The sequence below is a fragment of the Ursus maritimus genome, unplaced genomic scaffold (genome assembly GCF_017311325.1).
Source record: "Ursus maritimus isolate PB19 unplaced genomic scaffold, ASM1731132v1 scaffold_29, whole genome shotgun sequence".
NCBI lineage: Eukaryota > Metazoa > Chordata > Mammalia > Carnivora > Ursidae > Ursus > Ursus maritimus.
In genome coordinates this window covers 28947642-29198224 of record NW_024425452.1, presented here as the reverse complement: position 1 = coordinate 29198224, position 250583 = coordinate 28947642, and the positions used below count along the sequence as shown (strand labels likewise).

Sequence of the window (250583 nt, the reverse complement as noted above, 5' to 3'; positions counted from 1 at the left end):
TCCATAATCCCTCTGTTCTGAGACAGAGAGCTGGTGGCCCTGCTGCTCTGACGCTCAAGAAGAGGCACAGCAAACCACCAGGAAAGCCGCAGAGAACAAAAACCTGGAAATACCGGCTCAGAGTGCCCATCCCACCTCCTCGCAGGGGACGCAGAACTCTACCCAAACAGGGTTGCCTGGTATCGGCGTGGCAGGCCCCTCCTGCAGAAGGCAGGCTGAAAAATCAAGAAGCCACATCCCTAAGATCCCTATAAAACAAGGGCGCCACGGCCTGGGTCCCGATCAATAATTTGGGCTCTGGACAACCCGCCCAACCTCTCCTCATCAGAATGACGAGAAGGAGAAGTCTCCCCCAGCAAAGAAAAGACAATGAGTCTGTGGCCTCTGCCACAGAACTAATGGACCTATGGATATAACCAACCAAATTATCAGAAATGGAATTCAGAGTGACAATGGTCAAGATGATGTGTAGACTTGAAAAAGTATTAATGAGAATGTTAATGAGAATATAGAATCTCTAAGAGCGAAATGAGAGTGAATCTGGAAGAAATTAAAAATTCTATGAGCCAAATGCAGTCAAAACTAGAGGCTCTGACGGCCAGGGTGAATGTAAGGGCAGAAGAATGTATTAGCGGGTGGAGGATGGGTTGAAGTAGAAGAAAAAGCTAAAATAGAATCTGGACTCAAAATCAGCGCTCAGGAATGTAGATTCACGGAGATTACTAACTCAATGAAACGATCAATGGCAGAATCATCAGCATCCCCGAGGGGTGGAAAAACAAGGAGTCTAGAAAGAGAGATATTTGAACAAATTTGTAGCTGAAAATTTCCCTAATCTAGCGAGGAAACAAACATTCGTGTCCAAGAGGCAGAAGACCCCTCCCAAGCTCAACCATGACAAACCTGGCACCACGTCGCATCATAGTGCATTTCGCAATTATTAGATCCAAGGATACAGTATTGGCGGCCAGGGCAAAGAAATTTCTCACGTACCAAGGCAAAGGTATCAGAATTACGTCAGACCTGTCTACACAGACCTGGAATGAGAGAAAGGATTGGGGGCATTTTTAAAAACTCTTTCAGAGAAAGACATGCAGCCAAGGATCCTTTATCCAGCAAGGCTGTCATTCCAGAATTGATGGAGAAATAAAGACCTTCAGAATCGCCAGTCATTGACCAATTTCGTAACAACAAAACCAGCCCTACAGGAGATATTAAGGGGTTCTATAAGTAAGGCCCCAAAATTACAGAAACAGAAAGTCACAATCTATAGAAACAAAGACTTTACTGGCAACATGACATCATTAAAATCATATCTCCCAATAATCAGTCTCAATGTAAATGGCCTAAATGCTCCCATAAAACACCAGAGGGTTGCAGATTGGATAAAAAGACATGACCCATCCATTTGCTGTCTACAAGAGACTCATTTTGAACCTAAAGATACATCCAGACTGAAAGAAAAGGGATGGAATACCATCTTTCATGCCAATGGACCTCAAAAGAAAGCTGGGGTAGCAATTCTCATATCACACAGATTGGATTTTAAACTAAAGACTATAGTTAGAGACACAGAAGGGCACTATATTATTCTTAAAGGATGTATCCAACAAGTGGATATGACAATTATAAATATCTATTCCCCCAACAGGGGAGCAGCAAGATACACAAGCCAACTCTTAACCAGAATAAAGAGACATATAGATAAAAATACGTTAATACTAGGGGACCTCAACACTCTACTATCAGCAATAGACAGAGCACCCATGCAGAAGATCGACAAAGAAACAAGGGCTTTGAATGCCATACTCGACGAGTTGGACCTCATAGATATATATAGAACACTACACCCCAGAACCAAAGAATACTCATTCTATTCTAATGCCCCATGGAACATTCCCAAGAATAGACCATGTTCTGGGTCACAAAACAGGTCTCAACCAATACCAAAAGACTGAAATTATTCCCTGCATATTCTCGAGGCCTGGCAGCTCTGAGAAGTGGAACTCAACCACAAAGGAAAATTTGGAAGAACTCAAACACTTGGAGACTGAGTAGTCACTCAGGGCCATTTCGATAAACCAGGAAATCAAAAATCAATTTAAACAATTTACGGAGACCAACGAGAATGAAAACCTGGTCCAAAACCTATGGGATGCACAAAGGCAGTCCTAAGAGGGAAATACATAGCCATCCAAGCCTCACTCAAAAGAATACAAAAATCTAAAATGCAGTTTTTATATTCTCACCTCAAGAAGCTGGAGCAACAACAGAGGGACAGGCCTAATCCACTCATGAGGAAGCAGTTGACCAAGATGAGAGCAGAAATCAATGAATTAGAAACCAGAAGTACAGTAGAGATCAACAGGACTAGAAGCTGGTTCTTTGAGAGAATCAATAAAATTGACAGACCACTAGAAAGTCTTACCCAAAAGAATAGAGAAAGGACCCAAATTAATAAAATTATGAATGAAAAAGGAGAGATCACAACCAACACCAATGAAATTGGAAGGATTATTAGAAACTTTTATCAACAGCTATATGCCAATAAATTAAGCAATCTGGAAGAGATGGAGGCCTTCCTGGAAACCTATAAACTACCAAGACTGAAACAGAAAGAAACTGATTTCTTAAACAGGCCAATTAATTATGAAGAGATTGAAACAGTGATAAACAACCTTCCAAATAACAAAACTCCAGGCCCAGATGGTTTTCCTGGGGAATTCTAACAAACATTCAAAGAAGAAATAATACCTATTCTCCTAAAGCTATTTCAAAATAGAAACAGAAGAAAGCTACCAAACTCATTCTATAGAGGCCAACATTACAACCGATCCCCAAACCAGGCAAATACCCATGAAAAGGAGAATTACAGACCGATTTCCTTAATCAATATGGATGCCAAAATCCTCAACAAGATCCTGGCTAGTAGAGATCAACAGTACATTAAAGGATTTGTCCATCATGACCAAGTGGGATTCATACCTGGGATGCAAGCGTGGTTCAACATTCGCAAATCTATCAGCGTGATACATCGCATCAACAAGAAAGACTCCAGGAACCACACAGTCCTCTCAAGGTGATGCAGAAAAAGCATCTGACAAAATACAGCATCCTTTCCTGATTAAAACCCTTCAGAGTGTAGGGATAGAGGGTACATTCCTCAATCTCATAAAAAACCATCTATGAAAAGCCTCCAGCAAATATCATTCTCAATGGAAAAGCTGAGCCTTTCCCTTAAGATCCAGAACACGACAAAAGGATGCCCACTCTCACCACTATTATTCAACATAGTACTAGAAGTCCCTTGCAGCAACAATCAGACAACAAAAGGGATAAGGTATCAAATTGGCAGAAGAAGTCAAAATGTCTCTCTTCACAGATGACATGATACTCTATATGGAAAACCCAAAAGAATCCACTCCCAAACTATTAGAAGTTATAGAGCAATTCAGTAATGTGGCGGGATACAAAATCAATGCTCAGAAATCAGTTACATTTCTATACACAAATAATGAGACTGAAGAAAGAGAAATTAGGGAATCCATCCCATTTACAATAGCACCAAAACCACACGTTACCTTGGAATTAACTTAACCAGAGGCTGATAAAGGACCTATATTCACAGAAACTATAAATCACTCTTGAAAGACATTGGGAAGACACAAAAAGATGGAAAAATATTTCATGCTCATGGATCGGAAGAATTAACATAGTTAAAATGGCCATGCTACCCAGAGCAATCTACACTTTCAATGCTATCCCAATCAAAATACTGACAACATTTTTCAAAGAACTGGATACAAATAGTCCTTAAATTTGCTTATGGAACCAGAAAAGGCCCCGAATCTCAAGGAACTGTTGAAAAGGAAAAACAAAGCTGGACGCATCACAATGCCAGATTTCGAGCTGTACTACAAAGCTGTGATCACAAAGACAGCATGGTACTGGCACAAAAATAGACACATAGACCAATGGAACAGAATAGAGAACCCAGAAATGGACCCTCGGCTCTTTGGGCGACTAATCTTTGATAAAGCAGGAAAAAAGCATCTGGTGGAAAAAAGACAGTCTCTTCAATAAATGGTGCTGGGAAAAATTGGACAGCTACATGCAAAGAATGACTTGACCACTCTCTCACACCATACACAAGGAATGAAACTCCAAATGGATGAAAGTCCTCGATGTGAGACAGGAATCCATCAAATCCTAGGGAGGCATAGCAACAACCTCTGGGCATTGGCCAAAGCAACCTTTTTCATGACACATCTCCAAAGGCAAGAGAAACAAAGATAAAATGAACTTGTGGGACTTCATCAAGATAAAAAGTTTCTGCACAGCCAAGAAACGATCAAAAACACTAGAGGCAGCCCACGGAATGGGAGAATATATTTGCAAATGATACTACAGATAAAGACTGGTATCAGATCTACAAAGAACTTCTCAAACTCAATACATGAGAAATAAGTAAACAAATCATAAAATGGGCAGAAGATATGAACAGACACTTTTTCCAATGATGACATACAAATGGCTAACAGACACATGAAAAATATTCAAAATCATTAGGCATCAGGGGAAATTCAAATCAAAACCACACTAAGATACCACCTTACACCAGTTAGAATGGCAAAAATTGACAAGGCAGAAACAACAAATGTTGGTGAGGATGTGGAGAAAGGGAACCCTCTTACACTGTTGGTGGGAATGCAGGTTATCATGTGGTTTCACTCATTTATGGAACATAAGGAATGCAGGGAGATCGGCAGGAGGAAGGAAGGGAAAGAATGAAGGGGGTAAACAGAAGGGGAATGAATCATGAGAGACTATGGATTCTGGGAAACAAACTGGGGGCTTCGGAGGGGAGGGGTGAAGAGTTAGGATAGGCTGGTGATGGGCATTAAGGAGGGCACATATTGCATGGAGCACTGGGTGTTACACGCAAACAATGAATCATAGAACACTACATCAAAAACTAAAAGGATATACTGTATGGTGACTAACATAATAAAAATTTTTTTAAAACCATCCACTTCGTTGAGCCATCATTCATACTTTCTAGTTTGTGATTTACAAATGTCCAAAAATTTTGAACTTAAAAAGAATCCTGATACTATCTAGTTATTGCCCTCATTTGATAGATGACAAAACAGATACCAGAAAAAATTAAGCAGTAAGCTCAAGTCACACATAGTTGACTGGCTGAACTAGAACTACCTAAAAAAACAAAACAAAACAAAACAGTAGTGTAGGTGGGCTTGATATTTGGCCACACTACACTTTGAACTTTTACTGAAAGAATCTTTCAAAACAGACCTGATGTGTAGCACAGTTAAATACTATGTTTCAGGCAAGTAGTAAGTGATCAATAATTTATTGACTACATTGCTGTATTAATTCATGAAAGCTATTGATTTCCTCATTCTCTCTCATACATGGGAGTCAAAAGCCCTGGAGAATATTCTGCAGTGGCAATCAGTGTCCCAAATTGTGAATGATCTACCTCAATAGGTGAGTGAATAAAGTCGAGCTTGCAATACCACTCTCAGTCCAAGAAACTCTCCTTTACTTTACTTCACAGAATCAATGACTAATAGAGATCTGCACTCTAGTTGAGTGAGCAGATGTAGTCTCTCATGTAGCTATCTTATTTTTCAAAGCGCTGTTGCTAGGTAGAGAATGAGCTGAAATTTAGGACGTTTTTCTTGGGGAAAAAGAATGTTATCAATTGCAAGTGTAAGTCAAATAACAGGACATGGTACACTGGATTCATCTTGAATTAACATGAGTTTTGTCCTGATGAAAATCTTATCTCCATGTATAACATAATTTTTGTGCAAAATATATTCCACTTTCCACTTTATAAGTGAAATTTTTGTATCCCAATTCATTTCTATTGTATAGACTGTCAATACTTCAAACCTTTCACCCTTGACAACCATCAGTTGTTCCAGTTTTTAACTAGGTTACTAAAGAACACTTCTGCATCAAAGATTGTACAGCTATCAGTGACAAAGAAGTATCATGTATTTCTTTTTCTGAAAGAAAATACCGTTTAGAAAAGAATGTCTTAATGGAAGTTATATCTTTTACTCAGACACAGTGAAAAGAAGGATATAGGACTTACATATTGGTCTCATATAAATTTTGATTGACTACTGAATAAATGAACGAACAAAAATGGTGGGATTTCATTTATTATTTCCTATGAGTAATTTTAGTGGTAGAAAAAGAACCAGTAGCCAACACAGACTAATACTGATTGCTACATTATTTTACACAGCGAGAAAGTACATTAGGCCCCTTACCAGCTCAAGAGAATGAAGGGGGTTGCAAAATGCGGAAGAGCATCAGTATATGAAACACAGGAGTAAGGTAGGGCCCAGTTTACTTTTGCTTCAGTGTCTACAATCACTCTTTACTGTGGCTGCTTCAACCCTTTAATCATTTAAAGAACTTAGATAGAAAGCCCTTTTTTGCTGATGGATACTTCTACTGACAGTACAAAGGAAAATTCATAGAAAATGTTAAGGTGCATTCAAAGGGATCAAAAGTATTTTATCTATATTTTCTCCTATCTCCTCAAAATGGGGCAAAGAAAGCATAGCAGTAAATGTGATTAATTATGGCAGAATGATGGCAGAATTTATTAATAGTCTGAAGGACTATCATCCAAATCAAAGCTGCTACTTAGAGGTAATATGGAAATCCATTAGAATGTCAAAAGCATATATTGTCAAGGCAATGTTTACAAGCAAGGTACACTTCTGAATAGGCAATTGCATAACAAGAGCTAGACTTAATCCCTGCTGCCGGATTCAACATAATTTGAATTTCAACAACTTCATTTTGAAAATAAAATTACTGGCATCTAGCAATTGTGAAAGTGACTAAATGGGTAGAAATAATATAAAAGCATTTAACATAAAACATTTTAGAAAATATTAAATCTAAAAATGCTAAAATAAATGTTAATAAAAAAGCAGTACAGTTAGGAATACAGGGTCTTCTTCTCCAAAAGTTGTTCTTTATGATGGAGTAAAAAGATTTTAAATATTTAGATATAATTGATCTTTGTTTATCTCCTTATAGTGTCATTTATCTGCCAAATGTTGGTTTATAACTGTATCAGTGTAACACTTGATTTACAATTAAGGTGATTTACCTCTTAGTGACTACAAAGGAAGCAAAAGAGTATCAGGATAATGACCTTCTCAAAGTACAGAAGGCCCATTTATAAGTAATTTTCTACATTCATCGTGCACCTGAACTTTTTCCAATCTAAATATAGATCATATTATTTCAAAACACCCTTGAAGAAGAAACCATCTTTCTATTTCTTTTATTTTAGTAGTTTTAAATCATAAAAACTAAAACCTGACAAATATTCATAATAAATATATACAAGTATCTTATAAGTATCCTATGATGTACTAATTGTACCTAAGTATACACCAAAAGAAACCACTGTCTTTGGGCAAGAGGGAACATTATTAATTCAAGAACATTCATTAATTATCACTGCTTGTAATAAGAGCAAAACCCTAAATGCTCCCTAAATTGGAAAGTGGGTAAAAAGTGTTATCTTCATTCAGAGGAATATTATCCAACAGAATAGATAAAAGCAGAACAAAGGATCCAGTTAACTTGAAGAAGATAGGGCAGTGGAACTCATCAATCAGAGAGTAGCAAAAATTTAAAAAGAATGAAAAAAAGTAAATAGTTCAAGATGCTTATTAGAAAAACATCAAACAGACTAACATTTGCATAATAGAGGTCCGTAGGAGAAGGGAGAGAATAAAGGGGCAGAAATCATATTTGAAGAAATAATGGATAAAGCCTGAAAACTTCCATAACTTGGGGAAGGAAATAAACATCAGGTCCTGGAAGCCCAGAGAGTTCCAAACAAGAGGAACACCAAGATATGCTATAATTGAAATTTCAAAAGTCAAAAGACAAGAAAAGAATCATAAAAACAATAAGAAAAAAATTTTTTGATATACAAATCCCTTAAGACTATAAACAGATTTTTAGCAGAAAAATTGCAGGTCAAAAGGAGTAGATCAATATTCAAAATACTGAAAGAAACAACTTCCAACCAGGAATACTCCACCTGGCAGGTTATCATTCAGAAGTGAAGGAAGATCAACAAAATTGACAGACGTTTAGGGAGACTCACCAAGAAAAAAGTGAGAGGACTCAAATATATAAAAAAATTAGAAATGAGAAAAGAAAAACCAACTGACACCACATATTACAAGGATTATAAGAAATACTATGAAAATCGATATGCCAACAAATTGGACGAGCTAGAAGAAATAAACTTCACAAAGAAACATACAATCTTCCAAAAGTGAAGCCAGAAGAAATGGAAAATTTGAACAGACCAATTACCAGCAATGAAATTAAATCAGTAATCAAAACAACCTCTAACAAACAAAATCCAGGGCCAGATGGCTTTACTGGTAAATTCTCTCAAACACTTAAAGAAGAGATAATACCTGTCTTCTCAAACTGTTTTCAAAAAATAGAAGAGGCAGAAAAGCTTCCAAATTCCTTGTGTGAAGCCAGCATTACTCTGATACCAACACCAGATAAGAACACTGAAACAACAACAACATACTACAGTCCTGCTCTCTGATGAACAAAGAAGAAAAATTCTAGCAAAATATTAACAAATTGAATCTAATAATACATTAAAAAAATCTTTATGATCAAGTGGGATTTTTTCCGGGGATGCACAAATTTGTTCAATATTTGTAAATAAACCAATGTGATACATCACATTAACAAGTAAAAAAGGATAAAAACCATATGATCATCTCAAAAGATGCAGGAAAAGCATCTGATATAGTACAACATACATTCAAAATAAAACCCTGAACACAATAGGTTTAGAGGAAACATACCTTAACATAATAAAGACCATCTATGAAAAACTTACAGCTAACATTATTCTCAGTGATGAAAAACCAAGAACCTTCCCCTAAGATCAGGAACAAGTCAAGGATGTCTATTCTCTGCTTTTTATTCAACATTGTGCTGGAAGTCTAGCCACAGCAATCAGACAAAGTAAAAGGAATACAAGGCATCCAAATTAGTAATGAAAAGTAAAGCTTTCACTATTTGCAGATGACATGATACTATATATAGAAAATCCTAAAGACTCCACCATCATGACAAAATTTATAAATGGATTCAGTAAAGTCGACAGGATATAAAATTAATATACAGAAGAAATTGGTTGCAGTTCTATACACCTAATAACAAAGTAGCAGAAAGAAGAAATTAAGAAAATAATCCTATTTACAAAGTGCCACATAGAATAAAAATACCTGGGAACAAATGTAACCAAGGTGGTGAAAATCTGTATTTGAAAAGCTATAAAACACTGATAAAAGAAATTATAGATGACACAAACAAATGGAAAGATGATATTCTACGCTACGGTGGGTTAGCAGAACAAATATTGATAGAGTGTCCATACCCAAAGCAATCTACACATTGAATGCAATCCTGAACAAAATATCAACATTTTTCACGGACCTAGAACAAATAATACTAAGGGTATACAGAGCCACAAAAGCCCCCCAAATAACCAAAGCAATCTTGAGAAAAGAAGAATAAAAAGGTGGAACTATCACAATCCCAGATTCCAAATATACTATAAAGGCTATCACAATCAAAACAGTATGGTACTGGCACAAAAAAGACACATAGATCTTGAAATGGTGAACAGAGAGCCCAGAAATAAACCCATGCTGCTATAATCAATTAATGTGACAAAGTAGGCAAGCATAATCAATGAGAAAAAGAATCTCTCTTCAGCAAAATGGTGCTCAAGGAAACTGGACAAGTACATGCAAAAAGAAGCTGAACCACTTTCTTAACACTATACACAAAAATGAAACTCAAAATATAGACTTAAATGTGGGACTGAAACCATAAAGCCCCAGGAAGAAAACATAGGCAATGATTTCTTTGACACTAGCCATAAAAGCGCTTTTTTTTTAGATGTCTCCTCAGGTAAGGGAAACAAAGCAAATTAAACTATTTGGACTACATCAAAATAAAAAGTTTACAGTAGGGAAACCATCAATAAATTGATAAGGCAACCTACTGAATGAGAAGATATTTTCAAATGATATATCCTATAAGGGGTTTATATCAAAAATATAGAGGAATTGATACAACTCAATGCCTCAATAATCTGATTAAAAATGGGCAGGGGACCTGGAATAAACATTTTCAAAGAGGAAGACACACAGGGCCAACAGATACATGAAAGATGCTCAACGTTACAGATTATCAAGGAAATGCAAATTCTGCATTATGTGAGGGTACCACTTCACATCTGTCAGGAACAGCTGTCATCAAAGACAGGAGATAACAAGTGTTGGCGAGGATGTAAGAGAAAAAGAACCCTCATGCACTGTTGGTGGAATACAAGCTGGTGTAGCCACTGCAGAAAACAGTATGAAGGTTCCTGAAAAATTAAAAATAGAGTTACCATATGATGCAGTAATTGCACTACTCAGTATTTACCCAAAGAAACAAACAAACAAACCTAATTTGAAAGATACACACACTCCTATGCTTATTGCAGCATTATGTACAACAATGACATTATTTACAATAGCAACTAGAACAACCTGGTGTCCATCCACAGATGAATAAAGTGGTGTCATACACACCACACACACACACACACACACGCCTGCGGCGCATGCGCACAATGACCCATATTCCTCAGCTTTGGAAAGAATGAGGGGGTGCCTGGGTGGCTCAGTCAGGTAAGTGTCTGCCTTCAGCTCAGGTCCTGGGATGGACCATGTGGGGCTTCCTGCTCAGCCTCAGGGAGCCTGCTTCTCCCTCTCCTCCCCCACTCCTGCTCTCTCTCTCTGTCTCTCTCTCAAGTAAATAAATGAAATCTTAAAAAAAAAAAAAAAAATGAGATTTTGCCCTGTGCAGCAACATGGATGGGTCTAGAGGGTGTAATGCTAAGTGATTTAAGTCAGACAGAGAAATACAAATACCATGTGATTTTACTCCTTATGTGGAATTTCAGAAACAAAACAAGAAAGAAAGGGAAAAAGGAGACAAAAGCAGTAGCTAAGTACAGAGAACAAGCTGGTGGTTGCCGGAGGGGCTTTGGGAGAGGGTATGGGCAAAATAGATAAAAGAGATTAAGAGTACACTTACTGTGATGAGCACTGAGTAATACCATGGGTATTGAATCATTATATTGTATAACTGAAACTAATATAATACTGTACGTTAACTACACTTCAACAAAAAAATTTAAATAAAAGAGTTCTTTAGAGCCTGACATTTTGAAACAGAAGGATGGAACTCACAATTATAGTAGTACCTATCTCTTCTTCAAGGATATATCTCTGAATGGCAAAATAGTTTGGATATCACTAATTCATCATTTAATGAGTGAATAAATGATAGCATTAGCATATAAAGATGACAATTTTGGGTCTATTTAAATTGACAGTCAACGGATTAATTGAAATAGCCATTATCACATCAAAGTAATCAGTGAAAATGGTTTCTGCTTGGTATGATCTGACTTTGTATTTATTGCAAAATTAATGAGTGCTCTGTAATATGCATAATTCTCTCTCTCTATATATATATAATATAGATATGGATATATATGTATATATTCATAGTCCATGAAATTCTGACATCAAAAGCTACTTTAGGGTATCTACTGCCATCTTTGTTATAGATTCACAATGTAAAAGATTCTCCATTCATTGGTCTCTGCCGCTTTACCTCAAAGTTGTAGAAATACTCATAGTTTTCTATTGAATTATACTCTCCTTCCTCCATGATATCAGGAAGAGAATTTTAAAGAAATTTAAACGTTCTATAAATCAATTTTTGAAAGTAGGGAAAAAATGTGACATTTCAAATTTTGGATGACTTTTTTACAGCAAGGTGTGGTGATATGGGTACAATTTGATGTCCCAACATATTTACCCATGAAGATAGCCAATTCTACTTGCTCTTTTGAACTGTCTACCTTTAAGGAGGAGAAGAAATTAGCATGTATTAAGTGCTTGCTGTGATACTATACCAGGTATCCTACAAAATATTCTCATTTCATCTTCACAGAAATTCAATGACATAGATAATTTCATCAAATTCTCAGATGAGAAAACTGAAGCTCAAGAGACCAGAGTCATAAACTAAACAGTGGAGCTAGAATTTAGTAACCGATCTTACATCAAAATTCATACTCTGTAAAAGACAAGAGTGGCTGAATGAATAAAAATGCAAAACTCCATCTATATAAGGCCTACAAGACACTCACTTTAGATGTTAGTACACACACAGACCGAAAGTGAAAGGATGAAAAAAGATATTCCATGTAAATGAAACCAAAGAAAGCTGTATAAGGTAAAAGCAGACTTCAAAACAGACTGTACTAAATGAAAAGAAAGGGTGTTACATAATGATAAAGGTGTCAATCCAACAAAAGATACAATTGTATATATTTATGTACCCAACATGGGATCACCTAAACATGTAAAGCAAATACTAATAGACCTAAGGGGAAAATGACAGCAATAAAATAATAGAGGACTTTAATGCCCCACTTACATCCAATGGATAGATCATCTAGACAGAAAATCAATAAGAAACATTGACCTTAAACAGCACATTACACCAAATGGACTTAACAGATATTTATAGAACATTCCATCTAAAAGCAACAATACACATTTTTCTCAAGTGCACATGGAATACTCCCAAGATAGATCATATATTAGGCACAACGTCTTAATAAATTTAAAGCACTGAAATCATATCAAGCATCTTTCAACAACGATGGTATGAAACTAGAAATCAAATATTTGTGTCTCTAAAATAAATCCCACCTGATCATAATTTATGTTTTTAATGTATTATTGAATTTGATTTGCTAATATTTTGAGGATTTTTTGTTTATGCTCATTAGGGATACTGAGCTGTAATTTTCTTTCTTTGTGGCATGTTTTACTGGTTTTGAGTATCAGGGCAGTAGTAACTTTGTAAAATGAGTTTGAAGAGTTCCTCCTCTTCTAGATTTTGTGTTTTGTCTTGTTTTTGTTGTTGTTGTTTTGTTTTTAGGGAAGAGTTTGAAACAGATTAGTATTAATTATTCTTTGAATGTTTCATGGGAATTCACCAGTGCAGCCATCTGGTCTGAAGTCTTGTTTGTTAGGAGGTTTAGATTAGTAATTCAATCTTTTTATAGTAACTGATCTATTCAGATTTTCTATTTCATCATGATTCAATCTTGATAGGTTGTATGTTTCTAGAAAGGAATTCATCCATTTCTTCTAGTGTCCAATTTGTTAGTGCATAACTATTCATAGTAGTCTCTTATGATCCTTTGTATTTATTTGGTATAATTGTTTATATCCTGCTTTCATTTCTGATTGTATTTGAGACCTTTTTTTATGAATCTATATAAATGTATGAAAGTATCTTTTTCTTTTTTTAAGATTTTATTTATTCATTTGAGAGAGAGAGAGCACACACAAGCAGGGGAATAGCAGAGAGAGGGAGAAGCAGACTCCCAGTCAAACAGGGAGCCTGATGCAGGGCTCAATCCCAGCTCCTGGATCATGACCTGAGTCGAAGGCATACATTTAACCAACTGAGCCACCCAGGCACCCTGAGAATTTTCTTTATCTTTTCAAAGAACCAGCCCTTAGTTTCATTGATTCTTTTCAATTGTCTTTTAAATCTTTATTTCATTTACTTCAGCTATGATTTTTGTTATTTCCTTCCTTCTACTACATCACTTTTATTCAGTAGTATTAGAGGATCTAACCAGAGCTATTAGTCAAGAAGAGAAATAAAAAGGTATCGAATTTGAAAGGAAGAAGTAAAACTGTAACCATTTGCAGATGGCATAATATTATATAGAAAGTCCTAAAGACCACATCAAAAACTGTTAAAATAAAGAGAGAATTAAATTGCAAGTAACAAAATCAATACACAAAAAGACATGTTATTAACACATATACTAATAATAAATTATCAGAAGAAGAGAAATTAAGAAAACAATCTCATTTACAATTACATTATAAAGAATAACATACCTAAACAAATTAAACCAAGGAAGTAAAAGACACCTTTATATTAGAAAACTTTAAAGGGAAGAAGACTAAATAACTGAAAAAGGTATCCCATTTTCATGGGTCAGAATTAATATTAAAATGTCCATATTACACTAGCAATCTAAGATTCACTGCAACACCTTTCAAAATTCCATTGGCATTTTTCACAGAACTAGAACAAACAATCCTAAAAATTTATATGGAAATTATAAAAAAGCAGACTAGCCAAAAGTAATTTTGAGAAAAGAAGAACAAAGCTGAAGGTATCATGCTCCCTGATTTCAAACTATATCACAAAACTTTGGCAATTAAAACAACCCAGAATATTGGCATAAAAATAGACACATATATCAAAGGAAAAGAACAATGAGAAGGGCAGTCTTTTTCAATAATGGTGTTGGGAAACTGGACAGCCACATGCAAAAGAATGAAACTGGATTTTTATTTTTATACCATACACAAAAATTTACTCTAAATGAATTAAAGATTTGAACATAAGACCTGAACCATAAAAATCCTAGAAAAAATATGCAGTAAGCACGCTCACATAGGTCTTTGTAATGATTTTTGAATGTGACATCTAGAGCAAAAGCAACAAAAGCAAAAATGAACAAAAGGGACTACATCAAACTCAAGAAACTTTCACACAGCCAAAACTATCAACAAAATGAAAAGGCAACCTACTGAATGGGAGAAAATATACTAATATTTGCAAATCATATATCTGATAAAGGGACAATAGCTAAAATACAAAAAAACTAATATATCCCATAACACACAAAGCCACCCAAACAATCCAATTTTAAAATGGGTGGAAAAAATAATAGACATTTTCCAAAGAAAACAGTTGCTTGAAAATATGATGTCATTAGTCATCAGAGAAATTCAAAATCAAAACAGCACTGATTTTTTGCAACCCTTGAGCCTTAAAACCTGGATTTTAAAGCTCACATCAGGCTTGACTTAGGATAGAGCTCACATAGGGTTCTGCATTGCTCCTGGAGAGAGGCAAACAAACAATCTGGGGATGGACAGTGTAGAAACGGTGATCTGGGAATTCCTGGGGCACACAGAGGGAGACACCGTCCCCTCTTCTTGGAGCATGTCCCTGAGAGAGCAACATTCTTAGAGATGCCTCTCCAGGAACAAAAAGGAGTTGGCTGGTGTTGCTTTCCTCTTACCCCTCAGAATAAACATAGGGACACCAGTGGGAAGCAGCACAGCCTGACACAGGGTGCCTAATTTACGCCCCCAAGCCCACTCCACCCTACCCCCATGCCCTGGGGACTGTCCTTCTCAGTCCAAGCTGCCCCCTCAGTTACAGCATGGAGGGCCCCTTCCCCAGAACACCAAGATAACCCCTGCCCCTTACAGCCTCTCCCAGCCAGAGAGGTCTGGGGCTGCAGTTCTGGTGGAATTGGTTTTCAGGTCTCATTCACAAAAGCAGACCAGAGCACACCTAGTTAAAATCACCACATTCAGACCAGGGACCAAACAGGCAGGCAAGGAGAGCTTCTGCAGATGACTGGCCTTAAGCATGCGAGCAGCCAAAACACAACAGCAGAATGTACACAGCCATTCTCCACTGATGTTCTGGCCACTTTAACTCTGTTTCTGTTGGTGCTGCTCAACCCTGCAGCGTCCCGGGATGTGCGCCCCACACCCGGCGTCCCAGCCCTCACTTCCAGGGCCGGTGCATCTCTGTCCTTTGTGTTTCTAACACCGCCAGCCGCCCGCCTCCCCCGTGCGCTCCCGGAGCTTCCGGTCTCGGTGTGGTTCCAGTGAGCACACCTGAGTTCCGTTAGAAGTCTGGTCACGCACTCCCCGCTCACGGTCACAGTCTGTTCTCTCGCGGGTGCCGGTCTGCGAGTCCGCCCACTTCCCCGTGCAGGTGGCTACCGCTTCCTGGCGCCCGAATGCGGCGGCTCCCTCCCCCTTCCGTTTATCTTCCAATATTTGTGCGCTGTTTCACGGCTCCCCTCTTTGTACCTCAATACTCAGCGCTGGAGATGTTCGTTTGTAGAGATCCAGATGTATCTTCCTGTGTCTCAGCCTGATTCCGTGGATGTTCAGGCTGGTCTGGTACCTATCCAGCTCGACTCAGGGGCCCGGCTGAAAAAGGGGTCCCCTATTCCTCTGCCATCTTAACTCCAACATCTCGGATAATCCTTTTAATGTACTGTTGGATTCTATTAGCTAGTACCTTGTTGAGAATTTTTGCATCCATGTTCATCAGGGATATCAGTCTGTAATTCTCCTTTTTGATGGGGTCTTTGCCTGGTTTGGAGATCAAGGTAATGCTGGCCTCATAGAATGAGTTTGGTAGTTTTCTTTCTGTTTCTATTTTTTGAAACAGCTTCTGGAGAATAGGTATTATTTCTTCTTTGGATGTTTGGTAGAATTCCCTGGGGAATCTGTCAGGCCCTGGACTCTTGTTTTGGGAAGGTTTTTGATCAATGCTGCAATGTCTTCATGATTAATCGGTCTGTTTAAATAATCAATTTCTTCCTGTTTCAGTCTTGGTAGTTTATAGGTTTCCAGGAAGGCATCCATTTCTTCCAGGTAGTTTAATTTATTGGCATATAGTTGTTGATAATAGTTTCTAATGATTGTTTCTATTTCCTTGGTGTTGTTCATGATCTCTCCCCTTTCATTCATTACTTTATTAATTTGTGTCCTTTCTCTTTTCTTTTGAATAAGTCTGGCCAGTGGCTTATTGATCTTATTTATTCTTTCAAAGAACCAGCTTCTAGTTCTGTTGATCTGCTCTACTGTGCTCCTGGTTTCTAATTCATTGATCTCTGCTCTAATCTTGATCAATGGCCTTCTTGTGCATGGGTTAGGACTGTTCTTCTGTTCTAGCTCCAGCTTCTTAAGGTGAGAATATAAAGACTGCATTTTAGATTTTTCTATTCCTTTGAGTGTTGCTTGGATGGCTATGTATTTTCCCCTTAGGACCGCCTTTGTTGTGTCCCATAGGTTTTGGACCGATGTTTTTTTCATTATCATTGGTCTCCAAAAATTGCTTAAGTTCTTCTTTAATTCCCTTGTTTACCCAATCATTCTTAAGCAGGATGGTTCTTAGTTTCCAAGTGTTTGAGTTTCTTCCAAATTTTTCCTTATGATTGAGTTCCAGTTTCAAATTATTGTGGTCTGAGAATATGCAGGGAATAATCTCAGTCTTTTGGTATCGGTTGAGACCTGTTTTGTGATCCAGTATATGGTCTATTCTGTGAGAAAGTTCCATGTGCATTCGAAAAGAATGAGTATTCTGTTGTTCTGGGGTGTAGTGTTCTGTATATATCTGTGAGGTCCATTGGTCCAGTATGTCATTGAAAGCTCTTTTTTCTTTGTTGTTTTTCTGCTTAGGTGATCTGTCTATTGCTGAGAGCAGACTGTTGAGGTCCCCTACTATTAACGTATTATTATTATTATCTGTATGTCTCTTTATTCTGGTTAAGAGTTGGCTTGGGTAGCTAGCTGCTCCCCTGTTGGGGGCATAGATATTTATAATTGTCATATCCACTTGTTGGATACACCCTTTAAGGATAATATAGTGTCCTTCTGTATCTCTAACTACAATCTTCAGTTTAAAATCTAATCTGTCTGATATGATCATTGCTACCCCAGCTTTCTTTTGAGGTCCGTTGGCATGAAAAATGGTTCTCCATCCCTTCTGGTTGTATCTTTAGGTTCAGTGAGTTTCTTGTAGACAGCATATGGATGGGTCATGTCTTTTTATCCTATCTGCAACCCTGTGGCACTTTATGGGAGCATTTAGACCATTCACATTGAGAGTGATTATTGCGAGATATGATTTAAATGATGTCATGTTGCCTATGAAGCCTTTGTTTCTATAGATTGTAAATTTCTCTTCTGTATCACTCTTGCGGTCTTTTTACTTTTATAGAACCCCCCCCCCCTTAATATTTCTTGTAGGGCTGGCTTGGTGGTCACATATTCTTTCAGTTTCTGCCAGTCTTGGAAGGTCCTTGTTTCTCCATCCATTCTGAATGACAGCCTTGCTGGATAAAGGATCCTTGGCTGCATGTTCTTCTCACTTGGTGCTCTGAATATGTCTTGCCAGCTTTTTCTGGCTTGCCAGGTCTCTATAGATAGGTGTGACGTTATTCTGATGTTCTTCCCTCTGTAGGTGAGGATTCTCTTCCCCGTGGCCACTTTTAAGATTGTATCCTTGGATCTAAGATTTGCAAATTGTACTATTATGTGACGTGGAGTTGGTCTGTTCTCATTGATCTTGGGAGGGGTCCTCTCTGCCTCTTGGACACAAATGCTTGTTTCCTTAGTCAGATTAGGGAAGATCTCCAGCTACAATTTGTTCAAATATCTCTTCTAGACCTCTCTCTTTCTCCACCCCCTCAGGGATGCTGATGATTCTGACATTGGAATGGCTCATTGAGTCAGTAATCTCCTGTATTCTACATTCTTGAAATTGGAGTTTTTTAAGCCAAGTTCCCTCTTTTTCCTTCTTTTCTATCATCTCATCTTCCAACTCACTAATTCGTTCTTCTGCCTCATTTACCCTGGCCGGCATCCAGTTTAGATTGCATTTGATTCATAGCATTCCTAATTTCTGCCAGATTCGCTCTCATTTCAGCCCTTAAAGTTTCTACATTCTCGTTAATATTTTCGTTAATATTTTTTCAAGCCTACACATCATCTTGACCATTGTTAATCTGAACTCCATTTCTGACAATTTGTTTATATCCATATCCATTAGTTCTGTGGCAGAGGCCACAGTCTCTGTTTCTTTCCTTTGTTGGGGGTTCCTCCTCCTCGTCATTCTGATGAGCGGTTGTGGGGATGCACAGAGCCCAAATTATTGGCCAGGACCCAAGCAACGTGCACTTGTTGCATAGGGACCTTAGGGATGTGGGCTTGATTTTTCAGCCTGCTTTTTGGGGGAGGGGCCTGTCTCACTGATACTCAGGTAACCCTGTTTGGGTAGAGTTGCCCCATCCCCTGTGAGGGGTGATGGGGATGGGCACCATGTGAACTGGTATTCCCAGGCTTTTGTTCTCTGGCAGCTTTCTGTGACTCTTCTGAGAGAGCAGTAGCAGTAGTGCTCGTATCCTAGCCTCTGTCTCAGAACAGAGATCGCAGTCCGCTCTCCACTGAGCTCTCTTGGCCACTTTAACTCTTTTTCTGTCGTGCTGCTAAAAACCCCACAGCGTCCCAGGATGTACACCCCACAGCCAGTGTCCCAGCCCTCACTTCCAGGGCCAGCACGTTTCTGTCCTTTGTGCTTCTAACACCGCCAGCCACCCCCGGTTCCCGCGTGCGCCCCCAAGCACCGGTTTTCAGTCTGGTCGCGCAGGCACTCCTGAGCTCCTGGTTTTAGTCTGGTTCCATTGAGCATTCTTGAGCTCCCGGTTTCACTCTGGTTTGAGTGCATGCTCTGGAACTCCCGGTTTCAGTCTGGTTTCTCCGTGGCTACAGTCTGGTTTCTCCGTGGCTACCGGTCCTCGAGTCTGCCCGCTCCCCAGTGTAGGTGGTAACTGCTTCCCGGCGCCCGAACGCGGCAGCTCCCTCCCCCTTCCATTTGTCTTCCCGTATTTGTGCGGGATTCACAGCTCCCCGCTTCGTACCTCAATAGCGCTGGAGATGTTCGTTTGTAGAGATCCAGATGTATCTTCCTGAATCTCAGGCTGATTTAGTGGTGTTCAGGATGGTCTGGTATATATCCAGCTCAACTCAGGGGACCGGCTAAAAAAAGGTCCCCTACTCCTCTGCCATCTTTTTTCCTCCTCCAGATAGTTCATTTCTATAATAAGCTTTTTTATTACAAGACAGCAAGATTCATGGGTAAAAGGCAGTGCAAACTGTGTCTGTCCGTAGGAGAGTGAACTGCTAACGAAGTCAGCAGCGTTTGGAATCACAAGGTCGAAGGGATGTGCAGAATTAGAGTTCAGTCCAGGCAGGTTAGAGTGGAAGATCCTGGGTGCATGGTAGCTTATGTTTCAAGGAGTAGTTGTGTTTAGTGCAAGGTGACTAACAAAGTTATAGTTCACAGGGACTCTTGTGATTGATGCAGATATCAGCTAGTTGCTGGAATGTCATTAGATGCTAGGGAAACTGGAAGAGAAAAATACTGGAAGAATGGTCCAGCCATGTTATGGAGGGCACTCACAGGAACAAACAAGGGTAACAGGACCACAGTTTGGTGGGCATATTTGGTAGGGGTCAGCAGTTCTAAGCTACAGAAATCATCTCTGATTAACATAAACAGAAAAGCAATGTCATTTAAGAAAATCTGTTAACTCACAGATTGAATTGAAAAGCTGAAGGATCAGGTTTAGAAAAAGGCAGAAAGTAGGTAATTTGGGGAGGCAAGCAGCAAAAATTGTCAACAATCCCATTAGTGTGTTGCTGCCATAGTGAATAAGCTATAGCCGATTTCAGTGATTCTGCACAGCATTGACTTTAGAGAGGGAATTTCCAAATGGGTTGACTGGTGCCATGCGAATACCTTCCAGCTAGGAAAAAAAAGGCATCTTGATTTTTTAGTATTAAAAAGGACCATGCACAATAGGGCAAAGACATAGGACACAAAAGGAAATTAAGCTGTTATTTCTAAAAGGAGAACTATTATCCACTGTCCTGGTAGCATTCAGGATGAGAATCCAGAATCAAAGGGGAACTAGAATGACAATCAGGAGCCAGGGCAAAAAGTCTGCCATGTGAACGGTGTACAAAGCATTTGTTTGCCTCGGGTGCAGTCATATGAAATCCATTCCTGAACTCTCTGGTTGGTAGGAAAGAGGTATCTTAAATATACCACTGTGTCTTAATGAATCAAGACCTCTGGAGGACTGATTGAAGAGCTGAGGGTCCATTTCTGGGTTCTCTATTCTTCCATTGCTCTACAAAGAACTTCTCAAACTCAATACACCAGAAACAAATAATCAAATCAAAAAATGGGCAGAAGATATGAACAGACACTTTTCCAATGAAGACATACAAATGGCTAACAGACACATGAAAAAATGTTCAAAATCATTAGCCATCAGGGAAATTCAAATCAAAACCACATTGAGATACCACCTTATGCCAGTTAAAATGGCAAAAATTGACAACAAATGTTGGAGAGGATGTGGAGTAAGGAGATCCCTCTTACACTGTTGGTGGGAATGCAAGTTGGTACAGCCACTTTGGAAAACAGTGTGGAGGTCCCTTAAAAAGTTAAAAATAGAGCTACCCTATGACCCAGCAATTGCACTATTGGGTATTTACCCCAAAGATACGGACGTAGTGGAGAGGAGGGCCATACGCACCCCAATGTTCATAGCAGCATTGTCCACAATAGCCAAATTGTGGAAGGAGCCGAGATGCCCTTCAAGAGATGACTGGATTAAGAAGATGTGGTCCATATATACAATGGAATATTACTCAGCCATCAGAACGATTACCCAACATTTGCAACAACATGGATGGGACTGGAGGAGGTTATGCTAAGTGAAATACGTCAAGCAGAGAAAGACAATTATCATATGGTTTCACTCATTTATGGAACATAAGAAATAGCAGGAAGATCGGTAGGAGAAGGAAGGGAAGAATGAAGGGGGGGGTAAACAGAAGGGGGAATGAACCAGAGACTATGGAGTCTGGGAAACAAACTGAGGGCTTCGGGTGGAGGGGGGTGAGGGACTGGGATAGGCCAGTGATGGGTATTAAGGAGGGCACGTATTGCATGGTGCACTGGGTGTTATACACAAATAATGAATCATGGAACATTGCATCAAAAACTGGAGATATAGTGTATGGTGACCAACATGATAAAAAAAATATTATAAAAAAAATAAAATTAACAATGAAGAAGGGTGCCTAGGTGGCTCAGAGGGTTGAGCATCTGACTCTTGATTTAGGATCAGGTCAGGATCTCAGAGTTGTGAGATCAAGCCCCATGTCCAGCTCTATGCTGGGTGTGGAGCCTGCTTGAGATTCTCTCTCTCCCTCCCCCTCTGCCCCCTGCCCCCGCACACCCACATGTGCTCTTAAGAAGAAAAAATAATAACAATAAAGAAATGGAGGTTTTATTTATATAACAGGGATAGAGTGATATCCTCATCTTTTAACTCCCAAGTACTGGGCCTTGTAAAATGTGTAGCAAGTTTATCACTGAAAGATCTCCATGACGACAGGAGAGACAAAACTCCCAGTGCTCTGCAATAACATTTAGTAATAATGGGTAGTTACATTTAACAATTTTAGTCTAATCATCTATGCATACATTCTAAAGAAACACATTTCCTGAGCAGAAGTACAAAGGAACTCTTTGTTCCTTACACTTTAAAACTGAAAAACAAATGCTCTATGTTATAATGCGAAAATGAGAGTATGAAATTAGTTGTCCTAAGTCACACTGTGGCTTGGCCATCATGGCGCTCTGTTCTCTGTTCTTCCATTACCCCCACAACCCGCACCCTGCCTTTTCATCTGTGCCTTCTAGAATGTGTTTTCTTCTGGGCTGCACTGTTGTTCAATATGGTAAGAACAGAAAGCCTCTCAAATGAAATTGGGCTGTAGTGCTGATTGACAAGGCAGAGTGCAGGGAAAAGTCCTCACATCTCTTTTCTCCAGAACGAAGGAAAATGGGTAAACAAGAGCTGCCTGAAGTTTTTTTTTTTTTTTTTTTTTTGAGAACATATCACTGAGATGTTTTTAAATCATTATTTATTTATATGTTTTTCCCCTGTGAAGTAAGGAATTATAGAGACGTTTTCTTTCTACTTCATAAGACGCTTTAGAAATGTCAAATATTGTCAATAGGATTATACTGATCAGTTCTAATCAGGAAATAGAGATATTTTTCTTTATACTCACAGCAAAAGAAGTACGATTTTGGAGCTGGTATAGAGAAACTATGCTTCATGTGTATTATTTATTTCCATGTCTAAGACTTAGGAATTAACTCTAATCCGTACACGGTTGTCTGATCTTGATCCTTCCATTTTGGAAGATTTAACTTGCATTTCCTTAGAAAGTGTTACACTGGCTTGCAAAACAATCAGATACTAGAGCAGAATTTATGTCTATTTCATTTAAATAAATTCCACCAATTGGAAATCTCTAGGTCTTAGCACACTTCTTTTATTCTTCCAAACTTAACAGTATATTTTCCGTCATCCAATTTTACTTAATCGAGTGTAAATTTCCTACCACTATAATTATCATAATAAGGGCATGAGGCCTATGTCTAAGAGGAACTCTTTAAAAAGAATGCGAGCTGGAGTTTTACAATCAGAGTATCCCTTCTCCGAACTCACTTTCTACTTTTGCACAGTTCGGGAGCAGCAGCTGTGGGTAGCTGAGTACTGACGGGGAGGACTGTTGACTCAGTTGCTTGTTGCCTATTTTAACCATGGCTCTGATTTTTTTTCCCCCAGCCCTGTGACCATGGGCAAATGACTTACATGGTCTGTGCGTGCTTCCTACTCGAACTGGGGATAATAATATACTTAACCTCAATGGTTGTTAGAAGGTTTCAGCAAAACAATAAATTAAAGAACTTGGTGGAGGGTCTAGCTCATGCTAAGCTTAGCATTCTGGGTCTTACTACCTGCCTTAATACAGTGATGGTACAAAAAGGCACATGGATTATATGATATGTGTAGAAGAGAGTCTGTGTGAAAGAAAAGTACCTCATATTCCAAGATCATACTAGCTTCAGAAATTATTATTATTTTAAGTTTTTGCATGGGAATCATATCACTATACTCATTTGGAGTTGGAGACATCCTCACATTTCTATAGAATTATTTCCAGCTCTGTTGCTTTTTGTTTTATAATCGGAGAAAACATATTCTCTCAGTCTAGTCTCTGGTGTGCTCTTTCTTAGAAGTTATCAAGTTGCAAGATAAGGTGATCAGCTGTGGTGAACTCTGCTTCTCGGTCATGGGCCACTGTGGAAGGGAATGAGCCACACAGTTTAAAGGCCCGTGGTTACTCCTCTCAGAAGAATGCCTTGCCTGGAGTTCTCCAAGAGAGGACGGTCATGACAGGGCAGTGCCAGGGGTCTGCTCCATATCCTTGATGCAAGTTACGGCAAAAAGGCACCAAAGATGTAGCCAATACATGTAGTGGAACCCCTTAAAGACCACAAGATAAAAAAAAGGAGAATCCCCCCCCCCAAACTTTAAAAAATTAGTTTCAAAAGATTAGGATCTCTTTTTATAAAATGAATGTTGAATTTCAGTGTATGCGAGAGAGAAGTAAGAACAAATACATCCTTTTCCTTGCTGGTTGAGTGTCTAGCATTTCTAATGCTCCTGAAATCATTAATCATTCATGAAAATATCTTAGTAGTTATGCCGTTAAAGCTAAAGCAGTGATAGCTCTGTTCCTTCATTAGGTCAGGGGTGCTGTCCTTAGGCAACTTGGAGCTCACAGTAATGTGGTAAAGACGCAACATGGTGGAAATAAACACAAGAGTTGAGAACAAGCCATCATTTATTAGTTATTTATTTATTGTCACACCATATTCCAGAAGGATATAAAGAAGGTAGAATTTCATCTCTAGGTCTGAGAAATAGAATAATATATTTACAACTAAACTATATTTGACTTATCTATAAAGACAGATCTCTGGGGAGAAAGATGAACACTCTGATATTATTTGGGGGGGGGCCCACATAAGAGTAAAGTAACATCATGTCTGCATCTCTCTGCATTGTTGTCATTCTTTACCAAGACTGATACGGAAAGCTATAATTTATGGCTCATAAAGTTGGATTAAAAAAATGCCACCAGTGGAGAGTAAGTTTAGTGAAGCAACTAAAAAATGAATGTAAAAGGTGTTATTAAGGTTGACAGATATGTTTTAACTTTGTTACTTATTTTATTTATTTTTTTAAAAGATTTATTTATTTTAGAGAGGGGGGGAAGGGTAGAGGGAGAAGGCGAGAGAGAATCCCAAACAGACTCTCCACTGAGAGTGGAGCCCCACACGGGGCTCGATCCCATGACCCTGAGATCATGACCTGAGCCAAAACCAAGAAGAGTTGGACACTTAACCAACTAAGCCACCCAGGTGTCCCAAATTTGCTACTCATTTAAAATGAATCAGGAATAACTAAAGTTCCCAAAATCCTACTTCGGAATTTTAAGGCACATTGAGAGAAAGCTAAAAAAAATTTCAGTCAAGTAATTTGGGATGAATGTTAGACTGATCTTTATACAAGCTTTGTTTCCTATAGTAATAGATTCTTAAAACTAGTTAAAGGACTTTCATATTAAACAAAAAACAAAAAAGATGTCAAGGTCATTTCCTATGTGTCAATCATAGCCCATAATATTTAGGCAGTTCTTAAAGGAGCAGCCTGTTCATTGACCAGATGAATTTAGTGCCGTCAATTCTATAAATAATTTAAGAAGAACGAACTGGCTTTCAATAATAAAAATCCTTTCTTCTTTTTTTTTTTTTCAAAATTAGGTAAATGTTATCACTCTAACGATCTCCCTCAGCAAATACAAGCTGTTGATATTGTTGGGTTGTTAGAGTGACCACAAAAACAAAGTTCTGCTTTATAAATTTGATAAAAGCTAAAACTTATTATGTTTATTGTTCATATGTGCAAATAACTGGTTTGTGCACAAAGTTAGTGCTTAATATTTGATGAATAAACAAAACCATGTTCTCATAAGCCAGAGGCATCAGTATTTTTAAAAAATCTACAGATTTACATAAAAATCTGAAAAGTAAATGGCTTTTATTCTTGCCTTTCTCTGATAACTGCCCTTATTTATAGGACGCCAACAAGTATGATGGAAAAGTACAAGTTTGTAAAGGAATTGCATTAAATACCACCAATATCTATTTATAGATCCAAGGATAAAACAATCAGATTTGTTTTCTCTTCCCTCCGGGCTGAGCACTGCAGCTGATAGTTCACCCACCCCATCTTTAGAGACAGCCTTGTACTTTTTAGAACATAATTGTTCCAAGAGGATCTGTAACTTACCTAGAGTCTTTACTATAGTAAAATATTACAATGTAGCAAAGAACAAGTATGCTGTTGTTCTGAGATGGTGGTAGGTCGGACAGCTGCTCTTCAGGGGCTGAAGACTCCAAAATAAGCTCATTAACTTGGTGTAAGATTTGTAGTTGAGGGCCTATAAAGCTTCGGTGACAATTCCCAAGAAGTGGCATTTGTGAAACTTTCACCAAGTGTCAGCGCAGTTTGCAATGAACAGGAAGTGTAGCAGATTAATTAGGAGTGTGGACTGGGAAGACAGAACTCCTGGGGGTAAAACCTAAGTCTGCCTCTTCCTGGTGCTGTGATGTTGGGAGAGCTGTTGAACGTTCCTTTGCCTGAGTTCCTCATCTCTAAAATGGACATCATAATTTTATTTATCACATAGGGCTGTTGGGAGAATTAAATGAGTCAATATGTGTAAAATGCTTAGCTCAGTGCCTGGCGTCTCTTATATCTACGCTACAGGAGTGTTATATGTCTACTGTATGAATGTTAGGACTTATTATCATTTTTATCGTTTTTCATTTTTAGTATTGCCTGGTGGTCCTCTCTATTTCCCATCCTATCCTAAAATCAATTTCAGCACTGCCTAATTTCTACTGTCTCCATTATTATACCCTGAATTTTAATTGTAAAGTTAGACATTAATCAAATCTTAAATGCTACATTTTTAAATCATTTTAATTCCAGCTTAAATCATTCATTCACTAACTTACACCACTTTTTTGAAACAGAGATACAAATATCTCATTTCATCTTCTTTTTCACCAGCAGATTTAGACCTCAATACTAAATGTACTGTACAGTCAACACTGTTAGAGACTGAGACACAGTATAATGAAGGGTTAGGTGTCATATAATTGATTAAACTTAAGTGTTTACAAAAAATAATACCAAATGGAGGTAATATGTATCTCTGTTTTGTACATCAGTGATGATCCCAACATCTGGTCTGTTCTTCTAAAATAAATACATTTTCTAGGCTAGTTTTCAGACCATGAAGCTTTAAAGACTACTAGAATTAAGAAATCTGTCCTAGTTACACAAGTCTTCCTAGGATCATTATGTCAGCTGGCCGCAATGGGAAAAGGGCCACTGCAGTTGCTTGTATATTTACCAACCTTGTCTGATCATTAAGAGTGAGGATGGGGAGATGTCATGGGTAGAGGATTTTGTGTGGTGTCATCAACTATATAAATCCCAGGAATCAAATATTAGAAAAATTCCTCCTAATTCAGGATCTGGAATACCCTCCTTGGGTTCAGCTGGTGTGTGTGGTAAAGTAAATTATTTGCCCCAATTCTCCAATCTCTCCTGTATCCATGCCCTTTGCCGTGGAACTTTGCAAGTTCTCCCACTCTGGGTAGAAGGTACCTCCCTGCCTCTTTTCTCTGCGCTTCGCCATTTGATGCACTTTGACTAAGCACGTGGACAATCACAGTGTAGCGTTTCTCAGTCTAGCCCTTTGCCCCTTGCCAATCTGCCATTGCCAGAGGAGCCTGAGTAGCTGCCCCGAGTGGCTGTGTCCCTCAACCTGGGCCCCAGAACAAGCACAATGGAAGAGACCAAAGCCCGATTTATAATAAAGAGCCTAGCTCAGTGGGATCTGCAGGCTGAGCAGAGCTTTCCAGCAGAATCCAGTTCAGATGAGCCCATCCCCAAGTGACTGACCCACAGTCACTTGAGAAATATTGATTGTTGTATGCCACTGAGATTTTGTAGTTTGTTACATAACGATAGGTGACTGTTAGATACATTGAGTTTTATAAGAAAGGGTTTCTTTTCTAGAAAGCTAGAAATAATTCCAAAAATAACTGTGGCAGATGATGATATGATTTTATATACACTCATTTTTTTTAAATACCAATGGCATTTAGAAATGGTAATTAACTTATGAAACAATATCGCACATAATAAAGTAAATTTGTATTTGTTGTGCCCTAAATTGCACAATAGGAAAGTACATAATGTGTACTCATTAAGCTAGTTGGTTATGAATTTAATAATTGAAATAAAGTCAATGAAGCTGTGTAACTGGAAAATTCAACTAATACTTTTAATAAGTATAAATAACTCTCAATAAGTATATTTCTGGGCAGATGTTAGATTTGTAAGAATATCCTTAATGATTTAATTATACATGACTAAAGTACATTTTAACAACAACAGGAATATTATACATAATAAACAGAATCAAAACAAACACTTTAAAAACAAACATTTTAAACAATGAATTAGTACTTTCAAAGGACTTAATATGTTGATTTTATGAAATTGAGGGCCATTCGGTTTATAAATGTTAAAGAATCATCCTCTAAGATGATAGACAATGATATAAATGAAACCATGTAAGAACAAAGTTTTAAAAGTTTCATTTATAACCACTTAAAGACTGTTGATAAAGCAACAAAACTTTTAAGATCTCTTCTGCCTTTTACTATCTATTCCATGTAAATCTTTTAAAATGTAAATATTGTTTATGAGATAGACAATTAATGGTCCATTAGAGAGAATAACAGAGCTAGACTATATTGAGTAACGTTGTAAACTACAGTTACATGGAAATAAGGACATTCTCAACTGAAACTGGCTGATTTTAGTATAGAAATATGACTCATAATTTTTATATACAATTTAAAACTACTGAATTAATGATTATATTTAGACATCCCTTTAAAATGCTCATTTAAAAATATTCTTGAAAATCTTGTAAGGAGATCTTCATACTTCAGTATGCTTCTGACATTTAGTAAATTGCTAAGGAAGTGAGTTACTCTCAACAGTTTCTACTGAGTTCAAGAGAATGCCCAGTCTCCACAAATAAAAAGTAAATAAAGGAAACGCATCAGAGAGTTGGAAAATAGTTTCATCATGCTTTTGAAGAAATTTCTTGATTTCTTGGTCATCATGCCCTCCACCTGAAGCGTTGCCTTCTTTGTTTTCCTTTTGAAGAAGCTGCTCCAGAACCCAGAACAGGGAGAAAATATTTTCATAGTGTGTCACATAACCGGCTTGAACCTGCAAATAAACAACAAACTCCTTAAAAACACATATTGGTTGTAGCTCAGCTCAGAAAAAGCCAAATAAAGGTATTAAATTTTCCGACAAAAAGTAAATTCTTCGTATATTTAACACTTTCTATCTTCCTGTTCCTTTAATTGGGATGGAGGGAGAACAAAGGAGAACATTTCCTTTCTTTCAAACACTTTACAGTCTTGGTGAATGATTTTTTTCTCTTGACGGTTTATAAAGCTCAAAATCCTTTCTCTGTCTTACTGCTATAATTCATTACTCAGATGAATCTGAGAATACTTGGCAATGTCTTGTGTGTTGTGGGAAGGACTTCCAGTGCCCGACACTCCTGCCAATGATAAAGATCTTGGGGGTAGGGTTTTAAGAATGTTTCTTTCTTCTTCTTTTTTTAAAGATCTTATTTATTTGTTAGAGAAAGAGAGAGACAGAGAGCACAAGCAGGGGGAAAGGCGGAGGGAGAAGCAGACTCCCCACTGATCAGGGAGCCTGATGTGGGGCTCGATCCCAGGACCCCAGGATCATGACCTGAGCCAAAGGCAGACACTTAACTATGGAACCACCCAGGTGCCCTAAGAATATGTTTCAGTGTATAACTCCGTCCTAGAAGAGTTATGATCTCTAAGAGACCAGACATGGATCTCTAAGAGACCAGACATGATCTCATTCTGAGTCTACACAAATCGAGGAGGAAGGGGATTAGATTGTGTAGAATCACACACATGGTTATGAGGGAAAATGCAGATGTGTCTTGAGAAGTTACTGTTTGGCCCTAGATGATTGAAAGTGAGACGAATCAAAGTAAGGCCTAAAAAGTAGACAATGGAAAGCACAACATGAGGGAATAGAGACGTCAGTTTAAAGGTTTAAACTGACTTTAACATTTGCTTATTAAGACACGTGTTGGAAACATTCCCCAAATCTATCCACTCTAATAAATAAAAAGAAACCTTCTTCTAGAGCCCAGAGGAATGTATTCCATAACAAGATGGTCCTATAAACAGTTAAATATATACTTTCTTTTTATTGAGGTATAATTGATGATATAACATGCTAGCTTCAGTATCACATAATGATTTGATATTGTTATATATTGCAAAACGATCACCACAGTAAGTCTAGTTAACATCTATCACTTACATAGTTACCAAATTCTTTTTCTTGTGAGGAGGACTTTCAAGATCCACTCTCCTGGCTACTTTCAAACATGCAATTCAGTGTTATTAACTACAGTCACCATACTGTACACTGTATCCCCATGACTTAAATTTATTTTATAACTGGAAATTTGTACCTTTCCATTCCCTTCACCCATTTCAGCCACCCCCTAACTAACTCCCATGTCAGGCAACTACCAGTCCGTTCTTTATATCCATGAGCTTGGTTTTGGTTTTGGTTTTTTAAAATATCCCACATATAACTGTATTATATGGTATTTATTTATTTTTTCTGTCTGACTTATATCATTTACCATATTGCCCTCAAGGTCCATACATACACATACGATGGGTTATTCTTCAGCCATAAACAAAGAATGAAATCTTGCCATTTGTGACAAGTGAGTATGTACATACACATATATATAAATATGTAAGTATATGTACATATACATACATGTATATACATACACACACCATAACATCTTTATCCGTTCCTCCATCAGTGAACATTTAAGCTCTCCCCACGTCTTGGCTATTGTAAATAATGCTGCAATGAACATGATAATACATATATACTTTTGAATTAGTGTTTTCTTTTTCTCTGGATAAATACCTGGAAGTGGAATTGTTGGATCATATGGTAATTCTGTTTTTAATTTTTTGAGGAATCTGGATAGTGTCTTCCATAATGGCTGCACCAGTTTACATTCCCCCTGACTGTGGGAACACAAGGGTTCTCTCTTCTCCACAGTCTCACCAACATTTATTATTTCTCTCTTTTTGATAACAGCATTCTGACACGTGTAAGGAGCTATGTCACTGTGGTTTTGATTTGCATTTCCCTGATAATTAGTTATGTTGGGCATCTTTCCATGTACCTGTTATGTCTTCCTTGGAAAAACATCTATTCAGATCCTCTGCCCATTTTGTAATTGGATTGTGTTTTTGCTATTGAGTTGTATAAGTTCTTTATATATTTTGGATATTAAGCCCTTATTTGGTATTTGATTTGCAAATATTTTCTCCCTTTCAGTAGGCTGCCTTTTATTTTGTTGATGGTTTCCTTTGTTGTGCAGAAGCTTTTTAGTTTGATATAGTGCCAATTATTTCTTTTTACCTTTTTTTTGCCTTTGCTTTAAGGTGTCAATTCCAAAAACTAATTTCTAAGACCAATGTCAAGGAGCTTACTACCTATGTTTTCTTCTAAGAGTTTTATGGTTTCAGATCTTAAATTCAAGTCTTTAATCCATTTTTAGTTATTGTTTGGTATGATATTAAATAGTGGTTCAGTTTCATTCTTTTGCATGTGGCTGTCCAGTTTTCCCAGCGCCATTTATTGAAGAGGCTACTTTCCCCATTGTACATTCTTGGCCCTTTTGCCATAAAATAATTGACCATATACGTGTGGGTTTATTTCTGGGCTCTCTATTCTGCTCCACTGATCCATGTATATGATTTTATGCCTATTCCATACTGTTTTGATTACTATAGCATTGTAATATAGTTTGAAATCAGGAAGCATGATGCCTTCAGCTTTGTTTTTCTTTCTCAAGTTTGCTTTGGCTACTCAGGTTCTTTTGTGTTTTCATACAAATTTTAGGATTACTTGTTCTCTTTGAGACTTTCCTTTAAAGTGCTTGTAATAAGAACTATTTCTCCAACTGCCTATATGTCACACTCCTACCAAACTGGACTCTACATTCTTAAGTGAATATACCTAATATCTGTGTGCCGATTCTTTTGATCTAGAATGGCCTCTCTCGTCAATCTCTGATTTCTAGGACCGTGATCAGCCTTCAGTGCCTACCACAGATGCCACATATCCACTGAGCCTTTTTTGAGCCCCTCAGTTTTGTAAGTTTGAACTATTTGCCGTGTATTCTGGTTGGTTTATATTTATTTCATCACCCATTTAGATTCCAAACATGTTGAGAGAGCATATGTGTTCCTGTCACTACAGTTTCTACAATTCCTAAAACACTATCCATCTTGCCCATAGTAGATGTCAATATACATTTATTGTTTTGAATTGAACAGAAATCACACTAATGTAAAAGGAACTACTATAGATACATACTGGTTACTGTCTGAAGGAGAATCACAGTGACATTTTTCAATATTAAACGTACTTTTCAAATACTTTCCTTATTCTAAACTAAAAAAATTCACAGTATGGGTTTAACCTGATCTTGTCAGCAATACTTAAATATTTGTCAACCTGTTCACTAATGACCATAGACAGTGCAAATCCTATCGGAGTTAACAGATAATTCTTCCTTGGAACTATGTTATAAACATAGCTGCTTAACCTAATTAGACATTAACATAAATTAGGAAGTGCTGAAATACAAATTCTGTAGCAGAAGGGCACATTTATTTCATTCACTTTGACACTTTACAACAATGTGCAGTACTCTATAATGATAATCTAGGCAGGAGTGTCGCAATATTTTAGGGTTTACCTCTATTGATAATATTAGCTATATAGTCCAGCATTTATCTCACTGGGTTCTTAAAATACAATAGAATTTTGTGAACTGAATGACTATTCTTTTTTGAAATTATTTAATTTTTAGTGAATCCTGGTTTTCATGTTTAACATAATTTTATGAACAATAAAAAGTTGTCAAATGGTGCTTCTCACAAAACAAGGGAATTTCTCCCTTTGATGAAGGCCGTAGCATCCCAGGCAATTCCAGGGCAAGAGTGTGAAGCAGGCCGAGAGTGTCTTGGTACCTTTCCATTGGCTTTGAGAGTCTTACTTTGGGCGTGTTTAGCTCTCCTTCCAGGTAGGCGGGGGTCCCATCTGTAGTGCCCCATCTCTATGTTGTTTTGGACTTTGCTTTTACTCTTACTAGAATTTATCTGTCTTGGGTTCCACCTCTCTCCTAAATGCCTATACCACATCATTTGATACATTCTTTTACTCTAAGATATTACCAGTTATAGAACAGTAATTTGAAACTAACTCCTCTCTTTAGGGAAAGTATGCGCTTAGCTAACGTGCCTTTGCAGCCTTTCCTTTCAACACGACTGAAACGGCATGTCTGTGGGGCCCGTCTTTCCTGTAGTTTCCAGATCTCTTCACACTGGAAGCTGCCCGCTCTGCCTAATCATATGCTTAGGCGCTTTCTGAATTAGTGCATACACTGAATAAAAATGAAAATAAATGCTATTAAGGTGATAGTCTACCATATTTGGTGTTAATTTTACACTCTCAGCATCGAACTAGACTGAATCACATCAGTGTTGAAAAAATACCCAATACCGGTGGAACATACCCGCCAGCAAAATACTCAAGCGTTTTGCCTGAACATCCTGCTGGGAAGATTGAATGACCCCGGTACACGAACAAGACGGCTTCTGTATCTGATAAAATGCTATCAGTTTATCTTCCTATCCAGGTCTTTTAGAATTGAAGGAATCTTGAGAGAAAGCTTTTAGAGTCCCGTGACTACTTCCTATTACCTAATCCCATTTTATATAACAGGGGACCTTCAAAAGAGAAAACACTTTCTCAGTTGAAAAATCACCAGATATTTTTGTAGAGTATTTTCAGAATTAAAACATTACTTCGATTTATTTTTCTATTCCTGAGCTGGGCTTAAGAAAGTTAAAGTCTCCAAATATTTTTTTCAGTGGTGAAAAATATTAATTTTCTTTACATGCTGCTAAATTTCACTTCAAAATTTAGATTCTGAAGTTAGGCTATAGACACATAATGCCAGTTTCCTAATTACTGTTTTAGTTGGAATTCAGTCAAGGTTAGCTTGACATTTTTGTGGAGACTTATTATCCTTGAAGCAGACACTGCTATCTGCTTATTCTATATCCATTTCTCCCTCCCTTTTCATCAAAAGAAACCCAGTTTTGCTTAAGGTGGCAATAGATCAACTAAAAATGTCTATTTCCAGTCTCTCTTAAGGCTAATTCTGCTCCGAGATACAAATATAAGTAACTGGGTGAGCTTCCCGAAAGCTCTGCGGTAGTAGGCAAAGTCTTGTAGAAGGCTGCTCCACCTTCCCTCTTCAGCATTGTTCCTGCTCCGAATACCCATACCACACTTAGAGGTAGAGGAGCCCCTTGCGAGCTTGAGGATGAGGGCCACCAATGCGTCAGTAAAAAGGACCAGATTCTGGAGGCATGGTGCAGCTCAGTGCACCCACACAGGATGGCTGCACCTTCCTATGCTTGGGTCCCCCTCTTCCATTTTGGTCTTTTAACATTGGAACCGTGATGGGGCACCTCGGTGGCTCAGTCGGTTAAGCATCTGCCTTCAGCTTAGGTCATGATCCCAGGGCCCTGGATGGAGCCCTGAGTCAGGCTCCCTGCCCGGTGGGTGTCTGCTTCTCCTTCTCCCTTGCTCCTCGCCTCCCTTGCGCCTCTCTCTCTCTCGCTCATGCTCAGTCCCTCTTTCCAATAAATAACATCTTAAAAAAATAAAAATAAAATTGGGACCTTGAGAGTTCATCTCGGCAGGAAGGGGGCTCTGAAGGTTTCTTCGCCTTGAGAAGGTGGTGCTGTCTCTGACACAGGCAGGACAGAGATGCAGAAAACAGCAATAACAGTCACGTTTCCGGACGGCAGATGATGTAACAAAGTGTCCTGCACATTTGAGTGTGGCTCGTACTTTGGATGTTTACATTTAATACCGAAAAATATAAAGATGCAACAGTTCATTAAATCAGTGGTTTGATAATTTACGTGTGCTAGCCAAAGGCATGTGGCGGTGAAGTCGGACGCTTTCAGAAATAAGCATGCTGTTATGGAAGGGGTGAGAACACAACACGACGTTTTTCTTATTGCTACAAGCACAAGAGGCAAAGGAGAAAACTGGATCATTACGGGGCAGAAAATCAAGTCAAAGAGTATAGGCGAATAACCTAAATGTTCAATTAAATGTTCACTGAATATAAATATACCATTGGCTCAGTATCCTCCACGCCAGAATTTATTAGACAGAAGCAATAAGTAAGATACAACTAAAATTAGTAGTCTCTAAAAGAATGAATTAAACAGAATACTTTAAAGGAAAAGGTCAGTTGTCACCATGATAATTAAGTGGGAAACTTATCCCTGAGTTTTAATAACTTAGCCTTTTTTATCTACTAGAAAGCAAAGAAGGCAGTAGATTTCAGTGAAGGAGTTGAGGAGGGTGAAGTTAACCCTCTCTCAGCAGTTTGCTCAGCAGCTTGCAGCTTCTGAAGCCCGGCAGAGTCCTGAAGGAGCTGCTAAATAAGCAGAGCTGGGCTCCGGGGCCAGCGCAACCTGGAGGACGACCAGGGCAGTGACAGGGCTTGAGAACAGAGTAGGAGAACCGTGTGCACATTATATAGAATGTATGTTTGTTTATTTATTTACTTATTTTAAAAATATTTATTTGAGGGGTGCCTGGGTGGCACAGCGGTTAAGCATCTGCCTTCGGCTCAGGACGTGATCCTGGCGTTCTGGGATCGAGTCCCACATCGGGCTCCTCTGCTGGGAGCCTGCGGGAGCCTGCTTCTTCCTCTCCCACTCCCCCTGCTTGTGTTCCCTCTCTCGCTGGCTGTCTCTCTCTCTGTCAAATAAATAAATAAAATATTTAAAAAAAATATTTATTTGAGAGAGTAAGAGAGAAAGAGCGCATGCGGGCCCCTCCCGATCCCAGAATTCTGAGATTGTGACCTGAGCCGGAGTCAAGTGCTGAACTGACTGAGCCATCCAGGTGCCCCACGTATGTATATTTGAAACCAGTGCCCGTATGACTGCAGTAGAAGCACACATTCATTTAAACCCGTGTCTCTGCAAAAATGAGTGTTCTTTTCTTTTCCCCACAACCTTGGTGCCAAACCACACTGAAGGTGTATAAAGCAAAAGGCTGATCAGAGCAGAGTAGAGTTAATTGGGAAAGATTTCCTAGAGATGAATTGTGAGCCAGGGCTCAAAGGGAGTGAGAGGTACACATTGGTGAATCATCTTTTGATCAGATTGCCAGGTAAAGGAGAGTAAAAAGGATCTAATGGGTATTAATCCTTTTTGCTTTATACAGATAATGGTATGATTATCTGCCTAAAACACTGAATCCTGGAGACTGGTTCTAAGGGCTTATGTCTAATTTTGAGAATAACTTAGATGGAAAGTTCTAAACTGTTGAAACTACTAACATTTGCAATCTTGATATTTTGCCATGTTTCCTATGGGAAACAGTTTGAGTATGCAAGATTTATATGTAAAGCTACTCATGAAAGGAATATACATAACAAAAAATTTAAATCTGTCATTATGAGCCTTGTTTAAAAATAATGATTTTCTCATTAACCAATTTTACCTACTTTTCTCAAATCTGTTTCTTAAGGCTGAAATTATGTAATAAAGTAATAGCAAAATGAACAGACTGAAAAAGAAAATGGCCTGCAGCGGGCTAGGAGTTTGGACAAGAAATCACAGAAAGGAGAAGGATGATTTGTACTTGTTTGACAAAAATATCTAGGCTGAGACTCCATATAAGAACAGATGTGGGAGAGGCCCCTGTTGGTTCAGATCTTTGAGAAAATAGAATCTTACTAATAACCAAGACTTTTTTTTTCTTTTTCAAAGGAAGGACATCAGTCGAACACACATTCATTATTTATTAAATCGCAGCTCTGCCATTTACTAGCTATGTGAGCTGGGCAAGTTATGTAACCTCACTAAACCTACCTTTCCCCATCTAAAATTTGGAAATAACAAGGATAACTCTTCCCTGGGGTTGCTGAGAGAGTAAATTGCATGTTCAAAACCCAGGACAGGATACATACACATATTTACACATTTAAAACACGCACATTTTCAAATAAGTATTACCTATTATATGTTATTATTACCATCATCATTATCGTTTTTTTTTTTTTAAGATTTATTTATTTTAGAAAGAGAGCATGAGTGGGAGGGTCAGAGGGAGAGGGAGAGAGAGAATCTCAAGCAGACTCCATGCTGAGCGGGGAGCCTGACGCAGGGCTCAATCACATGACCCTGAGATCATGACCTGGCTGAAACCAAGAGTCAGTTGCTTAACTGACTGTGCCACCCAGGCGTCCCATTATCATTATGTGTTTACCCAAAGTGAAAAAGATACAGTCGTATCCATGCGGTACTTTGCACCTGGAGGCAGGCTACTGCTACTACTCACGTACCGTACTGTGATCAATTTTTAGAAGCGTTACAAGCTCACTGCAAATTGTTCATCTAGAGTTGTGCAAAGAGCCTAGGCTGTATCTTCATCTACTTTCCTCTACCAAGGAAGTCCTTCGTAGACAAAAGTAGCGGAGCGTTCTGTTTTGCATAGAAGGGTGATGCTGAAGAACCAAAATGTGAGATAATTACCTTAAAGCCTTGCTGATGGTAGAAGGCCCTGAAGATGGTGTCAGTGTGGGTTAAATGGGTCTTATGTGATATGAACAACTGTAAGAAGGTCCATCTGCCCAGGCCCTACCTTTAACTCCCTAACAAGACATGATAGCCAGCTTGACTATCTTTTTAAAAAAAGGTTATGTTCTCCAATTATCTGACTAGTGTGAAAGACATCAACTTGTTCAAGTCCATCCTAGAGGCAAGTTGGTAAAAATGAGTTTCTGATTCCTAATAATTTGCCCTTCTGGTGACTAACCTAATAATGTCATAGATTAAGTCCCAAGTACTTAAAATTTTTATATTTGCACTTTTCTCTAGGGAAATATCCTGTGCTTTGACTCCTGTTTATCACTTTCATCAGAATAAGCAGATGGGTGGATATGATAAGATAGATTCCACATAGACTCTTATTCTCAGATTTCCTCACATAAAGGATAGAGAAATCCTAATACATGGACATGGCGTTTTTCTGTTCCAACAGATTTCCTGAGTCAACATTAAACAGCTTTACACTGGATCCTCACTCTTTTCTCAGGATCTGTACCCTACATTATGTGGTCATCAGTCCCACTCACAGAACAATTTTCAGCATTTTATACCATAATATGAAACTTAAATCTAAGGCTAGAAATCCCTTTCAAATACATTTGAGAAGCAAATAGATCACTCACTAGTTTGGACTTTCATCACAGTAGTTCTTGGCAAAGCAGTACAAACCAGATAATTTGATTGTGAATATAAGAGTCTATTAAGTGAAAGAACAGGGTTCAGAGACTGGAATAAAAGCAGCTAAATTCCTTAAGGACTAATTCAGCGGGGAGTACTTAGCACTTTAAAATTTTGTTTCTGCTTGCTTTGCGCTCATCCTTCCCTTCTGTCGGTCCTACTGCATGTGTTGGGTACTCTCATGTGTCAAGCCTCTGGTACGTGCTGGGGATACAGAGCTGAATAGGGCAAGATCCCTACCTCTATAAGAATTCTTAGTATCCTTCTAGGAAGACAAAGAAGTAAATAAATAATGGCAGCGCAGAGTGCATGCTGTAAGGGCGAGAGAAGAACCCGCAAGAGAACGGAGTCGCGGTGTGAGAAGACGCTAAATGTCAGGAAATGAGTTTAGTTGGGAATGGGGATGTTGCAGGCTCACTTCCCCCTGGGGGGTATGGCGGGATTCTTTTGGAGAGATGACTTGAAAGTTATTATCAGCACAGGTAAAACACCTGTTTGGCTCCTACCACAGGGGCCTCTGTCTCTGGCTGCACTGAAGCAAGGGAGACGCAGAGAGCTTAAAGGGTGTGTGGGGAAAGATGTCACCAATCTCTGCAGAATCCCTACACCTCTGCCTTCTCTAAGGCAGTGGAACCAGACTGGATTGAGCGGTGTGTGCAGTCAAGGGCCAAATCAATTCTGTCTGTTAACACAATTTAAAGAATGTGTTTGGTTCCTTGAGCTCTATTGCCACTTAAGTGTTTTATATTTACCTTCGTGAAGGAAGGCACAGATCATGATGCACAAAAATCATATTCTTGGGACAAAATGCACTGTCTCACCAAGTTAAGCCATTTCCATCATGTCATTAAGACACAGCTTGAGAAAAAGAAATCAAAAGTGGTGAAATATCTGATACATATTGAAAACAGATCCAGATGGCCATTACTGATGGAAAACAAATGTCCAAATAGCCAGTGGGGGTAAAATCAACACGGAACATTCTTCTTTAGGACTCTAAATAAAGATTATCCCAGACAGCATCAAAACCTGGTCAACTAGGCAGAAGGCAGGAGGCCGACTTGTTGGAGAAGCATCAGTGAATGCCCGGCCATGCAAAAGCCAGAGGCTAAAATAATTTCCTAGAGGCTGTGTATCTAAGCTTTGATATATTTGCCAACGTAAGCAAGAAACGTGTGTGTATGTATGAAAGTTTATATATTTAACAGCACTGGATCCAAAGCCCAAGATCAATGACGACAAGAGGATGGGCTCATAGTGACCAGATCCTTTGCAATAATTTTGTTTGAAAACCAAAATCCAAATCTGATTGGCCTCAGATAATCTACTAATTACCTCCCAAAGGCTGACTGAAAAGGGTTGGAATCACAGAAATTTAAAGTCAATACATTTGCCCCTTTTTTCTTCCTGTTTTCAGTATGTATCATCACTAATTCAATGAAACCAGTTTATCACAGCTTGATAAACTACACAACACATGGGAAAGTTTGGAAACACAACGGAGTAAAAGCTCTGGGTTCTTATGAACATGTTATATTATCGTTGCAGTAGAGACCAGGCTGAGAGCAAGATTCATGGTACATTCTTGTTCTTCTTTTAAAAATCAACCAACCACTATTTCTCCATTTTAAAAAATAAGACTTTTGAGATATAATTGAGTAAAATGGACCCCTTTTAAGTGTTTAGTTTTATGAATTTGATAAATTACTTGTAAGAACAGAGATATGTCGTAATAGAAATAATCTCTGAATAAAGAAACAGCAGTTATGCTACAACCATGTGATATTGTTTAATGACACTGTAAATGTTACCTTTTATCTAGATGATTTTTTATTAAAATATATATACACAATATTTAGTTGTTTTCACAGCTATATGAAATACTATTTCGAACTTAACTATAATTTTGTTATCTGAAGGTACTCTAGAGAAATTTTTGAAAAGACAAGTTCCATACGTAATGCAGAAAGCTTAGGAGAAGGAAGTAGACTTCGAACTATGAGATAGCTTTTCTGGCTTAACTATTTTCATTATCTTCACACAGATGATGCTGGGGAAATTTATCTGTCACAAAAATGCTAAGTGACCCTAGAGAAAGCTTTCTTAGGTGCTGGTGACAGTCACTACCGGATGACAAATGGAAAAAAAAAAAAAGGAGAGGGGTATAGAACCAGAGAACTGAGACTTCCATTAGCTCTCTCGTTCAAATAACATGTCCTCAGTAGCTAGTGCCAACCACGATGTTGAGATGGAAATTACAAAGAATGACGGAAGTATAGGTTCATATCCTTTAGGCATCACAATTTAAGGTGGAGTTAAATATGTAAACAATCACAATTCAATGGGATATATATCGTAAGAGAGTCATGTCCACAGTGTTACAATGGCATTGCTGCTAAGTGGGTTACGGTAAAAAAAAAAAAATGAAGAATGCACTCAGCAAATAATCTCAATGGAGAGTTCTAACTGCTCCTGTTTTGGCAAATTAAACTAGCAATGGCTTACAGGGGAAATGAAGTACATGATGGGAAATTTACAGGGTAACTTAAATGCAGTGAAAACAAAACAAGTAAAACAATTTGGTATGCATATAATAAACAGGTGTCAAAAGTGTTTGTCTTTTTCAGATACATATTACAAAATTAAAATCAAGTCTGGGGAGATACTTGCATTTATAAGACATAAATTAGTTTACTTAAGCAATAGTGTATGGACTTGGATATATGCTTTACAAACATATATTTTCAGAAAAAAATGTGCCCAATAAGTTGACTATCATTGGTTAATTTCAAAGACATGTTTAAAAAACATCAACAATATTTTAAACGTAATTATATTTGTTTCTTAATCTGAGTCTGAAATTCCAATAAATTTTACCTTTTTTGGAAACTACGTTGCTAACATTAGAAGAGTGATCTATTCTTTATTCAAATTCAATCTTAAATATAATATCTGGATCTGACACAACAATGACATTAATGTTTTAAGTAAGATGATATATTTACTAATACAACAAAAACCCTCCAAATACATAAAGTGGTTTCAGTAAGAAAAAAATGAATACTTTATTCAAAAGGTTTTCAGAACTCTAATTCATAATGTTTCATATGTAAAGGAACACAGTAGTTCCTTGTAAAATGTTCCATTTTTTGGGACTAAAGCCGCACTTCTCTGGATGTCCAATTTCCAAACGTCAAACATCCTAAATTTGCAGCCCCTGAGCCAGTGAAACAGCTACCAGGAAACTATTCCTCGCTTACATCTCCTCAAGTCGTATCATGAGCTAATTCTGAAGGTAACAAAGGCAGAGCAGGAAATGCTGCCACAGGAAATTAAAAGAAGCAAGAATTGATAGCAAAGGATAAATTAGAAAAACTATAAAATTCAGACATGATAATTTCTGGATCTTTTAGAATGGGAAGAGAGCTCAATATGCTTGAATCCAATGTGTCATCAAGGATTTAACAGTACAATTCAAAACAGATGATTCTTGATTTGCTCTATTTAATAAATAGTCAAAATATACTATAGAGTTCCGTTAAAATGTTAAAATAAAATTTGAGAAATACTTGTGTGCAAAATTTTCTTATTCAGAAATTTTTCTAATGATCTTAGATGATGTGATATACCATCAAATAACATTACCTATTTGAGCCTAACATGTTTCTGGGGATTATCCACAGAAAATTATTACAAAACAGTTACTTCTTAGGAAGTTTACTAGAAAGTTTACTGGTATTATCCTTTCAAAGAAACAGTTTTTAGAAACCTCATTTAGAGAAAAAGAGTACTCAAACTATATATACAACTGTTTTAGGAAAATGTGTGTGTATACACATACATACATACATATATTCATGTGTGTATATAATTGCATATAATTAATATGGACATACGTATTTTAATGATCCATGAGAGTGTATATCTTGGTAACAATAACATTTTATATACATAGTTTTGAAGCAATTATGGGAAAACCTGCATAGGCTCTCATAAAATAAAAGAACTTTCGCTTAAAGGTATGTTATTTTTCATAAAAGTGTGGTGCAACAATTTAGTGAATGTGTATTGTATAGAGAAGAATCTGGTCTTTGTACCTCATTCCTGGGAGACAACCTCTAAATCTTTGGAATTTCCTTAGTGATAGAGGAGTGCCTTTGTTATTGGTAGTGGGCCCGGGGCTCACACTTGAGATTATGGTAACAAGAAGAGTAAAGACAGGGGCTATCACCTGAAACACCAACCATGTATTTAGAGAATTGGGTCATTAAGCCAGCCTGACCTCCAGGCAGGGGTGGGGATGGAGACAGAGTTCAGTCATCTGTACACGGAGTCAATCATTTCTACGTAATGATTCTCCAATAAAAACTCCGGAAAATGATGCCAGGTGGATCTTCCTTGTTGAACACATTGGTAAACTAAAAGGGGGCTGTACCTGGATTCCATGAAGAGAGCACATAAGCTCTGTGTTTAGGGTTTTCCTAGACCTTGTGCTATGGGTCTCTACATTTGCCTGACTTGATTTGTATCTTTTCTAATAAGGACAGAAATTTCCTGAATTCTGTGAGTTATCCTAGTAAATTACCAAACCTAAACGAGGTGGGAGGAATCGCCCGCATTTGTAGCAAGTTGGTCAGAAGTGTAGGTAGCCTGGAGGCCCATGAACTTGGGGCTGGCATCTGAAGTGAGAGCAGTCTTGATGGGGACTGTGTTATTAACTCAGTGGGGTTTGTAGTAATTCCAGGTAATCAGCACCAGAATTAAACTGAATTGGAATATACTCGTGTGTCTTGAGGTTAAGGCAAATTATGTGAAGGTGTGCAGATGGTCTAAGGAAGTCACCAAAACATAAAAGTAAATTTTACAAGATTCTCCCATTTCATACTTTTATAAGCTGAAGTGTAATTGACATATAACATTATATTTTGTTTCAGGTGTATAACAGTATACAGGAGATATATATATATGAAAAACCACAGTAAGTCTAGTTAACATCCATCACCATATATAGTTATAAAAAATTGTTTTCTTGTGAAGAGAGCTTCTAAGATTTGCTCCCTTAGCAACTTTCGAATATGATAGTATCATGAACTACAGCCAACATCCTGTACATTAGATCCCCTTCCTTATTTTATAACTGGAAGTTTGTACCTTTGGATCCCCCTTTTCCATTTTACCAACTCACTACCTCATGCCTCTGTCAAGCACTTTTTTGTCCTCTGTATCTATGAGCTTATTTTTTGTTTTGTTCTTTAAATTCCACATATTAGTGGGATCACAGAGTATTTGTCTTTCTTTGTCCGAAATACTTCGCTTACCATAATCCCCTTATGGGGCATTTGTTATTGCAAATGGTAAGAATTATTTTATGGCCAAATAGTATTCCATTTTATACGTGTATCACATTTTTTTAATCCATTTATCCATTGATGGACACTTAGGCTGTTTCCATATCTGGGCGATTGTAAATAATTCTGCAGTGAACATGAAGCTGCATAGATCTTCTCAAATTAATGTTTTCATTTTCTCTAGATAAATACCCAGAAGTGGAACTGCTGGGTCAGGTGGTAATTCTAGTTTACATTTACCTCAACACTGCACGAGGACTGCCTTTTCTCTACATTCTTGCTAGCACCTGTTATTTTTGTCTTTTTGATAATAGCCATTCTGAAGGTGTGAAAAGATATCTCATTGAGATTTTGTTTTGTATTTCCCTGATTATTAGTGATATTGAACATCTTTTCATGTACCTGTAGGCCACGTGTCTATTTCCTTTGGAAGAACAACTATTCAGACCATCTGCCCATTTTTAATTAGACTACTTGGTGGACTTTGCTATTGAGTTGTATGAATTCTTTAGATATTTTGGACATTAGCCCTTTATCAGGTAAATGTTTTGCAAATATTTTATCCCATTCACTAGGTGCCTTTTCATTTTGTTGATAGTTTCCTTTGCTGTGCGGAGGCTTTTTAGTTTCATGTAGTCCCACTTGTTTATTTTTGCTTTTGTTGCTTTTGCTTTAGGTTTCAGATTCAAAATATCATTGCTAAGACCTGTGTCAGGGAGCCTATTTCATATTTTTTTTTTTTCTTCTAGGAGTTCTATGGTTCAGGTCTGATCTTCAAGTTTTTAATCCATATTTTTTTGTGTGTGTATGGTGTAAAAATAGTGGTCCAGTTTCATTCTTCTCTCTGTAGTTGTCCAGTTTTCCCAAAGTGCTTACTGAAGAGACTGTCCTTTCCCCATCGTATATTCTTGACCTCTTTGTCATAAGGGAAATAAGTCAGAGAAAGAAAAATACTATATGATTTCACTCAGATTTGGAATTTAATAAATGAGAAAAGGGAGAAAGAAAAAGACAAACGAAGAAACAGACTCTTAACTGTAGAGAACAAACTGATGGTTACCAGAGGGGAGGTGGATGGGAGATGCGTGAAACAGGTGATGGGGAGTAAAGAGTACACTTATCATGATGAGCACTGCGTAATGTACAGAATTGTTGAATCACTATATTATTTCAAAAAAAAAAAAAGAAAAAAAAAAGAGTCTGGAAGAGTTCCCTCCTCTTCTATTTCTTGGAAGAGTTTGAGAAGGGCTGGTATTAATTATTCCTTGAAAGTTTTGTAGAATTCACCAGAGAAGCTGTCTAGTCCTGAACTTTTGTTTGTTGGGAGGTTTTGCTTACCGATTCAATGCTCTTTCTAGTAATTGGTATTTTCAGATTTTTCTATTTCTTCGTGATTCGGTCTTAGAAGATTGTATGTTTCTGGAAATTTATCCATTTCTTCTAGATTGTCCAGTTTGTTGCTGTGTAATTGTTTACAGTAGTCTCTTACTATCCTCCACATTTCTGTAATATCAGGTGTGTAACTTCTCTTTCATTTCCAATATTATTTATTTGAACCCTCTCTCTCTCTTTTTTTTTTCCCTTGGTGAGTCTGTCAATTTGTTTATCTTTTCAAAGAACCAGCTCTTAATTTCATTGATGTTTTCTATTGTTTTATTTTGTCTCTATTTCATTTATTTTCCTTCTGATATTTATTATTTACTTCATTTTACTAACTTTGGGCTTCATTCTTCTTTTTCTAGCTCTTTTAGTTATAAAGTTAGATTGTTAATTTGGATTTTTCTTGTTTTATGAGGTAGACCTGTATTGTTATGAACTTCCCTCTGAGAACTGCTTTTGCTGCATTTCATGGATTTTGAATTGTATTTCCATTTTCATTTATCTTACAGTATTTTTAGATTTCTCCTTTGATTTCTTCATTGACTCATTTGTTGTTCAGTAGTATATTGCTTAATCTCCACATATTTGTTATATTTCCTGTTTTCTTCTCATAATTGATTTCTAGTTTCATACCATTGTAGTCAGAAAAGATGCTTGCTATGATTTCAGTCTTCTTAAATTTATTGAGACTTGTTTTGTGACCAAACATGTGACCTATTCCAAATAATGTTCCATGTGTACACAAGAAGAATGTGTATTCCACTTATTTTGGATGGAATGTTCTATATACATTTTTAAGTCCACCTGGTCTAATGTGTTGTTTAAATCCAAGATTTCCTTATCGATTTTCTTCTGGATTACTTATCCATGAATGTAAATGGAGTATTAATATTCTTACTTTAGTCACATCACTGTCAGTTCTTTTAGGTCTATTTATATTTGCTTTATACATTTAGGTATTCCTATTTTGGGTGCATAAATGTTTATGAATGCTATAACCTCTTGTTGGATTGGCCCCTTTATATTTACCCTTGTTTTTTATTACAGTCTTTGCTTTCAGGTCTATTTTTTCTGATATCAGTTTAGCTATATCGGCTTTCTTTTGGCTTTCGTTTGCATAAAATATCTTTTTCCATTCTTTACTTTCAGTTTATGTGTGTCCTTAGATCTGAAGTGAGTGTCTTATAGAAAATTACATGAATGGTGTTTTTTTATCCATTCACCCACTTTGTGACTTTCAATTGAAAAATTTAGTCCATTTACAATTAAAGTAATTATTGATAAATATGTACTTATTGCCAGTTTGTTAATTGTTTTTTTTTGTGTTTTGTATTTCCTCTTTGTTCCTTTCTTGTTCTCTTCCCTGTGGTTTGATGACTTTCTTTAGAATTATGTTTATATTTTTCTCATTTTTTTGTATCTACTTTTTTCGCTTTGTGTTTACCATGAGGTTCACATGACAGCCTATATGTCTATTTTTACTTGATAGCAACTTAAATTTGAACACATTTTAAAAACTGTTTTTACTATCACCTTTCATTTTTTATGTCATATTTTACATCTTTTTATTTCGTGTATCACCTGACCAATAATTATAGTCAGTCACTTTTACTATTTTTGTTTTTTAACCTTCATATTAGCTTTCTGTGTGTTTAATCCACTATTTTTACTTTATATTCACCTTTACCAGTGAGGTTTGTACTTTCATATATTTTTTATTATTAGTGCCTTTCTTTCTTTCTTTCTTTTCTTTCTTTTTCTTTCTTTTCTCTTTCTTTCCTTTCTTTCTTTCTTTCTTTCTTTCTTTCTTTCTTTCTTTCTTTCTCTTTCTGTAAGACAGTTTAAGTGGTGATGAGCTCTTAGCTTTTGTTTGTCTGGAAATCTCTTTATCTCTCTTTCAATTCTGACTGATAACCTTGCCAGGTAGAGCCTTCTCGGTTGGAAGTTTATTCCTTTCACACTTCGGATATATCATGCCACTCCCTTCTGGTCTGCAAAACTTCTGAAAAATCAGCCGATAATCTTATGGGGTTTCCCTTGTACATAACAGTTTTTCTCTTACTGCTTTTAAGATTCTCCTTTTATCTTTAACTTTTGACATTTAATTATAACGTGTCTTGGTGTGGATCTCATTAGGTCCATTTTATTTGGAACTCTGTATGCTCCTGGACATGAGTGTCTGTTTCCTTCCTCAGGTTAGGAAGTTTTCAGCCATTATTTCTTCAAGTATGTTTTCTGCCCCTTTCCCTTTCTCTTCTCCTTCTGGACCACTACAGTGTGAGTGTTATTCCATTTGATGCTGTCCCATAGGTATCTTAAGATATCTTCATTTTTTAAAATTCTTTTTTTCTTCTTACTGTTGTTGGGGTGAGTTCCACTGCCCTGTCTTCCAGGTTGCTGGAAACTTCTATTTCAGTCTGCCATTGAACCCATTCTATTGTATTTTTCAGTTCAGTTATTTATTCTTTAAGTCTGTGACTTTTGTTTGGTACTTTCTTATATTTTCCATCTCTTTGTTGAAGTTCTCACTTTCGCCCATGTTCAGTGAGCATCTTTACGACCATTACTTAGAACTCTTCCTCAGGTCACTTACTTGTCTCCACTTTACTAAGGTCTTTTTCTGAATTTTTGTCTTGCACTTTTGTTTGGAACATATTCTTGTTCCCTCATTTTGCTTGGCTCTCGGTATTTGTTTTTATGTGTTAGGTAAAATAGCTACCTCTCCTAGTCTTGAAGAAGGGCTCTTGTACGGGAAATAAACCTTACTATTGAAACTTACCCTAGCTCTTGGTTGATTCACAAACCTTTGTGACTGTCTGAGTAGCCTGATTTATTCTTGATAGCTCTCAGTTGTTTAGGGTGTGCCAACACTTGTCATTGTTCCCAAAGGTGTGATCTCATTTAGCACCTAGTTTCAGGCTGATTGGAAGCCAGATTCTTCCGCAGCAGCTTTTAAAGTATGCAAATATACATAGTCCTATGGAATAGCAATCATAAATCCTGCTGACCTTCAGATCAGATCTGGAGGCATTGCCTGGATGATAGTTGCAGGAAGAAGGGCTTCAGTTGAGTGTTTAGCCTCTTTTCTGGAGGACTGTGGCAGTGTATAAACTCCTTTCACAGTGAACTGTGGCAAGGGCAATGGAGGGCACAAAGATGGCGTGTCTCTACTTACATTCCTTGACAGTGCATCTGAGGCCTCTGAGTATGTGGCAAACTAAAGCCTATCTCTCAGGTTAAAACTCCAGGACAGGTATATGAGCCCTTTTCAAAGACAGACTGGGGATGTTTCTGTTGCTGTCTGTGCAGTGCCCTGGGTAGAATATCTTGCCCAGGATTGTCTTTCCAATTGTTAGTCCCATGGGGCCCAAGCCCCTCTGGCCACCAGAGCCAGGTTATTGAGGGGAATCTCATGTATGGACTGTGTGCTTTCCCACCAACTTTAGCAATGCTGCGGGAGAGTGTTGAGGGCAGGGCATGTCTGCAGCTTTTGTGATGCAGGGGAGGTGCACTGGGGTGCACACTTGGGATTTTAGCAAGGCTAGGAAAGAGTTCTGGGAGCGGGGCACACACACAACTTTAGTGAAGCCAAGAAAACACTGGGGCTGACATGTCTATAGCTTTAGCAATGCAGGGAAAGACTGTTGGGTCATGGCCACACCCTTGGCTTTAGCAAAGCTCTGTCCATGCATACCTGCCAGCACTAGCATGGTAGAGGGAGAGTGCAAAAATGGTGCTCACCAGCACCTCTTTCCCCAAAGAAAGCCCCACCTGGTCCCTGTCCCCTGGCAGATGCTTTAAAATCACATATATTCCCGTCACCTCTCAAATTGCTGCCTTGTATTGGGTCCCAGGAAATTGAATCTAGGCATAAGCTCCTCAAAATGAGTATCTAAGATCCCCATGGCCCCCTGAGGCCCCTGGATACAAGCTCTGTTTATTTCCAAAGGCAGATATTTTTTGGTCCTCCTCTTTCTGGTTGCAGGTCCCAAGCGTTGTGGTGTTCAATGGGGGGATACCCCTCGAGGACTCCTCAGGGAGAAGCTCTGGACCCATGAGATCCCTTCCTACTGTGGTTTGCATGTCCACAGTGGGGTTTTTGGTGAGACTGTGCCTCTGCCTCTCCCACTCATCTCAGTGTGGCCCTTTTATCCCTTGTTGTCAAAGAGCTGTTCAGCTAGTTTTCAGTTCTTTTTCTGTGGGAATTATTCCATACGTAGCTGTAGATCTGGTTTGTCAATGGGAGGAGGTTCTTCCCGGGCCACCATCTTGGACCACCTTCATAATGCAGTTTTCAGAAAAGTCACACCATGGATTATCTTTTTCAAGAAATCTTTTTGTTCTTACTTAAATCATTAAACGTGTGTGTGTGTGTGTGTGTGTGTGTGTGTGAAGAAAAACACAAGATTTTTGAGAGGAGAGAGAATCATTCTCACAACTTCCAGTGCCTTTTCCGGTGCTCTGTACTCAGTTTTCCAAAAAAGATGGCTGACTACTTGATTCCTGGAGCACAGAATTTTTTACCCTCTCTAAAATAAAACCATTAGGAAAATAGACTTAATCAATGCTGCTTTCAATCACAACACCTGATATTTTTAAAATACTCAGTTTTCAAATAGCCAGAGTTGACATTTCTGGTTAATCAATATTTAAGATGGTTATTCAAGTTTGAACTATGAGCCATCTATTTGGGTATGGATGTCAACTAAAAAGGTTGGAAAATCTAAGTGGGTGAGAAAATCTTCTCTGGTCAGTCACCATCAACCGCATGACACGGAAAATGGCATACTTTCTCTTCTTTCTGAATACTGGCATTTCAGCTGTCAAAATATTATCTTCTGAAATATTTAGCTATGGAAATCTGAGCAAAGCCATCTATTAATGGGCTCATATCAATACAACTTGGAAGGGTCATAAGAAACTTAGAAGGAGATATATACTGCTGAACCTTGTACAATGCTGGGGTTAGGGATGCTGATCCCCTGCACAGTCTAAAATCCAAATATAACTTTTGACTCCCTCCAAATGTAACTACTAATAGTCTACTATTTATGGGAAGCCTTACTGATAATAGAAACACTTGATTAACACATATTTTATATGTTGTATGCATTATACACTGTATTCTTACAATAAAGAAAGCTAGAGAAAAGAAAATGTTAAGATCATAAGGAAGATAAAATACTTTTACAGTACTATATTTATTGAAAACTGTGTATAAGTGGACCCATCCAGTTCAAAGCTGTATTGTTCAAGGGTCAACTGTTCTCTTGTTTGTAGCTAGTAACAATAAGAATTAGGTATGATTATATTTTATGGTAACATTTGAAATTTTCATTCTGCATTTTCTTTTTCCTTCATTCCCTCTCTCTCCTCCATTTCACACTTTTTCTATTTCTCTTTCTAATTTGAGAAGCATTCCGAGACGTTTTGTCACTTGAGTTGTTATAGTATTTTCTCTTATATTTTTCTAAGTCATGATAACTGACATTTTAATAGCTTTAATTGACCAATAAACAGATTGTCTTGTAGCAACACTGTGGATTTCCTATTATATTAGACATTATATCAGGAGAGGTGACATTTAAGAAAAGGGAAAAGGTAGAGGACACTAATATTTATTGAATACCAGTTGTGGTTCAGATACTATGCTAGGTACTTGACATAGGGATTCTTACTTAAATGACAATGGATTAGGTGGTAGTACTATCACTATTTTATAAAGAAACTGTCAAGCTGACCTGGATCATGATGGAACTGTGATTTCCTCCAGGTTTCTATGGCTCCGATGCCTGTGTTCTGTTATCCTAAGTTTCGTATCTCGTGGTGTGAGAGAAGTCAGTTATGTACTGCTTTATATCATCACATTCCAGAAAAAGGCTGTGAAATAGATAAATCAGCTAATCTGTCTAGATTGCAGTTTGTCAAAAATGAGGATCTCAATTCAATTATCCCTTTAATACTCTGGTTTGATAAATTCCATATGGACTAGAGCTCCCCCAAAGGCACAGCTTAAGTGTTATGTGCATCTCTCTTGCTGTATGATGTGCATTTTATCACAAAATATGTATTTCAATGCAATTCTCAATTCTCTACACATTCATAAAATCTGTTAAATTCATAAAATGCCACAAAACTTTATTAAGATGTTGATTTAGCATAAAACAATATGAAGCAGTATTAATTGTGTTTGTTATTAAAGAAAATTCCTTCCCAAGATTCAGAATTTCTGATCTTCTGAAGCACTACAAATCACTGACAATGGCTGAAACTACTCTTCATCTAGTTGACAGACCTTCTCAAGGTTTGTTTTACAATTTCAGGGAATTATAATGTGCCTCGAAGGGTTCTACATCTTTTACAGTCATGTCAAATATGGCAGAAAGCTAAAGCCATTGTTAAACTATACTTTGATCACAACTCCTTCACATTTAATCACATAGTCACTTACGGAGTCATTTATTCATATAACATTTCCTAGGTGCTTCCTATATGTTACCTAAAACATAGACCCTCTATGACCCATTAGTGAACCAAAAAGATATAGAAAATGCCTTGTTGGAGTTCAGTAAATAAGAAAGAAAATAACTAAACACACACACACGCACATGCACACACAGAGCGGTGAATACTATGAAGAAAATAAATGCAATAAAATCAGGAAATGGGGAGCCACACATGAGTCTGTCATCAGGGGGAACAGAGAGACTATAGAGGAGCCAACTCTGTGAAGGGAAGTAAGCAGAGCATTCCAGGCAGAGAGAATAACATGAACTGGGCTGGATGACCGGGTCCACGTGTACACTTGGATAATTTGAACCCCCATCCTTTAGCTATGGCCCTTTAGCTATTTTAAAGTAAGCAAATTGAAAATAAGCAAGACATCTACCTTCCTGCCTTCTTCAGTGCTCACAAAAGACAATTTCGCTTTCGTACATAAACATTTCTACTGAAAGTAACTTTTTATTGTATTTGGGGTATCTGTATTGAAATCTACCAAATTAAATTCAAAATAAACATATTCTACAGGATGATTATAATTTCTCAAGTACCTTTTTTACAAAGGACTTATGGCTCCTTTTTTTTTTTTTTCTTTTAGGTAGGACAAAAGTACACCAGAGGTCAAAAGATTCCAGTCCTAGTCCTGACTTTGTCACTTGCTCTATGATCCTGAAGAAGTCCTTGCTGTCCCTTGAGTTCTCCGTATTTGTAAACAGAAAGACTGGCAGAGGGGTAAGTAAATCCTGTAAACCATCTCCAGCTATAAAATCCCGTGATGATCAAAAAACAAGGTAAGACTCTATTTGAATGTTAAGGAATCCAACATGGTACTAAGTATACAATATAAAAATATGCATAGGAGATGTGTTGTTATTACTATAGAACTTGTCTTTAAACACAATTCGTAAATATTTTTTTGCCAAAAAATGCTAAATTAACCGATGAAACCTCAAACCAAACCTATAGTTCGAAACTTAATCTAAAAACGATTGTATTGCAGTCGTTATTTTTAAAGAGCTAGTTTCTTAAATTATCAGAATGCAATATGATAAGCAGATATTCATTACAAATTCGAGATATAAGCTTCTTTTAGAAACTATACTTCTTTGCTGTAAAAAAAAAAACTTTTAATAATACAACCACTTGATGAAAAACAGCATATCATGGCTTCACTCAGTGTAATTACAGTTTTGCTAGCTCTGTAACATTCATGTTTGTAAATAGTTTGAATGGCATGTAATTATCTGTTTTCTCCTAATACTCTTCCTGAACCTCTCTGTGAAATGCCTGAAAAAGTTATGCCAGAATTAAGGAAAGTCAAAGCTATATCCATTTATCTTTATAGTTTGGACATATCGCTCTATGAAGTAAAGTGACATTTAGCAGTACTGTGTGACTATTCAAAACTTAATTGATGGTTCTTTTGTTCATTCTCCTTGGCATTCGAAATGTGGATTTCAGATGCATCACTAAAATGTTTATATTTGAAGCAGACCAGTTTACCATATCCTTTCTGTCTTTCACCGCCCACCTGTTCTTCTCCCTGTGATTAGGGACATATTGTAGCACTTGCTCCATTTCCTCTCCAGTGGATGATAAGATTGCCCTGAGAAGCCTCTCCATACCTCCAGAGGCTTGAAAAGATGGAGTGTCCAGGAGTGCTGGAGAATTGGTGGGCTGTCCATTCATCCCTATGCCTCCCAATTCAACAGATACTTCCTATGTATCCACTCCTACCCTTCTAATCTGTCATTTATGCGTTTACCAAATATTTATTCCAAGCACTCTGCAGCCTCAAGACCTCTTTGTTTTCTGCCTCTTTTCCCTGATACCTTCTTCACCAGCTATTCAGAGTATATTTCATTACTTCATCCAGGCTAGTATTCAAATGTCACCTCTGCAGAGCGGTCCACCCTGACCACCCTACCTAATGACATGGCTCTGTAATGTTCCATCTCCTCATTGCAACTTATTTTTCTTCATAGCACTACCTATTTGACAGTATTTATATGCATCTGTTTTTTTTTTCTGACTCCCTCCACTGGAATGTAAAGTCTAGGAAGTATTTTGTTTTGCTCACTGCAGTATTTCCACCATGCAAACCAGTCTCCGACACAAGGTTGTCATTCAGTATATGAATGCTGAATGTGTGGGTAACTTTTCTGAGGACCTTTTCTGCATAAGGCACTGGGATGGGCCAAGCAGGAGATGTATCCAAGAGCAAGACATATTCCAAGAGTAAGGAAGCAGACCCCAAGCAAGGGCAGGGGCTGCATGAAGCATGGGTGCTGTTCTTCCAATTGCCAGTCCCTTCTCTTCCACTGCAGTGGCCATGCTGTGCTTCCTTGGGCACTTCTGGTTGGAATCTTGGGGATGATCACAGGATCAGGTGTACATAGCTACTCCACAGCTAGACTAGATTATTAATCCAGTCTTAGACTCATTCTCTGGAGAGTTTTGCTCAATAGCTTTGTCTGCTTTTGACTTAATATAGAGAACAACAACTCTACAGGTGCGTTCTTATCTTCCTTTCTCATTATCCTCAACATGTACAGAGGTTAGGAGCATGAGGTTGGAATCAGACAGACCTGGGTTTTAATTCTCATTTGACACTTATAACTGTTTACTCTTGGTCAAGTTATTTGTCTTCCTTGAGCCTCAGCTTTAATACCGATAAAATGGGGATGCTGATAAGATAAATGATATAGTGCTTAAGAATCATTTAGTCTAATGACTGATACAGAGTGAAAACTCATTAAGTGTTCATAGAAAAAAGCCTTACAACTGATATACACTTCCTGGAAATTGGGGATTTCTCCCATTTCTACCTATGTGTGCTCACCACACACCCCAACTAGAAAGAGAAGCCTCACCTACAAAGCACAGTTGTTAACATACCACAGGCTCAGTCTTCCTTAAAGTAAACATCTCGGGGCGCCTGGGTGGCACAGCGGTTAAGCGTCTGCCTTGGGCTCAGGGCGTGATCCCGGCGTTATGGGATCGAGCCCCACATCAGGCTCCTCTGCTGGGAGCCTGCTTCTTCCTCTCCCACTCCCCCTGCTTGTGTTCTCTCTCTCGCTGGCTGTCTCTCTCTCTGTCGAATAAATAAATAAAATCTTTAAAAAAATAAAAAATAAAAAATAAACATCTTGGGATGCCAGCAGGGCAACACAAATCATTGACATAGCTCATTAATTCTCCCAAACTCCATTTCTAGGTGAACAGTGAATGAGGAATATCCTCATCTAACTAACATGATAAAGACGGCTTGTTGAAGGCTTGGAGAGTTCCAACTGGTAGATGGTGAGGCAAGCTACAGGACAGGGTATTGAAGGATTCAAACCAAAGAAAGCTGTAGAGAAGGTGGATATTATAAAATTTTATGGCTATTTTAATAATTATAAAACGTCAACCTTATAAAAATATAGTATTTATTCAATTGTTTATCAAATATTTATAAAAGCTGGTCCTACATACTGTGCGTGACTTGATATATTAAGTAAACATTAAAAGAAATATGTAGACCCCATGATATAGAAGCAGAATGCAGTAGAAATAGTAATTAATTATAAAAATATAAATAACCAAAATATAATAGTTAAGATTAACTGAATACTACAAACACTACTTTATGCATTTTACTTGTATTTGTTATTTTAATGCTACCAACCACCCCTTGAAGTACTTATTATTATTGTCTGCATATCACAGAGGAAGAGCACAAGTGAAGCCCAGTTAATTAGAAGTAATGCCAGCACTGAAAATCAGGAAGTCTTATGATAAAACTTTTAGCTTGACCACTATCATACATTGCCTCCTAAACTCTTGGAAATGAACTTTTCTTTCTCAGAAAGAAACTTTAAATTAAAATAGAAGGTTTTTTTTAAATAACAAAAGAAATCTAATTCAAGCAAGAAGAAAAAAATGAAGTCAAAAGTAAAATTAATGAATTAAAGAATTAAAAGCAATATACTTACTACAGATTTAACATACTTCTTTTTGAAGTGTGCACAATAACAAACAACAGTATGGTATAATTTTAAAATAATGGTAATTGTTTTAGTATTACTTCTAGTAAGAATAATAAGTTGGTAGCATTAAATTAACAAATACAAGTAAAATGCATAAAGTGGTGTTTGTAGTATTCAGTTAGCAAGAGCTAACGGTCATGCAGAATTTGCTGTGTGTTAGCCTCTGGACTAAGCAGTTCATATGTATGTCACCAGTTAATCCTCACAATAAACTTTTATGATAAGTAATCTAATAGCTATTTAACAGATGAAGAAATGAATCTTATAGAATTAAATTAACTTGCTTATGTTCACCCACTTACTAAATGCCTCCATCAGTTTTGAATTCATGTCTGTCTGACCGAACCCCAGTTTGTGTGATTATATACGCAGATGCTCAGAGAAAACAAATATCTAAAACTAAAAATGAAAAAGCACATGTAACAAAATAAATGAAGAGTATTAAAATTTGCAAGAGAACATTAAATTTTTTTTGGCACAGAAGTTAAAATTTCTATTACATGACTGATTTTTACAGGAAGATGTAATTGACACAAATTGACATAACAAGTAGTTCAAACACTCAATAGCCATGAAAAAAGTAAGAGCTGCTGTTGAAAAACAAAATGAAAACAAAGCCTTTAATGAAAGAACCAGGCCTAGACAGTTTTATAGGCAAATTTTATCGAGCTTTAAGAGGCAGATAATTCTGTTACCATGTAAACCTTTGCAACCAATCAAAAGGGCACTGTGGAACAAGACAGACAAATGGAGATAGCATTATGGAAGAGCAAGGCCATTCCTATAGATAAAGTAACAGTTACTATATATAAAGATGATTTCAGATAAGTTCTATAGGGGTAATGGGGCGGAGAGGCATTCTATTTCAGATGCTACTGCCAGGATAGCCCTTTCTAAGCAGGTGATACTGTTATTGGTGTAATAATATGAAAGACAAGAAGCATGATAAAATATGAAGAAACAGCATTCAAGGCATAGGGAATAACAAGGAAAAATGCTGAGGCAGGAATGCATACAACATGAACAAGAAATAGAAGAACAGAAAAAAAGTATTCAGAGAGAGATGCAAAGAACATGTATAAGAAAATGGAACAGGAAAAAAAATTTAAACATTTGCAGTGAAAAGGGAGACATATGAGATCATTCTGGAGAGGCAATTTCAGGAATCCATGTGATTCATGCTGGCATGTGTTATGGAGGCAACAGAGAAGACGGCGAGTTGTGGAAAGTTTTGAACTATACTTTGGAGATACTCATATTCAATATAGATGTATATAATATGTATACTGTATATATGTTTCTATATGTACATCTATTTTACTCTTAATATGGCCAAGAAGACATGATTAAATGCAAAATAAAAATTCTTATTCTATAAGTGGTTTGATATAATGCTGTGAAGTGTAGTAAAAGGCACTGTTAGAAACTCTGAGCCTGAGATGAGAGATATAGTTTATCATTAATGAAAAGATGATTCTTTATGAAGGAAAATCATTTTATAGCATTTCAATCCATCTTGATGATTCCCATCAGCACTTGTCTGAGTATAAACAAGAAAGGTTTTTGCTTTTGTTTTTTGTTTGAAGTAGGCTCCACACCCAGTGTGGAGCCCAGCGTTGGGCTTGAACTCACAACCCTAAGTTCAAGACCTGAGTTGAGATCAAGAGTTGGATGCTTAAATGACAGAGCCACCCAAGCGCCCCTCCAGAAGGGTTTTTAATAAAGTACACTGACCAAAATGCTTTCTGAATCTTTCTTAACAACATTATGGATCCATTTTTCACTGGAATCATAAACCAGGTTAAGTAACAGATTTAGGTACACACAGCAGCTGCTATCAACTCTCCCCTTCTGACTTCGTTCAGATTTCATTTCACAGATTTTTCACAATCATTTTTAGAGAAGCATGTAAGTAGAGAGAGCAGTGGAATAAATAGGGTCAGAAAATCCAGGAACACATTATCTCTGCTGCTAAGTTGTCTTCAAAGTGAAAATCACATTCCCTGTTCTGTGATTACATTATGTGAGAAGCAAATTAGTGGTCACATTATTGTGAGAAGCAAATTAGCTAAGTGATGTGAAAAGAGTTCTGGAAATTTTAAGATGTAAGATTTGGTTATTCTGTAGTAAGTTATTCTTGGAAGTACATGAGTTTAATAATGCACTGATATCAAATGGAATAAAAGTCCCGAGAGTCAGTTCATGTTTACAGGATCTGCACTGGCTTTTGAGAAGTACAGGTTTGTGATGTAATTCTCAGTCTGGATCACAAGTAAGCTACTACCAAACACAGATGGGCCCAAGGGCTTCATCTCTAAAATGTGGTTGGGGGATCTGTAAGCCTTGTCTTTCAAATGGATCTTTGAGTACATGAGATTAGTAACTTGGTTGGAATCAAAAGACTGCTTTCTCCATGATTCCTTCTTTTGTGTGGGTAGTACCTTCCATAAAAATTCTTCCCTCACCAAAGTCTACTAAAATTCTACTTATTTCTCATTAGAGTTAAGAATTGAGAATTCAAAAACTTAAAATTCATCTTGGGATGCAGACTATGTCAGATCAGCAGCATCCTGAATGTCACTCTGCACAGTGTTTCTTCAATAAATATGGCTAAAGACATGGTTACACTGGACGGAATTTTGCATTCACAAATGAACAAAGGTATTCACCAATTGCTGGATTTTGAAATTATTTTAGAAAGTAACCTCTTTGGGCAACGTTATTTTATGGAGAGTATAAGACTGATTCTACAAAATGTTAAAAAGGAACTTGAGGCAATTTAGATATAAACTTTGCAGCTGGCATGAGCCTTCTGTATAATGTGGTCAGAGTGGCCCCAGTGACCAAAAGTGACAAGGCCAGGTGGGTCAGATGGATAGCTACAACCAGGTAACCCATGCGGAAGGCTAGTTCCATCACAGCTCATGTAACTGTGGTTTTGCTTTAGTAAGGAAAAATATAGGTGTCAAACTATGGCATGGAATCTTTGAAACTGCCAATTTTAGGGAATCATCAGGAATACCTTCAAATTATTGACTTCATAATTGGAGAATCTGTACCAAAGCAACAATCATTCCTATATGATGAAGTCAATGTCGCACTCCTTTGAACTCTTTCTGCAATCAGTTCATCAGTAACAACTTCTTATTCCTTCCAGCTATTTGCTGAATAGCAACCAAAATTAAACTATATCCATATTAAAAAAAATATTCTCCTCTGTAGGTCTTATAAAATGTCAGTAATTACCAAAATGAGAAATTTTGTCCTGAAAATATGACTCAAGGAAATAAAGCTTTCTAGAGTATTTGAAATATACAGATGTTTCAAATTGTCACAACATAATCTGAAATTTCTGCTCATAAACCCTGACTGAAAGAATTGCTTGAGAATATACTCCAGTAAATAAAAAATAGATTCTAAAAAGAAAAATATGTAGACATAAAATTGGAATACACACAACATAGACATTTATATACACACAACCAATCAAACCAGAACTGAGCATAGTATGGTGATTAGTCCAAATAATTATTAATACACAATGCAAAAAGCACGAAATATATGAAACAACTAAAATCTCAGGGGGACACAAAATGGATGATAATATTCATGTGCTCTGGGTAAAAGCAGGTGGGAAGCTGAGAGTGCCTAGGTCCTTTTCCTGTTCGGAGTAAATACTGATTAACTCTAGGCACTAACTCAAAAGTTATTTAAATATATGTATAAATAAGATGTATAATGGGGGGCCCCGGTGGCTCAGTTGGTTAAGCGGCTGACTCTTGGTTTTGGCTCAGGTCATGATCTCCAGGTCCTGAGATTGAGCCCCTCATTGGCCTCTGGGCTCAGCAGGGAGTCTGTCAGGATCCTCTCCCTCTCTCTGACTCTCTGTCTCTCCCCCTCTGGCTGCTCCCACTCACTCATGTTCTCTCTTTCTCTGAAATAAATAATTAAATCTTAAAAAAAATAAGATGTGTAACCTCAAATTAATATAAGGGAAAATACTCTCTATCAATAATAAAAAAACAAGAAAGGGAAAAGAAAACTAAACAACAAATTATGCTTAAACAGAAAAAAATAAAAAGATGGCAGGAGTAAGGACCTAAAGGTAAGATAAAAGACAACACATCACTGATTTCCTTGTTTAACTTGACCTCCATATGGGTCCTCATTGTGTTCTTCATAAAGGTTACCAAAATATGTAATTATTTTATTCTTTCTTGTTCAGGGTATCTCTGCCACCCTGCTCCGCTAGAATGTACTACAGGGAAGGGATTATTACCTTTTAATTCAGTAATATATTCTTAGTGACTTGCACAGTGCTATATGCTGTTTGCATCAGAAAATACAAAATAACAAAAGTATAAAATGGTTGAAACAGTTAAGTAGACAAATGCTAATAAAAATCAAACTGGCATGGACATATAATAGACAGAATAGAAATCAAGGTGAAAAGTACTGAATAAGATAAAAAGGTTTATTTCATGTTGAGAAAAGTCATAATCTACCTCAAAGATATATTGGCCATTTATCAACACAGCTGTAGAAAATGAACAAATAAACCCAAAAAAACAAAAACAAAAACAAAAAAACCCTGTCAAAAACAGAAGCAGCAGTCTATGTATCTATAATCATATTAAAATAATTTAACATTTCTGAAATTATGATAGATGAAAACAAAACATAAGTAAGCCTATAAATAATATAACTAGATAATTATCACACACAGAACTTGCTACCCAACAAAGAGAATATATTCTTATAAAGCATTCATGAAGTAGTTAAAAAAAAAAAACGTCTTAGGTTACAGAGAAAATTTCAAAACACATGAGAAGTGTAAGTTATAAAGGCCATGCTTGCCCATAATGCAGTTAAATTGGAATTTAAAAACAGAAGTATAGTAACAATAAATCCACTTGGAAATAGTTACATAGCATGTACCTGGAAGAAAAGAATCAAAATTGTAAGATGTAAATTTTCACAACATTAAACTAAAGAATCACTGTAATCCTAGTGAAAATCTTGAAAATACTTTAATAATCTCACCAAGTTAGTTATAATCTGCCCCAGGAAGAGAAAATTAAATTTATCAATACATGGGTAAATTAAATATTTAAAACAACCGCAGGACCTGATTCACATAACTGCAGAGTACTAGAAACCTTACGCTCCCCATGAGATGCATGACAAATCAGCTGCCCTCCGAAAGGCAGCACAGCACTGAGAATTCAGGTTGAGAGACACCTGTTACTGTCTCTGTGAAAGCAGCAATAGTAATCTACTAATCCATTGTAAAATACTAATTTTTTAGATATTCTAAATATGTCACAACTGTTTTAGTAGTTCCTTTGAATTCTTCATTCCCTGAATAAGTAACACATCTATTCATTTACTGAATTTTTGCTATTTGCCATATAGTTTCTTCTTTATATGTAATGATACTGTAGGGTTTCCAGTGTTTTTTCATACCTCATTTTAACATCCATATATGATAGGTACATTAATATCATCATCCTACTTTATACATAGCCTCAACGTTTGGTTTGCCCAAATCTCTGTGAGTGGCAGTGCTAGGCCTTAACCATGCTCCTGCACTCTATACTCACTACGGGGCCTTGATTCACAACTGGAGATCAAAGGGCATTCCTCAGTGTGACATGCTTATGGGCTCATGACATTAAATGGATTCTCATTAGTCTGTTTCCCTCCCCCATTTCTTCATTTATCAAGAAGGTAACAATGCTAATTTCATGAAGCCTGTCCTTCCAATCAATTTAGTAAACTTTGCTATGTACAGTGGTATGTATAGATGAGGTTTTATGGGAATACAGCACAGGGATACCCAACAGAGTGTGGGGAGGGTCAGGAAGGCACCTGAGTTGAATTTAAGGATGAGAAGTCAGCAAAGACGAGGATGGCTGAGGTTAAGGAATGGCACTTGAGGCAGGGGGTGCAGGGTTCAACCAAGGCCAGGATCTAAGAAAGAGAATACTGGGGGCACCTGGGTGGCTCAATAGATTAAGTCTCTGCCTTCAGCTCAGGTCACAATCCCAGGGTCCTGGGACCGAGCCCTGCATTGGGCTCTCTGCTTGGCAGGGAGCCTGCTTCTCCCTCTCCCTCTGCCTGCTGCTGCCCCTGCTTGTTCTCTCTCTCTCTCTCTCTCTCTCTCTCTCTCTCTGTCAAATAAAGAAATAAAATCGGAAAGGGAAAGGAGAGAATACTGCTTTTCAGTGCACTGTGACCACTGTGAGAGAACAGGCTGGAAAGGTAGATGGGGCCTGCTCATAGATTCTCTTGTCTACCATGAGAGGGAACTTGCATTTTACCCCATAACTAATGAGGTGCCAGGGAAGGATGTAAGTGGAAGAGAAACATTTTTGATAAGAGTCCTGTGGGAAGTGGGTAAAGAACTGATATCTAGGGTAAAATCGTTAGATGAATGAAAACCTATGGGAGAAAAACAGACAGCAAATGCTACTCATAAGAATGCCCAGTGTGTATTCTCAATTTTAATTCTTTGTTAAAGAACTTTGTTAAAGTTTTAGTTAACCCAACTATCTCAATTACGATTACCTGATTCTACTGAGATGAATAAGGTAACTCAGTTACCTTCACAACACAGTTATGTTTCCTTGATAACGCAGTTTGTTTCCAAAGAGGAAGCTGGAGACTCTTTTGGAACTACCTTCTCATTAACAGAAGGGGTTTCCTCTATTTAATCTTTATTCTGTAAATCCAACCACTGTGGCAAAGCATAAGTCTTTTTAATTTACCCGCTTTGCTCCTCTTCTAAGAATAGAGTATACCAGATAAGGAACTAGAGTTTGGAGTCAGATAGACCTGAGCTTTACTAACCATGTGACCTGGAATCATTTATCTACCCCCTCTGAACCTCTGTTCCTGAGCTATGGTATAAAAAATATCTCTTTCAGAGAGTTTTGTAATGTTTAAATGCAGTAATTTTCTTAAGTATCTAGCACAGGTCCCACAGATAGGAAGGGCTAAAAAAAAAACAGATGCTATTATTATATTATTATTTTCTTATTATATTATTATTATTATTATTATTATTATTATTGAGGTAGCACAAGTTGATACTTAAGATCATGGGGCTTTGAAACCCTAAGGTTTGAATTCCAGCTCAGATACCAGTTCCTAATCTCAGAAGTTATTTATCATCTCACCTATAAAATGGCCAAAAGTGATACCTACACCAGAGGGTTGTTCTGAGGATTCAATGGTACAACATAAGTCAAGTCAGCTCCGGGCAGGCACACAGCAAGCAGTCAGGGTGTATTTATATTACCATGGCCAACACCACTATCACTTTCCCCTGTCATGATGAGTACTCTCTTCTGTGCTTGGTCATGAGTATAACAAGGCAGACACAAACGTCAGTCTAAATAAAACTCTTCACATAAGCTACTGGAAAATGCCTATTACTGGTGCAAACATACGTGGGCCAAAATTACTTCCATTCTTTCCTTATCGTTGCCAACAATTTGTTTCCCTCTTTATAGAAAAATTACTTTTGTCTTTTTGAAAAAGACACACAGCATGGTCCATGAAAGAATTGATAAGGTAGACCTTTAAAATTAAAAACTTCTGCAGAAGACAATGTCAAGAAAAGAAGACAAGCTACAGACTAGAAGAAAATATTTGCAAAAGACACATCTGATAAAGAACTGCTATCAACAAGATACAAAGAACTCGTCAAAACTTATGTCCACACAAAAACCTGCATAGAGATGTTTATAGCAGCTTTATTCATAATTGCCCAAACTTGGAAGCAACTGAGACTTCCTTCAGGAGGCTAATGGATAAATAAACTATGGAACATCCAAACCACATAATATCATTCAGTGCTAAAAAGAAATGAGCTCTCGAGGCATGTAAAGATATGGAAGAAACTTAAGAGAAAGAAGCTAATCTGAAAATGCTGCATATTGTATGATTCCAATTCTTACGACATTCTGGAAGAGGCAAAACTATAGAGAGAGTAAAAGATCAGTGGTCGCCAGGGATTAAGGGAGGGGAGATGGATGAAGAAGTGAAGCACAGAAAATTTTTAGGGCATGAAACTGTACTGTATGATATCACAATGGTGGATAAATGTCATTATACATTTGTTGTCTAAACCCATAGAATGTACAATAACAAGAGTGAATCCTAATATAAACTATGGACTCTGGGTACTGATGATGTGTCAGTGCAGTTTATCAGCTGTAATAAATTTACTACTCTGGTGGAGGATGTGGATAAATGCCGTAGGCTATACATAACTGGAAACGGGGGTATATGGGAAATCTCTGTACCTTCCTCTCAATTTTGCAGTAAACCTACAACTGCCCTAAAACGTGGAGTCTCTTTAAAAAAAAAAAAAAGACATAGTATAATGGAAATTTAGAGAATTTATATTAACAGCAATAAAAAATCGTCCATAGTCCCCCACTCTGCAATTACTGCTGACATTAACTGTGCATTACACATTATTTTAGTCAATTTTATATTAATTCGTTTGATTTTTTAAAAGAAGAATATTTCCAGACCAAAGTCTTATGCTGAACACACTGGCCAACTCTTTAACCTGAAAAATTGGAGCGAGAGGTTTTTGAGTGATACCATCTCTTGTTTAGACTGAAAGGGTAAATTTAATAGCATGCCTTTAACAGAGCAGATTCTCAAATAAACACCTTAACTAGAATCCAAATAATGTCAAGTCCTCAATTAACGTACTCTTCCCACCCCGGTACTATGCTTTTGGGAAAAATGTGAACATAAGAATTGGAAAAAAGTAGGATGTATTTTTTAAAAAGGAGTTTATGGTCACACAAAATCACTTAATGCAGTCTTTTTAGTTCAGCCGAAGTCCAGTCGAACTGACATTCACAAGGATCGCACTCTCCAAGACTGTCTAGAAAATATTCAATTATGTGAAAGTAACGCTTAAACAGAAGATCCAGTGAAGTCAACCAAGATAGCCCGTTACCTGGATATTCCAACAAAATGTTGCAGAGTCTCTGAAGAATGGAACCGTCAAAAGCAGATCTTCTCAAACATAGTTATCTTTTAGATTATACTCTCTAAGCCTCTCATCATTTCACTCTGTCAGCTTCTAACAGAACCTCATTTATGTCCTGATACAGAAAAGTCACATGACACATACAGGGATTCAGGTCATGTTTTGGACTTAACTCTTCTGCAAGACACTGAACATTAGTATTTTCCCAGAGAATAAGAACTCTCCTGACCTTGACCTGTCAGAGTTCACTATAGTTTTCAAAGCCTCCTGATGTACACTGTTTCATATGCTTTTCATAGCCCTCTAAGTTATGTAGTGTCGATATGTTATCTTTGACTTACAACAAAGAATCTGAGATTCGGAGATATCAGATGGCTTTTTTCCTAAGGCCACAAAACTCTGAAATTGCAGAGCTGGCTCAGCACTCTTATTTTTGCTGTTGTTAAAATGAGCAACCTCAGGCTAGTCACAGAACCTCCTTGGAGTTCTTCTGTCTTTCACTAGTAAAAATGCAGAGATCAGTAGAGATGATCTTTCCCTTCCCTTGCAGCTCTATGATTCTATGAGCTATAACCCCCCAGAGCACAGTGCTCTTGTCCCTAATACTTAGGTATTAGGGAACCTTGCTTTATTAGCATTAATCTTTCTTATTGGCTTTACTGACCCCTCTTCTCCATGGGCAGTTCTCAAAGCATGATGGTTCACAAACTGCTGGGGGCTCACAGACCTCTTCAGAGGGGCTATGAGATTAAAACTACCAGAATAAAATTTTAAAATGATTTGCCTTTCCACTGTGTTTGTGAAAAGGACAAATAATTTGTACTGGTTGTACAAAAGCAGTAATGGGTCAGTCACGGGATTGGCACCTTAGCACGAAAGCAAAGCGGTGGTACCAAACTATAAAAGTAGGCATTGTTTTCTTCCTTACCTGGTGTGAGTGTACAAACAAAAGTAAAAAACAAACAAAATAACAACAAAATGCCAGTTTCAGGATGTCCTTGATGGGGCAGCAAAATATATTAATTTTCTTAAATAGCAATTCTTGAGTGCACATTTTTTTGGTAGTCTGGGACAAAATTGGAAGTACGTATAAAGCCCTCTGCTGCAGGCTTCAGTATGATGGGTTTCACAAGAAAAATGACTTAGGTGACTGAACTGTGAGCCAAATTAATTTCTTTTTACATGGAACACCATTTCTACTTGGAAGAATAGCCAACAGAAAACTATGAAGTGAAACTGTCATTTCAAAGAAAACAAATTACAGTATTTGTTACCGATGATAAATTGAAGCTTTCAAGTAAAAAATCGGAAGTTTGAAAACCTTGTATCCACCACAGTGGGCTGAAAAGTTTCCTAATATTTAACAACTTTTCTGATGAGATTGGTGGTGATATTAAGAGATGTAATTCTTTTTAAATATTGTGCAATAGAATGGGTCAACATTGAGAATATTTACCTAACTCAGTGAACCAACCAAGTGACTAAGGCATGGGTAAAATGTCCATTCAAAGCGCAAGCTAAACCAGTGGATTTTAAGATAACAGAGTATGAAAAGTTCATTATTATGGTTTCAAATACGTTGACACCCAGAATAATTTCTCATCCACTTTGCTCACGTCCTTCCCTATTTCTACAATTCTTTCCCATTTGCTTTGTGTCTCTATATTGTTCTCATTCTTTAAGGTATATCAAATCTTGGATATAGGAGATACTAAGAAATGTGTATTCATTTGTGTTATAAGCCAAATCTTTCAAATCTTAACTCAAGAAAAAACAAGTATTTGTTGCCCATTTCCTATAAGGTATTGAGGATTCAGAGGTGCGTGGAATGTACTTTCTCCCTGAAGGACATAAATGCCTCCTGCACACTCTCTACCCAGAAAGGCCCCGGGACAGCCAGTGCCTTGTGTTCTCTCGCCTCGCATTGTGGGCAGCATTTATTTGATGCCTCGATCAGTTCTACGCTGTCTGTATATACTCCACTGTTCAGGGAGCCTGCAAAGCCCTTTGAACACCTGCTAGATAGGTTCTGGCATAATGAAGAACTCACTTGCTTCCCTGTCTGTAGTTTAAACATGAACATTTTAAAATTACTTGTCTTTCTATAATTTTTTTGGTATTTATTTGTATCCCATCTTAATTCAAATAGGAATCAGAGCATACACAATTGTCAGGACAACATATATGCTTTACACATTGTACGTCTTATGAATGAATTAGTTGACTCCTACTAAATGAGTAGGGCTTGCTCCTCTTTTCTAGATCAACATTTAAAAAATGACTGCAACTTGAATAATTCATAAGCGTCTTCAAAATGCACTAATGACACCTATTAGAAATACAAATAGCTACGAACTTTTTGATTTCTTGACCACAGTGAGTGGGTCTTTTTCTGCTTTGTGAATCACAGACATCTAATGTAGATCATTGCATACAGGATGCACTAAAAAATACTTGCTGATTCAGGTTAAATTCTAAGACATATATACTGTAAGCCAAATCTAAACTTGTCGCTACCTGGAGCTATTCATATCAGTATATTTTCAAAAAAGAGAAAGCACCATGCCAGCTTTCTCTGAATAAAAATATATCTTTTTGTTTCTCAGAGTCCATAGTCTCTCATGCTTCATGAGGGCTTCAGAGGGGAGGAGGTTGGGGGAATGGGATAGACCGGTGATGGGTAGTAAGGAGGGCACGTATTGCATGGTGCACTGGGTATTATACGCAACTAATGAATCATCGAACTTCACATCAAAAACCAGGGATGTACTGTATGCTGACTAACATAATATAACAAAAAAACATTAAAAAAAATAAAAGATCTACAAAAAAAAAAAAATAGTCCGATCCCATCCCCCAGTCTCGATTATTCTCTGTAACAGCCCACTCTTTATTCCTACCATCACTTACCATAATTAGCAATTATTGTATTTAACTGTTAACTTCTTTCTGATCTTCCCCACTACTCTAGAAGGGCAGGAACCATATGTCTTATTGGCCATTGTAAACTCCAGGACCTGATTGTAAACAAGGTCTGGCACATAATTGGTTCCATCAGGATTTGTTGAATGAAGGTGAATATGCCAAAAACCACAAGTGGAGATACTGGCCTTTCCCTTCCCCCCTCCACTTTGACACTACTCCTCATCACTTCACTCTGCACCTTGCCCTTTGAAGGGAATTGCTGCTCAAAGGCTCTTGAGCAACGGGCATACCTGTTTTCAGCACCTATCACTGTCCTCAGTGGGATTTCTCCCACTCCCCCACCTTCAGTCTTTACCACAAAGTGCCCACATCTTTGTGCAGGAAGGCCAAGCCAAGCACAAATGAGTGATCTGAACAGAGGGGACAAATGGCTCAGAACACCTACTTATGTATTTGTAAAGGGGACCAGCTTTAGAGCTTTAGAGTCTTCATTCCTAGAAAGGAAACTAGAATGCAATCAAGTGATTCATACCACAGGGGGCAATGGTCTTCTTTACGCTAGAACTAGTGGCATTAAACACGGTACACAAAATCTCTTTAAACCAATCCATTGAATGGCACCCAAGGTTTGAACCAATTAATCCACAACTAGATCACAGCTGGAGACAAGTGGTGGCAGAGAGAAGTCACTAGGGTCCCATCTCACATCCCAACTGTAGACAATCCATAGTCCTATTGACTTTTAGCAAGGAAAGAACATAGTTGGGGGTTGTTGACTGTGTTCTTCCCCCCACAAAGCCCTAGGAAAGTAAAACTGATAACTAGGGATGACTTAAAAGTGGCAAATAGTGCAAGTCAATGAGGAAACCAGGCTTGCACAATCATTAAAACAGCAGCATCTCCCAGAAGGCAATTCCTAGAAATAAAATGCCAAGCATAGTGTAAGTCATCAGAAAGACTCTGGAGCTGGAATTTCCAGCTTGACAGAAACTATCCACTTAGTGTTCAAAAAGAAAAGAACAGCATCACCCCAATTTCTCACACTTGTGTTGTTTCTGAGACTTAGAATAGATTATTCAACTAAATAATGGCTCCAAAATTCATCGGACATTTTAGCTCTGTGACCCTGGTTAAGTTACTTGACCTCCCTTGGTCTTCATATCCTGTAGAATAGAAATAATTGTAGTACTTGCTCATATTGTATAAAGATTAAATAAATTTGTATGTACGTGCTTAGTACAGTGTCTGACAAAGGGTAAATGCTATGAAAGTGTTGAAAATCAAAAAATGTGTACATATATCTTAAAAGCTTTCTTTCTGTTGTGGAGCATGAATATTTTAGTAATAAAGTCCTTCGGATGATTATGGCACCACCTGAAGAAAAATATAAGATTAAAGTAAGATTAAATTTATCCATTTCTATTTTCAAAGCCTTTTTTTTTTTTTTAAACACTTGCCACATCCCATGCCCCTCTGAGGTTCTCACACAGGACAGATGAGGTTCAGCTTCCTAACAGAGGGTTTTTCCACAAAGCAACCAAGCTCAGAAGGCATTTTTATTTCTACAGAAAAGAAACAAAATGGTATAAGACTCAAGTTAGAGGAGAGAACTTGATTAAAACTCTAAAAATGGAACTTCATTACATATTTGAATCCCTAATCTAGCCCCCTTACATACAGAACTTAGATGTTCAGTTCTTTTTAAAAAAATATCCTAGGCCCGTTTGCAAATAAGCAAGTTAAGTAATATTTGAATTGGATTGTATGTTTAGGCCATTAAAGGATTAACCAGATACTATTTAATAATAATAATAAAAGCTCGCTGTTCTACAAGCTATCAGCATTTTCTCCTTTCCCAAATCCCTGCTTTCAACTTCTGTCGGTGCCCTTCAGTATACTAGTCCTTTAAAGGCTAAATGAAATAGAATATATGATATAGTTATCTCCTCAGATACTTAACCATTTTGCACGTGTTTAAGATGAAAATGGAAATAAAGTTGCTATGACTTTTTACTAAATTCTGTCTATGCTTTCAATTTTAACATTAGATGTGCTCATCGGTGAAGGGTTTAAAATCAATCTGCCACATGGGATGAATGTTTATGGAAACACTGCCTCAGATGTTACTGTAATATTGTGTAGAAGAGCAATTCCACAGAAAAGTCAGATTCTTAGGAATAAACACACACTGAGAGTCAAAGAGGTTTTCCTATACCACTATAGAGTGTCCTGAAGATCTCACTTCGGCATGCCAAGCACCACTAAATCCCTAGTCTACTCTATATTACGAGCTATCGATCTGTAATCACCAAGACTGTAAAGGGAGACGCCTTTCTTCATAAATTTCTTGGAGTCCTCATTTTTCCCTATTTGCATTCTTTTTTTTTTTAAAGATTTTATTTATTTATTTGACAGAGAGAGAGACAGCCAGCAAGAGAGGGACCACAAGCAGGGGGAGTGGGAGAGGAAGAAGCAGGCTCCCAGTGGAGCAAGGAGCCCAATGAGGGGCTTGATCCCAGGACCCTGGGATCACGCCCTGAGCCGAAGGCAGACGCTTAATGACTGAGCCACCCAGGCACCCCCCTATTTGCATTCTTTGAACATCTGGGCAATTTCGAGAAAATATTTATAAAAAGCCATAAGCCATGGGTTATGGTTAAAATTCTAATCTCCAAGGAAAGCATCAGCAAAAACATAGAGTATGATTTTTTCCCTGAGTGAACAGGAATGCAGTTCTCATTTCGCCAGTCCATCCTTCTGACATACCCCGACCGCATGCTGTGCCGTCAGTATCCTCAGCTGACCTGAAATCTCCTTCGGTCCCGTCCTCACTTTAGTGCCTTAAATCCTTTCTCTCCTATGAGCCTGTCAGGGGACTGCCCAGCCACCATAGTTTTCTTTTTTCTTAAATCTTTTTGGACTTGCTTTCTATATTAAAATATTAACATTATCTCTCTATAGAATCTAAATATATTAAATAAGATGCAGACCTGTTCCTTTAACAATTACTTTATGTGCTCATTCAAAATACTTATTCGTGACCTACTTTGGTTTGGATGCTGCAGCAAGCATTTCTCTTCACAATTAAACTGTAAGTGCCCCACATGCCTTACCCCTCAGGACAGTCAGTACCAAGAGTTGCCTCCTGGTAAGAGCTCAATAAATATAAGATTAATAATAATGACAAGAATATAGTTTTGAAAGCAGCTATGGTTCATAGTCAAAATAATGTGCTTAATAAATGAGAGCAGAAGTAGTATTATAATTAGTATTGCAAGTCATGATTACTGGCGAGACTAACTTCTGCCTCTCTGGCCTCATAGAAACCTGGCTCTGCACTTAACTGCGGCAACTCTGGAGTTTCCTTGAGAGAGGGGCTTTGACAGTGGAAAGCTAGTTGGGAAGGGCGCTGGACACCATGGCAGATGATCTGAGTGTGCTGTGTCACAACCACCAAGCTCAGCTTCCCAGAAACTGTGGCAGACTCGAGCCCGTTGCCCACCACAGGGACCTTAATAATCTTTATACTAGTGTTTCTTCCCTCTCATCCAAAGAATGTTCATTCTTTCACTCATCTTGCCCAGCACTCTTGGAGGCAGTGATCATGTCTCGCAGGCCCCTTTCCTTCTGCTTTACACGCTGTTATTATCTTAACTGATTCCTATGCCCGCTGCATGACACATCCAGGGCCCCGGACAAATAACATCTTGCACTAGTCAGCTTGCAGTGAACTTGACACCTACTCCATAACCAACAACTAGAAGTGCCTCAATTCTAAAACCTTAAATTCCAAACTTCCACAGGTGGAATACAGCTTTCCTTCGTTCTGTTTTTCTTTTATTCACTGGACTTGTCACTTGACATCTCTAGGCCATCCAGAACACCTCTATCTCTATACCTTTTAGTAGCGTCCATTTCCCCCCATGTTACTTCAACAGAGTTGACACAAAACTTTGTATTGGTTTAAGATGTTTGAGCATAATGATTTGATATACATACGTATCACGAAATGATTACTACAGTAAGTTTAGTTAACATCCATCACCTCACATGGTTACAAAAAATTTTTTTTCTTACAAGAACTTTTAAGGTCTACTCTCTCAGCAAGTTTCAAATATACAGTACAGTATTGTTAACTGTAGTCACCATGCTGCACATTATATTCCCAGAATTTATTTTTCCTATTTATCTGATAACTGGAAGTTTGTACCTTTTGACCACTTCACTCATTTCCCCCATCCCCACCCCCATCTCTGGCAATCTGTTCAGTTTTCTCAGATTTCACATATAATAGCACTTCTTTCACATAGAATAATGTCTTTAAGGCCCAACCATGTTGTTAGAAATGGCAAGATTTCATTCTTTTTTATGGCTGAATAATATTCCATTGTGTGTGTGTTGGTGTGAATGTATGTATGTATGTGTGTATCACGTTTTCTTTGTTCATCCACTGATGGATTTTGGTTGTTCCATGTCTTGGCTGTTGTCAATAATGTTGCAATAAACATGAGAGTGTAGGTATTTCTTTGAGATCCTGATTTCGCTTCCTTTGGGCGTATACCCAGAAGTAGGGTCGCTGAATCACATGGCAGTTCTACTTTTTATTTTTTGAGGAACTTTTATACTGTTTTCCATAGTAGCTACACCAATTTACATTCCTACTAACAGTGCTCAAGAATTCTTTTTTCTCTACATCTTTACCGACACTTATTATCTCTAGTCTTTTTTATGATAAGACATTCGAACAGGTCTGAGGTGATCTCTCCTTGTGGTGTTGATTTGCATTTCCCTGATGATTAGTGGTGTTGAGCAGTTTTTCATGTACCCATGGTCTATCTGTATTAGTTCCCGTGCCCTTTTTTAAATTCAATTGTTTGTATTTTTTCTATTAAGTTGTATGAGTTCCTTATTTATTTTGGATATGAACCTCTTATAAGATATGATTTGTAAATATTTCTTCCATTCCATAGGTTGCCATTTCATTTTGTTGATGGTTTCCTTTGCTGTGCAGAAGCTTTTGAATTTGATGTAGTCCCACTTACTTATTTTTGCTTTTGTTGTCAAATTGTTGCTTTCCATTCCTCCAGTAAGTACTTTTTAATGTACTAAATATGTGCCATGCATATCCTACCTTCTCAGAAAAATATTCTGAGAGCCACACATTAGTCTTTTTCCTGAAATTATTCTTTTGAGGCACTCAAAGGATTTCTGCATAAAATAGACATGGTGAGGAGATATAAACTCCAATATTCTTTTCTTTCCTTTTTTCCTTTTCAATTCTGAGTGAACCACAGCTTACAAAACAAGTGGTGTGAGTTTCAGGGTCAGTGACAATTGCTGATTGTGGGTTGTTTCCTTTCTATTTAAAGTGAAAAATACTCATTTAGTCAACATATTTTTTTTTCCCCTTAAGTGAGTTCTAGAAATAAAACTATGGATAAGACATTTGCACTAACCTTAGTCCAAAGAGAAAGACATGAAAACAATACTGCACTATAATTATTTCCAATAAAATGTGTGAATATCTACCAAAGTTAGGAGGAAGGAGATGGGTGTTCCTGCCATGATGATTAGGTTACAGAGGGAATTAGGTTTTAATTGTGTCAGAAAATTGTTCAGAACAAATATAATTTTACTTGCACAGGGAGCAAAAGAACAACAATCAGGAAAAGATATTTTATTGAAATACATTTGGAATTTTCTTGTGACACTGCAGTGACTCTGATGATTTCTTTCAATACCAATAGACCTCATCATGACAGCCATTAAAACTGCAGCAACACATTCTCATGCTTATTGAAAAAAAGTAAAAATTAATCATACTTAATTGACATTTTGTTGTTACCACAGCCAAATACAGAGGAAATAATTGGCTTTATTTTTTGTACTTACAACTTCTCTTGAATTAATTATAATCTAAGGCACAGAACTGTGACAGCAACTGCACCTGGTTCCTTACCACTGTTTGCTCCTGTATAGAATGATTCTGTGCACCATTTCAGAACTCAGAGAATACCAGTGATTCTCTTATTTAAGCACATGTTTCATTAACTCACCAAAATAAATAAATAAGGATATGTTCCCTAATTCCTTTCAACTTCTAAGAGCACAGAAACCTTAAAGGTGATAGGAATTCTTGCTAAAAATGATCTCCCTAAGAGCCCTCTAGTTTTTCACTAAAGAAACTTTATGCCAGAGGCTGGCTGAGTTGGATAGAGAAACATAATTCATAGCCCTCCAAAAATTCTCCTGGACTTGCCAAACAACAGGATGGGGGGATCAAGGAGCACTGATACTGCATATACAGCAAGATGCAGCAAAAGCTTTGGAAACTGTCAGTGTTTAGCCCTCTGGTCTTACTGCATCTCATAAGCTCACCAAATCACTATGGCCAGGGACACAGGATTCCATGTTGGGGTAAGAGAAAAGCACTGAACACAGGGGCCACAATCTCTTTAGCAGAGGAGTGGAAAGGGGGTTTCCTGTTACATGAGTGCACAAGGACCAGGACCAGAGACAGGGACAAATGACATGGGCATTTGTGAGGAAATCTCTGTCAGATCCAATAATAATTTTCTCATTAGAAGATAAAGGCAAAGGAAAAAGGCAATTAAACAAACAAAAACATAGATAACATGAGAAATGGTACAAGAAAACGAGTAGTATCCTAAGTATGAGGAAAAAAGAGACTGAAAATGACTTACCTAGAAACCAGAATAAATGATGACGTACTGTATGGTGACTAACATAACATAATAAAAAACAGAAAAGAAAAAAAAAAGAAAGAAACCAGAATAAATGGAGGGAAGACGGTTAGGCAAGGTCAGCACCACGTTCATTGTGAAAAGGTGAGAGCCAGTAAAAGGTAAAAAGACACGCATACTGAACGATAAAAAAAACACATGAAGAGTGAAATAAAAGTGGAATGGGGTCAAATGAGGAAAAATCATAAGGTAACTGAGATTCCAAAGGAAAGCTAAAGTCCTCAGTGAAGATAAACTCAAGAAGCAGCATTATAAAACACTGAATGAATGAAGGGAGAGCTTGAGAAGTTTGCCTGACGTATAGTGGGTAAGGACAAGGGATGAAAATGATGAGAAAATACTGTAAGTACAGTGAATGTGAGCTATAAACCACAACGACTGGTCATCTGAGGATATATTTTTAAAAAATGTTTCCTCAGGAAAAAAGAATGCTGTTTTAAAGGCTCACAGCATTCGACAAAAATTATGAAAATCTATTCGGTTTTATTTTTGAACTTGAAAAGATTATTCTGAAAGCCATTCACAAGTATGAACAGGAAGAACACCTAATATAAGGCAGTTATGACAATTAGGTATTAAAATAGATAATAAACCTAAAGTAACTAAATTGGTGTGGCAACAGTGTGAGAACTGATTAGCGAACAAACAATATACATGTGAAAACTAAATAACCCCACAAACTCAGAGAGCAAAGTGGAATTTCCTACCTGCTTCACCTGGTTCCCAGTGGATAGGAAAAAAAGGGCGAGGGCTTTCTAAACATTTGGAGTCATAAACCCACCCTTACACAGGTTGGAGGTGCAGCTCACACTTATTTTAAATTGTAAGATGGTCTTATTTCTTGTATGCTACGTAGTCATAGGCAATAGACTCATCTGTATGTAATGCTTTTTCTGAGAAGCCAGGGAAAGGGTTTGGAGATCTTGGATTCCCTTTCATTTTCAATATCCATATAATATAAATATTTAAGTTATACTAAATTTATATAATATAAATATAAAATATATATCTACAAAAATATATATTTTATATTTATATATAAATTTATATACATATAAATTTATATACATATAAATTTATATACATATAAATATATATTTATATACATATAAATATATATTTACATACACACACACATATATATTTTTTTTTTCACAAAATACAAAACCATTGCCTCTAACTTCTCTCCTAAAATATGGCAAGGATTGGGGGATGCCTTCAGGCATGGTCACTGATATAAATATAATAATAAATATACTCTGATATATTCACTGCGTAATTTAGATTTTGGAATCAAAAACATTTGCCAAATTACTGATTGATTTGTGTATTTATTTAGCGTTCTGTATTCACCCCATAGTTCTTGAACATAAAGATTTCAATTTGCAATACAAACTTTTGAATTAGTAAGCAGAAATTTAGAGAGCTGAGAAAGTTTAATCAATTCATGGGGAAATGACTACCCTAGAGATCTTCAAGATGAAGAAAATTAGCCCCAATGCATTCACTCATTGCTAGAAGGCTTCTGTTACGCTTTTAAGGCTTTGGAAGATGTTCCACTGTGATCTTTCAGTGTAGCAGAGAGCCTTTGTTTACAGGTGTAAAATTAATCAGGAATTCCAAATCTAAACTTTAGGATATGATTTGTGATGACAAACTCTACTTTTAAAGTGTAATTAATATCATGATTCAAAAAGCTATGGATAATGATTGTGTCAAGAGAAAGACAAACACAGATTCATGAGCCATTCATACAAGCATTAGTAATGTCGCTATGCTGTGTGTGGGCATCTGCTCTATATAACCCTTGAGATATTCTCCAAACTAAAATGGTAAAATGGCCAGAGAAGTGGGTTGATGATGATGCAGTATGTTTAAAGAGTACCCATAAACCACATGTTGGGTTGGCTGCCACCCTGTCTTTGATTCAACTTCCTGAGAATAAAAAAATACACCTACCACCAAACAGCAACTGCATTTTATTATTTTTTTAAAAGATTTTATTTATTTGACAGAGAGAGAGACAGTGAGAGAGGGAACACAAGCAGGGGGAGTGGGAGAGGGAGAAGAAGGCTCCCCGCTGAGCAGGGAGCCTGATGTGGGGCTTGATCCCAGGACGCTGGGATCATGACCTGAGCCAAAGGCAGATGCTTAACGACTGAGCCACCCAGGCGCCCCTGCATTTAATTTTAGAATTAGGTTCAGAGTAGTAGATTTTCCAAAGCCGCTAAACTAGTTAATAATGGAGCTAGAATAGAACCCAAGGTTCCCAACTGGCACTCCATTCTCTTTCCAACCCACATTGCCAATTCTATTATATCTCTCTGTCTTCACCCATGATCAAATCACAAATAAATTAATAATTACTTTAAAATGTCGGCTCATCGTTTTTAAGAAATCATAAAATAATTCATTTTCATATTTAAAGTTGTATGACACAGCCTCTTCAGATACGGCTTCCGAAATTAGGGCACAGAGGCCATTTAATATTCACAAATATACAGTAATATATGGCCTTGAGTGATAAATCATCCTGGTCTTTATCTCTGATTGATTATGCCCTCTAGCATGAACTAGCTATTCAAATGGTTAGTTTGAACCACTTGTTCTTGAATAGGTTTTAAAAAGAAACTTCTGCCTACGTCTTTATAGCTTTCTCCTTGGTGGTTGTTTTTTTCTTTCAACAGGCCTGTAGCTTTGAATTGAAACAGAAAGCAGGGTAATTAAAATTACCAGACATTTAATGAGAATATTATGGTAATAGAGAAGATTTTGCACAATAAGGCATCTTTAATCTAAAGAAATTTTACTTTTAGATAAAAATAAAACAAAACTCCCTGTTAACTTCTCGGCAAAATCATCAAGTGGAAGTTGTACTCCACAAAAGTACTGTGATGCTGTTTCACTTTTTTTTTTTAAATTTAGATTCCAGTTAGCACACAGTGTATTATTAGTTTCAGGTGTAGAAATTAGTGATTCAACACTTCCATATAATACCTAGTGCTTAATCACAAGTGCACTCCTTAATCCCCATCTCTTATTTCACCCATCCCCCTACCCACCTTCCCTCTAGTAACCGTTGGTTTGTTCTCTCTATAGTTAAGAGTCTGTTTTTTGGTCTGCCTCTCTTCTTTTTCACCCTTTGCTCATTTGTTTTGTTTCTTAAGTTCCTTATACAAGTGAAAGTGTATGGTGTTTGTCTTTCTCTAACTGACTTATTTCATTTAGCATAATACTTTCTAACTCCATGCACGTTGTTGCTAATGGCAAGATTTCATTCTTTTTTATGGCTGAGTAATATTCCATTATATACCTATGTCTATATCACATCTTCTTTATCCATTCATCAGTTGATGGACACTTGGGCTTTTTCCATAATTTGGCTATTGTAGATAATGCTGCTATAAACATCAGGGTGCAGGTACCCCTTTGCATTGGTATTTTTCTTTGGGTAAATACCTAGTAATGCAATTACTGGATTACTTTAAGTAGTCACTACTTACATGCCATTCAACCTTAAAGCATTTATCTAAAGTAAGCACAGTGTCCAAAACATCAAGAGATTTCTAAAAGGCTAAGTAATTTTTTAAATCAACATCCCACCACCCCACAAACTTTTGATAGTCAATTCTGTGAAAATCAGCCTCAAAACAAAACAAAACAAAATGATGCCTAATGTCTCTAGAAGATAATCAGAATTTATATCCCCACCCCCATCATCTCCTCTCTTTCCTCACTTCTTGCCAGAAAGGCCTCGGTTTCTCTCAGGGTTTTAACCATTCCTGCCACTTATGCACGGTTAAATGATTATGACCACTACTGAAGGGACTGGAAAGAAAACAAAACCAAAAATGAACATCTCAAGGATTCCTGCCATACTCTCCAGCTCATTAAGGCCCTGCTCCCTGTCTGCTTGCCAGAAAGACCTGTTTCTGTCTGAGCTCTTGTTACTCTCAAGCACTGTATACTTCTTTGAGTGAGGCTGCTCTTGGATCATACCTGGGTTAGAGAAAAAAAAGAGAAACAGATTCCATACTTTTTTTCTTCCTTAATAATTGTCCTCCTTAACAATTCATATTTTAGAGTCCTTAGGTAGTTGTTTCTTTTATGTTTCTTTTCAAAATTTTAAGTTTTAATCAGTAGGAGAGAGACGATAATGATGTATCCCATCTCATCCAGTCACATTTTGGAAGGTAGCGATGCCCGCACTATACACCAATGCAAAGTAACTCACATTTTGAATTTTGAACTTTAGGAATTTAAAGTATTACTCATTATGTAAAAGCAAAATCATAAAGCAATAAAAATGTATTTTCTGGGTTCCTGTGAAAATCTTTCAGCCCTCTTCATATGCTCAGTGCCATAGTCAACACAAGGAAATTCAGACACTACCACCAGACTAATTTGGCACCTCTTCAGTTGTTTCTTAAATACTTGTCCAATGTTTATGTTGAGGGGAAAGAGTAAAACAACAACCTTTGTGGTTACCCATGTCTGCCTTCCACAGAAGATGGTTTAGAGACCATGAGCTGTGAAACAAAACACCTGAAAAACTGCTCTTGAACATGGTTCTGGTATCATTCATTTTTATAAGTGCATATTAATGTCAGAGGAGCTTTGTATTTTAAGCTTTATATCTTGTTGAATAGTAACAATAACAACAGGTAACAGTATTGAGCACTTATAATGTTGTTTGCTAAAGGCAAACATGGATTATTAATGAGACCCATAAAAACTGTATGTGATAGATACTATTGCTGTCAATATTTTAAGAGAAAAATTCAGGTTTAAAAGCATTATTATTTTTATTTTATTTAATCCTGAAATATTTATTTCTAAAAGATAAGGACCTTCTAAAAACATTACCACAATAATATTATCACATCTAAAAAATTTAACAATTCCCTAGTATCATCATATACAGTGTTCAACTGTCCCCAGCTGTCTCATAATTTATTATATTTTCTAGTTTGTTCAAATCAGTATACAAGTAAGATTCCTATGTAGCAGGTATTGGCAAACCCTTTTTGTACAGAGCCAGATAGTAAATATTTGATGTTTTACTGGTCATATGGTCTCTGCTGCAACTACTCAACTCTGCTGTTTTGGTACAAAAGCAGCCATAGACTAGACATAAATGAATAAACATGGCTGCGTTCCAATAAAACTTTATTTACAAAAGCAGGTAGCAGGCCATATTTGGCCCACGGACCACACTTCATCAATCTCTGATAACAGCAATAGGTTAATATGTTTCTTCACTCTCTTAAAATATAGGCTCTTTCTTCCTCTTCTTCTCCCCAACCTTCTCATTATAATGCAGTCTATCTGTTGAAGATGATGAGTTCTTTTTCCTCTGCAGTCTGAATTTTACCAACTGCATCTTCACGGTTAATTAAACATGTTCCTCTCTTCTGTATTGCCTGTAAGTTTGTAATTCATTCTAGAGGCTTCAGGTTTGATTTGTTGACAAAAGAGACTACTTCAGAGATCACATGACATTTTAACCAGGCATTTGATTCCAAAGCTCAGACACAATGATTTAGCTTTACCCTTGGAGACTTCTTTTCAAAAGATCTAGCTTATGTGCGGCAAATGCCCTAGCTAGCTTTCAACTTTGTTGCCGGTTGAGCTCACGGATAAATTTTTCTTCATAAGCAGCAGCTTTAAAAAGGCATTCAGCAATGTAGAAATATTGAGGCCAATAAGTGTGTTTTGGAGAATTTTATGCCTTGCTCCACCCTTACCTAATATTTAATTATTTGCACCAAAAACACTGGTAAAGGAGAAACAGCACTAATCTAAAATAGAGCTCATTATCAGGAATTTCTCCCAAGTTCTTGTAAAACAATCCAAAATAAGAAAAGAAAATCCAGTGCTGAGAACCCCTAATCTCTTATATTGTCCATTTGAGCCCAGTTTGATGCAAACTGTTCTCCCTAATGGATTGACTGCAGACTGAACCAGACTTTCTAGATCTTAGATATGATGAAAATATGCATAATTTCAGAAAATATGGCTCCTCTCTCAGCTGAAATAGGTCAGTTGTTTGTTGCTCAGAGCTATGATTACTTTTCTCTTTATCTTGTTAAAAAATGCTTATTTTGTTGCTACATTTTGCCCTGATGTAGAAAATTTGTTTACTTTGGAGAAAGAATGTACAAACTCATTCCAGATTCAGAATGTTTAATTTGCATGTTCCATTTTTATAAATGAATTGCTTGGTTTTATTTAATAAGTTAGTTAAATAGACATCTGAATAGTAATGCTCCCTGATACAGGCAGCGAAGTTTTTGAATTTTCTTCTGCTATAATATGCTTTCCTTACAATTTAAAAAAATATACTTCGTGTAGAAATTTCATCTACTTTGTAAGCATTAGGATTCTGAAGTATTTAATATGAGTATGTTACCATACTCTAAATTCAGATTTCACCCCATCCTTATCAATATGCCAAAAGCATTATTCATTTTTAATAGCTTGGCTAATACACCCAACAATATGCTGATCGGAAGTAAGAACTGTATTTAAGGAGAGAAACATTTCTGTAAAAAAGCCACTAAAAAATGAGGTTTCATTTTAAATCAGTATAGTTCTGATACTCAGGGAGACTTTATTTTAGAATCTGTTTTATATTTTTAATTCTGAAATATTTTTCAACATAAAAATGTTTCACAAGTGGGAAAAGCATAGCTCTTGAGTCCACTATATATTTTCACTGCTTAATAGTTTCTCACATTTGTCTTTTGGGTGTTCAGTTTTATAAGTTCCTTATAGATTTTGGATTCTAACCCTTTATCTGGTATGTTGTTTACAAATATCTTCCCCTATTCCATAGGCTGCCTTTTAGTTTTATTGATTGTTTCCTTCACTATACAGAAGGTTTTTATCTTGATAAGGCCCCAGTTGTTCATTTTTGCTTTTGTTTCCCTTGCCTCCAGAGACATGTAAGAAGTTGCTGTGGCTGCGGTCAAAGGGGTTGCTGTCTGTGTTCTCCTCTAGGATTCTGATGGTTTCCTGTCTCACATTTAGGTCGTTCATCCATTTTGAATTTACTTTTGTGTATGGTGTAGGAAAATGGTCCAGTTTCATTCTTCTGCATGTGGCTGTCCAGTTTTCCCAACACCATTTGTCTTTTTTTCCATTTGATATTCTTAACTACTTTGTCAAAGTCTAACTGACCATAGAGTTGTGGGTCCATTTCTGGGTTCTCTGTTCTGTTCCACTGATCTATGTGTCTGTTTTTGTGCCAGTACCATGCTGTCTTGATGATTACAGCTTTATAATATAGCTTGAAGTCCAAAATTGTGATACCTGCAGCTTTAGTTTTCTTTTTCAACATTACTTTAGCTATTCGGGGCCTTTTCTTGTTCCGTACAAACTTCAGAATTGTTTGTTCTAGCTCTGTGAAAAATGCTGGTGTTATTTTGATTGGGGATTGCACTGATTGTGTAGATTGCTTTGGGTAAGTATAGACATTTTAACAATATTTGTTCTTCTAATCCATGAGCATGGAATGTTTTTCCATCTCTTTGTGTCATCTTCAATTTCTTTTATCAGTATTTTATAGTTTTCAGAGTACAGGTCTTTTACCTCTTTGGTTAGGTTTAATCCTTGGTATCTTATTGTTTTTGGTGCACTTGTAAACAGGATTGATTCCTGAATTTCTCTTTCTGCTACTTCATTATTGGTGTATAGAAATGCAACAGATTTCTGTAGGCTGATTTTGTATCCTGCAACTTTACTGTATTTGTTTACCAGATCTAGCAGGTTCTTTGGTAGAGTAGTTAAGGTTTTCTATACAGAGGATCATGCCATCTGCAAATAGTGAAAGTTTGACTTCTTCTTTGCTGATTTGGATGCCTGTTTATGTTGTCTGATTGCTGAGGCTAGGACTTCTAGTACTATGTTGAACAACAGTGGTGAGAGTGGACATCCCTGTCATGTGTCTGAACTTGGGGAAAAGCTCTCAGTTTTCCCCATTGAGGATGATGTTAACTGTAGGTTTTTTGTATATGGCCTTTATGATGTTGAGGTATGTTCCTTCTATCCCTACTTTTTTGAGGATTTTTATCAAGAAAGGATGCTATATTTTGTCAAATGACTTTTCTGCATTTATTGAGAGGAACATATGGTTCTTATCCTTTCTTTTATTAAAGTGGTGACCAAAAAACAATCCAGAAACGGGCAGAAGACATGAATAGATTTCTTTTCTAAAGAAGACATCCAGATGGCTAACAGACACATGAAAAGTTGCTCAGCATTACCCACCAGCAGGGAAATACAAATCAAAAGATAATAAGATATCACCTCACCTATCAGAATGGCTAAAATTAACAACTCAGGAAACAAAAGATGTTGGCATGGATGGGGAACAAGAGGAAGGCTTTTGCATTGCTGATAGGAATTCAAACTGGTGCAGCCACTGTAGAGAACAGTATGGCAGGTTCCTCAAAAAGCTAAAAACAGAACTACCCTATGACCAAACAACTGCACTACTAGGTATTTATCCAAAGGATACAAAAATGCTGATCTGATGGGGCACATGCACCCCAATGTTTATAGCAGCCCTATCAACAACAGCCAAATTATGGAAAAAGCCCAAATGTCCATCAACTGATGAATGGATGAAGGAGATGTGATACACACACACACACACACACACACACACACACGAAATATTACTCAGCAATCAAAAAGAATGAAATCTTGCCATTTGCAATGACGTGGATGGAACCAGAGTGTATTATGCTGAGCAAAATAAGTCAGCCAGAGAAAGAAAAGTATCATATGATTTCACTCATATGTAGAATTTAAGAAACAAACAGATGAACATAGGGGAGGGGAAGGAAAAATAAAATGAGAGTGAGGCAAACCATAAGAGACTCTTAAATATAGAGAACAAACTGAGGATTGCTGGGGGGAGATTGATGGGAGGATGGGCTGAATAGGTGATGGGTATTAAAGAGGGCACTTGTTGGGATGAACACCGGGTGTTGCATGTGAGTGCTGAATCAATCACTGGATTCTGCTCCTGAAACAGTGCTGCACTGTATGTTAACTTGAATTTAAAAAAAAATAAGGTTCTCACATTGACTTCAGATTCTGTATTTTTTAAAATTTTTTTCTCAAAGACCTGGCTTTATTTATTTATATTTTTAATAATTTTTTTATTATGTTAGTCACCATACAGTACATCCCTAGTTTTTGATGTAAAGTTCCATGATTCATTACTTGCATATAACACCCAGTGCACCATGCAATACGTGCCCTCCTTAATACCCATCACCAACCTATCCCATTCCCCCCGCTCCGAAGTCCTCAGTTTGTTTCCCAGAGTCTGTAGTCTCTCACGGTTCATTCCCCCTTCTGTTAACCCCCCCTTTCTTCTTCCCTTTCTTCTCCTACCCATCTTCCTACTTATGTTCCATAAATGAGTGACACCATATGATAATTGTCTTTCTCTGCTTGACTTATTTCGCTTAGCATTATCTCCTCCAGTCTCATCCATGTTGCAGCAAATGTTGAGAAATCGTTCTGTTTGATGGCTGAGTAATATTCCATAGTATATATGGACAGATGACTGGATTAAGCAGATTCTGTATTTTTAAAAGATTGTTTAAAAGTATGGACATACTGAAAGAGTATCTCGTGTGGGGTGTGTATGCAAAAAATTTTGTATATAATTTTCAAAACCAGTATATTTGGGTAGCTCTATTCCTTCAATACTTTGTTCTTCCTTATAACTTGACATTACAGTTTTCAAAATTTATGAAGACCTGATTTATTCATTTTAACTGCTACAGAATATTCATTGTTGATATACTACATCCAGCCATCTTTTACAAATGGGCACTGTTATTTTCAATTTTTAGTTATTACAAAAATGTTAAAATGAGCACAGATCTCCTTTGTCCAGTAGCCCTGCTATATCTTAGAAAATACACATCTTTAGCTTTACCAGTGACAAATTCCATTTCTCCATATAATCACTAACACCTGATGTTAATTGTTTTTTAGTTTATGTCAGTATATTCAGTGTGAAACATCCTATTGCTTTTTAAATTTTCATTTCCCTGTTATTGCTGAAGTTGAACATCATTCATGTCAATTTTCTTTTCATATTTCCTCTTATATCAAACTTTTCATGTTGTTACCCAGTTTTCCACTGGATTGTTTATCCCCTTCTTTTATTGGTGTGTAGTTCATGATACAATCTTAGTATTCATCTTTTATTTACTATAAGTTATATAGATTTATTGGGAGAATATCATAAACCTATTTACCATGTCAACAACTAAAATACACCTTTATAAATAAATTTTCTTTCTTAGCTGACTCAGTTTCATAACAATTTTCCTAGCACACTGAAGCCTTAGGAACTTGAGAGTGAGTTAGGAGGAAAAAAATAAAGCTGCTGGTACTTACTGGGAGTATGCCACAGGGGAAAGAAAAGAAGGCTGATGACTAGATCTAACTCAAGTGGGCCTCCTGGCATTTGCTATTAGGAGGAAATTTTATTCTATTTAATGTCCTTAATAGAAAATTCCTAGCTAAAGAATTACTTATACTAAAAAGACTCAGAATCTATGAGACATGGCTCCTTTGAAGATCATCAGATTACCTGTAAAATTCTCTGGGTTATGAAATGGAGATGTTTACCAACTTGAAGCTCCCACTGTGTGAAAAACCCTGTAGAATCTCACTGGGGGACCTCATCCATCATTCAAGGACAGAGAAACATGTCTCAAACAAGGACCCTGTGAACCACACAGGATGTCCCACGTCCCTTTCTACTTCATCTGTGCCCTTTGATTGTCTATCTCTTTAAAATTATTTGTAAAGCTTGTGTTGAATAAATATAGCTCTCTGACTCATAGAATTCAATTTGGCAATTCAGTCATGAGTTTGCTCACAAGTGTCAGCAAGTATTTTGCTAGGGCTAAGACTGACCCCCATTGTCTATTTCCTGTCTTGCTTTGGCATTCTCTGCCTATCTGATTTTACTTGACACTCCACAGAAACTGTCTTTTGATTGATTTCAGCTTCTTTGTAAAATGCTGTCTTTACCACCTTCCTACTTATCCTCTTATCAAGGTGAGAGGTTGGTTAATGGGGCCCAGATTGGAGCTAGACTGGAGTTAGGATTCTTTAACATTCATATAAAGTATAAACTAAGCATTTATGCCTCTTTTCCTTTCTTTTTTAAAAAAAATTTACAGATTTATTTATTTTAGAGACTGACAGAGAGACAGAGAGTACAGGGATTTGGGACAGAGGGAGGGGAATGAGAGAATCTCAAGCAGACTCCCTGCTGAGCAAGGAGGCCATTTCAGGGCTCAGTGTCTCCACCCTGAGATCATGACCTGAGCCAAAATCAAGAGTCAGATACTTAACTGACTGAGCCACCCTGGTGCCTCCACCTTTTCAATTTTTATGTAAGTTCCAGTTAGCTAACTTGCAGTGTACAGTGTAATACTAGTTTCAGGTGTAGAATTTAGTGATTCAACACTTACATACAACACCCGGTGCCCATCACAATAAGTGTACTCTTTATCCCCATCTGCTATTAACCGATCCCTCCCCCCCCACATCCCCTCTGGTAACCATCAGTTTGTTCTGTATAGTTGAGAGTCTGTTTCTTGGTTTTCTTCTCTCCTTTTTCTCCCCCTATATTCGTTTGTTTTGTCTCTTAAATTGCACATATGAGTGAAATCATATGGTATTTGTCTTTCTCTGACGGACTTATTTCACTTAGCAAAATACCCTTTAGCTCCATCCATGTCATTGCAAATAGCAAAATTTTATTCTTGGCTTATGGCTGAGTAATATTTCATTATACACACGTACACACACACACCCCCCATATCTTCCTCATCCATTCACCAGTCAATGGACATTTGGGCTCTTTCCACAGAAGTATACACACACATCAGTGGAACAGGGTGGGAAAACCCTGAAATGAACCCACAACTACATGGTCAATTAATCTTTGACAAAGCAGGAAAAAAGTCTCTTCAACAAGTGGTGCTGGGAAAACTGGACAGCAACACTTAAAAGAGTGGAACTGCGCCATGTTTTTATACTATACACAAAAATAAATTCAAAATGGACAAAAGACCTAAATGTGAGACAGGAAGCCATCTAAGTCCTAGAGGAGAACACAGGCAGTAACCCCTCTGACATCAGCTGTAGCAACTTCCTATTAGATAGGTCTCCTGAGGCAAGGGAAACAAAAGTAAAAATAAACTATTGGAACTTCATCAAAATAAAAAGCCTCTGTACAACAAAGGAAAAAATAAAACTAAAATCCTATGGAATTACATATTTGCAAATGATATATCTGATAAAGGGTCAGTATCCAAAATATATATAGAACTTATAAAACCCAACACCCAAAAAACAAATAATCCAGTTAAAAATGGGCAGAAGACATGAACAGACATTTTTCCAAAGAAGATTTACATCAGATGGTCATCAGACACAGGAAAAGTGGCTCAGTATCACATCAGTCATCATCAGGGAAATACAAATCAAAACTACAATGAGATATCACCTCACAAAAATTAACAACACAAGAAACAAAAGGTGTTGGTGAGGATGTGGAGAAAGGGAAACCCTTGTGCACTGTTGGAGGGAATGCAAACTGGTGCAGCCACTCTGGAAAAGAGTATAGAGGTTCCTCAAAAAGCTAAAAATAGAGCTACCCTATGATCCAGCAATTGCACTATTAGGTATTTACCCAAATACAAAAAATGCTAATGCAAAGAGATAGATGCACCTTGGCGTTTATAGCAGCATTGTCAACAATAGTAATGCCTCTTTTTCCATGTCACCTTTCCACATAAACAGTACACTCTACTTTTGTTAAAGTTTAAAAATAAAATATATTGATAAGCCAGCTTTCAGTAGCATAAAATTTTAGTAATTCCGGATCAGAAGGCTGATTCTATGAAAATCACATACCATCTAGTTACCCAGAGAAATCTGCAAACTTATAACAAAATTCTTATAAACAAAACGGAAAACTTGTCTGTTGCTTTTGATAGAGATATTTACCCCACAGATGCTTTGTAACTATTTGTTTACTGACTGGCTTTTCCTAAGTGACAGCTGCTTGAAGAGGAAGAAAGCCATTGAAAGTAGTTACTCACAAAGCTTTCCAACACAAGGTCCCAATGGCATAATGATTGAGAAATTAAAATCAATATCTTGATTTTGTTCTCAGTTTTGAACAGCCAAACAATGCAGGCCCTTAGAAAACCAATATGTCAGCAGTTTATGGAATCCTACAGAAGCCACTTTTTCAAAGTCATTTTCAAAATAAATAGAAAACCAAAGTGATTATGTCACAGATGGTAAATATACAATAATCATGATGAGAAAATTCTGTCACTCCAAACAAATAAAAACTTAATTTTAATTAGTTGATAAAGAAAAGACTCCAAGTAGGTATACACAAAATAATAGCTGTCAAGATATTATGAAAGTGTTATCCTCACCATCATATAAACAATTTTTTCAAGACCCAAGAGAACTGCATTTAAGTAAGTACACTTACTTAAGTAAGTCAACCACTACTGCAATATCTTTCACCATACATTAGTTTTGCCTAATTTTAGAACTTCAGAGAAATTTAATCATACCATATATGTTCTTTTGTGTCTGGCTTTTTTTTCTTAGCCTAGTACTTTTTAGGTTCATCTCTGCTGTTGTGTGTATTACTGATTCAATACTGAATTTAGTATTCATTCCACTGAATATGTTCAAGATAACTTGCTTATCGATTCTTCTCTTATTGGGAATATGAGTTATTTCCAGATTGATACTCAAAATTAAAATGCTATGTACACTCCTGAACAATTGTTTAGTCAACATAGCACTTGAATTGCTCAGCCATATGGTAAGCATATAATTAACCTTCTGAGAAACTGCCAGTCAGCTTTACACTCCCAGTAGCAATTAATGAGTTCCCACACCCCCACCCAAATTCAGTAGTGTTACTCTTTTCAATTTTAGCCATTCTGGCCACTGTTCAATGTATTTTTCTGATGACTGATGATATTGTGCATTATTCCTCTATTTATAGGCCATTAGTATATCTTCTTTTCTGTGTTCAAATTTTTTGCTTGTTTTTATATTGAGTTGTTGGTTGGTTCTCAATTGGATTACCTTAGCTATGTCTAAAATCAATTAGCCATAAGTGGGTGGGTCTTTTTCAAGATTATCTGTTTGGTAGCTTTTTGGTAAACTCCCTAAGATCTTCTACATTACTATCATGTTGACTCTAAATATAGTCTTACTTCTTCCTGTGGTTGGGTTCCACCTATGTCACAGTCCAGAAAGGTCCTCTAGGCCAAAGTCAATGTGATCATGGGGCTCCTAACATTTGTTTCCCTCGTCTTAGGAATCACAGTTTGGCACTGCCTTTTTTTTTTTTTTTTTTTTTAAGATTTTATTTATTTACTTAGCGAGAGCAAGAGAGAGAAAAGAGAGAGAGAGAGAGCACATGAATGGGGAGGAGGGGTAGAAGTAGACTCCCTGCTCAGCAGGGAGCCTGACACTGGCTTGATCCCAGGAACTGGAGATCATGACCTGAGCCAAAGGCAGATTCTTAACCAACTGAGCCACCTAAGCGCTCCCTGTACTGCCTGTTGTCTGAAATTCATGAATTCATATATTTATCTAGATTTTTAGCTTACACTGGAGAGGCTAACTCTGTTAATAGTAAACTTCCTTGACTTTTTAAGTTCTTTTGAATAAATAATTAGATATTTTTATATCTATGCTTTTCAAAAAAAGATCTATGCTTTTTCAAAAACAAGCATTTTAATATGTAAGTTTGGGATACAAATTGCTAATATGAGTTGAATGCAGCTAGTGTAATAAGGTCAACTTCTGAAATGTATCTCCATGAATCAGTTTCAGAAAATAACTGATACCATCAGCGGTCAATTCATATAGCAATAACCTATATGTTCGACACAGACTAAATAAATCAAGAATGTGAATATAAGATACTACTGAGTCACTAAAAATCACATTTTCTTATGAAAGCAAAATCATGAAAAGTGCTAATGATATGCTATTACACAAGAAAGCAGAAAGCAAAACTATGTGCTATATGATACAAATTATTTTGGGGAGCAAGAACCTCTAAGAGTTAAAAAGAAAACTGGAAAGACATAAAATGTGGAGTATGATATTAATATTAGTATTTTATTTTTAGATTTCTTGCATAATCCATAGTATATGTTATAAATATATATTACTCTATATCTGACAAAAATTTTAAACCATTTAAGCTTGGCATATATAATAGCCATCTAACATTCTTATTGAAATAAAGCTTGTTTTTTCTTTGTACATCCTTTCCCATTTCACCTTACTTTTCTCTGAGTCCCTATTCTCTTTTTTTAAATTATGATATGTTAGTCACCATACAGTACATCATTAGCTTTTGATGTAGTGTTCAATGATTCATTGTTTCCTATTCTCTTTCTGATTGATTTTATGATTGCCATATAGTTGTGATATTTCCCAAATTTTTAGGTATGCCCCTTTCCTTTCTTTCAAATTTTAATTTCATATTGCCTTGTGCCTACATTTAGATTACTTCAATGTTTCCTCAAATTTAATATATCTAAAGTAAACTTACTCTTTTCACAAGCATTCCTTCCTAATTATCCTCAATGACATCATTTTTCTTATCTCTTAGTTTTATAGTGTTAATTTTTCCACTGATTCTCCTCTCCTTCACACTGAATCTCTCCTGGAGTCCTCTGGATAACACCCCTTATATACAGTGGTTATCTCTATTGCTGCTTGTGGAAGGTTTATTGCACTGACAGTCCCAAATAAATAGCCTCCCTCTAGTCATGCCCTTTGCCTGTGTTGGCTCCTACTCTGATTCCATCTCCTACCAGCATATAACTGAATCTCTGAGCCTTAGATGTGATGGACCCCTTGGACTGACTACATCAATAGCCATTCTATCACCTCTTCAGAATAGCAAAGCTGAAAAAGCATAAAACTACATTATCTCTTTTTTTATTGAAGTATACTTGACATACAGTAGATATTAGTTTCAGATAAATAAGACAGTGATTTGATATTTTTATACATTAGGAATGGTCACCATGACAGGTCCAGTTACCATCTATTACCATACAAAATTATATAATTGACTATATTCCCTATGATGTACATTACATTCCCATCACGTATTTATTTTATAACTGGAAGTTTGTACCTCTTAATCGCCTTCACCTATTTTGCCTGTCCTCTCACCCCACTTCATTCTGGTAACCACCAGTTTGTTCTTTGTATCTATAAGTCTGTTTTTCAATTTTGTTTGTTCATTTGTTTTGTTTTTCTAGATTCCATATATAAGTTAAATCATATGTCTCTCTCTGTCTCATTTATTTCACTTCTAGGAACCCCCCTGTTGTCACAAATGGCAAGATTTCATTCTTTTTTTTATGCTGAGTAATACTCCACTGTGTGTCTATGTGTGTGTACTATATCTTTCTTTATCATTTCATTTATCACAGACACCTACGTTGCTTTCATATTTTGGCTATTGTAAATAATGCTGCAATGAACAAAGGGGTACATGTATTTTTTCAAATTAATGTTTTCATTTTCTTCAAATAAATACCCAGAAGTGCAACTGCTGGATGATATGGCAATTCTATTATTAATTTTTTGGGGAAGCTTTGTACTGTTGTCCATAGTGGTTAGACCAATTTATATTCTCACCATCAGTACAAGGGGGTTCCCTCTTCAAGTCCTCAGCAGTACCTCTTATTTTATTTTTGATACCAGCCATTCTGTTAAATGTGAGGTGTTATCTCATTGGTTTTGATTTGCATTTTCCCAATGATTAGTAACGCTGAGTATCTTTCCATGTGCCTGATGGCCATCTATATGTCTTCTTTGGAGAAATGTCTATTCAGATCCTCTGCCCATTTTTTAATCAAGTGTTCTGTTGTTGTTGTTACTGAGTTGTGGGAGTTCTTTCTGTATTCTGGATATTAACTCCTTAGCCAATACATCATTTGCAAGTACCTTCTCCCCTCAATAGGTTGCTTTTTCATTTTGTTGATGATCTTCATTGTGCACAAGCTTTGTAGTTTGATGTGGTCCCACTGTTTATTTTTTCTTTTGTTAACCTTGCATGAGAGACATATCCGAAGGAAAATTACTTAGACTGATGTCAAAGCATTTCTGCCTATATTTTCTTCCAGAAGTCTTATTGTTTCAGGTCTTACATTTACGTCTTTAAAACATTTGAGCTTCTTTTTTTTTTTTTAAGATTTTATTTATTTATTCAACAGAGATAGAGACAGCCAGCAAGAGAGGGAACACAAGCAGGGGGAGTGGGAGAGGAAGAAGCAGGCTCATAGCAGAGGAGCCTGACGTGGGGCTCGATCCCATAACGCTGGGATCACGCCCTGAGCCAAAGGCAGACGCTTAACCGCTGTGCCACCCAGGCGCCCCTGAGCTTCTTTTTTGTGTATGGTAAGAAAGTGGTCTAGTTTCATTATTTTGCATGTAGCTGTCCATTTTTCTCAGCACCACTTATTGAAGAGATGGTCTTTTCCCCATTGTATATTCTTGTCCCCTTTGTGGTAGATTAATTGATCATATAAGTATGGGTTTATTTCTGGGCTCTCTATCCTGTTCCATTGATCTATGTGTTGCTTTTTAGACAAGTGCTGTAACTATTTTGATTACTATAGCTTTGTTAGTACAGTTTGAAATTTGGGGGAGTGTGATGCCTCCACTGTTATTCTTCTCAAGAACTGCTTTGATTATTTGGGGTCTTTTGTGGTTCCATACAAATTTTATGATGATTTATTCTAGTTCTGTGAAAAATTTCATTGGAATTCTGATAGGGATTTCATTAAATCTATAGATGAGTTTGAGTAATATGGATATGTTAATAATATTCTTTGATCTCTGAACACAATGTCTTTCCATTTAATTGTGTTATGTTTAATTTCTTTCATCAATGTCTTGTAGTTTTCAGAATACAGGTCTTTTACCTCCTTGGTTAAATTTATTTCTAGATATTTTATTCTTTTTGATGCAATTTTAAATGTTTTATTCTTAATTTCTCTGATATTATTATTATTATTATATAGAAACACAACAGATTTTTTTTATTGATTTTGTATTCTACAATTTTACTTAATTCATTTATTACATGTAATAGATTTTTGGTGGAGTCTTTAGGGTTTTCTCTACATAGTATGTCATCTGCGAATAGTGACTGTTTTACTTCTTCATATCTAGTTTGGATGTCTTTTATTTCTTTTCTTGCCTAATTGCTATAGCTATGACTTCCTATACTATGTTGGTTAAAAGTGGAGAATGGGCATCCTTGTCTTATTCCTGATCTTAGAAGAATAGCTTTCAGCATTTTACTATGGAGTATGCTAACTAACTGTGGGTTTGTCATATATGGACTTTATTAGGTTGCAATGCATTCCCTCTGTACCCACTTTGTTGAAAGTTTTTAATCATAAATGATGAATTTTGCCAAATGCTTTTTCTGCATCTCTTGAGATGATACGATTTTTATACTCTGTTTTGTTAATGTGGTGTATCACATTGACTGTGGATGTTAAATTCTCCTTGCACCCCTGGAATGAACTCCAGTGGGCATGGAGTATGATCCTTTTAACGTATTATTGAGTTTGGTTTGCTAACATTTTGTTGAGAATTTTTGCATCTATGCTCATTAGGGATATTGGCTTGTAATTTACATTTTAGCTCTGAAGTGAGTCTCTTTTAGGAAACATATAGGTGGGTCTTTTTTTTTCCTTTATCCATTTAGTCATTTTATTTTTATTTTTTAAATTGGGGCACATAGTTCATTTACATTTAAAGTAATTATTACTAGGTATACACTTATTGCCATTCTCTTAATTGCTTTCTGGTTGTTTTTGTAGTTCAATGTTCCTTTCTTGTTCTCTTTTCTTGTGGTTTGATGATTATTTTTTAGTGTTATGTTAGGATTCCATTCTCTATCTTTTGTATGTCTTTTACAGGTTTTTGGTTTGTGGTTACTGTAAGGTTCATATAGAACATCCTAAGTATTCTGCAGGCTATTTTAAGTCGATGGTGACTTAACTTTGAACACGTTGTAAAAGCACTACATTTTTGACCTTCCTCCCCATATTTTATACCTCTGATGTGATATTTTACATCTTTTTATTTTGTGTATCCCTTAACTAGTTATTATAGATATAACTGACTTAACTACTTTTGTCTTTTAACCTTCATACGAGCTTTATAACTGATTGATTTACTATCTTCACCATGTTTGCTTTTACCAGTGAAATTTTTTATTTCATAATTTTCTTACTTCTTCTTATGGCCTCTCTTCCACTTAAAGAAGTCCCTTTAACATTTATTATAAGATTGGTTTGCTGAAAATGAACTCCTTTAACTTTTGTTCGAGAAACTATGTTTCCTTCAATTCTGAATGATAGCCTTCCTGGGTAGAGCATGCTTGGTTGTAGTGTATTTACTTTCAGCACTTTGAACAGATCATGCCACTCTCATCTGGCCTGTGAAATTTCTACTGAAAAATCAGCTGACAGTCTTATGGGTGTTACCTTGTATGTAACTAGTTGCTTTTCTCTTACTACATTTAATATTTTATCTTTATCTTTAATTTTTGACATTTTAATTATTAATGTCTTAGTGTAGACCTCTTTGACTTCATCTTTATTGGGGCCCTCTACGCTTCCTGGATCTGGTTATGTATTTCCTTCCACAGGTTTAGCAAGTTTTCAGTTATTATTTCTTCAAATAATTTTTCTGGCCCCTTCTCTTTTTCTTCTGAAATACTTATAATGTGAGTGCTATACATTTGATGATGTTCCAGAAGTCCCTTAACCTATCCTCCTATTTAAAATTCTTTTTCATTTTGTTGTTCAGTTTGGATGACTTCCACTACCCTGTCTTTCAGATTGTTCATCCATTCTTTTGCACCCTCTAATTGATTCCCTCTAGTGTATTTTTCTTTTCAGTTACTGCATTTTTTCAGCTCCGATAACCTGGTTCCTTTTTATACTATCTCTTTTTTGAAGCTCTCATTGTGTTTATCAATTCTTCTCCCAAGTTCAGTGAGCACCTTTATGACCATTACTTTGAACTCTTTATCAGGTAGATTGCTTATCTCCATTTTACTTAGTTCTTTTTCTGAGGTTTTTGTTTTGTTCTTTCATTTGGAATATATTCTTCTGTTTCCTTATTTTGCCTGACTCTCTGAACTTGTTTCTGTGTGGCATTTTGTGGGCACAGGAGTGCAATACCTCCTGGTCATCAGACCCAGGCACTCCAGGGGTGTTCCTTGTGCAGACTGTGTGTGGCCCCCAGTTGTTGGCTGAGAGTCCGGGCTGCAGCTGTTGTGGGCATGCTGGTGGGTAGGTTTAGTTGCCGGTGTGGCTGGTTGGGAGGCCTGGTGGCAACCGTTGTGGAGGTACTTCTGAGTCAGGCTCTTCCCTCCCTCTCTGGGGCAGGAGTTGCTTTGGAGGAGTCCTGGACCTGGCCAAGACTGCCCACGATGTATGGCAGGGTGGGAACCGCTTTGGAAGGGCACCTGGCAGGGTAGGTGGGTTTGAGTAGGGAAGCCACAGAACACCAGGGTGGGTCACCCAGTGCTATCAGGGTAGATGGAGAATGTTCAGAACTAGCATCGGCTAACTAGGCTGAAGGAGGGTAAGAAAAATGGTGCCTGCCAGCACTTCTGTTCCCAGAGAAAGTTCCTATAGATCCCTGCTCCTCCAGCACATGCCCTAAAAGTAGTCAGTAAATCTCCTTCATGTATGGCCCAGGTGCTTTTCAAACTGCTGCCTCTATGCTGAGTCCCAGAGTGAGTGAGATTGTGCTCAGGCCATGAAGAACAATGTCAGCTTCTTATAGCCCTCTGCCTCTCCTGAAGCTAAGCCCTACTGATTTTCAAAGATCCTAGAGTTAAGTCCTACTGATTTCCAAATCCAGATATTATGGGGGCTTACCTTCCTGGTACATATCTTTGAAGGGTGGAGGTGATCAGTGTGGGCTTCTCTCACTCTTCAGGAAGGACCTCCACACCTGTGATCTCTCTCTCATTTGTTGGTTGTCATGCTGGGGGTTTTGGCTCCCAACAGGAATACTTCTCTGCCCCTGCCCTTCTTGATGTGGCTTTTTCTTTATATCTTTAGCTGTGTTAAAGTTGTTCTGACAGTCTTCACATTCTTCTCCGACAGAGTTGCTCTGTATGTAGTTGTAGTCTTGGTGTGTCCACGGGAGGAGGTAAACTCAGGGTCTTACTATCCTGCCATCCCGATCCCTTTCCTCTGCATTGGTTAAACTACATTTCCTATACTCTCTTGCTGCTAGGGTTATGAATAGAAAGTTGGTTGAGAAACAAATGCACTCACACAACCTTTGTAGTTCAAACTGAAACACATAGTGAGACAGGTATAGCAAAGAGCACACATTTGTCTGTTGTATATTGTGGCAGGACTGTTTTCTGGAACCTATGATAATAGCAGCAGCTCCTTGATTCAGCAGGCAGCTTCCTAGTCATGATGACAAAGGCAGCAATTCCTCTGGCAGCCAAATTCTGCTGTGTGATTATGGGAGTCATTCACGAAAGTACAGCCTGAAGTTTCTTTCCTCGGCCCTCTCAACAATCCATAGCTACTTATGCATCCTTTCTGCTTAAAATGGCTGGACTGAATGTTGTTGTCTACTATAAGAATGCCAAATAATAGTCTGTCTTTGTCTTTAAACAACTATACTAACATCTCGATTGGGAAAATTCATGTAAAGCATATTAATGCATTATTACCTGCCAAAAAGTAGTTACTGTAGTGTTCTTCTTATTCTCAAGTGATTTTACAATCAAAATACCTATGTTTGAATTATGACTTTAAAATATGTTCCTTCTGCAATCTTGGTCAAGTTGCTTAACCACTCTAAGGTTTGATTTCTTTATCTATACACTAAGTAAAAAGTACAACTACTTCATGGAGATTTGTGAAGACTAAATGAGAATATGTAAATAAAAATTTCTTGTCTGTACTTTGTTATTTTCCATACAAATAATCTGATTTGATCAAAGTCATTTCCCACATTGTTTCCTGTTTTTAAACTCCATGACCTTACCTTGCTTTTTAGAATGCTGGGCACACATTTTATTTATTTTTTTACAAGACTTATTTATTTATTTTAGAAAGAGAGAGCACACATGAGTGGGGGGAGGGGCAGAGGGAGAGAATCTTCAAGCAGACTCCCCACGGAGCACAGAGCCCCACGGAGCACAGAGCCCCACACAGGGCTCCATCTCATGACACATGTGATCATGACCTGAGCTGACACCAGGAGTCAGACGCTTAACCGACTGAGCTACCCAGGTGCCCTTGGGCACACATTTTAAAAATTATACCCAATGCCCTAATTCTGTTATCTTCTGCTTTTCAAATACATTTTTCAAGTTGTTTCTTTTCCATGAAGCCCTTTCAGGGACCTGCAACCTACCTTGATCGATTCCTTGATGTTGGAGCTCTTACAAGCACCAAGTATTTTAGCACTTCACTGTTTCCCAAATGGATTTTTAGCTCCTTAACATCAGTAATAATTACTTTAAAAAAATCTCACAGAACACTTACGAGAGTTTACCATTTAGTAGTCCCTTGAAAAATTGCTGCCTAGATGGTTTATCATATTATTCAGTGAATTCAATTAGATTATACAGTATTTTTGGAATATATTGTTAAATGTAGGGAACATAGATATAAGTAATGGTTAAACGTTATTTAAAATTATATACATAATGTTTTTTCTAATAAATTTGTTCTTCTTTACCAAAACATTTCTTCCTCTGATTTCCTTTAATTGTGCTTAATTCTACCACAGAGATGGTAATGATATTACAATGGTTGACAAAGTGAACACATAACATACCAGGGTCAACATTAAAATATAGGAACGGCTTCTGTTCCTTAGGCACGTTTATCAGCATTGATGTGAGAGCTTGCACAGATGAGAGGACCTAGAGCATGAGTTTTCAACCTTGGCTGCACACTGGGATACCTGAAGAGCTTTAAGAATACCAATACCTGCATCTTAAACCCACAGACCTCCATTTAATTGAACCAGCATATGGCTTCGCAACAGGATGTTTATCAGTTAACCAGATGATTCTCATGAGCAATTAGAAATAAAAACCACTGGTGAGAAGCTTTGTTTACATTTAGCACCTCTCCCATTCACTTTTCTCTCACTGTTTTGCTTTAGGAACATGCTGCCCAGTTACAGAGATTTAAGGCCATTCACGTAAGCATTCCTTGTCATCAGTGGCACCTTTGGCATACATATACATGTAAGGATGATAAGATGGTATTATTTTGAAAATGATTTTCTGAAAATATCTTTGTAATTTTAGTAGACAGTAATAGTATTCACATACTCTAGGAAAAAAATGGCAATAACTAAAATATCAACCTGGCAGGAAGCAAAGAGAGGAGAAAAAGAAAGAAAAGTCTATAGCTGTATTAACTATAAATAAGAGTTACAGTTTCAGGCTATATGTACCTGATTGATGGTACCCAGAACATCAGTGAAGCTGTTTACTTCTGATAGAAGCAGAGATATTATAGATTTTCTCAACAAGCTGCAACTTCCTAGGGTTACCAGACTCTGGGACACATAATGCTGCACCTGAAACTAAAGATAAAAATGAATAGGTTTCTATTTTTATCAAGTCACGTCAAAACATATTTAGTGGGAAATTTCTAAGACTTTATTACTAAATCCATACTGTCAGGAGTACAGAAGGTGTCAGCATAATTCTGGGTTATTCTTAAGCAAAATCATGAAATAGGCAAATTATAACTATATAATAAAATTTTGTACAGCAGTTAATATTTTGAAATGTATGACAAAGTGCTGAAATGGAAGTTTTAGTTGAAGTATCAAAATAAATAATTATATTTAGATGATAGACCATACATAGAATGAATAAAGAAGATAATACTCTTAAGCCCTTACCCACTAGATATAAGCATAGCTATAGATCTAGATATAAAAGGTGAAAGAATGGAGTTTGAAGATGTCTTTTGGGATAGATATTGGTGCACTATGAATTCCACTCTACACTGGAGACAGGTGGGAAGGACTTCTTTGTTCTCCATAAGTCAAAAAAGAGGCACTTTAGAGAGAGGAGAAAAAAATGTAGGGCTCTAAATTTTCATCTAGAGGCAGCAAAAATACCACTAAATAAATGTGAAAGGACAATGGGAGACAATAAACTATATTTTTATTAGGAGAAAGGCCATTTGATAATTAATCACATTAAGTTGTGTATAACTCATAGCTGGAACTTCATTAAACATGTCCCTTAATGTATTTTGGAGAAAGGAAGTTTCAGAAGTATCCTGAAACAAAGAACCAGCACCTACCCTGTCATGTTCTATAGAGTAAAATCATACTGAGGAGACATTACTTTTGTATATAAAATGTTTAAATGACAATGCTAAATAATGCCACATGAAAGTAGGAAATGTCACCTGTGTCCTTTAAGATAAACAGTTAACATAGATTTTTCTCAAATTGGTATTTTAATAATATACTTTAAAAGTTAATCAATGACAATGAGATAGTGAACAGATTATAGAGTTCAAGAAATTTCTATTATAGATCTGGATATGCATAACTAGTTCTTAATAGTTTTTAAGTCAGCTCAATCCTAAAACCACATCAGTTTATTACCATAGGAAATCATATTTATTGTTGTTTCTCAATAATGTAACTGGCTAAGACTCGCACCCTCTGTAATTCTCCGGTGCCATTTTTTTTGCAGATTGTTTACATTTTTGTTTGTACCTGAAAAAAAGAATACCCTTATCCAAGCTCTAAAACAAATTCTGTTGGGTAATTCACTGATGCTCTTGTTGTTTACCTCCTTTCTTAATATTTAAGTCTTAAGGAGATAAAGAAAAAAATTCACAGTAAAATAAAAGGTATATTAGAGAGTGAGAAATAAATTATGAGGGTAGTCACGGGGTTAGGTTTGTGGACTCTGGAATCGAATACTGCCTGAGTCATTAAATAATAGTCCATTGTATGGATATACCACTTCTGTTTATCCACTCACCAATCAATGGACATTTGAGTTGTTTCCACCTATTGGCTATTAGGAATAATGCTGCTATGTACAGGTTTTTGGGTAGGTACAGATTTCTAATTCTCTTGGATACATATCTTAGGAGTGGCATTACTCAATAACATTGTAACACTGTGTTGTTTTGAGGAACTGACAGACTACTTTCTAAAGTGACTATACCATTTGATATTGCCACCAGCGATATACAATGATTGCAATTTTTCCATATTTTCATTACATCCTCATCAACACTTGCTATTTCTTTTTATTTTAGCCATCCTATTGTATGGTGTGAAGTGGATTCTCACTGTGGTTTTGATTTGCACTTCCCTAATTACTGATGATTCTGAGTATCTTTTCATGAGTTCATTGGCTATTTGGATATCTTCTTTGCAGAAATATCTATTCAAATTCTTTAGCTATTTTTAGCAGGTTTATTTATTTTCTTATTGTTGAGTTATAAGAGCTTTTTTATATAGTCTAGATACAGGCCCCATATCAGATATATAATTTGTAAATATCTTCTCCCATTCTGTGGAATGTCTGTTCTCGTGGTGGTATCATTAATAACACAAAAGTTTGTCTATTTTTTTTCTTTTGGGGTCATATCTAAGAAACAAATGCCTAACTCCAGGTCACAAGTATTTATTCATCTGTTTCCTTCTCAGAGTCTACAGTTTTATCTTTTTAGGTCTATGATCCATTTTGAGTTAATTTTGGTAGATGGTCCATTTGTATGTGGGTGTCTGCTTGTTCACCATTTGCTGAAAAAAGGAATTTATTCCATTGAATTGCCTTGGCATTCTTGTTAAAATCAACTGACTATAAATGTAAGGGTGTACTGATGGAGTCTCGGTTCTATTGTATTAATATATATGCCTATCCTTAGACCAGAACCACAGTGTCTTGATTGCTGTAGATTTGTAGTAAGTTTTGAAGTTAGGACATGTGAATCCTCCAACTTTTTTCTCTTTTCAAGATTGTTTTAGTTACTCTGGGCTCCTTTCATTTCCATGTGAACTTTAGCAGCATGTTAATTTCTGCAAAAAAAAAGGAGGCTGGGATTTTGATAGCAATTATGCTGAATCTCTAGATCAATTTGAGAAATATTATCATCTTAATGATATTAAATCTTAGACTCCATAAACATGAAATATTTTTTCTCTTTATTTTCAACAATGTTTTGTAGTTTTCTGCAAAGATGTACTACTTTTGATAATTATTCCAAAGCATTTTGTTATTTTGCATGCTATTATAAATTGAATTATCTTAATTTTAAGATCACTTTTTAACATTCCTGAGTACGTACTCTCTTAAACATATGCAAAACCATGGATTGGAAAAATTGGAATTACCTATACCTTCCTCCTACAGTAAATAAGATAAATCAGTAAACCTAAGAGTCATGGATGAGAAGTAAGAACAGATGACATATAGCATTGTCTTCAGTTCCCTTTTTACTTAAAAATTTACCACTAGCCATTAAAGACAAGAAATGAAATTTATAACAGAATTATCATTATCAAAATGGTATTGCTGTATAGCATTTTCATGAACATTTGGGATACACTTGGATTCTGTAATCATCTATATGTTCTCTAAGAATTCTATCTCATAACCTATCAGGAGGCTTCCAAAACTTGATGCGCCTTGCCTATCTCTCTGCTGCTGGTATTAACTAGTAGTAGTACTACTACTACTACTACTATTCTTACAACTATTACTACTACTATTCCTATCTCTGAGAGGTGAGTTAATCTAGTTAAAACCTCAGACTCTGAAGTCAGACTACCTGTTGTTCAAACCTGCCTGTGTAACGTACTACCTATGTGACCACGGATCAGTTACTATACTTCTCTGTAGCTTCGTTTTCTCATCTATAGAAGGAGGCTAAGAATAGCTACTATTTCATAAATGAGTTAACCCATGTAAATACTTGTAATGGTGCTTGGTAAAATGAACGTTAGCTATTTTTAAGTCTGAGAAAGGAAGATAATCAGATGGAAATAGAAAGATGTCTCCCTCCTTTTTCCCCCCATCACATCTGCAGCTTTACAGAGAGCTTGCACCTCCTCCACCCCACTGCTTCTGTCGAGGAGGAGAAGCACAGGTATGACTGAGCTCGGGACTGACATGCCAGAGGAAAACCGTATAGGTAAAGACATGCAGAATCTGCTCCTTTGGCTTTAGTTCCCAGAGAATTTAATCTCTTTTGACTACAATGATAAGAGACTCTCAGTGGGTGCCTATCTCCAGACTAAGAACACTTCTCAGTTTAAAAAAGAAAGAAAAAAAGTGAAAATTAGGAAAAAACAAGGTATTGACTAAGAAGGCTTAGCTCAAGCTCTGTGGTTGGCCCAAAATATGTACATATGACTGACATATGGTACAGCCCAATTCTTTAAGGCAAAAGTTCCAAGTAGGCCTTTATTATAGTAGGGTTTTACTCTAAAACTATGTATAAACCCAAGGGCAAGATTCTGGAAATCTCAGAGGTGCCACTAAGTGGAAATCTACAAACTAGAGCCTGGCAGTTTCCAAAGGGAAGACACAGGCTTTATTTACACTGGGAGGAACTCCTACAAAGTGTGTTTGGAAGGACAGCGCAATAGCAAAGAAGTTCAGCCCACATCAGAAGAACGGCAAGAGATAACGGCACCCTGATGAGTACAACGAAAGAACAGAGGATCCTGAGAAGAGGTTATGTTTGAAGCACCATGATCTATCTGTAGATAGCAGGATCTCAGTTTTGAGTAGATGGTAGGACATTGGGAAGGCTGACAAACGCAGAAAAGCAAGAAGAGGTAAGTAAGACAGGAACTCCATTTCCATCCCTGCCAGACAGGGAACAAGGCACAAAAAATGTTTATTGGGACTAGAATGTGAGGTCAGAAGTTCCAGAAGCACTGCTAAACTACTAGTTTGAAATGAAATTATCCATGGCTCCCTGGATCACTGTTATGGAACAGGTGAGAGCCAAGAGCCTGAGGAAGAGTTAAGCACACAGGTATGGGTCAACTGATTGCTGGGAGAAGAGGTGTAAGTAAGGGGCAAAGTTAAACTATGTAATGACACTGAACTACATCAGGGTGTATTTATCATGGAGCTTCAAAATAAAGCAAGACTTTTTAAAAAAAATCAGAAGGCAAACAAATATTTGCTTAGGTTCACAGCAAAAAAGGACAAGGAAGGGGCAGTCTCATTATGAAAAAATGGTATAAAATTAACACATGACAAAAGAAAAACTATCTTATTACCATTTTTCCCATTCAAAGAAATGATCTTTGGTGTGGAGATAATAAAAAATAATATATATAAAAGATAAAGCAGAATTAAAGTTTCAAATATAATGAGTATATGAGCAACTGGCTATCTGAACTGAAATTAAAATTTGAAGAACTTTATCCTAAAGTATACAAAGTACTTGTAGATGAAATTAATAATATTATAATTACTGAGAAGCCATACAAAAGGCACTTAAAGGAATAGAAGTGGGAAGTGTTATGTGAATTTTTAAAAATATGAACGTTCATGTCTTAATCCACAGAATAATATATATGGATTCTAGGACCATTTGAGGACATTGCTATGCAGAAAATTTTTGAGAACTAAGAAGAGCATACAGAGTCCACTGGGAAAGTGCATCAATTAAGAAACAATGTCAGGCCACACTAACTTTAATTCCTGTCCTATTGTGGTAGAGTTGCTATGTTTTGTCAAAAGCAGTCCCAGACACAGAACACATTGATTTCAACAAGGCCTCTGAGCAAGACCTTAGGATTTCTTTTACATACAGTAGGGACTGCATAAGATTCAGAATGGGTGAATAAACTGCATCTAAAAAGTAAAGATTGTAATTGCATGGACTCTTCCAATAGCATGCCACAGTACTCGGCATGGTTAGTTTTTAATGAATAATTTGAACAAAATCTTTCAAATCAAAATTTAAACTCTGCAATACTGGTAGAGACCACTAGTGCTGTGGTAGCAGAATAAAATTCAAATGAACTCTCTGAGCTATAATAATTAGTCTCAAGTAAGCAAAATGTAATAGAGATATAGGAAAAGCTATGTCTATTTAAGTTCCTATAACATGTTAAAAAGCAGAATTATAATTATATATAGATATTTTAACTTTTTTATCTGCTAAGCACTTATTGGGATTGGAGCTGAAGACTGTCCAGAAGTATCCAAAAGCCCCCAAAAGGGACTAGTGGCACCTTCATAAAAGTTCTCATATTTCCTGGAAGATGATCACATGGGCTTGGGTGGGGCAAAGGCAGTGATTTCTGTTAGATGGTCATTTTCAAAAATGACTTGTTCATTGTGACTCAGAATCTGGAAAGCTCTGGAGCCCTACCCAACAAGCTTTAAAACAGCCATCTGCCTATATACAGAGGGGACTGTGCTTATTTATGACCAACTTCTCAAAGGCAACAAATTAATAGAAAAAAATTTCATTTCCTTATCATTAGGGACTGTGTGACATTTGAGTGAAAGTCAAAAGTAAATACTAAAAACATGGCATTTTATGCACTCCAAAGGATGTGGGGAGGCTGTAGAAACCATATGCCTTCTCATTTAATCAAAACAGTTTGCACTGTTGAGTCACTGACATTTGTTTAAAGATGTACATGCATCACTAATATTAGATAAATCACACTTCACAACAGGATAACAGAAAAGTGGTGAGCGCTTGCAAGTTCACAAATGAATTCTGTGAAATAAATGAAAAGAAAACAATTTTAGGGGCACCTGGGTGGCTTAGCTGGTTAAACATCTGCCTTCAGCTCAGGTCATGATCTCAGGGTCCTGGGATGGAGCACCATCGGGCTCCCTGCTCAGTGGGGAGTGTGCTTCTCTCTCTCCCTCTACCTGCCCCCTCCCCACACACTTGTGCTCTCTCTGTCTGAAAAAAATAGATAAAATCTTCAAAAAAAACCCAATTTCAGATCAAAGGTATATAATCATCACTAAACAGTGACAGAGATTGGTTATGTGGAAGGACTGCCTATGGATATATATTAGAATACTGAATCATTCCTCCTATTTCTATTCTATCTATTCATATAACTACTAATGCATGAAACCAAGTAAAGCTAACTAAAAACTACTGGAACAATCAGAATTATGCTAGTTTCTTCTGCCTAAAGATTTAGACAAAAGACTTGGGACACTCCATCTGGTATCTCGACAACACTGATAATGACATTTCCCATTTAAAAACTGAAGTAAGTGACACTCAGAAATGTTAAGTTCACATGGGGAGGGCCAGAGTCTAGTGTTAGATTCAGATCTTTTTAAAAAATTTTTAAATAATTTTTATTTTGTTATATTAGTCACCATATAGTACATCCCCAGATCTTTTTTTTTTTTTTTTAACTTGAATTCCTATTATCTCTGCTGCCAGCCAAGCAAAACTTACAGGAAAATGTGGCATCAGAGTAGCAGAAAATATCAAAATAAATATACTATAACTTTTAAGCTCTTATTTTGCACTGTGTACATTGCTCATTATTTATATACTGTATCATTTAATTCTTAAAATCACCCTATGAGGAGGTATAATCTCAATTTAAATAATAGGGACCCAGGTTTAGAAAGAGTAAGTAACTTGTTCAAAGTTAGATCAAATATTAGATCTAAGATAATCACAATCCCCTTGTGCTGTTGCTACCATTGCATACCCAAAGCCATCATATCTCAATCTCTCACAAAAGCATAACAATTCTGAAAGCCCCCAGGAACATTTATGGAAAATTTCCAACCACTTGCCAGATTCTGATAACAATGTTTATCAGTTACCACAGTGAATTAAGGAAACACAATTGCTAGACTGTGTGCCATCAATTTCTGTTAACAGACCAGCACTGGAAGTAAGCTGAACAATAGGGGAGAAGAGACTCAGATAGACAGGGACAGATGGTATCAGCCCTAAATCTGGATAGACGATGCACTAGTAAGCGTTCCCTACTTTCTAAAGCATCTAACGTTATATTTCACCCCCTTTATTCTCCTGTTATTCTATAATTAATATGCATTAATCATATAAATAAGAAAACTAAAGTACTTAGGACAAGGAAAAAACATTTTAGATGAGGTTACTCCTGGGAGGTTGGGGAAATAGATAGCTATGAAAACCCTTTTCCCATAAATGTTATAAGTGTACCAAAAAACTTTTGAAATAACCAAAATATTTAGCAATATCAACCATAGCTATTAATATAAATCTGGCTTATCAGAATGTGGATGATCACAGTGGGGAAGCAATTAGCAGGCAGTAATGTCCAGAAAATTGACCTCTGGAACTGACCAACAAGGCTTTAAGCAAACTGGCATGAGTGAGGGGCCCCGCCACTCCCCTAGCTCTCCGGGATCAGAGCCGTGCCGATCTGTGCTGTAGACAGAACCTGCTGTACAAAGATCCTAAAACTTCACGCAGTAAGAATGAAGGTTAACAATCCAGACTCAATTGAAAGTAAATCATAAAAAAACAATTTTCAAAAGCTCTCATTCACATGAAGAAGTATAGACTTTAATAAAAGTAAATATGTTACATAGTTTAGAGTAAAAGTTATTGCTGCAATTAATTACATAAAATGATGTTTTAGAAATAACTAGATGTATTAAGATTCTTTTAAGGTAGGCAAATATTCATGAAAAACCATGATTCTAAAAAGGACACAACAAAATTAAAGCTGTAATAGCCAAACATAAATGGTTATACATTCATTCATTCTTTATAGCAAATATTGACTGAGCATAGTCCATGTGCCAGTGACTGAGCTAGTCCCCATTATCACTTAGATTCAATGAAGAATAAAATAAGATTACTTTCGCCTCAGTAGTTACTTCTGCTTATGGTTGGCAAGATTCTTTAAAAAAAGCTATCAGAGTGCAATCCAGCTTGATCCTGATGTGAAAGAATACTTTCCAAAAAGTTAAAAACGTGATTCTCATACAAATTTAGAGTGAATACATGTCAAGGGTGTATTTACATTATTAATGACTGTAAAGAACATTTGGGAATTGAGTATTGGATTTTAAGAAAAAATACTGGAATAATACTGTTAGGTTAGATACAAACTGATTAATATCCTACAAGATAAACCCCTAACATAACCTGAGTGTGTGTGTGTGTGTGTGTGTGTGTGTGTAGAGAATGTTTGTGTATAGAAATCATTTACATCTATACCAGATAGGAATTATGGGTTAATATGAAACTTTGCAAAATCAGGGATATGACAAAATACATCCCCAGACATTTAAATAATCCTTGGGTTAGTCTGTTAGGTAATGCCCTGGAGTGTCAGGATAAGCAACCAACATTTATTTATAGGATCTTGATAATGTATCTTAATACTAGATAAAGTAACATATATTAATACATTGCTGAATTCTTCAGAAAGAAAAGGAGATTCTCAGAGGCCAAAACAAAAAGGGGAAATAAAAGTTAGATAAAATCAGACAATTAACTTTCAGAAACGGATACACCAAGCAAATAATATTAGCTGTACAGAACTCTCAGCTAAGGCCTGGACCCTTCCAACGTGGTCTAATATTCGTTAGGTTAATCTTACAGAGCTAAAGTACTAATTAAAGACTGGCTGATAAACATCTATGTGCCAGGAAAAGAAACTTCCAAGTTAGTACTGATACCTATAGTAGGACTAGAAACAGTCACCTCTAAGAATGTGCAAAGCCAGCCAGGTCTCTGTTGGGTCTGCAGTTCAAATTTACACTACTGAGTACTCCAGGAGCCCACACCGAGAAAGTAAGCTAACTTTGTATTTACAACTGGAAGATGCAAATACAAAACCACTTTTTTTTTTCAACTTTATTGAGATATAATTGGCATATGACATTAAGATGTACAATGTGATAATTTGATAACTTATGTTGTAAAATGATTACCACAACACAAGAGGGTTAGTTAACACATCGTTTCACATAATTTCTTTTTTTGTGGTGAGAACATTTAAAATCTACTCTCTTAGTATCTTTTAAGTATATAATACAGTATGATTAACTGTAATCGCCAAGCTGTTATTTAGATCCCCAGAATTTATTCATCTTATAACTGGAAGTTTGGGCCCTTTGACCAGTATCTCCCCATTCCCTACACCCCACAGCCCTGCTAAAACACCATTCTAGTACGAGTTCAGCTTTTTTAGACTCCACATGGAAGTAATAGCAACAGTATTTGTCTTTCTCTGACTTATTTCACTTTACATAACGTTCTCAAAGGTCCATTTATGTTTTGTCAAAGTCAGGATTTCCTTCTTGCTCGAATAATATTCCACTCTGTGTATCCACACCACATTCACCTACAGACAGACATTTAGGATTGTTTCGCTATCTTGGCTACTGTGAGTATGCTGCAATGAACGTGGGAGTGCAGCTACCTCTACAAGATCCTGATTTCCTCGGGATATATACCTAGAAGTAGAGTTGCTGAATCTTACGATAGTTCTATTTTTTAATTTTCTGAGGAACCTCCATACCATTTCCCATTGTGGCTGCACCAATTTACATTCCCAGTGCATAAGAGTTTCTTTTTCTCCACATCTTCACCAACACTTTTCTCTTGTCTTTTTGATGACAGCTGTTCTGACAGGTGTGAGGTGGTATCTCATTGTGGTTTTGATTTGCATTTCCGTGATGCTTAGTGATGTTCAGCCTTTTTCATGTACTAGTTGGCCATTTGTATATCTTCTTTGGAGTTCCTTTGCCCATTTTTTAATTGGACTGTATTTTGATAGAGATGTAAGAGTTCTTTATCTTCGGCTGCCTTTCCATTTTGTTGATAATTTCTTTTGCTGTGCAGCTTTTTTGTATGATGGAGTCCCATCTGTTGAATTTTGCTTTTGTTGCTTATGATTTTGTTTTTGTTTGTCTGCTTTGCTGGTGCTCAGTCCCAGTTCCATCTCTACCTTTCTTTTTATCAAAGTATAACTGATATACAATATTATATTAGTTGTAATTATCATATTAGTTATATTATACTACTAATTAGTTTATAACTATACTATATATAGTTATAATCACTTATAGAACATAGCGTTTGGTATTTATATACATTGTGAAATGACCACCATAAGTCTAGTTACCATTTGTCACCACACAATGTTTTTATAATATTGACTATAATCACTACGCTGTAACTTATTTATTTTATAAATGAAGATTACGCCTCTTAGTCACTTTCATCTATTTTATCCAGCCTCCAATGTTCATCCCTTCTGGAAAACCATCAGTTTGTTCTCTGTATCCATGAATCTCTGTTTTGCTTTGTTCGTTCATTTGATCTGCATTTTAGATTCCATATTTAAGTAAAATCATGTAGTATTTGTATTTCTGTCTGACTTATTTCACATAGCATAATGCCCTCTACATCCATCCATGTAGTTGCAAAATGGCAAGATTTCATTCTTTTATGGCTAATATTCCATTATACACGTAGGTTGTTCTGTATCTTGGCTATGGTAAGTAATGGTGTGACGAACACAGGGGTGCATATGTCTTTTCAAATCAGTGTTTTCATCTTCAAATGAATACGCACGAATGGTACTGTTAAACAATACAGGGGTTCTATCTTTAATTTTTTAGGAACATCCACATACTGTTTTCCGTACCGGCTGCACCAACTTAACATTCCCACCAACAGTGCATAAAGGCCGCCTTTTCTCCACATGCTTGCCGCCATTTGTTATTTCTTGTCTTTTTGATGGCAGCCATTCTGATAGGTGTAGCGGTATCTCACTGTGGTTTTGAATTTCCCTAATGATTACTGATTTGATCATCTTTCCATATGCCTGCTGACGATCTATATTTCTTTTTTGGAGAAATGTCTATTCAGGTCCTCTACCAATTTTATAGCACATTTTTTGGATACTTAGTTGTAGGAGTTCTTTGTATGCTTTGCGTATCAACCCCTTACTGAATGTATCACTTGCAAATATCTTCTCCTATTCATTAGGTTACCTTTTTGTTTTGTTTTGTTGATAGTTTCCTTTGATGTGCAAAAGCTTTTAGTTTGATGTAGTTCCATTTTAAAATTTTTGTTTTTGTTGTCCTTGCCTGAAGAGACAGATCCAAAACAGTACTGCTAAGATGGATGTCAAAAACTTACTGCCTTCTAGGAGTTTTATGGTTTAAAGTCTTATATTTAAGTCCTTAAGACAATTTGAGTTTATTTTTGTTTGTGGTATAAGAAAGTGGTCCAGTTCCTTCTTTTGCATTTTCTCCAATGTATATTTTTACCTTCTTTGTCATAGATTTATAGACTATATAAGCATGGGTGTATTTCTGGGCTCTTTCTTCTGCTCCATTGGTCTTTGTGTTGGTTTTTGTATGAGTACCATACTGTATTCCATATTATGGCTTTTGTAGTACGGTATGAAATCTGGGAGTGTGATACTTCCAGCTTTGTTCTTTCCCAAGATTGCTTTGGCTATTCAGGGTCTTTTATGGTTCCACACATATTTTAAGATTATTTCTTCTATCTGTAAAAAATGTCACTGGTATTCTGATAGGGATTGCAGAGGCTCTTCAGATTGCTATTAGTAGTATGGGTATTTTAACAATATTAATTCTTCCGATCCATGAGCACAGTATATCTTTCCATTTATTTGGGTAGTCTTCAATTCCTTTAAGTAATATAGTTTTCAGAATACAGGTCTTTCACCTCCTTGGTTTAAATATTCCTTGGTATTTTATTCTTTTTGATGAAATTGTAAATGGGGTAATATTCTTAATTTCTCTTTCTGGTTGTTATTAGTGTACAAAAACAAAACAGGTTTCTGTATATTAATGTTTTATCCTGCAATTGTAATGAATTCATTTATTAGATCTAATATGTTTTGATGGAGTCTTTAGGGTTTTCTATAAATAGTAACACGTGATCAGCAAAGACTGACAGTTTTAGTTCTTCCTTTCCAATTTCAATGTTTTATATTTCTTTCTCTTGCCTACTTTGCTGTGGCTACAAATGCCAATGCTGTGTTGAATAAAAGTGGAGAGAATGGGCATCCTTGTCTTGTTCCTGATCTTAGAAAAAAAAAAAATCCTTCCATTTTTCACTGTTAAGTATGATGTTAGCTGTGGAATTGTCATATATGCCCTTTATTATGATGAGGTATGTTCTGCTATAAACACTTTGTTGAGAGTTTTATCATAATTGGATGTTACATTTTGTCACTTTTTATGCATCTATGGAAATGATATAATTTTAAACCTTTGTTTTGTTAATGTTCTGGATCACTTTGAATGATTGGCACATGTTAAGCTATCCTTGCATCCCTGAAATAAATTTCATAATATCATGGAGTATAATCCTTTCAAGGTATTGTTAAATGCAGTTTGCTACTATTTTGTTGAGGAGTTTTGCAAGCAATGTTCATCAGGGATATTAGCCTGTAATTTTTTTTTTTTTTTGATAGTGTCCTTGTCTGATTTTGGTATGAAGGCGATGCTGGCCTCATAAATGAGTGTAAAAGTGTTCCATCCTCCTCAACTTTTTAAAATAATTTGAGAAAAATAGTTATAAACTATTCTTTAAATGTTTGAAGAGTTCACCTGTGCAGCCATCCTGTCCTGGACTTTTCATGGGAGTTTTTTCAGTACTGATTCAGTGTCTTTTTTTCCCCTTGAAGTATAGTTGATATACTCATATTAATTAGTATAACTAATATTAGTTGTATTAGTTTCAGGTACAACATAATGAATTGACAGTTCTATACATTAACCTATGCTCACCATGATAAGTGTAGTTGCTATCACCATACAATGTTATTACACTATTATTGTCAAAAAAATAATCTCCATGATGTACTTTACATTTCAGTGATTTATTTTATAACTGAAATTTTATATTCTTAATTCCCTTCATTTATTTTTCCCATCCGCCGCCCAAATCCCTCCACTCTGGCAACAAGCAGTTATTCTCTATATTTTATAATTCGTTTTTTGTTTTTGTTGGTTTATTTGTTTGCGTATTCTTTTGTTTTAGATTCCACATATAAGTAAAGTCATATGGTATTTGTCTTTCTCTGTCTTATTTCACTTAACATAATATCCTCTAAGTCCATCGTTTTGTCACAAATGGAAAGATCTCATTCTTTTTTATGGCTCAGTTATATACATTGTATATATATACCACATCTTGTTTATCTATTCATTTATCAATGGGCCTTTAGGCTGCTTCCATATGTTCACTACTGTAACTAATGCTGCAGTAAACACAGGTGTGCGTGTCTTTTTTTTTTCCTAATTTTTAATTTAAATTCCAGTTAGTTAATATATAGTATAATATTAATTTCTGGTGTACAGTATAATGATTCAGCACTTCCATACAACACCTCGTGCTCATCACAACAAATGTACTCCTTAATCTCCATCCCGTTTTAAACCATCCCCCTACGCACCCACCCTCTGGTAACCATCAGTTTGATCTCTGTAGTTAAGAGCATGGGGGGGGGGCAAGAGAGAGAGAGAGAGAGATACCATATGTTCTTTATCCATTCATCGGTTGATGGATACTTAGACTGTTTCCATAATTTGGCTATTGTAGAAAATGCTGCTATAAACACTGGGGTGCATGTATCCCTTTGAAATAGTATTTTTGTATTAACTGGGGAAATATCTGGTAGTGCAATTGCTAGGTTGTAGGGTTGTTTTAGTTTTAACTTTTTGAGGAACCTCCATACTGTCTTCTACAGTGGCTGTACCAGTTTGCTTTTGCACCAACAGTGCACAAGGGTTCTCCTTTCTCTATATCCTCGCCAGCACCTATTGTTTCTTGTGTTGTTAATTTTAGCCATTCCGACAGGTGTGAGGCAGTATCTCACACCTGTATGATAAGTGATCTTGAGCATCTTTTCATGTGACTGGTGGCCATCTGTATGTCTTTGGAAAAATGTCTATTCATGTCTTTTGCCCATTTTTTAACTGGATTATTTGGTTTTTTTGGGTGTTGAGTTTTATAAGTTCTTTATATATTTTTGGATACTAACCCTTTATCAGATATGACATTTACAAAAATCTTCTCCCGTTCTGTAGGTTGCCTTTTAGTTTTGTGGACTGTTTCCTTTGTTCTGCAGAAGCTTTTTATTTTGATGGAATCCTAATAGTTTATTTTTGCTTTTGTTTCCCTTGCCTTGGGAGACATACCTAGAAAGCAGTTGCTATAATTGATGTCAGAGAGGTTACTACCTGTATTCTCCTCTGCAATTTTGAGGATTTCCTGTCTCACATTCAGCTCTTTAATCCACTTTGAATTTATTTTTGTGTTTGGTGTAAGAAAGTGGTCCAGTTTCATTCTTTTGCATGTTGCTGTCCAGTTTTCTCAACACCATTTGTTGAAGAGATTGTGTTTTTCCCATTGGATACTCTTTCCTGCTTTGTAGAAGATTAATTGATCATACAGTTGTGAGTTCATTCCTGGGTTTTCTATTCTGTTCCCTTGATCTATGTGTCTATTTTTGTGCCAGTACCATCTGGTTTTGATCACTACAGCTTTGTAATCATACTTGAAGTCCAGAATTATGATGCCTCTAGCTTTGCTTTTCTTTTTCAAGGTTGTTTGGTTATTGGGGGTCTTTTGCAGTTCCATACAAATTTTGGGATTTTTTTGTTCTAGCTCTGTGAAAAATGCTAGTGGTATTTTGATAGGGACTGCGTTAATGTGTAGGTTGCTTTGGGAAGTATGACATTTTAACAATATTTGTTCTTCCAATCCATGAGTATGGAATGTTTTTCCATCCCTTTGTGTCATCTCCAATTTCTTTTATCAGTGTTTGACAGTTTTCAGAGTACAGGTCTTTTAACTCTTTGGTTAGGTTTAATCCTTGTTATCTTACTGTTTTTGGTGCACTTGTGAATAGGATTTCTCTTTCTGCTGCTTCATTATTGGTGTATAGAAATGCGACAGATTTCTGTAGGTTGATTTTGTATCTTGCAACTTCATTTGTTTATCAGTTCTAGCAGGTTTTTTGGTGGAGTAGTTAAGGTTTTCTATGCAGAGGACCATGTCACCTGTAAATAGTGAAAGTTGACGTCTTTGCTGATTTGGATGCCTGTTTCTTTATGTTGTCTGATTACTATGGCTAGGACTTCCAGTACTATGTTAACAGTAGTGAGAGTGGACATCCATGGTTAGAGGAAAAGCTCTCAGTTTTTCCCCACTGAGGATAATAATACCTGTGGGGTTTTCGTATATGGCCTTTATGATGTTGAGGTATGTTCTCTCTAAACCTATTTTGTTGAGGGTTTTTATCATGAATGGGTGTTGTACTTTGTCAAATGCTTTTTCTGCATCTATTGAAATGATCGTATGTTTTTATCCTTTCTTTTATTAATGTGGTGTATCACATTGATTTGTGAATATTTTTTAATGATTATTTAGTTGAGAGAGAGCACATGCATATGAACGGGGGGAGGGGCAGAAGACCAGGGAGAAGCAGACCCCCTGGTGAGCAGGGAGCCTGCCCTGGGACTCTTAATGGACTGAGCCACCCAGGCACTGGATTTGTGAATACTGAACCACCCTTGCAACTCAGGAATGATTTTTTAAATGTATTGCTGGATTTGGTTTGCTAGTATTTTACTGAAAATGTTTGCATCCGTGTTCATCAGGGATATTGGCCTGTAGTTCTCTTTTTTAGTGGAGTCTTTATCTGGTTTTGGTATCACAGTAATGCTGGCCTCATGGAGTGAATTTGGAAGTTTTCCTTCCTTTTCTATTTTCTGGAATAGTTTCAGAATAGGTATAAAGTCTTCTGTAAATGTTTGGTAGAATTTGCCTGTAAAGTTATCTTGCCCTGGACTTTGTTGGGAGTATTTTGATCACTGATTCAATTTCTTTGCTAGTTATCGGTCTGTTCAATTTTTCTATTTCTTCCTGTTTCAGTTTTGGTAGTTTATATGTTTATAGGAATTTAACCATTTCTTGAAGGTTGTCCAATTTTTTGGCATGTAGTTTTTCATAATATTCTCTTATAATTATTTGTGTTTCTATGGTGATTGTTGTTATTTCTCCTCTCTCATTTGTAATTTTATTTATTTTGGTCCTCTCTTTTTTCTTTTTCAAAGTCTGGCTAGAGGTTTATCAATTTTATTAATTTTTACAAAGAACCAGCTCCTCATTTCACTGATTTATTCTAATGTTTTATTTAGTTTCTATATCATTTCTGTTCTGATCTTGATTATTTCCTTCCTTTTGCTGTCTTAAGTCTTCATTTGTTGATCTTTTTTTAGCTCCTTTAGATGTAAGGTTAGGCTGTTTGAGATTTTTCTTGCTTCTTGAGGTAGGCCTGTACTGCTAAATAATTTCCTCTTAGGACTGCTTTTGCCGTATCCCAAACATTTTGGACTATTGTGTTTTCATTTTCTTTTGTCTCTATTTAATTTTTTATTTTTTTCTTTGATTTCTTGGTTGACCTATTCACTCTTTAGTAGCATTTTGTTTAACTTCCATGTATTTGTGCTGTTTCCAAATTTTTTTCTTGTGGTTGATTTCTAGTTTCATGGTGTGTGATCAGAAAATGTAGATGGTATGACTTCAGTCTTTTTGAATTTGTTGAGGCCTGATTTGTGACCTAATGTGTGATCTATTCTGGAGAATGTTCATGTGTGCTTGAAAATAATATGTATTCTGCTGTTTAAGGATGGAATGTTATGAATATATGTATTAAATCCATGTGTCCCAGTGTGTCATTCAAAACCAGTGTTTTCTTGTTGATTTGTTGTTTGGATGATCTATCCACTGATATAAGTGGGGTGTTTTAGTCCCTTACTATTATTGTATTACTATTAATTACTTCCTTTTGTTTGTTTTTAGCTGCTTTATGTATTTGCGTACTCCCATGTTGGGTGAATATTTACAATTGTTATATCTTCTTGTTGGTTTGTTCCATTTATGATTATGTAATGTCCTTCTTTGTCCTTCTTACAGTCCTTGTTTTAAAGTTTATTTTGTCTAAGTATTACTATCCTAGCTTTTTTTTTCACATCCATTTGCATGATAAATATTTCTACATAACTTCACTTTCAGTCTGCATGTATCTTTGGATCTGAAATGAGTCTCTGTGGGCAGCATAGGAATGGGTGTTTTTTTAATCCATTTCATCACCTTATGTCTTTTGATTGGAGCATTTAGTCTATATTCAAAGTCATTATAAATACATATGTACTTATTGCCATTTTGTTACTTATGTTATGGTTGTTTTTATAGTTCTTCTCTGTTCCTTTCTTACCGTGCTCTCTTCTCTCACAATTAGTTGGCTTTCTTTAGTGATTTACTTGGATTCCTTTTTCTTTTTGTTTATCTATTACTGGTTTTTTACTTGTGGTTACCATTAGGTTTGTATATAACGTCTTCTGCATTCAGCAGTTTGTATTAGGTTGATGGTTGCTTTCTCGGGTATTCAGAAGGATATGACAGTTACCTAGTTGTGTTCAAGGGGTAAGAGAAGCCTAGGATCCTCCTATTATGTCAGTATCTTAGCTCCTTAAAAAAATAAGTTGAAGGTTGCTTAAGTTTAAACCTATTCTTTACTCTTCTCCTCCCCATGTTTTAGGTATTTGGTGTCATACTTTACATCCTTTTATTTTGTGAGTCCCTTGGCTGATTTTTATAGATATACTTATTTTTACTGCTTTTGTCCTTCCTACCTTACTCTTCTTTATGGTCTTTCCTTTCCACTCAAAGCATGCCCTTTAACTTTCTTATAAGGCTGGTTTAGTGTTCATGAATTCCTTTAACTTTTGATTGTCTGGGAAACTCTCTCCTTCTATTCTGAATGATAGCTTTGCTGGATAGAGTATTCTTGGATACAGATTTTGGAACACTGTGTTTCTAACTTCATTTGTCTTTTTTTTTTTTAATTTCTCTGATTTCTTTGACATACTGGTTGTTTAATAATTTGTTTAGTCTCCATATATTTGCGTTTTTTCCAGTTTTCTTCGCGTAATTGGTTTCTAGTTTCATACCATTGTGGTCACAAATGATGTTTAATATTAACCTCCTTAAATTTACTGACACTTGTTTTGTGGCCTGATTTGTGGTCTGTCATATAGAATGTTTCATGTGCCCTTGAGAAGAATTCTGGAGAGTATGCTGTTTTTGCATAGAATGTACTGTATAAGGGCACCTGGGTGGTTCAGTTGTTTGAGCATCTGCCTTCGGCTCAGGTCATGATCCCAGGGTCCTGGGGTGGAGCACAACACTGGGATCCCCGCTCAGTTGGGGAGTCTGCTTCTCCCTCTCCCTCTGCCTCTTCTCCATGCCCCTACTCATGCTTGCTCAAGTAAAAATAAATAAAATTTTTTAAAAAAAGGAGAATGTACTGTATACCTCTATTAAGCCCATCTGCTCTTATGGGTCATTTAAGACCAATATTTTCTTGTTGATTTTCTTCCCTAATGATCTATCCATTGATGTAAGTCCTCCACTATTATTGTGTTGCTATCAGTTTCTCTCTTTATGACTGTTAATATTTGCTTTATATATTTACGTACTCCTATGTCTGGTACATGAATATTTATCAGCATTATATTCTCTTGTTGTATTGACTTTATCATTATATAATGCCCTTTATCTTCTGTTACAGTCTATTTTAAAGTCTATTTTGCATGATACAAGTACTGCTACCTCAGCTTTCTTTTCGTTTCCATTTGCATGGAATACTTGTTTACATACTTCACTTTCAGTCTGTATGTATCTTTAGACCTGAAGTGAGTCTCTTATAGGCAGCATATCCATAACTCATATTTTTTAATCTATTCAGTCACGCTATGTCTTTTTATTGGAGAATTTAGTCCATTTATACTCAAAGTAATTATTAATAGGTATGTAATTATCCCCATTTGTTCATTATATTCTGGTTGTTTTTATAGTTCTCTGTTCTTTTTTTTCCTCTCTTCCATTGTGGTTTCATGCCTTTCCTTAGTGGTATATTTGGATTCCTTTTGCTTTATTTTTTTGTGTATCTATTATAGGTTTATGGTTTGTGATTACCATGAGTTTCATATATGTGTGTGTGTGTATCAGTTTATTTTAAGTTCATGGTTTCCTTATTTTTGAACACATTAAAAAAACCACTATATTTTTATTCCCCCTCTATGTTTTTTATATATTTTACATCTTTTGCACCGTATATCTCTTAACTAATTATTGTAGTTCAAGTTGATTTTACTACTTTTGTCTTTTAATCTTCATGCTAGTTTTTATAAGTGCTTGATCCTCCTATATTTATCAGTGAGATTTTTTTTTTGTTTATGTATTTTTTATTTCTAGTTAAGGCCTTTTCTGCTCAAAGTCTACTTAATATTTCTTATAATGTCAGGTTAGTGGTGACAAATTCCTTTATCTTTTGCTTGTCTGGAAAACTCTTTATCTTTTCTTCAATTCTGAATGATAACCTTACTGGGTAGAGTATTGTAAGTTTTCTCCTTTCAACACTTTAATATATATACAATGTCACTCCCTTCAGGCCTATACAGTTTCTGCTGAGAAATCAGTTGATAGCCTTATAGGGGTTCTCTTGTTCCTTGTAAGATTTTCTCTTTAACTTTTGACATTTAATTATAATGTGTCTTGGTACTAATCTCTTCGGGTTCATCTTCTTTGGAACTCCCTGTACTTCCTAGACCTGCATGTGTTGCCTTCCCCAGATAAGGAAAATTTTTAGCCACTACTTATTTCTTAAGTTTTCTGCACTTTTCTCTTTTTCTCCTTCTGGATACATGCATTGCAAATGTTAACATGTTTGACGCTATCCCAGAGGTTATGGCAGGACAGAGTCTGTGGAGTAGCTGAGGGTGGGGCTCTCTCCCCAGCTGGAATTCTTGGGTTGCCACAGCCATGGCTGGGACTACAGAGATGGGAGGTGCTTGGTTTGCACCTGTCATAGCAACTGTAGGGCTGGGAAAGGATCTCCCCTCTCCTGTATGACTAGGGCTGTGGCACTGGGCATGGCTTTCTCCCAGCTCAGCTGGAAAGAGCTCTGTGACTGCCATTAGGAACCGAAGTGGTGGGCATGGCTCTCCCTGACCCACCCACCCACACAATCAAGCTGGTTGAGGTGCTCTGGTGGGTAGTGCAGCTATGGAAGCTGGTGGGACTTTCAATGGACTGTACCTACCAGCATTAATAGGTAAAAAGTGAGAATACTAAGATGGCACTTGGCAGTCTCAGAACTAGCGTGGTAGAATGTAATCATAAAAACGGCACCCAACTCTGTCTCCATTTCCAGGGTTTCTCAGCAGTTTCTTGCCCCTCTGGCAGATACCCCAGGACTAGCAAGTGGGTCTCTTCACTTATATTTTAGGTGATTTTCCAACTGGTGTTTTGTTGGTGTGTCTCAGGGTGAAGGAGACTGTGCATACGCCCTTTAAGAGCAGTTTTTCAATTCCTATATAGCTCTGTAGTTTTCCTGAATGTAATCACTCTTAGTTTTCAAAGCCTGGCTTTTGGAAGGCTTGTCTCTCCTTTGTAGGATCTAAAGTTTGGCATGTCTGTCATGGAGCTTCAACCTCTTGCTCCCCAGGGAGAAGTTCCATGTTTTTGAAAGCCTCCCACTCTTGGATCACTACGCCTGGGGTGCGACATTTCTCTTTTTGGCAAGACCTTGTCTTTATCTCTCATTGTGGATGCTCTGTTCATCCAGGTTTCAAGGCTTTTAATGAAGAAATTATTCCATATTTAGTTGTATATCTGTCGTTTCTGTGGGAGGAGGTGAGCTCAAGATCTTCCTATGCTGCCGTCTTGAAACCCCTTCTGTTGCTTGTGGTTTTGGTGTAATATCCAAAAATTCACTGCCAAAACCAATGTCAAAGAGCCTCTTCTTTATGTTTTCTTCTGGGAGTTTTACAATATCAGATCTTATGGTTAATTTTTGTGAGTGGTTTAAGATGGGAGTCTAATTTTGTTTGGTTATCCAGTTTTCCCAGCATTATTTGTTAAAGAGACTATCTTTTCTCCATCGAGTGTTCTTGGTTTCCTTGTCAAATGCATAATGATGTGGGGGGTTATTTCTGAGCTTGTATTCTGTTCTGATATACATACTTATTTTTATGCCAGAAATATAGTGTTTTAATTGCTGTAACTTTTTAGTATTTGAAGTTAGAAATCAGGAAGTATGATGACTCCAGCTTTGTTCTTCTTTATCAGGATTGCTTTGGCTATTCAGGATCTTTTGTGCATCCATACAAATTTAAGACTGCTTTATCTATTTCTGCGAAAAATGCCACTCCAATTTTATAGGGGTTGCATTGAATCTGTAGGTGGCTTTTAACAATTTTTCCAATCCACCCATATAGCCAGAATAAGCTTTAGAAAGAACAAAGCTGGAGGTATTATAATTCAGATTTCAAGCTATATTGAAAAGATACAGTAATCAAAAAAGTATAGTACTAGCACAAAAACAGACATATTGGTCAACAGAATAGGACGAAAAGCCCAGAAATAAAGTCATGCTTATTCAGTCAATCTACAACAAAACAAGCAAGAATACACAATGAGGGAAAAGACAGTCTCTTCAATAAATGGCACTGGGAAAACTGGACAGCTACATGCAACAGAATGAGACTAGACCACTTTCTTATACACAAAAATATACTCAAAATATATTAAGGACCTAGAAGTGAGACACAAAACCATAAAAGTCTTCAAAGAAAACTTAGGCACTAACCTCTTGGACATTGGCCTTTGCAACATGTTTCTAAATATGTCTCCTCAGTCAAGGGAAACAAAAACAAAAACAAACTATTGGGAAAAATAAAAAGTACTTGCCCAGCAAAGGAAACAATCAACATAGAAAAACACAACCTCTTGAATGGAAAAAGATATTTACAAATGATATATCTGATAAGGGGTTAATATCTAAAATATTAAAGAACTTATATAAACCAACAAGGAAAAAAAAAAAACCCACAAATAATCTGATTAAAAAGGGGCAGAGGACCTGAAGAGACATTTTTCCAAAGAAGACATACAGGTAGCTGATAGATACATGAAAAGATGCTCAACATCACTAATCATCATGGAAATCACAGTGAGACATCACCTTACACCTGTCAGAATAGCTAATATCAAAAAGAAATAACAAGTGTTGGTAAGAATGTAGAGAAAAGGGAATCCTTGTGCACTGTTGTTGGGAATGCAACTGGTGCAGCCACAAAGAAAACAGTATGGAGGTTTCTCAAGATATTGCAAATTTAAGTATCATATGATCCAGTAATTCCATTACTGGGTATTTACCCAGAGAAAATGAAAATACTAAATTGAAAAGATATATGTACCCCTATATTTGTTGCAGAATTATTTTTTTAAAGATTTTATTTGTCAGAGAGACAATGCACAAGCAGGGGGAATGGCAGGAAGAGGGAGAGGGAGAAGCAGGCTCCCTGCTGAGCAAGGAGCCTGATTTGAGACTTGATCTCAGGACCTTGGGATCATGACCTGAGTTGAAGGCATATGCTCAACCCACTGAGACTCCCAGGCGTCCCATTCAGAATTATTTATAATTGCCATGATATGGAAGCAACCGAAGTGTCCACTGATAGATGAATAGATAAAGACAACAATGAAATGTTACTCAGGAATAAAAAAGAACGAGATTTTTCCATTTGCATTAACATGGATGGACCTAGAAGATGTTATCCTAAGTGAAATGAGTGACACAGAGAAAAATACCACATGATTCCACTTATATGTGGAATCTAAAACAAACAGAAATAGACCCATAAATCCAGAGAACAAACTGGTGGTTGTGGGGGAGTGGAGAAGGGCAGAATGAGTAGAATTAAAAAAAAACAAAAAAAAAAAAACAAACTTCCTATCACTGAACATGGGATATTTTCCCACTTATTTTTATCTTCAATTTTTTTTTCATCAAGGTTTTGTACTGATTCAGTGTGTAGACCTTTTATTCCTAATTTATTGTTTTTGATGCTATTGTGAATGGGATTATTTTATTTCTTCTTGGAAATGCATCTGATGTCTGTATATTGATAATATATCCTATAACTTTTGAGAATTCATGGATTATTACTGTTTTGGTGGAGCCTTTAGGAATTTCATATCCAAAAAGAGAATACTTACTTCTTTTCCCATCTGATGCCTTTTATTTCTCTTTCTTATCTACTTGCTCTGCCTAGGACTTCTAGTACTTTTGAATAGCTAAGATGAGAGTTGGGACCCTTATCTTATTACTGATTTCAGAAAAGCTTTCAAACTTTAAGTGTGATGTTAGCTGTGGGCCTGTCATATGTGGCTTTTATTATATTTGAGATACGTTCCTTCTATACCTAATTTGTTGAAAGTTTTAAGATAAAATGATTTATCAAATGCTTTTTCTGAATCTGTTGAGGTGATCACGTTGTATTTTTAGTTCTATGAACGTGTTGTATCACATTTACTGATTTGCATATATTTGACCAGTCTAGCATCCTAGGAATAAATCCCACTTGATCATGGTGTATGATCCTTTTAATGTGCTATTGAATTCAATTTAGTAATATTTTGTTGAGAATTTTTGCATATTTAGTTATCAGTGATATTGGATTATAGTTTTCTTTTATTATAGTGTCTTTGGCATCAGGATAATGGTAGCCTTCCATAATGAGTTTGAAAATGCTCCTTCCTCTTTGAACCACTTTGAAACATATTGGCATTAATTTTTTTTTTAATTTAAATTTTACTTAGTTAACATGCAGTGCAATATTGGTTTCTGGAGTAAAATTTAGTGATTCATCACTTACATACAACACCCAGTGCCCTCTTTAATACCCGTCAGCCATCTAGCCCATCCCCACCCACCTCCCTCTCTCAACCCTCAGTTTGTTCTCTATCATTGAGTCTCTTATGATTTGTTTCCTAATTCCTCTGTAAATATTTGGTAAAATTCACCAGGAAAACCCTGGCAAAATCATCCATGATGAAAACATCCCCAATTTTTCAGAATGTCCACAGATAAAATTCAGAGAAACGGGGTAATACTGAACTTGAAAATAAGCCATCATCTGTTAAATAGCATAATAAACAAAAATAATAAATAAAATGACAAAAAACCCGAACATTATAATAAATAACAAGCTTGGATCACCAAATACTTCAGGTATTAATTAGGCTTATCAAATAGCTATGAATGAAATGACAGGGGGATTTGAAAAAAATAAAAGCAACTGGAACTAAGAAATAAAAAATTAAAAATTCAGTGAATGAGAAAATAGTGACAGGTAATGGGAAAAGTAGTAAGCTGGAAACGGATATAGAGAAATCATCCATAATGTAGGAAAGAGAAAGGAGGTTAACAAACATAGAAAACAGAATGAGAAGTATAATATGTGTTTACATAGAGTTTTGTTTTTTAAAGAGACACATTTGGAGAAGAAACAATGTAGGAAAATATAAAAATATTCTGGGCTTAAGGAACAATAAGAACTCACAGATAAGGAAAGCATAATGTATACACTAACAGAAAAGAAAAATTAGACTGGCAACATAATTCCTCAATAGCAACAATAAGAGCCATAGTCTTTGGTATATTATCTTCAAAACAGTGAAAATGTGTATCAATATATAATTGTATATCTAGAACTATTCTTCAAGAACAAAGAGAAAATAAGACATTTTTTGAATGAATAAAACATGAGTTAATTCAACACTTGTTAAGCCATACTGATGGGGCCTCTAAAGGTTAATGCGAAAGGAAAATGGTCCCAGGAATATTTTATTATTTGGGATTGTGAAGAGCCCTGTTTCCTTTACTAATGTCTGTTTTGAGGGTTTTAGACATACTTTTATATTTCATATTAATCTACATCAAAAGAAATCATATCCTGATACTGACATTTCTTGGATGTGTTAGTAAAACTAGAGGGCACAGTGAGAAAACAAAAAACATAGGGAAAAAATAAATAAGGTTTCCTGTCTCTGAAAGTGAATAAGAAAGCTAACTCAAAAGTTATCAGAGGGACGCCTGGGTGGCAAAGTCAGTTAAGCATCCAATTCTTGGTTTCATCTCAGGTTGTGATCTCAGGGTTGTGAGATCAAGCCCTGCATCAGGCTCTGCGTGGAGTCTGCTTAAGACTCTCTCTCCCTCTGGGCCTCCTGCTCATGCTCTCTCTCCCTCTAAAATAAATAAATAAATCTTTAAAAAATGTACTCAGTGCATGGAAGAAACAGATGAAGGAAAGAAAATAAGAAAAGCAGGTATGCATAAAAGATAGATGTGAAAATCAGAGATATTTTTTTTTAAATTTATTTGACAGAGAGAGAGACAGCCAGCGAGAGAGGGAACACAAGCAGGGGGAGTGGAAGAGGAAGGAGCAGGCTCTCAGCGGGGGAGATCCCCCTGAACGCGGGGATCACGCCCTGAGCCGAAGGCAGATGCTTAACGAATGAGCCACCAAGGCGCCCCAAAAAACCAGAGATTCTTAAAGAAGAAAATACAACAAATGAAGGAGAGTAAATCCTCAAAGCTCAGAGTAATCTTCCTAGAACCAACAAAAGATCAGATACAGGAAATAGAAGGACTTCTTCAGGTTTTAAATAAAATTGATACACTGAAACCACCACCAACACTGAAACCAACACAAAAATACGTCTAGGAAATACTAAATCCCAAGTTTTAAAAAAAAGGGGGGGCTCTTATGATTTCCTAAGGCATTAACTGTTAGACCTCTTTCAAAGAGGAAGCTTCCAGTCAAATTACAGTTCTACATGATTACTTACAAGTATTTCCCACATCACAGGTTACTGTACTCACTGGGGGAAGAAAAGAGCAAAGGGAAGAAAACTCTGGATGGAAAGAATTTGGGGTGTTTACAGGTTAATCATAATATTCACATCAAATTGAATTAAAAGTAGATTAAGGGTATTTTTTTTTAATCCTAGGAATAGTACCAGCAAATAAGACTAATATCCATTAGAGTTCTGGGCAGGTCATAATTTTTCAAGTTTTGAGAAGTAAAATGACAGAAAATATGAAAAGGTTAAACTATAGTACCAAAATATTAAGTAAACTGAAAGTGAAAAAAAAATGGCGTGGAAAAAACCTACTAATCTGACAAACAATGGTGCTAATCAAAAAACACTTAAAACATTAATAATTAAGCACAAGAGTAATAGAAAAAAAACATTAATAGGAATTCACAGACAATAGAGTAAATACACGAAAAAAAATGTTCTACACCTCAAAATAAACAAAAATTTCAAAAAGGTATCAGCTTATAGTCATTCAATTGGAACATGTTTAAATAATGTGAAAGAATAAAAATACTGTATATTTACATTGAAATTTTGTTTTTTAAACAGCTAAGCATCCAACAATGTGGGAATAGGTAAAATTAGGTTGCATCCACTACATAAATATCACAAACACCACAATTATGTAATAACTAAAAACATTATAATATACACAGTAGAAAGAGTAAAAAAATAAAGGTATAAAAAACTGATGGTTTTACAAAAAAGTAGAAAAATATGTGTTTTTTTTTTTAAGATTTTATTTATTTATTTGACAGAGAGAGACAGAGAGAGAGGGAACACAAGCGAGGGGAGCGTGAGAGGGAGAAGCAGGCTTCCCTCTGAGCAGGGAGCCCAATGCGGGGCTCAAACCCAGGACCCTGGGATCATGACCTGAGCCAAAGGCAGACACTTCACGGCTGAGCCACTCAGGCACCCCGAAAAATATGTGTATATTTACAAAGACTAGGAAGGATGCTAAGTTTCTGGGGAAGGATTGTGAAAATTAATTTTAGAGTTGTCTTGATGTTGATATTTGTTTAAAAAGCTGACGAAAACATGAATTTATGAATCAGATTGATATAAATGTAACTTATATACTGTTATACTTTAATGGGACACATGATTTTTTACCCTATGAAAAGATTTGCAATTAAAGGTCCAATTTTGAAAGATCCTCTAACGCTTTTCAGATATGATCTAAAGGAAAATTAGATAAACTTTTCCAGAGAAACAAATCTTAAACATTAGTTTCAAATGAAAAGGCAGTAAAAATAAAAGTACCAAAATATAATGAAGATCCCGAAACAGAGGGTCTGGAGCAATATAAATTGTCCAGAATTAAGAGGGTAGATGGCAGCAATCATATTTAAAAATTTTTTTAAAAAGGCCCTAATTTGATAACACTTTGGAAAAGCCCTGTTCTGTTGGGATCAGATTCTAACGAGTAGGTTCTTACACTGGCTCAGGCTAAGATACCTGCAGTCCATGAGCAGTGCGGGTCAAGTCAGTATCCATACAGCAAGGACAGTGAGCCGAACAGACACTGCACACATGAGAGAGAGCAGCCTTGCAGAACCCTGCTCTTAACAACAAGGTAAGCCACGGCACGTAAGGATCTCTCTCACCGTGCTCTCCGAAACCTGGGCCCTAAGAGCTAATCTGTCTGCATCATTCTGGCCTATAAAGAGGGGGAGAGAGAAATAATTTTTGAAGAAGAATCAAAAAATTTAAGAGTAATAAAAGATTTTAGAGTCTCTAAAGGCTAATTATTGCTTTCTCTGTGGTGTATGGCAAACTTCCTTCAGATTTATGGGGGATGAAAAGAGCACAGGCAAAAGCTAGAGACAACCTGACTTGCCATCAGGTCAACAGAGGCATAAACAGAAAGACAACCCTGATGAGGATTTCGTATCAGGCAGCTTAGGTGACCCTGGATATACGAAGTGAAATCAGGGATCCTACACTCAAGGATGGTCCTTGCCACTCAGGGAATTTTACCATTTCTATCCTCACAGAGAAGCTGCATCTTTCAAAAGGATAAAGGGTACAGCAGAGAAGGACAGATTCTGTCAAGCTTCTGCTTTCTGGGAACTTCTCTGAACCAAACCTGCAGAGTGGGAGAAATGTTGTCTCTATTTTTTCCCAGTACCTCATTTATACCAAGGATAACATCTGTACAATTAAGGACAGAATTAAGCTATAGATAAAATGTTGGTAAGCAAGAATATTTAAGAAAGTGGGAAAAAAAAAAAAAGAAAACACATATACACACAGACCCCAGTGTCATTCAGTAATGAATACAGGATGAATTACAGCTTCACTCAATCTGAGTATACTTTAAAGATATAATGTTGAGCAAAGCAAAGCAAGACACTAAAGAATATTTGTTATTTTATTTACAAAATGTTCAAAAACAGACAAAGCTAAACTACAATCTTTAGAAATACATACATAAGGTGATACAACTTTCAAAAAAGGAAGTTGTTCGCATAAAAGTGTTTAGAGAGGGGTTACAAAGGTGTTCATTTTTAACCATTTGTTAAAATATGAATGCATGTGTGTGTATCAAAGCACTTTTCTCTGTATTGCAAAATATAATTTATATAGAGATCTAAAAATTAATAATGCAGTCATCCTACTCTTGCAAACACATAAGAAAATGACACAAAGACAATTATTGTATGGTTTCCCTTATATGTGGAACGTAAGCAATAGCACAGAGGACCACAGGGGAAGGGAGGGAAAACTGAAGGGGGAGAAATCAGAGAGAGATGAACCATGAGAGACTATGGACCCTGGGAAACAAACTGAGGGTTACAGAAGGGAGGGGGGCACGTGTGGTGATGAGCACTGGGTGTTACACACTGGGTATATATATGTTATATATGAATCATTGAACACTATGTCAAAAACTAATGATGTACTATACAGTGGCTAACTGAACATTAAAAAAAATTGAGCTTAGGAATGTATGGGTCATTACAAAAAGAGTAATCAGTAAGAAATTTGGGGGAAGATTCAGGCCTTCACCACATCCAACAATAGGTTTGTTTTCTGGCAACGTGACACTGAGTGCTGTTCTAATGAGAATAAAAACAGGGATCTGTCTAGAAGTAGAATCCTAAGAAGCCATATGGGAAAAAAACATGTATATATTTGAAGTTCAGGGGCATGTTCTTTTGGATTCTCGAACACATTTTCCTCGTGGTGTGAGTCTAGAATTTTGGCAGGTAGAGTGTTATTTCTCCTAGATACTCCATTGCCCCCTCACCACCCCACAGAGAAAGGCAGCAGCTGGGAACCTGTTTATAGCTGGTTGTGCCTCGCTGTTTCCCAGAGCCCACCAGCTCTCCCTGTATATGGTCCCTGGTACTTGTACAGATGAGAAAACACAAGAAAAAAAAAATGATGGTGGTTATAGAAAGAGGAAGTAGTGCTGGCTTCTCTAGAGTATCAGTACTTCTTTTATGCATTGAAGATGCAGCAAAGTCAGAGTCTGGGCTCAGGGGCTCCCACAGTGTGTGCGGGTACCCAGCAGAGAGCAGCCTGGAAGCGCCTCAAGATGATTTCCTCTGACTCCTGGGGCTTGATTTGATTTTGTTTCTCCTCCTCTGGGTCTTCGCTTTTCTTTGGTCTGTGGGGTGATTTCTATGGAGCTGAGGCAGATTTATCGTCCACCAGCGGCCAAAACTAATTTCCGAACGTGCCCTCACTATATACAGCGCTGGCTCGGAGCCCTTCAGGGCGCCTCCTTAATACCTTATATGTCACTTCTGTTGAACACTTGAAGTATGGAGCTAATATTTTATGACCAAGACATTTTTATTAACAAAAAAGGGTTACTGGTTCTTTTCTTCTTGATGTTTTTAGACTAGGCAGTTTTCCTTTTCTTATTTAAAAAAAGTTTGCTTTGTTTTGCCCTTGATATCCACGTATTCTAGAGAACAACTGATCACTTATTCCTTTTCATTCTTAAAATCTCTGTAACTGATCTTGGTCAGTTTTATTTTCTCCTTCTGACCCACAGCTAGCAACATGTGTTGCTATTCTCCTGTGGATAGGCACTTAACTGTAAATAAATACAATGTAACTTCCTGAACAATGAAGGCTGAATTAAGCTGGAACACCACCTTGCCTACGTGTTTTAATTCTCTACCTGGCTTTTTATTCATTCTCTTGTAAGTAATAATAAACTATTACTGGAAATTTTTGAGCTCAACATTTTTCATTTCAAAATTGACCCATGCGATAATCCAATCCAGTTTGATTCTGTTATTAAAAATACTATGTCAAAGCTTCAGATCGGATAAGAGCCAAAGATGAATTACTAATGTACATATTCTAACTTGAATTCAAGTAAACTTTTGAACAGTTTACTCCTTAAATAATGCTTTAAGTTGTAAGCATACTGTAATTATGAATACCATTGTTTGAAATATTTTGTCATTTAATGTTCAATTCCAACTTGTCCTGATGAAATTCTTGCCATCACCTGAATGCCACCATCATCATATTTATCTTTTAAAGACTACATTAAAGACCCCTTCAGACTACAATTCATACCTAGTTCTTTTCCATACAAAATCAAGGATACAACATAGCTAGAGACTACAGAGAGCTAAAAAAAAAATTAACTTTGTTCTTCAGGCACCATTATACTTCTGGGCATTATTATATGAATATAAAAGAATATAATGGTTATCATGTCTTTAAAATATTTTAGTTCATTAGGACTTAAACTCCTCTGAAATAGATAAAGAAGTCTCCTTTGCAGTGGGGATGTTATGCACACCACTCCCAGTTCTAGACCCTTAAACACACCTCACTATCTCTCCACCTCCCTCTGGCTGCATGCAGAGAATCTAGCAGAAAACTCCAAGAGCTGAGGGGATGTGAAGCCACAACAACAAAGAAGGCCAGGTTCCCAAAGAACCATCTGTAAAGTTGCTCAAAAACACCTGCCTAGAACACAGAGGCAAGAAAAATCTTGTATCACACTAAACCACTGAGATCTGGGCACACCAGTCAACCTATCCTAATATGAATCTTATCACATTTCTCCACGCTAACCAGATTCCTATGAATTTTTTCTAATTGTTTTAAGTCACTGAAGATTGCATTCAACTTTTGATTACACAACTATGAATTGATGGACTTCCATAATAACTCAGCTTTTTGCAGCCTTCTACTCAAAATATAGACCAAAGACCAGGAACCCTGCAGGTGCTCAAATATCTAATTCCTGACAAGAATCTTCACCAAATTGGAAGGCTGAGGTGCCCTAAATGACCTTATTTTTTAAAACTGATGAGTTTTTTCACTGGTACTAGCCTTTGCCATAACACCAGAAACTGAGTAAAGGTAACCAAAATGGACACTAATCCATCAAACGCTTTTAGACTGATATACATCTTTCAGAACAATGTATAACATACTCAACTACATTACACAAAATTAAATGTTCAGCAAGACTATATCAGGGTTTTTTTGTATAAAATCTGTTTCTTAAAAAAGAATATAAAGGGACATAGTAATGTATTTTACTATCCTAAATAAGTTGAGTTAAACCAAGTAAGGAGATAAGGCAGACAATGAAAAAAGGTTCTGCCACCGACTGCTGTTGAATTTTCTTCATTCTTTCTTATGCATCCATAGTTGAAAATGTTCTAAGTGTGAGCCTCTCCTAATTCCCAAGGAACTAACCTATGTTAAACATTATATTGTAATCTAGTCCACTAACTTGCCTTAATAACCATTGTGCAGAATTGTGATGGTTTAAAAAGTTGGCCCCAAATTCTCTGAAATTCCTTCCATTGAGAAGCCACTGCTATGCTCCTTCCTCTTCAAAGGGGGTCGGCTGTGTCTAGCCAATCAGCTGAGGTAGTAATGCTATGTGAATCCTAAGGATAGATTATAAAATGCCACGTAGCTTCTGCTTTGCTCACTGGAATACTTAATTTAAATTCAATTAGCCAAGGTATAGTACATAATTAGCTTTTGATATAATGTTCAATGATTCATTAATTGAATATAGCACTCTTGGAACCTTTGGCTACCACGTAAGCAGTCCAACTGCCATTAGGTCACAATGCTGTGGGAAAGCCCAAACTAGACCACAGCTAGAATCCATATAGAATGGTACGAGATAATAATAATTACTATTTTAAGCCACAAAGTTATGGGGTGATTTGTTAAACAGCAATCATAACAGAAATAAGAATATCTAGTCATTGAAGAGAAAATCTCTACTGAATGAATGCCAGTTATCAGTCACTAAGAAATCTCTTTGATACTATCATCTTTTTAACACATGTTAATTTTAGGCATCTCAATCAAATATATTTTATATAAAATTAGCTAATTTTAAACATAATCACTAATGATAACTAAATAGAGCTTAATTTCACCATGAATAAAAGCTAAAAACAACAAAAGCATAGGGTTCTTGTTGAAGATGGTGACACAGGAAGATCCTAAAAGTATCTCCTTCCATTGACACACAGAATCTACAGCTATCTACCGAACAACTTCCCCTAAAAATAACTAAAAACAGGTAAAGTGACCCCTTTGCCTCAGGCAAATAAGAGGGAAACCACACTGAAGCAGCAGGAAAGGTGGAGACACAATCTTACCAGAAACCCCACACCTGGTGCTGCAAACCACAATCAGAAGAGAACTCAAAACCTGGAGCTTCTCTCTGAAGAACGGAGTTCCTACCCTACATCAGATACCCCAACTTTTAAGACTGTCACCTGAGAAGTCCCCAAAACATCCAGGTTTGAAGACCAATGGGGCTCCTGTTCATAAAACCCACAAGGCTATGGGGGGCTAAGAAATGTTTCGTAAAGGGCCTGTACGGGGACTCATCTGCCCCAGGGATGAGTGCAGAAGTAACCCTTTGAAAGGTGCCCAGACTTTATGTAAAAGAGACTCATTTTCTAATTTTAAAGCATTGTTCTGAGGAATAGAGGCTTGCTGCAATATTCTCTGTAGATGGAAGCTGGTGGGTGCCATCTTCCGGCTCTCCCTCTGATTTGCTAAGGCCAGTGAATGCCTTCCCCCCACTTACCTTTCCCCTCCATTTTTAGTGTCATTTTTGCAAACTCCCTCTGCCACACACCAGAGCACCAGTAGCTCCCGGCGGGAGCCTCTACACACATGTGGTGCCTGTGTTTACATCTGGAGAACTGGTCTTCGTGGCTGCCACCCAGAGGACGCCCCTTTACCACCTGGCTCTGGAGACTGAGAAGCTTACATCCTGGGTACACGGGACTATAACAGTTGGAAATATAGTTCTTGGCAGACTACTACTCCCTGGGTACTGCACAGACAACAGACTGAAACACACCCCTATCCTTTCTCAGAAAGAGGCCTAGCTGCTTGTTCAGGACCTTTTGCCTGACAGCAGATTTCTGGTTCGGTCCACTGGTTGGGACCTACTGACGCTCTCAGAGAATGGAGGCCAATGGATGCAATCTTTATGCTATCTCTCTGCCTCACTCCAGCCTGCTAGTATCTTCCAGAAAGGATCTTATACCCATTTCTAGTGCCCTGATTTTAGAAGCTGCTGCCTGGGGAAACCTCCACTTCGTCTGGCACTGGTGGATACTGGGGCTTCTGCTCGCAGGTCCCATAGGACGGTACCAACACGGAGAGAGTTTGTAAGCGATTACCATATCCTGAGCACAACGAGCGGTAACAGACCCAGGAGCCCAATCTCTTTATGAAAGAGGCCTATTAGGTTATCTTCCCAGTTGCAGCCTGAGGGGCAGGTTTCTAATTAAACACACATCTAAGGGCTGACTGGAAACCTTTCCTGAGAACTTAAAGGGCAGGTACTATTTTCACACACTCTTTCTGCTATGTGCTAGACTGACAGCATCTCTCAGAGGGGAGCTCTCACACGTCTGCACCCCAGTTTTTATGTCTGCTGCCAGGGGATAACTCTGGACTCCCTTGTTCGGGGGGCTGGCATTCCTGGGTCTCATAGGACTACAACAATCAAAAAGACGGTTCTTAGAGACTACCAACCCCAGGGCACTGACAACACACTGAAACACTATCAGTCTTTCTGTGAAAGAGACCTACTTGCTAGTCCTGAAGCTTTATTTTAGGGGGAGGCTTCAGGTTTGGGCAACATTGAGAGGCTATGGAGGGTTTCTCAGAAATGTAGGCCAAAGGAAGGCCATCTTTGGACTCTCCCTGTGCTTTGCTACAGCTCACTACTACCTTTCAGAAACAAGCACATATGTTCATCTGGAGGCCAGATTTTTGTGACTGCCATCCAAGGGACACGTCCAGAAGGTCTGACTCTTGGGGGCCAGTGGGGCTTATGCTTGAGTTCCCACGGGACTACATACATTTGCATTCTTTAAAAGCTGCTACCTGAGGGTCTGGCTTTCACCCAGCCTGAATCTAGGTGCTGAGATCCTTCCCTTTGGGACACTGGTCTTGGAACACCTGCAACAACTGGGAGCTATTAATAAAATAGGCTTCTTGGATAATCACAACGTTTGAGAGACAATCAAAAGCTAGGGCAGGCTTGAACAATAAGGTTCATCTCCTACACAAGGCCAACCCTTCAAGACTGGAAGAGGTAGCTGTTTCATCTAACACTCTCCTACCATAGAAGAGTTAAGCAAAATAAAGGAAGAGAGGAATATTTCCAAAGAAAAGAACAAGGTAAAAACCTTAATGAACCAGAAATAAGTAATCCATCTGATAAAGAGTTAAAAGGAATGGCCATAAAGATGCTCGATGAACTCAGGAGAGGAATGGGTGAACAGAGTGAAAACTTCAACAAAAAGATAGAACACATAAGGTTCCAAACAGAAGTCACAGAACTGAGGAATAAAATAATGGTACTGAAATAAACACTAGAAGGTTCAACAGAGGATTAGATAAGGCAGAAATAAGGATCCATGAACTTGAAGACAGGGCAGAGGAACTTGCCCAATTAGAGCAGAAAACAGAATTTTAAAATGGGGGAGAAGTTAAAGCCTAAGGGACTTATAAAACAATATCAGGAGGAATAACATTTGCAATAATAGTCCCAGAGGGAGGAGAGAGTGAGAAAGGGACAGAAAACTTACTTGAAGAAATAATGGCTGTAAATTCCCCTAAACTGGGGAAAGAAACAGACATCCAGATCCAGGAATTCCAGAGAGTTCCAAATAAGATGAACCCACACAGACCCACGGCAGACACATTATAATTAAAATGTCAACAGTTAAACACAGGAGAGAGTCTTAAAAGCAGTCTTTTAAAGCAGAAAATCTGCAGGCAAGATGAGAGTGGCACAATATATTCAAAGCCCTGAAAGAAAAAACTTTCCAACCAAGCATATTCTATTCAGCAGTTATAATTCAGAATTGAAAGACAGAATATTACAGACAGGCAAAAGCTAAAGGAGTTCATCACAACTGCACTGCCCTTACAACAAATGTTAAAAGAATTTATTCTAAACTGATGACTCTAATATGAAAATATATAAAAGTAATAATATAACTGGAAAAGGTAAATATATAGTAAAGGTAGTAGACAAATCACTTCTAAAGCTATTGTGAAGGTTGAAAGACAAAAGTAGTAAAAATAACTATGATTATAACAATCAGTTAAGAGATGCACAAGATGTAATAAATAAAACATGGTAGGGGAAGAGAAATAATGTTGAGCTTTACAATGGGACCAAACTTAAGTTGCCAACTTAAAACAGACTATTATAAATATAAGGTTTGATGTGGAAGCCTTGGGGTAACCACAAAGCAAAACGTTACAGAAGATACACAAAAGATAATGAGAAAGGAATCTAAGCCTACCAATAAAAAAAGTCATCAAACCACAAAAGAAGACAGCAAGAGACAGAGTAACAACAAGAAAGCCAGAAAGTAAGTAACAAAATGGCAGTAAACATATAGTTATCAGTAATTATTTTACATGTAAATGGACTAAATTTTCAACCAAAAGGCATACAGTAGCTGAATGGAAAAAAAATAAGACCCATCTATATGCTGCCTGGAAGAGACTCAATTCAGACATAAGGACACACACAGGGTGAAATTAAAGGAATGGATAAAAATATTCCATGCAAGTGGAAATCAAAAGAAAGCTGGAGTTGCTATGCTTATGTTGATGAAATAGTCTTCAAAAAAATAAAAAAGACTAATAAAAGACAAAAAAGGGCATTACATAATGATAAAGTGGTCAATCCAAAGAACACAATATTTGTAAATATTTATGCACCGAACATAGGAGTACCTACACACACACATATACATATACATATATGTATACATATAACAGACCTAAAGGAAGAAACAGACAGCAATACAATAGTAGGGGAATTTAATATGCCACTTATATCAATGGATAGATCATCCAGACATTAAATTGGCTTAAATGACACAGTTACCAGATGCACTTAACAGATACACACAGAACATTCCATCCAAAAGCAACAGAAGACACAAATTTCCCAATTGCATATGGAACATTCTCCAGAACAGATCATGTTAGGCCACAGAACAAGTCAACAAATTTAAGAAGACTGAAATCATATCAAGCATCTTTTCTGACTATAATGGTAAGAAACTAGAAATAAATTACAAGAAGAAAACTGGAAAACTCACAAATATGTGGAAATTAAACAGCATGCTACCGAACCAATGGGTCAACAAACAAAAGTGAAATAAAAATACAAGGAGACAAATGAAAATAAAATACAGCATACAAAACTAAGAAGTAGCAAAAGCAATTTTAAGAAGGAATTTAATAGCAATAAATGACTACCTCAAGAAACAAAAAAAAATGTCAAACCACCTAACTTTACACATCAATGAACAAGAAAAAGAATAAAGCAAAAGTTAGTAGAAGAAAATAATAAAGATCAGAGCTGAAATAAAGGAAATAGAGATGAAAACGATCAATGAAACCAAAGGTGGTTCTTTGAAAAAATAAACAAAATTAATAAATCTTTAGCAAGACTAAGAAAAAAGAGGACTCAGATAAGAAATGAAGAGGAGACATTACAACCAACACCACAGAAATGCAATACAAAACTACTATGAATAATTATATGCCAACAAATTAGACAACCTAGAAGTAGATAAATTCCTAGAAACGTACACCATTCTAAGACTGAATCATGAAGAAATAGAATATCTGATCATATGATTACTAGTATGGATGTTGAATTAGTAATTAAAAACCTCCAAACAAAAAAAAAGTCCAGGATCAGACAGCGTAACTGGTGAATTTCAATATTTACAGAATATAAACTTTTCTAAAACTCTTCCAAAATATAGAATGGGAGGGAACACTTCCAAACTCCTTTTAGGAGGCCAGCACTACTCTAATATAAAAACTAGGCAAGGACATCACAAGAAAGGAAAATTATATATCAATATCCCTTATAAATACAGATGTAAAACTCAACAAAATACCAGCAAACCAAATTCAGCAATACATTAAAAGAACACTCTATGATATGGTGGTATTTATTTCTGGGGATGCAAGGATGGTTCAACATGTATAAACCAATCAATGTGATACATCACATTAACAAAACAAAGGATAACAATCTTGTGATCATCTCAATAGATGAAGAAAAAGTATTTGATAAAATTCAGCATCCGTTTATGATAAAAAAAATCTACAAGTAGATATGAGTACATACCTTAACATAATAAAGGCCATATATGACAAATCCACAGTTGATGTCATATTCACTGGTGAAAAGCTGAAAACTTTTTCACTTAGATCAAGAATAAGACCATTCCTATTCAACAGAGTATTGGCAAGAAAGTAGGTAAGAAAAAGAAAAGGCATCGAAATTGGAAAGGGAAGAGGTAAAACTGTCACTGTTTGCAGATGACATGATACTATACATAGAAAACCTTGAAATCTCCACCAAAACTTACTAGATTAATAAATGAATTCAGTCAGGTTGCAGGATACAAAATTAATATATAGAAATCTTTTTGTTTCTATATACTAACAATGAACTGTCAGAAGGAGAAAGAAAACAATTTCATTTACATTTGAATCAAAAAGAATAAAATATCTAGGAATAAATATAACCAAGGAGATGAAAGACTGGTACACTGAAAGCTGTAAGACATTGATTAAAGAAACTGAAGAAGAAAGAAATGGGAAAATGTTCTATGTTCATGGGTTAGAATTATTAACATTGATAAAATGTCCATACTACTCACAGCAGTCTACAAATTCAGTGAAATCCCTATCAAAATTCCAATGGCATTTTTCACAGAAATAGAACAAACAATCCTAATATTTGAATGGAACCAAAAAGACCCCAAATGACTAAAGCAATCTTGAGAAAGGAAAACAAAGCTGGAGGCATCACACTTTCTGATTTCAAACTATGATATAAAACTATAGTAATCAAAAGAATATGGTATTGGCATTAAAAAATAAATCGATGGAGCAGGATAAAGAGCCCAGAAATAAATCCCTGTATACATGGTTAACTAATTTATGACGAAGGACCCAGGAATAGACAATGGGGAAAGGACAGTCTCTTCTATAAATGGAGTTTGGAAAACTGGGCAGCTCCTTGGAAAAGAGTAAAACTGGACCATCATTCTTATACCATATTGAAAAATTAACTCAAAATGGATTAAAAACTTGAATGTAAGACCAGAACTATTAAACTCCTAGAAGAAAGCTCCTTGACATCAGTCTTGGTGAGGATTTTTTGGATTTGACACCACAAGCAAAGGCAACAAAAGCAGACATCAACATGTGGGACTATATCAAACTATAAAAGCTTCTGCACAGCAAAAAGAACCATCAACAAAATAAAAGGCAACCTACTTAATACGTGAAGATATTTGCAAGTCCTATATTGCATAAATGGTGACTATCCAAAATCTATTAAGACTCCCACATCTTCATAGCAATACAACAATCTGATTAATAGGCAGAAGATGTGAATAGACATTGTTCCAAAAAAGACAGACAGAAGCCCAACAGGTACCTGAAAAATGTTCAACGTCACTGATGAACAGGGAAATGCAAATCAAAACCACAATCAAGTACTGCCTTACACTTGTTAAAATCGTTATGATTAAAAAAAAAAAAGACAAGAAATAACAAGTGTTACAAGCATCTGGAGAAAAGGGAACCCTTCTGCACTGGCCATGTAAATGTAAATTGGTGCAATCACTAGGGAAAACAGTATGGCGATTTTTCAAAAAATTAAAAATAGAATTGCCATATGATCCAGTAATTCATCTTCTGAGTATTTATCTAAAAAAAAAATGGAAACACTAACTTGAAAAGATATATGCACCACCATCCATGTTCATTGCAGCATTATTTACAATAGCAAAGATAAGGGAAAAACCTGTTTCTGTCAATGGATGAATAAAGAAAATTGTTATATATACATGCAATGGAATAATATTCAGCCACACAAAAGAAAGCCTTGCCATTTGCAACAACATGGATGGACCCTGAGGACATTACGCTAAGAGAAATAAATCAGACAAAGACAAATATTGTATGATCTCATACGTGGAATGTTAAAAAACAAAAACAAGCTCATAGATCCAGAGAAAAGATTGGTAGTTTCTAGAGATGGGGGTGGGGAGTGGGCAAAAGGAGTAAAGGGAGTCTACAGGTACAAATTTCCAGCTAAATAAGTCATGGGTTTGTAATGTACAACATGGCAACTGTAATTAAAAATACAATGTGTATTGCATATTGGAAAGAGTAAATCTTAAAAATCCCCATCACAGGAAAAAAACATTTTGGAACTATGGTGACAGATATTAACTAGACTTAGTATGGTGATCACCTCACAATATATGCAAATACTGAATTATATTCTACAACAGAAACTAATGTAATGTTGTATGTCAATTATATCTCAATTGAAATAAATCCTCTTTCAAATGCTCACTTACTTCCCCTTGACTCCACATGCAGGGGTTATGTAAGGATCAAGATGATAATGTTTTATATATATATTAAATTATTAAATTAAATATGTAACAGTTACTCAGACTACTATAATATTAAAATAAATGTTCAAAATTTATTTTAAAAATGAAGCTAAAATTTCAAAAGTTTTAAAAAAGGACTAAATCTTACTCTCCTAATTTATACAGATTAACCTGATTGAACAGATCAACAACCCAAGATCATCATCAGTGTTTACAAACTATAGCTGAAGATACTCTCCTTTTGTAAGTGATGGACCTAGAATATTGGCTCTAATTTTCCTAAATTTTGTTTGTTAACCTCCAGTTCATCGTGGTGATAAGCAATACTACCCTCAGAATGAAGAAAGCTTGTGCACCCCACTATGCAGCCCATCTTGTGGGAGTCAAAGGATAGTGGGTGTAAAGTGAGAGTAGTTAAATGAGAGGGAAATTTTGGTCAAGAGTAAAAAAAGTAACACCACTGGAGGCAATCAGGCCAAAGCAACAGTCATTGGGGCTTAAGAGGAGGAAGAAGTGAACTCCTACTATTTTGTGCAGTAGTTATAGGACACAATCCTCACAATATACATACAAATATCTTACGTATGTTATCTATGTATGTATGAATGTATGTATGTATGTATGTATCTATATCTATCAGCAGGATTACACTTTGAGAAAGCCGAAATAAATCCAGCTGTCAGTAGGACAGAACAGTGTTTCCAAACAAAGCATAAACAATTTTCTAACAGGATGTAGCCACGTCATAGCATAGTTGTAAATGACTTACAGTTCCTCCTTCTGTATCATTTCTGCTTTCTGAACCATGAATCTTGGGCCATGCTTTGTTCCTCCTTAAACAAAGAGTTGTTCTTCCCCAAAGATTCCTGAGGTATTCATTTGTTGAACTGCCCTAGGCTTTTTGACTGTCGTCAAATCTGAAGCTGGTTCCTATTTCCTAATCTCTCCATAAAGCCAAACCCAAACCCTATATAAAAATTCCTCCCAACACCCCTTTATTTGGAATGCACCCACAGGTTCCTCTGGGGTAAGCTGTAGCACACTGAATCCCCTAACATTGATTGGAGGTGTAATCTGGTGGTCTTTGGCTAATGGGTTTCTATAATTTAAATTGAAAATCTTAGGGAAAATTCCCATATTGAAAAATCTTAAAGACAGGAGATTGTCTAGTCTCACTTTTGAGTCCATTCAACAAATATCATTATTAAAATTTATCATTCTGATGCAAATTAAAATAACATACACAAGTAAGTCCAATGGTGTTTTGAAAACGAACAGACATAAACAGGCCTCGGCTGGAATATGAGCAGAAAAGTGAAGTGCCAACTGTGATTAGAAAGAGCAAAAAGGGAAAAGCATTGTCAGAACTCAGTATCAACCACTCTCTTTCAGGCTCTCTTTTGCAGTGCTCTGAGGATACAGACCAGAGATCTGCTCCTCTAGGCATCCTGATATTTACACCTTGCTTCCCAACCCACCCACCACCTCCAGGGAGTCAAATTTTGTGTCACCACTAGATGCCCTACTTCAAGAACAGGTCATTTCTGCCTTATCTGACTATAGGAGAAATCAAGGATAGCAGCTTGACACAATTCCCTACAGAATAATCTATGTAGACAGTTTAGTCTATCTGTTTATTTTCTCCTTCACAAGTCCTACCTGCTTAATCTTTTTCTTACCAAAATCAATACAGTAATAATCCCTGAGCAGTATGAACTATATACTCAAATATTTAGTATTTTACATAAACTTGTGATAATTAAGGAATATGGAATATGTTTCTTTGTGGATTCCCCAAAGAATAGTTATTGATATGAATTTACAACAGTTTTTATATATTTCATTGTTGAGCTTTTCAAGAATCATTCAAGAATATTAACCCCAAATTAAAAAGCAACTACTCCGGAAAAAAATAAAATGAAAGAGAAGCTACAAGCATTATGATTTAGCTATAACTTCATTTTAGAAAACGACTGTTCATTACCATTTATGTAAGTACCTTCTTTTGAAGATGTATTTCTCAAATACATGACTTCATATACTGTTACGAGTTTTTTAACTGTCAGAAAGAAAGATCTTAGAAATCAAGTACACATATCAAATAGTTATTGTGAATGTCCAAAATTAGCAAAAAAAAAAAAAAAAAACCTAATTGCTGCATATCTTTATGTGTATACAAGTACCTTCCTAATATCTGTCAAAATGTTAATATTTATTAAGATTTACTTCTCAGGTGACATTTCAAATGTTGTTTTATGAACTACTTCAAAATTACCTCATCATCAATAGAAGCTATAAACCTTATCATAAAGAGTTTTATGAATACATAATAACATCAAAACATACTTTTTAGAGTTTATTATGCTAGAAAGCATTCTAAGTATTCTCTCTAGATTAACTCTGAATTCTCACAACAACCTTACAAAGTTATTCAACCTCTTTTACAAGATTAGGAAATTGCAGTTCAGAAGGGTGAAGTGACTTTTCCAAGGTCACACAGCAAATAAATGGGAAAGCCAGGACTCAAATCCAGACCATTTCAAAACCTGATACAAGTCTGTGTTCTTAATTACATGCCAAACTACCAAATACACATGCACGCTTAAACAAATTTGTTTTCCAACACTGGAGATGCATCTATAAACAATGGAATGATGTCTCTGATATCTATTTACATAGTTTTAATCAGTTGTTAAAAGAAAATTAGAGTACAACAGAGCTTTAATTAAATACTCTTGAATATCCAATCATGCAATCAATTTCAATATAAGCAGTTCTGATTTTAAGTAGATTTTTTCTCTTCTCTTTCTGTTCCTAGCAAGCGATCTAATCAAGAAGATATATTCAAATGCATTAATCTGGAGACAGATCATGGATTCTTACAATATAAAAAGAAACCATTTATAATATCCAAAATAAAAAATACACGTAAGGATAGATACTGCTGTTCTTATAACAGAAAAAACTGTATTTCACTTGTGGACACTTCCTTCTATATTTTCTGATCTATTTATGTATTAAACTTTGATTAAGAATTCAGAGTGTCCATGACATGTATTTTCCTTTTAATACCAGTAAGATTCTATTTATAGGACTAAATACTAAAAAAGTTCCCAGAGTCTCAGTTTTAATTATTTTTTACATTATTAAAATAATAGCCTAGGGGCTTAATATAAGCTTTACATGAACACTGCTGTTACAACAAATGCTTGAGAAATGTACTGATTAACTTGCCTTTACCCTTTATTCTCTGACCCCAGGCAGATGCCTTCTTTACCACTTGTCAAAGCTCATGAACATTTTTACTTCCATGATCAAACTCTTTAAAGATTCCTTCTCTGGACAGCAGCTGGCCTAGAGATCAGTGTCTAATCATAGTGAACTGGGACAAATTTCTCCTATTCCCTTTTTTCCAGGACATTTACCATTCTGAGGCCCCAGCAGGCTTCCGGAGTCCCCAGCAGGTGGTCTAGAGGAAGATTTGAAGATCCATTCAAGTGTTAACTACAAATTTTTGCTGCTTGGCACTATAAAATGCTAGACCATCTGCCAGGCACACCTCTACACTCATTAAAACTATCTTGTCATGTCTCCTCTCTGCCTGGAAGACTGGGTGGGCATTAATGAGATTCCACATCTGATGGGGCCAACATCCACAACATACTCCAGACTTGCTCAGCATGTACTGACTTAGCTCAGTCTAACTTAAATTCATTTATTCATGCCCATCAGTATAGGTCTAATATTTAACAGGTCAGGTCTTAACAGTGTTTGTCAATTGCACATGTTATCGGGGGAGTCTTTTTTTTAGCACAAACTATAAAGGAAGCTGCAACTCACTGTGTTGTAAAACTAGATCTGCCAGATTTAGCAAATTAAAATACAGGAAATAGAGTTGATTTGAATTTCAGATAAACAATGAATATGTTTTTAGTATAAGCATGTCTGAGATATTTCATCTGGCAACTCTATGTTGCATCATGCAACATTATGATTATTTGAATTTGATAACAGATAGTTAAGCCCTCCCTATTATCTACTGATGTGTAGGTCAGCTTGATTTGATGAAAGACAAGGGACAGATGAATCAAAAGACGTGGTTCTTAGCCTCATTTCACCTCCTACTAGACTTTGACTCTGAGTTTATCCCCTAACGTCTTTGAACTACAGGATCCTTACTTATAAAGTGGATACTCTTCAAAAGCTAGCTCCGTCAGACATTTCCTCAGCTGCAGAGAACCACCTCATTCAAAGTCATACCCCTCCTTAGGGTGACACACATTCCCATGGGAATATAATAAGCTGCCCTTTTGGTCCAACTCAGGACAGCTTTTAAGGACCATTCTAGCTCCAGAGCGCCCTGGGGGGCCAGCCAATATTGCTGTTGGGCCTACACTGCTAATCCCACTTCCAACCCTCTCTTCCACAGATGTTGATTCCAAAGGTCTTCTAGATAAACATCCTGCACATTACACTTCTTGCAAGAAACTGCTTCCCAGGGAATTCAAGCTGTGACATCCTCACAACGGTATTTAACAGAGATGAAACTCCCTCTTTGAAACAACGGTCCTCTCAAGGTTTTCATCCTTTGCCAGTCCTCTGTTTTCCTATTACAAACATTAAGATGCTAGACTGACCCAGAGCCAGTTCTGGTCTTTTTTTTTTTACACTCCCTTCATTGATCGCAGTCATGTCAGTATTTCTGGAAGCTAAGGGTTCCCACACCGATTGCTGATCCATACTACTCTCTCAATTTCACACTCGGAGAGCCAACAGTTCGTTTGAATGACATCCCCATTTGGTGCCATCATCTGGGAGCTGGGACACCCTTGCTACCCTTCAATCAATTCTTCACATCCCGGCCACTAATCATTTAAAAACAAAAATTGAACCACATTATTCTTCTGTTTCAGTGGCTTTCCACTATATTTTTAGACAAAAATTCAAATCATTTTCCATGATCTAAAAGTCCACTGAATACTTTTCGTATTAGTGAATGGTCACTTTTCATATTCAATCATAATTACCCAAACCGGGATCCTCTTGAAAGTTAAACAGAGTGCTATTAACAATTACCCCAGGACAACAGGCAATAATCAGAACTAACCCAGGCAACTGGACGCATTATGTTCATACTGTGTATAAGACTTACACATAGTTTAATGTTCTAGTGTTCATAGCCTTAGTATTGACAGGTCCCAAAATGATGTAATAGTCAAAAAGCTAGCACCTATATTCTGTGAAAGCCATAAAGATATCTCATGGAACCATGGTATTTGAATGAGTTGGTGCTTCACGGCCTTTGGTGCTCATCAACATTACCCCTGGGACATTTTCAAATGTATAACCACGTGACCACTTTTCCAGAACCACAAAATCAGAATGTCTGGGGATAGGCCCAGGAATGTATATTTTGGAAAATCTTCTCAGGGTGAGAACCATTGTGCTACTCTATGACAAGTACTGTTGAACCACTTTTTAAGTTAAATGGGCAAACAACTAACATTGACTATGTACCCTTACCTGCAGCAAAAGTATCAACAGGCTTGGCATTATTAATTACCCTTAGATTAGTGCTTAGTTTTGATTTAGAATACTCTAGCAATAACAGATTTTTTTTAGGAGTGGATAGAAAAACATGATTGGCAAGTGTTGCTTATTGTTGAGACTGGGGAGTCACTATGTGATTGTTCATCCCAACTCTTGCATATATTTAAAGATTATGACAATCAAAAGCTTAAAAAATAAAAGCCATTGGTAAAACAAATAAATGACTGGTTTACTAAAAATGATCAAGACAAGTCCAGCTAGTTCTATTTTTCAAATAACTTTAGTGTAGACCCTCTCTTTACTCTCCATCTTGCCACTCTCCTCATTTCAGGATTTTATTATTTCCCACCTGAAATCTGAATTTAATTCTGTGATATGCCCTAATGAATATAATCCTTCATTCACTCATTCATTCTTTAAAATATCTTTATGAAGTCCATCTATTTGCAAAGAACTAGGATAAGAAACAGTATCTTCTCTGTGCTGCCAGTTTTGTAAGTCATAAATCTGATCAGATCGTTCCCCAAGGAAAACAAGACAAAATAATTATCTATGACAGAAGTGGGCAAACTTTTTCTGTAAAGGGTCAGATAACATATATTAGGCTTTGTAGGCCATAAGGTCTCTGTTGCAACTACCCAACTCTGCCACTGTAGTACAAAAACAGCCATAGATAATACATAAACAAATGTGTGTTGATATGTTCCAATAAAATCATATTCACAAAGACAGGTGACAGGCTGGATATGACCTATTAGTGCAGTTTTCCAACCACTGAGCTATGTTAACATGTTAACAATCAAATTCCTTAAAACAGTAATCCAAGGTTCTGAACAACCAAATTCCTTTAAAATAGTAATCCAAAGCACATAATTAATATGACCCCAAACCACCATCCTAGTGGTATTTTCTACTAAAACCCCATGCTCTGGAAGCTCCTCCATATTTTTTTTGCATTGCCACAGACTTGGTAAACCTTGGGTTGAGGACATATTAATACTGCAAGACCCAGAACAAATACACCTCTGTAGGTGAAGCCTTCACCATATGCTGTGCTTACCCTGAATCTTGGCAGTGTCACCACCACCCCACAGATATATGACTAAAATAGTATGAAGGTATTTATCACATATTACAGATTCTCTAAGTTCTATATCCCACCATTACTGCCCCTGCTGATTTGTAATCAGATGGTCTACTGAGGGCATTTCTGGGTGCTCCAAAACACCCAAAAGCATAGTATCGTGACCACTGCCATGTCAGCCTCTCAGAGTAGATATTATACTTCCAGGGAAAAAACAACTGAACGTACTCATAAAATTGAAGCTTATTTCTTTTTCTTAAAGTCCAAAGCAATAAATATGCAGAAATAGGACTTCATAGAAATCAACAGTGAGTCATATGCATGTTATATACATGCTTTGTTCTAAGGTTATTTCTTAGTCTTTTTTTTTTCCCTAAAACCTTAATGAGGTTTCTGACCATATCTTCTACTCACACATAGCAACTTGACACAGGCCAGATAAAAGGGATTGTTAGAGGTCAAATTATTCATCCCTCTTCTCTTAGGAAGAAGCATTCTTAACATACCAAGAAAAGAAGAAATGATTCTATTTTTAGGGACCTCAAGAGAAAGCGATTTTACAACCTCCCCTGATAATCCGTTCTAATGCTTAACAAATTTTGCTGTCAGAAAATAATTTTCATAAGTCCCTTATGCTACAGAATAAAATGATTTTTTTCTTGTCCTGTTCTCAGGAGAGATGGAAAACAGCATACATTGCCTGTGCAAGAGACCCGAATATGTTTTAAAACTTCATGAAATTATCCCTAACCTATCTGCCCTCATCCTTTTAGAATTTTCATTTCTTGAAGCAGTGATTCTGGTTTCAAAACCTGCAAGGTATTTGAAACTTAATTCCAAATATTTATTTTTCTGGTCTAACCTACTAGTGCTAAATAATTGCACATACAGACGTTCTTTCCCTATGTTTTGTAAAAATAAGAATTATTCATCAGACTGTAAAGTTCTAATTATTAAATAGAATTTAAAAAATTAGAAATCAAAATTCAACTATCTTTGTTTAGCCCTTGAGCAATAATATTCCTCCAACAAAGTTTTTTAACCCAATCACACCTAGAAGATTCTTCAAATATCCATTTTTATATAATAATATCTAAATGAAAATAAATAAACATAGCATTATCTAAAGTAGGAGGTTTGAAATCTCATGAAATTGTAATGATTCACCTTGAATAAGAAGAACATATAGCAGGGAATAGTGATAGTCTGCAGAATACCATTTCATTCATATTCAAAGCACTACAGTTCAATTTAATCAGAAGGCTGAGGGGATGACATGAAGAGAAGGAATTCTTATTTGTTTCTAGGTCTTCTCATTCTTCACTTATTCTTTATCTTTCCAGCTTAAGAAAATTTCTCTTTAACAGAACAATCTTATCTTTCTCATCCAAGATCAAAATATCTTCTCTTGTTTTATGGGACTTCATTGTATCAAACCAAAAGTTACAAATAACACGCTGCTGAACAGGATTTCAAACCGTTTTACAGTTAAAGTGTCATATGCCTAATAGCAATGCTGGAAGTACAGATAAAACCTGCTGACCAAAAATCAACGACCCATTAAATATATCTGATTGGCATATCGTACTCAAATGAAGACATCTATAAGCATACATGTGAATAAAACTCTATTAAATAAAATTAACAGATGACTCTTAGAAGACTAGAAAATTATCATGTACAGATCAGTGCCTCTCAAAGCTGCATATACTTTATTTTTTTTTTCTTTTTTTTTAAAGATTTTATTTATTTATTTATTCGATAGAGATAGAGACAGCCAGCGAGAGAGGGAACACAAGCAGGGGGAGTGGGAGAGGAAGAAGCAGGCTCATAGCAGAAGAGCCCGATGTGGGGCTCGATCCCATAATGCCGGGATCACGCCCTGAGCCGAAGGCAGACGCCCAACCGCTGTGCCACCCAGGCGCCCCTCAAAGCTGCATATACTTTAGAATCACCTGGGAAGCTTTTAAAACTATACTGATACCTGAATCTCATCCACATATTTTGATTCATCTGGGGTGGGTCCTGGACATCGGTATGTTCAATAGTTGGCCAAATAATTCTAGCACACGGCAAGTGATATGAACCATGAATGAAACTTGATAACAGAGAATTATATAAAAAATGCAAAAAAGGGGGGTTAGGTTCAAGATGGTGGCACAGCAAGATCCTGAACTCACCTCCTCTCGTGGACACAACAAATCTACAGCTACATATGGAATGAGTCCCTCTGAAAAGCACCTGAAAATTGAATGAACAAAAGCCTCCACAACAAAGGATAAAAGAACAGCACTGAGACAGGCAAGAGAGGCAAAGACACAGACATACCAGGGGGGAGAAAGAATCCTAGCTGCAGTGAGTCACAGTGGGGAAGAATATTAAAGGCATGAAACTCTTACTTGAGGAGCAAGGGATTCAAGCTCCATTTGAGATACCTGAAACTTTAGATCCTGCACAGGTGAGACAAGACCCCAAAACAACCAGGTTTGAAAATCAATGGGGATTACATTCAGGAAAACTGTAAAACTGTACGGATGAGAAAATCACTCTTAAAGGGCTGGTGTGCAGATTTCCTCAACCCAGAAAGCAACACACACACACACACACACACACACACACACACACACACAAACTGAAAATCTCATATATCATAGGTAAAGGAGTACCCATTTGCCAACCTTAGACCATCTGCCAGAGAGGCAGGAAACAGCAGAAACCCTCCCTAGGGATAGAGACACCGGCAGGAGTCATTTTCATGATCTTAGTCTACCTTACAAATACTGGGCTCATAGGGCCACTTTAAAATTCTCTCTCTAACCTGCTACTGCCAGTAGGCAAGCCCCACAGGAAGCCCCACCCACCAAATCATGAGAGCAGGTGGGTCCAAGGCCCCAGCTGGGGCAGGGACCAGCCCTGATCCATAACACACCCCAATAATTGTGGCTACACATGGAAGCTAGGGCAGGGCCTAGCCCCACACACCACCCAGCCTCACTCACCAACACACTACAACAGTGACCTTGCCACAACGGGAGGGCACGCACAATCCATATAAGGGATACTCCTCGAGCACCTGGCTCTGGTGACCAGGGGAGATTCACTTCCGGGCACCACAGGACATCTACATAAGGCCACTCCTTCAAGACTGTGAGAGGTAGCTGACTTAACTAATACGTAGAAACAAATATGAAGAGTTAGGCAAAATGAGTAGACAGAGAAATATGCTCCAAATGATAGAACAAGGCAAAACCTCAGGAAAAGAACTAAACGAACCCAAGGTAAGGAATTCAAAGTAATGGTCCTAACGATGCTCACTGAACTCAGGAGAATGGATGAATACAGTGAGAACTTCAAAAGAGATAATAAATATAAGACAGTACCAAACAGAAGTCATAAATGCACTGAAAAATAAACTAGAGGGGTTCAACAGCAGACTGGGCGAGGTAGAAGACTGGATCAGCAAGCTGGAAGACAAAGCAATGGAACTCAGAACTGCAAAATGAATTTAGAATTAAGAAAAGTGAAGACACCCTAAAAGGCCTTCGAGACAACATCAAGTGGAACAACATTCACATGATAGGGGCCTCACAAAAAGAAGAGAGAAACAGGGGCACCTGGGTGGCTAAGTCAGTTAAGGATCTGACTTCGGCTTAGGTCATGATCTCAGGGTCCTGGGATTGAGCCTGTGTGGGGCTGGCTGCCTGCTTGGGGGGGAGCCTGCCTCTTCCTCTCCCCGTCCCCCTCCCCCTGCTCGTGCTCACACAACTCTTTCTCTCTTTCTCAAATAAATAAAATCTTTTAAAAAAAGAAGAGAGAAAGGACCAGAACCATTATTTAAAGAAATAATAGATGAAAACGTCCCTAACCTAGGGAAGGTATCAGACATCCAGGTCCAGAAAGACCAGAGAGCTCCGAAGATGAACTCAAAGAAATGCACCCCAAGATACATTCTAATTAAAATGGTAGAAGTTAAGGATAAAGAAAGAGCCCTGAAAGTAGCAAGAGAATTAGGACTTACTATGAGCAAGGGAAACCCCAGAAGGCCATCAACAAATTTCTCAGCAGAAACTTTGCAGGCCAGAAGTGAGTAACAGGATATATTTCAAGTGCTGAAAGGAAAAAAACAAACAACAACAAAAAAACAACTCACTACCTAGACTATACTACCTAGCAAGGTTATCATTCAGAATTGAAGGAGAGATAAAGAACTTTACAGATAAGCAAAAGCTAAAGGAGTTCATCACCACTAAATAGGCCCTAGAAGAAATGTTAAAGGGACTTCTTTAAACTAAAAAGAAATGGCCACTAATTAATAATAAAACATATGAAAGTAAAAATTGATAAATAAAAGTCACTATTCACAGATAACATGATACTATAACATAGAAAACCCTTAAGAATCCACCAAAAAACTGTTGGAAGTAATAAGTGAATTCAGTAAAGTGGCAGGATACGAAATCAATACATAAAAAAGTCTGTTGCATTCCTATGCAATAATAAACCATCAGAAAAAGAAAATATGAAAACAATCCCATTTATAATGACATCAAAAAAATTAAATACCTAGGAATAAATTTAACCAAGGAGCTAAAAGACTTGTACACTGAAAACTGTAAGACACTGGTTAAAGAAACTCAAGAAACAAATAAATGGAAAGATATTCTATGCTTATGGATTAGAAGAATTCTATTGTTAAAGTGTCTTCACTACCCAAAGCAATCTATGGATCCAATGAAATCCCTATCAAAATACCAATGGCATACGTCACAGAACTAGAAAAAATAATTCTAAAATTTGTAAGACTCATCTAAAACCACAAATGATCCTGATCCTGAATAGCCAAAGTAATCTTGAGAAAGAGCAGAGCTGGAGGTTTTCATGCTCCTTGCTTTCTAACTAAACTACAAAGTTACAGTAATCAAAACAATATGGTATTGGTACAAAAACAGACCCACAGGGGCACCTGGGTGGCCCAGTCATTAAGCGTCTGCCTTTGGCTCAGGGCATGATCCAGAGCCCTGGGATCAAGCCCCACATCAGGCTCCTCCACTGGGAGTCTGCTTCTTCCTCTCCCACGTCCCCTGCTTGTGTCCCCTCTCTTGCTGTCTGTCTCTTTGTCAAATAAGCAAAATCTTAAAAAAAGAAAAACAAACAAAAAACCAGACCCACAGATCAGTGTAACAGAATTGAGAGCTCAGAAAAAAACCCAAACATATATGAACAATTAATCTATGACAAAGGAGTCAAGAACATACAATGGAGACAGTCTCATCAATAAATGGTGTTGGGAAAACTGGACAGTCATATATATATACAAAAGAATGAAATTAGATCACTATCTTACAGTATGCATAGAAATTAACTCAAAATGCATTACAGATTTAAATGTAAGACCTGAAACCTCTGACTCCAGAGGAAAGGAAAACAAAAGCAAAAATAAACAGATGGGATTACAGCAAACTAAAATGCTTCTGCACAGCAATGAAATCCATCATCAAAATGAAAAGGCAACCTAGTGAATGGGAGAAGATATCTGCGAACCAAATATCTGATAAGGGCTAATATCTAAAATACATAAGGAACTAATACAACTCAAAACAACAACAAAAATCAATTAAGTGGGCAGTGGATTTGAATAGACATTTGTTCAAAGAAGACAGATTACCAACAGGGACATGAAAAGATACTCAACATCAATAATTTATTAGAGAAATGAAAATAAAAACCACAATGAGATATTACCTAAATCTGTTAGAATGGCTTTTATCAAAAGACAAGAAATAATTGTGGGGAAAGATGTGGAGAAAAGGGAAAAACTGTACATTCTTGGTCGGAATATAAACTGGTGGAAAACAGTCTGGAGATTCCTAAAAAAATTAAAAATAGAATTACCATATTACCTAACTATTCTACTTTTGGGTATTTACCTGAAGAATATAAAAACACTAATTTGAAAGGCTGTATGCACTCCCTATGTTCATCACAGCATTAATTACAATAGCCAAGATACGGAAACAGCCTGTGTGCACAATAGATTAATGGATAAAAAAGATGTTTATACACACACACACACACACACACACTGGAATGTAATTCAGCCATAAAAAAGAATGAAATCTTGCCATTTGTGACATGAATGGACTTTGAGGAGCGAAATAAGTCAGATAGAGAAAGACAAATGTTATATGATTTCATTCATACATGTAAGCTAAAAAAAACAAATAACAAACAAACAAAAATTCATAGGGAACAGACAGGCAAGTGGCTCTCAGAGGGGAACTAGGCTGGGAGACGGGCGAGGCAGGTGAAGGGGTCAGCTGTTTGGTGATGATGGAAACCAGACTTGTGGTGATCACTTTGTAGTGTATATGGATGCCAAATTATAAAGCTAAAACCTGAAAATTATTTAATTAAAAAAAACTTGCTTTCTTAAAAAAAAAAGGAAGGAAGAAAAAGAAAGAAAAAAAGGAGAAAGAAATGGTTTGGCAGGAAAGGAATAAATGTGTGGATAGGGCAAATGTGCTGAAAGAATAGACAGGCCCATGAGAAATAAAGTCATCAATGGGGAGTTTCTCTGCCTCTCTTGGTAACCACTTATTTTAATTGTTTCTACTTTTCTATTCACACCATTTTCATCTCAAAATTCTGGATTCTGTCATTTTCCCACAACTCAATATTTATTCAATCCTTGGATTGTATAACTCTGAAGTTTTAGTGTTCACCATTGGTGGACTCAGGTTGTTTTTCAACTCTAAATCTGCAGGAGAGCAAATCTGTCTCTTTGCCTGAATTAAGCGCCCTTCTCTGGTAAACTTATTAGTTGTAACCAAGAAGAAAGCAGGCGCAAACATGGCCACCTAAACCCATCCTCTGGCATGATGTGTGGATAGGGGAAGATCTTCTTAAGTGATGTTAGAAAGATTAACTGGAATCTGAGGATTGTTTCCAATTCTGAATATACTGGTTTATCCAGAGTGGGTTTGTCTACTTCACCAAATTTTGCTATTTATGTCTGACTCTAAAACTCATAGAGTACAAGATATGTATAAGCCTTTGGACTTTGCAAGCTCAAAAGGCAATATTCCATACTGGTCCATCCATGGTTAAGTATTCCCAAGTGTTAACTGTCTGTAGCTTAATTCTTTGGCTTTTATTTCTTCTGCTTATGTTCTCAGTTATTACAACTCCTACTAACTGCATAAAATCGAGTCCAGCAGGGCTGGCATGAAACCAGAATGGCTGTAATTTTGTATACCAGTTGCACTAATGCTCACGGAGTCACAGTGACAGCTCAGGTACAGAACGTTTCCATCACTGCAGGAAGTTCTATGGAACAGTGCTGGAATCCTGCTCTGTTAACCAGGCAGAAGTATTTCAGGTTTTCCACCATGTGCTTAGGTATTCACACTTACTTCCTTCATTTTTAGTTTCAGTTACTGTACCAGAACATAGAACAAATACAAAATGAGCGAAATGCCTGATCCAGATATAACTAACTCCTGGTATTTTATGAGGATATCCTGAGTGCTATGCCCAAACAACCGTCCAGTCCATCAGCACTATTTCTGATGGAACATGTAACTAACCTGATAATCTCATATCATCGCTTAAATAGCTAGGAAATAAGCACTCATGTTATTTAACAGTATTTTCAATACTCATATTCTTCTCAGAGTATCACAGGCCACTGCTATATTTCTGCAACTAGCACGTAAATGTTTTCTCAAGTCTGCACTAAAAATAAGAATTTCTTTTTTCATTTGTCAAATGAGTAACATACGACAGAGTCCAATGTCTCCCTTTCATGTTGAATTGTAGCTAAATGCATAGCCATCATTCCTTGAAAAAACATGGCATGAAATTTTTACCACCTATGTATTTCTTTTTTTATAATAATTTTTATAATATTATGTTAGTCACCATACAGTACATCCCTAGATTTTGATGTAAAGTTCCATGTTTCATTCCTTGTGTATAACACCCAGTGCACCATGCACCTATGTATTTCTTATATCCAAAATATATAAATAGTAAATTCCAAATAATGTTCAGCAATTTGATTCCAGTATTAATGTACCAACTTGATTTCATTAAAAAGTAAATAGGATTACTCTGAATAATACTGTCAAAATTTAAAGATCCCTAGTGAATAATCTTAAATTATGGGAAAAGATAACACTTAAGCTATACACTTTAGAGTGGCAAAAGGAAACAAAGTTGGGAGATAAGCAAATTTGATTATTTCGTTACAAAATTTCTTCCAAAATACCAAAGAAATATTTTGAACCAGATTTTTTTTCAATCTGACTCAGGTCTCCTTATTTTAAATTTGGAACATCCCATTAACTATGACAAAAATAAAACAGGATAATATCATTAAAATAACAAATACTTGTACAAACCTGATCCAAAATGAAAATTAAAAGGCATGCATAAGGTGAAATAAACATAGCCAATTTTTAAAAACAGACCTAAAGTTGGGGAAGAGGATTGGAGTAAATCAGTAAGACTAGGCTCCACTGATACGAACCTTTAAATAATGACTATCAAACATGATTTTATAAAATTCATCACTACCTTAGTATTAAAATGATCATTTCTATTCCAAATAATTCTGTTAAAGATATAAAGCATTCAGTCCACACCTCCCTCCCCCACCAGCAGCTCCACTGATCTGCTTTCAGTCACTACAGTTTTGCCTTTTTCTGGAAATTTCATATAAGTGGAATGACGCAATACGTAGTCTTTTTTGTCTGGTATCTTTCACTTAGCATGATGTCTTTAAAACTCAGCTATGTTGTAACATATGCAGGTAGCGTATAGCTTTTTATTGTTTAATAGTATTTCATTGTGTGGATATACCATACGTTGTTTATTCATACACAGGCGAATGCTCATTTGGGCTGTTTCTAATTTGGGGCTATTATAAATGATATTGTTATAAAAATTCTTCACAAACAAGTACTTTTAAGGTCTAGCGTATAGCCTATGTTCATGAATGGTTCATGTGTACTTAAAAAAGAATGTGCATTCTGCTGCTGTTTCTGAAGTTTTCTAAGTCAGTTAGATGAAGTTGGTTGGTGGTATTTTATATGCTTCCTGATTTTCTAATTACTTAATCTATCATTTATTGCCCGAGTATTAAATTGTCTATTCCTCCTATCAGATCTTTCAGTTGTGTGATTCTGTTGTCAGATGCACATACATTTATAAATATCACGATCTCCCAAATAAATACATACATAAATATCTTTCTGATATATTGACACTTTTGCACTTTTATCATTATGACATGTCCCTCTTTCTTTCTAGTATTATTCTTAAAGTCCATTTTGTCTGATATTAATGTACACATTTCAGCTCTTTTATGCTATTAACATTGTGTCTTTTTTTAATCTGTTACTTTCAACACATTTTTGTCTTGAATTTAAAGCGCCTCACTTCTAGACAGCATATAGTTGTATCTTACATTTTTCTCTAGTCTGACCATCTCTGTATTTTAATTAGAATGTTTAGTCCTTCACATGTAGTACATTTAACTATTAACTAATATTTAATTATTTTACTGATTTGATAAATAATAAGCAGCATATATAAAATAACTATTTACCTGATTATTTATATGTTGGGATTAAGGCTTGCCATTTTGCTTCTAGTTTTTATTTGTCTCATCTTTTGTTCTGCTATTCCTTTTTCACGGCCTTATTTGTGTCAAATGTGTATTTTTTTTAAAGATTTTATTTACTTATTTGACAGTGAGAGAGAGAGGAGAGCACAAGTAGGGGGAGCAGCAGCTAGAGGGAGAAACAGGCTCCCTGCTGAGCAGCAAGCCTGATGCTTGGCTATATCCCAGGACCATGAGACCATGACCTGAGCTGAGCTAAAGGCAGATGCTTAATGACTGAGCCACCCAGGCACCCCAAATGTGTATTTTTTATCTGTGATTTTTTTAGTGATTTATTTGAGTAAGTTCTTAGCATTGTGGTGGGTATTACAACATTCTCATTATTTCCAAGTTACTACTGACTTATATCCAGTAAAATACAGTAAGCTTACTCCAGTTTAGCCTATTTACCCTTCTGCTACTATTATAATATGTATTATATTATTTATATTATAAACCCACAACATAGTATTTTGTACATATGTGTGTGTCTATAATTTTTACTTCACTGAGTAATTTTTTAAAGAAATTAATAGAAGAAAAAAATAAAAATATATTTCCTTACATACTTGCCACTTCTAGTGCCCTTCATTCTTCCTGGGATCTAAGCTACCATCTGCAGCCATCTCCTTTCAGCCTGAAGAATTTCCTTTAGTATTTCTTGAAGTGCAGGTGAGCTAATAACAAATTCTATGCATTTTGCTTTAGCTGGAAATGTCTTTATTCTGCCCTCATTTTTAAAAGGTAAATTTGCAGGATATAGAATTTTTGGTTGTCAGTTTTTTCCTTTCAACACTTTGACTATGTCACTCCAGTGCCTTTCTTGCCTCGGTTGTTTTTGATGAAAAGCTAGATGTTCATCTTATCATAGTGTCTTTCTTCTCTTGCTGCTTTACATATTTTTCTTTTGATCCTGATCTCAGTAGTTTTACTATCTTGTCTCTAGGTGTGTCTCTGCTTGAATTTATCCTATTTAAAGTTCACTTATCTTCCTCACTGTATAAATTAATGTTTTGAGTTTTTTAAATCAAATTTAGATATTTTATTAGAGGATAGAAAAGCTCCATTACCAGAAATAGGAAGCACCACCCAACATTATGACTGAAATCTTTTATAAATTAATTTAGTTCACAGAACATAAATTTTCACCATATTATGTGTGTGTGTATATATATATATATTATATTTTATATATATATACACATACACACATTATATATATACCAGAAATATATATAATTATAGATCAGTTTGGAGAGAATCGACATCCTTACCCTATTGTTTTTTTTCCTTTTCATGAACATAGTATATCTGTCCATTTACTCACTTTATGTCCTTTGTTAATGTTCTTAATTTTTTTCCACAGAGATCTTACATATCTCTTCTGGGTTTATCCCTGTATGTTTCTTATTGCTACTGTAAGTGAACTTTATTCCTATACAATTTTCTAATTGGTCATTACTGGTATAATAGCTTTGAATCTGAATAATGACTTTTCATGTAAGAAACTTGTTAAATTCTATTATTTTTAAAATTATAGGTTTGGATTTAACTATGTAATCATATTAACCACAAATATGGACAGTTTTACCTATTTCTTGCTAATCCTTATTACTTATTTTCCTTATTATATTGCACTACCAAATGTTCATCATGATAAGTGTACTCTTAATCCCCTTCTCCTATTCCACCCATCCCCCCCCACATCTCCCCTCTGGTAACCATCAGTTCTCTATAGTTAACAGTCTGTTTTTTGTCTGTCTCTTTTTTAATTTGTTCATTTGTTTTGTTTCTTAAATTCCACGTATCAGTGAAATCATATGGTATTGTCTTTCTCTGACTTATTTCACTTAGCATTATATCCTCTAGGTCCATCCATGTTGTGTGCGTGTGTGTGTATCACGTCTTCTTTATCCATTCATCTATCAATGGGCCCTTGAGCTACTTCCATAATGTCTCTATTATTTGGCTAAATAATGCTACAATAAACATAGAGATGCATATATCTTTTGAATTAGCATTTTTATATTCTTTGGGTAAACACCCCATAGTGGAATTACTGGACCATAAAGTAATTTTATTTTTCATTTTTTTGAGGAACCTCCATACTGTTTTCCAGAATGGCTGCACAGTTTGCATTTCTACTAACAGTGCACAAGGGTTCCTTTTTCTCCACATCCTCAACTAACACTTGTTGTTTCTTATGTTGTCGATTTTACCATTCTGACAGATGTGAGGTGATATTTCATTGCACTTTTGATTTGCATTACTCTGATAATGAATGAAGCTGAGCATCTTTTCATATGTCTGGTAGCCATCTGTATGTCTTCTTTGGAGAAACTCTTACTCTAAAATAGGAATGTTTGAAAGTGATTATCCAACATCTCTATTTGTAGTAATGCTGGAGTGCTTATTAACATAGCTGGTCCCTACTTAGATTCTTCAAAGAAAGGCACTGATAATTTATTTAACATACATTATTCTGCATATTCTACAACCAAGTTTACTATGCTTACAATTTTCTCTTAATGAGACTTTGTTAATAATTAAGTAACTATGCATGAACTCACTGTCAGCTGTCACTATGACATCACTCAAAATTTGGTTAATTTATACAATCCTAATAAACACTTTTTCTCTCCACTCTTTTTCCCCTCAGTGAATTCCCTTCCGCTTCCCCTGCCACAGCTTCAACTTAAAAAAAAAAAAAAAAAAAAAAAAAAAAAAGGAAATGGCTCAACGAAATAATTTCCATGTGATTCCTTTTTTTTTTTTTTTTAATTCTTTTTACTCTGAAACAGAAATAGTGGATACTTGAAAAGACATTTGGGTATACTAAATCAGAGATCTGTCAAAGGCAAAAACAAGATTAAACACTGGCTGTGCCTCTGATGTTTTTATGCTACTCATTCAAAATGAAATTACCACAGGTGCCATCTAAGATTCTAACACTGTAAATCTAATGGGAGCTAACTGGGTACTTCTGGTGTCCAGTGAGAACTGAAGGTCTTTGGACAAACCGACAAAGCTGATGACTACTTATGTACGTACAACTACAGTAGGGAGAGTGACAGCCCTTGCTCAGTTCGCTGTTTCTATCTAGCTGCTTCTTTCTCCACTTCTTCCTAATCCATTTTCTCCAGACCGTATTTGCTAGGTTCTTCTTAACCTGGGTACAAAGGCTTTCCTTATAAAGAACAGTAAACACCTCTCCCACCCCTAAAATATAATGCTAGCAATTTCTCCCACATTCTCATATAAATAAACCAGCAAATGTCCAGTGGCATATGCATATACAACTCCCTACACAATGTCTTGTTTCTGTTTGTTCGTTCTAGCTAACTGATTACATGAATCATGCAGCAGAGTCATATAAGAATGTAGGAATACTGAAATGTGAGAAATTTCTAGTCTGTGTCCATTTTCCTTTTCAGAGGCCTCTTACTCTTCTACTATGCCTTCTCTCATTCTCTAGTGTTTACTGCAAATATGTAAAATATGATATCTCTGGATACCAGCTTAGGCCTATTATCTCCAAGCTATGATCCGTAGTTGGGATTTTAATGAAGAATATGGCCTTTACATATCACTTCTCACTTCAGAGAGAACTGACTTTAATAATAAAATAATAGCATTTGTATACAGCTTCAAAAATTTACAGTGCTCCATAAACATCATTTTGTCCTCCCTAATCCATTTTCAAATGGCAAAATGCAATTGCACAGAGATTATATATAGACTTGCTAGTAAGTGAAACACTCTCACTTCCCACTCCAAATCCCTAGTGATTTCTTGTATTCTATATTATTTTAAGTCAAATGTTTATCTGAGGAATTTTAGTGCCAGTGTGTTATTCATAAAAGTACCTGGGATGTGAGGAAGAAATATGGACGTCTAATAAGCCTTAATCTCCAAGTAAGCAATATGCCTTGCCACTGATTTCTTGGAAACTCTGGACAAGTAGCTCATTAGGAAGAAGGAGAAATAGGATTAAAAAGGGTTGCCTAGGGGCGCCTGGGTGACTCAGTCATTAAGCGTCTGCCTTCAGCTCAGGGCGTGATCCCGGCGTTCTGGGATCGAGCCCCACATCAGGCTCCTCCACTGGGAGCCTCCTTCTTCCTCTCCCACTCCCTCTGCTTGTGTTCCCTCTCTCGCTGGCTGTCTCTCTCTGTCAAATAAATAAATAAAATCTTAAAAAAAAAATAAGGGTTGCCTAGGATGGCAACTGAACAGAGCCCAGGTGGTTGATTATATTTTCTTCTTTATTTATCATGGTGTATAAAAGGAGAAATTATACAAGTAAATACGACAGTCTGAGAAACCAACCTAGGGCAAGTCAATTTAATTTGACATTTACATTTAACAGTGATCAGCATCTAGTCATCTGCTGTTACTTACCAGACTGCAAATTTTAAAAGAGCTTCTTAATAAACCCCTGTGATTGAATTGTTGTTCTGCCAGCTTTAATTAACATTCTTGCACCTAAGAATGTACAGTATTCTTGAGTACTCATTCCCTCAGTAGTTAATTAATTCCTGGAGAATAAAACTTCACGTTCATAGATAAGAAATGCATCAAGGAGATACATTAATCTATTTTTTAAATAGCATTGGTCCATAAACATAGAATGTCTCCTGGTTGCTGAGTCAGGTTATGTCAACCCAAGTTGCCAAAACAACCAGCATGAGCACTAGAGGGCTGCTCAGCTCACAGCTTTTCCTCAGCAACAGCTTACACCAGACATAAACATCACACTGAAAGACCAGTGCTCATTCCAGCACTTGAGAATTCAGGACCTGCATTAAGTCATCTAAAAAATAGATATTTTCTTGTTTCAGGTACTAAATGGTGTGTGTGTGTGTGTCGCTTTTTAAATATATTGCCCCTGCAACTCAGTGGTTCTTCACCATATTAAGCATTGGAATCACCTATGAAACTTTTAAAACCATCAGACACCCAGAGATTCCATTTCAGTAGGTCTGGCAGAAGATTCAGGCACCAGTATTTGGAAAAAAAAAAAAAAAAAAAAAAAAAACAAAGAAAAAACACAGGCTAAGGACTACTGCTAATTTCATGTCAGTTAGTAGATTTTATTTGAAGAGAAATTCTACACTGAAGTTCTCTATAACTCTGTCCAACTTGATTTTTCTTAATTCACTTATTTAAGATTAGTATGCTATAAAAAGGAGGTCTCAGTACTGTTCTCCAGGGAATTTATCTCCTGGAAGAGGACTGAAACCAAGTAAACATTAGTAAACTTGTATTTGCAACTAACTACATACAAATCTTGGCTTAAATGTAGCATGTGTCAGTGTTTAAGTATTCTGATTTTATTTGAATTTACTCAGAAGCAATAAAAAGATTAGACTGGCAACATTTACCTCCTAGTATTTTGCTCAATCTGATGAATGTCAAGAAAAAGTGCTTATCATAAAATAACAGAAATATTCATAAAAATGGCTAAAATAAAAGAAACCTTTTACTTTGGACAAAAATTGATCTCATATTTCAGAATAACTCGCTTCCACAGTACAAGGTAAAACTCCCAGTGAAGGAAATGAAGAGACCTTTCTAAGCCTATTCTAGTTTCAATTAACTTACAGGGCCAAAAATGGAATATATATTATTGTTATATTTCCTATATTCCTTAGCATCTGAAGCTATTATAGTCATGTAGAGAGACTGGTTTCATCAGATTCTTCATGGTTTTATTAAGATTTATGGAAAGAAAATGAACACATCCGAAAAATAAAACAAACTATTTATAATGAAGGAAGGTGTTTTTAAAAATTATTTTGCCATTTGTCCTTTTATGCCCTTAGGTATACACCTGTCACAGATTAAGCATATATTACTATATATGTGCTCACCTACACCCCAATTCATACAACTGAATCCCTCCCCTTAGATAAACCTAAATTCATTGTGTTTTGTGACTGCTAGTAAGTCAGGAAAAGAAAAAGCCCCCATTTTGGGGGGGGGGTGAGCCTGGGTGGCTCAGTTGTTAAGCGTCTGCCTTTGGCTCAGGGCATGATCCTGGTGTTCTGGGATGGGGGCCCCGCATCGGGCTCCTCTGCTGAGAGCCTGCTTCTTCCTCTCCCACTCCCCCTGCTTGTGTTCCCTCTCTCACTGGCTATCTCTCTCTCTGTCAAATAAATAAATAAAATCTTTAAAAAAAAAAAAAGAAAGAAAGAAAAAGCTCCCATTTGTGAGACAGTGATCATGGGAATCAATAGAAAAGCTCAGTTTTTCTGTTTCCCAGACAAATGCATACCAGAAGGCTGAACAAAGGTGCAACTGCCTACAAAGCGAGTGGTGGTGGTAGGGAGGCAGATTTACAAAGAAATTTAATGACCCCTTCTGAATTTCAGGTAAATTCCCTAAGGAGTATTACTCAACTTAAATGGTAGCTTACTATAACACTAGATGTGCTCCACTTACTCAGCCACAGACTGCTACAAATATGAAGTTTCTAGGCCTTCGATCAAAAATAGTAAGCAATTTTACATATCTTCATGAAGTTATTTATTCAAAACTCATATTCAATTTGTTACTCTTCTAGGAAGACCATATATGAGTAATGATCACACGTCCGTTCGACCACAGCTACATACAACCATTTTGTTTACAGATGATAATAAAGAGGCTAAAACAGTGAAATTAGAGAAGTTGCCCCAATCTTTCTTTATTCAAATCTCACCGGCATGCTTCCCTTTGCCCTTGAAGGCAGCCTGTGACTTCTCTCGCCTAGACCTCTTCCCTTATCAAAACAAAACAAGGAACTGGTTTTCGGGTATGAGGGTTCGGAGGATGCTGAGCTCACCTCCTCCTGGACACAAGAAATATATATGTACATATGGAGTAATTTCCTCAGGAAAAGTCCTGAAAACTGGATGAACAGAGTCTCCACAACAAAGGATAAAATGTTATCACTGAGACAGGTAGGAGTTTCAGAGGCAAGGTTTCACCAAAAAAGAAAAACCCCGCCCCAGAGTGTCCATTCATAATTGGGAGGGTTCTCAAAAAATGGAACTTCCTCCTGAGGACCAAGGGCCTGTGGCACTCCATAATAGACACTCCAACCCTTAGATCCTGCATAGGAACGACAAAGCCCCAAAACGTCAGGCTTTGAAAACCAGTAGGGATTACGTTTAGGAAAACCACAGAGCTTTAGGGAATGGAGAACTTTGCATTAAAGGGTTTGCCCAAGGTTTCTTTCACCCTGGGAACAAATATAAACCATCAGCTGGAAAAGCACCTAGAACACAGGTAAAGGAGATCCACTAAATAATCCTGGGGCATCTGTGAGAGAGAAAGGGACCTGCTGAAGACACTCTCTGGGAACAAAGACACTGTTGGGCACCAATTTTGCAAAACCATTCTACTGTGCTAGTGCTGGAGCTGGCAGGCAACATCTCGAAACTCTCATTCTAACCTGCTAATGCTGGCAGGCATGCCCCTACTGAGAGGCCCACACAATGCCACAACCCTAACCAGCCAGGCAGTGGGGAGAGCCCTGAACACTGTCATGGCTGCTGGGGTAACCATGGCACCCATGCAGCTGGGCAGCAGAGAAAGCCCTGTACACCTTCACAATCACAGCAACAGCCATGGCACCCCAGAGAACCAAGCTGGGGAAAGAGCCCTACCCACCACCATGCCACAGCTCACACAGGGGACGACCCTTAAGCACATGGCTGCGGTGACCAGGGGATATTGTGCTTCTGGGCTCCAGAGGATATCTCCGACACACAGCTATATCTTTAAGACAGGAGAGGTAGTTGATTTACCTCATGCACAGAAAAAAACACAGAGTCAGGCAAAATGAGGATACAGAGGAATATATTCCAAAGGAGCAAGACAAAGCCTCAGAAAAAGACCTTAAAGAAATGGAAATAAGCAATCTAACTGATAGAGTTCAGAGCAACACTCATAAAGTTCTTACAAAACTTGGGAGAAGGATAAATGAAGACAGAGAAAATTTCAACAAAGAGATAGAGAATACAAGAAATTATCAATCAGAGCTGAAGAATACAATATGTGAAATGAAAAATATGCCAGAATGAATCAACAGCAGATTAGAGGATGCAGAAGAATGGATTGGCAACCTGGAAGACAAGGTAGTGGAAACAAACTAATCACAACAGCAAAAAGAAAAAAGAATTTTAAGTAATGAAGGATAGTTTAAAGGACCTCTAGACATATCAAGTATACTAATATTCACGTGATAGTGGTCTCAGAAAGAGAAGAGAGAAAGAGGCACAAAATTTATTTGAACAAATGATGGCTGAAAACTTCCCTAACCTGGAAAAGGAAACATACATCCATGTCCAGGAAGGCTGGAGAATCCCAAACAAAAGGAAACCAAAAAGATCCACAACAAGACATATTATAACTAAATATTAAAAGTTAAAGATAAAAAGAAAATCTTAAGTAAGAGAGAGAAAAACAACTAGTTGTGTACAAGGGAACCCCTGTATGCTATCAGCTGATTTTTCAGCAGAAACACTGCAGGCCAAAAGTGAGTGGCATAATATATTCAAAATACTAAAGGAAAAAACTTACAAGAACACTCTACCTATTAAGGTTATAATTCAGTATTTAAGGAGAGAGAGAGAGTTTCTAAGGCAAGCAAAAGGTAAAGGAGTTCCTCACCAATAAACTGGCCTTATAGTAAATGTTAAAAGAACTTTTTTAAGTGTAAAAGAAAAGGCCATAAGTAGAAATAAGAAAAAAAAAAAACCTCACTGGTAAAGGCAATTATATAATAAAAGAAATGGGTCAACCACTTATAAAACTAATATGAAGGTTAGAAGACAAAAGTAGTAAAATCAGCTATAACTACAATAATTGGTTAAGAGAGACACAAAATAAGATGTGAAATATGATATCAAAAACATAAAACTAAAGGGGATGTATGGGAAAAATGCTTCTAAAATGCATTCATGCTTAAGGGACCATCAACTGAAAATAGACTGCCAGATAGATAGACAGACAGACAGACAGGTGGATATAGATACAGACAGATAATTATACATGAAGTTCATAGAAACCAAAACAAAAACCTGTAATAGATAACACAAGAGTAAAACAAAAGGATTCCAAACATAACATCAAAGAAAGGCATCAAACAACAAGGGAAGAGAGAAAGAGAAGAAGACAGGAAAGGAGTAGAGAACAAAAACAACCAGAAACAATTAACAAAATGGCAAAGGGCATAGTATGAATAATTATTTTAATGTACATTGAGTAAATTCTCTACTCAAAATACGGGATGGCTGAATGAATTAAAAGACAGGACCCATCTATATACTGCCTATAAGAGACTCGCTTCAGATCCAAAGACACATACAAACTGAAAGTAAAGAGATGAAAACAGATACTCCATGACAAAAGAAGGAAAACAAAAGAAGGTGGGGTGGCAATACTTATATAAAACAAAATGGGACTTTAAAACAAAAACTGTAACAAAAGACAAACCAGGCTATATTGTATAACGACAAAGGGGTCAATTTAACAAGATGGCATGTAAGTGGCCAGCAGGCATATAAAACAGATGCTCAACATCACTAGTCATTGGTAAAATGCAAATCAAAAACCCCCAAACCACAATGAGTTATCACCTTAAACTTGTCAGAATGATGATTATTAAAAACAAAACAAAACAAAAAACAAAACAAAACAAAAAACAAGAAGTAATAAATGCTGGCAAGAATATAGAGAAAAGGGAACCCTCCTGCACAGCTGGTAGGAATATAAATTGATGCAGCCACTATGGAAAATACTATGAAGTTTCCTTAAATAATTAGAAATAGAGCTACCGTATAATCCAGCAATACCACTCCTGGGTATTTATTCAAAGGAAACAAAAACAATAATGTTGAAAGATATATGCACCATTACGTTTATTGCAGCATTATTTATAACAGCCAAGATATGGAAGCAACCCAAGTGTCCATCGATAGATGAATTAAAATGTGGTAAATATGTGGAATATTACCCAGCCTTAAAAAAGAGTGAGGTCTTGCTATCTGCAACATGGTAGACCTAAGGGTATCATGACAGAAATGAATCAGAGAAAGACAAATACCGTATGTTTTCACTTGCACTAATATAGAATCTAAAAAGCAAAACAAAGAGATGAAACAAAACAGAAACAGACTCAGACACAGAGAACAAACTAGTGGTTGCCAGAAGGGATAGGGATGGAGGGGATGGATTAAACAGGTAAAGGGATTAAAAGGTACAATCTTCTGATTTTAAAATTAAATAAGATATGGTGATGTAATATGCAGCACAGGGAATAGACTCCGTGGTACTGTTAAAACGATATATGGTGACAGATGGTGATGAGACTTATCCTGGTGATCATTCTGTAATGTACATAAATAACTGTAGGAATGCTGACAATACCGACTCCATAGTTGGCCTCCACTCGATGACCCCTCTTGGGGCGACACATTCCAGCCCCTTGGAGATTAATATACATGCCTTAGAAATGCCTGCCAAGACCAGAATACAGGGGGAGGCTTGCTTTGGCCTCCCAGGAGTCTGTTAGGGGTAACTTAGCCTTTCCCCCTCCTGGTGCACAGACAGCACCACCAGATCTGTTAAATGCTGGTTCTCAGTTAGGTGCATTCAGACCCTCCGACGTGCATGTGAACACTATGATCTCGCTTCAGTGCCCCCCGCCCCCCGGCACATCCCCTCACTCTGTCAAGTCTGTACGATAAGGTCTGGACTTTGTGGAGAACAGCTGCTCAGCTGGCTAGGCTGCGCCCTGTCCCATCTTCCCTGTTGGTAAGCAGGGAAGAATTAAATTCTGTGTACACTGTATGCACTTGATTTTTTCAGTCTCCAAGTGCCTTCTTAGTTTGGGGGAAATCCCCACCTTCCAACAATATCAAATTACTATATTGTACACCTGAAACTAATATTATATTGTATGCCAATTATATTTTAATTTGAAAAAGGTCAGTATCGTTTGGCCGAAATCGTAATCATAGTGATATAAACTCTCCCGCACAGTTTCGTCTTTGCATTCTGTAGTCTAGGAGTGTTTGCCTCCCATGAACAAACTTTCAGACAAAACTGAGATGAAAATTGATCAAATTGTGTATTTTAAGTATGTGCAGTATATTTTATCACTCAATAAACCTGCTTTAAAACCTAAGCAAATGAAAAACATCTAAAAAATTAAAACCTGAGTAAATGAAGAAAATATTTTTTTCTGAGATGGAGATCCTTTCCTTATATCTAAACTCCCATGATGTCCTAAGCTGATACTAAAGATTCACCTATTTTCATTGTTTAGTGTCTAGACCTAAAGGGCTCAGAGTCCCTCCTCCTCTCTCATCTTTCCCTTAATTTGTAACCGACAATTTAACTTTTACTTCCCAAGGGAATTCCAAATCTCAGAATCCACACTGCGCTCATCATGTCTGTCTGCCTCTCTCCCCCTCCCCCCATTCTGAGTCTTCCCCAGTGGCCTGTGCCTCCTCAAGGCTAACAAGCGACAGGCACACAATCCATGCAGGTGGCTCTAAACCCTCCAATAACCAGGGCAGAGAGAAGGGGAATATTCTTCTCGAGGTTTCTGCAGTTAGGGTTTGGGGAAGAAAGAGAATCTCTGAGCTTAAAAGACAGATACCCACACCAGCGGAACACAAAGTGTTGGGCTCCTAGGAGCTGGTGATAAGGACACCATAGCTTTGGGAAGGCAGCTACTGTCTTGTTTGAGAAGGGAGCCCCTTGAGTAGGACCGCCTGGATCAGATCCAGGGTCTGCCTAGCTGTGCTCATGAAAAAATGATGTCATGTCTTTATGTGTCAATTTCTCCATCTATAAAAGAAGGATGACAAAAAATACTTTTCGGGGTTGGTATAAGGATTAAGTGAACTGATCTACGCAAAGCACCCAGCAAGAACTCAATAAATGTAGGCCGTAATTAGTGGGGAGTCAGAATCAAAATTTGTCTTTCAATGCAGTGTTCCTCAAACTTTAATGTGTATCTGAATTACCTGGGGATCTTGTTAAAATGCAAAATCAGACTCTGTAGATCTGGGGTAGGGGTCTGAGATTTTGCATTTCTAACAAGCCCCCATATGATGTCGACATGGCTGGGCCCCGGACCACATTTCAAATAGTAAGGCTTTAATGTATATAGGAAGAGGCACCCATGTGCCGTAGGAGAGACAGCACCACACAATATTTGGGAAATCTAACCACACTGATGTGGACAGATCAGAGGCCTTTGAAAAAAAGCAAAGTAAAGGGAAGGAAATGTCTGTTTAGCTTTATAAAAGCGACCTGGAATTATCACATGATACAATTTACTATCAGATTAATTTTACCAGGATTTACATTATTTTAAAAGTAAAATTTATGTAAAAATACTAATCTTCATATATGAGGCTTCTTTGAACATGTTTGGTGATTCTGGCATGATGATCTTGACAGGCGCTTTTAACAGAGGGAACATTAGCTGCTCACTCATTAATTCACTGCTTGAATCCAATAAGACTATATTAGAATTAGAATTACTCAATTCATTAGACTATAATATACTAGAGACTATGCCAGGCCCCTAACTTAGCTCTAAGCATGAGGGGATCGAAAGGTCATGACATAGATAAGAGACAGACAGTAAGCCAAAATTACAAGGAAGCCAGAGAAGCTCATCAATGGGTTAACGCCCATATACGGCCAGCCTGCCGAGCCCGTCTGCATTTATTCTTATGATGAGCTTTTTCTTAAGTTGATCTAAAGGAGTCTCCATTCCCTGTCACCTCCAAAGAATCCCTATTCTTTTCCAGGCAACACCCCTATTGGATGACTGCTGCCTAAAATTCCCAGACACTCCCAAATAATTTCAAATAGGTCTCATGTCATCTCAAAACAGTCACAGGTGTTTCTTCATTAGGGTAAAATAGTGTTTGTTTGAACGTGTTAACCTTCACTCTATGAGGGCCGCCTGGATGGTGCAGTCAGTTAAGCGTCCAACTCTTGGTTTCGGCTCAGGTCATGACCTCAGGGTCCTGGGATCGAGCCCCTCGTTGGGCTCAGCGTGGAGTCTGCTGGGGTTTCTCTCTCCCTCTCCCTCTGTCCCTCCCACCTGTGCTCTCTTTCTCTCTAAAATAAATTAGTAAATCCTAAAAAAAGACTTCCCTGTATGAACATGAAAGGCAGCCATCTCAACACCATATTCTTCTGTTGTCTGTTTCTAAAAGCTTCTGAACTAAAGTGCAGAACTAAAGAATTAAAGGATAGAACGAAGGGGGAACGGAAATAGCATTTTGACAGAGAACTGAGAGATGGAAACCCAAGAAAGGGGCAAATTATGAACAACAAAAAGACAGTTGTGGTAGAAACAAAGTAACATCCTTCCATACTTGCTAGGGAAAGAGCAATCAAAAGGTTCATCTGTCTTAAGGCTACCCAAAATTATATCCAGAGATATTAACAAAATATCTTAAAAGATACAATTCAAAATTATTATTTTAGGTTATCTATACTGTTGCACAGCATTAACTCAAAAAATCAAGCTGTTCATGCATAAGCAGTACTATTGACCACTAGGCACATTAAGATTTGAGAGTATTTTCAGCAAATTTATGACAATAGAATTAAATTATCTTGTACCACAGTTACATACTGACAATATGAAAAGCTTATGACTTGGGACACTTTTCAGTTCTCCCCTTATTAGGCCTCTGAGTAACATAGAGCAAGATTGACAGTTCCCCCTTTTTTTTTTTTTTTTAAGATTTTATTTATTTATGTGACAGAGAGACAGCCAGCGAGAGAGGGAACACAGCAGGGGAGTGGGAGAGGAAGAAGCAGGCTCCCAGCAGAGGAGCCCGATGTGGGACTCGATCCCAGAACGCCGGGATCACGCCCTGAGCCGAAGGCAGACGCTTAACGACTGCGCTACCCAGGCGCCCCGACAGTTCCCTTCTTTTTGAAATACGCTCTTCACTCTCATGACAGTACTTTCTAATTTTTTCCTACATCTCAGTCTTCTAATTCTTTATGTGCTCTGCTCCACCCAACGTGGATGCTCTGAGGCCTCAGTCCCGGGTCCTCTCTTTCTACCTGCGACTTGTTTTCTCATAGCTTTTAATAAATCTCTATATGCTGGTAAGGGCTGAATTTATCTGCAGGCAGGTTCTCTCCTTTGAGATTCAGACTGATAAAACCAACTGCCTTGCTTTGCATTTCTATCTTATAGTCATCTTGCAATCATCATAAAACTCCATATACCTGAAAGGGCACTTAGTCTCTCCTACCTTTCCCTCAGTCTGTCCCCCATCCAGTCCTCCCTGAATCTGTAAATGGCACTTCTATTCACCTGGTTGGTTGTTAATGACCAGAAACCTAGAATACTGTTAGATGTCTACTCTTCCCTCATCTCTCACATTAAATCCATACCTAAATCCTATGGATTCTCCCCCTAACATATTTTTTTCCAGTTTTTATTTTTATTAAAGTTTTTCAGGCACATACTATCAGATAGGTTTACAATATTTATCCTAAAGTTGGTGGTCCCTACCCTCTTCCACTATCATTTCCATTTGAAACTTCTAGTAGATTCTTTGGGTATTTACCTGCATTTTTCTAAATAATGTGCTTTTTAAAAAATATTGATTTTCCACTATGGAAGTTTTTGATTTGACTATCTTTCTTTGCCCTGTAGTCATCTGCTCGCTTACTTACACACCCTTTCTCTCTCTGTCTTAAACACACACACACACACACACACACTTCCCACCCATAATTTTGGGCAGATCATTACTCAGTTGTTATATTATAACAACTACATAAATACTATACACAAGCCATGTAGATTGCTATATATTTTTTTCCTTTTCTACACATTTTTCCTGTAAGTAATAACTGTCATTTTATTCACCAGCTTTTTTAATGCACTTAATAAAAATTCACCCCCAAACTCATCAGTTGTCATAGTCTGCTCTGAAGATGTGCATACATACTCTGTATTCTGTTAATTTCATGTTCCTTAAGCATCTCTCCTGGAATCTTCTGATCTACTCCAATCTAGAATGGTTGCTCTCCAGACTTAGCGCACAGCTGGTATCCTGAAACTCCCTTCAGAACCGTATCTCATGTGTCGTTCTGTTCCTGGTATCTCATGTCTTCTTTCTTGGTTTGCTGGCTCAATTCGATTGGAGAATACCATCTAGTAGTGTCCTGAGAGAGGGTACAGGGGTGATGCATTTTGAGACCTAATATGCCTAAAAGTATCTTCACTTACACTTGATTGATAGTTTAATTAGGTACGAAATTCTGAGTTGGAAATAAATTTCCTGAAAAATATTTGGGAAGGTTCCATTGTCTTCAATTCTTCCACTGTCCTGCTTTTAAAAAATCTGAAATATTTGTATTCCTGATATTTTGCTTGTGAACTGTATTTTTTTCCTCTTTGTATTCCTGATATTTTGTTTGTGAACTGTATTTTTTTCCTCTTTTCTCTGGAAGCATATAAGATCTTTTCTTTATCCGGTATTCTGAAATTTCACAGTGATAGCCTTAATATAGGTCTATTTTCATCCAAGTATAGGGCACTTGGTAGGCTTTCAATCTAAAAACACTTTTACGAAATTCCTTAAATTGTATCTTCAATGATTTCCTCTTATTTTTTCTGGTTCTCTCTTTTGGTAACTTGTATATTATTCATTATGTTGGGTTCCCCAAATTGGCCATCTAGTTTTCTTTCTTTGGTCTCCCTATTTTCTGGTTTCTCTACTTTCTGGAAGATTTTCCTAACTAAGCTTCCAAACCTTCATGTATGTTTTCACTATCATATTTTAAATTTTAAATTAGTATTTTTTATTCCCTCAAAATTTTATTTTAAAGCACCATTTTCTTTTGTCATGGTTGTAACACATGCTCTTATCTTCCTGAGAATATTTACATGTGTATAAATATTCATATATATACATACATATATAATATATATACATTTCAGTTTTGCATCTCTGCTTGCTCTCTGGTTCCACCAAGTTGTTTTTAAGAGCTAACCTTCATATTAGATGCTTTCCTCAGAAATCTGCTAATCCTGCACTGTAAGACCAAGGACAGAAAACTATGTGAAAGCTGTTGGTCTGTGGGCAGGAGTTAGTGTTAAGCTGCAATGTAGGGAGATCTGGGTGCTTTGTTTCCTTTAGAGAACCTTTGGTATCAGTATGTTCATGTTTTTCCTCTTGGGAAATTCAGTTTTCACAGAAAAGACTTCCTGTCTGCTGTCTGAGAGTTAAAGGTTTTGTTACCAGTGTCTGCAGCCAAATAGAGGGAGAAAGTTGGGGAGATATCAGCAACTGTACACATACGTTCCCTTAATCCCCACTTTAAAATATAGTACCTTCTCCCTCAACTCTGTGTAATTTCTCCAATTAAATACCTTTTTAAAAAATATTTCCAAAAAATAAATCTCCAGTGTTTTTCCAGCTGTTGCAGGGGCATCCCCCTGCTCTGTGAGGTAGGAGAGGGGATCCAGGTTCTAAGTACTTCTGACCAATCCTCCTTGTCCTCCAGTATTTGGCCTCCTTTCCCTCTTCTGGAAGTAACAAGTAGAGCTGATTTCTGAGTTTTTGATAGATTCTACTGTGTCAGTTGGGTTAGTTAATAGCTTTCTTAACTGTTCTACGGTTCTGTGTTCTTGGATTGATAAGGCATTTACCAATAGCCCAGCCCTTTCTAGTTTGTAGTACTTTGTCGCTATTGTTTGGTCTCTCATTTTCCCCACATGTCTATGCCATTTGAAAACAAGTCCTTTACTATTATTTTAATGATGGTGGGAGCCAAATCAGATGTCTGTCTCAATCTATCAACTTTAATGAGAAATCTTCCAGCATATATTTATATTTTTTCCCTAGTATATATTTCAAATCTGTATATTCATTTCATTTCTACTTCCAGCACCCTAGCTTAAACCATGGTCCACACTCACTGAACTACTACATGGCTTAATGGTTTCTCTAATTCCACCTCTTGTCTCTCTAATCAATTATCCCAATGGTATCCAAAGTGAGGTTCTGAAAACTAAATCAACGACTTCCCATCATAAATCAAATTAAATCCACGCTCCTTACCATGGCCTACCCAAAAAATATTTTGAGCTACAAGTTGCAGAAACCCCAACTCAAACCACCTTAAGTGCTAACAAAATGCACTGACTCCTCTGATTGAAAATGCAGAGATTGAGTGGGCTGCAGGGTTGACTTAACCTGGCTCTGGCTCGGATTTATTGTAATTCTTTAGGCTTTATTCTCCTTTATATTTGCCCTTCAGATGGCAGCAAGATGACTGTAAGAGTTCTAGCTTTATGCCTTCACAAAACTGTAGCCAGAGGAAGAGATGAATTGCCTTTGGGAATCTCCCAGAGAATGAGGAGAAACTTTTCCAGAAGCCCAGAGGAAGCCACTCCTGGTGCCCCATTGGTCTGAAATGCCTAGGAGCCTACTCCTGGCATGGGAGATAAGATTAGAATTATCCTCAGACCCAAGGGTTCTGGGGGTAGATGAATGACCTGTGTGGAGAAGGGATAGGTATTTTTTTATTTTATTTTATTGTATTTTTCTGAAAGGGATAGATATTTTAATAAAATCAAAGGATCAGAGTGAAAATGAACGCTGTGTAGGTGTGGTAGGCTGAAAAATGGACCCCAAAAGATGTCCATATCAAGTCCTGGGGAACCTGTGAATGACACCATCTTACTTAGAAAAAGGGTCTCCGCAGAGGCCATTAGGATAAGGATCTTGAAATGAAGACATAGTACTGAGTTGTTTACGCAATCCCTAAATGCCCTCGTATATACCTTAGAAGACAGATGCAGAGGGAGATTAGACACACAGTGGGAAAGGGAGTGAGGAAGAAACAGATGCAGCCACAGGCCAAGAAATGCCAGCAGCCACCAGAAGCCATAAAGGCAAGGAAGCGCTTCTCCCCTAGCATCTCTGGAAGAGTATGGCCAAGTCAACACCTTTACTTCAGAGGCGGCCAGCGGAACTGCGAGGGCGTACATTTCTGTTGTTGTACAGCAATCAATTTGTGATGCTTTGCTTCAGCAGCCCTAAGGAGTTAATACAGCAGGCAACCTACAGACCCGCTGCAGTCTGTATTCTTGTGTGCATTATGCAGCTCTCCGTCCTTCACTCTCTCAACCTGAGCACACTGCCTGCCTTCCAGAAATTACTCAGATACATCCTGTCTCAGCAATATGTGATGACCACTGTCTTGAAAGCCCTTACTCTAAACTCCCACTCCTTCCATTTTAAAGCTACTTCCTCCATGAAACCTTCCAAGTCTCACTAATCTAAATTAGGTCTTCTCTTTTATTCTCTCCCATTGCACCCTGTTCATTTCTTTTGTTGTACCTGTTATGTCAGTTTACATCACCTGTTCATTTATTCAGTGGCTATCTAGATTATTATTCCCTTTGGCAGAGACCCATCTCATTCATCTACCAGACTATACACAGCATCTATGACAGTACCCCACACATGAGAGGAGTCCCATGTTTCATTTTAGAGACCTAGCCCTGGAAAAGTACCATGGAAAAAACAAGTAAGTGGGTTAATGGTTAATCTTTGTATGCTCAAAATGTTCTGCTTTAAAACTATTACATCTATAAATAAATGAGAGGCAATTTCATGTTCTCAGAATGTTTGATTTTTCCAGGACTCACGTCTGATAGCTATGATTTAAGTTTTCCCAACTCTTATAACTATTGGTAACTATGGGCAGAGCAGGGAGGGGGTTACTCCAAGCAGATTCTGAACTCAATGGAAAAACTGAGCTAAAAAATGATAGCTTCAAAATCCCATTTATAAAGCTTCTAGAAAATAAAATGTATTTCACAATATTGTTAAAGCAGAGAGGAAAATATTTTTATTTTTATGTAGACACAAGTTAAACCACATAGTTTATATTGAATTAGAAACTAGATTCTGTATGTGATTATAAAGTTTTCAACAGATTTGTTATTTATAGCCAATAAAGAAAACAAGGAACAGGTGATCCTATAATGTAATACACAGTGGTCCTTTTTTTTCCTTTTATGCTTTCTTTAAAGATAAATCTCTGCACAAAATAAAATGCAGTAACTTACCCTAGCAAACTGTAAATACTGTCATAAAACCAGGAGAAATATTTGTAAGGTGTTGGATTTCTAATATTTTTTAACCCATAAATGGAATTCAATTCATTTCTTTTGCACTTGGGACAAAAGTATATTAGTTAAGATGGAAATGAAATATAGTAGAACGAGGGAAGAATTTGTGGTCATGAACATAGGTTTGAGACCCAGGTCTTCCACGGCTGGTTAATTAAGTACTTTCACTGAGTCTTTTAACCTGCTTGCCCTCAATTTTTTCATCTATAAACTGAAGGTGGCAATAACAACCGTGACACAGTTGTTGTCAGAACCAGGAATAAACTCCAGGTGAAAGTACTTTACAAACTATAAAGTATAATAGGAAGGCAGACTGCTGTTAATGATCTCAGGAGGAGATTCTGGAACGTCAAGTATACCCTATAAGTAAGCTGAACTGGGTTCAGCTCTGTCTAGTCCTCTTTCCTCTGTATATGCACTGAAAGTCAAACACTGTTCTGAAAATCCAGATTTATATACTGATTTATATAGTGATACAGCGGTCAAAATAAGTATTAAGATCTGAATTTATGATACAACTTGCTTCAGTAAATGCTTATTAAATTAAAGTACAACTGCAGGATTATTAGCCCAGATTTTTCTTTCTTTCTTTTATTTAAATACAGCTCTGCACAAAGATGAAATGGAGCATGGAGCCTTAACCTTCAATTCCACTTTTATTTCCCCAGGAATATCCTAAAACAAAACACACTGTGAGTAGCCTTAAAAATCCTTGAGGCAACATGCAAGAAACTGATGGACACCCAGGACAAAAACAAAAGCAAGCAGCAGAACATAAGGATCTTTGGAAAAGTCAGCACAGGAACAAAAGCCTATGTCAATTCTAAAATGATGTCCTAACTCAGCAGAGAAATCGATAACAAATGCTACCTGAACAGAATTAAATTAAAAGTTAATATGTTCTACTGGTTGATATAATTATGGCATGAATGCTTTAAAATACAACCAAAAGGTACACACTGGTGAAACAAGACATTTGATTACATGAACCGTTATCTTCAGATTTACCGCTGTGCTTCCTGAAGGCCACATCACTGGTGAGCTGAGCAAAAATGGCAGTCTAAGAGGGATGCATCAACTACAAAATCCTACAAAACCAATGACAAGATGAGAGATGCAACCCAACCCAGCTCTACCGGAAGGGACTGGTGCAAAGGGTAGCTGACACCGTGACACTCCAATAGTTAACGTATGGATGCTCTATAATGAACATACGAAGAAAAAAGCCCAGGATGCCTATTCAGCTCATCAGTCGGTGGGAAGCCGCAAGTGTGGACGGATAGTTAGTGACATCACAAGATGATACCAGCACCTGGTACACAGAAGTGCTTCCGGAATGCCATCATGGTGCCAATAAGACAGAGCTACTGCTAAGAAAGGTTCTATACACACAAATTTGACCAAAAGTCAGAAGATGGTATTTAAAGGTATGGGCGCAAATGAACCACAACTTGTCGTTTACTTTCATTGTCTTATTTTCAACTCAAAAAATACCTCATTTTGCATCCAATATGAGCTCGGCATTGTACTAACAAGAGTGGAGAAAATAAGATTCGGCCCTTCCTCAAGGGAGACAAGTCACAACAAGAAACATTTATTAACCACTTAATATGATACCGAATATTATACCAAGCACTTCATTTGCACTTGGCCATGGAAAAATTCCAACAGCCCTAGGAGATAATCGTATTTATTATCTCCATCTTTAGATGTGGAACTTGAAGTGAGTTAACGTGTCTCGGGTCACTGCTAATAAATAAAAGTTGGGGATTCTAACTTGAGCTATTAATCTCTGTGATGAAAACATTCAAAAAGCTAAACATCCAAGCTAGATAAGCTAATAAGATAGCATGTGGCAAAGTGAGAAGTGAATTAATGTAGATAATAATCACCACAGAAGTTTAGAAGAAGAGCCCGTTTCAGGATCAGTTTGATAAGAAATAATTTAAGAGTAATTTGAGATTTGAGCCATGTTTTGAAAGTTGGGTAGAATTTGGATGAGCAGAAAGGATTAATGTGAGCAGGGTGTGCCAACCCGTCCAAATGATTTCCCAGATGTTGTTACTTTTGAGGATTACAATATCTTTTCAGAATCATATAAAAACCATAGCACCTTCCTAGGAAAAAGAGCACAGGTTTCTACATACAAAATTATGCTGGCAATTTTATATTGTATACCTTAAGACACTCAAGTATTTAACAAAAAGCACAAGAACCTTCGTGACCTGGCCCTTCTCCATCAGTTCGGCTCCTTCACTGCTAAGTTCCACTCCTTCCCAAACCAAACCTGTGCAGTTCCAGGGCTCTCCAGGCTTCCTCCTGCCTCACGGCCTCTTCCCAGGCAGCCTGCATACCGCTCAGCACACTCGACTACTTCTTTGTCTGGTGGCCTTCATACATCTTACCCATCTTTCCAGATTCACTCAAGGCACCAAAAAGCCTTGAAAATGAAAAAGATGTTCAACTGAGGTGGGGAAATCAGCGGTAAAGCAGGGAACAAAGAAAATACGAACACTTTGTATCTTATTGATATAAACCACGAACTGGGAGCTGTATGAAGGAACAATCAAGAGAATAAGAACACATAGAAACTAAAAATATTTCAGCAGAAATAAAAAGTTCAATAGTTGGCTAGAAGAAAAAGCTAAGGAAATCTCCCAGAAAAAAAATAAATAAATGAAAAGACTAAATGATATAAGAGAAAAAAAAAAAAAGATCAGACCAAGAGATATTCTAGAAAAAGGGAAGAGAGAAGAGAAAAGACAGAAATATACAAGAAAAACAAATCAAAAAATTCAGAACCAAAGAAATGAAATCCCAGACTCCAGGACCCACTGAGGACTTAAGAAAAGGAATTTTAAAAGACACCATCCTGTAGCTACAAAACAATGGGAATATGAGAGATGCTAAGTGCTTCTGGGGGTACAGGAAGGTGGGAACTAAATCATATTCAAGGAATCAAAACCATAATTACATTGGAATTCTCATTAGCAACAATGTAATCCAGAAGTCAGTAGAAAAATGTCTTGAAATAAAATGGAAAAATTATTTCCAACCTGGAAATCTATCCTAATCCATCAATAAAGTTTAAAATTGGAATAAAATATTTTTTTTTTAATTTTTTTTAAAAATTTTATTTATTCACTTGGGAGAGAGACGGAGAGAGCATGAGCAGGGGAGAGTGGCAGAGGGAGAGGGAGAAGCAGACTCCCTGCTGAGCTGGGAGCCTGCCAAGGGGCTCAATTCCAGGACCCGGGGATCATGACCTGAGCTGAAGGCAGACACTTAACCATCCAGGTGCCCCTTGAATAAAATATTTTAAGTGAACAAATATTTTAAAAGTTTATAACCCACGAACCCATTCTCAGCTCATAAAGAACGTGCATCATCAAATGAAGTTATAAACCAAGAAAAGGAATATATGAACCCAGGGACTATGAGATACAACACAAGAAAACGGCAGAGGGAAGTCCCAGGTGGTGATTAAAGGAAAGGAGTCCCTGGAGTAATGCTGAGCAGCAGACACAGGGAGCAGGAGCCCGGATTACAACAGGAAGATGGAGGGCTTCAGGAGAGGTTTCTTTGAAAAAGGATGGAACTGATAAATGGTTTAATTTGTCTGGCCACACTGAGAGGATGTTTACAACCCTATCACAGTGATTGAAAGAAGAATCAATTATGGGTACATAGAAAACTAAGCAAATAGGAAAAAAAATAATTCTGAGCAATTATCTTTAGAAAAAAAGTTGTACAAAAGGAAATGAAATCATTGTGTGCTATATGTCTCCGTGCTAATAAAATTACTTATAATAGTATAAATATGTAATATTTATTTAACTAAAACTTACGGTAAAACCTACGTTCGGAGAGTAGGTAGAGGAGGGCAGCTACATAAGACATAAATTTTTATCTTCCATGATACAAAGTGAACAGATAAAAAAGGAAAATAAATGGAGTGCGTGGCTGTCAGGGTCATGAGTTTGAGCCCCACATTGGGTATGGAGCCTACCTAAAATAAAAATTTCAATCAATCAATCAATCGGAAAGAAAAGAATCTGAGAAATAGCAGTGTAAGCCTTTTATTTAAAAACACAGGTATATGGGTGGCAGAATGAGAGTCAAGATCTGGTAGCACTGGTCTCTGAGGGGTGGTACTAAGGAGCTTGGGGTGCAGCAGAGCTAGCTCTTTGTTGTTGTAAGTATGGAATATTATTTGACTTTTAAAAATACATTCACAGGTTTCCCCTTCTGGGAAGTGTACTTACTGATCTCCACTCCCCTCACTAAGAACAACTAAAAATCCTCGGCATTATCTATAAATCAAACCTAAGAAGACTGACAGGCAGACCAGCCATGGACCTGAAGACAAAGGAAGGACAGAGTAGTAAGTTCCCTAGTTTTCCTTTTGCCTCATATACCCCAGATTTGGAGCTAAAAAAGCCAACAACCTAGAAATACCAATGGGCATGGACAAAACAAAAATAACAGCAAAAGCCAAAGGAAGGTAAAGAGACAGCCTGGCAAGATGGAAAGCTTTCAGAGATAACCTCCAAACAAACAGCCAACTACTACAGAAAAAACTGTGGCCCACCCCACCCACATGAGCCAAGGCCAAGTGGGAGCCCAGACGTCCACCCTCACCAGGCTATAACGAGATGCCCCCAGCCCACTGCTAGGTACCACGCTGAGCCCTGAGGATCTAAACTGAGTAAGGCATGGCGTATGGCCACAAATATGGATTCCAGTGGAGGAGGAAAAACAAGTGAGTAGTTACTGTACAGTGATATGTGCACTGTGGTGAATTTATGTGAGGGATATTTAATCAGCAAAAGGAAAAGACCACGGAAGCAGGGTGGGAGGGAAGGCTGCTTTGAGGAGCTAATCCTAGAGCTCAGTTTGTAAGGACACATACGACTAGCCAGATGGAAGAAGGGTGTCCTGGGCTAAGGGACTGACAGGTACCAGGAAGAGAATAGAAAGTACTTGAAACTACAATTCTGTCTGACTGGAGTGAAGAGTGGTTAGGAGGGAATACAGAAAGACGATATTGAAGAAGCTGGATAGGAGCCAGGCAGAGAAGGGCCTTGTGGGCCGCAGTGACGTATGTGTGCCTGCCTGCCTCCCTCCCTTCCCCCCTCCTCTGTTCTTTCTTCTCTCTCTCTCTCTCTTTCTTAATTCTGGTGTAGCTGACAGTGTAACATTAGTTTCAGGTGTACAATATAGTCATTTAACAATTCTGTAGGTTGCTCAATGCCCATCAAGAGAATGTGTGCTTTTTTATAAGTCCATGAGGAACCCCTAAAGGATCTTTGGCATTTTTATAAGGGTGATTTTTTAAAAAAGATAATTTCCCATTTTGTGCTACCTTTGTCATTTTTTAAGGATCACTCTGACAATGGTGAGGGGGATGGGTTAGAGGAGGATCAGATGAGTCAGGAACCTGAAAGAAGTTACTGCAGGAATCCAGACGGGAAGGGATGGACATATAGACCATAGCGGGGGGAATTATACAAGCAATATCTGCCTATATCCTAGAGTCTGGGTCAGTTTTACCAAATTTCAGCCTTTTGAGAAGAGAGAATGAAGAGGGAAAGCAGCACCACATTCAACTCCAATACTAGGTGCCAGTGTTCCCAGTGCTGACTAGCCTGGTGTCCTTGGGCCAATCTCTCTGAGCCTCATTTTTCTTATCTAACAAATGGCAAGCGTGCCTATCACACAGAGTTGCTGTATACATATCGGATGACATAATGGATGTGAAAACACTGTAAAATATTAAGCACAGTGGATTATTTCCCATTGCTGCTATATATCAAACTACCACAGTCTCAGTGGCTTTTCAGCAACACAAATTTACTCAGTCAGAGTTCTAGACTTCGGAATTCTGAAGCGGGTCTCGCTGGGCCAAAATGAAGGTGTTGCCAGGCCTGCATTCCTTATGGAGGCTCTCAAGAAGAACCCATCTCCTTGTGTTTTCCAACCTGCATTTCTTGGTTCATGGCCCCTTTCTCCATCTTTAAAGCCAGCATCTTCAAATTTATCTGACACTCACCCTCCTGCCTCCCTTTTTCACTTACCAAGACCCTTGTGAGTATTGGGCCCATGGGTATATCCAGGCTAATATCCTCATCCCAAGTTCAGCAACCTTAATTCTCCACCCCACCCCGTCATGTAACATAAAACATTCACAAATTCCAAGGATTAGGATGTGGACATCCTTAGCAGAGACCATTATTCGGCTTACCATACATACAAAAGATTCTAAGTTAATATCTACTTGGCAGTCAAATTTTTTTTTCAATTTCACAACTGATATGTCCAAGAGTTGTTTTATGGTTTAAAAAATAAGAAATTGAAGAGAAAGCTTTCTAAGTAACTCACTAGTATGTCTCTAAGATCTAGCAATATACGCTAAGTACCTAAAAGCTCAAGGGTAACTATAGATTTTGATATTCAACGTAATAAAATATTTCCCATCTCTTCAAAACAAATGAAAATTTAAGACAGAGACCACTGTAAAATCTAAGTAGAATCAAAAGCATTCTGCTGTTTAACTTCTATGACAGTACCCTGGCCTATGACAAAATAAGTGGAAGAAATACCTAATCATAGAAATAAACACATTTTGAGGTCTGGAAATACAGGAAAGGTCAGGCTACCAGTCAAACAAAGGGCATGAAATACCTCAAAGGCAAACATTCCTGACCCCAAGGCAAGTACGCCAGCGAAAAAGGAAACATGCCATACTGGGGCCTGGAAGTAGAAAACAAGTAAAGTCAAGACTGCTTCCCAGGACCCCTCAAGCAAGCCTAGTGCAGACCTCTGTAAGCCATCTGGTTTCAAGACATGTATCTTCTCTACCTGTCAAATTTGTCATTGTGGATTATACCTTCTAGTCCCACACTAATGGTTATCCTAAAAATATGATACAGACATAACACTAAGATAACAACACCTAAAAATCTGTTATTGAATAAATATAGTGCATATTATAGCACAAAACAGCACAGAAATAAATAGGATTTATCCAAATCTGAAAAATCACAAATCATATATATATTCTCAGCAAACTTATTTTTCCCCCAAACTTATTTAAAATTTCAACCAAGCTACAATTAAGGAACTTTTCAAAATAATTTCCAGGGTGTCTCATTTCAACCTCCTATTTCTTGAATATACACAACCCTGACATCACTGACATTCACAATAACAACCTCAAGATTCTGAAAAATACCAACTTCTTATTGACCGTTAAAGAAAAACTAAACTATGGCCAGAATAATTTTACTACTAAATGTATTGAGAACATGTAAAAGATATATATTTTATTTAAAACTGGCTGTAGATGAACTATAAACACATGAAATCCCTGTCAGACCAGTAAGTATTCATACCACAACTTTTCCTATCACAGTGCATAAACATAACTTTAACAAAACCAATAGGAGGGCTCGAGTTTCTAAGCAATACAATTTAAATATTTCCAATCGTGGAAACAAGGTTTTTCCAAGAAGCAATTTTTTCCCATAAACTATGGTATTTTGTATTAATCAATCAAAAATAGTATCAATAAAAATGCAATAGGAGCTATCCTATATTTCACATCAGAATATATTCCTTCTTGAAACTAAAAAAGACAAAAAAGCATTTCTAAAAGAGCAATCATTGGGGCGCCTGGGTAGCGCAGTCGTTAAGCGTCTGCCTTTGGCTCAGGGCGTGATCCCGGTGTTCCAGGATCGAGTCCCACATCGGGCTCCTCCGCTGAGAGCCTGCTTCTTCCTCTCCCACTCCCCATGCTCTGTTCCCTCTCTCGCTGGCTGTCTCTCTGTCACATAAATAAATAAAATCTTTAAAAAAATAAAATAAAATAAAAAAATAAATAAAAGCAATCATCAGTCATTTTTTCTATTCTAATAAAGAAGCTTTTTGAATATATCTGGAAGAAGATGATGATAGTAATAACGACAACTAAAGCTAGAATGATTTAATCTAAGAAGCTTTCACTGGCAAGAAAAAAAAAATCCCCAGAGAGAATGTCATTAAAACTTATGTATGAGTCATCATCCTAATTGTAAATGCAGTGAGCAATTTTATGATTCTTTCTCTACCTGTAACAATTACCTCTCCAAGAAAAGACCAAAGCCATTCATTCACTCATTCCCCCACCGTTGACCAACTATTCAGTAACAGCTTGCATCACGGCAAACGGTACGGAAAGTACACTTCAGATCCATCCACACCATCAAAAGCTTCTTCTACATTCTCCCTTCCCTCCATACAAGTCCCAAGGCTACTCGTGGGTATTCTAATGCTTAAGTCAAAGACTAGACTGAAAAAAATATATGCATCGTCTGTTAACTGATGAAGAATATAAATGCCAGTATTTGGAAGGTTCAAAGTCAACATAAAACCTGTTTACAGTAGTTTTAAAAGAAAGCAAAAATATGCAAAAAAAAAAAGAAATATTAAATAAGATATTTATTAATGGTAAAGACACAGATTATATACCTCAGATACTACTGTGAAAAATCTGATATTTAACTCCTGATTGACCACATCAGGTAGAAAAAAATTTCAGTTTGCCAAACAGAAAAGTCGCCTTTCACAAATGCCAAAAGCTTAATCGTAAAGTTTTCTATAATATTGATCAAACCGCACATTAACGGAGAAGAACAGATGTATGTGCAACAAATTAGGCTATTAGTTCAAATTTTGTTAGAGTTTTAAAAATTCAGGTAAAGCCTCTACTGTACAAAATTCAGATAATGGCACTGAGGATAAACACTTGACAATGATGTATCAAAAGAAACAAGATCTAACAACTTTTTTCCTACAGTGAAATATACTGTTAATAAGCTAGATAGACCTTTTAGTCTCCCCTGTGGTATTTTAAGTAGTCAATTAGAAGGATTAAAATGTGAATGCATTTGGAGTTTCCCAAAGGTTCAGATCCTGAAGAAGATAGGAAGTAATACAAAAAAAACTGTCCCTTATGTCTCAAGAGGCAAACAAACAAACAAAACATAACAGCAGGTTACCTCAATGTCACCTGTTAAAAAAGAATCCCGGAGTCAACCACACTAACCCACGTTAAATAAATAAGAAAAAAAAAACATAATAAAGCCATATGTTATGTGTTCCTCAGCCAATTTACTCATTTAATCCACAACTGCAGAGGGTCCGTGGGGTATTATGCCACTTACAATGGAAATTCTAAAAGAAGAGAAAAATATTCTTTGACCTCCAGGCATCTGCTAGTCAATGCCAGAAAAAGAGCAAATTCAGTACAGTACAGGTAATCCATCATGAGGAATTTAACACCCGTAGAAGTTATAGATTGGGAAACCATTAAATGCTAGTGGTTTTTTGAAAAATACTGAGACTTTTTGATCAATAGGAAGTAACCGTAGGCAAGGGAAAACAAAAGAAGATTAAGAACTCAAGGATAAAAATAAAAAACAGGGAAGATAACAACTCAAAGTAGAGAAGTACAAGCTGGAAGCACAGGCATCTATGTAGAGAACCATGCTGTAGCAATTAGAGGTCAGAGGAGGGGACATGACTGCAAAAGAGGGTCTTAACTGGAGACTCTGAGCCAGGAGTCTAAGGGACAGCAATCAACGTTATCCAATGGGAATGTTCTCCAAAACTACTGACATTATTTCATGAATAGAAGAGATTTAATACTTACCCGGTTTATATGGTTGCTCCTTAAAATAACCTGCAGTAGGGTTTTCTCAAATTCTTCCAACTTCTGGGAACACTTTTTAAGAATATGATTAGATAAGTTACAGTCACTGATCAGTCCAGCTAAAGTATTAACAGCTTCTGCCCAAAAGCTTGAAAAAGGAAATTTGGGTTTACGGTAAAAAGTGATCAGGCCGTCCAGCAACTGAAAAACAGAATCAGATACTGTGGAGAAGTCGTTTTCAAAGTGGCTTAGGTCTGTTTTCAGACTCCCTGATTCTGTCAAGTTCTTCAGTTCAAGAAGATGTTGCAAGAATTGCATGTGGGAAGACAGAGGATTTTCCAGAGTGCCACAATGTCTTTTCACAATGGGCAGTGGTAGAAAGGGTGTGGGGGTGCAGCTCTCCACAGAATGCTGGGCCACCTCTGAAGGTTCACTTCTCTGCTCATTTGATAAATCACACCCAGAATCTTCCAGCAGACTTAATGTATTTTCAGAACTTCCAGGTTCCTGAGCCTGCAACTGGGAAGACGGACCTCCTGAAACAGAAAGGAACGAAGTGTTATCTTTCTGTAGCTAATATTTCTTCATATAAAAACTAGACAGGGGGTCCTGGGTGGCTCAGTAAGCTAAGCACCTGACTCTGGATTTCAGCTCAGGGCATGTTCTCAGGATTGTGAGCTTAAGCCCCGTGTTGGGATCCACAATGAGCCTAGAGCCTTCTTAGTATTCTCTCTCTCCCTCTCTCCACCTGCCCTTCCAGCTCTGCTCATGCTCATTCTCTCGCTCTCTCTCTCTCAAAAAAACAAAACAAGCAAACAAAAAAACCCGCAAAAACAAAAAAACAAAAAACCCAAAAAACTAGACAGATTTTTCTAACTTAAAATATTAAATGAAGCATGCAAAAACATACTAAACATTTAAAAACCAGTAGTGTAAAAATCTAAAAGAGAAAAAACTCTGAAAGAAATTGCTTAAGCTGACTGTAGAAAGATCTCTGGTAGAAAGCAAAGGTGATTCCCCCATGTATATTTACAGGTCACTATCTCTCGTTCAACTATGTGCCATGCTTGAAAGATACAGAGAAGAAACCACAAGACCTGAAGGAGGTAACTGTCTGTAGAGATTCCAACAGGTCACTACAAAGCAGTAAGATGTATGCAGAGACAGAGATCTGCTCAGGGCACTATGAAAACAGGAGGACCACTGAACAGCGCACCATGGTTGGACTAGTGCATCCTGGAGGAGGTGATGGTGGCACTAATTTATAAGGCATAAGTAGGAGCTCCAAGTTAAAAGTTACGGGAATGCAGGGAGAAAATTCCATACACCAAAGAGGTAAGAGCTAAAGTCGAGACTTAAAAAGGAAAAGAAAAGCATCGTGTGTATAAGGAGCCACAAGTAGTTTGATGTTCATTACAGAAAATATAAAGCAAGATACTAAAATAAAGAAACATGCAGAGGCCAAGTCATAAAAGATCTTAGAAGATATATTAAAGGCCTTAAAATTTATAGAGTGAGTGTAATTCAAACTTGAATAATGTAAGACCCCTTTGGAAAAATTATATACACATCAACATGAATACCTGATGTACAATAACGATCTAGGAACAACTTATATACGTCCTTGGAATTATTCAAGCACACCTGCATCGGTATAGAGAGAAACAGATGGACAGGTAAAGGCAGATCTCATAGATCCTTGAAAGTATGTCTATGGCCACTAGAATCTTCTGATGTTGGCTGAGGCACTGCAGTTAAAGCTAAACTAGTAATTTTAGGTCATTCTTTGACAGAAATTCCATCATAAACACAAATAAGGTTATTGTCTGTAAAATGATTATCAGTAAAATTTACAAACAAAATTGTGAAATTCTTATTGAATGTTCTAAAGCACATGTATATATTTAGGAAACCAAGTTTGGGAAGTATTGCTGTCCGCAATGAAAGGAGTGAGACGCTAAACAGTGCAATGCAGGAAAGGTAAATGGTTTTATTTTTTATTCACAGATCACTCACTCTATTGGCCGTAGGAAGGGCAGATTTGAGGGAGGACACAATGAGACTGAAGGATGTGCTAATACCAGATGATGAAAGAAATGAACCAAGTAGTTGCTGTGGAAAAGAAAGGAAGGGACTGACCAGGGAAATAAATTCAAAAACGTCAAAATATAACATAGAAGCCAGAGGACTGACTGGATATGGGCAATGAAGTTGAGGTAGGAATAAATGGCTCCTTTGTTTTTGAGTCAGGTGACTAGGTAGATGATGGTGCTACTAACTGAAATGGTAAAAATACAGACAGAAAAACTGGTTTAGGAGAAATGATAAGAGTTCAGGTTTGGTCTTATAAACTGTGAAGAAACTGGAGGAACTCGAGGCAAAGAGATTCACCTAGAAATTGGCCAATGAGCCTGAGGGTGGGGAAAAGGTCTAGACTGAAAATGCATCTGAGGAGTCATCAGTGTGTAGGTGGTATGTGAAATCATGAAAATGGTTAGGATCACTTGGTGAGAGTATGAACAGCGACTAGAACAAAGAAGATCAAAGAGTGACCCTGAGGAGTACTGATATTTGAGGGCTGACTAGAGGGAAAAAAATGATTAAGGACACAGGGAAGGAACAATTAAAGAGGTACAAAAGGAATAAAAATGACTGTGGTATGAAAGTCAAGGGAAAAGTTTCAAGGAGAATTACATGCAGTAGAGAAATCCATAAAATAAAAAGCTGAGAAAAATATGTTGGAATTACTCATTAGAAAATCACCAGTGACTGTAACCACAGCAGCTCTGCTCAGTCAGGGTGGTGGACAGAGGCCAGAGTGCAATGGGAGTGACGGGGCAGAAAGTCAGCGAGGACTGGCTGAGGCTTCTGAGGAGTTGGGTCAGGAGAGTATAAAATGGGACAGGAATTGCAGGCAAATGTGGCATGTCAAATTGGGAGAAATCTGAGCAATTATAGACTAAGAAGAAAAACATAACACAGAAGCAAAAGCTGGAGAAATGAGAAAAAATTTAAAATGCCAGGAAGGGCCTGGCCCTGGAGAAGGCAGGGGGGAGACTGAGTCAAGGACCCCAGTGGATGGGCTGTGCTTAGTGATGCAGAAGTAGTTTATTTCCTTTGAGGCTGAAGGAAAGAGAATGAGAATGTACAGGGATGTAAAAAAAAAAAAAAAAAAAAAAAAAAAAAGAAAGAAAGAAAAGAAAAGAAAAGAAAAAGAAAAAAATGCCCTTAGCATATAGGAAGTTGAAAGAGATCTCACCTAACAGTCATTTTTTAAAGTTAGAGATGGGGGAATACTGGTTGATCAGGGCCTGGGAAGAATGATGAAAGGAACATCTATCCTCCCCATCTCACATTTGGAAATCTGATTTGTTGCTCTTTTGTCCCTCAATACAAATAGAAGGCGATGATGAGGCAAAATGAGAGGATCAGACTTTAATTTAGAGTTCATTGAATTAAAAAGTATCTGCTATAATCACCACAAATGTGCAACTATGTGCTTGCCAATTATCACAACAGTATCTGTACTCCATGTTCAGGGGGAAACGCAGTTAAGTTAAAAAATGTGGTGGTCACCCAAAGGGTGAACTATCGACAAAGCATTTAACCATACGTGGCCATTTCTACACTAAAAGAGGCACATAGCCTGCTCATTTTTTTATAATAATTCTTTATTATGTTTTGTTAGTTGTATTAGGTTATGTTAGTCACCATACAAACTAGTACATCCCTAGTTTTTGATGTAAATTCCATGACACAGCCTGCTCATTTTAAGCCAACAGACAATTTCTTTTTCTTTTGAGCAAGAATAAACATTTGAAGTGACTTTTCACTCTTCACAAAAGTAAAGGGTGGGGGATTACGGTAATTATCTAGGTAGATTATATTTTTCTTCCATGGAATTCACAATGGTCTTCACTAAGAAAGTGAACACGAGTTTAAATATTTCATGAACCTCCTCAACTTCCCATTACAGTAAGATGAACTTCATGGGTGATGATTTCAGGGAAGACATAAAATGAATTCTACCAACAACTAAACTGGGAAGCAAAAAGCTGTTTTCTTGTTTCTGCTTTTCACCCCTCACTGGTGTACCTTCTGGCAAGTCACAACCACTCCATCTCATCTGCTTCGTGTGCTGATTGGTACCCATTTGTGGGGAGTAGCTCTACCCATGCATGCGCTCGGGGCATAGGAATACACAAAGTGACCATCACTCGTCGTGCCTGCTTCGTTTCTGCCCCCACAGAAAAGACTGTTGAGGGTATGTGGGAAACCACACAGAGAGGAATGTCCTCTCAGTGCCCTGAAGGAATGCATAATTCCACCAGCGAGGACCACAGTGAGCTTTTATGCAATATGGCTTACAATATTAAAGTCACTTTGTCAAAATGAATAGAACAATCTTATATTCGCATTTCACTTTACAAAGCAGTTTCATCAAATAACTCAATTGTTGTTCCCAACAACCCCTGAACATGGGTTATTATTATTATTCCTAATTTACCGATAAGGAAATGTAGGCTCCACTTGATTAAGAGGTCTAAGAAAAGCCACAGAGGGAGAAGCGAAACCAAGTACTCAGTTCCAAGTCCAATCATCTTCTAACCACAGCAAAAAGGCCTGTGTGTTCCCATGCCGGCCTCTGTACATACCCCTCTGCCTCTTTAAATGAGTCTTACAGAACTCATTCTACTCAGATTCTAGTCATTTGCTTGGATGACTTTTCTCAAAATAAATCTCGAAGCTTGACTAACAAAGCATCATACCCAAAGGAGAGAAGAGAAAAATGAAGCCATACTACTGCAACTTTCTGTAATTCCTGCTTCTCCAGGAGGGACTAAGGTGAAGCAGAAGTCAAATGATGCTTCTCTCTTAATTTGTTATTGGGCTGAAGGGATCGAGGACTATAATTTCTCTCCAAGTCACTGGACATGATCTAACCGACACATTTGTCATTAGATGTAAAGAGATAGTAAAGTACATACATACGCATCCTGACCAAGCAGAGTCCAGGATATTTTAAGTGCTCAGAAATATTATCTATTGTTATTAAATGATAATAGATACCAAGAATCTAAATTATGCTAAAGTATGACATCGCATATATAAGTGCATAAAATAAGATACCAGTTAAAACCACAGATTCTGTCCAAAATATTCTATAGTCCCTCTCATACCCTGGATCTCACAGACTTTCAATTCCATTTTCCTGGGCCCTGTCTCTTCCATCTTCTTTCAGTAAATAAATTCCACCTTCATCCCACTTACCATTTAAGAGTGGATCTCAAGCATGTTCAACAAAATAGAGCTGTGCCCGCCTGCTACACATTCTACCCTAGAAATGCCCATCCTGGAATCAAATTATTCTCTGCTGCCCCCAGATTTTCACACCACATCAAATCTTGATGCCGTTTGTCATCCATTTCTACAGTCCTTACATTACTTATAAAGCTAGACCCAGAGAACCAACTGTCTAAAAGGCATCTTTTTCTCCACACCTTGAAAATCCCATGAATTTTCTGTTTATAAGCTGTACAGATCTTCTTCATACACCGCACACGTAAACATACAATTCTTGTTTGTACCGCACACCACCAATTTCAGTCCCCGGCAAGACTGTTCCTCCATTCACCAGGCCCGAGCGAGGGATCACTCTTGGCAACTTTCTTTCAACCTCCACATACAGTGAAATGCCATGTTATGCTGACTCCACCTTCCGTACCTGTGTTAGTCAGGACTCTCCAGAGAAATGGAACAATAGGATTTATATACAAGAGAGAGGGAGAAAAGAGTTTTAACATAAGGCATTGGCTCACGTAATTATGGAGGTTGAGAAATCCCAAAATCTGCAGTCAGCCAGCTGGAGACCTAGGAGAGGAATGGTATTATATAGTTCCAGAGCAACTACAAAGGCCTACAAAGGAAAGCTGACAGTGTAAGTTCCAGTCTGAAAGCCAGCAGGCTCGAGCCCCAAGAAGAGCCAATGTTTCAGGTCGAGTTCAAAGGCAGGAAAAGACCAATGCCCCAGCTCAAAGACAGTCAGGAAGAAGGAATTCACTCTTATTCAGCCTTTTTGTTCTCTTGAGTTCAACTGATTAGATGAAGTCCATCCACACTAGGGCAGGTGGTCTGCTTTACTCAGTCTACTCAACTGTTAATCTTGTCCAAAAACACCGTTACAGACACATCCACAATAAAGTTTGACCAAATATCTGGGCACTAGGTGACTCAGTCAAGTTGAAACATAAAACCAACCACCATTACACATGTGAACCTGTCCTTGCCTGGACTCCCACCCCTGCTCTAGTTCACACCATCATCATCTCTTGCACTAATTACCACAGCACCCTTGCCTAACTGATCTACCAGCCTTTGGTTCTATCCTCTTCTAGGCCAGATTCTGAACTGACCTGACAGTCACCTGCTGAAATACTAGTTTGATCACAGGGTCGTCATCCTTAAAACCTTCCAATGGCTTCCTTTACCAGATAAGAGTCCTCCAAGATCCTCAGCTTGGCCCACAGAGCCTTTCACTGCTTACTTCTCCAGCCTTGCCTCCATTGTCACTCTGACTTATGTATAAGTAATATCAAACACTTACAGTTAACCAAAACACACCATGCTATTTCATACAACTATGTATTTGCACAAGTTGTTCCCACTACGTGGTATGTTCTTATGCTATAACCCAGAGATGGACTGATTCCTCAAACCCGGATTCAAATCCTCTGTGAAACCTTCCCTGCTTTGCCCAGAGCAAAGGAAATCATTCCCCATCTGGGCTATCATGTACCTTACACGTACTTCTATTACTGCACTCATCAACCTGTTCGGAGTGTATGACTGACTCCCTCTTGGAAGGGAGAGATTCTTGAGGACAGACACAGAGCTTACTAATCTGAGAATTTCTGTTGCCTGATGCCTGCCCTCCTACATAGTTGGTGGTGTGAATTCTTGTTGAATATACATATTAACAAAAAAGTTAAGTCAAATTGCATTTCTTCCAATGCGCTGAAATGTCATCATGGGCATATATAACTGGTCACTACCAACCATGATTTCTTAGTAAGAATAGTCACTCACATGTACTGATGAATTGAACAATTTAAAAGTAGTGTTTTCGCCACCTGGTGGTCAAACAGAAATTGCTATTTTCAAGTACCACATAATTCTCAAACGACAGTGTTTCACTTTAAAACAATTGTTTGTCTTCTGCCTCTGGAAAGATATGTTTTGGCATATTGCAAAGCATATTTGAGAACTGCTGACAAAGGAAAGCTTACAGTTCTGTTTAATCCCACTCTAGCAGCTGGCATCCTAATTCTAGTTTTGAATACACCAAGAGAGACAGCAATGTCAAATTATGAAATTATAAGCTAATGGAATGATTCATCTTAACAGAATTGTCTTCACTGCATTAGGTTCACAAAACAAAACAATGCATTTGTGGGTCAGCGTGGTCCCGAACTACTTGATAGTGCGATTCCTCCCATGCCCAGTGCTCAGACCCTCAGCTTTCCTTCTTGTCCCCATCTCTCTCATCTCCGAGTTTGCCAATTTAAACCTTCTGAATTGTTGTCTTTGGCTTTCTCTTCCTGTTCCAACTTCCTGGATGTCCCCACCTTTCCTAGAGCCTCAAAGGACTCTATAGGCGGATGATTCTCAAAGTTCTATGTCCATCCCACCTCCTCTCCCAAGCTCAAGTGCCTAGCTCTCAGCATTTTAAACCATGCAAGTCCAAAAGAAACCGCATCCTTCACTTACACTTGGTCCAATTCCCTGATAACAGTGCTATCATTCTCTGTTTCCACCATTAGAAACCTAAGGGTCAACTTTGACTTCTTCCTTGATCCCCATATACACTCTATTGACAAATAATGTTGATCCTGCCTCCCCTTTTTGTTCCTTTAGATTCACTAAGTTTGTTCCCATTTAGGGCCATTCCCTCTGCCTGGGATGCTCCCTCCACCCTGAACCCCAATTTTCTAAAGGCTGGTTCCTCATTATCATTCAAGTGTCTGTTAAAATGTCACTTCTTCAGAGAGACCTTACGTGACCACCCAGTCTAAAGAAGCCACCAGATCCGTCTCTGTCACACCTCCCTATTTTCATTCTCTAAATGTCACTTGTCACTGCCTGATTATTCTCTGCCGGTATAATCTGTCCCACCCACAAAATATATACTCTACGACAGTCTTGGACTGCTGATTTACCGCCATATCCCAGAGCACGGAATATTGAGAGAGCTCAAGAGAAATTTACTCAATTAAAAAAAACCTTTTTTAGATCATCTCTTCTTTCCCATGCCAAAATAATAACACATAAGATATGGGCAGTGACTGGGCTGTTCCTGTCTCTAGCTCCTCCCTCTTCCAAACAACGCTAAACATGATGCCCAATTACTGTGCCCAAATAACCTATGCCTCAGATTACCTAAAGGAACCACTTTCAGAAAGCATACTGCTTGGCACATGCATAGCACACCCCCAATAAATGCTAGTTTTCCCTCTATTTTCCTGCTGGAACATCTCCAAAGGCTCCTTGCTGCCTACAGAATAAAGCATGTTTTCCACTGGCTGTCACACCTCTTCTTAATAGGCTCCAACCTAGCTTTTCATCTTATTTTCCAGAACACCTCCTCATGCTCTCTACGCCACAGTCAAATTAGATCATTTGCCAGCAGATTCCTGTGTCTGTCCTTTACACTGTTCCCTCTTGCCTGAAATACCCTAGTATCCACAGCTTTCTAAATCCTACCCATCCTTTAAAGTCAGCAACATCCTCCAAAAAGAATTTTAAAAGTCCTATTCTCTAAAGCAAAATAATCACTCTCTCCTCTAAACATCAGTATCTTCCTCTGGACCACAGTCTCACTGGGTATAATTAGTGATGTGATCGTGCTCCCAATAGACTGTATGATCCTATGGGCAGGGCATAGACCCATTTCTCTTTACACTGTCCACATTGTTTGTACTGAACAGCTACTGAATAAAAAGGGGCTGAATAAATGAACAGAATCTCTCTAACGGAAAAGAGTTTTTAGGACAAAATTAGATGCTGGTAAGAAAAAGCAATTTCTCTTTGGATTCAGTCATCTGGGGGCAAAGATATGCAGTATAGGTAAAAAGCATAGTCCTGATTTCATGTCCTAACAAACAGGAAGTACCATGTTGAGAGATAGTGCACACGTATATTACAGCCCTACAGAAGAACATCAAACCCGTGAAAATACAACCCTCTACCAAGCGAACCAATGAATCCACCTGCATAACTTCATCAGTGTGTGGATGTTATGAATGCTATGCAGAATTGGTAAAAACAATACAATGACGGACGTCAGCAATACACCACATTCACTGGCCTCCCAATGCTGTGAATGCCCAATGACACAGCTCTCTACAATCTAGCCCCAATTAGCTTTCTTGCTGAGATCATACACATCTCCAATCTCTTCCTGAGCAAGTCTCTTTCCAAAAGAATTTGCCTGAATTTGTTTTCCACTGAGCCCGTGATGACACTGCTTTGACTTCAGCTCTTGATCAGAGTTCCAACAGCTCACATCTGTACTGTTGAGATGTTACCTTCAAGCCAGCTTGGTCCTCCAACCCCACCCTACCAGACAGCTGAGGCTGGCATTCATTTCCACTGATGTGTCCATTTCACTCTCCTTATCGAAAATCAGAAGCACTGAGATCTTTTACCAAGTGCAATTTTTCCCAACTTATATCACCATAAGAGGAACATATTAAGTATTCCTAGGTACAATTAATCAGTGTTTCCAGGAGAGGGCTCCAGGAACTTGTATTTTAAATAAACATCTCAGGGGAGTCTCACAATTAAGTCTCAAAAGCACTACTCTGCACTACTCCCACACCTAGGCACTCAGTCTGCTTCATGGGTTTCTTGCCAGGCTACAGGTCTCCTACTTTATGAGATCATACAATGGTGGTTTTCAACCTTACCTGCACATTTAAGTGACTTTGGAACATTTCTAAATTCCAATGCCAGACCACACTCCATGCTAAGTACAATGCCAGAATCTCAGAGGTAGAACCCAGATATCAGTATTTTTTTAAGACACCCAGGTGATTCTAGTGTGAGAACCACTATCTCAGATTAATTTTTATTTGTTCTGCTTTCTTTGGAGAGCAGAGAAACGGACTGTGGCCCATTCATGCCATTTCCATTCCCATCTTCAAATCTCCCAGAAATATCTATTTCCTCTTTATCTATTTATGTTCAATTCATGTTTAATCTTTCAGGATTCAGCTGGAATTCTTCTCCCTTTTCAGGGTCATCTTTGCCACTTTATTTTCTATTTTGCAAAAGTAGAGCCTTATATATTCTAGCTGTCTCCTCCCACCTTATCTAAGCCAGCATCACATCCCTGATGGACCACAGCCTTGGACTGCTACCCAGCAGCCTGCTTCTCCTCCCACTTACATTCTCCACACAGCAACCACAGCAAAAAGTCCAAAGCTCCTGTTTCATGCTCACCAAAGATTCCCAGTGTGCTTCAAGTCCTACCCCCTGGAAGAAGCCCTATATCGTCAGCACTCCTGGCCTTGCTCTGGTCTCATCTTACTCCCTCTGCTCTGTGTCTGCTCACTAAGCATGCAAGCTAGTTTCTGCCTCAGGGGCCACTCGGATGACCCTGCTCGAACACCTCCTTCTCAGTGAGGTCTGTCTGACCACCCAGGCTCTTAGCAGCCCTGCCCCATCCACATGCATTCCATCGCTTCAACCTGGTTTATTTTTTTTCACAGCTTTTAAGCCTCTCAGAATTTTTCCTGCTTATCAGTTTGCTTGTTATTGTCTGTCTCCTCTATGGGAATATTGATGGTTTCTTTTTTTTCACCACAACCTCCAGAAATCAGTTTTTGTTGAAGAAATGAATCAACTAATGAATGACTATCAATAAATATAACCCCAAATGAAACTATATACATCATATGTAGTGTCCTTCTATGTGTCCATCTCAGGAGATCTTGCCTCTCTAACCAAATAATAAACTCACAAGATGTAACCAGTAAACTTCTTCTCCAACCTTGGAAGTCAAGCACAGTACTGAACAAATATATTTAAGTACTTACTTGTTGATTATTTGGGCTATTTTAGAAGATCCTCAATATTATATTGAAACAGTTAAGTTGTTTTTTTTAAACTGACTTCCAGTTACCTGTAATTTTTCCTACCCGTAAGCATCCACACCTAAATCATAATGTTTACTACATCACAACTGAACAAGCACAACAAGAAGTCTCTCATTTTAATTCACCTTCCAATTTTTTCACACTTCAATTCCATTCTCTAAATTACACCCATCTTGTAAAGTACCATGCAACTGGCAAATCTGTGATTGCAGGCGTGGCCTGTATGTGGCCACTGAACTGCCTGATAAGGATTCAAGCACATTTTTGTCTAATTGACGTGCATTTGTTCAGATCGAGCAGAGAGATATCTCAGCCAGATAACTGCTACAGGGATGGTCTAAGCCTCAGCTGCGTCTCTGGAAATAAGACCTTCCCCTGACTGGAACATTTTTTAAAGCCTGCCTTGTATAGGCTCATGGTCATGGGTTCTGGTTTCAAGATTTTATTATTATTATTTTTTACATCTGCTATATTGAAACCAGTCCATGAAATCTAGGCTTTTTAAAAAGCTGTCAAATAGTGGCGCTTAGGTGGCTCAGTTGGTCGAGCGTCTGACTCTTGGTTTTGGCTGAGGTCATGATCTCATGAATCTTGAGACTGAGCCCCGTGTTGGGCTCCACACTCAGCAGGGAGTCTCCCTGAGGATTCTCTCCCTCCACCCCTCACCCCACCTGCGCATGCACTGAGAGAATGCGCGATCTTTCAAATAAATCTTTAAAAAAAAAAAAAAGCTATCAAATAGTTACTATGCATAGCTAGAACCAACGTTTTACCCTAAAGCCTTACTGGCGATCACAGATACTAAGGAAATTGCTTTCTATGAAACAGAGGAAAAGAAAACAAAATTTAGGGGCGCCTGGGTGGCTCAGTCAGTTAAGCGTCTGCCTTCGGCTCAGGTCATGATCTCAGGGTCCTGGGATTGAGCTCCACGTTGAGCTCCCTGCTCCGTGGCAAGCCTGCTTCTCCCTCTCCTCCCTGCTTGTGCTCTCTGTCGCTATCTCTGTCTCTCGCTCTCAAATAAATGAATAAAGTCTTTAAAAAAAAGTCAGACACTTAAAAAAAAGAAAAAAAAGAAAACACAAAATTTAGGCAATCACGTTATTTTGTTAGTATCATTTAAAATACTATTTTATTTATACCCATGGGGGGGCAATACTACCTTCCAATACCCCCTTCTTATTTATTTCAGAATCATTAACAGTTCAATGTGTTCCCAGGTAAATGATAAACATACATCTTCAAATAACTTAGGCTTCCCGAAGTCTTAGGATACACAAAACATTTATGTAATCCCTTTTAATCTTCAGTTTTGGTGACTAAAGATAATGTTTCTCCCAAGTGCTGAATATTATAATACAAGCCATAATACACACCCATCATCCTTTCAAAGGATGCCTTGCAAAGCCTTGATGTCTTTCTCCCCAGGGTGCTAGTAATTCCTGTCAAGTCTGCTGGCCCAGGTGAGGGGATTCTGCTCTAGGACCCTCACTGACCCTTGCAGGAATCAGAAATCACCTCTCCTTTTCATACAGAGATATCACTCCAAGAGGAATCTAATAATGGATCTTGCAGGTACCAAAAAGAAATTATAAAATGTTGGTTCATGAAATACATATCCCCTTTCCCTCCCAAATTACAAAATACTTTTTGACCTCATAATCAGGCATTTCTGCTAAACGAATTTTACAAAAGCATTACAAGAAAAGCACCATGAAAACTCGGAGGTGAAAAGATTATTTCATTGTAGAATCACACAGATGACCCTTTTCTTTAAAAACTCACAAGACTTGAAATATTGATAATGCCCTTAGACTGACAGGCAGTCCAGAAATAGAGAAAGACTATAATTGGCCAATTTTGAGTTTAGGAATGGGTGCCTTTCATTTCACCATGGAATATAACATTTGATGGATGACATAATAGCTCGTCATATGCCTTATGTATATGAACTAATTACAGGCTTGTTATGAAGACCAAGAATCATTCACATGCAGCATTCTGGAGACACAGGCATTGCCACAGCTAACCTTCTTTTTTTAAGTATGGTCTATCTGCCAGTAAAGCCACAAATGACAACTCTGTAAGAACATATGGATGTGGCCAAAAGTCGTATACTTAATTCCGTAGAGTGTGTTCTCTAGCATAAGGAGACAAAGTAAAAATGTTCTTAATTCTAAAAAAGAGGCAGAGCCAGAGACAGCTCAGTAGTCAATTATTATACTGTCACTTACGATTAAAATGTAGTCTTGTTAGTAAAAAGGAGAGCTCAATTTTCTGTAGACACCTTATTGCTAACCAAGCAGAACTCATTTCCACTGACTTTTACTATTGTGATAATCCTGAAAATAAAGCCCATTCTCAGGGGTGTGTAACTTGTGAGTCCAAGTTATAAAGCAGTACAGCCTAGCTTTAGTATTACGGTTCATTCATCCGTCACTCATTATAAAAATCAGTGGCCTAGGAAATTAAATAAACTTGACCAAAAGAACAACATAATCTCAACATTAAAAATGAAATTAAGACACATTTTTCAGGGAGAAAATAAGCCAAACTTAATATATTCTGTCTTGCCAGAATATGATTTCACAGAACATATACGATATTCAATGCTACAATGTAAAGGCATTGGAGTAAGGGCTGGGAGGACCCAAATGGTAAGTAAGAACACATGGATATGGCCAAAAGTCATATACCTAGTTGGCATGCCTCCTACCATCAAAGAACTAAGAAAAAGGCAGGCCAACAACTAATTCTACCACACTACATGGCAAAAGGCATTAGTGTCAAGCAGAGGTACCGAGGTACAGGTGATTTGGTAGAGAAACACGAAGGAATTGGTTCAAACTGGGGAAAAGCCAGAAAGATTTCATACAGTACCAGTGTTAGGGGATCGCAGTGCTTTCATTCGGGAGGCGTTTCATACCAGGAGGTGCATGAACAAGGGCACAGAAGCAGGGACCTGAGCAAGGCTCGGGAATGTGTGGCGAGAGCAGAGGGAAACCAGAGGTGTAGGAGAGTAGGGGACAGGGCTCACAAAAGATTCTGGGTTCACCATGGGAAAGACTGTGACTGTAAGCTGTACCTAGACAGCGGAAAACTACCCACTGCTTAAAACATGGTCTTTACTGTATCTTAAGAAAAACTGCAGAGGCAAAAAACACACACAAAAAAACAAAAAAGTGTGACAGACAAACTAACCCACAGAAAGCTCTTGGAACAGTCAAGGGGTGATGATGTTTCTTTGGGAGAGAGAAATCGTATGGTCCATTGTGGAAGAACACTGAAAATTATACAATGGGGAAATCAAAACAGGACAGAAATCAGATCAGAACTTTATGTAGCCATACAGACATAGAAAATGAAAATCAATTTCTATTAACGTACCTCTCAAAATAATTAAACAGGATAACAGCTGAATTCCTACAAAATTTTCTAAGCAGTTTACTCCCAGAAGAAATCAGACTGCTGGGCCGAAGGATCTTCCACTCGTGCTACTGGACTGGGGCTGAGAACAATTTTACTGCTGGGAAGAAAAAACTCTCACACACCCTTAAGCCTCTGTTCTTTTCTTTCCCACTGGTATAATCTGCTAAACCAGATAGATCCAGGTCTTTGAAAGACAGAATTAAACAATAAAATCCTTATGTCCAAAAAAAAAAAAAAATTAGGTTCTTCTGCTGCTAAGCCATCAATGACAAATCCCATCAGACTATCAAGGCCAAGGAGGAAGGAAATTCATATTTACTTTTTGTCCTGTGTCAAGAACCTTGGTGCCAAGCATTCTCCATTAACCTCGATTGCTTGTCGCTATCCTTCTCATCATCTTCATTTTACATCTGCCTTAGAGAACTTAGCTAATGTTGGTAGAGCTGAGACTCAACCCAGATTCATCTAACTCCGATCCTCTTGCTCTTCCCAGTGAGCAATCTCCCTCCAGAATTTGTCTTCAGCAACCCTTCCCATCATCAATAACACCTCTCCCTTTGTCGGATCTCTCTTCCCGCATTGCGGAATGTGCATTCTGAATCACTGAGCACCTCCTGTGTGCCTGGCATTGGTAAGCATCATTCATCAGTGCAGCAGGGTGCTCTGGGCCTTGCCCTTTCCTTATTTTATTTCAACGTGTCAGAATGGATGTTACAATCGCATCACTTCTATTGACTTCCAAGATACCTTCTGGTAAACCAGTCATTCCATGATATTCATGCCATAAAAACTGAGTGTCTGCTACTTTCCAATAAATGCAGAAAATTTTAAGTAGCTGGAGAAAAAAAGTATTTACTACAGAACAATCTAAAAGATATTCCCTTAATCCTTTAAGTAATTTTAATAGCTAAGAATTCTTGGTAAAGTTGTTAACAGTATTAAAATCAGAATCATAAGTTACGACCATGTTGTCACAAGGTTTATAATGAAACGACTAAGGGGGGGGGTGCGCGCACGTGTGCGCGCATGTGTTTAAGTGCCCTCTTAATTAAATATTTACTTATAAATCATGTTGTAGAAAACATCTCTGCATCAACGGATATAGGGTTTCTCAGAAATGCCTCGAAGTATTGCCAAAAAGATTTCATAGACAACTTATATGGGAAGTCGCCTATTACATGGGAGTTGACAAAAGGAATGTTACTTGCCCCTTTCTCTAGAGGCTTTTTGACTCTTCATGGGCTGCTCAGTATTACTACTAACTCAAGGACCCTCAACACTGCAGAAATTAATGGCAATCACATAAGGAGATCCATTTTAAAAGTATACAAACTGTTCAATAAGCTACCTATTACAATAAATAAAAAATACTGAAGGAAGAGCAGAAATACAAGTATCCCCTGATTTTTAAAAACAAATGCCTTATGATATTGCTTTTACAGGATACAAGGAGCTATCTACTACTATTTACCATTACAGAAGAAAAAAAAGTAGACTGGAATAAATGCCAGTTTTCATTTTATAGTTGCTCACTATTCACACACAAGAGCTTAAGATCCCCCACCAAGGTCCCAACTCCAAACCCACCCATCCCACTAGCACATGCAAACGTGTACAAAGACAACTGAGCAGTCCTTCCCCCAGCTGCCCACAGACCCACCATCCCCTCTCCCCAGTGTCCTCCATGCTCTCCGATCTCACATTAAAGGACATTAGTCAGATGTTTTCCCCCTAAGAGCCAAAACCAGTGTCTTCTACTCTTTCTAATAAAGAACTGCAGCATACAACAAAGAAAACCCTAGTAACACAAGGGAACTAAAACTAGGTGGGATTAACAATGAAAACTGGTAATAAGAGCATTTGAGTTCCATACAGAATATAAATGTTTGCCTTAAACCAGTGGTTCTCAATCCTGGCCGTACTTTAGAATAATCTAGAGATTGTCAAAGAATACTGATGTTTCAGTCCAATGCCCAGGGATTCCGATATAACTAGCCTGGGGGGCAACACGGGCAGCAGGATTTTTAAGAGCCCCCTCGTTGATTCTAATGCACGGGCAGGGTTCAGGGCCACAGCCTGGAACTCTAGCCTTATGTCTACCAACACTAAGGAGGCAAAGCCTTTCAGAAAGACATTTTAAAAACAAAAATAAAATTTTAGACTTAAAGTTGCAAATCTGATTAATGGTACTCTTCTTTTTCACACAGACCTATAGGTACCAAAGGCCTAGATCTGTATGGCATTTGCTGTTAAAAAGGTAAGTAAGCGGCTAAGTTTGTCATCACTGTGTTCACCATCACAGACACCCGTGCACGGACGAGGCACTTCTTTACAGAAACATTTCAGAGGAACTGGAAAAGTACAGCTCACTGAGGCATGCGGTTCTCCGGGTCCAGCTCCTGCCGTACCGCTCGCCCCACCAGACATCAGAGAGCTGCAGAGCCACACAAAGCAGCCCACCAGCGTGGACTTGGCCTACTTTGGACCGACTCCTGCTTGGAAATTACAGATATGATGAGATGCCTTGCAGTTCACAGGATAAAAAATAATCAGATGAGGATAAACACTTCATAAAATACACAGGTGGAAATAACTTCGGAGTCATTAAAGGCACAATTATTAGCAAAATTAGGTATTCAAATGTGAGAAATACCATCTAATTTGTATGACCTGGGTTGAAGAATAAGGTCATTTTTTTTTTCAAACATATGATTTTACAAAAAGAATAGACAAATTACACTAAATTCCCGGGGGAGAGGAATCTGTTATTAGAGTAACAATGGGAGGGAGGAAAGATGCCTAAATTCTGCGGTTTCTGCTTTATTGATGAATTAGAAAAACTTCAAATACAATCAAATGTAGAAAGACCAGAAGCATTGTTCAAATTTTTATCAGTTACTTCTTCGCCAGTGGTTACTTGTCAAACTGATATAAAACGTTGACATTTTGCATGTCCTACATTTCATTTTACATAGAAAAGCCTGCCTTAGCTCATGAAAATTATTTCTGCTACAAATATTTATAAGCCTCATCAGAAGTGATAATTCAAATATCCAAAGCCCAGAAATATCTTTGAAAAACTACTCTGTGAAAGATCTTGCTGAATCCAGCACCAAGGGAGGGCACAAAAGCAATGTAGTCTTTGTTCTTCATGTGACTTATTAATTAAAAGAGTAATGAGGAATTTTTATAGCTAGGCTTGTGCAAGTATTAAGAACCAGCTTTCTTTGGACGCAATCTTTCCCTTGTTTATTTCAAAGCATAAAACTTGGCAGACATGGTCTGAATGTATTAAAGACACACAGGCAGTATTTTTCTCTGACTCTAAGAGAAATGGGAGGGATGGAAAACAAGAAAAATTATCACACGCTTACTACAGAATAATGGATGATGTGAAACAACGGATTCGCTGAAGGCTGAGAACAGCTCACAACCTGGGTCTCCCTCACGGCACACACGTCCTACAGCTGAGTGCTCTCTGATGCGATTTCTCACATTCACTCTAAGACATGCTTACACACAATTAAAATTGCAAAATTCACATAAATGATGTTTCCAAAACAGGAGACTCAAGTGAAAAGACCACCATTTCCCTGTAGTATAAGAAAAGAATAATGCTGCCCCTCCTTGTGAGGAGCGTTACTACACAAATCACCCAAGAGCCAAGGGGGTCCCAGGTGCACGGCACCTCCCCTACAGGTACTCGCTCCCCAGCACTGCACCTTGCTGCAGGGTTTCTGCTGCTTTCACGGAGACATTCGCTTCGTCTTCACATTCAATTTAGGAATTCGTTCAAATTCATTTTGTACTGAAGTTATAGCTATTTAGTTCTCAGTAGGGCCTAGAATATAATGCAAGTGTGTGTGTTCCAAGAGCATGATACAAACTTTATTTATGAATAAATGTGTTTTGTCTTATCGCCTGCAACATGCTAGCATTCATTTATAGCAATATATTTCTTTTTAGCCATGTTACGTCATGTACTTTTTTAGGATTGGTAAAATAGTATAGTTTAATCAGAACTGAAGGTCTTCTACTGATTTTTAGGATACAATATCTTGCATTTCTGACCCCCAACTTTTCCCCCTACGAGATGTCTTTAAAATTACCTGAAATTTATTCAAAAGGATGTTTCCCCTGCAGAAAGGGGAAGGGCTGTCTTATACAACCCCACATCTTATATACTTGGAAATAAACATTCAGACTCCTCAATGACAGAACATATCAGTGCTTATTAGGAAGGGATGTGGGAAGTAAAGATGGAGGGAGGGAGAGAGGGGAAGGGGGATAAAGAGGGAAGAGAGAAGTTCTCCTAGAACAAAAATCAGCAGTACACACTCCTCGGATTCCTATTATACTTATATACACACTTCACTGCACAGTATGAAACATAGCTGTTAGGGTGATGTTAATGTTACTACTGTTTGTTCATTTTCTCTAATTTCTCCCATCTGCCTCAGCTCTATCAGGCTCTAAATAAACACTTTCTCAATTCTTTGGTGACCAGGGTTAAATATTATCGACTGGGATTATGAAATCTTTCAGGGGCTGGCCTACAAATCCCTCTTGATTTGTCACTCAGATGGTTTGGATAGCAGATGAATAGGTCTCTACCGACCCATTTTCTGGAGAAATTACTACATTTCCTGAATATATATTTCCCTTCTATTTGTTTAAACCAGTGGTTCTCAAACTTCAGTTTTCATCAGAATCACCTGGAGGGTTTCTTAAGCCACGGGCTGCTGGGTTCTACCCCCGGGGTTTCTGATTATGTATGTAATGGGTGGGCTCTGAGAATCTGCACTTTAACAAGGTCTCAGCTGATGCTGATGCAGCTGGTCTGGGGAGCACAGCTTGAGAACCACTGGTTTAAGAAAGCTCCTTGAAGTACCAGAAAGGCACTGTTCTAGGGTTTTACAAGAAGTCTACTCCATTTACTACCCACGTAACCTTTGGCAAGTTACTGAACTCTGCTGTCCTCATTTCTTTTTCTATAACCAAAGCAGGAGGTGGGGATGACTCCGACAAGCGTGGCAGCAGCAGGCAAAGAAATGCAATAATGAAAATCCAAAAGCAGTTTGAAACAACAACAAAACAACAGGACAGGTTTAAGAAGGGACACTGGAGGAGGAGAAGGGAACAAAAATGAACTTTAAAGGACAGCTGCCAGGAATGAACTCAGCAAAAACACAAATAAAGGGTACCTACCCCTACCTTCAAAAGTCTCAGAAGAAGAAATGTCGGCCCCTGCTTGAGGTCCAGGGCCAGGCCCACCACCCGTGCTCTGTATTTCTTTTGGGTTTCAGGCCCCAAGCCCCTGTGGTTTCTTTATTATCCTCTTCTGTTCAGATCTTCACTTTCTACTCTCTGTTAATTCCTTCCTTCCCAAGTACCAGCATGTTGCCATCTCTTCTATCGTAACAACAATAAAAAACCTTTCTCTCCACCTTGCCCCGCTCCAACTACCAACCTATCTCTTCTCCTTCCCTTCACAAACTCCACCCCAAAATAGTCCAGAGTCCTTTGCTACTCAAACTATGGTCATCAGACCACCACTACCAATATCACCTGGAGCTTACCAGAACTGCAGGATCACAAGCCTACTCCCATTTACCCTATTTACCTGATTTACCCTCTTGCTTTGTTAATGGAATTGATATTACTCCATTAATTTTCCCTGTGTGAACTACAGTCCACGGCTATCTAACTGGATTACAGTCCAGAGCTATCTCAGTCCACACTGAATTTATTCTAAAAAAGTTTTCAAGATGTTTAGGAGCCAAATATCAAATTCAGAATCCTCAACGGTACCTTTAGATTTCTAAAAGAATCTAAAAAATCAAATACAGACAAACAGCAGGGCATTTAAAAATGCAGACAAAACCTGCAAAAAATAAATACAATCCTAAGTATAAGGACCAGATTAAAGTTTACTACAGGTTAAACTATTCAAAAAAAAATTACATTGAGAAAAGATCCTGGAAACCAAAAAAGGTACTTTGAATAGTTTTAGCTTTTGTTCCATAGGTGAGAATCCAAAATTGTCACTCCTCATTTCATTTATTCTATTCTCATCAAACCACTGTATGAATAGATGGCTCCCTCAAATGCAGGAGCCCTGATACTCATCCAGCCTTAGTGTCTCCTTCCCTAGGATGCTTTGATCTTGCCCTCCTGACCCTCCTCCCGGCACTGTAGAGCTTCTGTAGATCCCCAGAAATGAAAGATCAGCCTGGTCACCTTGTTCCAGGGATTAACATTCACATAAACCATGTCTAAACTTATTCACTCAACAAAATCCCCAAGCACCCTACCACCCCATGCCAGGCACTGTGCTAACCCCGGAAATAGAGCAGTAATGAGAAAAAGCACTCTCCTTCAAACATGGAGCTTAGGCCCTACGGGGAAGACAGACCGCTTAAACAATTATAACTTGGCTCAGAAATGCTGTGAAAAGTACAGAATAGTACGGTCCCCCAGCAGGAGAATCTAATCTAGTCTAAGGAGGCGGTCAGCAAAGGCAGAAAGGGTATTAAAACTATATCAGAAAAAAAAAAAAAAAGAATAGGTACAACCAAACCAAAAGGATTGGGAGAATCTATCCTACAGAGAGAAACGACAGGCGTAAAAGCCTTGAGCTGAAAGAGAGCAAGGTGGATTGGAGTAAGTGAAAGACATTTCATGTGTTGCAGGGCAGAACGTGGAGGACATAGTGACAACAGGATGGGCTAGAGAAGAAAGCAAGCGCCAAACAGTGGAGAAGCTTGTAGCTTATTTTAAGGGTTGTGGATTTATCCCACAGTAAATGAGAGGACTTGAGTCTGGGCTGCAGCCTAGATTTGAAAGTGGCAAGGCTGCAACTGTAAACATGGACTCTAACTGAGATAAATCAGGCAGGGCCAAGGAAGTGGTGCTGGAAGGGAGAGAAGTGGAAAGAATCCAGAGACACACAGAAAGTAGAGGCACCCTATTTAGGGGATTACCTGGACATTCAAGATCCCTTCCGGGAATCCCAATCAGGCGAAAAAGGCGGCTGCACCACACAGCGAGACTCAGAGCCCGGCGCCAGGAAGAGGTGTGGCAGGGCTGATGACATCCATCTGGAACGCGGCACAGCGGGGGACACTGGGCTGCCCTCACCTGAGCCCAGCCTCTGAAGCACCTTGCCTCTTCCAGGCCCTTCCTACACCCTGTCTCACCCACCATTCCTACCAGAGCCAGCTCTTCTTACAACTGACATGTTTACATTTCTAAACAGTTGCCTTGTCACTCCAAAGCCATTTAAGATTCTGAGCTTTTTTAGCCTTAACTTTAATTTCTTTGTATGCTGATGGTCTCTAATATCAAAAGATTAATTCAATTTTTATGTAATGAGTAAAGCATGTCTAATGTGTAATTATCAATGTGCTTTAAATTATTTTGGAGGCTTTCATTAGAATCCATATTAAATTAACAGCACATTTCCTGATGTTTATGTACATTATGCATGTATGTTTTAAATCAACTGCAATTTTAAGGAAATTTATATGATAAAAGCTTATGTCAAAACCAAGAAGGGAAATGCTTATGCATTCATTTCCCATGCTCTTTCGGCACCGGTGGAACAGTGACGCCCCTAGCATATAAACGCTGAGCTCCAAAGCTGTGACTGTACGTCAGTTATTTGTGATGTCTCCTCAGTATGCGGTCTGGAACAGGCTGGGATGGGACAGAGGCTGGGTGGGCCTGGGCTGGAAAAGCAGCAGTCAGGAGACAAAGACAGGCTCCACGCTGGGTCTGGCAAGGTGCGCACAGGCAACCAGGCTATCCAGCCCCTTTCTGACCACCCCCACCTCCCAGTCAACACTGATCTAGCTAAAAGTCTTCTCCTGAATCCAAATTCACACAGCATGAGAAGTAGGGTCTGGGGCAGGCACAGGAACGCTGAGGATTTGATCCTCAGAGTATAAAACAGTAAAGGAGACAACAGGCAAGGAGGTGGATAAACTGAAACACTGTCAGCTAGAGGGGAGGGAAGCTCCTAAAGCCATCTGGTCGGTCAGGTGTTTCCCAGGAACAGAACACACAGAAGACCTACGTCCAACTCTGAAAATAATTGTGCTGCTGTGCACACCACCACCACCCACCGCCAAGCACTCTACCCATTAGCTCTGTATTCAATGAACATTTACTAAATAGAAATCAACGAACTCTTCTGTTTTAATTTTCTCTCACTTTCTTTTCACTCTAGTCAGTTGCTCATCTAGTAGCCTAGCTATCATTTATGAAGACACCAAATACATAAAATTGTAGGGGGAAAAACATACACCTGTCACTCATCTATCTACAACCCTCCTGGGAATGCCAAATCACTGTATAATTGTAACTGTCCAGATTCTTCTTGCCTGCCCCACTCGGTGCCATGATTCCCACTAACAAAGCCCTGCTCCTGTCACCCTGCCCCCTTTAAGCCCTAGTCAATATTTAACAACAGCCAACGACACCTTCCTGGCCAGTCTCTAGGCTCTGGGTCACCCTCACCTACGTACTCAGACACAGATGAAACTCTTGCCAACATTATGAGGCCATCCATAACAGGAAACTGTTCAAGATTAAAGAACATAGTTTTTCTCATTCATTTTCTCCCCTATAGATCAAGACGACTCTGGATAAAAGAAAAAATAGGGCTGTTCTAAATTATTCATGACCCTCGTCCCTTCCTCACTCCATAAATTAGGATGTGCTCAGATACATGGAAGAGAACGTATGGATGACAATGGCTTAAACCCTTGCTTGTCTTTTTAAATATTCCTAATAAAGTCATCGTAGCATTGCTTTGACTGCTCAGCAATGTCGAGAGGGACCCAGGTTCTTTTCCTCCGACTATGTCACTATTCTTAGCATGTTGGCATTAACTTTTCAATATTGCCTCACAGTTGCAAATTGGCTACCACAGATCCAGACATTGTATCTTCAATTGGCAGTGCTTTGTGCAGGAAACAAGTGGCTAAGATTAAAAAAAAAAAAAATTAATTGCTCTCTTTCATGAGCTTCAACCTCTTTATACAGAGAGGCAAATCTTTATCAAAGGCTCAGAAGATTGCTTTTTACCTTTCATTGGCCCCTGCCCAACCTTAGAACAATATTGGCAAAACGAATCTAAGCCTTTCATGGATTAACCCGCTGGGAATAAGCACATCTCTGCCAAAGCAAACTAGAGTGCTTTAGAAAGGAAGGAGGAAGCTAGCTATTGAGTAGACAACTACCATGCCTACCAGCCACCACCCAAGCTGACTTTGAGAAATGTGACACTGGGCTTCTTTGATCCTTCCTCCCTTCCTTCCTTCTCACTACTAAGGAGCATTTAAGTCAAATTACAATGTGGCATAATTCTAAGAGCAAGTTAGTTCTACTTATCCCGTCTGTGTACAGTCTAGTCCTTTAATAAATATAATAAAGAAGTATATCTCTCTCTAAGAAGCTATAGAAAAATAAATCAGCATAAAGAAACAGCTGAGTTACTGAAATGCTGAATAAACTACATGAAGCTTTTTTATTTACTTTGCCATTTCAGCTCTGCTTTATTGAATTCTGGGTTGCTCGGTTGTTTCAATGGATAGTTGATGCTGTAAATTAAGTTCCCCAGCCTCTCAATCTGTCAGGAAGCATTCCATCCAACATTTATTGAGGGCCTGCTGTCTCTAACCACTTGAGAACAGTTGCATATGTAAAGCAACCCTGAAAATTCCAGACGAAAATATTTAATCATATAAACATATCTAAAATACAGCTTTGATTCTCAAGTATGGAGTTTTCTTAGAGCAAGCCATGTCAGTCTTTCAAATTAGACATATTTAAATAATGCTATGTTCCCTCTCTATTTCCCTATCAATCTAATATCCCCCCTTTGTTAGGTTTTGTTCCTTCCCCTTTAATAATGACTCTATTTATCTGAATCTATCTGTTTATTCCTCGTGTTTCAAGTTTAAGCTAACAGATGGGAGAGATAAGTTACTTACAAACATCTGTGCAGAAATGCTTTACCTATAGCTCCTGCTGCGAGTAAAACTGATTTTAATTGTAAGTGCTGTAAGTGCAAGTTTGCAGTGTGAGAACAAGTTCTCACCTAGGCTCTCACTGTCAGGCACATTCGTGTCCCACACGAATCATCCACACCACTAGAGCGGTGGTGTAAACAGACCCTTGACAGTAAACAACAGTTTTGGTGTCACAGATGTTTGTAAGAGTCTGTTTAAGATTACCGGCAATGTTTAGGTGTGTGGCATCACATTAATCATATAACTGCAGCCACAATAATTAAGAATATTGATTGCATTTGCATTCATTGAGTACAAAGAGCCCATTACCTAGAAAGACTCTAGAGAGACTAAACTGTGGCTATAAATTGTATAACACCATTTTCACTCACATAATAATGAGATTTTAGTAACATCTGGGCATGAGATTAGCGAGTTTTCCTGATAATACCCAAAACTAAAGTTAGTGAGAACCTTATTAGCCACAGCAGGCAAGTGTGCACCACACCTGCACATTCCTAACCTGACACTCGCAGTCCTTTCATGGCTCCTTTCCCTCACCCCTGGAATGCTGGGATTCCCGGTGCCCCCCACCCTGAGCTCCGTTCTCCCTGTAACTCTCATCTCTGGCTAGAGCTTCAACTATGATTTAAATGTCAGTGGATCCTAAGTCTATGTCTCTATTTCCAGGCTGCTCATCCCCTTTGACTAAGGACCATCCCTCCATTTTCCTTCTATGTAATCCCTATATATTCAGGGATTAGCCTACACTCAGACAAACCTGGACTCAACTTTTCATCCTATAAATTTCTTTCAGTGTTCACTGTCCATATTCAAAGGATTGCAATAAATTCAATAAACTGGGATTATGTCCCTTAATCACTCTCTGAAATCATTCACAAATATCTGAAGTGTCTACTCTAAAATCATGCATGTATGTCTGACCTCCTTTTAGTTCTCACTATCATAGATCGATTCCAACTCATCATTCTTCATATGGGTTTTGGTAAATATGTTTAAAACTGGTCTCCTTGCCTCCAGTCACTGCTATGGCCAGAAACATCCTCTCCGCCCCACTTCCCTGTGGCAAATATTTACTGAGCAATTGCTGGGTGTCAGGCCTTGCGGTGGGCATTGAGTAGAGAGTGCTGAGCAAGTCAAGATCTACTCCTCAATGAACTCAAACCCTAGCTCAGAAGATAAGGCAGCAATTACGTAAACAAATAATTCAAAAGGGATGTCTGGGTAAAGAAAAACTAGTGGGGAGTGCTGCGTATGTAGAGTGGTCATTAAGGAGGTATCATTTTAAATGAGACCTCTAGAAAGGGAAGAAGTCAGTCACAAAGAGATTCAAAGAGAAGAACATAACAAAGGTCCAAGGCTGGAAGGAAGCTCATGGTGGCTGGGGCCAAGTATACAATGGCGAGGTCGTATGCAACAAGGTGGGAGAGGTAAATAGGGGTGAAATCACCCACAGCATCAGAGGCCACCACACAAATCTGAATTCAATGTGAAACATAATTGGGAGCTAGGGAAGGGTTTTTGGCAAAGGAGTCACATGATTTGGTTTACGTTCTTTAAAAATCACCAGAATTGTTTCCAATACCAATACGAGGATCAATCATCTGCATCAGAAAAGTTACATGGCTTCTAATGAATGGAGTGACCACATGTTCCAGCATGTTCAAGTGAGTCTTGGTTTCTGCCTGTTGTCCTAGTATAATCATTAACAGTTCCCTACTTTCACTCTCACAAGGGCCCTAGGGAGAGAATAAATTATATGGTCAACTAACTGATAGGAAATAAACTAAAACGGTCTGTAGGCTGTCATTCCAGGCCCTTCTGAGCCTGGTCCCAATTCACTTCTGTTCCTTTCTCCCTCATGGTGTGATGGTCACTTCTGAAGTGTTATGCTGACAGCATCCTAAATGGCACATGTATTCTTTATTGCTCTGCCTTTGGTCATGTTCCTGCCTCTTGCCCCATGCTCTACGACCATGACTAGTAGACAGAACCTTGAAGGCCAGACCTGAGAAGTCTTTTCAAAAATCGGGCAGAATGAATGGCTTCTTCCTCTGTGCTTTGTCAGTATCTTTATTAAAGCATTTATCACACTGGGTTAATCATTTATAGGTCTATCTTCCCTGCTAGAATGGTAGGTACTTAATGACAAGGACAGCAGCTCCTCTTATGTGATTTTTGCATCCCCACCACCCACTGCATACCTGGTCCATAGCTGGTACATGATATATGACTGCTAGATGATTTATTTAATATAAATGCAATATAACATACATAGTAAATAATAAGGTTAAGTAATGAGACTTTAAATTTTATCCAGTAAGCTTAAAACATTATGGCCTTCACATCTAGATATTTTCATTCTCCAACTTCATCCCAATATCTAATGTAGCCTCATTCATTAGGAAGTAACAATAAACTTCTAATGAATGACTATAAGTAAAAAAAAATCTTTATAGGGCAAGAGTCTAGTTTTAGGAAACTACACAATTTCCAAGTAATTGTGAAGATGAAATAAAACAGAATTGGTACAGCCACTGTGGAAAATGGTATGGAGGTTCCTCAAAAAATTAAAAATAGAAATATCATATGATTTAATAATTCCACTATTGTATATTTACCCAGAGAAAACTAAAACCCTAACAAGAAAAGATATATGCACCCCTACGTTATTGCAGCATTATTCATAATAGTCAAGACATGGAAGTAACCCAATTGTCCAACAATAGACGAGTGGATAAGGAAAATGTTATACATACATGTAGACACACATACACTTACACACACACACACACACACAATGGACTACTACACAGACATAAAAAAGAATGAGATCATGCCATTTGAGGCAACATGGAAGGACCTAGACGGTATTATACTAAGGGAAATAAGTCAGACTGAGAAAAGTAAATACCATATGATTCCACTCATAAATAGAATCTAAAAAAAAACAATAAACAAACAAAAAGCAGAATCAGACACATAAATACAGACAACAAACTGATGGTTGCCAGAGGGGAGGGGGCTGGGAGACTGGGCAAAATGGGTGAAGGAGAGAGGTAGATACAGCCCTCCAGCTACAGAATGAGTTAAGTCCTGGGAATAAAAGCCACAGCATAAGGAATACAGTCTATGATACTGTAATTGCGATGTAACGAGACAGACGGTAGCCACACTTTTGGTGAATACAGCATAATGTATAGAGTTGTCAAGTCACTAAACTGTATACCTGAAACTAATGTAACATTGTGTGTCAGCTATACTCAATTTTTTAAAAATTAAATTAAATTATAAGTAAACAATAAAAGGGCACCTGGGTGGTTCGGTCACTTGGGCAACCAATTCTTAGTTTCAGCTCAGCTCATGATCACAGGGTCATGAGATCGAGGCACACGTTGGGCTCGGCACTCGGCGCTGAGTCTGCCTGCGAGTCTCTCCCTCTCCCTCTGTTCCTCCCCTCCCCACTTGCTCTCTCTCTTTCTCTCTAAAATGGATAAATAAATCTTTAAAAAAAAGTAAACAATAAAAACCCAGAATGACGTTTTCATATACTCACCACTCTTACACACTCCCGCACGCATCCTGCTCAGAAGAAGTGTGTGGCGTAATTGCAGAACTTCAGCTTCCAAGGCTTGGACTTTCGATTTCCACGTTGCCTCCTGCTCAGACACCACCTTCGCAAGGTGCTCTGTGTATTCTCTGCTGCTTGTGTCTGCTGGTGTTGAGCGGATAATTGCCAAGGCCAGAGCCACCTTTGACGTTCTCAAATACCATGTTTGATCATCCATCCTGGCTTTTGTCCCTATCATTTAGTAAGAAAAAAGTTGCAGAAATTTCTTTTAACTTTTGTAGTGCATTTCATTTGCTCAAAATTGATTTTTCAGAGTAACGCTAATTAGTAAGTTTGTAAAAGAACTTGACACCAAGTAACAGAAAAAAAATTCTCAGGAACTGAAGAGAGTACGAAAAAAATATGCAAAAGAAAAATGCATAACATGCATATTAAGTGTATAAAAATTCAAAACAGTAGGTTCAGACAATTCAACAAATTCCTGGGGTGGAAAAAACACACATTAATTCACTTAGTGTTTTCTAACCAGAGGCACACATCAGAGTCTCTAAGGGAGCTTTAAAAATACATACATATACATATATCTGGTCTCATCTCCCCAAAATTGAGATCCAGCAAATCTGGGAAGGGCACTGAGCCTTTTACATTTTGAAATGAGTCAACTCTGTAATCAGAACCACTAAATTAAACCCTTTAAATGTAAACCCTTCTCCTCTGACCCATTCTGCTAAATCTTAAAGTCCGTGCTCCCCAGTCCTACATTCCTTCATGAACCATGACCCACTTGCTACTATTCCTGCCTTTAGCCAAGCCCCTCCAATCCATACTGAGAACAGTCCTTAGCATATGTGCATCATTTAAGTTGTGGCTATGCTCTGATTCTGCACCTCCAAAGATTTCCAGCTGCCACCATGAGCGAACTTTTCCAAACCAGCACTGTATCGCAGTCTGACTCTAGGAATGTATTTGTGAGGACATGACAGAGCCCTGCATTCACTGGATGAATACTATGACCCTCACTGAAGTATAAACGCCTGCGGGTCTCCACAAGGGGGAGCTCTGCACATTAAATGTGCTACCTAAAGATTCATAACGAACAGTACAATGCTCCAGAGAATTTAGGACCTTTGATTGCCACATCTATTCTAACAAATTCAAATTCTTTACTCCACATTTCAAGCTTTATTTTGTTCAATTTCTCAAGCCTATCCTTCCACTGTGGTTCAATCATACTCCTACAAACAGATGCACACAGTCTAAGCTCATTTCTATTCACGTCGCTGCTCCTGAATTTTCCCCGGTTGTGATGCCCTGACTCTCATGGCTGCCAAAGCCCTGGTGGTGCATCTTTCAAACAACAGGTCATATACCAACATACAAAATCTTTTCAGACTTATCACCACCTACAAAACTGTGTATCTATCTGGTATTCTATAGTTTAGCACTGAAAATACACAATCTAAGAGAAAGCATAATACTGCTTTATTATAATCAGAGATCAACACAAAAATGTATGTACGACATGTTCATGACAATAATTTATAATAGAAAACTAGGACCAACGGCCAAATAGTTAAGTAAATAACAACAGGACCATTCAAATGAATATCATCTATTAAAATAGGGTTTTTCAGAGGTATTTTTTATTACCATGAGAAAGTACTAATGATATGCTGAGTGGAAAAACAGTGAGGACATAACATTATATGTACAGTAGGATCTCAATTATGTAAAAAATTGGGAAATACAAAAAATGTAAATAGGATTTATCTCCACTATATAATTATCAGTGATTTTTATTTTCTGACAGATACTTCTCTAAATTTTCCTAATTTTTAACAATGAACATATATCACATTATAACTAGAAAAAATTTATGAAGAATAGATTTCCAAAAGCAAAGTATAGCTGCCTTATTTTCAGCCATTCACAGCTGTACAAGATACCCAGGACTAGATGCTGCTAAGATAGACAAACTAATTAGAATTATAACTGCACTTATTTTAGCCTCCACGGCAACCATGTCACTTGGCTGGTTTGTCCCTCATCTGCTGTGTCAGTGTGGGGACAGGCTCCCTGCCTCTCAGTGCTTCAGGAGAGCACCTGTGTGCAGAGAGCACAGAGCGTGGACGACCCTTCTAAAGAAGTAAGCCTACCATCAGATGCAACAGTACTGACTGAAGATAACAACAATAACGATAATGAAAATAATAACCTATTTAAAGTGTTCTGGCTAGAAAACAAGCTGACATTCAATTATGAATGGTGGCAAACTAGGCTAAAAACTAAAAAGAAAAAAAACCTGTTTATTAGCACAAAAGGACAAAATTCTCTGGATAACAAAAAACTCCTTGTCATCTTGCAAAGATATTTCATTAATTGATTTAAGCAAGCTAATTAATTAAATGCTCTGATTTTTAAGTCATCATATGTGATTTGCTAATAGCCTTAAAATCATGCTGAATGTCAGTCAACAAAAAAGAACAAATTATAAAAAAGTCCTTCTGGATTATAACTATCCCAAGGTCACTTGTCTGAACACTAATTAGAACTGTACCACTAGTAAGCAGAAGTGATTGCTAACAGATATGTTGGTAGAGCCTTCTACCATATAAATTACACACATAGAATGATAACCTACAACCAAACAGAAGCAGGCATTTTAAACTGCTTCCTCGTATTTTAGCGTGAGTGTGTATGTGTGTGTGCGTGTTTATAAACATGTGCCATTTTAATCTAAGGATAACATTCTTATCCTCAAAATACCATTTGCAAGGTAAAGATAATTCTATTTCCCCTGAAATTTCATGGAAGAAAATATAAGCTTCCTAAACATATTCTCTACTTAAATGAGGAAAGATTGGTAGTAACTTTCAGAAAGCCTTTTTAAAATTCAATTTATGCTCAAATAATTATCATAAATAATTAAAATGAACATTAAATGTTCCCCAAGAAGGTATTTATTGTCTTTGAATTCTTAACAGCAGAAAACACAAAATTCTAACAGTCTTTTTAGAATACAGCATTAGCTCAAATGATCTTTCTTTTTCTTTACATTTGGGAGCAGACCTTACTTCAGTAAAGTTCCCATGGGGCTACAGAGAAATCTAGTCACATTCTTTATGACCCCTGGATTCTCCCTCAAGCAGTGCATGCAGAAATGGCTACAGTGCAAACAGTATTTTGGCAATTTTTGTCTGTCCTATTTCTCCTACCCTCATTTTCCCCTGCTGAACTTTAATTTTTATCAACTAACCAATTCTCTAAGCTGTCAAAACTGTTTTGAATTATAATCCTGAATTCTAAATTCTGTTCATCTCCAAGATCACTGGTGAACATTCCATGAAATAAAGAGCCCCAGATTATTCCTATACAAGAAGTGAAAGTTTAAATTAGGTAACCATTCAGGAGGATATTTCCCTAGTGTGTATCAAACACCTTCAAAATACTTATCCCCCTTTGGACTAGCGATACAAGTTCTAAGATCTTAAAAACATGACCAGAGCTACATACAAAGTGTTATGCCCACAGATGATCTTATAGGATTACTTATAATTACCAAAACAAAACAAAACCTGTCACCAGCTTGAATATACAACAATAGAGATGCACTAAATTATGACATAATATACAATTGAAGTGAAAAAAAAATTTTAAATCTTTAAAACCATGGGAAAGTGTTTCCCACGTGATGTTAACTGCAGAGCAAACATAAAACAGTAAATACAGTAAAACTGGAAAAATTGGGGGGGATCCATACACAGAGACTGATATATTGATAGATTCGGAGGTAGAAAAGGGGAAGGGAAGGAAAGAGAGAAAGAAGAAAGAGGGAAGGAGGAGGGAGGGAGACAGACCAGGGTTATTCACCAAAATACAAACAAAACACTGACTATGAGTTGAGGAAGTCTGATTTCGTTTTCTTGTTTATGCTTTTCTATAGTTTCCAAGTTTTCTACAATAAATATTATAAAACGTGCTATATATGACAGAAAAATTTAATACTAACCCTATAAAAATATTCCCTAGTCTATATTTTTCAAATTACATATTATAGGGAAAATGAAGATGAGTTTTGAATGAAGCCTCAAGTCTACACTTATCATGTCATGGCTGTGATGAGAAGCTCCAGCCTGTAGTGCTCACCTCCTCGATTCTAAGAGAACTTCAACTGTAAAACACACTATCGGTTCAACTACAGCTTGGGAGACGAGGAGGGTAAGAATAACATAATAGTACATTCAACATACTCAGAAATTTGAAACTGTCAGAGTGCCTAAAGAATTGAGGAAATACAGTCAATGCAATGAGAATTCCGTCCCTTAAATTCTCTAATCTCCACCCTTGATCAGCTTTCCCCAAATTCCACTAAGCTTGTGGACTTCAGGCTTTTTTATGTCCACACGTAGATGCATGCCTCTTCATTCAGATGTATTTGGTGTTCCTTCCACTAATCCAAAGGACACAGTGGATTTTGGAGGTAGGGCAGAAAAACTTGAAAAACTTTCCAACATGAGGGCGCCTGGGTGGCTCAGTCGGTTAAGCGTCTGCCTTGGGCTCAGGTCGAGATGCTGGAGTTTGAGGATCAAGCCCTGCATCGGGCTCCTTGCTCAGCAGGCAGTCTGCTTCTCCCTCTGCCCCTACCCCACTTGTGCTCTCCTTCTCTCTCTCAAATAAATAAATAAAATCTTTAAAAAATTATATTAAAAAAAAAAACACCCAACTTTCCAATATGAGCAACCAGGAAGCTACTAGCCACTGTATTCCCCATGCCATGAATGCGGACTGTCAACTAAATACTTGAATGAGTGCAAGAGTGAATGAATGATGAACATATCAATATAGGTCAGGCAGTCACAGAAGACTGCTTGGCCAGCTCTTAATCCCGTCTCTCATCAGTAAGTCTTTGTCAATTACATATTAGGGAGCATGGCACTAGAGGGAGAATGTATTAGGAGGGGAATTTAATTAGTTGACCTGAAGGTCACATCGGTCTGTCTTAACTCTGCGACACATCCTTTCTTGACTACTTCCAGTGACTCTACTCCCTCTAAACGTACGCCTTTGTACAATATACCCATGAACTTTCACCAAAATAATTCTTGAGTAAAGAAAATACAAGAATGATAAAATCTAGTTCATACACAGGTTATAGAAGAGGGTAAGCTATAAAGGACAAAGCCAGGTATTATCTCATGTGAACCCTACAATAAATACTTGTCTTGCCCATAAAGCAAGACACTGAAGAGCATTCCCTAAATCACTGAGATGAATATGATAGGATAAAGTGAGTACAGGGGGAAGTCCCTATGTACTATGATGATGGAATATGCATTTATCAAATATTAGTCTGGGGCGCAGCAGAGTTCTGGCAATGCCAGAACAGTAAGGTATTGTAAGACTTTTTGGATAATTAGTTTCAGTAAAATTTGGACAAGGTCTGACATCTGATTTTTGGATTAGGTGGCTGAAAAATTCTCTAATTATTGTTATAGTTTCAGCACACACTGTACTGGAAAGTGCTGAGCGGATTAACATCATGTGAAATTTTACATAAAAGAATCAGGAGTTACTCAAGATTTCAAATCTTTCCACTTAATTATTAAGGGGGCCTTTAAAAGCCTTCTCAGCAAAGAGATCTGTTCATGACAAGAGGCTAGTAAAGATAAAAGGATACCTACTTTTTTTCTTTTCATTTTCATCAAAACAGGCCAACTATCTATCATTTTCCTCATGTTGAAAAAGTTAATTAATCATAGATTTTAATTGTCCACAGAGTCTCTCAACAACTGTTTTCTTTTTATGCAAATCCCCACCTTCCCTCCTGACTCCTCAATGCTTCTTTTTTGTCAAAGGAAAGGTTTTCTCTGGATTCTAGCAAGGAATGCTGCACAATTTCGTATGGGAAAAATGTATCACATTTTATAAGTCAACAAAAAGTACACTGATTTAGAAATGCAAAGTCATGTACATATAGAATAATCCTCAACCATCTTCCTGCATTATGTAAGTCCGCAGAAGGGAAAAGAACCTGATACCTACTATTAACACATATTTAAAAATAGAATTCAGAAGAATTGTAGGTGTTTCCTAGTTACACTTGTATTCACACACTGATACAGATATAATCCTTATCACAAAAACAAACATCTTGTTCTCACAGGGTGTATGAAAAGGTCTGATGATCTACAGAACTCAAATCCATAAACTCCACAAATCTGGAATTTTTATGAGGCTACACTCTGGAAATCAAAAAAGTTATATGTCATAAAATGAGGAGGACTATAGAATGAAGCCAGAAGCCAAAGAAACAACCAGAAGAGGCAACTGAGAAAGGTTCCGCCAATCCCAGGGGAGAAGAGCAGCTGGCTTCTGCAAGGGGCACAGAAGACTAAGGAGGGGAGGTGGTGAGGCAGAGTCCCCTGGAAAAAAGTAAAAGGCCCTATCCAAAGAAGTCCCATTTTGTAAATGACACATTAGGAAACACGATTTGCTTTCTAACTACTATTACATAATACCTTCTTATACTTCCCTTCTGTGTACACCTAAGACATCAACTCAAGGAAGCAGGAGCAGCCCCACAAAACATTTTCTTTAAGGCTGAAAAGGTGCCCTAATTCTCATCTGTCTCTCTCATTTAAATCTCACCAAGGTAACCACTGAGAATTTCAGAGAGCAACTGACAATGCTTCATGGCTTCTCAAAGGGCTTCATTTATAAATAAGTCTAATAAATTTTTACATTCACTTAGGTTAACATTTAACAAAATAGAATTCTACTTTTTACTAGCCTAAAATAACCTACTAAAAGAGAGGGACTGCTTCACACATACTGGGCACTCTGATTCTCGACATCTTCTAGTATACGATGTCCTCTGGATTTCTGTCCCTTTCAACTCAGCCCCTCAACTTGCTCCAGACAACAAACACATGGAGGCAATATAGCCTTTGTTACAGGTAAGCCATCACTCAGAACTTGGTCCTCAAGCTTTTATCTACAACTGTCTGCTCCCACCTGCTCCTGCCCAGGCTCCCAACCTAGTTCTATGGCATTGTACCCTCCAAAATCAGACATCCCCTATCAATACAATGCTCTTCTCCACCAAGAACTTTTCAGTTCACTGGATTCATGTTACCTATCTCCTGTCCCACTGAGTACCACTACAACAACCCCTAACCAACTAAGGAATATCAGAAGAAGCTGCAGGCTCTTCTAGAAGCTCAGCACAGTACCCTCCAGGGCAACAAAAAACAGCATAAGGCACATGTTTCTGGTACCAGGTGATGGCATCTGGAGCAGGAAGTGGTCCCTAGCTTTCCTTCCACCATTGTAACTAATATCTACCTCTTCCTATGTAACAGGAACCACTCAAGGTCAAAAGTATCAGCAATCCTGTGGTCTTAACAATGATTGTTTACTTTTCCCAAGCAACTACATCAAACTTCCCAAATTCCCTGCTTCTTCACCCATCAAAACTTGCTGTCCTCCTTAAAACTTAGATCTGACCAACCTGAGATTGCCAACCCAAACCCATGATAGCCAAGAAACAGCCTCATAATGACATCATGGCCAGGCCTGAACCTTGGTGCCCATGGAAAGTATAGGCAGAACAGCATTGCATTAGGTGTCTTTTTTTTCTTTTCTTTTCTTTTAGGGAATGCTATTTGTATTAAGAATTTCTAGAATCTATTTTAATATGCTATCTTCCAACCATGAAAGAGGTCTTTTATTGGCACGAATATGTATCTATTTCATCTTGTAAATGGGATACTCAAATGATAGTAACTAGCCTTAGCTGTATCAACGTTCAGTTTTACTCTGGGGTCATCAATTAAAGTAACTTGTTTAAAGCCATAGTAACTTCTCAGAGTAGCTCATGCCATAGAAGAAATTCGGATCTTGAAGTCATCATACTTCTATGTCTAAATCTATTTGTCCTTTCAATTACTATAGACAATTTTAAGAGTTGGGTTTTATCCTTTTACAAATTTTACTGAAATAGAGAAAATAAAGGAAATTTATTAATTTACACATATATTTGGCAATTTATCTCAAAAGAAAACTTCTACAGAGATGCTCTACCTCACTTATTTGATTTGTGTCTGAAGGACTAAATTACAAATATGTAAGTTAAGGTAATTATTCTCAAACAAAGATAGATTGAAAGTAACTGAAAATGCAAACAGTAAACATAAGAAGTCTGGACTGGTTCTATTAATATCAGACAAAAGAGACTTCATGACAAGAAAATATTATGAGAGATGTAGAGGAACATTTCATATGATTTTAAAAAGGTCAATTAATCAAGAAGATTAACAATCCTAATTGTGTATGCACATAATAGCAATAATAGAATTTCCAAATACCCGAAGAAAAACGTCAGGAAGAGACACAAATCCACAATCATATGTGAAGATTTTAAAACACTTCTTTCAGTAATTGATAGAATACCTAAACCTTGACTAACCATGATGATGACAGAAAAGATTTGAAAAATAATACCAACCATCGTGAACCAAATGACAGTTACAGAACTTTATACCTTATGAAAGCAGAGGCACACATACTCTGTTGAAGTTCACATGGGACATTCAACAAGGTAGATGATATGCTGAGACAAAAAAATTCCCATTCAGTCCTGGGATTGAGCCCCACATCAGGCTGCCTGCTCAGCAGGGAGTCTGTTTCTTCCTCTGCCTCTTCTCTCCCTGCTCATGCTCTCTCTTTCTCTCTCTCAAATAAATAAAATCTTAAAAAAATATATGAATGAAATTGTGGGGTACGTGGGTGGCTCTTTTGATTGAGCATCTGACTCTTGGATTTGGCTCAGGTCATGATCTAGAGTCTTGAGACAGAGTCCACATCAGGCTCCACACTGGGCAGGAAGTCGGCTTGAGATTCTCTCTCCCTCTGCCCCCCCCCTTTGTGTGTGTGCACGTGCTCTCTCTCTCTCTCTCTCAAATAAATAAAAATAAAATATAAAAAAGGAAAAAAAATGAAATCTTGCCATTTGCAACAACATGGGTGGTTGTAGAGAGAGTATAATGCTAAGTGAAATAAGCCAAAGAAAGACAAACACCATATACTCTCACTCATATGTGGAATTTAAGAAACAAAACAAACAAACAAAAGAAAAAGAAAGAGAAAAAGAGAGACAAACCAAAAAACAGATTCTTAACCACTAGAGAACAAACAGATGATTCCCAGAATGGAGGTGGGAGAAATAGGTAAACAGAATTATCTTGATGATCACTGAGTAATATATGGAATTGCTGAATCACTATATTGTACACCTGAAAGGAAGAGAACACTCTGTGTTAAGTACACACTGGAATTAAAGTTAAAAAAACTCATACAATATTATGAATAATCTATGCTAATAAATTTGAGAACTTCCTTGAAATTCCTTGAAAAAATATACTGACCAACATTGACAAAAGAAGACAAAGAATTCAGAGTAGCCCTCTATGTATTAAAATTTCACGTTTATTAAAAACCTCACCACACTCAAACAAAATTCAATTCCCACGTGGTTTCACTACCAAATTCTAGTAAACAATGAAAGAAGAAATTGCACCAAGTTTATACGAAATCTTTCAAAAAATAAAGGAGAGGGGATAGAACAAACCTCACAAACTCTTTTTGTGAAAAACAGAGAAAAAGGAAATACCACAACTTGTTTTATAATCCGATATGTATATCGATATAACCCTGATACCAAAATTTACAAAAATATTACAAAGGGTAAAAAAACACACTACAAACCAATATGTGTAATGAACACAGAGTCAAAAATCTTTTACACAGTGCTAGCCAACCAAACTCAACAATTTATTTTTTTAATTTTTTTTATTATATTATGTTAGTCACCATACAGTACATCCCTGGTTTCTGATGCAAAGTTCGATGATTCATTAGTTGCGTATAACACCCAGTGCACCATGCAATACGTGCCCTCCTTACTACCCATCACCAGTTTATCCCATTCCCCCACCCCTCTCCCCTCTGAAGCCCTCAGCTTGTTTCTAAGAGTCCATAGTCTCTCATGCTTCATTCCCTCTTCTGATTACCCCCCTTTCTTTATCCCTTTCTTCCCCTACCGATCTTCCTAGTTCTTATGTTCCATAGATGAGAGAAATCATGATAATTGTCTTTCTCTACTTGACTTATTTCACTTAGCATTATCTCCTCCAGTGCCGTCCATGTTGCAGCAAATGTTCAGAACTCGTTCTTTCTGATAGCTGAGTAATATTCCATTGTATATATGGACCACAGCTTCTTAATCCAGCCATCTGTTGAAGGGCATCTTGGTTCCTTCCACGATTTAGCTATTGTGGACAGTGCTGCTATGAACATTGGGGTGCATATGGCCCTTCTCTTCACTATGTCTGTATCTTTGGGGTAAATACCCAGTATTGCAATGGCTGGGTCATAGGGTAGCTCAATTTTTAACTTTTTAAGGGACCTCCACACTGTTTTCCAGAGTGGCTGCACCAACCTGCATTCCCACCAACAATGTAGGAGGGATCCCCTTTCTCCACATCCTCTCCAGCAATTGCTGTTTCCTGCCTTATTAATTTTTGCCATTCTAATTGGCGTAAGGTGGCATCTTAGTGTGGTTTTGATTTGAATTTCCCTGATGGCTAATGATTTTGAACATTTTTTTCATGTGTCTATTGGCCATTTGTATGTCCTCATTGAAAAAGTGTCTGTTCATATCTTTTGCCCATTTTATGATTTGTTTATTTGTTTCTCGCGTATTGAGTTTGAGAAGTTCTTTGTAGATCTTGGATACCAGTCTTTTATCTGTAACATCATTTGCAAATATATTCTCCCATTCCGTGGGCTGCCTCTTAGTTTTTTTGATTGTTTCCTCAGCTGTGCAGAAACTTTTTATCTTGATGGAGTCCCACAAGTTCATTTTATCTTTTGTTTCTCTTGCCTTTGGAGATGTGTCATGAAAAAGGTTGCTTTGGCCAATGTCGTAGAGGTTGCTGCCTATGTTCTCCTCTAGGATTTTGATGGATTCCTGTCTCACATCAAGGACTTTCATCCATTTGGAGTTTATCTTTGTGTATGGTGTGAGAGAGTGGTCAAGTTTCATTCTTTTGCGTGTAGCTGTTCAATTTTCCCAGCACCATTTATTGAAGAGACTGTCTTTTTTCCACTGGGTGTTTTTTTCCTGCTTTATCAAATATTAGTTGCCCAAAGAGCCGAGGGTCCAATTCTGGGTTCTCTATTCTGTTCCGTTGGTCTATGTGTCTGTTTTTGTGCCAGTACCATGCTGTCTTTGTGATCACAGCTTTGTAGTACAGCTCGAAATCCGGCATTGTGATGCCCCCAGCTTTGTTTTTCCTTTTCAACAGTTCCTCGGCGATTCGGGGCCTTTTCTGGTTCCATACAAATTTAAGGACTATTTGTTCCAGTTCCTTGAAAAATGTCATCGGTATTTTGATCGGGATAGCACTGAAAGTGTAGATTGCTCTGGGTAGCATGGACATTTTAACTATGTTAATTCTTCCGATCCATGAGCATGGAATATTTTTCCATCTTTTTGTGTCTTCTTCAATGTCTTTCAAGAGTGATTTATAGTTTCTAGAATATAGGTCCTTTACGTCTCTGGTTAAGTTAATTCCAAGGTAACCTGTGGTTTTTGGTGCTATTGTAAATGGGATGGATTCCCTAATTTCTCTTTCTTCAGTCTCATTATTTGTGTACAGAAATGCAACTGATTTCTGAGCATTGATTTTGTATCCTGCCACATTACTGAATTGCTCTATAACTTCTAATAGTTTGGGAGTGGATTCTTTTGGGTTTTCCATATAGAGTATCATGTCATCTGTGAAGACAGACATTTTGACTTCTTCTTTGCCGATTTGGATACCTTTTATACCTTTTTGTTGCCTGATTGCTGTTGCAAGGACTTCTAGTACTATGTTGAATAATAGTGGCGAGAGTGGGCATCCTTGTCGTGTTCCTGATCTTAAGGGAAAGGCTTCCAGCTTTTCCCCGTTGAGAATAATATTTGCTGTAGGTTTTTCATAGATGGCTTTTATGATCTTGAAAAATGTACCATCTATTCCTACACTCTGAAGAGTTTTAATCAGGAAAGATGCTGTATTTTATCAAATGCTTTTTTTGCATCTATTGAATCATATGATTTCTGAATTTTTGTTTCTGGATAAAATCTAAGACACTGATAGATTTGCGAATGTTGTACCACCCCTGCATCCCAGGGATGAACCCCACTTGGTCACGATGGATAATCCTTTTAATGTACAGTTGGATTCTATTAGCCAGGATCTTGTTGAGGATTTTGGAGTCCATATTCATTAGGGAAATCAGTCTATAATTCTCCTTTTTGTTGGGGTCTTTGCCTGGTTTGGGGATCAAGGTAATATTGGCCTCATAGAATGATCAAACTCATTCTATGAGGCCAAACTCAACAATTTAAAAATATCATCACTGAAGAGAGTTTGAAGAATGGAAGATTTGTTTCACATTCAAAAATCAATCACTGTAATTCAACATACTAAGACAATAAACTATTTTAAAAGCAACATAGTCTTCTTAATAGTTTCAAAAGAAACATTTGAAAAATTCAAACTGATTCACGATTTTAAAAGAACTCTCCATTAAAAATAATTAAAAAAATAAATGAAAGGGATTTTACTCACTGTGACAAAGATCTATAAAAATTCACAGTAAACATTACCCTTAATGATGAAACAGTGCATGCTTTACCTCTAAGACTGAAACACAACAAAGATATCCACTTTTCTCATTTCTATTAAATACTTTACTAGAGATAACAGACAGTGGAATACAGAAAGAAATAAAAATAAATAGAGATTGGAAAGAAAGAAGTAAAATTCTACTTACTGATATACAGCATGAATGTCTACAGAAAACCCTAAGGAATCTTAAAACAAACAACTACCAGAATTGAGTGACTTTAGCTAGTCTCAGGACATAAGGTTAATATGCAAAAATCTATTATATGTTTACACAAAATCAATTTAGGTTAGAATTTTAAAAATAATAATAAAAATAATAATAATTAGGAATAAATTTTCCAGTGGATATGAAAGACTTCTACCTTGAAATCTATAAAACACTGTTCAATAAAATTTAAAGCTTTAAACAGAGACATATGCTATGTTCACAGACTGGAAGAGACAATATTACTAAGATCTTAATTCTCCTCAAATTGACCTCTATACACAAACCTAATCAAAATTCCAATCAACTTCCTTGTAAAACTTGACAAATTATTTCTAAATTTTATACTAGAATAGCTTGAAAAAGAACAAAGCTGAAAAACCGAAACTGCTTAATTGCAACACTTAATATACAAGCAATTAGGACCAGGTGGTATTAGAATAAAGATAGACAAACAGATCGATGGAATAAAATAACATGTTTAGAATTAGAGCCACACTTATACAGTCAATTCATTTTCAATAAGGGCACCTTGACAATTGGGAAAGTAAAGTATTTTTATGTATAATGCCAGAACAATTAGTTAAATACATGGAAAAAATGAACATTGCCATCTCTTCAGATCTTACATAGATACACACACACACACACACACACACAAATTTAGCTGAATCACAGCCTTACATGTAAAAACTAAAACTAAAATTAAAAAAGAAAACAGGGTGAATTAGGGCATGGGAAAGATGATTTAGAGAAGTCATAAAAAGCACTAATCAGTATAGAAATATTGATAGACTTCATCAAAATTAAGTTTGCTAGTCATCAAAAAACATTATTAAGAAAACAAAAAGCAAAACCACCAACTGGGAAGAAATATTCACTATATATATCTTACAAAAAACTTGGACATGACTATATGAAGAACTTCCACAAATCATTAAGAAAAAAGACAACCCAACTAAAAAATGGTCAAAAGACGTAAATATGTCATACAAGAAACCATAAGGTTTCTTTATAAAATAGTCAATAACCATAGGAAAGGTATTCAACACTATTACTATTCTTTTTTTTTTTTAAAGGTTTTATTTATTCGACAGAGATAGAGACAGCCAGCGAGAGAGGGAACACAAGCAGGGGGAGTGGGAGAGGAAGAAGCAGGCTCATAGTGGAGGAGCCCGATGTGGGGCTCGATCCCATAACGCCCGGATCACGCCCTGAGCCGAAGGCAGACGCTTAACCGCTGTGCCACCCAGGCGCCCCAACACTATTACTATTCTTATCCAATAAGAGAAACAGAAATCAAAATCACAGCAAGACACCACTTTACATCCACAAGAAGCGCTAAAAAAGTAAGTGTGTGAAGCAACTGGGACTTTCATATATAGGTGGGAGAAATGCAAAATGGCATAACCGTTTCTGGAAAAGGTTTCACCTTTCACTCTAAGGTTTCTTAGAAGGTTGAACATACACCTCCCTAAAGCCCAGGAAATCCACTCTTGCCAAAAGATATAAAAATATATGTCACAAAGACTTACATAAGAATGTTCATAGCAGCTTTATGCATAATACCTAAAAACTGGAAATAGCCTGTATATTCATCAATAACAGGATGAATAAACAAATTTTGGTATATCCATACAATGAAATACTACTCAGCACTAAAACGGAATGAACTACTGATACATTCAATACTGTAGCTAAATCTCATAACATTGCACTGAGTGAATAATGACTTACACAAAAGTGTACATACTCTGCGTTTCCATTTAAATGAAGTTCTAGAACAAACTAATCAACAGCAGACAAAATAAGAATAATGTTTCATTATTAGGAGAAGAGGAAGGGCAAAGGGATTAGCAGGAAAGAAGACTGAAGGAATTTTCCAGGGTTCAGGTAAAATTCTATATCTTATTATGAGCCTGGGTGGGATACACAGGCGTGTTAATTTGTCAGAGCCATCAATGGTACGTGTAATATTTCCATTCCATTGTATGTAAATTTTACCTTGATTAAACAAGGGATTTCTAGCAGGGATGGAGTTTAAAAGGACCTAATTTTATTTTATTTTTATTTTATTTTTAAAGATTTTATTTATTTGTCTAAGAGGGAGAGACAGAGAGAGAGAGCGCACAAGTGGGGTAGTGGCAGGCAGAGGGAGAAGCACACTCCCCGCTGAGCAGGGAGCCCAATGTGGGGCTCAATCCCAGGACCCCAGGATTAGGACCTGAGCCAAAGGCAGACGCTCAACCAACTGAGCCACCCAGGTGTCCCTAAAAGGACCAGATTTCAAACTCCACCTTAAAACAATTAAAAAAAACACAAAAAATATATATCAACGGTTTTCAAACATTGGACAGAAAGCCGTGCAGGGCAATAATTCCCTACAGAAGGCATACAAAGGAGGTGAGCCCGCACACCGCATCAGCTTATTGCCTGAAGGCAGTTTGCAGGCCACAGTACTGGAAGGTGGAACCCAGAGCCTGAATATCTCAGTGAACTGGGAAGACTGAGATGGGAAACTAGAGAGGTCAGACATACAAGAATTGGTCAGGGTACAGTATTATATAGCGAAATTTTATATAGCCAAATTTTCGCTACTGATTTGTGTATGTATGAAAGCAAACTATCCAAAGTCCAGTGGCTCCAATGTTTTTCAACCACCTAACAGTAAATGACAGAAACAAATCCTTTAAAGGAAGAACATGACAAAGGTTAAGCAAAAAAAAAAAAAAACCACTAAACACTTGCAGTCCACTTTGACCACATGTAGCTGTTGCTACATTCCAGAGAATGGAAGGCCAACAAAAAGCAACAGGTAGAAAGGCAATCCACAGAAATTGGCTCTTCACAAATGCGGAGAACAAAAAGCAGTCCAAAAAATAAATAAATAACAGAATTGGTGTTTCCTCCTCCTCTCTCCTATTTCAGTGGGTCTCACACTTGAACCTGCCTTGGAATCACCTGGAGGGCTCATTAAACACAGATTCCCAGGCTCCCCCACTAGTTTCTGAATTAGCAGGTCTGGAGTTAGCCCAGTAATCTGCATTTCTTACATGCTCCCAGGTAATATTGATGCTGCTGGTCTGAGGACTACACTCGAAGACCCACTGCCATACCCATTCCTGGAAATAACAGTACTTTCAAAAGACTATACTTACTTTCTCTAAGCAATGGTTTATTCCCAGACTGCTATAACCGTCAGTCCTAAAACAAGCACAAACAATGGAAATCACTCATATTTTAGGCAGCTTCATTGTTCATCACACCATAATCTTGTGAAGTATTTCTACCTTCCACTCCTCCGTACCATATCATATTTTTTCTATTTTAACAGATTAGGAAACTGAAATTCAAAGATATTTTATACATTCATCCTTAATCCTACAGCCCAAGTCTGATATCAGAGCAAATGCTCTTTCCCGTGTATCATGCAACCACCCTCTGAAATCCCCATGAGCCTTGGCTGTTGATACCCACCCACACTGAGGCTGCACCCTATACTCTGCTAAATGAAAAAGTCTAAATTCCACTTGAATCTGAACAATACATATTTGACTAGACTACTGACAAAGGAGAGATTCTATCATATCCCATGGAGCACAACTTCGTAAATACCTACTTTAACCAGAGCTTCATTCCTCCCATCCCAAGAACTGATAATATCCAACATTTAATAAGTGTTTCCTATGTGTCTCTTAGCAACTTTCAAATATACGATACAATAATTTTAACTATAGTCACCATGCTGTACATTATATCAAGAAAATCAATTAACTTAAGATAAACCTCCAATATTTCTCATAGAATTTTCTTGGGTAAGTAGACTGAAGGGATGTAAAGGTCTTGACCAGAAACCACTAACCTTATATTTTTACCCACAAAGACAAAACATGTGGTCAGACTTTTAATAACCATTCTGTTTGGTGTATGGCAACGCAATGACAGCAATTCACTTCCACAAACATATTGAGTATATGTAAGACTAGAGGCCAAAACTGTGTTCAAATCTGATCAAAGATGAATTAGATGTATTCCTTGCTTTATTTAGAGTTCATAATAATGGAAGAGGGGATAAGGGGCAGAGGATAGTTAAAAATTCAGCATATTTCAATCTGATTAAGAGATTTAATCAAAATCAGAGTATAGGGGCGCCTGGGTGGCTCAGCTGGTTAAGCGTCCAACTCTTGATTTCAGTTCAGGTCATGATCTCAGGGTCGTGAGCTCAAGCCCCTCGTCAGGCTCCATGGTCTGCACAGAGTCTGCTTGTCCCTCTCCCTCTGTTCCTCCCCCTACTCGCTCTTTCTATATATATGTGTGTGTGTATGTGTGTGTGTGTATAAAATAAATAAATAAATAAATAAATAAATAAATAAATAAATAAATTAAATTTTTTTTTAAAATTTAAATCATAAAATCAGAGTATAAAGGATGACACCCATGGAGTCATCCAAACCTCTAGGCTCCCTACCCGAAAGCTTTTAAACTCATACTCAGTGGGTCTCTAACAAAGAGAATGCCTGAAATACTCCAAGCCAACATTCAACTACATCACTGCTTTACTACAAAGCATGCAAATACCACTCGGGAATCTTATTGAGGACTTCACTAGGTTGTTGTTTTTTTTTTATCCTCTTCTGAAATCAGTGGTAATTTTTTTTTAACAGCAAATCATTACAATAGTTACAACCATTTCATAGTGAAATGAAGCGAAAATTTATGACTGGTAATGATAAAAATGAAGATAAATCATTGAGATCCTGATGACAGGTATATTAAGAGACATCAAGAGATAAAACAATGGTTTTTATGAGGATCTCTCCTTCTAAGTCCTTATATTTGTGAGTGGTTTCAGGAAAGACAAGATTTCAGGAATTCTGGATATTGACAACCCAACTTGCATGGTTGATAAAACTCTATTTGGTCTGGCTAGACCATGACTGTGTACCTCAGGCCATCAAATCACTGTGCAACTAAGATCAAACTTATCAAAAAGATGCTGATGAGTAAGCAGAGAAGCCTGAAAAGGCCATGAAGACAGCCGTAAGAATGAACACCTCGGGATCATTCTACTGAAATTGTATCTAAAGGCTCTGCTTCTTCCTCCATTACAGTTAGCAAAAGCCCATCTGAATTATTCATGGTTACCATGAGCTTTCTGTACAGGAAGGAATGTGCACATGTATGAATGATCACTTTATTGGGGGTGAAAGGTTTTTATTAATATATACACTGATAATCTGAATTCTGTGACTACTTGTATTTTATCCATGGCTTCTTCTTCCCCCTTAACTCTTATTTTATAAAACAAAGTATTAAGTTTGAATAGAAAATTTACACATAGTAGTTACAGTAAAACAGTGCCCTGTGTTTCGAGTAAATGGGTATTGATAAAAGATACATTAACCGCAGGTGACCAACTTTGACTCTCATTTTTTTTTAAAAAAAGGTCATTCTTGATATTTTCATTTTTAGCTTTTAGGGGCACTTTTAAATTAAATTTTATTCCCTCAATATGTAAGATTTCTTAAACGAGAGACATAATATAAATGATAATGAGGAAAAATGACAAATTTTACTACATGAAAAATTTCGAAGGTCTGTTCATCAAAAAAAACCAGCAAAAAAGTAAAAAGAGAAGCCACAGCCTAGGAAAAGAAATTTCAACACATAGAGTCAATAAAGGGTGAATAATCATAACATCTAAAGATTGTCCATGAATCAGTAAAGAAAAAATGAGCAAAAGAGATAAATGAGCAAGTAACAGAAAAGTTAAGAAAATGGTCTTCAAACATGAAAGATTGTCACATATATTCACAAACAGACATGTTCAAAACTCTTCACAACTTTATTACAATAAAAATTACGAATAATCTAAATATCTGTTGCTAGAAGAACAGCCAAGTAAGTTGTGGTAAATTTGTGCCATCAGATACTACTGAGCAGTAAAAAATGAATGAACTAACGCTATACACAGTGAGTGTATAAGTAAAAGAAAAAAGCAAGAATTAAAAATGCATATAATTTGATATAATTAATATAAACAATACTATATATTGCTTAGAAATATAGCTATGTAGAAAAAGTACAAAGAAATGCATTGGGAGATATGTTTCACATTTAGCATTATAATTACGTCTGCAGGGGAAGGAGGGGTAAAATCAGAAAGAGGATGGGTTTCTTCTGCCTTGAAAAAATCTAGTTTTTTAAGCTGGAAGTTGAGCACACTGATACTTGCTATATTATTCTTTATTCCTTTTTGTGTATTTTAAGATGTTACAGCATATATGTATTTTAGATTTTATTTTCTGTTGGGATGACTGAATGATCTTGTAGTGATTTTAAAACAAGGGCCCAAAGATGAGATTTGAATAAAGAATTCATGTAGTTAATACAGTCAGGCCAACACAACTGCTAAAGGAAGTATTTACTGTGGGTGTGACCCTAAAATGTGGAAAGCTGTCTTTGTACAGCATTGTTCTCTCTCTTGCAGAACACTTCCAGGTCTTCCTAAACACCTCTCTGAACTCTCTTTCTCCTACATCTATACAGAAGACAGCATGAATGAGCTGATAAGAAGACATCACTAATACTAAGATAACATTAGCTTATTATCTGCTTGCACATTTTTGGAGGGATAAACAATAAACGATAGCCATTTTCAGAAGTGCACTGCGACATCAAAAGCACAGCTGACCGCTGAACACCATGGGTTTGAGCTGCACGGCTCCACTCATACATGGATTTTTTACAGCACAGGACTGTAAATGCATTTTCTCTTCCTTAAGATTTTCTTAATAACATTTTCTTTTCTCAAGCTTAAAGAACACAGCATAGACTATATATTAACATATAAATACATGTGAATTGACTATCTTATCAGTAAGGCTTCTAGTTAACAGTAGGCTATTAATAGTTAAGTTTTGGGGGAGTCAAAAGTTATACTCGAATTTTCAACTGTGTGGCAAGATCAGTCCCCAATTCCCATGTTGTTTAAAGGTCATATACACATGTTAGAACTATTTGTTTAAAGGATCCCCAGAAGCCCTTTAAGACAAACAAGGCTAGAAATCTATGAGGGTGCCATTCATAAAATTCTTATCAGAACTTAACACTAAAGGATACAATGTGTTGTGGCAAAAAGCTTATACCTCACTTAAGGCATAAGCCAAAGTCCACTTCTTCCACAGAGCCTTCCCTCACCATTTCAGCCGCTAGTGATTTTCCCTTTTCTCAACAACTGGAGTCCCTGTCAGCCAGAGGAGTGATGCTGGCTCTTACTCAGTAACCAGCGGCTTCTGACTTCCCTCTGTGGTAAGATTAAGTTCCTTTGGGCTCAGGCGCTATGTCGCCTTCCCCTTTTTCACTCCTCCACCAACACCCCCCCCCCCAGAGGGCTGAATAAGTAGGTATATCCTCAGTTGGGTTGGGTAGCAGAGGAACGAAGGCCCAGACTTCAGAACGGAGGGACTCCAAGCCAAATCCAGCTCTGTCCTCTGCTAGCTGAATGACAAAGTACTTTCTGCATCTCACTTTATCCATAAAACGAAAAATAGGTTAGTAACATTTTCATAAGACTGTCTGAAACACTAAAGTAAAACACAGTTGTAAAGCATATAAGATAGTTCCTGGCATATGGTAAGCACTCAAGGATTGTTATTTTTATCCCTACTAGTCCCAGTACTACTAATACAGCTATGCTATCTCACTACCATTTATTTGGAAGAGAGAAATGAGTCTTGGAACCACATAATTCCTAATTTTGTGCTCTCCTACCCAATTTTATTAGTTTAACCATTCCATTGATCAATGTCCTCCTTGACACCCAATTAGTAAGCTTGAATCCAAATGCGGTTCTGGTATAACTAGAAAAACAATTAGTCAATTCTGTGCCCAAAATGTTCACTTCCCTAGACAAGGATAATTGTTTACTTAACAAAAGCTTTTATCATGATTGCTGTTATTAATTAAAAGTTTACATTGGCCTTGTACCTGCGATGTCTCTAGTGGAATTATAGTGTTTAATTCCCATGTATTTTGTAAAGCCAAAAAGACATTGTCATACATCCACCACAAACACAGATTCTTCTAAAACATATCCCCCTTCCCATTTAAAACATGGGATAAAATTTTTTTAAAAAAATCATTCATTTGGACGTTATTCTCCCATGCCAAGTATACTTGCGACGCTTTGGTATTTAGCAATGATAGATTTATAGCATTCTGTTGAAAGCTCCTTTGTGATTAAAATGCTTTAGAGCAAATTGAAAATAAGTTTAAATAAGAAGCTGCGGGATTTTTCAGGCATTCTTACCAAACATGATTCTGCAGATTTAAATTCAGAACAGTTTGACAAAGCACTAGCTGCTGACAGCATTATTTGATCCAAGCAGACGTGCAAATGTTCAACAACAAGAAAGCATGTCAATAATTCATAGATCTAGAGTCAACTCTCTTGGGTAAGGAAAGAGTATCTTTTTTTTTTCCCCTATATCCCAAGACAGTATTCTTCTGTGAGGAAATTCTTCCCTCTTCAGCCTGCCAGTAGACACATCACCTGTTACAATCAGACATTTTGCTGACTACAGTTATTTCAGTCCATTAAGACCAGGCAACCAGCGAGCTCCATGTGCAAGTCACTAAACCACAGAAGATGGCGATCAGTCTGGAAATTTGGTACTCCTTGCGACTCCAGCAATCTTAACCCCACAATCTACTTCAAATAGATGAATGAGGTTTTCCTAACCCAACCCTGAGAACTCTGTCTAGGCAGGTAACATGTTTCCTAGACTCTGTTCAAGCTGGAGGTCCAGCTGAGACCTCAGCACCCCTCTGGCCTACTTACTCTCCTATTTGTAGGGCTTAAATACACCTGCATTTCTGCCTACTTTCCCTGTTAATTCCCCTTCATCCACTGACTCAAAAAACCCCTATTAACACTGAAACAGCCAACTATCTATGTAGGACTGTGATACTTTGAGACAAAGGTCTTGTGGTTGTAAGATACGCTATCAATCAGAAATCAGGATGGTGAATAGTTACCATGAGCATAGAAACAGGAAATTCAGTGAGTTGTTGTTACTTTAAAATAAAAATGTATATGCATTTGCCCACCAAACTGTGACCCTGAGTCATTAGAAATAGAAGAGAGTGATAAACTACATTTTTTTTTCATTTTCAGTAACATTTCTTAATTTGAAAAATCTAATATTTCACTCCAGGAGTCCAGCTCAGATAACTGTTCTGTCAGAAAATACCCTTTAGCACAAGGAAATTAACTGACAAATTAATTTCTGAAATTGAAACACTAAAAGAACAATTCATAAATGTACCAGCTATGCTTTCCTTCTGTTAAAAAAAGCTGGGAAGCATCTCATTGTGCTTTTTGAGGGTCAGACCACATCAGAGACATAAACATGTTCGTAATTCATTCATTTATTCAGTAAGTCTTTTGTGATGACCTGGTATGTCCAGAGAATATAGCAGTGATGGAAACAGATGAGTTCTTCAGCTCACGTTGCTTCCATTCTAGTGGGAAGAGTCACAACATAAAGAAGTAAAATACATGTATGTCAAATTGCGATAAACACAGCTGAGAGACCTGATGCAGGTAAGATGGAGAGAGAAGGTAAGCAGTTGGTTGCAATTTTAAATACAGTAGTCAAGAAGGGCCTCAATTAGCCCCTGACTTTTGAACAAAGGCGCAAAAGAAGGTGAGGGAACAAGTTATGCTGACATGGAGGAGCACAGAAGAGCAGGGCAGAAGACAGGGCAGCTGACAGGCCTGAGGCAAGGGCTGTGTATAGAGCACCTTCCCAGCACCATCCTACTTGACCCCCATATTAAAGCTGTACATTAGGGTAATTACTATTCCTGTGTTACAGATGAGGGTCTGAAGCTCAGCTCTGTTGCCACTTGCCCAATATCATGAGTTAGCAGTAGTACTGATACCTTAACCTAGGTGTTACATCTCAGTCCAGGAGTCCTCCCAGTGTACCAACTGCCACATTGCTGGGTCCGATTCTGTGTACCGCAACTCGCCAGCAACGACCGATTAAACAGGACTGTCAGAAAGTGTGACTCTGAGGGCAAGGGCTGTGGAGACCGCCCATTGAACCGCTGGAGAAGCAGAAGACTCCAGGCACATAGCATCTGAAAGGCTGCTGGACCAGAGATGGAAGGGAGGAGTTCAATAATCCTCCAGAAGGCAGAACTAGGACTAATATATGGAAATTACAGGGAGACAAGTTTCCAATCAATAGATGAATAAGATATCCCGTACAGGAGCTGTCCAACAAAGGAATGGGCTGTCCTGTGAAGTTATGAAACTCCAGTTACTAGAGTTACGCAAGCAGAGGCTGAATGGCCATCTTTCTGAGATGAAGACAGATTTCAAAACTGATGTGAAAGCTACGTGGACTGACTGGTCTTACTCAGTTCTGAGTCCGTGATTACACGAGCAGCGGGCAGCGCAGTGTACAGTGAAAAGTTCCAGCTGTGAAATCAGACCGCTTCACTAGAATCCAGTCTCCACCACTTACAAGCTTTGTGCACTTAACCTCTGGCAAGCCTCAATTCGCTTATCTAAAGGAGGCAAATAATAGAAGCTGCTTCCTAGGGGTTATTGAGAGAATTCAATGAGACAACCCATGTAAAGTACTAAACACTGTGCCTGGCACAGAGTAAAAGCACAACGACATGTAGCTCATACAGGCATGTGTATTGGAAAGCCTGAATAGAAAATGTGTGTGTGTGTGTGTGTGTGTGTGTATAAAATGTGTGCAAATTTCTCCATCTTTACTCTCACTCAGTGGCAAGAAGAGTTCAATGTCCAAAGATGAGTTGTAACAGCATAGTAAATTACAACATGACAATACTGACAATAACAGCAATAATAAACACTTAAACAGCTTCTTAGATTAATAATTTCATATTATGTCTCTATTAACAGGAAATACACAGAAAAGTTCATCTTTTAAACATGTGAAACACCAATTTAATAATAATGAAAGAAAAATCAACATTTTCTTAATTGAAACAATTATTAAAAATTTAGAGTATTTCAGCATGAGAAAGAATAATCTGCACCCGTATTGAACGTGTGTGTATATGCAAGTACTCAAGTGTACACGTGTAGGTACACACACACACACACACATGCTTTCTATGTGAAAATGAAGGAGTTAAACTAGAAAGCTCAAAGTTACTTTTAAATTACTTTTTAGTGAGCAAAAGTATTCCAGATATTTCTTATCTGGGCCAAGTATTTTATGCATATATGTCTGTATTAATAGGAAATAAAGGAAAAATAACCACAGAAAGTTGTATCTGTATGCTGGAATCTGGAGATGCTTCTAGATGGTGGAGAGTGAGTTATGATTTTAGATTAATTTGCCATCACTCTTCTGTCCTTCTGGATAAACTGACATTTATTATTCATTGAGAAAACATTTAAGAATGGACCCCAATGATAAAAGGAAGCCTCTACTTTAGAAAAAACTTGGGTGATGTCACTATATTTTATTTCTGGGTACTCATTGCTGTTAGAAAGTCACAGTAAGACACATACAGAACAGGGAAAAAATACTTTCAATAACAGTATTTGCATGATGCAACGGTACGTGTATATATACATATATATATAGAGAGAGAGAGATTCATATCCATCATATTTGATCCTTCCAATAAGCTTGTGCCATAACCACTATTATTCCTGCTTTATCAACATGCAAACGGACTCAGGGAGTAACTTGCTCAAAATTACATAGTAAGAAATAAAGATACAATTTGACTCTAAAACTTTTCATCTTTCTATACTGTCTGCCATGTAGACACACTAAATTAGCATATCTTGACACAGATAATCCATTTTAATAGGCTTCAAGTATAATAAAATTTATGTAATACAAAACTGTGTTGAACATGTGTCGTAGACTCCCAAGAACTTGGTATCAGAAGAAATGATCCAGTCTGTCACCCAATGAGAGAATCAGGAAACCAACCCAGTCTCCATGGACATTATAATATTAAAAATTGGATTACCTAACAATCAGTTCTTAGAAATTCCTTCAAAATATTCTATAACTTCTGCTTATGAATCCCAGGTTCACCTTTGAAAGCAAAATAGTATAAAGCCCACTTTCCTGAATCACCCTCCAAGGATCTGAAGCAAGCAAAAGCCTATAAAATCTCCTATACCCATCATAACATCATAATATGGAACCTCTTTTCATTCTGACAGCTTCCTTTGATTATTCTCTGTCTGGTCGAAGTCCCTCTTCAGTGACACCCAGCACTTAACTTCCAATTTGGCGATGAACATAATCAGTCACAACATTTGAACCTTTCTCTTAACGCACCCAAAACGGTGTAAGTTGTTGAACAGTCAGTCTCCATCATGGTTCAAATGGACATAATGAAGACACAATTAAAAATCCATTCTTTTTCAAAACTGCTTTTAAGCTAGATCTCTAGTCCTGCAACTGATTTGTTGAGAACCAAAAACACTGCTACCCTCTAGTTTTACTTTTCTCCACTGCCCACGGGCAATCTAGCCACAGAGGACTCTTGAGGCTTCCCAAACAAAGCACATGCTGTCATGATGGTGGGCCTTGGTCTGTGACATTCACTGACAGAAACACCCTTCCCCCAACCCCTGCCTGCACACTCTCCACGCACCCTTCAAGGCCCAGTCCAACTGCCCCTGTCTGAAATCCGCTAGGCTTCCTGCTCCTTCCTTCCTCACCCTGGCTCTGTTAACTGCACCCTCATCTGCATTTCCACAGCATTCTGGAAATGTTCTCATCACAAGGTTGTATCAACAGTCATGGGGGGAGAGGGGGTTTCTCTCCCTACCTGACAGCAAGTGAGCTCATCAGCGGCGTAGACTGCGCCTTCATCTTTTATTATTGCTAGCACCAGGCTCAGAGGGAATGATTAAGCCACGCTGTACACGAATGACTACAATGAAGAGTTGGAAGTGAAATACTTCACAGAAAGGGGAAACTAATGCCAGCTAAGGGATCACAGGAAGCTTCATGAAGAAGTCAGTACCTAAGGGAAGATAGGAGAAGTTAAGGAGATCGAGCAATGTGGAAATGAGGGCCTGCCTGGTTATACAGGCAGAGGGAAGAGCATCAGCGGGGTGAGGGGAGCCATGAGCCTGGCTAGAGTATGGAGCCTCAAAGGAGAACATAAGTATCCCTTGGACACCTCTGCATACTGGACACCATGCATTCACTTTACATCCCGTACCTCATTAAATGCCTCATTTTATTATCTCATTTAATAACTCTGCAATGTACAATTTAGTATCACTGTTCAAAGCTAGGGAAATTAAAGTTCAGCGAAGGCAGCTTTCTCAAGGATATCCATCCAGTTCACAAGTGGTAAAACTGTATTTTTTAGTATTTATCTTTCTGCACGCATTCTTTCTACAATATGGTTTCTGGGCTTGGGAGTAGGAATTAAGTGTAACCTGAACAGGAGTAGGCCTCGTGAACTGCCCTGGGGTCACTTTGTGCCCACCTCCATGCCCATCTCAGCTTGTCACCACAGCAACACACACACACACACACACACACACACACACACACACACACAATACATATGCAGGTACACCAACTCCAAAAGCACTGTTAGATAGGGGATTTTTTCCTCCAAAGACTGCCCAGGGAGACAGGCAAGAGTAATATGCGTATCAGTCAACCCTAAAAATCCCCATCAAAACTCATTTCAAATGTATCTTGCCAAGGCAAGAATAGCATAGAGGCTAGAAGAGCAGGTCAGGAGCCAAGCTTCCTAGCTCTACCCCTTACTAGCTGAGTGACTTTAGACAGGTTGCTCAAACTCTCTATGCCTCAGTTTGCTCATCTGTAAAATGGGAATCAAGGTAGTACTTAATATATAAAGTTACTGAGGAGATGAAATTAGTTCAAGCACATGACCCCTGTGAACTCTATCAGCTACACAGTAAACACTCAACGCAATGCTTGGTCTACTTGAGACTAGTATGTGGCCATGATTCGATCCCAGACCCGCTGTAATCCCATGGGTCTGACTATCACTCTGTTAAAAGCTCAGAGAAGAGACACATGTGGGCTAACATGAATAGGAGGAGAAAGGCCCTCTGGAGCAGGCTGGGAGATCTGAAGGATACACAGAATTCAGAGAGGCAAAGGGGGCACAAGAGCACTCCAGCTGGAATGAAGCAGACAGCAGGGAATGACAAAGGAATTTGTGGGAGAAGACAGAACTCCTCGACTAAAGAATACGGTATTTTAGGGAATAAAGGGAAATAATATAAGACAAGGAAGCAGAGATCTTGAGAGTCAGTCAGAAGTGCTGACTGGACAGATGGAAATAGCTGTGGTCTTCTGAGTGGAGGAGTGAAATGATCCCAGTGGGGTCTTAGGAAGAAGACTGTCCCGGGTAGGAAGGAGCTCGGGACTATTTGCACCACACACTAAAGAAGGGCGGGAAGGAGAACGAGGCCAGGACACTGAAAGTGAGCACACAGAAGATGAGAGGCTCTGAAAGATGTTTGTGGAATGGTACAGCTTGCTACCAGACTGGAGAGGGAGAGAGACTGAGGGAAGAATCCAATACAACTCCAATATTAGGCTGGTGAAGAATGGAGCCAATTCAGAAATACATACCAAAATGACTTGGAAAGTACGAAATGTTCCAAATAATGCTGACGACACATTTACTCAGACCACATGACCTCTTCTCTGAAGTTGTTTCTTTAATTCTATACTGAATCTCCGCTTTTTATCAATGAATGATGGAAATGAGGTAAGCACATTAATAATTAAAGAAGCCAGCTTCCTGCTATGTACTTTGAATCAGCGCCTTTCTCAGTGATTTTACACAGGAGTCCTATTTTTGGAATATACTGGGAAACTGGGAATTTGTCTATTATTTACCATCAGCAATCTAGCATGAAATGTACTGTGGGGTCTTTGAGCTGAAACGGTTCCTTCATGGTCAATCCACAGTTATGCTATAGTCACTTGCATGCCTGCAGCATTCAAAGTATACAATTTTGGTTTTGGGAAATTGATTTTGATGAAGAGAGCTTATTGGAAATGTATGTAATTTTTAAAATCTACTCATTATATACACAAAATACTGCTTAATAATGATCAAATAAATGGATGATGGATGGTAGATGATTTTTTTAAATTAAAAGATAAAACAATCTTTATAAAGATAGATTATATAGGAGCCATATTTATAAGAGAAATAACTTTTCAGGAAGCAGCAACTTTCTGAGAACCTCATAAGTGTTTTGTTCCCTGTTATAAAATGGCAGACTGGTCAAGATCAATTTATATTCTCCCAACAAACGTTTACCACCATTTATTGGTTGTGCCAGGCATTCGGGATAAGCATGCCCCTTCCCTCAGGAGCTTTTCTTCTACTGGAGGAGGCAGACAAGAAAATAAATAAAATACAAGCTAATGCATGAATAATAGTACTTTAGACAAAGTACACAAACAGAAGAGAAAGTAGCTTTCTCCTACCATTGTTCCAAGAGATAAAAAGAAATGGATCATAAACAATCAGCTATTGTAAAACCCATTTCAGGAATTTGAAAAGAATCACAAGTATGTTTTGTTTTTTAATCTTGTAAGAAACAGATAGTCATGAAAACAGAAGGAAGGCATGGGAAAAGGAGCAATCAGTAAGCAGCCTCTGAAATATATTTCCAAACAATTATATTAAAGATTAAGAAAGTCGCATCTCTCTAACAATCAACATTACTTTCAAATGGGTTGTTTTCATTTTTCTATTCATCCAGATTAAACCAAAGCACACATTAAATACAAGAGGATTTATTTTCCTGAGTTCTGCCACAGTGAAACCAATCTAATCAAAAATAAAATGGGGAATGAGCTCACTGAATAAATCAGAAGGAAGAATTAAAGAAGCTAACCGATATTTTGGAGGCTTATTAAAAAATAAATTGAACTTTCATTATAGAAATTGACTTACATGTATGATACACTTAAGAACCTACTTCAGAACATTTCCTTAAAGTTAGATTATTAACCAAAAAATATTGCATTTCAATATATTTTGTTGTATTTCCCAAATGCAAGAGATAGAGTAATGGACATAAGCAAGAGTGAGTGTCCAGAAAAAAAAGGAAAAAATGCTAAAGAATCTGTGAGTCTGCTGATACATGCTTTCCAGATTTGAAACTTAAATAAAAAGTTCTGTGAAATACTTTAAATCATGTCCCCTAAAGTAATTAAATGATTATCAGTGTACTTTTGTTATTTGAAGAAAAGCAAAATTAAACTGGATAGTAGACATAGCCCTCTAAAGATCTACAATTTGTAAGTTACTTTACTCCCTTGATAAACAGCCTTTAAGTATAGATAAACTTAGTAACAGGGGAAAAACTAAGCTGTTATCAAAGACAGCTGTGCCTATGACATGTTTTTTTTAATAATATTTTTTATTATATTATGTTAGTCACCATACAGTACATCCCTAGTTTTTGATGTAAAGTTCCATGATTCATTACTTACGTATAACACATGTAACCCTGAAATGAGCAGAGGTGGGAAGTGTGGAATAGAGTCAGATCACGTTGCCTCTTAGAGCTGCAAAGCAAGGAAAGAGGACATATTGATCCTTCTCCTATTCACTGGAGGTAGCGAGCCTTCCAGGGAGAGTCACCATGCTCATGCTTAACTGAGCATGATCAGACAACACATGGAAAAAGAGATTCTGTTCTAGGCACCCTGCTTGTAAACAGAGACGGTAAAGGAACTCAAAAACCTGCTGTCTGAACAACAGTGGGATGAAATGTAAACTGAATAGATTCCATGAAACCCCAAGGAACAAGACGAGGACAGTGGATGGAAGTTATGTATACATATTCTATCAGCCCAATGTGTCTAAAGACGTGTGAGAGAACATTAGGAGTAATGAATTCCCTGTTGTGAAAGGTGTTCACAGCTCTGATAAGGATGAGACAGAATGTACCCAAACTCGGAACAGAAAAATTAAATGGATCACTTTCTAGGACCACTTTCACCCTGATTATAAGAAATAGAAGCCACAATCACTGTCTTTGGGGGACTTAAAAGTCATTCAGTGACATACAATAGGTGCCTCTGAAAAAGTGGTGGGAATACCATATCCACTAGGGTCCAGGAGGAAAGCGACCACAGGGTACCACAACTTGGGTAATATGAGGAGACATTAATAAGGAGACTGTTTCTAAAAGTGTGGGCAATTTAAGGGGGTAACACAATGTCCTGGGGCCAGCAACAACAGAAGGGACAAGGCCATCCTTCATTTCCTGTAGACCTTAAAAGGATGAGAGGAGGAAGCAGTTACCAGAGCTGGGAGAGAGAGAGCAAGGTGGGGAAAGGACCACCTGACAAGAGCTGTAACTTTTCACTCTACAGGATCACTGTTAGGACTGTGGAGGGAGCAGGGGCTGGTATGAACCTGCAGGACAGAGAAGTGGAGAAATCTGGAGGACCAAAGGAGAATATCTAGCACAAATGCTAGCCAGGCACACAAAACAGGGCAAACAAGAAAAGACCTAGCCTGGGTAAGAGGTTGGAATATATTCTCTTTCTCAGGTCCCTTCTAAAGGGTATAGTATGCATTTTTATTGGTGGACACTCATAGACCTATTGTTCTTTACCATCATGTATCACTGGCTCTTTTTCTTTATTCAAGCATCCCCCTGGATTTGTTCTCTGAACTAAGCACTCAACTGCAACATATACGCTATGCCCAAAATTGTAGTACCATAGAATACATGTTATAGAGCCTGAAAATCTGAATACAGAACCATCTACCCAAATTAGGCAATTTTCCATCAGATAGCCGTGCTACTCATTCCTTTATTCAACAGATATGTTTAATTATCTCCTACCTGTCAGGCACTGTGCTAGACACAGAGACACAACAGTCAACAAGACAAGTCCTTTGCTGCCTTCACAGAGCATTGAGCTGACAGTCACTCTAATCTGTAACACCCCTCGTCAGTAAAAGAATCTCAGAAGTGCTATAGATTAGAGGTTGGCCAACAATGGCCCAGGCCGAATCTGGGGGGTCTTGTTTAGATACACCAGCCACAGCCATTCTCTTATATATTGTCTACTGCTGCCCGAGTGCTACAGCTTCGGAGTTGTGTCACTGCCACAGAAACAGCACGGCCCTGAAAAGTCTGAAATATTTACTATCTGGCCTTGTACAGAAAAAGTTTGCCAACAGTTGCTCTAAATAAAACCTAACGCTTTAAAGATGTAAATGTAAGGACCCATATTGTCACTCATAAAACATCTCTGAATGTTTTATGTACAAACCAAATCATGAGAGGGTTGGCTTCCTGCAGGGTTGTATTTCTACTAAGTTTTGTTTTTGTTGTATTTTTTTCTTCTTTCATTGTGAAAAAAAGGTATCACGTGGCTAATGTCTTCTATCGACACATTGTCTTACATTATATCTAATCTTTTGACTGATCAGAGTTTTTCCACATCATAGAAGGTCCATTTTTACAAAAGATCCTTTTCTCTGAATAATACCAAACAAATTTTGACAGGGGTGACTTTAGGCTCTTTTTTAAACTGAACAATAAAATTGATTGTAAAAGCACTTAGCTAACACTCAAATGCTATATAAATGCAAAATCATAGCAGCAATAGTACCTTCACTTCCCTACAGACAGAAACATGAGTGGATGCTTTTTCCCAAATCACTTGTCCCAGAAAACATTAAAATTTTAAGTGAAAGAAAATAAAACCTAGCTTTCATTGGCTGTTAACAAAAATTCCTAATAAGAAGTAACAGGATCTGTGCTGGTTGTGGAGAGGCTAAGTCAGTGGTGGCTGTGGCTGCCTATCGATTTGCCATTCCCAAAACCCTTCTCTTTCCCTAATGGTAATCAGTGTAGCATAAATAAAATTAAGTGGACACTTAGTTCATATTTAATCACTACAATGCAGCAAAAACTGGATTGAGAAAGATCCTTGCAAAATCTTGGTTCCTGAAAGTTTTGCTACCCCACCAGCCCACCAATAAAATACACAACAAGTGCTCGAGAGAGGGGAGACCCAGCCCAACAGTGAACAGAGAACCAAGAATGAGATAGTAACAGACAGGCAGCATGGGGAAGGGAAGGCTGACTCAGCAACCAGAGAGATCTCTTCATACCAGCTTAGCCATTCTATCCTTGAAAATTCCTTCCTTCGACCATGTCAACTCCCTCTAATATATACACCTTTAACATCCCATACTCTTGCTTCACATCAGTTACCCCAACTGCAACTGGATAATTCCTTCTCTAATTAGTTGTTTGATGTCTATGTCCCTCAGTGACAAGCAAGCTCCATTGAACTCATTATCTGTCTGCTTAGAGCAGGAATCCCTACAGCTAACACATGATGAGTACTGAAAAAATATCGGGTGACTGACCTAATGAATGAATGGATAGGTAAGCAAGCTGGATTCTAGATACTCTGCAAGCATATAAGAAAGCTCTGTTTTTTCGGTGATATGTTCCTCAAAAGAAAAAAAAAAATGGCCAACATCTTCCTGTGCTTATATACCATATACAATATTCTAAGAATATGCACTAATTGCATACCAACACTTATCTTCTCTACCAACTATCTCTCTGCTCCTACAACCTCTTCTTCTGTGCTGACTTTTATCTCTCAACAAACAACCATGCTCAAGTTGCTCCCAGCTTTAAAAAAGACAAAAAAAAAAAAAAAAAAAAAAAACCTCTCTAATCACTCCCACTCAACCTAGCTGTTCTTACCAAGGTCACAAGTGACATCATAACTGCCAAACCTTATGTCTATTTGCAAATTTTCATTCCATTTCTCTGCAGCATCAGACCACTAATATGACCCTAATGGCCATTCCTCTATTCTTGAAACACTTTGCTCTCTGACTTTAGGGCAGTACTCCCCCAATTATCCTTCTATACAATTCCCTGTCAATTCTATAACCGAATCTAAAGAGGTGTCTATTTTCTCCTCAAACCATTAATACCTCGTCTTTATTACCGCATCAACCTTCTGACTGATCTCTTCACACCTTCCAATCCATTCTTCACAGTGCAGTCATACACTTCCCTCAATAAAGCTCCAAAATGACCAGGCCGAATTTAACTGGCTCTATTAAAATGTGACTCTTAACCTCCAACTTCAAGTAGCTTTTTCAAGTAGTTTAATGTATATGTGATATACACATGTCCCATGAAAGAACTAAAATATTCTCTCTGATCTTCACCACAATATCCACTGGACTCCTAACATCTTTATATATGCTAAAACATATTTAAGATAGCATTTTCTAAGTTTTAACAAAGCCTCCAAAATACTGGTTTGGGAAAGCTGGTTCCAAACACTGGTATTCCCTCCATCATTCATGAAAAAATGTCATCCAGATTATGCATGTTCCAGATTATACATGTTCCCAATTACACATGCTCTTTATCACACTTGATCTAAAACTCTTCTAAAGCAGTAAGTCTTCCAAAATAAAAACAAGTAGAATAGTGGATAGCAACTAACAAATCTTGGCCAAGCAACTGAATCTCATTGCAGCCACATGATACATTATAAATTCTCTGGATTTTAAATAGGAAAAAGGCAATACAAACAAGCCCAAGAAAGTGATCAGTGTGTGTGTAATTAATTCAACAAAAACATTGCTATTGAAAAATATATCCTGCTCATGAACAGTCCGTGTTATGTCTTTTTTCGACACTATAAGCATTTTATGAATACTAAACAACAATACATTTCTTTATAATCTACAGATCCCGATGGAATTCAACTGTAAAAACATGTTTCCGCAATTCCAGACTACGAAGCTACTCGAGGCCTTTCATAATTCAGTCCAAGCTACTTCTCCCGTCTTATTTCCTGCCACTTCAAACACTCTAGACACACTAAAACATTCTGTTTTCTCCCATGCATGCCTGGCTTCTTGCCTTTCCTCTTACTAAACCCTTCATCTCTAATGAATTCCCAACTTCTTCCCCTATTTTCCAAATACCTGGTACCTCGCCCACCTCCATGAAGCTTCTCTACCCCACAGCATTTTGTCTGATCCTTCTATTGCAATTTCACCCTTTCCTCTGAATGTTTCTTGGGCACTTATAGATCCATCCCTAGCACAAGCCTGTGAGGTCCTTGAGTGAGGAAGTCATGTGTGTCCCATCTTTGACACCGACAGCACTTTATACTGTTCCTCCAATACAGTAGGTGATCATTTAAAGATCTACTCAATGAGCGGATTTCCCAACCCTACCAATGATTTCAAACCACAGGTCTCGCCTTCTCCTCGAAGCCTCAGGAACCATTTTGGTGGTCAAGCTAGGCTTAAATATGCCCAGAGGCGTGGAGCACACCACAGACACCCACAAATTTGTGCGCCAGTGCTCCGGTAACCCCGGAAGCTCCAGTGCAGGCGCGATCGACGTAATTAAGTGAAGGGGAACCTCAACAGTGTGTGGAACTAGACAGGGCGGTGCGAGTGGCATGAATGTAGGTCCAACCCCTGGGCCACAGGGAAGGCACCGCCAGGCCACCTGCGCAGAGGGCGAGGCCCGCGAGGCTGGACAGGGGAGGCTTGCGGGGCGCTTCCCCACCTACCTTCGGGGCTCCTGCAGAGGAGGGAGGGCGCCGTCCGCGGGCAGCCAGTGCAGGCGGGAAGGGAAGAGCTGGGGCTGGGGCCGGGCCGTGGAAGCCCGAGTACCTCCCCACGCGGCCAGGCCCCGGACCCGGAGCCTGGAACGTTTGCCCAGCTCGCCTAGCCTTCTACCCTCGGGGGAAGTAGGCAGGGGCGGGGCCAGAGCCCACAAGCCCCAGAAGGCCCCGCGGCCCGCTCGGCCCGACGTCGTGTCGGCCGGCCATTCCGCAGAGCGGGCTGCGGACCCCGGGGAGCGAATGGGAGCGCACTCACCCCCAGCGGGCTCGGCCCGGCGTCGCCGAGTTCTTCCAGGAGGGCTCAGCGGAGGAAAAGGAAACGCCGCGTCGCTTTCCGAAGGCGTGCGCCCCCTCGGGTTTGCTGGTCGGAAAGTGAAATGGAGAACTTGATGAAGAAGAAATCCTCGCAGGGACTCGTTGTGGAAAGAGAGGCATTGATTCCATTGGGGGAGGGGAGAACTCCGAGAAGTGAGGAAAAGATGAGTTCTAAAACAATTGTTCTTTTTCCAAAGGTGAAATTAAATTTCTCTGTCTTACAAGAAGTTATGATTGTTATAGAGTGAATTTGCTCACTTTTTACCTTTCACGTTGTATTTTTAATCTATATTCTCAAGTCATGTATGACTTGCCTCGTTCTAAAATTCTTCCGTATTTTAGAATCCCAATGGACTCTAAGCATCCTGAGGACACGTTCTTTGTAGTCCTCTTTAGTATTACACACAGCGCGTGGTTGCTATTGGATAGAAGTTTCAACATACATTTATAGAATCCATTATCGATCATTTCTACGTGGAGGTCTGTTCAGTTTATTCTACTAAATGGATGAACCTTCTTTATTAAGACATCCATTTGCATGCAGTCAGTTATTGTACATTTCTTTAAAGCATCACTGCTCTAACCATCTGCCCATCTGCTATTGGGTCGAAGTTTCAACGTACATTTCTAGAATCCATTATCGATCATATCTACGTGGAGGTCTGTTCAGTTTATTTTACTAAATGGATGAACCTTCTTTATTAAGACATCATTTGCATGCAGTTATTGTACATTTCTTTAGAGCATCACTGCTCTAACCATCTGCCTGTTAGAGTCAATGATGTTCAGTCTACTGTAATTTGTTTAATATATCAGTCTTCATTAATCCTGCAGAGGTAAATTTCAGGTAAGCCCACACTGAATTATCTTGAACTCCAAATTAATGAACACTAGATTAATGGTTTACTGTATTTGCAGTTCTTATTTGAGAAATGTAAAATCCAATCATAGGTCATCTATCACAGAGATAATCAAGAGTCAGATTGGGGAAATGTTGCAAAGTTGCGTTGTGTACTGCATGTGAAATGCACTTCAGTTCCACTCATTCAGTCATTATGCAAATTGGATCGAACTCTTATCTTGTGCCAGGTACTGAGTGAGGCATGATTATTGTCCTTTACAAGTGTAGTCTGGTAATTAAAACAAATGGGTAAACAAACTATCAAAATATAGTGCAATCACTGAAATCCTATTGGAAAACAGCAGTCAGTTTTAAAAAATTGTATCCTTTCTCATTAAGCCATACATAGATATTTATTAACCTGAGTATATTTACAATTTTCTTTGAGCTTCTGTAGGTGGAATGGTTACAGATTTTATTAAAGTGTATAATGGAAAATAACTTTCATGAAAATTGTACAAGTTTTCATACTAGTTTTTGTGTTACTCATCCCTAGTGGGTATATATAAAAAGTAATCAGTACATGTTTGTTGAATAAAGAAATAGATGGGTTCCCAGTATCTTAAAACATTTAATTTGTGCCTTTTGAAACTACTTTTCTAAAAATGTTGAGATTCAGCTATGTGTGCCATGGCCCAAACAACTTTTCTAAAAGAGTTAATAAAGAAGGGTAAGGTGAAAATGTGCAAAGATGCACCTAAGCTCTCTTATCGCTTCCTTTTGTTCACTGCATGTAAATGCAGAATATTTGAAGGAGGCTTGAGTAAAGAGGCAGAACAGAATATCTTAAAAAATTATGTTTCTCTCGTGTAACAGTTTCCCCCCCCCCCAATGGAGCAAATTCATTAAGTGCCAATCCATATAGAGCAGAGGAAATATTATGGTAACTATGTAGAAATGCATAAAAGAAAATGGTTTACCTCTGTGCAAAATATAAAACCTTAGATGGAGAATACTAAGTTGTTATTAGCTAGTTTAATGTTAACCTGAAATAAGTAAAATGGATAAAGTGAATGCAAAAAATGTAATCAAGAGGGGTGCCTGGGTGGCATAGTCAGTTGAGCCATGGACTCTTGGTTTCAGCTCAGGTCCTGAGATCCAGCACCTTGTCAGGCTCCACATTCAATGCAGAATCTATTCAAGTTTCTCCCTCTCCTCTGCCACTCTCTCCCCCGCCCCCATGCTTGCTGTCTATCTCTCTTTCTAAAATAAATGAATAAAGCCTTTAAAAAATGTCATCACTTATTTATGGAACATAAGAAATAGGAAGATCGGTAGGAGAAGGAAGGGAAGAATGAAGGGGGGGCAAACAGAAGGGGGAATGAACCATGAGAGACTGTGGACTCTGGGAAACAAACTGAGGGCTTCAGGGGGGAGGGGGGTGGGGGATTGGGATAGGCCAGTGATGGGTATTAAGGAGGGCACTTATTGCATGGTGCACTGGGTGTTATACACAAATAATGAATCATGGAACACTACATCAAAAACTGGGGATGTACTGTATGGTGACTAATATAACAAAATAAAAATTATCTAAAAAATAAACAAATAATTTGATATATACTATAAAAATGTAATCAGGAAAACTATTAATTTTAAACAGCTACTTTAATCATAAAGAGCAAAATATCTAAAAATTTAAAATAAGAATGTAAGGAGGTCACATATTGCATGGAGCACTGGGTGTTACATGCAAACAATGAATCATGTAACACTACATCAAAAACTAACGATGTACCGTATGGTGACTAACATATCATAATAATAATAAAAAAAGAATGTAAAGTATATTTTTAAAAAGCCTACTGTTAGAAAATGTTATTGTTAGGTAAGTAATTTGCATTATTTTATAATATAAAGTTATGGAAACAGTAGTAAGCCTTTCTATCAAGAAGCAGAAACTTCAATAATCCCTAGGCCAGCACCCATTTACACAGGAGAAAATAATTAGCTCTGTGTTCAATTCAGTAGTCCAAGGAACATTTATCATGTTAGGTACCAAGTATAAAAAAGTTCTTGTCCTCAATGATCTTGCTGTCTACTAAGGGAGCCAAATTTTACCATTAAGATAATACAACTAGCAAATTGAACATCCCCACTACGCCAGGTAATCATGGGCTACCTCATTGAATTAATCCTCACAAAATCCTTATGGGCCAAGTACTGTTTTCCTTATTTTACAATGAGGAAACTAAAATTTAAATTGGTTATTCATCCAAGGACGTTCAGCTTGTACATGGGGTAGCGAGGACTCCTACACCACCCTTACTCCAAAGTGAGTAAACTTAATCCTTCCACTCTAGCACAACCAGGAAGCCAGCCAGGTCCCTCTTTAGCTGCTGCCTTTAATTCTAGTCCTTATTCAGAGCATTCCATCCACTAATGTCTTAACATTCTCAGTGGTATCTGGGACACTAATTCTATAAGTCTTTTTTGTGTCTTTAACTCTTCATCAGACTTTTTGGAGCCAGGTCTCTTGGTTAGACTTCTACCTGATAACTTTAACACCTGCTTTAATTTCATATCTATATTTGTCACCACTCACTATTCTATGGCCCATATTTTTCTCAAATTGATCTAATACTCTAACATAATTTTCAGCAGATTATGATCTCATGGTCATTAGAATTAACATTATACTACAGATTCCTGCCTATCATTATCATCAATAATTCAAGTACTATTAACACAAAATTAGTAATTTATACTGTTATTTATATAATTATTAGCATAGTCCAGATAACATCTTATAGCGTTTCCCAACCTTTGTCAAAATGGTTGGTATCTGTAGTTTAATGGTTTAAAACACATCAAATTCATGAAAAAAAATAAGCAGTATGTGTTTTTAAAGTACTTAATTTTGTATTTTAAAGTCTAGAATTGTAGAAAAGTTGGAAAGATAAAGAATATGACTGAGGAAAAGAAGCTTTTACCACTATGAATTACATCTCTTTAACATACGTAAAATCACATACTGTAAAAATAATTATTTCCCAAATTAAAATATGTCGCTTTACTTAAAAACTCGTATTCAAGAAGAATTTAAAAAGCATTTTACAGGAAATTTATATTTTGAATTCACAGAGAATGTTAGGCTTT

At 37.5% G+C, this 250583-nt stretch overlaps 1 protein-coding gene across 1 annotated transcript; it reads right to left on the bottom strand.

Moving 5' to 3' along the window:
* Positions 1 to 28879: 28879 nt before the first annotated feature.
* Positions 28880 to 211848, bottom strand: MEI4 (meiotic double-stranded break formation protein 4). Its single transcript, XM_008684844.1, has 4 exons — positions 211617 to 211848; positions 183442 to 183977; positions 97973 to 98104; positions 28880 to 29140 (listed from the first exon to the last, which is right to left on the bottom strand). The coding sequence occupies exons 1-4, from the start codon at positions 211846 to 211848 to the stop codon at positions 28880 to 28882; spliced, it is 1161 nt and encodes a 386-aa protein (XP_008683066.1).
* Positions 211849 to 250583: the final 38735 nt, after the last annotated feature.

Excerpts from the sequence above, each read along its gene's own strand:
- MEI4 (XM_008684844.1), bottom strand. The coding sequence starts at position 211,848 with ATGGATGATCAAACATGGTATTTGAGAACGTCAAAGGTGGCTCTGGCC. Across the intron at positions 183,978-211,616 it reads TGCGGGAGTGTGTAAGAGTG|GAGGTCCGTCTTCCCAGTTG; the intron begins GTGAGTATATGA and ends TTTCTGTTTCAG. Across the intron at positions 98,105-183,441 it reads GGAGCAACCATATAAACCGG|TTTCAGGTGCAGCATTATGT; the intron begins GTAAGTATTAAA and ends TTTTATCTTTAG.